Source organism: Salvelinus namaycush, chromosome 21 (genome assembly GCF_016432855.1).
Source record: "Salvelinus namaycush isolate Seneca chromosome 21, SaNama_1.0, whole genome shotgun sequence".
In the NCBI taxonomy this organism is placed as follows: domain Eukaryota; kingdom Metazoa; phylum Chordata; class Actinopteri; order Salmoniformes; family Salmonidae; genus Salvelinus; species Salvelinus namaycush.
The window spans coordinates 26,261,716-26,518,164 of record NC_052327.1 but is presented as its reverse complement, the minus strand read 5'-3'; the positions used below and the strand labels follow the sequence as shown (position 1 = coordinate 26,518,164).

The following is a 256,449-nucleotide window of genomic DNA, read 5'->3' as shown; positions in this document are numbered from 1 at the left end:
AAACAAGATTCTCTGGTTAGATGAAACCAAGATTTAACTTTTTGGCCTGAATGCCAAGCGGACTGGAGGACACCTGGCACCATCCCTATGGTGAAGCATGGTGGTGGCAGCATCATGCTGTGGGGATTTTTTTCAGCGGCAGGTACTAGGAGACAAGTCAGGGTCGAGGGAAAGATGAACGGAGCAAAGTTTCATCCCTGATGAAAACCTGCTCAGGCCCTTCAGAACAAGTCTCTGAATGTCCTTGAGTGGCCCAGCCAGAGCCCGGACTTGAACCTGATCGAACATCTCTGGAACGACCTGAAAATAGCTGTGCAGTGACGCTCCCCATCCAACCTGACAAAGCTTGAGAGGATCTGCAGAGAATAATGGGAGAAACTCCCCAAATACAGGAGCACCAAGCTTGTAGCGTCAACCTAAGGAGACTCGAGGCTGTAATTGCTGCCAAAGGTGCTTCAACAAAGTACTGAGTGAAGGGTCTGTATTCTTATGGAAACGTAATACTTATTTGTAATAATTTTGCAACAATTTCTAAAAACTTGTTTTTGCTTTGTCATTATTGGGTATTGTGTGTAGTTTGGTGAGGGGAAGAAAAACTATCTAAAATGTATAAAAAATAAAGGCTGTAATTTAACAAAATGTGAAAAAGTCAAGGGGTCTGAATACTTTCCGAATGCATTGTATATCCCCCCCCAATATAATCCCGTACTTTAACGATGACCGCTTCTCCATCCTAGAGGGAGGGATCAACCATTTCCAGGCCCAGGGACATGTACTTGTCTGAGGTGACATAAATGCCAGAACTGGACAAGAACCTGACACTCTCAGCACACAGGGGGACAAACTCCTGGAGGTGACAGCATTCCATCCCAAATATGCCGCCCTAGACACAACTATGACAAAACAACCAACAAAAATGGGTCTCAACTCCTGCAGCACTGTACACAGTCAATGGTAGGCTTCAAGGGGACTCTTACGGTAGGTACACCTACAGCTCATCCCTTGGCAGTAGTACCATCGATTACTTTAGTCTCTCTGAGCGTTCAGTCAGCCCACTGACACCCCTATCAGATCACAGACTACTTGAACGGAGCAATACTCAATCAGGCATCAAAGCCAAAGGAAATGCATAATATTATGCTATGTTAAGGATGGAATGAAAGTAGTGTAGAAAACTTTTTTTTAAACAATTGGGCAACAATTTCTAATCCCCTTTAGACAACTTCCTGGACAAAACATTTCACTGTAATAGTGAAGGTTTAAACTTGTCAGTAGAAAACCTTAACAGTATATTTGACCTCTCAGCTTCCCTATCAAATCTAAACATTTCAAGCAGACAACCTAAGAAAATTAACAACATTGACAAATGGTTTAAAGAATGCAAAAACCTAAGAAAGAAATTGAGAAACCTACCCATGTAACGTAGACGCTGGGAGTCGAGAAGCAGGTAAGTTTAATATAACAACGAACATGGAATGATACAACGTAGGAGTAGCGTCTAGACATGAACAAACAGAAACAATACTGCCTGGGGAAGGAACCTAAGGAAGTGCCAGATAAAGGGAAGTAATGGAGAACAGATGTGCTTGATGAAGTGCAGGTGTGCATAATGATGAATGCCAGGTGCGCGTAATGACGATTTCCAGGACCGGTGGTTAGGAAACTGGTGATGTTGAACGCCGGAGGTGAGGAGCGGGAGTAGACGTGACAATACACCCCCCCCCCCCCCCCCCCCCCGACAGATGCGCTGCTCCAGCTGCAAGACAACGCTGGCTAGAGGGACGGCCCCGAGAATGAGGAGTAGGTCGGTCTGGGCGGCGAAGATGGAAATCACAGATGATTTTGGGAGCCAGAATGTTGTCCACCGCAACACAACACCGCTCCTCTCGGCCGTACCCCTTCCAGTCCACCAGGTCCACCCACGACGTCGGGAGTCCAGTAGGGCTCTGACGGCATAGGCGGGAGTCCCATCTACGTCAAGGGGGGCAGATGGGTGTCGTAGGGGACAGCATCAGCCAGGGGAACAGGAACCACCGGCCTGAGAAGGGAGCCATGAAAAGAAGGTGAGATACGTTAATCACTGGGAAGCTGTAACCTAAAGTCACCTCATTGACCCACCAGAGAACCTTGAACGGCCCCACAAACGGAGTGAGAGGTTCCCGTTAGAGAGCCAGATGCGATCCCCAGGATAGAACACTGGAGTCTCACTGCGGTGGCAGTCTGCCTGCTCCTTCTGACGGTGGACAATGCGCTGGAGTCTGACCTGAGCCCCGCTCATAAACCGCAGGAGCATCGGTCTGGCCTGGGGACCACGGAGCCAGAGCCGGCGGAAACCCAGAACACACTGGAAGGGAGTCAGCCCGGTGGAGGAGTGGCATAACGAATTCTGGGCGTACTCTGCCCATGGAAGGAATCAGGCCCACTCTCCCTGCCGGTCCTAGCAGTGACTCCTCAGGAACCTCTCCAGCTCCTGGTTCATCCTCTCCACCTGCCCGTTGGACTGAGGCCTATACCCGGAAGTGAGGCTGACGTGACCCCAAGCTTTTCCATAAAGGCTCTCCATACCCGTGATGTGAATTGGGGCACACGGTCGGAGACGATGTTCTTCGGAAGGCCATAATGCCAGAAGACGTTTGACATGTTTCTACTGACTGTTATGGAACTTTTGGACATTTCGTCACGTTATAGTGGACGCGCTTTGTGACTTTGGAATTGTTTCCCAAACGCGCTAACCAAAGTAGCTAATTGGACATAAATAACGGACATTATCGAACAAATCAAGGATTTATTGTGGACCTGGGATTCCTAGGACTGCATTCTGATGAAGTTCATCAAAGGTAAGGAAACATTTATCATGTAATTTCTGGTTTCTGTTGACCCCAACATGGCGGCTAATTTGGCTATTGTTCTGAGCTCCGTCTCAGATTATTGCATGATTTTCTTTTTTTAAAAGTTTTTTTGAAATCTGACACAGCGGTTGCATTAAGGAGAGGTATATCTATAATTCCATGTGTATAACTTGTATTATCATCTACATTTATGATGAGTATTTCTGTTGAAACGATGTGGCTATGCAAAATCACTTGATGTTTTTGGAACTAGTGAATGTAACGCGCCAATGTAAACTCAGATGTTTTGATATAAATATGAACTTTATCAAACAAAACATGCATGTATTGTGTAACATGAAGTCCTATGAGTGTCATCTGATGAAGATAATCAAAGGTTAGTGATTAATTTTATCTCTATTTCTGCTTTTTCTGACTGCTATCTTTCGCTGGAAAAATGGCTGTGCTTATTGTGGTTTGGTGGTGACCTAACATAATTGTTTGTAGTGCTTTCGCTGACAAGCATATTTGAAATCGGACACTTTGGTGGGATTAACAACAAGATTACCTTTAAAATGATATAAGACACATGTACAGTATGTTTGAGGAATTTTAATTTCTGTTGTTTGAATTTGGCGCCCTGCACTTTCACTGGCTGTTGACATATCGATCCCGGTAGCGGGATTGCAGCCATAAGAAGTTATACAAATTGATGGAAATAGGTGTTGGGAGAAAAACATACGACATTATAAAATCCATGTACACAAACAAGTGTGCGGTTAAAATTGCCAACAGAAAATACACACATTTCTTTCCACAGGGCCCTGGGGTGAGACAGGGATGCAGCTTGAGCCCCACCCTCTTCAACATATATATCAACACATTGTTGATGGCACTAGAACAGTCTGCAGCACCCATCCTCAACCCTACTAGAATCTGAAATCCAATGTCTACTGTTTGCTGATGATCTGGTGCTTCTGTCCCCAACCAAGGAGGGCCTATAGCAGCACCTGCAGTGCCTTGCAAAAGTAGTCATCCCCTTTGCATTTCTCCTATTTCATTGCATTACAACCTGTCATTTAAATTGATTTTTATTTGGATTTCATGTAATGGATATACACAAAATAGTCCAAATTGGTGAAGTGAAATGAAAAAAATGACAAACGGAAAAGTGGTGCGTGCATATGTATTCACCCCCTTTGCTAAGAAGCTCCTAAATAAGATCTGGTGCAACCAATTACCTTCAGAAGTCACATAATTAGTTAAATAAAGTCCTCCTGTGTGCAATCTAAGTGTCACATGATCTGTCACATGATCTCAGTGTATATATACACCTGTTCTGAAAGAACCCAGAGTCTGCAACACCACCAAGCAAGCGGCACCATGAAGACCTAGGAACTCGCCAAACAGGTCAGGGACAAAGTTGTGGAGAAGTAGAGATCAGGGTTGGGTTATAAAAAAATATCCAAAACTGTGAACATCCCACTGAGCACCATTAAATCCATTATTAAAAAATGGAAAGAATATGGCATCACAACAAACCTGCCAAGAGAGGGCCGCCCACCAAAACTCACGGACTAGGCAAGGAGGGCATTAATCAGAGAGGCAACAAAGAGACCAAAGATAACCCTGAAGGAGCTGCAAAGCTCCACAGCGTAGATTGGAGTATCTGTCCATAGGACCACTTTAAGCCGCACACTCCACAGAGCTGGGCTTTACGGAAGAGTGGCCAGAAAAAAGCCATTGTTTAAAGAAAAAAATAAGCAAACACGTTTGGTGTTCTCCAAAAGGCATATGGGAGACTCCCCAAACATATGGAAGAAGGTACTCTGGTCAGACGAGACTACAATTGAGCTTTTTGGCCATCAAGGAAAATGCTATGTCTGGCGCAAACCCAACACCTCTTATCACCCCAAGAACACTATCCACACAGTGAAGCATGGTGGTGGCAGCATCCTGCTGTGGGGATGTTTTTCATTGGCAGGGACTGGGAAACTGGTCAGAATTGAAGGAATGATGGATGGTGCTAAATACAGGGACATTCTTGAGGGAAACCTGTTTCAGTCTTCAAGCGATTTCAGACTGGGACGAAGGTTCACCTTCCAGCAGGACAATGACCCTAAGCATACTGCTAAAGCAACACTCAAGTGATTTAAGGGGAAACATTTAAATGTCTTGGAATGGCCTAGTCAAAGCCCAGACCTCAATCCAATTGAGAATTTCTGGTACGACTTACGTTTGGTGTACACCAGCGGAACCCATCCAACTTGAAGGAGCTGGAGCAGTTTTGCCTTGAAGAATGGGCAAAAATCCCAGTGGCTAGATGTGCCAAGCTTATAGAGATATACCCCAAGAGACTTGCAGCTGTAATTGCTGCAAAAGGTGGCTCTACAAAGTATTGACTTTGGGGGGGTGAATAGTTATGCACACTCAAGTTTCTTGTTTTTTTGTCTTATTTCTTGTTTGTTTCACAATCAAAAATATTTTGCATCTTCAAAGTGGTATGCATGTTGTGTAAATCAAATGATACAAACCCCCAAAAAATCAATTTTAATTCCAGGTTGTAAGGCAACAAAATAGGAAAAATGCACGCCACTGTAGATCTTCTGCACATATTCTGTCAGACTTGGGCCCTGAACATAAATCTCAGTAAGACAAAAAATAATTGTGTTCCAAAAAAGGTCCAGTTGCCAGGACCACAATTACAAATTCCATCTAGACAACAGAACCTTAGAGCACACAATAAACAATACCTACACTACCGGTCGAAAGTTTTAGAACACTTACTCAAGGGTTTTTCTTTATTTGTACTATTTTCTACATTGTAGAATAATAGTGAAGACATCAAAACTATGAAATAACATATATGGAATCCTGTAGTAACCAAAAAAAGTGTTAAACAAATCCAAATATATTTTATATTTGAGATTCTTCAAAGTGGCCACCCTTTGCCTTGATGACAGCTTTGCACACTCTTGGCATTCTCTCAACCAGCTTCATGAGGTAGTCACCTGGAACGCATTTAAATTAACAGGTGTGCCTTGTTAAAAGTTCATATAATTTGTGAACTTTCACAAAGCTGTGAATGATCTGAGAGACAAGGCAAGGAAGACCTTCTACTCCATCAAAAGGAACATAAAATCGACATACCAATTAGGATCTGGCAAGAAAGAAAATTCTGGTTATGAGGTCTGGGGTCCGCTCACCAACCAAGAATTCACAAAATGGAACACCAAATTGAGACTCTGCATGCAGAATTCTGCAAAAATATCCTCTGTGTACAACGTAAAACACCAAATAATGCATACAGAGGAGAATTAGGCCGATACCCGCTAATTATCAAAATCCAGAAAATAGCTGTTAAATTCTACAACCACCTAAAAGGAAGCGATTCCCAAACCTTCCATAACAAAGCTACAGAGAGATGAACCTGGAAAAGAGTCCCCTAAGCAAGCTGGTCCTGGGGTTCTGTTCACAAACACAAACAGACCCCACAGAGCCCCAGGACAGCAACACAATTAGACACAACCAAATCATGAGAAAACAAAACGATAATTACTTGACACATTGGAAAACACCCAGAGCAAACGAGAATGCTATTTGGCCCTAAACAGAGAGTACACAGTGGAAGAATACCTGACCACTGTGACTGACCCAAACTCAGTGAGCACAGCCTTGTTATTGCCATAGGCAGACCTGGCTCTCAAGAGAAGACAGGCTATGTGTACCCTGCCCACAAAATGAGGTGGAAACTGAGCTGCCCTTCTTAACCTTTTGCCAAATGTATGACCATATTAGAGACACATATTTCCCTCAAACTCGCATATCTATTGGGTGAAATGTCACAGTGTGCCATCACAGCAGCAAGATTTGTGACCTGTTGCCACATGAAAAGGTCAACCAGTGAAGAACAAACACCATTGTAAATACAACCCATATTTATGTTTATTTATTTTCCCTTTTGTACTTTAACTATTTGCACATCATTACAACACTGCACATAGCCATAATATGACATTTGAAATGTCTCAATTCCTTTGGGACATTTGTGAGTGTATTGTTTATTGTTCATTTTTTATTGTTTATTTCACTTTTGTTTATTATCTATTTCACTTGCTTTGGCACTGTAAACATATGTTTCCCATGCCAATAAAGCCATTTGGATTGAAGAGAGAAGAGAGAGAGAAGATTTACCAGACCACACGTGTGCCTAATAGTTTACCCTGTTTTTACCCTGCTGTTCCTCAGGTTAACAGCTGTCTTTTTGGCCTGGTCCTGCAGTGCAGATGTGGTCAGAGACCTGAATAATAGATGGGAGGTTAACAGTTAAACATTTCTGGTTGAGTACTCTTCTGTCTGCCTGATAAAGATTCTTTGCTCAATCCCTTCAAAAGTATTGACACTCATGTTCTCTCTCCTGCATATCAATGTCCACCACATTCTCCCCTGTCTTAGTCTGTCTAGTCTGTCTATACCCTCCCAAAAAGATAAATATCCCAAAACTCCAAAAAGATAAATATCATCTGTTAAATCCGAATTTTCTGACTGCTGTGAATTATTTATCAACATGGAGAGAGAAGCAGCTCTATTAAAAGTTCTACTGACTGTTTCTCTCTCGCTCAATTATTCTCATGATGATCATTCTTACTCTGTGTATCTATCTGTCTCTTGGCAGATGGACAGCACTACAAACATAATGAATCAGAGTTGGTAGATTTGGTACACTGACTTTTGTTAGATCCCCTAAACTCATTGTGGTTTCTGTGGTTCTATTTCTGCTCGATAATCTAATTTCCTGTCCCGTCCAATAGCACTGGGGACTTCCCTAGCAAAGCAGGCTGAAGAACAGAGGAACATTATTTGGCTGATTGCTCTTCTGCCCTGATTTAAACTTCCATAACGATCAAGGACACAGAACTGAGATTGAATGGAAACCATTCTCTGTGAATGTTTTAGTTCATTCCTCTCTCAGCAATAGTGAGGGATCCAAGGCAGAACACTAAAAAAACAGTAGTGTATTTTAACATAATTTCAAGAAATAATGTTAAGAATTGAATGCCTGTTATGCATTTTATTGATTACCACTTCAGGAGCTTATTCTCCACTACCCACTGCTCATTTTGTGTTCCAGCATAAACACTTAAAGATTGTTCTTAGCTTGCAAAGTCCTACTTGAACTGTTATGTAATATTGTGAACAATCCTTTTTTAAGCCATTCTCTGTAAGTACCTTATCTTTTGAGAAGTTCTCTTTATACAAATATTAAACCTATTAAAGCAGAACGAATGTCCCTGAAGACAGGCTGTTAAACATAAAAAATCTAGCATCCAAATTTGCCCAAGTACATGCATTCAACGTTGTATATCTCGTGGAAGGATGAATTAGTATGAATAAATGTAAAATATATCAATCATTATTTGAATATGTTGGTAACCCGTTGTATAAAAGTGATAATGCCTTCGAAGGCGGTGTTTGGAGGATATATTTGCATGGTTTCGTCTCAAGCCTAACAACACTCATGACAATATATCCTCCAAACACTAGCTTCTCAGGCATTATCACTTATGTGACCATGTTAAAAATGTATACTAGATATAAGTATGGTATAATGCTCTCTAACTGTTATTTTGTGTCCCACTGAGTGTATACGCTTTACAGAGTGTAAAAGGACATTTTCTCTGTAGAATTGTCAATATTAAAGTTTTAAGATGAACAATCGTAATCGTTGTAATCGTTGCTAAAGAGCTGACCAATTTTGTTTATGCAGAGATCATAATACAGTGAGCCAAATAAACAAACACAATAACAGTAACACAATATTCGTCAGGTACAGATTTGAAGAAAAAATTGCCACAGAGGAAGAAATCTAATCAAATCAAATTGTATTGGTCGTATACACATATTTAACTGATGTTATTGCGGGTGTAGCGAAATGAGTGTGTACAGGCAATGGATTTTCCATGTCATAGACATTGTGTATATGACTCTGTGCATTCCTATCATCCCTCCTCAGCACCCTCCTCCACACACAACTCTCTCCCGCTGTTCGATCGATTATTAATCACTGTTTCTCCGAGTGCAGAGCAATTTAAGCACACTGCTGCCTCACATGATTTCCACTGGGACTCTTTCAGGGACCATTCCCATCTCAGTTGGAAATTAGAATATGATTACAGAGAGAAATTAATCACAGCTATATACATGCTACACACACACACACACACACAAACACAAGCATGCATGCACGAGCACCCACACACATAGCATCCTATAGGGCAGGCAGTGTAACCCCTCATGGGCTCTTGTGATTGGTGTTTTATGGCGATCATAAAAACACTGCTATAAATCCCTCTGGACAAATCTCTGGACATTATGCAGTGGGATAAGTTACATACATTGACTCATGCTAATCTATACTCAGATATCAAGAACAATTCAGAATCATTAAATAATAACTAAGACTCAAATGCTCTTTTACTGTCATGTTGTTTTTTATATTTCAATTTCCATTAAAGATAGATATATGGAGAGAACGTAAGATGGGAAAAACAAGAAAAGTCGAACTGCTCATCCAGTCACTGGATCCTCCAAGGAACCAATCTCATGTTGAAATGTCATGTTTCAAGTGCACCATGCCATGCAATGGTCTTATGACATTTTGAAAAGAGACAATATCATAACATGCAGAAACAGGGGGAGGGTGAGCAGAAAATGGGATGAACGGGACTTCCAGCCCCTACATACCCCTGTTTTTTGTGTGTCTGGATCCAACAGAGAAAGAAGTCCCTACATACCCCTGTTTTTTGTGTGTCTGGATCCAACAGAGAAAGAAGTCCCTACATACCCCTGTTTTTTGTGTGTCTGGATCCAACAGAGAAAGAAGTCCCTACATACCCCTGTTTTTTGTGTGTCTGGATCCAACAGAGAAAGAAGTCCCTACATACCCCTGTTTTTTGTGTGTCTGGATCCAACAGAGAAAGAAGTCCCTACATACCCCTGTTTTTTGTGTGTCTGGATCCAACAGAGAAAGAAGTCCCTACATACCCCTGTTTTTTGTGTGTCTGGATCCAACAGAGAAAGAAGTCCCTACATACCCCTGTTTTTTGTGTGTCTGGATCCAACAGAGAAAGAAGTCCCTACATACCCCTGTTTTTTGTGTGTCTGGATCCAACAGAGAAAGAAGTCCCTACATACCCCTGTTTTTTGTGTGTCTGGATCCAACAGAGAAAGAAGTCCCTACATACCCCTGTTTTTTGTGTGTCTGGATCCAACAGAGAAAGAAGTCCCTACATACCCCTGTTTTTTGTGTGTCTGGATCCAACAGAGAAAGAAGTCCCTACATACCCCTGTTTTTTGTGTGTCTGGATCCAACAGAGAAAATACTTCCTAGTATTCTTTTAGCCTGTTTTGGTTCAGACCTCCTCACTTTACCACGTCTTTGACTTACTGAGGTTCTTTTAACAGTTAACCGCCGCTTTTTAGGTGCCGGCCTGCGTCTTAAACCTGGGGGTCTCTTTTTTGGTCTTCGAGACAATATCATAAGCCCCGAGCCTTCTTGATGCTCCACATCTGGTGACGCCCTTCGGGTCATAGCATTGGCTACAACCTCACTTACTATATTTTTAGCCGCGGATTTTAAATGTGGTTTGGCTATGCTGAAGCCCCTCTTCATAAACGGTAAAACCATCCTAAAGAGGTTACGGAATATACCGCCTATCCCCGCACCATACATTGTCGGTGCTCCATGATATCCTGGTAGTCCATTACCAACTTGATCCACATAGTATGAAACATAACGGTTAGGGTCGAGCTGATGGTGCTCCATAACTCTTTTATTTGTATTATGTTTATAAATATAATACAGATATTATATATGTAGAGAGGTTTTGGTGGGTCTAAAGTGGAGTTTTACAATCGTTTTACCATAAGTAAATTCAATGTTTTCGTTCTGATCCGTTTTAAGCTCAACCAGAATGTTTTCAATATAGTTCTTGCTGACATGTACGTAGTGCGGCTTGTCATAATTGACAGTGACGATGTCCCCATCCTTTCCGTCTATATGAACTGTTCGCAGGAGGGGCACACAGGTGTCTCCGACCCTTTGATAGGTTATGATGTCGGTATACACAAATATGTTGTAAAATCCTGCATGTATATCCGCAGGGAATGGGAATAATTTATCGTTCACATACGTCCATTTATTGGGCCCCATCCCCAACATGTAGGCTAAATTACCGCTGGTCTTTATACCTCCGTTAGCAGGCCCTGAGATTTGTATCCTTTTATGGATTGGATTGTAGAATAGGAATATTTCCATCTTGTTCAGGGTTAGGTGTTCATTCAACTCTGAGACGATCCTGTCGACGGTTCTATAGAAACCTTTTTTAAGCTTAATAAGTTTTGCAGGTTCCGATAACCTTTTGCAATAAAAATCACGGTCCTTAGCTTTGATATTATACCAACTATGGGGGTATGTAATCTCGCTGAGACCTACTTCCCAAGCCTCTGATAACTCTATAGGCTTTGGAAAATTGGTTGTATAATTCGAACTCTGATTATTACGATATATCTGTGCCGACGCATTACTGGGGAGAGTCAGGTAGAAGCCGCTGTGTTCCATGATGCCCAACTGTGTACACGCGACTGATGCGCTAGTTATCATGACTCGGGGTTTAAATTAACGTTAACGCAGCATTCAATAGATAGATCCAGTTATGTGGAGATAGCCCCTCTCTCTGCTATTACCGATAACGGGCCTATCGAATTTTTCATACCAGGCCACGGTGACAACTATCTGGACCTCAACAACACCTTGGTGCATTTACGTCTAAAAGTGACCAAAAGAGATGGGTCTAATATTGCAGGCGATGCCAAAGTGAGTCTCATTAATTACCCCTTGGCCACCATTTTCTCCCAAGTTGATGTGACTTTGGGTGAACGCCTGATCAGTCAAAGCAGCGCCACATACCCATATAGAGCCATCATGGAGTGTTTACTAAACTACTCCGAAGACACTCTCAAAACACAATTTAGCGCCGGGCTGTTTAGCAAGGATACTGCAGGAGCCTCTATGGAATCGACAGACCCTTCCACCGGTGCAAACAAAGGACTAGCGGCACGAGCTCGCTACTGCGCCGAATCTCGAGAGTTTCATTTGCTAGGCCCTATACACTCTGACATTTTCTTTCAAGAACGGTTACTCTTAAATTCGGTTGATTTAAGATTAAAATTAACCAGGGCCAAGGATGATTTTTGCCTGATGTCTCCCCAAGACGGGGATTTTAGTTTGAAAGTGTTGGGGGCCACCCTTTTTATTAAAAAAGTGTCTGTATCTCCGGCCGTACGCCTGGGTCACTCACATGCTTTGATGAAAGGAAATGCCCTTTACCCTCTCCAAAGAATTACCATGAAAACCTTTAGCATACCTGTGGGCAGTAGAATCTGCAGTCAAGAAAACCTATTTCTAGGCCCTTTACCTAGATATGTGGTTATAGGTCTGGTTGATCACGCCTCTAATACGGGGAGTTTAGATAAAAAAAACTTTAATTTTCAACACTTCAATGCAGAGTATGTAGCTCTCTGTCAGGACGGACGTCAGGTTCCGGCGAAGGCTTTCCAACCCCAATTTAATAACAACATATCTGTGCGAGAATTTTACAATCTATTCCTGGCTACAGGGCGACATCTAAAAGATCTCTCTTTACCTATTGACAGAAATGATTTTGCAGAGGGTTACACGTTGTATGCTTTCAATTTATCCCCTGATGATGACACCTCAGGAAATCTGTCTGTGGTGTCCCAAGGTAACCTCAGGCTGGAAATGCGTTTCCGTACACCTTTAGCCTGTACAGTTAGCATGATTGTTTACGCATGCTCTGATTCAATCTTGGAAGTGAATGCCCGAAGACAGGTCTTAGTGGATTATTATTAAGAACCTTTGAGCAAAGACATGAATACCCAAGAGTTGGACGGGCTCATGAGCCGCTTGATTGGAAAACAATTTTGTGGAGTGTTGGCTTGTGATGAATTACCTATTGAGATATGGCCTGAGAGGCCTGCAATGTTTATTGTCAATACCCATCCTAAACACATGCCTGGTGAACATTGGCTAGCTATGACATTAGAACAGGAAGGTGGACGAAAAATCTCAACTTTTTTTGATTCCTATGGCTTTCCCCCCGGTTTTTCACATTTCCCTAAATCTATTAAAGATTTTTTGACCCTAAACGGTACAAAGATCTACTACAGCATCAAACAAGTGCAAGATAACCTTTCCACTACATGCGGTCACCACTGTGTATTTTACCTGTGCCAAAGAGCCCGGGGAGTTTCTTTTGAAGATGTTATGTCTCTTTATAAGGATGATTTAAGAAGTAATGATAACCTTGTATCTTGTTTTGTTAGAAAATATCAAAAGTGTTCAAATGTGTGTCCTTTAAGAACGCGTAATCAAGGCGTATGCTCACGTCATATGTTTCAAGAATGCCACAAATGTTAACTTGCTTATTTTTCAAATAAAAAATTTATTGAATTTAATCATAGTCATTCAAAAGTCATTTTCAAAAGTCTAACCACCCCGAGAGATCGGGATTAGGAAAAGGTCCTGAGACGTTCATGGGAGTAAATGAGTTAGCATCATCGCTTTCATAGGGGGACGGTGTCGTTGGGGCATCTTTAGGGGTGCTGTATCTCGTTGAAGGCTTTTGTTTTAAAGCTTGAATCTGTTGACGAAGCTTATGGTTGGGTACACCGGAGAGGGGGATGTTGAGGATTGCCAGGGCCTTAAGAAACTGACGCCAGCCGGGAGGCCTTCGGTCATCAGCAACCTTGTGGGCAGCCGTGGTACTTTTAAGCAAGTCCAGCATATGTGACCCCCTGACCACAGAGCCCTGAAGGATAAACTCTCCAGAGTCGTTCCAAGCAGCTATCCCCTTGGAGTCTTTTATCTTGTTCATAATGTATTTAACATTCTTCCTGTTACGTAAAGGCACATGTGTCAGTAGGTCATGCATAACTTTATCTTCAAATGGCATTTGAGCTTCACCCGACATATTATCTCCACTAGGTAAGATCGCCGGTACAGGCCTTACAGGGGCATGGCTATCGTTAGGTTCGACATCTGTTAAAGGGTCCGGGAGGGAAAGGGTTAAATGGTTAGTCTCTCTCTCCCCTTGCTTTACCCGAGTCAAATACCTTTGCATTAGGTTTGTGTATTTTTGAATCTTATCATAGGGGTTCAATCCTTTTCGGTTCAAAACATCCTTCATGGCCGTATCCAAATCATTTTCCGCTGTTTGTCTGATATCTTCAGGACCCTGCATTTGTTTTTTAAGTCTATCCAACTCTTGTTGAGGCACCAAGTACATTTTAGTGGCCATCACACCACGTGTTCAACCCCCACGTCTGGCCGCAATAAGGCTGGTGATGAAGGGCACGGCTATACTGAGTAAAGGTAGAAGAAAACCCCCAGACTGTTGTATACTATGTCTTTTCTTTTGAAGACTGGCCCTTTTATTGGCAAAGAGTTTGATCGCTGTCTTTTGTCTCTTTAATTTTTTCAATTGGTTCAGGGTGAGTGGAATGCGTCCTTTGAGAAGATTCAAAGCAATCTCACATAGGGCTAATATGAGATCTGAAGAACAGCGACCCAAGATGGCCTTCCGTTCTTTAGCTGTAGACCCAACTAGCCTTCTCAAGAGGGGCAGGTTTCTTTTTAAACGCAGAGACATAGCGTTTACTTTTTAGGAAGGTATGCAGCAGGCCTCTCCCCCGGAAACAGCCCTGTACGTAGCCTAAGGTGTTCTGGAGTATTTGCTTTTAAATCCACGATTAAATAAGAAAATGGCTCTTTGGTAGCGTCCTCATAGCTCTCCATAAAGTATGATTTCCGTCCAGGGTACATCTGCTGAGCTAGAGTGCTAATTTGCAGTTTGTCTCTAGGATTTTTAAACAATACCATGTAGTTGGCATTCAAGCTAATGGTCCGACTATTTTTACCTTGGTGAAACACATTCTGGACCAAGTAAAGCACGGACAGGTTTCTATGATGAGTATATTGGGTAAAAGCTCGTGCAATTTCGGGGTGTTCGCTACCAGCAAATAGCATATCGTCCAAAACCAGCAGATTATATTTATGTGGGGGGAGAAGTTCGTCATCAGACAGAGATTCGGGTATTCCTTCAACAAACTTGATTTTTATTGTCTTCAATAATTCATCATACAGAGGTTGGTAACATGAATAACACCATACAATATTGTCAGGCTTTTGAGATAACACATGTTCAGAATTCTCTAAAATACTTTTTACAAAAAAAGTTTTACCACTGTTTGAAGGGCCTGCAATTAATGCTGAAAAAGGCAATTGTAGACGGGGGTCAAAACCCTCGACAGCAGTCATAATATCTTAAGCTTTAAGACACACTGGGGGCTTGTAGCATAAGTCAGTAGCCAAAGGGCAATGTGGTACCGTCAGGCAATAGCTGTCTCTTGTCATAGACTACCCTGAATCTTTTAGTGAGTGGTGCGTTTCTTAGATGGAACCCCTTTTTATCCCTCACTATTTTGTTGTAGGAGCTCAAAATCTCCAAGTCACTATTCCTGTCCTTTACGAACCCCTCGACCAAGCGCGTGATTGATTCCAAGTTTACACGCGGGGCATTTTCGTAGTTTTGAGTCACGCCTTTGGCTTTCAACACCACGTGATTGGCTTTAGTCCTAAAAGCATAGCTTTTTGGACCACATGAGGACCATTCTGTAATATGGTCACCCTCTTCGAGTTCACTAGTTAAACCCCCAAGATAGTTGCTAAGTGGGGGGTTCCAATCCCCCGGTTTGCTTACATAGACCACAGAGTCTGTGTCGTGGTAAAGAACCCGCCTCTGAAGCTGTTCCATGAGGGTGTACAGTTCAAGTCGGCCATAGGCTGTGGTAAATGCTGCAAGAAACACATTTACATTACCAGGGGGTAGAACCCACTTTTGGTGGCGCCGCCATTGCACCAAGGCAATGTCTTGACTCAAGAAGGAAAAATGTGAAATTTCGTATTGGTCCGAAAAAACAAATTCCAAAAATTCTTCGGGGTCTTTAATGATCGAAGTTGTTAGCATATTGCATCTCTGCGCTAATTTCCCCCAAAGGGAGTTCAAGTACAATTTCGAAACATTTCTTTTGGTTTTGTTGACCTCTATTCTGTCAGGGTCAAGAAGTATGCCTTCTCTGTCATGGTAGTCTTGAATGTATTTGTCTTTACTTTCTTGATCTGTGACCGATGCAGGATAGCCTGAAGCCATCTGCTTGCATCTCAAGAAGGTCTTGATGTACTCTTTAAAAAGTGTATCTGATTTCCTGGAAAAGTTCCACACTTCAAAGATTTTGGCCACACGATACCCCTTCTCTAAAGCCTTAGAGAATTCTACGGTGACCCATACACCGGTCAGGGCTCTTTGTTGATCTGAGTGATCACATGGGTTTTCCTGGTTGTTGTTTTCACAGCATGTGCGACAAAGGGGGAAGAAAAGTTTTCCTTTAGGACCCTTGTACGGCAACACAGGTATAAACAGCCCCCTAGGAGGGTAGACAGTCGCTTTGATTAAACCAAAATAATTTTGGGGTTCGTCAAAGTCGCTGTGAATAATTTCAGGATGCCCTATAGGATAGAATGAGGAACTCATTACATGAGGATATAGGGATGTAAAATCTACATAGCCTATTGTCTCGTCGGGTTGAGCTACATAACGCAATGTCAAAGCATTGGTCCGGCCTCCAAACAAGGCCTGTCGCGGTTCCAGGGGCTCTGGAGGGTCATAATGGGTAAGGAAGGCCTTAACACTAGGATCCGCCTTTTTGAGGGCTGTCCATTCGTGCTCCCACAAAACCACAACTTTTAACCCGTAAGTAGCCTTTAAAGAATTCAGTTTGTCTTGAAACTCTTGGTACATTTCCCCAAAAGTCTTTTGGGTTAGGACACACATGGCCTGGGGGACAAAGCATAATTTACAACCGTGGAAGAAACAACCGTTGTACTCATACACTGTCTCAACCCCGTCAATCTGTGTGTATCCATCTACATGGTAAGGCCCAAACGCCTTCTCCCCCCGATTCAAAGCATGTTGGATAAAAATATCTTTATCCTGGGCCAAGTACTCCAACCATTGAATGGAACCACTAGAGTAGGCCTTGAATTGGCGTCGGTAGTTGTCTGGCGATGGGATAGCTATAGATGCAGGAGTTAGATAGTGTGTACGATAGGTTTTCATGCACGCTGATGCAATAGTTGTACAGCTCCAGGGGTCAATGCCCGCATCTTTGATTACCTCTTCTCTGAATCTGAGGCATCCTTCACGAAGTATAACAACGTCATTGTCACAGTATGATTCCATCTCTTTATGGAAATCAAAAGTGCCATGTCTTACGGTCTCGTACCATGTCATGAATCTCTCACGCTCTTTGGGAGACATTTGATCACACCCGTACATTTCGGGGGATGGATAAGAGCCTATATAATGTAGATTCTCCTCAGCTGTGAAGAAATGAGGGAAATAGCCTTTGACAGAGTTTTCAAAACCCAAGGCCTCTGGCATTTGAGCCAATCTCATGGGTAAGAAGCTTAAGCTGTCAATGTATCTCTGTTTGAAGGCTGGGTCAACAAAACATAAGATTTTACTCCCTTGAGCAATAACACTTGGCGCAACGCCTTGCTGTATCAAAGGGTTCAGAAGCAGATAGGAGTCATAGGCTCTAGCATTGTGAGCTATAAACGTGAAGTTTCTGTACTGGGCCTTTCTAAAATGTTTTAGAAAGAGCCGGGCACAATTGGGCCCCTCGGCCGACCACTTTTCACCCTTGAAAGTCATGGTGGATACAAAAATAGGCAAGTGAACCCCTGATTGCTGATTTGTCTCAAAATCATAAAAAACATATTTCTCTGTATGTTCATCTTCAGCCAAGGGCTGAATGTAACACTCATGTGGTACTTCTTGAAGCACTTCCGCGTCTCTGCTTTTCAAAGGCCCTTTACAGATTGGGCAATGTAGAATTCCACAAACATGGGGTTTAGGGCTGTCTATTTTAAGGTTGTAATTGCAATGACATTTTGGACATTTCTTGTTAATGTCACAACTGCTTACAGATTTACAGGCCTTGGGGTGCCATGTTTCAGTTTTGTGTTTTTCGTAACAGTAGGCCGAACGACATGTGCGGTGACAATCCTCACAGGGTGTCAAGTTTAGCATTTGCATAGGGCAATGTTTATCCAGACATACTGAACAGTTATAACGGCACGAGTGCCCCCCCATGCGTGTGTAGCCGGTATGACAGGCTGGACAGACATATGGGGCGCCTAAAAAGGCTGTGATGTTAGTTACGGCATAGTAATGCTCATTTTGCACATAAAAATACATAGTCTTAGGGTGTGGTTCGTGTATATTTTGGAACTTTAAGAGAGCGTCATTAGCCCTACTGTGGTACAAAACCACAATCTTGATGTTCAGAAAGTTTTCAAATTTGACTATGTCTGAGAAAGCCACAGCATCCTGTATACCGAGACCCACAGCAGTTTGTAGCTCTCGAGCTTTTTGTAACGCGGCTAGATCTGTACATCCTGGGCTGAGTAAGTGGGCCAGCCCTAGGGCAAAGCATAGCTTATTACCAGGATTGGGAACGATTATGAGGTAGGCCCTTTTATTGCTTATGATTTCTGACTGCATTAGGCTATCGAGCTTCCTTCTCTGACCACCGCCCCCTTGTGGTTGACGTACTAATTGTACTACAAGTTCGAGGGTCCTATCTGCTAGCACGTTTAAATTTGACTGAACAAGGCGTTCTAGCAGTTTAACAAATTGTTCAAGATCTGCTTCACCATTCTGTAAAATAAGCGATACACGGCTCTGCAGACTGTCTCCACAAATTTCCAACTGTAAGAGATCCCTAGGTTCGCTATAATCTCTAACCCTATCTAACAGTTCATTCAAAGTGTCCATAAGCATTACGTAAAACACAGCATATTCCCGAATCTGACCCCCCCATGCGAAATTGAAAAACTGTCGAACCTCAATATTGTGGAATTTATTTCGGCGCAAAACATGTACACTTGGATCAAGACCTTCCCCCTCCAGATTTGCTAGACAATTGTCCAACTGTTCAAAAACATCGTATTGGGTTTCAGACTCTTCGGACAAGGGTGTTAAAGGATGGTTTATAGGTGTCTGGGGTGCCGAATTAAACCTAGGGCTCTCGTTCTGTACACTGCGCTCAAGACCTTCCCCCTCCAGATTTGCTAGACATTTGTCCAACTGTTCAAAAACATCGTATTGGGTTTCAGACTCTTCGGACAAGGGTGTTAAAGGCTGTCTTAGAGGTGTCTGTGGGGCCGAATTAAACCTAGGGTTCGCGTTCAGCTGGGTAATTAGAGATATGATTGTTTCGGGAATCTGTGATAACATGTTTTCATCGGAAGGCCCAGACTCATTCATACGGTTAATAAGGTCTATGAGTTCGGCGGGAATCTGTGATAATAGATTTTCATCTATAGTCATTATGTCAATTACCCCCGAATCATTCATATGGTTAATTATATCTTGGAGCTCTGTAGGGATCAGGGCTAAGAGGCTTTCAATTGTCTCGCTTAGGTCTATAGGGGGCGCCATTTGTCTAATTAAGGATGTGTGGGTGTTTACATGTGTGTTTTTTAACGGCGGTATTTGCTTGTTTTAACCCTAATGTTTTTTAACATACGGGGTAGCTCGCTACGCCAGAATGACACATCCTGATTGTATTGATGCTCTAGTAGAATACACATGCGCCTCTGCAGTAGAGCCTTTCGTGATTTTAAACCCAGGGTAAAAGCTTTGAAAAAAAGGGCTTGGTCTATTTCAGAATCGGCTGTTGCCCCCACAGAATTGGCCGATTCAAGAAGGTTGGCAGCTTCACAGAACATCAAATCGTCTACCTCAGAAATTTCATTTAAATCTTTGAAATCATCAGGTTTCCCTGTTTTCTTGACTGGTGTCTTTGGCGCCTCCTCGGGGTCTAGATGTGTAGCTTCTTGGATGTCTGTATACGCCGGGGAGGAGTCTGAAATAAAAATAATACATACAAAAAAATAGGTTATTAACCCTAAAATATGTTTGATAAAAATGTAAAATACATTTCAGATATAAGCCTATATATTAACAATACATTAATTAAATACCTCGGCTTTTTTGACGAGGGCTGTTCTGAAGAAGCTCTGAGAACTCGGGAACAAGTCTTTGGTCAACCTGTATTACAGCATCTGCAGGTTCGGTAGATGGTGAGCCTGAAAAAAATAACAATATAAGGCCTTGTTTTAACATATTCAGGCATAAAAATAAAAAATATAAATATTAAAATAATAATATATATAAATAATAATATATAATTGATTCATACCTTGTCCTTGGAACGCTGTCTCGTGAATACTGTCCAAGTAGAATTGTTCGGGTGAAGCGGAACTGTGGATCTGGGCACTGATTGTCCGTTGGTGTTTAGAAATATGGGGCGCACCGGGGTCCTGGCCCAGGGGAGTTGACCTGCCTTTTAAAGTCTCTGTTCGCGGCTTGTGTGTAAATACATCCTGGGAGTAGGGCAGAATTGTCTCGTAGTCATATGCTTCGCAGAAACCGTTCAGGCTCCATAGGGCCTCGTTTAACCTTCTAGGCTGTATGTCCGCTGTAAACACATAAAATAACTTTTAATATAAGATGCCGACACTTTTGGTTTTTAAGGTATAAATATTTTTACGGAATTCTTGGAGCTTACTTACGTTTACAATTCAGGGTCGGCGTTTGGATGTCTGCAATTTGTTCCGGAGACCCTATGGATGGTTCGAGCTCAGTTATACCTCGGAGTATCTGCGTGAATGCTTCAGAATCTATAAAACATTCGACAATATTAAAGCTATAATCACTTTAGCTAATATTGACTTGTTATACGGTAAGCATACTGGTCCTAATGATTGTTTAATATTTCTATAACATACCACGCTTTTCAAACAATTCCCCACAACAGCCAAATCTAATATAAATATATATTTATTTCAAGAACTCACCTTCCGATAGATCCATTAGACTGTTTTCCCAGATTATCTTTTTAACGCTTCAGTCCGTTAACTATTCCTGGGGGATGCTGTAGGGTAAATTTGTAGCGGCGCTAAAACGGGTCTAACAGGGGACCTGTTTTGCCTAGCTTTTGTACCCCACGACCTAGAGAAAGCATTGAATGCTTTTTACAGAGCATCTGGGGTTTGTCGTTTTTTCGGGCTATACCCCTCCCCAAGATATATTTGACACATTTCAAACACATGGTATTGGGGGTGTCTAAACATTAGGATCCTTTTGGATATTCTAAAATCTCCGGGGTGCTAGCACCTAGATGCAGGGGTGGGGTGGTCTCGACATCGCTGGGATGAATGATTTTTTAGCCCATCTAAAAAATAGTTTTTGAAAGGACTTTGTGTTTAGGAGGCTTAAGACACAATATTATTGTTGAGGGGGTAGGCATCTGTTTTGCAGGATAGTGTAAACCTTGGTTTCAAACGACCCACCAGGCATAGAGAGAGAGAGAGAGAGCCTTGAGCGCAGATGCAAGGGTATTTTTTTAACAAACACCCCGCCCCCCTTTTTCTGTTTTTGAAACACACACACACACAGCCACTACAGAAAACTCCCTCACGCACATACGCGCGCACATGGCTTTTTTCGAAAGTTTTTTTCTCAGGGACAGAATGCGCTAAGAGTGAACAAACTAACGAGTTCATGACGTGGTGAGATTCTGCTTTTAAAACCATTTATTTCATTCAAAATATTTAGTACATACATTTTATAGCCTTACATTATTAAGGTCTTTTACGCGGCCTTTCTTACAGATCCAGGGATCTGATGCAACCATCCCCCATTATCAGTGTCCAGTTGGCCATCAAAATGCCGGGATCTCTTGCAAGGTTCATCAACACTTGGTAAGTTTTCACTCCAGGGGTAGATCCGACGTCGGGCCTTTTGGTCTTGACTCTGTCTCAAGGAAAGCCTCGCCCAGCGCTGTAACTGTTCACCATTTTGGAAGAGAATGTCCAGCTTATTCATAAGGGTTATGAAAATTGGATAATCCACCCATTTAAAACTAAACACAGGAATAAAAAAGTTTACATGTTTGCGTGCTCTGGAAGCTACAGGAGAATTGACAGACTTTGTAGCATTAGACTTATCATAAAGGTCACAGGCTAAAATTGTCACTTTGTTGTCAGGGCTATAGTCCATTGAAGCAATTCTTAGAGCCTTGAGATCACTGCGGCCGCAGACCTGTTCTTCCAACGCATATCCTGGCACATTTGTACCACTCAGGACCTGTTCAATTTTACAAAGCGCCAGCCTGATGTTTAGCCATTCTCTCATCCCCAGAGCCGGGGGAAAACTCCCAGGTTTTGCCGGATAAAGGGGTTTGGGTCCACTGTCTGTGAATATCTTTACCGTAGAATCCTCCGGGTGGAATATGTAAGACATGTGGCCCTCACTCGTACCCAAAAATCCTTTAAAACATTCTGGAGCTTCACACAGAACTTTTTCAAGGCTTTGGTCACTGGGTTCATGACAAGCCGAGCATAACATCCCTAAAATTGGCATAGGTGTCATTTTTGTTTAATATTCAGGGGGGTTATCATGTACAGTCTTAAACAGGTATTGTTCAGGCGCTTTATAAGGGGCATTAACCACCCCCAAACCTTGAGAAACAGTAACATGTTGACCTGACACCTGGTCACTTACTCAACCCCCCAACCCTACCCCCCTAACCACCACGATGTCCTGACCTGAAACCCAAATATTGGCATGCACCCTTCTACATGACATAGGGTCATAAATCATTACATAGGGTCATAAATCAGGCTTGGGTCATAAATCATTACCGGTTGACCTGACAACTGGACCCTTACTCAACCACCCAGCCCCCCAATCAGGCTTGGGTCATAAATCATTACCGGTTGACCTGACAACTGGACCCTTACTCACCCAACCAGCCCCCACCTAACCACCAGGCTGGCCTGACAGGCAGCCCTTGGGACATGTACACGTCATCAGGACTTAGGGTTCACATAGCGTTCACATAGGTTCACATAGGGTCATCAATCAAAATTTTGACGTGTGACATCTACTTTAATCTCTCTAATATGAATCATTTAATCTCAATACTCCAAGGCTATGCCACTTGTATCAGCAATGCTTTTCCTGTCTTTTCAAGGTCAGTCCACACACTGAGCAGCTGCAGCTGCACGTTTAAAGTGGTTTGAACTTTGAATCTCAACACGAGGTAGAGACGATAAACTCACCTCCCGGACAATCACTGGTACGGCTGATTAGCTTTCCAAAGTAAAGTATCTTCGAAAGTTAATTTAAATAGGACCATTTTGTTACTCTGCTCAAACCATCGTATTACGCTACTCTCATCACCCCACTGGGAACCATCGACACGGCTGGCTAGCCTATCTTCAAAGAAGCATCTTCAAGAGTGAATAGAAGGAAAGTCAACTCTGTAGTTCGGTTCAGGACTACACGGCAAGTCACCGGATACCGGACAACTACAGAGAAGGACAACAGTAGAAGACGTGTCGGAACCATTTCGGACAATCAGAGCCTTACAAGCGTGCTGCGAAAAGGCCCAACTCCCTTTCCTAGGTTGCCTTGTCCACCGAGAGAGATCCCCGGTGAACCCAGGCATTTCATGTAAATACATTCATGATTTCTTACTCAGAACGGGCGGCGGTTTGTGTGCAAAGTATATGGTTACTGCAAGTAAGAGTAGTTTCTGAATGTACCAATGTTAAGTGTCTCCGTCCTTTTCTCCCTCCCTCTCCATCTCTTTTGTAACAAGCAGCCATGTTGTTGTCATTTCGCTAGGGACTGTTTTTAACATATTAAGTCTCCAGTCAATAACTGGTGCCGAGTGTGTATGTTTATCCTGTGTTCCCATTTAATTAGCTAGTAAATAAATAATTAACCCAATATGTGAAGTACTGATTCATAAGTAAGGCTCAGGTTTTTGCAGATGCAAGGTTACGACTGTTCAGAATGATGATATGATACGAGGTTGTAATTGATAAGTTGACTGTTTATAGATGTGATAGGTAAAGACCTTTTAGAGTTTTATTCGGGAGATGGTAACTCTTTAAAGAACCGCTCTCATGGTGCCCCAGATCCTAATGAGCTAATTGTTACATGATTCATTTAGTTAATTAGATAAATAAGTCTTCAGATGAATGTTAAAGACAAGTCATGACAGAGCCCTGACCTCAACCCCATTGAACACCTTTTGGATGAATTGGAATGCCGACTGCGAGCCAGGCCTAATCGCCCAACATCAGTGCTCAACTTCACTAATGCTATTGTGGTTGAATGGAAGCAAGTCCCTTCAGCAATGTTCCAACATCTAGTGGAAAGCATTCCCAGAAGAGTGGAGGCTGTTATAGTAGCAAAGGGGGGACTTAATGTTAGATGAGCAGGTGTCCACACACTTTTGGTCATGTAGTGTACCTTCTGTTCTCTCTCTTTCTGCCCCCCAATCTCTCTCTGCTTTGCATTCTCCATTCCTCTTCTCAATCTCCATCTGCATGATCTCTCCTTTCCTATCCCCTCTCCTTTCAGACAATGACTTGAGACCTTGTATACAAAGGGGAGAGGAAAGGAAAAATGTATCAAAATTCTCTCTGTGTTGCTCTCAGACTTATAGACTGCTGAAATGAGGGAAATGCTGAAAGTAAACTCCAGTCAGCCCCTTGGGCACAGTTTTAATAAGCAAGTGTGTGCTTGTTTTCTTTGGAGCTGGTAGGGGCAATATCAGGATTTCCTGAGTGATAAATCACCTATTGTCTTCCTGAATTTATTAAGTGAACATTGAGAGGGATTTTCAAGCAGCAGTAATCCATCAGGGGGGATTACCTCTTGGAGAATGCAATAGACCTGCTTTACATGGTGTGAAAACTACAGTTACTGTATAGCAAATCCTTGACAATGTGTGCAAAAGTGAGCTTTGTCGGGTCCGTGTTACTCTGTCTGAATTGATTTGAAAAACAAAGACATCTTTTAACAATTGTTATTTCAATGCAATTTTCATAGAATGGATATATTTCAGGCAGACACAGCACCCACATGAGAGCTATACTGTACACCACATGAAATTAATATTGGTGGCACCACCGCTAGTTAATTTAGGCAGGGTTGCTACTTCTCCAGTTATACATTTGTAATGACCTGGTGGGTCTAATCAGTTGCTATGGATTCAAATGCAATTTTAACATAAGTGACATACAGTAAGAGAAAGTATTCACGCCCCTTTACTTTTTCCACATTTTGTTGTGTTACATCCTTAATTTAAAATGGATTAAATTGAGATTTTGTGTCACTGATCTACACACAATACCCCATAATGTCAAAGTGGAATTTTGTTTGTAGAAAATGTTTGACAATAATAACAAATACAAGTTGAAATGTCTTGAGTCAATAAGTATCCAACCTCTTTGCTATGGCAAGCCTAAATACGTTAATGAGTAAAAATGTGGTTATCAAATCTCATAATAAGTTGCATGGACTCATTCCTTGTTCAATAATAGTGGTTAGCATGATTTTTGTATTACTACCCCATCTCTGTACACCACACATACAATTATCTGTCAGGTCCCTCAAACGAGTACTGAATTTCAAGCACAGATTCAACCACACGGACCAGGGAGGTATTTCAATGCCTCGCAAAGAAGGGCACCTATTGGTAGATGTGTAAAAAAAAAAAAAAAAAAAAAAAAAAAGCAGACACTGAATAACCCTTTCAGCATGGTGAAGTTATAAATTACACTTTGGATGATGTATCAAATGTTTTTATATATATATATTTGTTTACCTTTATGTAACTAGGCAAGTCAGTTAAGAACAAATTCTATTAACACAGACGGCCTACACCGACCAAACCCAGACGATGCTGGGCCAATTGTGCGCCGCCCCGTGGGACTTCCAATCAGTGCCGGTTGTGATACAGCCTGGATACGAACCAGGGTGTCTGTAGTGACGCCTCTTGCACTGAGATGCAGTGCCTTAGAACCGCTGCACCACTCGGGAGCCCCAAAATAAATTAATACACCCAGTCACTACAAATATAGAGTAGTCCTTCCAAACTCAGTTGCCGGAAAGGAAGGAAACATGAGGCCGTGGAAGAGTGGAATGGTTGTGATATTAGAAAACTGAAGATGGATCAACAATATTGTAGTTACTCCACAATACTAACCTAAATGACAGAGTGAAAAGAAGGAAGCCTGTAAAGAATGAAACATATTCCAAAACATGCATCCTGTTTACAACAAGGCACTTTTACATGTTTTGTATTTTTTTACTTTATTTAACTAGGCAAGTCAGTTAAGAACAAATTCTTAATTACAATGACGGCCTACCCCGGCCAAACCGTAAACTGGACGACGCTGAGCCAATTGTTCCGCCGCCCTATGGGACTCCCAATCACGGCGGGTTGTGATACAGCCTGGAATCGAACCACGGTCTGTAGTGACGCCTCTAGCACTAAGATGCAGTGCCTCAGACAGCTGCGCCACTCAAAAAAACTGCAAAAAATGTGGCAAAGAAATTCTCTTTTTGTCCAGAATACAAAGCGTTATTTTGGGGGCAAATCCAACACAACACATCACTGAGTACCACTCTTCACATTTTCAAGCATGGTTGTGGGCTGCATCATGTTAAGGGTATGCTTGACATCGGCAAGGACTAGGAAGTTTTTTAGAATAAAAATAAAAGTAATACAGCTATAAGCACAGGCAAAATCCTAGAGGAAACCTGGTTCAGTCTGCCTTCCAACAGACACTGAGAGACAAATTCACCTTTCAGAAGGATAAGAACAAAAAACACAAGACCAAATCTACACTGAAGTTGCTTACCAAAATGACATTGAATGTTCCTGAGTGGCCTAGTTACAGTTTGACTTAAATCCACTTGAAAATATATGGCAAGACTTGAAAATGGCTGTCTAGCAATGATCAGCATAAACTTGACAGAACTTGGAGAATCTAACAAATTATTGGCAAATACTTTACATTCCAGGTGTGTAAAGCTCTTAGAAACGTACGCCAAAAACTCACAGCTGTAATTGTCGGCAATGGTGCTTTTACAAAGTTTTGACTCGGTGTGAATACTTACAGTTGAAGTCGGAAGTTTACATACACCTAAGCCAAATACATTTCAACTCAGTTTTTCACAATTCCTGACATTTAATCGTAGGAAAAATTCCCTGTCTTACGATCACCACTTTATTTTAAGAATGTGAAATTTCAGAATAATAGGAGAGAATTATTTATTTCAGCTTTTATTTCTTTCATCACATTCCCGGTGGGTCAGAAGTTTACATACACTCAATTAGTATTTGGTAGCATTGCCATTAAATTGTTTAACTTGGGTCAAACGTTTCAGGTAGCCTTCCACAAGCTTCCCACATTAAGTTGGGTGAATTTTGGCCCATTCCTCCTGACAGAGCTGCTGTAACTGAGTCAGGTTTGTAGGCCTCCTTGCTCGCACACGCTTTTTCAGTTCTGCCCACAAATTTTCTATAGGATTGAGGTCAGGGCTTTGTGATGGCCACTCCAATACCTTGACTTTGTTGTCCTTAAGCCATTTTGCCACAACTTTGGAAGTATGCTTGGGGTCATTGTCCATTTGGAAGACCCATTTGCGACCAAGCTTTAACTTCCTGACTGATGTCTTGAGATGTTGCTTCAATATATCCACATCATTTTTCATCCTCATGATGCCATCTATTTTGTAAAGTGCACCAGTCCCTCCTGCAGCAAAGCACCCCCACAACATGATGCTGCCACCCCGTGCTTCACGAATGGGATGGTGTTCTTCGGGCTTGCAAGCATCCCCCTTTTTCCTCCAAACATAACGATGGTCATTACGGCCAAACAGTTCTATTTTTGTTTCATCAGACCAGAGAACATTTCTCCAAAAAGTACGATCTTTGTCCCCATGTGCAGTTGCTAACCGTAGTCTGGCTTTTTTATGCCGGTTTTGGAACAGTGGCTTCTTCCTTGCTGAGTGACCTTTCAGGTTATGTCGATATAGGACTCATTTTACTGTGGATATAGATACTTTTGTACCTGTTTCCTCCAGCATCTTCACAAGGTCCTTTGCTGTTGTTCTGGGATGATTTGCACTTTTCGCACTAAAGTATGTTCATCTCTACCGCTCTTCCTGAGCAGTAGGACGGCTGCGTGGTCCCATGATGTTTATACTTGCGTACTATTGTTTGTACAGATGAACGAGGTACCTTCAGGCGTTTGGAAATTGCTCCCAAGGATGAACCAGACTTGTGGAGGTCTACAATTCTTTTTCTGAGGTCTTGGCTGATTTCTTTTGATTTTCCCATGATGTCAAGCAAAGAGGCACTGAGTTTGAAGGTAGGCCTTGAAATACATCCACAGGTACACCGCCAATTGACTCAAATTATGTCAATTAGCCTATCAGAAGCTTCTAAAATCATCACATCATTTTCTGGAATTTTCCAAGCTGTTTAAAGGCACAGTCAACTTAATGTATGTAAACTTGTGACCCACCAGTCTGTCTGTAAACAATTGTTTTAGAAACTCCTTGTGTCATGCACAAAGTAGATGTCCTAACCGACTTTGTTAACAAGAAATTTGTGGAGTGGTTGAAAAACGAGTTTTAATGACTCCAACCTAAGTGTATGTAAACTTCCGACTTCAACTGTATGTAAATTAGGGTTAGGGTTAGGGTTAGGGTGGCATGGAGAGGGGTGCGAGTAATGGGAGATTGGAAAATCCCTGTACGGCTCACCAGAGTACTGTAGTCCCACAATGCAGACAGTTTCTGGTGTTCAGTCTGCGTAAACATTCATCCGGAGAAAATCAAGCCCTTCCCAGTAGCTTGTGCTCAAGAGGAGGCGAGTCGACCACCCTCGTGATTCCCGTAAGCACTTGGGTGACATTGGATTCTCTCTGAAATTACTTTGGGGTTTTCCGGGAATCCTCAGAGGTGAGGTGGGAATCGAGGGCGAGCGAGGTCGACAGGGAACAGATTTCCTCTCCATCCTACGTTCTCGTAGCCGCCCATCGATCCAGATGGTCAAGGCTATGATGGAGTCGAGGTCCATGGGCAGCTCCCGGGCTGCAAGCTCATCTTTGATCACCTTCGATAATCCGTGAAGGAACATGTCGAACAACGCTTCCGGGTTCCAGGCACTCTCGGCCACTAACGTGCGGAAATCCACAGCGTAGTCTGTCACACTATGGGAGTCTTGATGTAGCTGGAGCAGTTTACGAGCAGCCTCTCTCCCGGACAACAGCCTCTCTCCCGGACAACGGACTTCCGTTCTTCCACCACAAACTCCTCCAGACTGAGGCAGACGGCGGACTGTTGCTCCCTCACCGCCGTAGCCAAGGAAGGTGCCCTCCCGGACATCAGCGTTATGAGGTACGCTATCCTCGAGTGGTCCGAGGGGAACGACAAAGGCTGCAGCTCAAAGATGAGGGTGTCACGTCTGCTCCCGCTCTTCCCCCCCTGGCGCTTGAGGGTGCCAGGCTGCCATGCATCACGCACTCATTCCATCCATTACGCACACCTGCCTTCCCTCGTCCTGCACATCAGCAATACTGGACTCACCTGGACTCACTGATCACCTGTTTATTACCTCCCTTATATTTGTCTGTTCCCCTGCTGTGTTCCCTGCTGATGCATTAATTGTTTTTTGTCTTTGTTACCCTTGTGCTGATGCTTTTCCTGTCTTGCTCCATGTCCGTTCTTTATTAAATGTTTGACTCCCCGTACCTGCTTCGCCTCTCCAGCGTCAATTCATGTGACAGAGGGAGCACTGGGAGAGAAATGGCCCGGCAGGTTCCAGAATCTCCAGCGTAGCGCTTTGGAGGAGGTAAGCGGGGTTCTCGGGACACTGGGGTAGGCTGGGAAGAAGCGCCGCTGGTGGCGCGGTTGCTGAGAGTCTGGAGAATTACTGGTGTGGCTTGCTGCCTTGTAGGGAATCTGCGGAATTGCTCCAGCAATGTATTGAATGCATGGTCATGGCGTTCTTCCAGGGTATGGAGTCCCTCCATAAGGCATTGCAGTAACTCCTCGTGTCTTCCAATGGTGGTTCCTTACTGGGAGATAGCATTGTGGAGCTAGTCTGAGTCTGCTGGGTCAGTCATGGCCAGTTCGTACTATCACTACTCAGGATATGACCCAGATGCAGACATAGGAGGCAGATAGTACAGTTCTCAATAATTTATTATAACACGGGGCAAAGGGCAGGTCGTGGACAGACAGAGGTTCGTAATCAGGTCAGAGTCAGGCAGATACAGGACGGCAGGCAGGTACAGGATGGCAGGCAGGCTCGGGGTCAGGGCAGGCAGAGGTTCGTTATCAGGTCAGAGTCAGACAAGTACAGGACGGCAGACAGACTCGGGGTCAGGGCAGGCAGAAATGGTCAGAACCGGGAAAACTAGGGAAACAAACACTTGAGAAACAGGAAAACGGGAAAGCACGCTGGTAAGACCTGACAAGACAAGACGAACTGGCAACAGACAAACAGAGAACACAGATATGAATGCTCAGGGGATAATGGGGAAGATGGGCGACACCTGGAGAGGGGTGGAGACAAGCACAAAGACAGGTGAAACCGATCAGGGTATGACAATGGTTTCATTTTGTGGACGGAGTTGGCCATTCTACTTCAAACTTTCAGGCTTAAAGAAAATAAAACTCTCATTATTCAGTAGGTCAGCTTGCTCCCAAAGCCCAAATCCCAAGTTACACACTTGATGTTGTTCACTGGGGCTGAAGCCAAGGTTTCCAAAATACCCCTAGCTGAAAACGGAATCACTCTCATCATCAGCCAGTGGCTTCATAAAACATAACCTTAATTGAACCTCTTGTCAACGGGTGGGGTTTTCTGATAGATCAGAACAGCAAAGCCACAGAGAGGAGGGTAGCAAGAGCCAGAGTTATGATCAAACACCCTTGGTTGTCCACAATCAATCAGTCTGTGTTAGGATTACTGCATGCAGTGGTTTTTGCAGGGGAGCACTGGCCGTGGGTGGGCAGGGTGTGTAAAGAACTACTGATCTACAGGGTTGATCTCTTACATTTCTTAACAGCATAATTTGATCCATAACTGCAATAAACAGATCAGAGAGATAGAGGTTCCAGATTTGAAGCCTGATATACATTTGAACCTTGAGGGAGGGATGTGGGGATGTTGCATTTTTTATGTGTCAAACATAACATCTCCTTTTCTAATATGATCTGCGCATGAACTACAATGCTCTATGTTTACATTCTGTACATGTCAGCATTTGTCACGTCATGAATTAATAATCTGTCTGTACTTACAGTATAGGAATATGGTGCTTGCTGGGACATTCATTTAACTGGATATGTTTTTCTGTTTACTGAGGCAGCTGGAAGGCATGAAATATTAATATATAAAGTATTCCAAATAACCAGGAGCAAGTTTGGCATACCTCCCATCTTTACACCAAATCTCAATCTGAAGTCCTGTAGTTGTGCAGGAAGGTACCGTATCTGTCCAAATCTCAGTCACTGAACACAAGACAACACTCAGTGCACTAAAGCCATCAACTAACTCGCAACACCAACATTTTCGTTTGATATTTCATCAAAACTAAAGGACATCTTTGAAGCCGTCATTAGTTGGCTGGCTTAAGTACACTGAGTGGAACATGTAAAACCCACTGAAAGTAAATGCAGATTCAGCATCAGTCATCACCATTTTATTGATTATTTATAAATGTAGCAAAACATACTTCATACAGACAGACACATAGTGAAAGTGAAAAGAATTTGAACCAATGTTGAAAACTCTGGAACACCCTGTGGATGGCTTTCTGTACAAAAGATAAGCTTCTACTGAAGATTGTCAATACACACTATTGAATTGAATGACATATATCGAGATGTTGTTCTCTGAAGCCCAGTATCTCTGAACTTGGTCCAGTGTGTGGTCTGTCCACAGTGGAAAAACCCCATAGATGAATGTCCCTCAGAGGCTTATTCATCCCCGGGGCTCTAAATAAGCATTCTGTTTGATGGACCGCCTTTAGGATGACAGTATCACATATTCAAAGGGAGGAATATATAATCTGTTGAATTTGCACCCTTCGTCTCATCTGCTTCTATCTTTGAGAGATGTATGGTCAATATAGTACAATGAGAATACAGACAGAATGGTTTCTTCCTTTTCAACATATCATAAAAAGAAAGAGTGCACAGTTGTACATGCCAATCATACAGAGTCCCAAGCATATAACACAACACTTTTGTTCTATTAAAACTGCTAGTTCAGAACTATACAATTCAGGTACATTAACATCATATCTATGCAAAGAATAATGATGCTTATGAGCTGATGTATACAGGAATTAAAAAGTATTTTGTAAAGCAAGATAACAGAGAGGCAGGCATTAAAGGCATAGCTTTTATTCACCAAGTGTTATTACACTGGCACAATGCACACAAGCAGATACATACACACACACACACACAAACATACGAGCACACACACACACAACACACACATACGCACAGACACAGGCTCACACGCAAACACACACAATTTTGAAATAGAGAGTTTGCCAACAGCCTAAAATGTGTTATCCACTAACCTAAAATGTTGCAGTGTTAGCTGATGTTATAGACAGACAATATGCTTTAAATATTTAAATTTAGTTAATAATCAACTAAATCCACTTGATATATTTTACAATGCAGATGAAAATAGATTTTCTTCAGGTTTTCACTCCAGTTTACTACCGCTTCCCTGACCATCCCACATAACTTTGCTGCATTAGCAAACAAGATTAATTGCCAATAAAAAATGCAAATCCACTGCAAATCCAAATTGACCGCTAAAGCTGTTGAATAGGGCAAAGCAAGTAGAAAACATGACCTTTTTAAAAGGTACAGTAACATTTCCAACATGGTAGTTTATCTCAGACGTACATTCAATTAGTACTAGGTTTTAAACGCAGCTTTTCATGTCATGGAGTCAAACAGGGGTTATCCTCATGGTGTTTAGTATTATAAAACACAAGTCCTTTAGAGTAAAACCTAGCTTATTTCTATACCGTTCCTATTCCCCCAGGGTCTCTGCTTGATATGGACATAAATATGAATATGAATGAAATACATTATGTACACGTTCATCCATATTTCTTCAACACAAATAACTAAATATAATTCTAGGTTAGTCTAGACTTGAGCTAGACAACAGACAATAAGAAGTGATGTTGAATGTAAGTTAAGTGGTTTATCTGTTCATAAACACTGTATTAAACACACGGGATGACTGCACAGTTGAGCAGTGGCAGCGAACTGCCTAGACCTGGGTATACTTCATTATGCTTGCCTGCAGGTGAGCTCTATTGTTTTAGAGGTTTTACTCTAAGTAATCCTCTCAGTAATCTTCAGTGAGTCTCAAACTAAATTTTAAAAAATTGCCTTCAATGCTACAAAACATCCCACAGTACTCTCTGATTGAATAGCAACCTGACAAACTTAGGATGCAGTGTTTGAGACGTTGCTGTTAAGCCTTGCCTGGTAAGGCTTGAAGACTCTGTCTTGGGTTCCAGATGTTTGAGGTTTATGTGCTCATTTACATTCTAACCTCAGCTCTCCCAGACAGCATCCCCTGGAACCATACTATTCAACTGAACAGTTTCATTCCAAAACACTGTATATCCATTTTCAGAAATGTTTGTAAATTAGCTTTTTTCTTTTCAAGAACTTATGAAAGAGTGGTGTGTTTCTTCCTCATCTTATCATGACATGCGGTTGTTAAATTACAGAAATGTGTTTGTTTGAAACCTATCACTAGATGGTTTTATTTCAGAGAGACAAATAATACATTTTGGTTGCAAAACGAGATATACAGTGGGGTCCGAAATAATTGACACCCTTGATAAAGATGAGCAATGAGACATGCTAACCTCCCCTGTTATTGCTAATGGTGAGAGGTTAGCATGTCTTGGAGGTATGATCTTTGATTCTCTGTAACTTTCTCAATCATCATTAATCACGATTCATTAAGGATTACCCGTAATCATGGTAAGTGTTTAGAAACATATTCTATTCTTATTTATAATAAAAGTGACTAAATAATCTAAAACACAACCAAAACTAACTGCAAATGCATCCAACAAGTTTGTAGTAACAAGCCTGATGTAGTCATTGCATGCTAGGAACATGGGAACAAATACTAAACTTTTGACTACTTTATTTATAAGAATCTTTAGGGATGTCAATCATTTTGACCCCCACCTTTTTGAGAAAAAAGGATTACTTATTAAACAAAATCTCTTTGTCAGAGCCGTGTGTATAGGTGGCAGGGAAGTCAGGCGCAGGAGAGTTAAACTGAGTGTAAATGGAGACTTTTAATAAATGTCCACTTAACAATGCTCCAAACACGAAAATGTACATACATAAAATAAACATGGGTACGAGGACCCGTCGCGCACCTATACACCAATAAACAACAGTTGACATAAAACAATCCCTGACAAAGACATGAGGGGAAACAGAGGGTTAAATACACAAGAGGTAATGGATGGGATTGAAAACAGGTGTGTGGGAAGACAAGACAAAAGCAATGGAAAATGAAAAATGGATCGATGATGGCTAGAAGACCGGTGACGTCGACCGCCGAACACCGCCCGAACAAGGAGAGGCAACGACTTCGGCAGAAGTCGTGACACTCTTTCTCTGAGAAATTGTGTTAGTATAAAATATAATTTCCAAATTTTTGGAGCATACAATATAGTTCATTATTTGAATTATTTATTTTATACATTCATTATTTACTTTATCAAGGATCTCAATAATTTCAGACCCCATTGTATCCGCCTCCCTCTCAGAGAAAAGAGTAGTACTGCAAGGTTTTACACAGTCAAATGTGACATATAATTAAATTTTTTATTAAAGAACTGTAGAAATTATACATTTGGCACATTAATATTTAAAATATATATATATTAAAACATTTATCAATACCGTAATATATATAACCAGATCTAGGCTCTGGTTAAAATTAGTGCACTATATAAGGAATAGGGTGCCATTTGGGATGAGCCCTAACTCTAACCAAGTACTATAGCATGAGGTTTTTAATTATGTGTTGAATTTATATGTTAAATATACAGGATACGAACATTCCATTCCAGCTAAACAATGGATACAGTGGCTTGCGAAACTATTCACCCCCCTTGGCATTTTTCCTATTTTGTTGCCTTACAACCTGGAATTAAAATAGATTTTTGGGGGGTTTGTATCATTTGATTTACACAACATGCCTACCACTTTGAAGATGCAAAATATTTTTGATTGTGAAACAAACAAGAAATAAGACAAAAAAACAAGAAACTTGAGTGTGCATAACTATTCACCCCCCCAAAGTCAATACTTTGTAGGGCCACCTTTTGCAGAAATTAAAGCTGCAAGTCTCTTGGTGTATGCTTGGCACATCTAGCTCTTGGGGTAAGCTTGGCACATCTAGCCACTGGGATTTTTGCCCATTCTTCAAGGCAAAACTGCTCCAGCTCCTTCAAGTTGGATGGGTTCCGCTGGTGTACACCAAACGTAAGTCGTACCAGAAATTCTCAATTGGATTGAGGTCTGGGCTTTGACTAGGCCATTCCAAGACATTTAAATGTTTCCCCTTAAATCACTCGAGTGTTGCTTTAGCAGTATGCTTAGGGTCATTGTCCTGCTGGAAGGTGAACCTTCGTCCCAGTCTGAAATCGCTTGAAGACTGAAACAGGTTTCCCTCAAGAATGTCCCTGTATTTAGCACCATCCATCATTCCTTCAATTCTGACCAGTTTCCCAGTCCCTGCCAATGAAAAACATCCCCACAGCATGATGCTGCCACCACCATGCTTCACTGTGGGGATAGTGTTCTCGGGGTGAAGAGAGGTTGGGTTTGCGCTAGACATAGCGTTTTCCTTGATGGCCAAAAAGCTCAATTTTAGTCTCATCTAACCAGAGTACCTTCTTCCATATGTTTGGGTAGTCTCCCATATGCCTTTTGGTGAACACCAGACATGTTTGCTTATTTTTTTCTTTAAGCAATGGCTTTTTTCTGGCCACTCTTCCGTAAAGCCCAGCTCTGTGGAGTGTACGGCTTAAAGTGGTCCTATGGACAGATACTCCAATCTCCTCTGTGGAGCTTTGCAACTCCTTCAGTATTATCTTTGGTCTCTTTGTTGCCTCTCTGATTAATGCCCCCCTTGCCTGGTCCATGAGTTTTGGTGGGCGGCCCTCTCCTGGCAGGTTTGTTGTGGTGCCATATTCTTTCCATTTTCTTATAAGGGATTTAATGGTGCTCTGTGGGATGTTCAAAGTTTCAAATATTTCTTTTATAACCCAACCATGATCTGTACTTCTCCACAACTTTGTCCTTGACCTGTTTGGAGAGCTCCTTGGTCTTCATGGTGCCGCTTGTTTGGTGGTGCACCTTGCTTAGTGGTGTTGCAGACTCTGGGGCCTTTCAGAACAGGTGTATATATACACTGAGATCATGTGACAGATCATGTGACACTTAGATTGCACACAGGTGCACTTTACTTAACTAATTATGTAACTTCTGAAGGTAATTGGTTGCACCAGATCTTATTTAAGAGCTTCATAGCAAAGGGGGTGAATACATATGCACGCACCACTTTTCCATTTGTAATTTTTTTGAAACAAGTTATTTTTTCATTTCACTTCACCAATTTGCACTATTTTGTGTTTGTCCATTTCAAGAAATCCAAATAAAAATCAATTTCAATTACAAGTTGTAATGCAACAAAATGCCAAGGGGGTGAATACTTTTGCAAGGCACTGTATATAGCGTTTTGCAACAAAACCAATTGTAATAGACATCTAAAATCTATGAATAAAAAATCTGAGGACAGTAGTATTGAACAGACACGTAAAGTTATTCATAGAGATGATATGTGTGTACGAAATGAAGACACTACAGATGAGGAGCTGTCAATCTGAACGTGCAGCTAGAAATATATGCAACTCCTTTTTAGTAAAGAAAAAAATATGAGTGACTTCATGATACTGTCTGTTTGTACATGTCCTCTATGAGTTCCTCCCTGCCCTTCACCCTGGTCGTGTCTATAGGCTAGGCAACAGCAGCAGAAAAGACAGACATGAGGGGAGCAAGAAGAAGGAGGCAGGACCTGGACAGTGGGCGTGTGCTTTAAGAGACTCCTGGTTAATCTCTTCCTGGTTGGACGGGCTCAGGGCATCAGCGTTGGTAGCTGGTTGGTTACGACTGGAGCACATGTAATACAGGTTTCCAGAAAACTGCATCTTCTTGGACTCCTGTCGCAAAGACTCCCAGACAGCAGAAGCCTCATCCGGACACCAGGCCATCGCCACGTTTGCACAGTCATGAAACTCATCCCAGGACCTGTAGGGGGTGGAACAGAGATGGTCACATACAGTGCATTCGGAAATTATCCAGACCCCGTGACTTTCTTTACAGCCTTATTCTAAAATGTATTAAATAAACAATTTTCCTCATCAAAAAAATCAAAACAAACATCCTTACCTTATTTACATAAGTATTCAGACCCTTTGCTATGAGACTCGAAATTGAGCTCAGGTGCATCCTGTTTCCATTGATCATCCTTGAGATGTTTCTACAACTTGATTAGGGAAAGGGAAAGTGGGATACCTAGTCAGTTGTACAACTGAATGCCTTCAACTGAAATGCGTCTTCCGCATTTAACCCAACCCCTCTGAATCAGAGAGGTGCGGGGGACTGCCTTAATCAACATCCAAGTCTTCGGCACCCGGATTGAGTCCACCTGTGGTAAATTCAATTGATTGGACATGATTTGGAAGGTACACACCTGTCTATATAAGGTCCCACAGTTGACAGTGCATGTCAGAGCAAAAACCAAGCCCTGAGATTGATGGAATTGTCCGTATAGCTCTGAGAGTATTGTGTCGAGGCACAGTTCCTCTGTGGAGATGGGAGAACCTTCCAGAAGGACAAACCATCTCTACAGCACTCCACCAATCAGGCCTTTATGGTAGAGTGGCCCGACGGAAGCCACTCCTCAGTAAAAGGCACATGACAGCCCTCTTGGAGTTTGCCAAAAGGCACCCAAAGACTTGCAGACTGTGAGGAACAAGATTCTCTGGTCTAGTGAAACCAAGATTGAACTCTTTGGCCTGAATGCCAAATGTCACTTCTATAGGAAACCTGGAACCATCCCTACGGTGAAGCATGGTGGTGGCAGCATCATGCTGTGGGGATGTTTTTCATCGGCAGGGACTGAGAGACTAGTCAGGATCGAGGGAAAGATGAACGGAGCAAAGTACAGAAAGATCCTTGATGAAAACCTGCTCCAGTGCGCTCAGGACCTCAGACTGGGGCAAAGGTTCACCTTCCAACTGGACAACGACCCTAAGTACACAGCCAAGACAACGCAGGAGTGGCTTCGGGACAAGTCTCTCAATGTCCTTGAGTGCCCAGCCAGAGCCCGGACTTGAACCTGATCGAACATCTGTGAAGAGACCTGAAAATAGCTAACCTGACAGAACTTGAGAGGATCTGCAGAGAAGAATGGGAGAAACTCCCCAAATATAGGTGTGCCAAGCTTGTACACCCAAGGGCCTCGAGGCTGTAATCGCTGCCAAAGGTGCTTCAACAAGGTACTGAATAAAGGGTCTGAATACTTATGTAAATGTGATATTTCCGTTTTTTCTCATTTCTAAAAACCTGTTTCTTCTTTGTCATTATGGGGTATTGTGTGTGTAACACCACTCATAAACATCTTAGATTCACATTCCCTGTGTACAAGTGCAGAAAGGCTAAACTTGCACTGTATTTGGATATGGGCCCATGGTCTTAACTCAACCCTTAAACAGCACATCTGTTGGGGGCTTAGGGCATCTGTTTATCGTACACACAGGAGACCTTGAGGGGAATGGGTGAAACAAAGAGGAAGCAAAATGCAGCCTTGCAAAGTCCCAGTGTCACATGTGCAGTAGAAAACAGCAGAGTAACAGCAGGTGAAGGGCAGCTTGTTAGCAATATCTGCCTGCAGTCTATTTTCTGATTAAAATAATAAAGGATTGCTGAGGTGTTAGATTAAACACTTGATCTGAAACATACACTGCATGCTAATGCATAAACAAACCAAGCTCACGGCCTGGGAAACAAGGACATTACCTGTTCTATTAACGACAGATTTTCCTTAATTTTTATTCTCTACTCAAGGTAAATTCTCCTAGCATTCCATAGAGAATACTGACAGTGGTGCAGCCTTGGCCTAGATGCAAATCTGAGACTTTTATCCAGTAGGGAAAATACTGCCTTTCTACTAACTGCCTTTCCCTAACAGATTTGACCACATTCCTAGGAAGAGTGAGTGTGTGTGTGTGTGTGTGTGTGTGTGTGTGTGTGTGTGTGTGTGTGTGTGTGTGTGTGTGTGTGTGTGTGTGTGTGTGTGTGTGTGTGTGTGTGTGTGTGTGTGTGTGTGTGTGTGTGTGTGTGTGTGTGTGCAGACGTATGTATACACACGCACGTAAGAGTAAGTTTACTGAATGGCAGGATTAGTACCTTAATTGGTACCTTAAGGAATATGACAAAAATAATAACATAATTGTAATGACCACTATATACCTGAAGATAACAAGTGTCTCCAGCTCCCCAATACTGAACAACAACTCCCGACAGGACCTTCCTACATTGATGCAATGTTTTCTGGGAATGGATTGATCTTGATGGGGTGATGCATCTTCCAGGGGGGTAATACTCTAGCTCAACAACAACCATTTAAAATGGCTACGACAATTATTCAAATCCAGATTAAAAGGCAAATGCAGTTTTGAACCCTCACGACTTTAGGACCATGCGGACGCCTGGGAGCGGGAGGGAAGGCTGTTTATGGCTGGCTGGCTCAATGGAGAGCTTATCGATGCAACTGTAGGGAACAGCGCGACTTTTTCTGGAAACAGTGCTGAGGTAAAGATGGCTGTACTTTGGCTAGGTAACTGCTGTTTGACTTGATATGAAACTGAACTAGAGTGTAACCCCGGTGCTGAGCTAGTGCGTAGCAGCTAATGTGTTTGTAGAATGTTAAGTCCCTTATTGACTGAGGTGAATGAAGCTACAGCAACAAGTTGATCATGTCCTGAGTCAAATTTTGCTTGTTTTTGATGTTCTCCAAATTGTATTTTAGAGTGTTTTAATGTGTAGACATTGAGTAAATGAGATTCGATTTTATAAAAATTCCTTGACATAATGTTAAGATGGATTACAGACGCATGTATAAATAGAATGGAAGACAGAGATGGATAAAGAGAGACACTCAATATTTAATTAGGCACTCCAATATGCCTCCAGCAAATGGGAAGTGCTGTCAGGATGTTAGAGAGAGCTGGAGCATAACCATGGAGAAGAAAGAGTGAGCTGGGGCATAACCATGGAGAAGAAAGAGAGAGCTGGGGCATAACCATGGAGAAGAAAGCGAGAGCGATGGAGATATTGAAATAGAGGTAAAGATCTGGTGAAGCCCATCGTTCAATGGTAATTCAATTATGGGTCACAGTGTTATGTCAATTTCTAATTTCAGAGTGTGTGTGTCTATAAATAACATATAGATGAGGGGATTTGTATCTACTGTAAGTTCATAATCATTGGTCTTGGTTCATCTGTCAGTGACTGTAGGGCTATAATGTGTGTGTGTGGGGGGGGGTGCTTACTTGCAGATGGTGTGTATCTCCTGTGTGTCCTCATCTTTCTGGGCACTGTCGGTCAGGCTGTCTCCCAGAGCCATCAGACACTGAGCGAAGCCCTTATAGATGGAGTGACACCTCCTGGTGGAGGCAGCAGAGCTGGGACAGGGGCCGACGACTGGACGGAGACACAGAGACATACAGTATACCATCAGCACTCTCTGTATCCCTGGCTCACATTGGGGAGAAATGAGCATCAGGAGAGTTCAATATTGCCAAGCACAGGACTTCTGAGGGGTTTTTGTAAATGTGTTTGGTTACTTTAAACAAGTGGCAACAAAGCTCTGTCTTGTACAAGGCTTGACAAACCTTGGATCCTCTATAGCTGAATCCTCAATATGTATACTACGTGACCAAAAGTATGTGGACACCTGCTCGTCGAACATCTCATTACAAAATCATGGGCATTAATATGGAGTTGGTCCCCCCTTTGCTGCTATAAGTCTCCACTCTTCTGGGAAGGCTTTCCACTAGATGTTGGAACATTGCGGGGACTTGCTTCCATTCAACCACAAGAGTATTAGTGAGGTCAGGCACTGATTTTGGGTGATTAGGCCTGGCTCGCAGTCGGCGTTCCAATTCATCCCAAAGGTGTTCGATGGGGTTAAGATCAGGGCTCTGTGCAGGCCAGTCAAATTTTCCACACCGATCTCGACAAACCATTTCTGTATGGACCTCGCTTTGTTCACGTAGGCATTGATATGCTGAAACAGGGAAGGGCCTTCCCAAAAACTGTTGCTACAAAGTTGGAAGCGCAGAATCGTCTAAAATGTAATTTTATGCTGTAGCGTTAAGATTTCCATTCAGTGGAACTAAGGGGCCTACCCCGAACCATGAAAAATAGCCCCAGACCATTATTCCTCCTCCACCAAACTTTACAGTTGGCACTATGCATTGGGGCAGGTAGCGTTCTCCTGACATCTGCCAAACCCAGATTCCTCCGTCGGATTGCCAGATGGTGAAGCGTGATTCATCACTCCAGAGAAGGCGTTTCCACTGCTCCAGAGTCCAGTCTTGCTTTACCCCACTCTAGCTGACGCTTGGCATTGCGCATGGTGATCTTAGGCTTGTGTATGGCCGCTCGGCCATGTAAACCCCTTTCATTAAGCTCCCGACGAACAGTTATTGTGCTGACTTTGCTTCCAGAGGCAGTTTGGAACTCGGTAGTGTGTTGCAAACGAAGACAGATGATTTTTACACGCTACGCACGTCAGCACTCGGTGGTCCCGTTCTGTGAGCTTGTGGCCTACCACTTCACGGCTGAGCCGTTGTTGCTCCAAGACGTTTCCACTTCACAATTTTAGCACTTACAGTTGACCGGGGCAGCTCTAGCAGGGCAGGAATTTAACAAACTGACTTGTTGCCACATTGGAAGTCACTGAGCTCTTCAGTGAGGCCATTCTACTGCCACTGTTTGTCTATGGAGATTGCATGGCTGTGTGCTCGATGTATACATCTGTCAGCAACAGGTGTGGCTGAAATAGCCGAATCCACTAATTTGAAGGAGTGTCCACATACTTTTGAATATATAGTGTATCTATAGCTGTACATCTTCAGCTCTCCTGACATTGAGAGACATGGTTGTTCCTTTGTCAGCCTATTTCAGATAGAGTACTTAAGTCCTTGAAATCAGCATGGTTTTACACAATCCAAACTAATTGAATCTGAACAGCATGATGCACTGTGCCAACAACCAACCTTGAAGGTGCACACTCCAGAAAGTCCATGTGTGAAAAATAAGTTTGGGAGGAAAGTGGCCCTGAAGGATGTTTTAGCTAAAGCATGTCAGAGGGGTACAGGCTGTAGTGTGAGTGACCCAGATACAACTTAATTTCAAGATTGCATTTAGGATACATATGAATCATTTTAATGTGAAGCAAATAGTGCCTGTAAGCCGTGTGAATATATATATTCTTTAAAGTGAGTCATGAACCCACTCAATAACCCCAAACTGCTCCTTTACAGACCTCTATCTCTTCATCCCCTCTCTCCTCCCCTGCTACTCCCTCCCACTGTAATCCAACAATTTTAAAGGCGAACCCTCAAAGAAGTTAACGGGACTAAGTGAGGTAAAACTGAGGATGGTAATTGGGTCAGACATCAGATCACCGGGGCCTGTATCCACAAAGCGTCTCAGAGTAGGAGTGCTGATCTAGGATCAAGTCTCAACCTGTCTATATAATATTATTCATTATGATCTAAAAGGTTAAACTGATCTTAGATCAGCACTCCTACTCTGAGAGGCTTTGTGGACACAGGCCCAGAATTCTCTTCTGGTCCCCTGGGAAGAACATGATTAATATTTAATAATTATGACTTTTCCCGCCTCCTTTTTTTCCTGTTGATTTCGGGCAATGTTTTGCAGTGGGGGTCTAAAGATTATTGGTTTCACTCATCCTTATCAGAATTTTATGAAGACCTAGAGAGAGCAGAAAGATAGACAAATGATTGCATCCCACTGCTGGCTTGCTTCTGAAGCTAAGCAGGGTTGGTCCTGGTCAGTCCCTGGATGGGAGACCAGATGCTGTTGGAAGTGGTGTTGGAGGGCCAGTAGGAGGCACTCTTTCCTCTGGTCTAAAAAATATCCCAGGGCAGTGATTAGGGGCACTGCCCTGTGTAGGGTGCTGTCTTTCGTTAAATGGGTGTCCTGACTCTCTGAGGTCTTTAAAGATCCCATGGCACTTATTGTAAGAGTAGGGGTGTTAACCCTGGTGTCCTGGCTAAATTCTCAAGCTGTCGCTCATACCATCATGGTCACCTAATCATCCCCAGCTTACAATTGTCTCATTCATCCCTCTCCTCTCCCCTGTAACTATTCCCCAGGTCGTTGCTGTAAATGAGAATGTGTTCTCAGTCAACTTACCTGGTAAAATAACAGTTAAAATTAAATTGAGCCTAGGGATAGTATAAGGAACTAGAGGGAAGAGGAAATTAACAAATGCACTGTCTATTGAGGAAGTTAAAAAAAAGTCTATGTTGGTAGAAAAAGACCACGGTTGTCCAGCCCAGTGGTTCCTCATATAAGCCCGTTGCTACTTTCCCTAATAGAAATGTGTCTTAATTGAACTCCAGCAATATGCTATATCCCAGCGCCACACACCATCCTGTGTCCCAGCCAGGTCTGGTTCAATATGCATCCTATACAGGGCAGCAGATACTGTAGGCTGCTTTTGAGCCTAAATGTAAATATTTGATAGCATGACAGAGCCTGGGGGAAACCACAGAGCATTCCTATAAAAAAGCAGGCAGTCTCAAGTCATACAGACATGACTGATGAAGAAACCACAGACCTAACTGATGTAGTTGTTTCAGCCTAAAAGAACATTACATTACTTTTCTATCCATTCTGGTGTATTTTCATCACACTGGTTTTGCATTGATAATTTACCAAACTCCCCCCTCTCCATCAATAAAGATTGACGAAGACGTGCACATCTAGCTACGCGTTCGTTGAAGGTTAGGAATCTAGTGATTTTTCTGTGCAGATCTTTTCTTTCAAGAGTATTGGCGTCATAAGAAAAAAACAGAATTAAAGTGCAGATATCGATATTAAAAGGATAGAGGGAAAAGTTCCTATAAGTTCTATATGTCAGGGATCACAGCCATACTGTCTCTAGCACTACGTACAGTATAGACAACTGGATGCCAAAGGCACTGTATAATTTAGTTTTCCTGTCATTACAGCAATGTTCCAGGGGGCTTGTTACTGGAGTGTCTTTGACTCACAGTGCTACTGCACATCAGAACTACCACAGTGGAGCCTTTGCTTCACTGTATTGACCTCCCTCTTCCACTTGAAGCCTCAGTAATGAACTGGCCTGTAAACCAGGGTAAATAGCTTCTCTTTTTTTTACCATTATTTAACTAGGCAACTCAGTTAAGAACAAATTGTTATTTCCAATGACGGCGTTCCCCAGTCATTGTAGCTGCGTGCTATGAGAGCGGTGAACAGAGATCAAGGGGAGCAGTTGGAAGGATTCAGTAAAAGACTCACCAGTCAGAGCTGCTTAAAACACTGCTGCTTATTCGTATTACTGCTCCTGATAATCCTCACATAATTGCTGGTCACTACCCAAATGAGAGAGCTTATGGTCCCGCGGGAGTTTGTAAGACTTTCTGGAAACACAATTTCTATAATCTGTCCTGCTATATAATACAGAGTCAAAATGAAACAGAACAGCATAATGAGTTGAACTATACTGTACCAACATAATGTTTTGTATATGTTGTCTAACATGTGCTCCTTTAAAACATCAATGTAGCAGGAGATGTTTTGAAGTTTGGAGGAAATACACACATGAAAAACAGAATAAAGTTGTATTTATAAAGGTCCATTCTGCATCACTCCATATATTATTAACCTCTGGAAGCATAAAAACAGAATAGACAAGAGAAAAATAAACAGTGCCCTGTAATAAGTAGGTCTAGACTAGGTACCCCAGCCGTCGGGGGAAAGCCAAATAAAAATGTGCTAGATTTTTTTTCACATTTTCAAACAATCCATTTATATTTTCCAACGCGGCTATACATTTGGGTGAGGTTTCTTTCTCTCCTGAGTAGCCTCGTTTCACTGCCAAAAATAAAGTTAAACCATCTAGTGTTCAGCGAAATAACAACACAATGTCAAATACAGGTAGCCTAGTCAAATAATTAACATCCAATCACATTAGATGGTTTAATTAAGACGACTTTCGAGTAGTGACATGTATAAAAGCAACAGATACCATTAATAAGAAGGGGCTAATTATACGGTGAGCTACCGAATGGCTAGGACAGGCAAGCCCCATACTATTGTGCAGGACTTCATTCTTCCCGCTACCACGGATATGGCTGGAACAATGCTGGGGGAAAAGGCCAAAAAAACTATACAGACAATGCCTCCATCAAACAACACCGTTTCACGACGCATCAGTGACATGGCAGGAGATGTTTTGAAACAATTACTGCTTCGCATACAAGCCAGAGAATTCTATGCGTTACAGCTGGATGAGTCAACAGACTTGGCAGGCCTGGCACAGCTCCTGGTATATGTCCGTTATGTTTATGGGGGGTCAATTAAGGAAGACATCCTCTTCTGCAATCCACTGGAAACCAGGACAACGGGAGAGGATATTTTTAAAGTACTGGACAGCTTTGTGACATTAAATGGACTTTGTGTTGTTATCTTTACTGATGGCGCAAAAGCCATGACAGGGAGACATAGTGGAGTGTTAACGTTCGTGCAAGCAGTTGCTCCCGACGCTACTTGGGTACACTGCAGCATCCACCGAGAGGCTCTTGCTGCCAAGGGAATGCCTGACAGCTTGAAAGACGTTTTAGACACTACAGTGAAAATGTTAAAGCAAGGCCCCTGAACTCTCGTGTATTTTCTGCATTATGCAATGATATGGGCAGCGACCATGTAACGCTTTTACAACATACAGAAGTGGGCTGGTTATCAAGGGGCTAAGTATTGACATGTTTTTTTAAATTGAGAGACGAGCTTAAAGTTTTCTTTACTGACCATCATTTTCACTTGTCTGACCGCTTGCATGATGACGAGTTTCTCACACGACTGGCCAGTATGGGTGATGTTTTCTCTTTCTCTCTCTGAATGATCTGAATCTAGGATTACAGGGACTCTCCGCAACTATATTCAATGTGCGTGACAAATTTGAGGCTATGATTAAGAAGTTGGGGCTCTTCGCTGTCTGCATTAACAAGGACAACACACAGGTCTTTCCATCATTGTATGATTTTTGTGTGCAAATGAACGCAAGCTTACGGACAATGTCAAATGTGATATAGCGAAGAACCTGAGTGAGTTGGGTGCACAATTACGCAGATACTTTCCCAAAAATACCAGCAACAGTGTGTGAAAACCTTGTGAAGACTTACAGAAAACATTTGACCTCTGTCATTGCCAACAAAGGGTATATAACAAAGTATTGAGATAAACTTTTGTTATTGACCAAATATTTATTTTCCACCATAATTTGCAAATAAATTCATTAAAAATCCTACAATGTGATTTTCAGGATTTTTTTCTCCCTCATTTTGTCTGTCATAGTTGAAGTGTACCTATGATTAAAATTACAGGCCTCTCTCATCTTTTTAAGTGGGAGAACTTGCACAATTGGTGGCTGACTAAATACTTTTTTGCCCCACTGTATATAAATATTGAAGGTGGAACTCCCCAGTAGCAGTGTCTGTTCCACCCAGAGTACAGGGAACAGTGCATATTCCCTCTCACAAAGGTTTGTCGAACTTTTGGTCAGCTTACTTTTGTTTATTTTTCTGTGAATACTTTACAACGCTGCTTACTCAAGTAAACGACAGCCCTCGAAACCAATGATTTGTGTTGAAGTAGCCTCTGACAAGTCCCCAACAACTGGATGTTCCGGTATTCAGGGGAAATGGAAAGCGCCTGTGAAGCCACTTCCGCTTTTGGACGTTAACAAGGCGACACTCCATTTTGCTAACTACTCCTCCACATTTACTGGATTGGTTGAACAGTGCAGAAGGGTTGTTTTCTTATCGCCAAGACCAGTATGTAGGGGATATAGTTTCAGGCGTTTCTTTTACACCTGCTACGTTAGGTTAGTGTTGCAGTGACATGCTCTATGCTGTATTCGAGGGAAGCGTTCAAGGCTGTTGCGAGAAGCGGCTTTGACGCCATGTTTGTTGTAGTGTGGGCAAGGGATAGGGTATGGCCTACCAAATTTAAAGGTATGTGTTTTTAACCTTTTTCTAAAATGTTTTATGAGATTGGAGAACATATTAGGAGGGATCTTAGACCATTCCTCCATTCATATTGGGCTATTTTGCTTCCACTGGTCCAGTGGCCTTTGTTAAGGTCAACGGCATCCTGAACTTTATCAAGTACCAGGACATTTTAGCCAAAAACCTGGTTGCCTCTGCAAGGAAACTGACACTTGGCCACAAGTGGATCTTCCAGCAAGACAATAAGCCCAAGCACAGATCAAAATCAAAGAAATGGTTAATTGACCACAAAATCAACCCCATTGAAAACCTGTGGTTTGAATTGCAGAGGGCAGTCCATAAGAGCAGACGAAGGACATCAAGGATCTGGAAACATTCTGAATGGAGGAATAGTGTAAGAACCCTCCCAACGTGTTCTCCAATCTCAATTTTTGGAGCATACAAAATAGCTCAGTATTTGTATTATTTATTTTATACATTATTTTTTACTAATCTTTATTGAGGGTGCCAATAATTACGGACCTGACTATTTAATTCAGAGTGAGATGTACATTACACTGGCCCGGGTGTTTTCTAACGTTGGCTCCACACACATCCACTGGGAAGACAACTCCATCCAATACAAGGTGCTCTAGAGACAGGAACCATTAGCCAAGTTATTAGACTGATATATCCACCACATCAGTAGTACCACCCTCACAGGGACTAGAATTTGAACAGAAGTCCTCATTCTTCATCTGTGGGTGGCGCTCAGAGGTCTGTGGCGCACTGTCTAAACAGACTCCATTGTGTCTCTGATTAGTAGTAGCTCAGTGTTTTTTTGGCTGGAAGGCTGGGTAGGTTTACTATGGCACTATGGTAACTCCATCATTAAGGGCAACAGCCAGGCTAATGAACCTGCTGGTGACAGCATTGCGTGCGAGAGGAATAGAGGGACTGAATTCCAACTGCAACCTCCATGCTGGGCACAATAAGAAAGAGCGCAAGAAAGAAAGATGGAGAGAGAAATAGAGAGAGAGAGAGGTAGAGTAGGCTATGCAAAGGATCGGCATAAAAAACAACCCCTGATAATTAGCTCTACCGGACTAATTCCTGTTTCCAAATGAATGATTAACCTCTCAGATTTTTCCATTTGGACCTCAGTTCCCATCACAGGGGAGAGGAGGGAAAATAATAAAAATCCTACATCTACAGAAAATACATTTTTCCATAGAGGACAATAGTGACGCAGAAAGGAGCGAGACGGAAATGTGAAGAGAGAGAGATTACATAAATACTGTGCTCCAGAAAGACAAAGGTTTGGTAACATAATTTGTCTATTCTGAAGCATTATGAGAAAGGAGAGGTGGAGCAACTTGGTGTAGTCTTGGTTCAACTGTAATCTGTTGAGGGTTGAAGCCAAGCAGGTCACACTGAAATGAGTGGATTAGTGCTGCTACTGCCGACAATCATGTTCATTAGGACCACCAGCGCTGCTGTGCAAGTTGTCCTGTAGGTGTATGAAAATAATTGGACAAAATGCAGACCTAGGAAGACTGCATGAGGCAAATTATCTGCCTGTTGGTTAGCACAGATAGAGAGTGAAAGGGAGGGAGAGAGAGGGAGGGAGGAAGAGAGAGTATGAGAAATAGGCTTTACTCAGAGAGCAACCTTTCACATCAATGTAAGGAAAAAGCCTTCTCAGACATTAAATCCAGTCCAGCTCCTTAACCCTTTCTGTCTCTTGAACGCTCTTCCTGCCTTTCCCTCTCTCTCTAAAGATCTGATAAATCTGTAGGAAAAAAGACTTGCCAAGTAACTATTTCTTTGGCTCAGAAGAGCTAAAAGGATACACAAATTGCTTGAAGGGCACTGACGAAGAGAGATCTTTAATGTGCAAGCTTCTTTTATATTCCTTCTTTAGCACGTTGTTTAATAAACACAGACACACACACACACTTTAAGAAAATGAACACAACACATGGACACTATATCTCCTCCAAGTCCATGCCCCATGGGAGTGTTGTTGCCTGTGGAGGGTGGAGGGAGCTGTGGCTCGCTGTATCCCCCTCTTCTCCCATCCCTTCCTCTCAGCAGAGTCTGAGCGCTGAGCTGAGCGCTACCTTTGATAACAGGCAGATGAGACATAGCTGCTCTAATAACCCTCACTAAAACAGACAAGAAGAAGACATAGAAGCCAATGAGATGGGACTGCCTTTTGAATACAATCAGTGTGGTGTCCAACGTGAGACGGTTAAGATATAAGGGCTCAATAATTCAGTCTGACAAAAAAGAAAAACTACTCAGCTACACACAAAAAGGTCTTAAAATAGGCTGTGAAAGAGGCACGAGAATCCCATCTGTCATACAATGTGTCATAATTGAAGTTGATAGACCACAGAGTTGTATCAAACTAACAGATGTCATACAGTACATGGTCAGATTCAGATTCCTTTCCCTGTTACACCTTCTGCTCTACAAACACCAATATCTACTTTTTCTGAAAGTTAGTCAAATAATTTTAATATTAATATAGCATCACACGGCTGAGCCCTGACCCAGCAACCTGAGAACATTCCTATAACATCATTGGGACATTACTAAAAAAAACTTACAACTTTACCTCTGATGGTTGAGTGCCTATCTGTCTACTTTGACCAACTCTATCACTGACTTGTTTGGCTACGCAATGATGTAGTGTTGTTGAGTGCAGAAACAATCAGGCTACCTCAATTCAGCTGTGCCAAGAGCATTATTCCTTCCACAGCCCCATAATTTGCATCAGGCAAATTATGCATCAGAAAGAAATGTTGGTTGGTCCTCTGCATAACGATAAATATGTTGCAATAGAAGAGTTTCATCCCTATGGAGAAATCATGAGTAATTAAAAGCTATCTCTGTTTATCTCTGGATCTTGTGTGTGGTTGAAGGGGTGGGATGTAAGTAGGCTAAATGGGACACATTCTACACTCAGTATGGGACTTTTAAAGTGTGATATGTCCCCTACTATCCTCCTTAAAACCGAGCAATGGAATGAAATTCAGGATGATTCATCAGGCCAACAGCTTAATGCTTTAACATCAGATCTAATGGGCCATTATTTATATTAAATACATTTAATCAATGTTAGATACATTTAAGGAATTTAAAGACATCATGATGAGATATAACCAGGAATCCTACGTGTGACTAACATAAAAAAGCAAGATGGAAAAGTGGTGAAACTGCTTAAATCATTCACGACTGCCGCGCGCAGCTGCATTTTTCCTTGAGATGCAGCATTAAAAAACATGAAGAACCCAATATTTTTCCAAGTATCTCTGAAAGATCATGCTAATTTAGTATTTTTATGTCTGTTCTTTCAAATCTAGAAATAATTGGCTAGATTTTATATTTTTACAACTGCAGAATATGCAAATATCCTCCTCCAAAAATAATCATTTGAATTTATATGAAAACATTATGTAAGATAGTAATCATACAAAATTAAGCAGATACTGTACACAGATGCTTTAACATTGTGTGGTTGGACACAAAATATATTACATAGTAACTGGCAAGGGATTTCCAAAGTGCTTTCAATGTCAATGCACTTATACTGAATGGTTTCCTAGTCTCTCATTACATTCACCTACCATCCTTACCATGGATCACTTAAACTGCATAATACATGTGTGTGTAATGTATGTTTTCACCTAGGCCATATCTTATGGTTGGGGCACAACGGAATAATCAAGATTACTTATGGGACAGGTGCACTAATTAAAACTGTATGAAGAAGACATAAGTTGCTCTTATACCTACACTACCATTCAAAAGTTTGGGGTCACTTCAAAATGTCCTTGTTTTCCATGAAAACATACATGAAATTAGCTGCAAAATGAATAGGAAATATAGTCAAGACGTTGACAAGGTTATAAATAATGATTTTTTATTTAAATAATAATTTTGTCCTTCAAACTTTGCTTTCATCTAAGAATCCTCCATTTGCAGCAATTACAGCCTTGCAAACCTTTGGCATTCTAGTTGTCAATTCCTGAAGCACCTCCCACAAGTTGGATTGGCTTGATGGCCACTTCTTACGTACCATACGGTAAAGCTGCTCCCACAACAGCTCAATAGGGTTGAGATCCGGTGACTGTGCTGGCCACTCCATTATACACAGAATACCAGCTGATTGCTTCTTCCCTAAACAGTTCTTGCATAGTCTGGAGCTGTGCTTTCGGTCATTGTCCTGTTGTAGGAGTGAATTGGCTCCAATTAAGCGCCGTCCATAGGGTATGGCATGGCGTTGCAAAATGGAGTGATAGCCTTCCTTCTTCAAGATCCCTTTTACCCTGTATAAATCTCCCACTTTACCACCACCAAAGCACCCCCAGACCATCACATTGCCTCCACCATGCTTGACAGATGGCGTCAAGCACTCCTCCAGCATCTTTTCTGCATTTCACGAATGTTCTTCTTTTTGATCCGAACACCTCAAACTTAGATTCATCTGTCCATAACACTTTTTTCCAGTCTTCCTCTGTCTAGTGTCTGTTTTGCTCATCTTTTATTTTTTATTTTTATTTTTTATTGGCCAGTCTGAGATATGGCTTTTTCTTTCCAACTCTGCCTAGAAGGCCAGCAGCCCGGAGTCGCCTCTTCACAGTTGACGTTGAGACTGGTGTTTTGCGAGTACTATTTAATGAAGCTGCCAGTTGAGAACTTGTGAGGCGTCTGTTTCTCAAACTAGACACTCTAATGTACTTGTCCTCTTGCTCAGTTGTGCACCGGGGCCTCCCACTCCTCTTTCTATTCTGGTTAGAGCCAGTTTGCGCTGTTCTGTGAAGGGAATAGTACACAGTGTTGTACGAGATCTTCAGTTTCTTAGCAATTTCTCACATGGAATAGCCTTAATTTCTCAGAACAAGAATAGACTGACGAGTTTCAGAAGAAAGGTCTTTGTTTCTGGCCATTTTGAGCCTGTAATCGAACCCACAAATGCTGATGCTCTTGATACTCAACTTGTCTAAAGAAGGCCAGTTTTATTGCTTCTTTAATCAGAACAACAGTTTTCAGCTGTGCTAACATAATTGCAAAAGAGTTTTCTAATGATCAAGTAGCCTTTTAAAATGATAAACTTCGATTAGCTAACACAATATGCATTGGAACACAGGAGTGATGGTTGCTGATAATGGGCCTCTGTACGCATATGTAGATATTCCATAAAACATCTGTAGTTTCATTTACAACATTAACAATGTCTACACTGTATTTCTGATCAATTTGATGTTATTTTAATGGACAAAAAATGTGCTTTTCTTTCAAAAACATGGACATTTCTAAGTTACCCCAAACTTTTGAACGGTAGTGTAGGCATATTAAAAGTACCTATTCTACTTCTGTAATTACAAATCTGCTCTCAAATATATTGTTTTGCAATTGCTAAAGTACTGTAACAACATTTTAATATTAGTGTTGTTGCATGCAGTGTTACTACACAGATAAGAGAGTTCCATGGCGGACTCCCTATTCACCCAAGGGGCCCAAGAGGTTTAAGTAAGTACACAGATAAGAGCAAATTGCTGTAAAAGATTACCTAAGATAAATATTGGAAACAAGAAGATGAGTGGATGGATCCACAAAAAGAAAAAACACATGAAGCTTCAACTAGCTCTCACAGTCTCACGTCAGAATTAGATGTTCATCCATGTTTCTCACAGTGTACCCAATTGTTATACTTGAGTAAACGTAAAGATACCTTAATAGAAAATGACTCAAGCAAAAGTGAAAGTCACCCAGTCAAATACTACTTGAGTAAAAGTCTAAAAGTATTTGGTTTAAAATTTACTTAAGTATCAAAAGTAAATGTAATCACTAAAATATACTTAAGTATCAAAAGTACAAGTATAAATGATTTAATATTCATTAAATTAAGCAAACCAGACGGCATGATTTTCTTTTCTTTTTTATTTCCGTATAGCCAGGGGCACACTTCAACACTCAGACATAATTTACAAACTAAGCATTTGTGTTTAGTGAGTCTGCCAAATCAGAGGCATTGGGGATGACCAGGGATGTTCTCTTGATAAGTGTGTGAATTAGACAATGTTCCTGTCCTGCTATGCATTCAAAATGTAACTAGTACTTTTGGGTGTCAGGGAAAATGTAAGGAGAAAAAAGTACATTATTTTCTTTAGGAATGTGGTGAAGTAAAAGTTGCCAACAATATAAGTAGTAAAGTAAAGTACAGATACCCCAAAAACTACTTAAGTAGTACTTTAAAGTATGTTTTACTTAAGTCATTTCCACCACTGGTTTCTCAAACATTCATTTTCGAAGTTGTTGCAAACGTCAAATTTTGAAGTGTTTAAGGTTAAGTTTAGGCATTAACTCAGAAACTTTGAGGTTAGGCATTAAATAGGATAGGCTTAAAACAAAAATCTAAAAAATAATATTGCTGGATTCAAACTTGCAACCAATGGAATCAGAGGCAAATTCCTCCTCGAAGGTAACAGCGCTCACTGTTGCCCCTAGTGGACGGTTACCACATCGTCTTCCGACATCCTCAGACATGGGTGGATGTCGATTAAAGACTTGTATCACGGGTGACCTGGCTGGAATCAAAGGCTGACCTGGCTGGAATCAAAGGCTGCAGGCACATTGCTTTGATCCACATGGCTAAAGAGATGGTTACAAACAGTTACATATCCTCTGTGAGTACACTGCCAGCATTCCTTGTTTCCTGTATCCCATACTGTTGAAACTGAGACAACTGAGACAAACGAAGAGGCCAGAGAGATTATCTCTGAACAAGAGTGATGAGTTGATTCTACATGGAGTTAGCCAGCCGCCCCTCATCTTTACATTATTTAACTTAAAAGCTTGTTAAGAGAATTCACAACGGAGCTTGAATTAAAGATGAATATCGAAAAACTGTTTACTTAGCGACTGTTATGTAAAGCGATAAAAAAGTGAGTGAGAACACTCAGATCTATGCCTTTAATGAACTTCGCCTGAGCAGCTAACATGTCTAGTGCCCCTAAGACTGAAAGTTCTGGCTGCGTTTGCCAAGGCCTCCCGACCACCGTGTACCAGGCTAGCCAGCCCAGCTCAGAGGCACTGTGACAAGTGGAGGCTCCAAAGCACACAGAGGTAATGCCAACAACCTGGCTGATTATGCCAGCCCAGTTCTATGGGGCAGGGAATCCCTGCAACAGTTTTCATCTCCTTTCTCCCTGTGCTGTGTTCATGAAGCACTGTTTAGAGTAGTCTTGAACTGCAGAAGATTGTATGGGGAAATCTAATACATTTCAATAAAAATGCGATTTGCAGATGGAGTTTTCATGCAGATATTTAGAGTAAAAATTAACTGACTTCCTGGAAGTTGTTAAGCACATGTTGACAGAATGGAAGTTTTGACACAAAGCAAAGCACTCAGTGAGACAGTGACAGAACACTCTGACACTACGATAAGAGCCTTTCCCCATGCGGTTCATTCTATGACTACTGAGCATCAGCATCCCTCTTTCCCTCTCTGTGTTTCTGTGTTCTTAGTACTGGTCCAGGACCATGGTAGGCCATTCTCCATCTGACTAATAAATGAGCTTCCTGTGCACATTGATCCCTCTCCCCCTCATATGGAGAGTAAGTGAGAGGCTCATTGTAATGGACACAAGCGCACTGACCCACTCTGGGAGTTAATTTGTTTCTATTGACTAGAACACCTGAGTTTCCAGTTGTAACTTATCAGGGTTAGCATAGGCTTCTACAGAGCTGAAGCTCCATGCTCACTCCACTCAACAACAGATGGGAATAGGGGGACGATTACATCACTGTCTAGCCCTAGTGTCCATTGCACACACTCTCTCTGACCTTTTGATAGGAGGGTTATGTTCTCCAGGTACATAACCCAATTTAATTATATTACTCAGTCTGCAAACCAGAATTTGTAAGATCCTGGTCGAATGAAACAGACGGAGGCCCAGCTAAAATAGTTAAAAATGTTTATTCACGGGAACGTTCTAAAGTCAAGAATACAAAACAATACATTTTATACTGACTTCTCACGCCCACACATTCACACAACCATACGCACACACATACACACAAACAGACACACACACATATCCTGCTACGCACACACTGTCTTACTACCCAGCCAACAGAGATTAGTGACCTTGTCCTTGACACGTACTCCCTGTTCTCTCCCAAATCTCTAGTCAGGTCGGCACTAAGCTCAGACAGTCTGTGTTTAAAATACCATAAAGACATATTGTCTTTACCCTAATTCTGACTAGACTACACATTTATTGATTATGATTTTATACATTCTAATCAATTCCATACAATTATATGTTTCAGGGAGGAATATTCTAATCATTCAATTAACAGATAATTTTCACCTAACACCTTTGCTCGGCCTTTACTCCTTGTTCTCTTCTCTATGACATGACCTCTGAAGCTACCCTATAACTGTTCATCTCAGCCAAACGTATAGCATTGTTATGAAAACAGATGGGAAGAGATACCTGACTATCTATGCCCATACCTCAGAGTTACGGTACGCAACCCCCCGCCCATGAGAGCATCTGCTGCCTACACAGAACAAAGCACCAGGGACATAAGTTGCAGCAACCTTGGGCACATTGGGAGCCAATTGAGTTCTCTTCTTCCTCAATATCTCTCCAAGCACACAACACATCAAGTCACTGACACAAAATCACAGCTGAATCACACACGACTCATTAGTGCTAGAGGAAACAAGTTCCTGTAACTCCTCAAAACAGAAGTATAAAAGTCAGTCTACCTATGAATATTAATTCTCAGCCTTGGCTGAAGGTGGAGTGTCACGGGGTGTCATGCACGGCTGCTGTTTCATTTCACAGCGTTTGTTTAGGGACTCCACGCCACTCTTAAGTCTGTGCTGGAGAGAGGAGACAGGGAGAGGGTGAGGGGAGGAGGTAATTATTGGGACAGGGCTGATGTGAAGTTGTGGAAAGCTTAGAGGGGCTGTGTCTGATTAATCATATGCACAATTCAGGTGGAGAAATTAAATTCCTCTCCATGCCTCCCCGTATGCTCCTTAATTACTAAACTCTTCAGCAACCGAATCAGAAGCTTAATTTACAAACAAAGAATTCAGGAGAGGCACTTTATATTGCCTTAATTGTGAGGTGTTGGAGCTATGTTGATGAGATGACTACAAAGTTGCAGATTATCCATTGAAGTACAGCGAGGACGGGGGATGGTAGATGTACCAGACTGGTGATCTGATAGATATTACATGCAAAGGCTGAATAAAAATGAGGAGGACATGGTTGGTGTGAGAATGTGTGATATGGGTGTGAACCATGAATTATCATGGGGAAATGAAGATCAGTAATGAAGTCACGAAGAGAGAGGAAAGTGAATGCAATTCTACTAGAGAGCATGAACCTGATTTAATGAGGAAGTAATGTCTGCTTCATATGCTTGTGTACTGCAGTAAAATTCCTTTAGAACACTCTCAAACCACAGAGGCATAAATTGAGAGAATCCTGTTATATCATACATTTTTCTCTCAATGGCTGGTCTAACATAGCCTATAGCAGGGTTCCCCAAATCTGTTAGAAAGTATTCCCATGTATAATAGAGAGACATCATTACAAATAATTTGTAGACTGGAAACGTGACCATTAAAAGCCCCAACAGATATATTATTTGACAAAAAAATGATTTCAAACCTTGCTTACGTTTGTATATGATCACATCTGTTTAGGCTTCTTGTGTTCTGGACCCCTGACCATCCACTCAACTAAAATGTGTCCTGCGCCTGAATCTAGTCGATCCCTGGTCTATAGTATGTATGGGCGATGCACATTCGACGCTGTATGACTATAAAAGTCAACCACTCACGGGACAGATAATACTTTCCCTCTAATATTATGCAGAATGAAGGCTGCCAATACTGAGAGCCAGGGAAAAGTAACATAACATGATAACCTCTTGGGATAATCCTTCCAAAGGTTGTGTGGTGTGTGTGCTTTGTTTTTTTACCAATAGGTTTCACACGAAAATAAGTTAAGGTTGAGGGATGGCTATGATCCGCACTGGCCGAAAGGAGGACTATTCTGCTTGTGAGCCACACAGGTTCAGATGAGATACCTGTGCTACTTTATGGAGTCTATCAGGGGAAGGCAAATGCGATTCATTCATTATTCATTTCCATTGGCATCTTTTCGCATTCAATTCCCCAATGGATAGTAGGCTATTACATCAGCCCCTCCTTTGTGAGGAATAAGCTGAGGGAATCGAGGTGACGGGTTCAGGTGTCCCGAGAGAGCATACAACTATTTCAGATTGCAGACAATATAATGCGTAGGCTATTATAATAACGAGACAGTGCAAATTTGTTCTTCTAGATGTTGTATTCACTGACGCCACACACGCTGACGCTTCGACTGCGCTTGGGAATGTAGTGTAATAGGCTACCCAAGAACAAAGCGCATGTGAATTCAAATCTATTACAATGGTAGACGACTAATATAATAGGACCTACTATACACACACTATACAATACGACCAAATATGGTAAAACGACTAAAAAAAAGATAGTCAATTGTTTACTTGCCTCATCTCTTTGCAATCATTTAACTCATTTTAATCTGTAACCTAGCTTTACGTCTGCAAATCTGTTAATTATCCATATAAACATTTATATAATAAAACATTTTGAACTCACGAATTTTGTACCTAGGCACCCATAAAATGTGAAATATTTTCTGGTTTCCACTTTAGCGCTACTCGTTCCCCTATAATTTAGAGGTGTATTTAATAAATCCCACCCAAGAACCCCCACATAGTACGAACAAATTAAACATTACTGTTATTTCTATATAAAAAATATATTTCTAAGTGAACACTTACTCAGATGGAGAGCAAGAGGCAAGAAAATACACGCGTAATTCACGAGGGATACCATTCTGCTCAGGCCACTCAATTCAGAAAAAAGACGCGTCTGAAACACGTAAAAATCCGCGTCAAAGTGTTACAATCCGTTTGCTGAGCACAGCTACTTTGCTACATAGGTGAGAGCGTTGCTCAGTATCATGTTCATGAGAAGAGCGCCTACTCTTATGTATGCATCTCTATGGTGTATCTAGTGTGCGTGAGGGAGGGCGCATTTACGCGGAGTAGGGCAGACTCAAAATCTCGTCTCCACCTATCATGACCCATTAGATGGATACCGATATGTAGGGGAGAAAAGTGCTATTTTAACCTCAATGTGGCAATTAACCCATGTTCATCCTCATGGGAAAAAACATGCTTATGTCAAAAAGTTACCATCTTTAGTTTTACGCGCGCGTTTATGCACCCGCTTCAAACAACTCCTATGTCGAAGGGGGGTTCGGCTATTATCTTTACCACAAAATGTAAAAACGTAAATGTGGTGTCGAATAGGCTACATGTGAAATAAAGGGCCCTATGCAATGCATTAACCATTTTTTTTTTATTTTTTTATTCCAAAACGTTTAGGGTAAAAGAAACAAGTAAAATATACAACAATCCAAGCACAGGGAACAAAGCACGATGGAAATTACAAACGATCAAAATGAGTAATACACAAAACATGATTTCACTGTTTTTGAAAATTAGAAAAAAATATTTAGATTGTATAGCGTTTATGTACAAGCTTACTATTATCAACATTCGTGTCTGATTCTTGTTGCTTAACCTTGATCAATATGAAACATAAGTAAAACTAAGAGCTTCGAAACCATCCTGCTTTTACACTTCAGGTCAAACAACTGCTATTCCAGTTACCAGACATGTAACTTAATACAATAAAAGATGGATCATCAACGTCCTCCACCACGGACAGATTCGTCCTCACTCTCAACCTTGGAGAAAAAGACATTACTGCCTGCTTTACAGTTTTGTGGCTTGGTAATACAGATGGCTTATAACCTTGAATGTAGTAGTTTGCCTTTTTATGCATGGTTCTCCTGAACATACAGGCATACCTAGCGTATTGTCAATCAATCAGCAGCTGAAGATGACCTAGCAACTATATAGTGTTCACTGATGAAACTCAAATAATTGAAGCAAAGAAAAACTGGGAGTTGAGAATCAACTTTCAACAAGTCATGTTAAATAAATTGGAACACCAAAAGGTGCTTATCAAACAAACCACTACTATGGTCAAACATAATTCTGACCTGGTAAAATAAGCATGTCTCAGGACTAGTGTGCAGGACTGGCAAGAAACACCTCCAAGCTTAGCTCACACTGCCCTATGTCCCCCTCATTCTGCTTTAGGTCTAAGAAAGGAATGTTAAACGATGACACCAGAACATTCATAACAAATAACTGTCCTTGAAATTAGATGACAAGACATCAATAGCAGAGATTGACATTTTGGAATTTGTAAGACAAGATGAGCATAGGTTTAAACATTTCCCATCACTCCTACAGTAAAGTGTAATTACATAACCAATAATTGATAAGACCTATTCTAGCCAGCCTGTCTATTGTCAAATCATGTTTGTATTCCTAATGCAAAGATGCTCTTCCTGTGCCATTCGAACCCTTGTTTGCAAAATAAGTAATTGATAAGTGTGTGTAAAAACCCAGTAACGCACTCTTTTACAGTCAGGCAAATACGGTTCATTTACACAATTGTTTCAAATGGCATAACAACATCTAAAGGTAGTGAAGAACAAATCCCCATCAGTGAAGTACAATAAGGCACTTACTATAAATGTTTTGTTCCTGCACATGAATGGTTTGAGAGGGAAAACCAACATCTTATTTGCATGACAATCAACTGACCAGTGGCATAGTAGGCATTGTGCTGTTGACATTCATAATGCAAACCAACATTGTGGAGTTTCACGGGTCTGTACCAAGATAATTAGACAATTTTAACTTGTTTAGAAGACAAATACTTTTTAATACATAAAGCCATGCTCCCAGTTAGTTGAACTTTCCAACTAGACTTTGCAAGTTGCCTAAAAGAAACCATGCTAAAAAATATTAATGTGATTGCATTCAAACAAAGGGCTGCCCTCTAAAGAACAGGAGAAGTACATCAGGTTTACGAACATAACTTGGATATCCTGATGCAAAAACGTGGCCAGTATAAGTAACAATTTGTTAGAAGCATTTTCTATGGATTATAAATACTTCAATAAGTCTTGAAGCAAGTTAATAAAATCATACAAGTCTTACAAATGTTAAGGATTGTTGGTATAAAAAAAAAACGAAGGCAAAAAACAAGGGTCATGAGTGAATTTCGTCGAGGTGCCATCAAAAGAGTTGACCTTATAAAGCTATACATGTGGACGGCCCTTTTAGTTTCTAAGACTCCACAAGCATACTCCTGTCCTATGTACATAGTAACACGGAAATATCAGAGAAAGGAAATACTAACAGTGTAGATTGAAAGCCTACTTTAGAAGTCCCTCAAAGCGAAATACACTGGATTTAACAGAATGGTTGAATATACAGAAAACATAATACAACATAAAAGGCTCATCCATCTGTAACGACTGTCTACATTTAGGATAGGTATTTCTCAAACAGCCTCTTGTGGATATGACAAGGAAAAGACAAATAGATGGTAATGGCAAGGTTCGTAGTACTCATGAACAGCGGGTTTCACACTGAAAAAAATCCTTCAATCTACACAAGTCCAAAAAGGGCAAACCCAGTCTGTTCTTGCCATTTCTACACGTAAAAATTAAAGATAAAACAAAATGTTCCATTTCGATGAACAATGCATCAAAATGTGTTGAGGGTACAGAGAGTGCAGAGCCATTGGAAAGTATTCAGACCCCTTGACTTTTCCCACATTTTATTACGTTACAGTTTGATTCTAAAGTGGATTTAATAAAAGTCCTCAGCAATCTACACACAATAACCAATAATGACAAGGCAAAAACAGGTTTTTAGACATTTTTCAAATGTATTAAAAATAAAAAACAGAAATACCCTATTTACATAAGTATTCAGACCCTTTGCTATGAGACTCAAAATTGAGCTCAGGTGAATCCTGTTTCCATTTATCATTCTTGAGATGTTTCTACAACTTGGAGTCCACCTGTGGTAAATTCAATTTATTGGACATGATTTGGAAAGGGGCACACCTGTCTATATAAGGTCCCACAGTTGACAGTGCATGTCAGAGCAAAAACCAAGCCATAAGGTTGAAGTAATTGTCCATAGAGCTCAGAGACAGGATTGTATCGAGACAAAGATCTGGGGAAGGGTACCAAAAAAATGTCTGCAGCATTGAAGGGTCCCAAGAACACCTTAAATGGAATAAATTTGGTACCCCAATACTCTTCCTAGAGCTGGCCACCCAACCAAACTGAGCAATCAGGGGAGAAGGGCCTTCGTCAGGGAGGTGACCAAGAACCCGATGGTCACTGACAGAGCCCTAGAGTTCCTCTGTGGAGATGGGAGAACCTTCCAGATGGACAACCGTCCAGATGGACAACCAACTCTGCAGCACTCCACCAATCAGGCCTTTATGGTAGACTGGCCAGACGGAAGCCACTCCTCAGTAAAAGGCACACGATAGCCTGCTTGGAGTTTGCCAAAAGGCACCTTAAGGACTCTCAGACCATGAGAAACAAGATTCTCTGGTCTGATGAAACCAAGATTGAACTCTTTGTCCTGAATGCCAAGCATCACGTCTGGAGGAAACTTGGCACCATCCCTACGGCGAGGCATGGTGGTGGCGGCAGCATACTGTGGGATGTTTTTCAGCGGCAGTGACTAGTATACTAGTCAGGATCGAGGCAAAGATGAAATAGAGCAAAGTACAGAGATCCTTGATGAAAACCTGCTCCAGAGCGATCAGGACCTAAGACTGAGGCGAAGGTTCCCCTTCCAACAGAACAACGACCTTAAGCACACAGCCAAGACAACGCAGGAGTGGCTTCGGGAAAAGTCTCTGAATGTCCTTGAGTGGCTTTGCCAGAGCCCGGACTTGAACCTGATCAAACATCTCTGGAGAGACCTGAAAATAGCTGTGCAGCGACGCTCCCCATCCAACCTGACAGAACTTGAGAGGATCTGCAGAGAAGAATGGGAGAAACTCCCTAAATATAAGTGTGCCAAGCTTGTAGCATCATACCCAAGAAGAGGGTCTGAATACTTTGTAAATGCAATATTAAAATTTTTCATTTTTTATAAATTAGCAAACATTTTTGCTTTGTCATTATGGGGTAATCTGTGTAGATTGAGGAGGGGAAAAAACGATGTAATCAATTTTAGAATAAGGCTGTAACCTAACAAAATGTGGAAAAGGTCAAGGGGTCTGAATACTTTCCGATGGCTCTGTACATCATGCTCACATCTCTTGAACAACAGCTCTGCTCCCCTCAGCACATCAACGAAACTCACTGCACTTTGTTCTAACTGTGTGGGAGCAGAACAGGGAAGTGAAGGGGCTCCATCATTGGGCGCCAAGCACAGAACTAGTGATTGACCAGGCCCTGAAGCATCATCACCAGGCGCCGGGCTCTCTTGCTGAGAGGACTGTGTGGGTCTGACTGCAGGAACTGGAACAGCTTCTGTCGGACCTGGGACAGCACCGCACTCATGTGGTCCCTCGTCACCGGATCACCATGGTCCAGGTTCATCACAGCATCCTCCAAGTAACTGATACAGACAGAGAGAAGGTTAGCAAAGATAAATTAGATATATATATATACACACACCGTGGGCTTTTAGAAGACTCGAATTGTACCATTTTAGCCAATAGTGTTATTGGCTTGCATGTCCCGACAAAGTTGCCCTAATTACCTTGCAGCCGATGGCAAAGATTTGAATGGCTTGATTAAAACAGTAAACGCAGTAGAGTGACTCTGATCGCCCAGCAGCACTGTCCTGTTACCCAATCCAGTGGCTCAACCCAAATGCATCGCATCAGATTGTTCCAATTTTACATCTGCAGACCTAATCCAAAGCATTTAAAACCTCTAAGCACACTTCTCTCAATGGTAATCTTGGGGCTTAAGAGCCATTAACCCTCCCAACGCTCAAAGGGACCAATTTCCCTCTAATTTCAGCAAAGCCCTACATTTATATATATCACATACCTTGGACAACAGCCCAATCAGGTCTCTTCTCTACTGAGACTGATATGCCCTTAAAAGCCCTTGCAAAGTTACACTGACAGTCCTTAAATTTTGAGGGCAAAATAAGTTTATACAACAGATATTTCGTACCATGCATTAAAAAAGGCATGGAATGTTTGAAAAAGGCCCTTCATATGTACAGCCTCAGCTACAGATTCAGTCCCACAGATGGTGTAGAACTCTCAACAGCTGGCCAGTATCAGGCTGATAGTTTAGGGTGCCATTCAAACTGGATTAAGACTGATCATTTGAGCTCTTAAAGAGCAGTAAAGGGACTTGGCAGTGCATTGTCTGGACATGTTTTCATATTCATAGGCCTGTCATGTTCCTATTACACACATTTTTTACGTGGTCTAAATGCATAAAAAGCAGTAGAGCTGCAGTTTGATAAAGCTCAACATGGAGGAAATGTGACTAAGGTTGGTCAATCAGTATATTCCTTGAGGGAGGCTTGTAAAAGAGAGCACAAACCTGATTAAGAGCAAACGCGTTCTTAAACACATCCACGGTGTGTTTAAGAATTAAAATGAATGTGTTTTGATATTAAGAACACCTGCTCTTTCCATGACAGACTGACCAGGTGAAAGCTATGATCCAGTATTGATGTAATTTGTTAAATCCACTTCAATCAGTGTAGATGAAGGGGAGACAGGTTAAAGGATATTTAAGCCTTGAGACAATTGAGACATGGATTGTGTATGTGTGCCATTCAGAGGGTAAATGGGCAAGACAAAAAATGTAAGTGCCTTTGAACAGGGTATGGTAGTAGGTGCCAGGTGCACCAGTTTGCGTCTAGAACGCTGCTGGGTTTTTCACGATCAACAGTTTCCTATGTTTCCAGCCTACTTATGACATGCTCCTGTGGGTGTGCATGCGTACCTGATCTTGAGCTCAGAGCGTGTGGCCAGGTTAGTGGACAGCTGCTGTATGAGGGACAGCAGCACTGGCTGGATGAGGGGGCAGGGATGCTGGCCAAACACCTGCTGGGAGTCGATGGTCTCGCACACATACAGAACCAGGTTCAGGTCAGAGGCTGACAGGGCCTATAGAGGAGGGGGGTTGGAGGAGAAGAGAGATCAGACGCCACAGGTATCTTTAAATGATGCCCTCTGACATCCACCACGCATTGGACAGGACAGGCTGTGAGCCTGGGATGGGTGGAGGTGTATCAGGGAGGCAGAGGGGAGCAGGACTCTCACCTGTTGGAAGGCCTGGTTGAGCTGTCCCTGCTGCAGCAGCTGCAGGATGCTGGCTTGCTGGGCCTGGTAGTCCAGGTGTGCGGTGGGGACAGGCGTGCCTGCAGCAGAGCGCATGGCCTGCATGATGCTGGAGTTCACAGCTGCCTGCTGCTCCTTCATGGCCATACTCACCTCACCCTTCACAATGCGCTGCACCTGGGTCAGGATCGAGTCCTGCAAGCTGGACACAGGACCGAACCGGCACCGTTATATACCCAAGGTACACTATCAAAACATTGAAATGGTCGAAAATGTGTAAATTCCTAAACATACATTTTTTAAACACTTTTAAAAAGTTATTCAGTCCAACCTAAAAATCTATAAACTCAAGTGCCATGAAATTAATTGCATCGCAAACTGTGGTTCAATCTAATTTATGTACTGAAATTAAGCCAGGATTAAGGTGTTTGTTCCTGCTCAACCAATCCATTACACAGCCACTCAATATGGCAACCCAAACTGCTTGCTAAGGCATCTGTTTGTGATGTCTGATCAATCTCTAGTTGCTTTACCAATCACTAATACAAAAATAAAAGAAATTGAGCTTTCTGTTGGGCGTTGGTTGGACTTACTTTCCCACCGTCATGTGGAGCTGATGCTGGACCTCAGAGCGGACACTTGCTGTGATGGTGGTGGCCAGCTGATCCGTTGAGTTCTGGAACGTGTCAATCATCTGTTGCAGCTGGCCAATCATAGGATCCCGTGCTTCCTGCTCATGCTGCTTCTTGTTCTTCACATGGGTCTCCAGTTGCTGGATATCTACAGAGGAAAACAAACATACTCAGTACAACACAAAGATCTGTCAGGCATATTCAGATGTGCTGTTAGCATAATATAAAATCAGCTGAATAAACAAATATTTACAACGCATACAATGCCCACTGCTCTTCTTGAAATAAACATATGATAAATGCAAAAAGCTAAAAATGAGGCTAAGTTCTTGACCTTGCTCTCGTGGTACTGCATAAAGCTAAGAAACAGCCTGGAGTAGAAATGCTGAGGGTTAACAGTTGGTAATAGGATTGTCTTACACTCATGGGTGCCCTGCTTGAAGCTCTCATTGATCTGCTGGAACATAGACTGGCAGCCCCTCTCAAACACAGGCAGCACAATGCCCTGGAAAGCATCCTTGTAGGCAGCCTGGATAGGCCCCTGCATTGCCTCGGCAGCTGCACGGCCAATAGCATCTGTGGTGTTCTGCACAGGAAGGGATAGAGGGATAAAGATGAATGCTTCAGGTCATTTTTATGTGTGCATTTTGACTGAAGACTGAATAAGAGAGTACTGAATAAGTGAGCCTTAACAACTTTACATTCCCAGATCCAATGACCAACCTAGGCTCTAGAGCAGAGGTTACCAAACTTTGTCCCACGACCCCATTTTAATATGTGAGAGCCGTGGAAGGAAAGACATGTGTTCCTGAGAGTCTTAGCTTTCAGAAAATTGGGTCATTACAGCTTATAGCATCAACCGTTCAAAAGTTAACCAAATTTATATGGAAAAAAACAGAACCCCTAATAGCATATATCCAAGGTTACTCACGTGACCGCTGTTCTATGAACTAAGCGGCGTATTATAATTTATTTTCAATCCCAAGCTTGGGAAATGCTGCTCTAGAGACCATGATGATCTGAAAGTTGCCACTAACCTTTGACTTCACAACTTTGCTAACGTTCTCCTTCAGTGCTGCCTCCACAGCAGTCAGCTTAGCAGCAATGGTGTTACTCATCTGGGCAGTGACAGGCTCCAGGCTCTTGGTGATAGCTGTGAAGTAAGTCCAAACAGTTACCTCTCAGTGATTTTACACAGTGAAACACATATTTGATAAAAAAACAGAATATGTTATAGGAAAAATGAAGGAAGTGTACTAACTGGGAGGAACAGTCTTCTTCATCTCCTCTCGGAGAGTCTTGTCCAGACGATTACAAAGGGTGTTACTGAGAGTTTGACCCAGCTGCTGCGAGAGATGCTCCTGGAGCTGCTGGTTACGGCTGTGTCCCTCTGCTAGGATTCTCTCCATTCTCCTCTCTGAGAATCAACGCCGGGTCAAGGATCAGACACAGAGGAACTTGTGTGGTGGGTTGATGCAACAAAATAATGGTAAGCACCTTTTTAGAAGACAAAAGGTTCTTGGTTCATTTGAAATTAAATCCATTTAAACCACAATATTTGCATTCATAACACTGCCCTATATATTGCAGTGATCATGGTTGGACAGTGTCCCGATTTTAATACCTTCCTACCGTTCCTGTGCGAATTCCTATAGCGGACGCTAGATAAATGCTAACAAGCGAGATCAAAAATAAAAACAGATTACAATAACAGACCCTCCAGCTCAAAGTCGCACAACTATCTCAAAAGGTTTGCTGCAAAGCAAAAAACAAATATTAGACAGCAAGGATCTTGATCCTGGAGGGGATTGAGTGTCTCTGCTGTAACCAAGAAAGCTTGATCTTACAAGCTAGCAAGTTAGCCAACCAAATGCATAGCTGGAGCCTTGAGCTGGAAAGAATGTATTAGATAGTTACACTTATAGTTATAAAATATTTAGCTGGCAGTAATGAATTTCAAGTGTGACTTGATCACCCCTATTGAGCTGGACAACATTAGATCGTCATGAAAGCTTCCGTTTGCTCCTTGTCGTGTGCTCTTTGTAAACAAAGCAGCTGCTTTGGGGAACGGCTTCTCATTTACAATGTTCTATGTTACCAGAAAAATGTGTAATTTGTAACATCCCAGTTGTTAGGATACGTTCGTGCTCCTGCTGGCTGACCATGACGTGCTCTACGTGGGCTATGACAGAGCTCTGCACGGCATCCATGTGGCCCGTCACTCTCTGAAGCAGCTCCAGCTGACTCTGATGGAGCTCCGCTATCTCCCTCTGCTGGTTACGGAGCAAAATCAGGAGCTCTTCCAGCACCTCTGGGTTCATCTGCTACAGGTCACATCAGATGACAGAGAGGAAAGTTTATTTATTTCACCTTTATTTAACCAGGTGGGCCAGTTGAGAACAAGTTCTCATTTACAACTGAGACCTGGCCAAGATAAAGCAAAGCAGTGCGACACAAACACAGAGTTACACATGGGATAAACAAACGTACAGTCAATAACACAATAGAAAAATCTATATACAGTGTGTGCAAATGAGGTAAGATTAAGGAGGTAAGGCAATAAATAGGCCATAGAGGCGAAATATTTACAATTTAGCAATTAAACACTGGAGTGATAGATGTGTAGAAGATGAATGTGCAAGTAGAGATACTGGGGTGCAAAGGAGAAAAAAAAAATATAATATGGGGATGAGGTAGTTGGGTGGGCTATTTACAGATGGGCTATGTACAGGTGCAATGATCGGTAAGCAGCTCTGATAGCTGATGCTTAAAGTTTGTGAGGGAAATATAAGTCTCCAGCTTCAGTGATTTTTGCAGTTTGTTCCAGTCATTGGCAGCAGAGAACTTCAAAAGTCCATGACGTCTAAGCAAACCAGGTATACTGTATAATCTACTTATCCCATGTGGATCAGTTGGTAGAGCATAGCGCTTGCAATGCCAGAGTTGTGGGTTCGACTCCCACGGGGAAACAGTGCAAAAAATAATTAAAATGTATGCACTCACTACTGTAAGTCGCTCTGGATAAGCGCGTCTGCTAAATGACAAATGTAAACAAATGGTATTGCTGAAAATACACATAATGGGTGTACATCCTGGTGCCAGCGACATAATCACAACTCAAACAACTATGATCACTTACCTGATGATGCTGCTCAGGCTGCCTGGACTGAGAGGCATGAGATGCATCCCTGAAAAGAGAGAAGGCAGAGGGGCCATTAGACATTGAAGTAAAATAACAGAAAAAGTTTACCATGACTGCTATCACCCACCCGTCATCTTTTTTACTCTTCCTCTTTAGTTTAGGGGAGCCTCTGGGAGAACTCTTCCACTCCTTCACTGGCAGTCTTTGAGACGACCTGGCTCCACAGTTCCCTGAAGACGACTCTAGACTGGCCACCTCATCGTCATGGTCACTGTTACAGGAAATCAAAACAAGAGGTACAGGATAAGTGCCCACAGTTGGTAATAAGCAAGACTAAGGCATGGGTACAAAAAACCCTACAGGTTTAGGATGAACATTGAAGGTGCTACACATAGGATTTTTTTGTTGTAGAAATTTTGCATTGTAATTGCAAACAAAACCCATAATATATCTGCCACTAATAGTGGAATGATGGTGTTTCACAGTATTACTTACTCGCCAGTGTTGTGATTGGATGTGATATTCGCCTATTGATTTCTCCTGCCGGAGTGGCATCTGTTGTCAAAATGGGAAAGCTGTTCTGACTTTGTGGCTGTGTTATCTAGTGGAAATTGCTAATTTCCTGGTTGCAAAAATTCTACACTATTCGCTCAATTTCAGTTTGTGAGAAAACAAGCAGTTTAGTCAATCATTGTACCATCTAAATCGCTGTGAAATATAGTTTCAATAAGAAAAAAATATTGTTTTTACAACTTCTTGAAGCTGATCAAAACTTCAAACAGTGGTTTTGGTCCACCAGCTTCAAATTAGGGCTGACACCATTCAGTCGACTGGTCGATTGTTTGGTCGATCGAGATTTAGTTGAGCAGTAGCAAATAAAAAAAATCATGGTGTACAAGACACCTGTCTGACTCGTGCCTGTCTGAGTGGAATGATCCATTGTTGAGGCCATGGGCCTGGCACAGTCCATCAGTCTAAGACATTTGCTACAGAAATTGTATATAGTTATATTATGTAAGAACAATGGTGCAGAACAAAAAGAATATTATTTGATAACAAATGTGCTTTCTCCCACATTAGATAGTGCTCGTTGTCCACGGTTCTGAAACTCATTAGTGCGCTGTTGAATGGGCACCTTTCCCAAGACCATGTTGCTATGGGCATAATAGCAACGTTGACCAGCATATTGGTGTTGAGAACAATGCGGCGGAATTAGGAGATGAGAAAACAACACTTTCCTTAATTGTCTAAGAAAAGTGAGGAAACCCAACTTAATTAGGTATATAATCAATAGCCTGTTATATAGCCAGGCACATTTAAGTCATCCATATAGATAGATCTATCTGTGTTCTTTATTTCTTGTTATATATATATATATTTTTTTAGGTATTTACATTCTTTTTTTTTTTTAAACTGCATTGTTGGTTAGGGCTTGCAAGTAAGCATTTCATTGAATGTCTACACCTGTTGTATTCGGTGCATGTGACAAATAAAATTTGATATCTACAGAAATAAGACAAATCCTGCTTCTGTTGAATGTTTGTTTAGTAGCCTACTGATTCCGTGAGCACCAAGCCTCAGGCAACCACAACGGACAAACAATTACACAAATTCGTCTGTTTTTAATCTTCGCTATGCTGTAATACAGGCTTTACACTTTTTTCTCTCGTTAGACCAGCCTTTCCCCCCCCCCAGAAATAATACCAGTGTATTAACACGTTTACAAATTGTCCGAAATATTCTATTTATAATAAGAGCAACCCTCCTTTTAATTAATCTCCTTAGTGTTATTATTACTATTATGATGATCATCATAATAATAACAACGAGTAATGTCATTATCATTAGCAGGCTTAGTAAAGCCACCATCGAGCTGTAGGCTTAAGAGCGCATCCTGTTTAATCTTAAAACCAATACTTAGGCCTATATTTCAATACTTATATTAGGCTACTGTATCAATCAATCATTATTTTTCTTGATCTCCAGTATTTTCAACAACTAGTCAAATTTATTCCACACGTGACTTCTTTACCTCCTGAGCAACAAGTAAACATTCCCATGTTTCGAGTTTGTCACTTCCTCTGCATCCATTTTGCGGTCAGATGAGTTACGGTGTTTAGAGCCTGTTAAAACCAATTTATTGATGTGACTATGATATGCTATAGAGCAGGCCCTATTGGTCTCATGCATGTGTCACGTAAAGACAGCAAGGGTTGAGGGAATAGGGAATGTTATTCCTAAACAAATGAGGGATTTCGGTAACATAACATTTCAGTCAGAAATGGCTGCCATTATGTTGCAGTTTCAGCAACACAGACAGCGCAATACACACTGTTGATGTTCTATGGTGGTCATTGCAGCTGGGAGAAGAGACAACGGGTGCTAGTCACAAAGTCACTCGCTGTTTTTTTAACACAGCAAGTATGAGTCAGGCCCAGCACAATCAAATCAATTGCAGTCGGACTCCCTCCAGTCATTTGTGTGTCTTAATTATTTCCTCAAACAGTTTATTTAAAGCATCAAACAAGTTCAGCATATAGTGGATTTGATTAAAACACTTACAGTGCAGTCAAAGTATTCAGACCCCTTCTCCACATTCTGTGAATTAAATAAAATGTTCCTCAATCAATCTACACACAACACCCCATAATGACAAAGTGAAAGCATGCATATATTTTTTTATATATTTGCACATGTATTAATAAGTAGCTGACTAGCTATTTATTTTCATGAACTGAAGTTCAATTTCAATAGGCAAACAACAAGTGGCTACCTAGCTAATACTTACAAGGATTCCTAAATCATTGCTATGAATAGTAAAAATGACTGCAGTTTCTACTGGTCATTGTTTTCAGGCTGGTTGTATTGGTGCCATCTAGGTACCAAGCTAAAGCTAGCTAGCTAACCAAGAAGTTGCGGTCAAACAAATAATGCTTTATTACCAACGCGGTATAGTAAACACATCATTCGTGGCCGGTGTTTGCAGACTTTTTTGTACAGCTTTGACAGTGCTACTGATAGTAGTGGTGGCGCTTGGCTTGCACGTGCAAATTCAGAACCCACAACATTCTATAATAAAACTGTGTTATTTGACATGTCTTTTTTGACACGCAAAGACCCAAACGGTGTTCCATAGTATATGTCGTGAAGCTAATAGCAGTGACACTATTACTGTAACTCCGATAGGGCAACATGTGTACCGGTGCTCGACCAGTCGGCGAAAGACAACATCACCCACAACAGAGAACGGTTGATTGTCAAGGGGAATGAATTACATTATATTGGCATTAATGGATTAAGCCTTTGAGTTGTCTCGCTGAAGTTCTTACTCTTTTAAATGACTGCTAGACTTGTTGACTGCTCGGTCCACACAGCAGACATTGTGGGCTAGGTTAGGAAAGCGGTGTTAGATCAAAATTTATGTCATGTACCTACATTATATAGGTATGCACATCAGCTTTGAAATCGGTTTTGCACATCGGCATTAAACTAGACAGACATCGGGCCGATACCGATGAAAAAAATAAATAAAAAAATCCTCAATAGTGGTTGAGATGACCTCTGGGAGCCAACTCCAAAGAGACCACATTCAAGTCCCCCATCCCCCACTCATACAAATGTAGGAAATGGTTACCCCTGCTGCTGTCTCTGACTCCACACCCACCCCCGCCCGGCCATCTAGAGGTGTGAAGAGGCCAGCCCAGAAGCGGAGGAGGGCCAATGCACCAGCGGGAACTAACAGAGGGAGAGGACTGTTGGAACACTGTGCTATAGGATGATGTGGAGCCACTCCCACCAACATTTCAACCTAAAAAGGCAGCCAGGATCTCAACTGGATGTGACTGGAAAGTACAGCCCCTTCATCTTTGTGTGTAAACTTACATTTTTAATTACCATAGAATTTCTGTATGCTCTCTATAGTTATGTATCAATTAACCAATTCAGCCACATTTGTGCAAACTCGTGAGGGACACCTGGGAGACTTCATACTAAATATTATGTAGCTCACACACGGTTGCCCTGTTGTGGACAACATCTAAATTACCCCCAGCTTCCTCTCTCAATGTATGGCCTTTCTTTTGCATTTCAAAGACAACACATCAAAAAACATATTCATATATATTTTTAAATTTTACCAGATCTGTGGTGTTATATTCTCCTACATTGATTTCACATCTCCACAAACTTCAAAGTATTTCCTTTCAAATAGTATCAAGAATATGCATATCCTTGCTTCAGGTCCTGAGTAACAGGTAGTTATTTGGGTATGTCATTTTAGGCAGAAATTGAGATTAAGGGTCCTATCCAGAAGAGGTTTTAACCCTAAAAACAATAGAAATACCTTAATTACATAAGTATTCAGACCATTTGCTATGAGAATCAAATGTTATTTGTCACATACACATGGTTAGCAGATGTTAATGCGAGTGTAGCGAAATGCTTGTGCTTCTAGTTCTGACCGTGCAGTAATAGCTAACAAGCAAGCTAACAATTTAACAACAACTACCTTAAACACAAGTGTAAAGGAATGAAAAAGAATATGTACATATAAATACATTGATGAGCGATGGCCGTGCGGCATAGGCAAGATGCAGTAGATGGTACAGAGTACAGTATATACATATGAGATGAGTAATGTAGGGTATGTAAACATTATATAAAGAGGCATTGCTTAAAGTGACTAGTGATCCATTTATTACATCCAATTTTACATCGTCTCTCGGGTCCCAGCTTTGATGCACCTGTACTGACCTCGCCTTCTGGATGATAACGGGGTGAACAGGCAGTGGCTCGGGTGGTTATTGTCCTTGATGATCTTTTTGGCTTTCCTGTGACATCGGGTGGTGTAGGTGTCCTGGAGGGCAGGTAGTTTGCCCCCGGTGATGCGTTGTGCAGACCTCACTACCCTCTGGAGAGCCTTACGGTTGCGGGCGGAGCAGTTGTCGTGCCAGCCCAACAGGATGCTCTCGATTGTGCATCTGTAAAGGTTTGTGAGTGTTTTTGGTGACAAGCCAAATTTCTCCAGCCTCCAGAGGTTGAAGAGGCGCTGTTGCACCTTCTTCACCACACGGTCTGTGTGGGACGACCATTTCAGTTTGTCCGTGATGTGTACGCCAAGGAACTTAAAACTTTCCACCTTCACTACTGACTCGATGTGGATAGGGGGGTGCTCCCTCTGCTGTTTCCTGAAGTACACCATCTCCTTTGTTTGTTTTTTTACATTGAGTGTGAGGTTATTTTCCTGACCCCAGACTCCAAGGGCCCTCACCTCCTCCCTGTAGGCAGTCTCGTCGTTGTTGGTAATCATGCCCACTACTGTTGTGTCGTCTGCAAACTTGATGATTGAGTTGGAGGCGTGCATTGCCACGCAGTCATGGGTGAACAGGGAGTACAGTAGAGGGCTGAGAACGCACCCTTGTGTGGCCCCAGTGTTGAGGAGCAGCGGGATGGAGATGTTTCCTACCCTCACCACCTAGGGGCAGCCCGTCAAGAAGTCCAGGACCCAGTTGCACAGAGCGGGGTTGAGACCCTGGGTCTCGAGCTAAATGATGAGTTGAGGGTACTATGGTGTTAAATGCTGAGCTGTAGTCGATGAACAGCATTCTTATATAGGTATTCCTCTTGTCCAGATGGGTTAGGGCAGTGTGCAGTGTGGTTGCGTCGTCTGCAGACCTATTGGGGCGGTAAGCAAATTGAAGTGGGTCTAGGGTGTCGGCGATGTGATCCTTGACTAGTCTCTCAAAGCACTTCGTGATGACGGAAGTGAGTGCTACGGGACGATAGTCGTTTAGCTCAGTTACCTTTGCTTTCTTGGGTACAGGAACAATGGTAGACATCTTGAAGCATGTGGGAACAGCAGACTGGGATAGGGATTGATTGAATATGTCCGTAAACACACCAGCCAGCTGGTCTGCGCATGCTCTGAGGACAGGGCTAGGGGTGCCGTCTGGGCCGGCAGCCTTCCGAGGGTTAACACGTTTAAATGTTTTACTTACGTTGGCTGCGGTGAAGGAGAGCCCGCAGGTTTTGGTAGCAGGCCGTGTCAGTGGCACTGTATTGTCCTCAAAGTGAGAAAAGAAATTGTTTAGTTTGACTGGGAGCAAGACGATGTCCGCGACGGGGCGGGTTTTCTATTTGGAATCCGTGATTGACTGTAGACCCTGCCACATACGTCTCGTGTCTGAGCCATTGAATTGCGACTTTACTTTGTCTCCATACTGACGCTTAGCTTGTTTGATTGCCTTGCGGATGGAACAACACCGATGCACTTGCTAATAAACTGGCTCACAAAATTAGCATATACATCAATGTTGTTGTCTAAGGCTATCCGGAACATATCCCAGTCCACGTGATAGAAGAAATCTTGAAGCGTGGGGTCAGATTGGTTAGACCAGCTTTGAACAGACCTGAGCACGGGCGTTTCCTGTTTTAGTTTCTGTCTATAGGCTGGGAGCAATAAAATGGAGCCGTGGTCAGATTTGCCGAAAGGAGGGCGAGGGAGGACTTTGTATGCGTCGCAGAAGTTAGAGTAGCAATGATCCAGAATGCTGCCAGCCTGCGTCGCGCATTCGATAAGCGGATAAAATTTAGGGAGCCTTGTTCTCAGATTAGCTTTGTTAAAAACCCCAGCTACAATAAATGCAGCCTCAGGATATGTGGTTTCCAGTTTACATAGAGTCCAATGAAGTTCTTTCAGGGCCGTCGAGGTGTCTGCTGGGGGGGGGGGACATACACGGCTGTGATTGTAATTGAAGAGAATTCTCTTGGTAGATAATGCGGTTGGCATTTGATTGTAAGGAATTCTAGGTCAGGTGAACAAAAGGACTTGAGTTCCTGTATGTTGTTATGATCACACCACGACTCGTAAATCATAAGACCTCCGCCCTTCTTCTTACCAGAGAGATGTTTGTTGCTGTCTCTCTGGAAGGCAAACCTTGCTCGAATTTCGTCTACCTTATTGTCAAGAGACTGGACATTGGCGAGTAGTATACTCGGGAGCAGTGAGCGATGTGACCGTCTGCAGATCCTGACCAGAAGACCGCTCCGTCTGCCCCTTGTGCAGCACCGTTGTTTTGGGTTGCCTACTGGGATCTGATCCATTGTCCTCGGTGGTGGTCCAAACACAGGATCCGCTTCGGGAAAGTTGTATTCCTGGTCGTAATGTTGGTAAGTTGACGTTGCTCTTATATCCAATAGTTCTTCCCGGCTGTATGCAATAAGACTTAAGATTTCCTGGGGTAACAGTGTAAGAAATAATACATAAAAAAATCCAAATACTGCATAGTTTCCTAAGAACGCGAAGCGACCATCTCTGTCGGCGCCATGTTGAACCCCAAAATTCATCTCCGGTGCATCCGGTTACCATTGATCATCTTTGAGATGTTTCTACAACTTGGAGTCCACCTGTGGTAAAATCAATTGATTGGACATAATTTGGAAAGGCACACCCGTCTATATAAAGGTCCCACAGTTGACAGTGCATGTCAGAGCAGAAACCAAGCCATGAGGTCGAATTAATTGTCCGTAGAGCTCTGAGACAGGATTGTATCAAGGCACAGATCTGGGGAAGGGTACCAAACAATTTCTTCAGCATTGAAGGTTCCCAAGAACACAGTGGCCTCCATCATTCTTAAATGGAATAAGTTTGGAATCATCAATACTCTTCCTAGAGCTGGTCACCCGGCCAAACTGAGCAATCGGGGGAGAAGGGCCTTGGTCAGGGAGGTGACCAAGAACCCGATGGTCACTCTGACAGAGCTCCAGAGTCCCTCTGTGTAGATGGGAGAACCTTCCAGAAGGACAACCATCTCTGCAGCACTCCACCAATCAGGCCTTTATGGTAGAGTGGCCACTCCTCATGATGGAAGCCACTCCTCAGTAAAAAGCACATGACAGCCCGCTTGGAGTTTGCCAAAAGGCACCTTAAGGACTCAGACCTTGAGAAACAAGATTCCGTTGTCTGTTGAAACCAAGGTTGAACTCTTCGCCCTGAATGCCAAGCGTCACATCTGGAGGAAATCTGGCACCATCCCTACGGTACAGCATGCTGTGGGGTTGTTTTTCAGCAGCAGGGACTGGGAGACTAGTCAGGATCGAGGGAAAGATGAACGGAGCAAAGAACAGAGACATCCTCAAAACCATGCTCCAGAGGGCTCCGGACCTCAGACTGGGGCGAGGGTTAACCTCTCTAGGGTATGTGGGATGCTAACGTTCCACCTGGCCAACATCCGGTAAAATTGCAGAGCGCCAAATTCAAAATACAGAAATACAAATAATAAGCATTCATAAAATATACAAGTGTTATACATCGGCTTAAAGATGAACTTCTTGTTAATCCAGCCTCTGTGTTAGATTTCAAAAAGGCTTTACGGCGAAAGCATACCATGCGATTATCTGAGGACAGCGCCCCGTGTAAAAAAGCATACAAACATTTACCAGCCAAGTAGAGGAGACACTAAAGTAAAAAATAGCGATAAAATTAAATCACTTACCTTTGATGATCTTCATATGGTTGCACTCACAATACTCAGTTACACAGTAAATGTTTGTTTTGTTGAATAAAGTCCCTCTATGTCCCAAAAACTCAGTTTTGTTGGCGCGTTTTGTTCAGTAATCCAATGGCTCCAAGGCAGTCACAACAGGCAGACGAATACATACTAAAAGTACCGGTAAAGTTCGTCGAAACATGTCAAAAGATGTTTATAAATAATCCTCAGGTTGTTTATTGTCTTTATAATCAATAATATTTCACCGGACAATACCGTTTTCAATAGAAAGTAAAAATAACAAATGACGCGCTTAATCAGGTCTGCATACTTCCTCTGTCCTCTGACCAAAATGGCTTTTTACTCGTCGTTTTTCAAATTAAAAGCCTGAAACCATGTCTAAAGACTGTTGACATTAGTGGAAGCCATAGGAACTGCAATCTGATTCCTAACCTATTGGATTCTCTATAGGCATTGAGTTGAAAAACAGCCACATGAAAATAATTCCACTTCCTGGATGGATTTTTCTCAGGTTTTCACCTGCCACATCAGTTCTGTTATACTCACATTATTTTAACAGTTTTGGAAACTTTAGAGTGTTTTCTATCCAAATCTACCAATTATATGCATATCCTAGCTTCTGGGCCTGAGTAACAGGCAGTTTACTTTGGGCAAGCTTTTCATCTGGGGGTGAAAATACTGCCCCCTACCCAAGAGAGGTTAACCTTCTAACAGGACAATGACCCTAAGCACACAGCCAAGACAATGCAGGAGTGGCTTCGGGAAAAGTCTCTGAATGTCCTTGAGTGGCCCAGCCAGAGCACGGACTTGAACCTGATCAAACACGTCTGTAGAGAACTGAAAATAGCTCTGCAGAGACTCCCCATCCAACCAGACAACTTGAGGATCTGCAGAGAATAATGGGGGAAAAAACTCTCCAAATACAGGTGTGCCAAGCTTGTAGCGTCATACCCAGGAAGACTCAAGGTACCTCTGTTTAGGCTTTGTCATGATGGGGTAGTGTGTGTAGATTGATGAGATTTATTAAAAATAAAAAAATAAAAAAATAAAAAATACATTTTTGAATTAAGCTGTAACTTAACAAAATGTTGTAAAAGTCAAGGGGTCTGAATACTTTCCAAATGCACTGTTGGATGTGTCTATATGAAACGATTGGTCAAAAGTACAGACGAATCTTGGTTGACCAAGATTTTTTTTAGCCGGGGACAGCCCTACTTCAAAACAGCAGTAAGAACAATATTTTAGGTTTTATTGAAAACATTTTTCACAGGGATTTAGATGGTAAAATGACTCCCTATGCTATTCAGTGCTAGTTCTCTCACATAAACTGAAATTGAGCAAACAGTTTGAATTTTAGCAACCAAGAAACTTGTGATTTCCACTAGATAACACATCCACAGTCAGAACAGCTTTCCCAGTTTGACAACAGATGCCGCTCCGGCAGGCAAAATCAATAGTCGAATATCACAGCCAATCACAACACTGGTGGGTAAGTAATACTGCGAAACACCATCATTGCACTATTAGCGCCAAATATTATGGACATTTTCTGAAATTACAATGCAAAAACATCATATGTATAGCAGCTTTAAATCAGAATCAAGTTTACCTTTACAAGCAAACTTCAAATCAAGCACTGACCTCCAAAAAACACCGCAAATACCGCAGCCTTCCAGGGTAATTGAGAACTGAAGGGGAGTTCCACAGATGTCTATCTTACCTCTGTTCTGCACTGGCGTCCTGACTGTCATTCTGGGTTAAGTGGTAGGTGCGTCTGTGGTATGGAGAGGACATGTGTCTGTCCTTAATTTCCTCCCTCGAGCTAAGAGAAACAAAGAGACCCGTGTATGCTCTGGGGTTTCTTGCATAGGTAAAGGCATTGTGCTTATGTCAGTGTGTGTGACCTTACCAGTCTCCCAGGCCATTGTCTCGCAGGCTGTTGCGTGTTTCCCGTGTGATGTCAGGAGCTGCAGGCCACGGGTGGCTCACATTGTTGTCTGAGCAGGAGGCAGCGGCGGCTGCAGCAGCATTCTCCTGTGACAGGGCGTTCTCCAGTAGTGAGGGGGTGTTACTGAGCCTCTGTTCAGCCTCCACTACAGCACCCAGCTCCAGGGGCAGGTGGCCATGGTCAGAGCTGTTCCGGTTTCGTGGAGAGAGGAGGTGAAGAGCTGAGGCTGCAGAAGCCATGCTGTCTGTGTGGAGGGCTGGGAGAGTTTCTCGAGATTCAGCTCCAGACACCCCTCCTAGGCCTCGCTGCAGCGTCTCAGAGGCGATCTCAGGAATGTCCTGAGACATGGCCGTGGAGGCAGATGAGATGACGTCGGGAGAGCGGGCCCGGGTAGGAGAGGCCTGCTGAATCAGCATAGGCTCAATGACCTGCGGGTCCAGCGAGAGGGGCGGGTTTGGAGAGGGAAGCCCCTGTAGAGGGCGGAGGGGGTAGGTGAGGGGGAACATGAGCGTATGAGGAGTGGTCTCTTGTGGAAGATGGTACATCTTTATGAGACAGCCGGGAAGACCAAAATGGAACAAGGAGTAAGGATAATGTCACATACGATGGAGAGGGACGAAAGGTCTTGTAAGTTGACATGAACACGTTACTTTAGCCCCTCAGACTTTACAATTGTGTGGCACACATCCTGCTTTCTAACTGTGTGTAATGACGGCATCATGCTGTAAGTGTGTATGTGTTTGCGCGTGCATGTATGGCCTACCGGCATGTTGTCCCCTAAGCCTGAGATGAGGATGGAGTTGCTCTCCACAGACATCTTAGGGCTCTGGGTCAGCTCCTCTCCTCCCCTGCAGACATTACCATCACTGGAGTCAGGGACGTCAAACCACAATCGTTTTGCCTGCTCATTCTAGTCAATTATGAATTCCTCCCCTCTTATGCACTCTTCGAGTAGACCTACCTGGCGCCACTGTCAGAGTTGCTGCTCATGGCTGTCACTATGGTCAGGCTGCTGGCACTGCTGCCTGGGGAGGCTGGGACCTGGGGGAGAAGGGCAGAAACAAAATGAAAAGCAGGATCAAGATGCAGGAGTAATCTTCCATCCTTGGATATTCACTGTAATTTTGATAGAATAGAGAGAATTTGGAACAGGACATACCGAAGCACTGGGGGTCATGAAGGCGTCAGGGGTCATGAGCTTGGGCATAGCAGCAGTGCCGGAGGGGGACAGGAAGTCAGCAAGAGCGGGAATCTTGCAGAGATCATTTTCGGAGCCGCATCCAGACTCCTTATCAGAGCTCAAAACTTCCACACTCATGTCTGTCAAGTGATCTGAAAAACCTAGGAAAGTACAAAGATGGATTTTTATCCATGAAAAATTGGGATAACATTTCTAAAATCTCACTTAAAATGCGAAGAGGATCGTTTTGGTTTATGAAGTCTAACAGTTTTCCTAACTCACCAAAGCCATTATTTGAGTTCGAGTGAGGCAGGAACAAGGATGAGCCAGAGCCAAGGTTTGGCTGGAACCAGATCTGCACATCTTGAAGGGACCTGTGGGCAGAAGAATACATCAACACCCATATGGGTGTATGAAATGGGATACTACATAATTTAAATGCAGACCTCTTAGTAAATATGGTAATAATGACCCTGAATGAGGACACTCACTTTGTGTGAACACAATATAGCTTGATTTGGATCCCAGCTTTGGATTCCATTGGTCCCTGGTTGCCATCTAGAGATAAAGGGAAGAACAAGTCTTAATAAAATATAAGCAAAAATTTGACCCATGATAATTCAGAGTTAGACCAGCCCATCGTTAGATCAGGTAATCGTGGTAACTGGTATAACAGGTGAAGCCCACCTGCAGTCATACTCTCGCTCTCCTCGTCTGGTGGGAGGACCTCCGTGTGGCACAGGCGGCTGTGGCTGACATCCTGAACACCGAAGCTAAGCACAGGGTGTGTGAGCAGGAACTCTGACACGGCTGTGAAGCTGGCTCTGCCTTTTTCCTGGTCCTGCAACAACTCCATCACATACAACACCTAGAGGGACAACAAAAACCAGGATCAATTACTCTTTATACTAATATCCAACAGGATTACAGTTGATAGATCACAGTGACACAGCAGAACATAAAGTTATTCTGACCTTTCTCTGTACGTCACTGAGGATGAGGCATTCTGCAGACAGGTCCAGACTGGCCTTCAGACAGGGCAGGACTGAGGAGTTGAACGGGTCTGGAGAGAACCTAGAGGACATGTACATAGGCTCTTGTTGAAACGGGTCCAGTAACAGACAACTTGCAAGCATGAAAACACAGCGAAACACACAGGTAAAACAGTCAGACCTGATGGTCTGCAGGCAGGTCCATGACACTGTGCACCACATCTTCAACTCCTGGTTCTGATCAGCTCCAGTAATCAGAAAGCGCCAGAATGGAACACTAGAAAGGCAAAAGGGGAAGAACATATATTAATCTCTCATGGGCGCTTAAGAGAAAATGAATGATTGCAATGGGTAATGCTGAAAAAGATGGCACCTACACATGTGTCTACCTAACCCTGTGGAACTCAAAATGAACATGTATTTTTTTTTTTATTATTATTATTTTTTTAAATCAGACTACATTTTAAAATCAGTAATAAATACAACCCCCTCCCCACCCAGAACAAAGTCTCATACCCTAAATCCTCCCAACGCCTGTTAAGATAAAGAGTAAAGCAGCAGTAGGGAACAGTAGTTACTTACTCTGGGTCCTGTTTCTTGTGGTTGTCACAGAACAGCAGGCAGGAAAGGGGGTTCCCGTTGTGGGGCTGCCACTCGTGTAGACATCTGTGGAAGAAGCCGGGGAGAGGACTTCACAAAGGAAAGTCAAAGTAACCATAGAGAAACAGATGGAAAGTAATGGCAAGAAACAGCTGGAATGTTCAAGAATATAATTGAATAGTATAAAATTTTGTAAGTGAGTAAAAAGGTCTACCTTGGCTGGTCCTGTCCTTCAATGTAGATTTGCCAGAACTTTACATATCCATCATGACTGGCTGTGGCCAAGACTGTGCCATCCGGAGACAGGGCACCTTCACTGATACGCTGGAGAAAAACAGAAACACCCCAAACTCAATTTCTACACTAAAAATCAGCCTGTAAATAAGTGCTTTCCATACTGGAAACAGACCATGTGATTACTAAATTATTTAAATGCCCTACATCTGTATGTCCTTTTATGGTTATAACTCCGTCCTTCAGGTCAGTGGCATCTACTGGCCAGGTGCTATTGTTGCTGCGGAGGATCTCCAGATCCCACACTTCAGCCTGGGGAGAAAAGACAGGACAATCAGCTGAAGGTAGGGAGTAAAGAAAATAGTACAAATGGAGGAGGCGGCGGCATTTGTAAATAGTCCGGTTATGTGTAAGCAGGGTGTGTGGTGTTTTCTGTGCCTTCAGGAAGTACTTTTTTCAAATTTTGTTGTTACAAAGTTGGATTAAAATGGTTATAGTTTACATTTTTTGTCAATGACCTACACAAAATACTCTGTCAAATTGGAAGAACATTTTGACCATTTGTAAAACAAAATAAGACACTAATATAGCTTGATTAGATAAGTATTCAACCCCGAGTCAATACATGTTAAAATCACCTTTGGCAGCGATTACAGCTGAACGTCTTTCTGGGTAAGACAAAGAGCTTTGCACACCTAGATTGTGCAACATTTGCCCATAATTTTTTTCAAAATTCTACCTCAAAATTGGTTGTTGATCATTGCTAGGCAACCATTTTCAGGTCTTGCCATAGATTTTCAAGCAGATTTTAGTCAAAACTGTAACTCGGCCAATCAGGAACATTCACTGTCTTCTAGGTAAGCAACTTCAGTGTACATTTGGCCTTGTGTTTTAGGTTATTGTCCTGCTGAAAGGTGATTCTCTCCCAAAGTCTGGTGGAAAGTAGACTGAACCAGGTTTTCGTCTAGGATTTTGCCAGTGTGTAGCTCTATTCCGTTTCTTTTACCTGAAAAACTCCCCAGACCTTAACAATTACAAGCACAACCATAACATGATGCAGCAACCACTATATGCTTGAAAATACGGAGAGTGGTACTCCGTAATGTGTTGTATTGGATTTGCCCCAAACATAACGCTTTGTATTCAGGACAAAGTTAATTTCTTTTCCACATTTTTTGCAGTACTTTAGTGCCTTGTTGCAAACAGGATGCATGTTTTAGAATATTTGCTATTCTGTACAGGCTTCCTTCTTTTCACTCTGTCAATTAGGTTAGTATTGTAGAGTAACTGCACTGTTGTTTATCCATCCTCATGTTTCTCCTATCACAGCCATTAAACTCTGCAACTGTTTTAAAGTCACCATTGGCCTCATGATGAAATCCCTGAGGGGTTTCCTTCCTCTCCGGGCAGGAGAAGGACGCTTGTATCTTTATAGTGACGGTGTATTTATACACCATTCAAAGTGTAATTAATAACTTCACCATGTTCAAATGGACATTCCATTTTATTACCCATGTAACAATAGGTGCCCTTCTTTGCGAGGCATTGGAAAACCTCCCTGGTCTTTGTGGTTGAATCTGTGTTCGAAATTCACTGCTTGACTGAGGGACCTTACAGATAATTGTATGTGTGGGGTACAGAGATGAGACAGTCATTCAAAAATCATGTTAAACACTATTACTGCATGCAACTTATGTGACTTAAGCACATTTTTACTGCTGAACTTATTTAGGCTTGCCATAACAAAAGTGCTGAATACTTATTGACGAAAGACATTTCAGCTTCTATATATTTTCTTATTGTGTATAACAAAAATAAAAAAAAACATAAGTCCAATAACATTATGGGGTATTGTGTGTGGGCCAGTGACATTTCCATTTAATCCTTTTTAAATTCAGGCTGTAACAACAAAATGTGGAAAAAGTCAATGGGTGTGAATACTTTCTGAAGGCACTGTACATACTCTGTCTTCATGCAGTAAGGCCAGGGTCTGGCTGGCATCCTCAGGGTTCTCTTCATTGTCCTCTAGGATGAAGGGACACCAGATCAACCTCCTATTGGAGTTCAGAGGTGTGTCCTCAGGCCTCCGGACGTGGACAATGACTTGATCCCTGGGAAGCATGTGGGTTAAGGTGCATAACACACAGCTGTACACACGTCACACTATCATATACAATGTGCTTTTAAAACCAGGTAAATGTATATTGTTACATGAAACAGTAGGAAAGAACCAAGGGAAGAGCTATTATTGTGTAGAATAAGGAGGATACTGGATCTTGCTGCTATGGCAGGTGAGCTGCCAGATGACCAGGTTACCGGCCTCGTCAACACATCCCAGCAGGGTGGAGTCCAGGTGTGCGAAGGCCAGGTCTGTGACTGCACCAGTGAAGCCCTTCAACAGGGTGCGCTCTGCCGAGCCCAAGCTCAACACACGGATCATGGCCTGGTTGTTTGCTCCTGCACACAAGTACAAAACATGAGTTTGCCAACTTCTGCCACATTCAGAATCAATCCATACCTTTTGGTTTTACATGGATAGCTAAAGCAGAGTTGAATGCCAAGGGTCCAAGGCATAGTGCAGTACTTGGGTAAAACACAATATTGGTTCAGTGTATGTTTTACCACCGATTTCTCAATACCCTCCAGTCGTTTGTAATTCTGTCATCACTATAAAGTTAAGTGATTTGATGACAGGCAGAGGGAGATCAAGATTCCAGCCAAAGAGATAGAACACAGGGGTCTTGGCAGTCACACAGCCAAAAGCAAATACGTTTTTTATCCACTGTTAATCAAACAAATAGACCTTCCTTTAACCTTTGCAACACCAAGAGCAGGTTTCTAAAGTGCAATTTTTGGGGCTGACAGAAAACAACAAAAATAAATCTAAAAAAAGGTGTTTGTGGTTTCCAAGGAATACAAATCTGAATGGGTACGTACGGTCAGAGTAAGCAACGTGTATTTCCAGAACATGAAATGCAAAGAAAATCCAATGAAAGGGGTACAAAATGGTCAGATCAATGCTGACATCAAGGAAATTCTAAACAAATTGAGACGTGATCTCTTTAAAAGGACAGTCTCACAAGAATAATCATTATTCCATTCTCACTACGCGCTACTCAAAATGCTTGGAACAAATAAAAAGGGAATCGTTCACAAGCACATTTTCAGATCCGATGACAGTCTTGGTAATGTGTGTTTTCGGCAGGAACGGGCATTTAAAATGATTTTACTATTTGAATAATATAATTAATTGTAAGTGCATTCGTTAAGTATTCAGACCCCTTGACTTTTCCCACTTTGTTACGTTACAGCCTTATTCTAAAATTGATTAAATAAAAGTCATTGATTTACACCTCAACACAATCCTTTCTTGGAGCTCTACAGGCAATTCCTTTGACCTCATGGCTTGGTCTTTGCTCTGACATGCACTGTCAACTGTGGGACCTTATATAGATAGGTGTGCCCCTTTCCAAATCATGTCCAATCAATTGAATTTACCACAGGTGGACTCCAATCAAGTTGTAGAAACATCTCAAGGATGATCAATGGAAACAGGACACACCTGAGCTCAATTTCGAGTCTCATAGCAAAGGGTTGGAATACTTATGTAAATAAGGTATTCCTGTTTTAGAATTTTTATACATTTGAAAACATTTCTAAAAACCTGTTTTTGCTCTGTCACTATGGACTACTGTGTGTAGATTGATGTTTTTTAAATTAAAAAAATCTATTTTAGAATAAGGCTGTAACGTAACAAAATGTGGAAAAAGTCAAGGGGTCTGAAACCTTTCCGAATGCACTGTATTTGGATTTCTGGACTCATTTTATACATAGAAATTGACATATCATTAACCAATCAGAGCCCTCCTTTAGGACTGCACATTCAGTAAATCACCAGCAGAGGGAGTTCCCTTTGAATCTATTTTCCCATACACTGTTTGTTGGTGGTGCCCATAAAATGTATCATAACTTCAGAATTAGCAGAGAGCCCACTGGAAATCTGATGTACTTGTAGCGTATACTGTTCCAAACAAAGTCAAATTGAACAAAATCAAAAAGTGTAGTTCTGAGAAAATCACAAGTAAGTTGAATAAATGGTATGTGAACAATTTTATTTCAGAATCTAGACATACTCCATGTTAGAGCACACCTAGGAGTATAACGACACCAAGATGTCTGTATCATGTACAGTTCACAGGCGGCATGTATAGGTCAAAAAAGGCCTAAAATCGCCAGTTTCATCATGATCTTCGCAAAAATGGTTTGTGATACAAATGTGAAAAGTATGTTAAACACTCCTATGTAAGAATTGCCAGAACAATCAGAGATGACAAAAATATTTTCTGCTCCCGCTGGAATTTCCCCCATTGTTAAAATGAAAGGCCACAGATCTTTAGTTTAAAGACCCTCGCTGCCTTTCGTCTGAATGTTAAGTTTGATCTGAAACCATTCCTGTGATTATGCTATCCATTTTAAATAAAACTGTATAGGCTTATTATGTAGGCAATTTGTGATATTGCCATCTATTGTAAATTAAAAAAGGACATTTACTGAAGTAAATGTGGTTTGCCAGCTAATCTTAATAGTGGTAGTGACGGGAGTAGTAATGGTAGTAAGGAAAGGAAGATACCTAGTTGGTTGTACAACTGAATGCACTCAACTGAAATGTCTTCCGCATTTAACCCAACCCCTCTGAATCAGAGGTGAGGGGAGGCTGCCATAATCAACATCGACGTCTTCAGCGCTCGGGGAACAGTGCCTTGCTCTGGGGCAGAAAGACAGATTTTACCTTGTCAGCACAGGGATTCGATCCAGCAACATTTTGGTTACTGGCCCAATGCTCTAACAACTAGGCTACCTGTGGTAATAGGGTTTTCATAGGCTGTGTTAGTTATAGTGACCTATTTTGGGGTGGTTTGTAGGTGTGGAGTTATTATAGTAGGCGAGAGTGCACTATATCATCATAAGCAAAATGTTTCAGTGGCAGTGATTTCAGTTTACAATGTTGAAGCTTGGTGCCCAACGAATGGCGCAGCGGTCTAAGGCACTGAATGCATATTAATGCATATGTGTGTAATATATATACACTGCTCAAAAAAATAAAGGGAACACATCCTAGATCTGAATGAATGAAATATTCTTATTAAATACTTTTTTCTTTACATAGTTGAATGTGCTGACAACAAAATCACACAAAAATTATCAATGGAAATCAAATTTATCAACCCATGGAGGTCTGGATTTTGAAAACCACACTACAGGCTGATCCAACTTTGATGTAATGTCCTTAAAACAAGTCAAAATGAGGCTCAGTAGTGTGTGTGGCCTCCACGTGCCTGTATGACCTCCCTACAACGCCTGGGCATGCTCCTGATGAGGTGGCGGATGGTCTCCTGAGGGATCTCCTCCCAGACCTGGACTAAAGCATCCGCCAACTCCTGGACAGTCTGTGGTGCAACGTGGCGTTGGTGGATGGAGCGAGACATGATGTCCCAGATGTGCTCAATTGGATTCAGGTCTGGGGAACGGGCGGGCCAGTCCATAGCATCAATGTCTTCCTCTTGCAGGAACTGCTGACACACTCTAGCCACATGAGGTCTAGCATTGTCTTGCATTAGGAGGAACCCAGGGCCAACCGCACCAGCATATGGTCTCACAAGGGGTCTGAGGATCTCATCTCGGTACCTAATGGCAGTGAAGCTACCTCTGGCGAGCACATGGAGGGCTGTGCGGCCCCACAAAGAAATGCCACCCCACACCATGACTGACCCACCGCCAAACCGGTCATGCTGGAGGATGTTGCAGGCAGCAGAATGTTCTCCACGGCATCTCCAGACTCTGTCACGTCTGTCACATGTGCTCAGTGTGAACCTGCTTTCATCTGTGAAGAGCACAGGGCGCCAGTGGCGAATTTGCCAATCTTGGTGTTCTCTGGCAAATGCCAAACGTCCTGCACGGTGTTGGGCTGTAAGCACAACCCCCACCTGTGGACGTCGGGCCCTCATACCACCCTCATGGAGTCTGTTTCTGACCGTTTGAGCAGACACATGCACATTTGTGGCCTGCTGGAGGTCATTTTGCAGGGCTCTGGCAGTGCTCCTCCTGTGCCTCCTTGCACAAAGGCAGAGGTAGCGGTCCTGCTGCTGGGTTGTTGCCCTCCTCCACGTCTGATGTACTGGCCTGTCTCCTGGTAGCGCCTCCATGCTCTGGACACTACGCTGACAGACACAGCAAACCTTCTTGCCACAGCTCGCATTGATGTGCCATCCTGGATGAGCTGCACTACCTGAGCCACTTGTGTGGGTTGTAGACTCCGTCTCATGCTACCACTAGAGTGAAAGCACCGCCAGCATTCAAAAGTGACCAAAACATCACCCAGGAAGCATAGGAACTGAGAAGTGGTCTGTGGTCACCACCTGCAGAACCACTCCTTTATTGGCGGTGTCTTGCTAATTACCTATAATTTCCACCTGTTGTCTATTCCATTTGCACAACAGCATGTGAAATGTATTGTCAATCAGTGTTGCTTCCTAAGTGGACAGTTTGATTTCACAGAAGTGTGATTGACTTGGAGTTACATTGTGTTGTTTAAGTGTTCCCTTTATTTTTTTGAGCAGTGTATATATATATATATATACACATACTTTGTGAATGACACAAGTAATTTTTACAACAATTGTTTACAGACAGATTATTTCACTGTATCACAATTCCAGTGGGTCTGAAGTTTACATACACTAAGTTGACTGTGCCTTTAAACAGCTTGGAAAATTCCAGAAAATGTCATGGCTTTAGAAGCTTCTGATAGGCTAATTGACATAATTCGAGTCAATTGGAGGTGTACCTGTGGATGTATTTCAAGGCCTACCTTAAAACGCAGTGCCTCTTCGCTTGACATCATGAGAAAATCAAAAGAAAATCAGCCAAGACCCCAGAAAAAATAAAAAATAAAATGGGAGACCTCCACAAGTCTGGTTCATCCTTGGGAGCAATTTCCAAACGCCTGAAGGCACCACGTTCATCTGTACAAACAATAGTACGCAAGTATAAACACCATGGAACCACGCAGCCGTCATACCGCTCAGAAAGGAGACGCGTTCTCTCTCCTAGAGATGAACGTACTTTGGTGCGAAAAGTGCAAATCAATCCCAGAACAACAGCAAAGGACCTTGTGAAGATGCTGGAGGAAACCGGTACAAAAGTATCTATATCCACAGTAAAACAAGTCCTATATCGACATATCCCGAAAGGCCGCTCAGCAAGGAAGAAGCCACTGCTCCAAAACCACCATAAAAAAGCCAGACTACGGTTAGCAACTGCACATGGGAACAAAGATCTTACTTTTTGGAGAAATGTCCTCTGGTCTGATGAAACAAAAATAGAACTGTTTGGCCATATTGAACATCGTTATGTTTGGAGGAAAAAGGGGGAGGTTTGCAAGCCGAAGAACACCATCCCAACCGTGATGCACAGGGGTGGCAGCATCATGTTCTGGGGGTGCTTTGCTGCAGGAGGGACTGGTGCACATCAGAAAGTAGATGGCATCATGAGGATGGAAAATTATGTAGATATATTGAAGCAACATCTCAAGACATCAGTCAGGAACTTAAAGCTTGGTCTCAAATGCGTCTTCCAAATGGACAATGACCCCAAGCATACTTCCAAAGTTGTGGCAAATTGGCTTAAGGACAACAAAGTCAAGGTAATGGAGTGGCCATCACAAAGCCCTGACGTCAATCCTATAGAAAATTTGTGGGCAGAACTGAAAAAGCGTGTGCGAGCAAGGAGGCCTACAAACCTGACTCAGTTACAGAATCTCTGTCAGGAGGAATGGGCCAAAATTCACCCAACTTATTGTGGCTAAGGTGTATTTAAACTTCCGACTTCAACTGTATATGTGTATATAGCCGTAATGATCGGATGGTCATTACGGCAAGCAACAAGGGATGGTAATGCATGGTTCCACACCAGAGGCTGGTGAGGGGAGGATGGCTCATAATAATGAATGAAATGGAGTACATGGAAACCAGGTGTTTGAGACCATTCCATATTTTACTATTCCTTTCCTAAACATTTAAAACTTCCACCAGCCACCGTTCCAAACTCACCTCGGATGGCATATGCCAGGTATGCGTTAGAGACTGCAATGAGGTTGCCGTAGTAATACTTGTGCTCCCAGTCGTACTTGGCGACAGGCTGGATTTTTACCTGCATGGAACAGGAAAGAGTCTAAATTAAAGGACCCATATACTTACAACAGAGCAGCACTAAGTCAAGAACATTGTATATTGTGTTAACATGAGGACAGATATTCAAACAATGGTAGTAAGCTCAAAACAGTGCTCGGTAATATATTGCTTAGCTATCTAGAGATATCTACACTTGAGACAACCACCCTTGCCTAAAATAATTGTCTTTACATTGTTTGTCTGACAACGTTGGTGTAATCACCCCGGTGACCTTTTTCATGTTCTCAAGGACAGTTGAGGGCCCAGTGCAGCTGTTTTGATCTCAATATTAAGTCATTACTCTGTAACATTTAAGAAATGTACTGTAATCGTTACCCATACATTTTTTTTCTTCAAATGGTAAAAAAAGCAACAAAAATAGTTTAACAAAAAAAATGTATCAAGCAAGAATTTTGCTAGGACTGTATGGGAGTGGTCTAAGTGCATTAACCCACAGTTAGGAATGTGGTGCGGGGTATGCAACCTGAAAACTAGCTATTATTGGCAGAGCGGTTTGGAACTATTAACAGACGGGATTCTATTAAAGTGTAAAAGTATTTGGTTTTAAATATACGTAAGTATCAAAAGTACAAGTATTAAATATTTAAAATTCCTTAAATTAAACGGCACCATTTGCTTGTTTTTATTTATTTATGTATAGCCAGGGGCACACTCCAACACTAACGACATAATTTACAAACAAAGCATTCGTGTTTAGTGAGTCTGCCAGATCAGAGGCAGAAGAGACGTTCTCTTGATAAGTGCATGAATTGGACCATTTTCCTGCCCTGCTAAGCATTCAAAATGTAACGAGTACATTTTCGTGTCAGGGAAAATGTATGGAGTAAAAAGAAGATTATTTTCTTTAGGAAGGTAGTGAAGTAAAAAAATATATAAATAGTCAAGGAAAAGTACAGATTAGCCCCCAAAAACTACTTGAGTAGTACTTTAAAGTATTTTTACACCACTGTCGAACAGTAATCTATGCCGCTCGGTCATGTTGTCAACAAGGCAGCATGATGCATTTTTCAGAAACACACATCTCTTTTCCATAAAATATATGTTTGATAATTCTAACTAGTTTTCATTGAGAAGACAGATAAAGGGCAAGAGCACTAGCCTCGTGTCATACTGTTGCAAGCCGGAGAGGAACCTCTGGCTGGAATGGATCTTGTTAGCTACCCACTCATGCTGCATATAGTCAAGTTTAAGCAGACTTGAATAATGCCACAAGGCATATAGACATATTGAAAGCATTCAATGATTTACTGTTCGCCAAAGTCCCTATACAGCTACAGTACTTTACAAAAAAAGATACCGGTTGCTTGCGTGCGTATCGGCCATGAAAAGCCAACTGACATTTACTCCTGAGGTGCTGACTTGTTGCACCCTCGACAACCACTGTGATTATTATTATTATTATTATTATTATTTGACCCTGCTGGTCATCTATGAACATTTGAACATCTTGGCCGTGTTCTGTTATAATCCCCACCCAGCACAGCCAGAAGAGGACTGGCCACCCCTTATAGCCTGGTTCCTCTAGGTTTCATCCTAGGCTCCGGCCTCTCTAGGTAGTTTTTCCTAGCCACCGTGCTTCTACACCTGCATTGCTTGCTGTTTGGGGTTTTAAGCTGGGTTTCTGTACAGCACTTTGTGACATCAGCTGATGTAAGAAGGGTTTTATAAATAAATTTGATTGACACACTAGCTGCCACATTTTCCTGATTTATTTTATTTATTTATTAAATCAGTACTTGTCCCTGCTTTCTTTTTTTGCCGTGGTTAGGGCTGTTGAGGTCATGAAATTGCCAGCCGGTGATTGTCAAGCAAATAACTGCCGGTCTCAAAGTAATTGACCGTTAACTAACAAACACATTTAGCATCTCCTGGGTAGATGAACAGATGATCGCCGCATGTATGGTTCCCACCGTGAAGCATGGAGGAGGAAGTGTGATGGTGCTTTACTGGTGACACTGTCTGTGATTTATTTAGAATTCAAGGCACACTTAACCAGCATGGCTACCACAGCATTCTGCATCAATATGCCACCCCATCTGGTTTGCGCTTAGTGGGACTATCATTTGTTTTTCAACAGGATTATGACCCAACACACCTCCAGGCTATGTAGGGGATATTTGACCAAGGAGGAGCGTGATGGAATGCTGCATCAGATGACCTGGCCCCCATAATCACCTGACCTCAACCCAATTGAGATGGTTTAGGAGGAGTTGGACCGCAGAGTGAAGGAAAAGTAGCCAACATGTGCTCAGGATATGTGGGAACACCTTCAAGACTGGAAAAGCATTCCAGGTGAAGCTGGTTGAGAGAATGTCAAGAGTGTGCAAAGCAATCAAGGCAAAGGGTGGCTACTTTGAAGAATCTAAAATATATTTTGATTTCTTTAACACTTTTTTGGTTACTACATGAATCCATATGTGTTATTTCATAGTGAATGTCTTCACTATTATTCTTCCATTTAGAAAATAGCACAAATAAAGAAAACCCCTTGAATGAGTTGGAGTCCCCAAACTTTTGACTGGTACTATATGCAGAGGGAATGATAAAAAATAAAAACACTTCCTCATATGCCATTGAAACCTGCATTTCTCTACTGTTCTATTGGTTTTCAAATCAACTTTCTTTAGTTGTCCAGCAGCCAAAGGCACAATCCTAGTCATATTTGCAACCCATGCTAGTTGTTGAATCTTTAGATATCCCCTCCTAAAATTCGAATGACTATTTCCATCTTTGTCATATGATGACACTTGCATGTGCAGTGCGCTTTTTACAAGTGTTTTCCCGCTAATCGCATTTGTTACCTTTGGGTGTACAACCATGTGCACATCGCTGCACTAATCAAATGTTTCCTGCGGAAAAAAACCCAGTAAAATGGAACATATCTTTTGAACAGTTTGGGGTAGAAACACGGTTTTTAGTATAATAATTGTGAAACCATGACATTAACCTGATGAGGATAGGGGGCGCTATTTACACTTTGGGCGAAAAACGTGTCCAATTTAAACGGCCTCGTACTCTATTCTTGCTCGTACAATATGCATATTATTATTACTATTGGATAGAAAACACTCTCTAGTTTCTAAAAGTTTGAATTTTGTCTGTGAGTAAAACAGAACTCATTTGGCAGCACACTTTCTGACCAGGAAGTGGAAAGTCTGAAAATTATGCTCTGTTCAAGGGCCTGCCTATAAATGGGCATGACACGTATGAGTATACATGCACGTCATACACCTTCCCCTCGATGTCAAGAGGACGTGAGAGAAGAAAGGAAGTGTTTATCTTGGTCTGAGGTGGAATAAATCATCTTGGCACGACGAGTCATCCATTTTTTTTTTTCTGGAGAGCGCGCAGATGGACCTGGAATTGCCTTTTGAAAAGCCGTCGTTATAGGCGAATACTTTCTCCGGCTTTGATTTTATTTGATACATGTCACAATATCATCGTAAAGTATGTTTTTTCAATGTAGTTTTAATAGATTATTGAAAATTTTTCGGGACGTTAGGCGTGTTGCGTTGTGTGCCTTTGTTCAGAATGGAGAGCTTCGCGCCACTTGGCCAGTGTGCTGGCTAATTCAAGAGGGAAAAACGATGTTCCAAATCCAAACAACGACTGTTCTGGACAAAGGACCCCTTGTCCAACATTCTGATGGAAGATCACCAAAAGTAGGACCCATTTTGTGATGCTATTTCATATATCTGTCGAACTGTATACTAGTAGTTTTGCGCCCCGGTTTTGGCCACTCTCTTGCTATAACATAAGCCTTATGTCATAATGAATATATTTTTAGAATTCTAACACTGCGATTGCATTAAGAACTAGTGTTACTATCATTTCCTATACAACATGTATTTTTTTGTAATGTTTATGAATAGCTATTTGGTCAGAATAGGTGAGAGTCTAATAGAAATATCCGCACATTCTGGGAAAAAGAAGCTACATTAGCAAATGGATAACCACTGATTTCAGCTCTAAATATGCACATTTTCGAACAAAACATAAGTGTATGTATAACCTGATGTTATAGGACTGTCATCTGAGGAAGGTTTATGAAGGTTAGTGAAAATTGATATCTTTTGCTGGTTTATTCGCTAACGCTAACGTGCCTATTGCTATCGCTAACGTGCCTTGATGAATGAATGCGGTTGTGTGTAGGCTATTGTAGTAAGCTAATATAATGCTATATTGTGTTTTCGCTGTAAAACACTTAAAAAATCTGAAATATTGGCTGGATTCACAAGATGCTTGTCTTTCATTTCTGTACACGATGCATTTTTCAGAAATGTTTTATGATGAGTATTTAGGTATTCCACGTTGGTCTCTATATTTACTCTGGCTGCTTCGGTCCTATTTTTGACGGTAGCTGTGATGGTAGCTGCAATGTAAAACTGATTTATACCTCAAATATGCACATTTTTCGAACAAAACATAGATTTATTGTGTAACATGTTATAAGACTGTCATCTGATGAAGTTGTTTCTTGGTTAGTTTGGTTGGTTCTTGGTTAGTTAGGTTGGCTTTGTGCATGCTACCTGTGCTGTGAAAAATGTCTGTCCTTCTTTGTATTTGGTGGTGAGCTAACATAAATATACGTGCTGTTTTCGCTGTAAAACATTTAAAAAATCGGACATGTTGACTGGATTCACAAGATGTGTATCTTTCATTTGCTGTATTGGACTTGTTAATGTGTGAAAGTTAAATATTTCTAAAAAAATATATTTTGAATTTCGCGCTCTGCCTTTTCAGTGGAATGTGGGAGGCCTCGGCCAAACTTAACAAAGCTGTATTCAGTGTGTATATATGGCACTCAGGATGCACTAGGCAGGCACACATATTTTAAAAGAGTTATTGACTTCGGGAAAAAAAGTGGCCAGCTGGAAATGAGTATAACTGGCTATTTGGCCAACGGCCGGCGCTTAGTGAAAACACAGGGAACAAAATCCATAATCGGTCGTTCTCTATCAGGAAATAACACTTTTACACTGTTCCGTTATATCAGCTATTGTACAAATATGATACAAAACACTAGAAAATAAAATTGACTGCACTGGGCCTTTAATCCTCAAAGTCTTACCTTGTTGCTGCCACGTGCCTTACTGTCAATGCTTGAGTCTCGACTGGCCACAATTTCAACATTGTTGGATGTGATGGGAATGCAAGTGGAGCCATCATCCCCAGAGAGGCAGCTGGTGAAGAAACCAAATACAATGTTAACAAACTGGACACTTGATCTCCTAAAGAGATCTAGATTGAACATGGGTTTCAACAACCAATCAACCCAACTGGTTCACACAATACTGAATGTGCATTTCTGTACATGAGAAATCTCTGTTAAGGCAGAGAAAAATACTGTACAACATAATAAAGAAGAGGTAACTTTTACTTACATGATCTGACACTCTTGAGTGTTCATGTTCTCTGAATTAGGGCCTGTGGATTCAGCCATGGTTGACCTGTCGCCTGCTCCTATAAGGTCTGCTCCCAGAAGTCCATTCAATTCACCATTGAAAGATGTTTTGCTTTGGTTCTCACTTGGAGAAGCATCTACGGAAACAAACACCTGTGAGTAACTCAGTCCCCCTAACTTTGGATATCACCAAAAATGATGATAAGTAGCGAACCCTATTGCCAAGCAACATTTTCAGGGGTAAAGCCGAAAGGGGATGATAATGTCCCTCGTGTAATTTTACATGCTACCAGAAAACCCTTACTCATCAAGGACTGATGTTTCATCGCCTCCAAAGAACCCAGGCAACCTCATGCCTTATGATTTGGTTCTGGTGCTTAGACCTTGATGACCCTCAGTTCCATTACATTACACATAAGTCATTGAACGAAGGCGTCTTCTGGACAGGAGAGTTTTGTGAAGAGCCCCGGCGCCCTGTCTGAACATTAACGCACTTCACTTGCGGTATTGTTTTGGAAGCATAAGGGCTTTCATATCACAGAGAAAACATTGTCAAAAAACAAAAAAAAAGGTTAAATTGATACATACCTTTATAGGGTTATGGTTCGCAAACGGCCATATTTTCATGTTACAGTGCTTGTTTAAGTAAAACCAGATGGAAGACAGAGTGGACTACCTGTTCTAATTAGCTGTGAGTCTCCAAAAACCTGTGTGTTAACTTTAGACCGATACCACAAACGTGCTGTCACTGAAAAATAATGTCAGCTGCAACTATGTTAAATCCGGTGAACCCAGTAAATAGGTATTTTGCATTTGTGAAATTATTTTGTGAAATGAAAGTAAAGGGATTTATGTTTCTAGAACAGTGCTGCAATTGAGAATCGATTCACGTTTAGATGGAGTATTTGGCTGTTTTGGCTTCCAAAGCCAATTCGCCTTTAAACAGAACATGTAAAGTCCTTGGACTATAAGGAGTAATGTTAGGCAGGGTGTTAGGGGACAAAGTGAAACTTTGGTCCTCGAGTTATACTTCGTATTACATGTTAGAAGCTTCTCAGGAACACAGAACACTATTTCACGAGGATAGGATTTACCATTATTTTCAAATTATCGTAAAAGGTTGGGGACAGGTCAATGTTAATCCCTAGTCAATAATGGCACTAAGTGGCCTGTCAGGATTCTTAAATTCAACACATTGTCCAATATGGCATGATAGGAAATAAAAACAAAAAACTATATTTCATAGTATATTATGCAAATTAGGCCGTATGGAATACATATTTACAGTAATTTAGACCGATAATTTTAGGTAGGGTGGTCATATTAACTATTTATGAAAGCATACCTCTTTTTATACTAGTTTATGCAAATTAGATACACACAAAAACATCCCTACACAAGCACCCACACCCTAAACATAGAAACACTTCTCAGCATTCTCAAACACTCACACAGCACCCCCACCAACACTTCTCACCAAGTCTGACCTGTAGCACCGAGTGCTACTAGACTAATAACATAAAAGGTAAGCCTGCACCCAAGTTGGGTTTCATTGTCATGTTATTTTTCATGATGAGTTACTCTGTTGATGTGCGGATCAACTGCAGTTAAACTGAACTAATTCGTCTAAGCACAGAAGAGAATGAGCCGCCTGCTAGCCAGCTGCACAGAAAGATAGATGGTACACATTTTCAATTCACTGATATTTAGCCTGTTTTTATCGATTGTAGGGCTGTAGCCACTGAATTCTGGTCGTTTTTACTTGAAAGAATAAAACCGTCACAAAATTTGCCGCCGACAGTACAGCCAATGCAGCGCTGCCTCTCGCCCAGCTCGATGCCTCAGCAAAATGCGTCAGGCACTCCCACACAGCTAGAAATCTAGCCCTCAACATTGAAATGGAGGTGGCGAAAGGTGAATTTGGACCAATCCACACATCAAAACGTGGCTACAAGGCTCTACTTTGTAACCTGCCGTTTCTTTTTCTTCGTGTCTCTAGCTAGGTTTCCATCCAATTGGGCAACAGATGTGACTATTGAAAAACTGCATAAAAACAATATGCACATACTCCCACACAATTACCTTGTTGCAGATAAAAGGCTGTGAGTGATGACGTAGTACACATAAAAATACATTTTGCGGTTAAATCCCCTCCCAAAAAAGACAAGTTAAATGGGTTTCCATCACATTTTCAATTCTAGTTCTCTCACCAAACATTTGCGTTATATAGCGACTGTGACCACTCTGGTATTGCGTATAGCTTACATGGAGATAATTATTATGAACAAAAGCGCGATAACATTTTTATTTGTCAAACGGCAGCCAAGCATCGATTATCATGTCACCAGAATAAGACCCTCGCGATATTTATTGGAAAGGAGCATCAAGCTCATCACCTTGCACTTTCACCACCCTGTGAAGTTCATCATAACTTATTTCATCTGTAGCCTAATAAACTGCTTGCTTTCCCGACGAGTCGTAGTGGGAGGACGACACGTCATCTCGTGACTCCCAAGGTTATTCGATATGGTTATGATATCAATATTTGTGCATAAAAGCGTTTACATCGACAATCCTCGTATAATTCATTTTACCGACAAGATCCCACCTTGTCTAGGGTATTTTGTTTACATTTGGAAAGTTGAGCGAACATTCCCCCCCCCCCCCCCCCCCATCAGGCCCGTCATGACAATATCTGACGTACTTTACACGCATAAAAAGGTTGGACGGATGAATAACAGAAGCGAAGGAAAAATGTTTTACCTTATATTTCATAAGACGCCCGATAACAGTGAAACACCCTCATTATTAGCAACACAACGTCACATCGATCTTACTCTGATAGGTTGAGGAAAACCCATTGCAAAGAGCAAATATGAACAAACCGATTTTACGGGTTTCACAAAAAGGTCTGTCCCACATATTTGAACGTTCTAACATGACTAAACCGTCCGCATTACGTGCGCGAGTTTTGTAAAATACATTTACACACGTTATTAAATAATTTCATCCAAACTGCTCGCCAGCGTCGACATAACCGGGCACCTTGATGCTCTGCAAGTCCCGCGTCTCCCATGGTTTTTACAAGCATATTAACCCACGACAGTGTTTGAAAGATGAAATTGGTCCACACTCCAATCCAGTTGGTGGCGGTAATGCACCTTAAAATAAGTTGCCAACCACCATATAAAATCCACAGAAGGATGAACAAGGAGATTAATCAAAATTTAAAAAACTATATAGGTTTCCCATTTTATCTGTGGATTAATTGTCGGAATAGAGAGCACATGATTTTGGGTGAATAAAAATGGGTAAAAAAAAAAAAAAAGGACCATATGCATTTCAGGTAAAATAACCCAATTTTTATCTCCCAGGACAAATTAGCTAGCAATGTCCATGAATGTTTTTTGTGTGTTTCAACCTGTGCGCAAATTAATATAGTTGGTTTTGAACACGCCTGGTGGGGATAGACAAAATCAACTAGTGCCGTCACCGACAAAAAATAATCTTGGTCGACCAAGAGTCATCGGTACTTTCGACCAATCGATTGTTGGATATTTTAAAACATATTTTTCTATACGCTTTTCCATGCATTTGAATAAAATCAACTACATGTATCTTGTCTGATACTTTAAGCGCACTGTCTGATTCAATAATTAAGACAGACAAATGACTCAAGGAGCCCAACGGACACGCTGTATTAAAACAAATGACAGTGAGTGGCTGTGTTACTGGCGCATGTCGTCTCTCCTCCCTGCTGCAGCGACCATAGCACAGCAAGTGTTGATCGCACTGTCCATTCTGAAGCTGCAACATAATTACAGCCATTTAGTTTAATTGTTTCTCTGACATCAAAATCCCCTATTTGTTTAAGAAAAACCTTCCCTATTCCCTCAAACCTTGATCTTTTACGTAACACATGTATGCATCACATGCACTTGACCAATAGGGTCGGACCTATAGCCTATCATAATTATAAGAAGAAATTGATTATAAAAAAAACTCTGAACACGTGACAGCAAAATAGGTGCAGAGGACGTGAAAAAGAAACTTGAAACGGGGAATGTTTACTGGTTGTGCAGAAGGGAAATGGATAGTTAGATGTGCGGAAGACATTTGACTTGGTTGTGGTAACTACTGGAGATCAAGAAAAAGGAGGGTATTGGAGCAAGCGCTGCGTGAATATTAGGCCTGTGTGTGACAAACAGGTGCTTAAGATATTTTTTTCTGACCATTTGGAAGTGTAAATTTTAAGTCTACCAGAGAGTCTGTTCTAACGAAATATATATACTGTATATGAAGCCTTTATTACAGCAAAGACTAAAAAGAGTTGCATGCGTTCGTGAATTGTGGTTCATTTGTTTAATTATTCAAAGCGCCCTTTATTTCATTTAAAACTAAACTGCTTGTTTGCATTTCAAAGCACGAATGACTCATATGCTGTGTCATGACATGACCGAATGATTGATACAGTAGATATATATATATATAGATAAGTAACAAGGCCCGAGGGGGTGTGGTATATGGCCAATATACCACGGCTAAGGGCTGTTCTTTAGCACAACGCAACGCGGAGCGCCTGGATACAGCCCTTAGCCGTGGTATATTGGTCATATACAACAAACCCGAGGTGCCATATTGCTATTATAAAGTGGTTACCAACATAATTAGAACAGTAAAAATAAATGTTTTGTCATACCTGTGGTATAGGGTCTGATATACCACGGCTGTCAGCCAATCAGCATTCAGGGCTCGAACCACTCAGTTTATGAATTGATATGTAGGCCTAAGTAGGTTATGGCATTAAGTCTAAACAGGACACGCTCTTAGGACTACAGATCAATGGTGCTTAAACAATGCTACTACTATACGAAGCCTACCAATGATAATGACATTACTTAATATAATGATAATATAACAATAAGGTGGTCAAGAAAAAGGAGGGTATAGGAGCGAGAGCTGCATGCATACTATGTGACAAACAGGTGCTGTTGATTACAATATTATTTTTCTACCCGTTTAGAACAGTGTAAACACTAAATACATTAGTAATACCAGAGTCTGTTCTAAGAAATACAAAATTGGAAAGCATTTACTACAGCATAGCAAAGATTAAAAACAGATGAATTTGTGAAATTGATTTATCCAACATTATGCAGTTGCGTGAGGCTTGGTGCTCACGGAATCAGTACGCTATTAAACAAACACTCAAACAGGCAACAGAAGCAGGATCTGTCTTATTTCTGTAGATATACAGTGCCAGTCAAAAGTTTACAACTACTCATTCAAGGGTGATTTTAAAAATGTTCTGCATTGTAGAATAGTGAAAACATCAAAACTATGAAATAAAAAGTATAAGCAAAAGTGTTAAAAAATATATTTATATTTTAGATTCTTCAAATAGCCACCCTTTGCCTTGACAGCTTTGCACACTCCTTGCATTCTTTCAACCTGCTTCATGAGGTAGTCACCTGGAATGCATTTCAATCAACAGGTGTGCCTTGTTAAAAGTTAATTTGTGGAATTTCTTTCCTTCTTAATGCATTTGAGCCAATCAGTTGTGTTGTGACATGGTAGGGGGGTATACAGAAGATAGCCCTATTTGGTAAAAAACCAAGTCCATGTCATGGCAAGACCAGCTCAAATAAGCAAAGCGTAACGACAGTCCATCATTACTTCTAGTCATGGTCAGTCAATCCAGAACATTAAGAACTGTGAAAGTTTCTTCAATTGCAGTTGCAAAAATCAAGCGCTATGATGAAACTGGCTCTCATGAGGACTGCCACAGGAAAGGAAGACCCAGAGTAACCTCTGCTGCTGAGGATCATTTCATTGGAGTTACCAGCCTCAGAAACTGCAGCCCAAATAAATGCTTCACAAAGTTCAAGTAACAGAAATCAAAACATCAACTGTTCAGAGGAGACTGCATGAAATCTGGCCTTCATGGTCGAATTGCTGCAAAAAAAACACTACTAAAGAACACCAATAATAAGAAGAGAATTGCTTGGGCCAACAAACACAAGCAATGGACATTAGACCGGTGGAAATCTGTCTTTTGGTCTGATGAGTCCAAATTTGAGATTTTTGGTTCTAACCGCCGTATCTTTGTGAGACGCAGAGTAGGTGAACGGATGATCTCCACATGTGTGGTTCCCACCGTGAAGCATGGAGGCGGTGAGATGGTGCTTTGCTGGTGACACTGTCTGTGATTTATTTAGAATTCAAGGCACACTTAACCAGCATGGCTACCACAGCATTCTGCAGCGATATGCTATCCTATCTGGTTTGGGCTGAGTGGGACTATCATTTGTTTTTCAACAGGACAATGACCCAACACACCTCCAGGCTGTGTAAGGGCTATTTGACCAAGAAGGAGAGTGATGGAGTGCTGCATCAGATGACCTGGCCTCCACAATACCCCAAGCGCAACCAAATTGAGATGGTCCGACTCATCTCAAACCGCAGAGTGAAGGAAAAGTAGCCATTTCATGAAATTAGTTGCAAAATGAATAGGAAATATAGTCAAGATGTTGACATGGTTATAAATAATGATTTATAATTTAAATGTGACCTTCAAACTTTACTTTCGTCAAATCCTCCTCCATTTGCAGCAATTACAGCCTTGCAGACCTTTGGCATACTACTTGTCAATTTGTTGAGGTAATCTGAAGAGATTTCACCCCATACATCCAGAAGCACCTCCCACAAGCTGGATTGGCTTGATAGGCACTTCTTACGTACCATACGGTCAAGCTGCCCCCACAACAGCTCAAATCGGGTTGAGATCCGGTGACTGTGCTGGCCACTCTTTTATAGACAGAATACCAGCTGACTGCTTCTTCCCTAAATTGTTCTTGCATAGTTTGGAGCTGTGCTTTCGGTCATTGTCCTGTTATAGGAAGAAATTGGCTCCAATTAAGCGACGTCCACAGGGTATGGCATGGCACAATGGAGTGATTGCCTTCCTTCTTCAAGATCCCTTTTACCCTGTACAAATCTCCCACTTTACCACCACCAAAAGCACCTTCAGACCATCACAATGCCTCCACCATGCTTGACAGATGGCGTCAAGCACTCCTCCAGCATCTTTTCTGCATCTCACGAATGTTGTTCTTTGTGATCCGAACACCTTAACTTAGATTCGTCTGTCCATAACACCTTTTTCCAATCTTCCTCTGTCTAGTGTCTGTTTTGCCCATCTTATTTTTTATTGGCCAGTCTGAGATATGGCTTTTTCTTTGCAACTCTGCCTAGAAGGCCAGCATCCCGGAGTAGCCTCTTCACTGTTGATGTTGAGACTGGTGTTTTGCGGGTACTATTTAATGAAGCTGCCAGTTGAGGACTTGTGAGGCTTCTGTTTCTCAAACTAAACACTAATGTACTTGTCCTCTTACTCAGTTGTGCACCGGGGCCTCCCACTCCTTTTTCTATTCTGGTTAGAGATAGTTTGTGCTGTTCTGTGAAGGGAGTAGGACACAGCGTTGCACGAGATCTTCAGTTTCTTAGCAATTTCTCATATGGAATAGCCTTAATTTCTCAGAACAAGAATAGACTGATGAGTTTCAGAATAAAGTATTTTGTTTCTGGCCATTTTGAGCCTGTAATCGAAACCACAAATGCTGATGCTCCAGATACTCAACTGGTCTAAAGAAGGCCAGTTTTATTGCTTCTTTAATCAGAACAACAGTTTTTAGCTGTGCTAACATAATTGCAAAAGGGTTTTCTAATGAACAATTAGCCTTTTAAAATGATAAACTTAGATTAGCTAACACAACGTGCCATTGGAACACCGGAGTGATGGTTGCTGATAATGGGCCGTTTCCAGCTACAATAGTCATTTACAACATTAACAATGTCTACACTGCATCTGATCATTTCAATGTTATTTTAATGGACATTGTTTTTTGCTTGTCTTTCAAAAACAAGGACATTTCTAAGTGACCCTAATCTTTTAAACGGTAGTGTATATGTGGAAACTCCTTCAAGACTGTTGGAAAAGCATTCCAGGTGAAGCTGGTTGAGAGAATGCCAAGAGTGTGCAAAGCTGTCAAGGCAAAGAGTGGCTATTGGAAGAATCTCAACTATATTTAGATTTGTTTAACACTTTTTTGGTTACTACATGGTTCCATATGTATTATTTCCTAGATTTGATGTCTTCCCTATTATTCTACAATGTAGAAAATAGTTCAAATAAAGAAAAACTCTTGAATGAGTAGGTGTCCAAACTTTTGACTGGTACTGTATGTGTTGATCACGTGTCAAACTCATTCCACAGAGGGCCGAGTGTGTGTGGGTTTTCGCTCCACCCTTGTACTTGAGTGATGAATGAAGGTCACTAATTAGTAATTAACTCCCCACACCTGGTTGACAATTAATTGAAAGGGGAAAAAACAGTACCCCTGTTTATAGCCTCGTTATTGTTACTTTTATTGTTACTTTTATTTTCTTAACTTTTTCTTGAACTGCATTGTTGGTTAAGGGCTTGTAAGTAAGCATTTCACAGTAAGGTCTACACTTGTTGTATTCAGCGCATGTGTCAAATAAAACGTGATTTGATTAATTAACTAAGGTCACTAATTAGTAAGGAAGTGAGTTTGATACCCCTGGTGTAGATAGTTTGATATATTGAAAACCTAAAATGTACTGTTTCTGTAAATTGGTTATTGAGTTGGACAAAACTGTTGACATTGGGCTATACATCAAAATTTCTTGTCTACAGGAAGCAATAGCATCATTTAAAACTTACATTTCAGGAATATAAATGCAACTTAACATTATTTTCCAATGGATTTGTACTTAACCAGGGGGGGGGAATTGCCAAATTATCCCAAAACGTGCTGCGATTTATTTATTTTTATGATATACAAGAAATCACCTAAAAAAGGGTTTCACCTGCCTACCTTCAGTCAGTTTTTGGGCAACCTGCTGCCTAGTTATTTAGCTAGCTAGCTACTCATTTGTATTAAATAAAACCAAAAATGTGTTAGGTAGCCGTTGCGCACTTTAAAATTGTAACGTTAGCCAACTTACCTAACAAGCGCCGCCTATAGCTACCTTTCCACGTAAATGTACTGCTAGTTTGATAACCCTGCAAACTACCAAGAAAGCAAGCAAACATCTAACCTGTAGCTAGTCTAGTAATGTTAGTTAGCCAAGTTAGCGAGCCAACATCAATTAATTAATGTTTTACTAGCTAGCTAACGTTAACATTAATTAGCTGAAGTTAACTTGCATGATAGGGATGGCGCATTCTGCTAAAGTTATGCTTTGATCAGACCGACAGTCATTGCATCAATGCTGCATAGTAAATTCTGCATTGACACTTTATTCATCATGTAATCCAACATTTGTACTGAATATGTGTGCATTCCTTTTTGCTACAATTTGTCAAGTCTACACATACAATGATGCATATGTTGGATTTATCCAACGTATGCAGCACACAGAACGTTGGGTAATGAATGTAATCGTATTCCTCTGAGCAGAGTAACGGCTCAGGTTACATCCATAACCCAATGTTCTCTTTCGTTTTCGTAATGGGTTGCCAAACGACCTAGAGGTTGTTCAGACAAAAGAGTGGGATAACACCATTTAAATTAGTCCAGATGAGTCCCTGGGACATCACTGTATCCACCACAGGATGCAACAGAATATAATTACCCAACAAGGTAACAGAATTTCCACTGTGGTATACAACCACACACACAAGCAAGCTGAAAGCTATATGATTCTTCATTTGGGTGCAACAGCACCAAGAGTGGAAGGCCTCTGTATAAAACAGCCATCTCATGGATGGTTGAAAAGTATGTACGTACAAGGTTGACGGTACGCTCACTTATCTGGGTTGAGAGAGCATGCCATGTCCAGAACCACAGACCCCAGTGATGGTGTGGACATAACATTGAGTCTGCAGTACCTCAAGAAAGTCATGGGTGTTTCCCAACTTGCAGCAGCACAGAGTCTAGGGAGATCTCACTGAACAAGACCCATGAAGTGGCCATACCCGTGAACAACTGTGCTACCACGCTATCTGGAGTTGGTCTACCTGCTACAGCGTATGATTTTGACACGGCATTGGTAATCCAATGTGCCAGTCTCTGTTCCATAACACACAAAAAGCTGTTCTGTTTGACAAACAGTTCTTGTTGCAGCAAGATATTCACTGTGTGCATGCAGGCAAAGTGTATGCAACTCTCCTGTGAGCAGTGGGGAGACAGAGCACATGTCAAACTCATTCCACGGAGGGCCGAGTGTCTGCAGGTTTTCGCTCCTCCCTTGTACTTGATTGATGAATATAGGCCACTAATTAGTAAGAAACTTCCCACACCTGGTTATCTAGGACTTAATTGAAATGGAAAAACAATCCTGCAGACACTACGCCCTACATGGAATGAGTGACACCCCTGCTGCTATTAGCCCATAGAAACATGGGCTACTATCTCAAAGAAATCAAAGACATTTGTTGTGAAGTGTCTGTCCTATATCTGAGAGAAAACTTCTTACATTTGGCACTAAACAACTTCCATTAATTCGTTTTTTACTTCTACCGGAATACCTTCAAATGAGTCTGAGAGGCTTGTGTTCGTCATAGAGCAAAACAACCAACATGTACGTACGCGTTTGGGAGAGACTCACCTTTCCATAGATGGGTCATAGTGTGTAGCCCAAACTGTTCTGACTCTACAGAGGGAAGCTGGCAGATCTGCAGTAACGACTTCAGACGAGTCCCGTGACGCTTGTGGGGGTCGTAGAGCAAAACTGAGAACACCATGGTGTTCGTGAGAGTCTCATATTTTGAAGGCCAAACCGTTTGGGTGCTACAGACGTTTGAGAGAAAGAATGTCTCATGGTCTGACAAACGCCGCTGTAGCCCTGCCACCGCAGATGCGGAAGGGCAACGTCGGCGGATGTGGTGATTGAGATGCAGCCAAAGCAAAAAACATCCAGCTTAAACAGACGGATTTTTATGGGTATTTGTTTATTATGCTAATTCGAATGTGGGAACCGATGCGCACTCCAGGCTGATCTTCCTCAAGACCTGAGGGAACAAGTGAATTGCTGGAAAAGCATACAGCAGCTCCCATGGCCATCTGTGCGATAGAGCATTGACCCTGAGTGGTCCTGCTGTACCCGTTACAAAAAAACACATAGGACAACGCAAAGCGAACAGTTCGGCGATGCCCCTTCCAAATTGATACCTGATCATCTCCACTACAGTGGGATGTATCCTCCAGCCTGAAAGAAGAGGGCCTCCTCTGGGGAGGTCTGCTGCCTGATTCTCCACCCCCGGCAGGTGTATCGCTCTGAGGGATGTACAGTGTGTTTGCACAAAGCAATAGCTCCCTTGTGCAGTGACACTGACCTCAGTCCACCCCGGCAGTTGGCGCGCAACCACGCTTGTGTCATCTGTCCGTTTCAGTAGTTGTCCTCTCAGTACTGGGAGGAAGTGACGGAATGCAAGGTGAAAGGCCTTTAGCTCCAGTAGGTTGACATGAGCTGGTTTCCATGGCGCTGACCATACACCACGGAACCCTGACTGGTTCAAGACCGCTCCCACCAATACTCTGCGTGCTGTGGTACAGAGGGGACTCGGCTTGCATATAGTGGTGTGATCAAGGCGTTAGCTAGCCGTGGTTCAACTTGCTAACTAAACTAGCTAGCGTAATCGTACATTTGGCAAGCGTAACGTCGTTAAGATAATTTAGCTTACTAGCTACGTTAGTTAACTAATTGGCTGGCAACCTTAGTCAGTTAACGTTAGCTTAACTAGCCTAACTAGCAGTCTGCTAACTTAGCTAGCTAATATGTTCGCGAATGTAAAGTAGCTAGCTAACGTTAACTAATGACTTGTGAAAAAGTTTAAGTTAACTAATTAGGTACGAATGTGAACATACGGAGCTAGCTCGCATTTTGCAGCGTCCGTCCATAACTTTTGATAGCAAGGTTACGTTAGCAAACTAGAACTTTGTCCAAAGCTAGGTAGCTAAGTTAGTAGAATTAGCTTGCAATGCGGCCTAAAAGCGCATTTTCATTCCAGTTAAACTTACCAACGCAGTTCCCGGGTCGGTCCAGCTTTAATATATCACGAAGATGCTGGGTTGCACCCTCTATATCTATGTTTGAATTTGAAGCCATATGTAAGGGATGGGGGGGAAACTGGGTCGTCAGAGGGGAGCAAAATTATTTATATTTTCGTTCTTTGCTGTCAGTGTTCAATTCGTTTGACCGAACGCCACTAACCGTCTAAACTTCCGCTGGGTGTTCATGCATTTCTCTCCCCAGCAAAAGCTAGTGCGCTGTATTGTTCCGAGGATACTGTCTGCTCCACATTCCACCCCAAATTGTTGCAGCATAGGTGGCATTGCAGCCTGGCTACCCTTCTGTCTGTTTAGCGAAAAGGTTCCACTCCTAGTACTTCGTGATATATGCCAAAGATAGTTTAGCAAATAGCATGACAGGAGTGAAACGATAGCTGAACAGTCCGGAACCAAGACTAGTGGCATGGCATCTACAATATTTATCCAACCGTAGCTTGGTTTCCATCCAATTTGCGACAGATTTTCATGCGAATATAAAAAAATCTGCATAAAACAATATGCGCATTTTCCCACAGGAGATGTTTCTATCAAACGGACTTTATGCGAATAAAAAGGTTGTTCGTGATGACTTAGTGCACATAAAAATAACTTTTGCCGTTAAATTCCCATATACCAAATGAAAAATACAAGTTAAATGGTTTCCACTGCATTTTCAACTCTACCGTTGGTTTTGTCACAAAAACGGTTGCGTTATATAGCAAATGTGCCCACTCTGATTTTGGCACATGCACTATATCCAACAGCTCGCTGACCTACATTATGAGATTATTTATGGATAAGAGCGATATTGTTAGTATTTGTCAAACGGTAGTCAAGCATCAATCATCATGTCACCAGAATAAGACCATCGATATTTATTCGAATGGAGCATCACCTTGCACATTCACCACCCCATTATAACTTATATTTTCTGTAGCCTAGCTTTCCCGAGTCATAGTTGGAGGTCCACACAACATATTGTCGTGTTTACTTCAAAATAATGGTTATTATATCAATAATTGCGGAAAAAGGCGTTTCCAACGCAATTTCTCGCTTAATTAATTTTACCTACACAAAAATGTCCCATAATGTCTAACTATGTTCGGCATTTATAAAATTGTACCGGCATTTCATGTTTTCATCAGCCCAAACACTGAATTGACAAGTGTGTAATTAAAGGGAAAGGGAGATACCAAGTCAGTTTAACTGCATGCATTCAACTGAAATGTGTCTAAATGACACTAATAAAATATTGCCATTTCATATGGAATTACATTCCATACACAGAGAACCGAATTAAATACTATTGGTAGTGTACACACAGTATTTTGCAGATGTTATCACGGGTGTAACGATATGCTTATGTTTCTTGCTCCAACAGTGCAGTAGTGCCTAACAATACAAAACAATACATGCAAATCTAAAAAAAAATAAGAAAGGAATTAAGAAATATAGAAATGAATATAGAAATGACTGCCAAGAGTGTGCAAAGCTGTCATCAAGGCAAAGGGTGGCTACTTTGAAGAATCTCAAATATAAAATCTATTTCGTTATGTTTAACACTTTTTTGGTTACTACATGATTCCATATGTGCTATTTAGAACTATGTAGAACTAAGAACAGATATAGCCCTTGGTTCACCCCAGACTTGACTGCCCTTGACCAGCCCAAAAACCTCCTGTGGCGTTCTGCATTAGCATCGATAAGCCCTCGTGATATGCAACTTTTCAGGGAAGTCAGGAACAAATATACTCAGTCAGTTAGGAAAGCTAAGGCTAGCTTTTTCAAACAGAAATTTGCTTCCTGTAGCACTAATTCCAAAAAGTTTTGGGACACTGTAAAGTCCATGGAGAATAAGAGCACCTCCTCTCAGCTGCCCACTGCACTGAGGATAGGAAACACTGTCACCACCGATAAATCCACGATAATCGATCATTTCAATAAGCATCTTTCTAGGGCTGGCCATGCTTTCCACCTGGCTACCGCTACCCCGGCCAACATCTCAGCCCCCTCTGCAGCAACTTGCCCAAGCCCCACCTGCTTCTCCTTCACCCAAATCCAGACAGCTGATGTTCTGAAAGAGCTGCAAACTCTGGATCCCTACAAATCAGCTGGGCTAGACAATCTGGACCCTCTCTAAAATGATCAGCCGAAATTGTTGCAACCCCTATTACAAGCCTATTCAACCTCTCTTTCGTATCGTCTGAGATCCCCAAAGATTGGAACGCTGCTGTGGTCATCCCCCTCTTCAAAGGGGGAGACACTCTAGACCCAAACTGTTATAGACCTATATCCATCCTGCCCTGCCTTTCTAAAATCTTCGAAAGCCAAAATAACAAACAGGTCACTGACCATTTCGAATCCCACCGTACCTTCTCCACTATGCAATCTGGTTTCCGAGCTGGTCATGGGTGCACCTCAGCCACGCTCAAGGTCCTAAACGATATCATAACCGCCATTGAAAAGACAGTACTGTGCAGCCGTCTTCATCGACCTGGCCAAGGCTTTATACTCTGTCAATCACCGTATTCTTATCGGCAGACTCAATAGCCTTGGCTTCTCAAATGACTGCCTCGCCTGGTTCACCAACTACTTCTCAGATAGAGTTCAGTGTGTCAAATCGGAGGTCCTGTTGTCCGGACCTCTGGCAGTCTCTATGGGGGTTCAATTCTCAGGCCGACTCTTTTCTCTTTTCTATATATCAATGATTCTCTGATCCACCTCTACGCAGACTACACCATTCTGTATACATCTAGCCCTTCTTTGGACACTGTGCTAACAAACCTCCAAACGAGCTTCAACGCCATACAACAATCTTTCCATGGCCTCCAACTGCTTTTAAATGCTAGTAAAACTAAGTGCATGCTCTTCAACCGATTTCTGCCCGCACCCTCCCGCCCGACTAGCATCACTACTCTGGCCGGTTCTGACCTAGAATATGTGGACAACTACAAATACCTAGGTGTCTGGTTAGACTGTAAACTCTCCTTCCAGACTCACATTAAGCATCTCCAATCCAAAATTAAATCTAGAATCGGCTTCCTATTTCGTAACAAAGCCTCTTTCACTCATGCTGCCAAACATTCCCTCGTAAAACTGACTATCTTACCGATCCTTGACTTCGGTGATGTCATTTACAAAATAGCCCCCAACACTCTACTCAGCAAACTGGATGCAGTCTATCACAGTGCCATCCGTTTTGTCACCAAAGCCCCATATACTACCCACCACTGCGACCTGTATGCTCTCGTTGGCTGGCCCTCACTACATATTCGTCGCCAAACCCACTGGCTCCAGGTCATCTACAAGTCTCTGCTAGGTAAAGCCCCACCTTATCTCAGCTCACTGGTCACCATAGCAACACCTACCCGTAACACGCTCTACAGCAGGTATATTTCACTGGTCATCCCCAAAGCCAACACTTACTTTGGCTGCCTTACCTTCCAATTCTCTGCTGCCAATGACTGGAACGAATTGCAAAAATCACTGAAGCTGGAATCTTATATCGCCCTCTCTAACTTTAAGCATCAGCTGTTAGAGCAGCTTACTGATCACTGTACCTGTACACAGCCCATCTGTAAATAGCACACCCAACTACCTCATCCCCATATTATTACTTACCCTCTTGCTCTTTTGCACCCCAGTATCTCTACTTGCACATCATCATCTGCACATCTATCACTCCAGTGTTATTGCTAAATTGTAATTATTGTACATACTATGGCCTATTTATTACTTACCTCCCTACTCTTCTACATTTGCACACACCGTACATAGATTTTAATATTTTTTTTCTATTGTATTATTGATTGTACGTTTGTTTATGTGTAACTCTGTGTTGTTGTTTTTGTCGCACTGCTTTGCTTTATCTTGGCCAGGTCGCAGTTGTAAATGAGAACTTGTTCTCAACTGGCCTACCTGGTTAAATAAAGGTGAAATAAAAAATAAATATATATTTTTTTATAGTTTTGTAGAAAATAGTAAAAAATAAAGAAAAACCTTTGAATGAGTATGTGTGTCCAGACTTTTGACTGGTACTGTATAAAATTTACCACAACTGGACTCCAATGCATTCGGAAAGTATTCAGACCCCTTCCCCTTTTCCACATTTTGTTACGTTACAGCCTTATTCTAAAATAGATTAAATAAACTATTTCTTCATCAATCTACACACAATACCCCATAACAACAAAACCAAAACTGTTTTTTCTAAATGTTTGCTAATTTATAACAAATAAAAATACCTTATTACATAAGTATTCAGACCCTTTGCTATGAGACTCGAAATTGAGATCAGGTGCAACCTGTTTCCATTGATCATCCCTAAGATGTTTCTACTTGATTGGAGTCCACTTGTGGTAAATTCAATTGATTGGACATGATTTGGAAAGGAACAGACCTGTCAAAATACGGTCCCAAAGTTGACAGTGCATGTCACAGCAAAAACCAAGCCATGAGGTCAAAGGAATTGTCCGTAGAGCTCCGAGACAGGATTGTGTCAAGGCACAGATCTGGGGAAGGTCCCCAAGAACAAAGTGGCCTTTTTCTCCCCAATTTTGTTATATCCAATTGATAGTTAGTCTTGTCCCATCAATGCAACTCCCCTACGGACTCTGGAGAAGCAAAGGTTGAGAGCCATGCGTCCTACAAAACACGACCCTGCCAAGCTGCACTGCTCGATTAACCCTGGGAGCCAGCCGCAACAATGTGGGGGAGGAAACACCATCCAACTGGCAACTGAAGTCAGCTTGCAGGCCCCCGACAATGAGTCGCTAGAGTGCGATGGGACAAGAAAATCCTGGCCGGTGCACCGCCTCATGGGTCTCCCGGTCACGGCCAGCTGTTACACAGCCTGTGATTGAACCCTGGGCGGTAGTGAAGCCTCGAGCACTACGATGCAGTGCCTTAGACTGCTACGCCACTAGGGAACCTCGGCCTCCATCATTCTGAAATAGATGAAGTTTGGAACCTCCAAGACTCTTCCTAGAGTTGGCAGCCCGGCCATACTGAGCAATCGGGGGAGAAGGGCCTTGGTCAGGGAGGTGATCAAAAACCTGACGGTCACTCAGAGAGCGCTAGAGTTCAGAAGGATTGCTGTTACTTACACTGTCCCTTCTGGCAACGAGACTGCAGTAAAGCTTTGACTCCCCTCCATATGTATTTGGACAGTGAAGCTAAAATAACCAAATTTGGCTCTATACTCCATCTAGGATTTGAGATCAAATGTTTCATATGAGGAGACAGTACAGAATGTAACCTTTTATTAGCTTTATTAGAGGGCATTTTCATTCATATCTGTTTTACCGTTTTAAATTAAAGGACTTTATGTATCTAGTCACCCACATGTAAAGTATTTTGACTATTAAAGCAGTCAAAAGTTTAGTATTTGGTCCCATATTTCTTGCACTCAATGACTACATCAAGCTTGTGACTCTACGAACTCTTTGGATGCATTTTGTTTTCATTGTGTTGTTTTGCCCAACTTAATGGTGAATGATAACTGGAGTAATTTTCTTTCTAAGTGGGTAAATAAGATGTTTCTGAAAACTTTAAATTAATCCTGATAATACCATGTTTAAGAAAAAACATGAATGAATCGTGGAACAATGATGAGCGAGATGCCGTTCAGAGGCTACATCAAAACATGCTAAACTCTCACCATTACCAATAACAAGGGAGCTAAGCATTTTTTTGGGGGTATGACTTTTGTGCCTCTGTAACCTTATTACTCATCATTATCATGATTCATTCATGATTATCCATAATCATGGTAGCATCTACATGAATGTAGAAGTGTTCAGAAACATCTTCCATTCTTACTTACTATAAAAGGGACTCCAAAATGGCACAAGACATTATTCACCATTCAAAATGCATCCAACAAGTCTGTAGTCACACTCTTGATTTAGTGATTGCGTGCAAGGAATATGGAACAAAATACTAATCTTTTGACTACTTTAATATAAGTTATTTTGTCCAAATACTTGACTTCTTCAAATGTGGGGACTATATACACATAATGTTTTAATTTTTAAATGGTAAAACAGATACAGCATGTATGAAAATATCTGTACTGACATTCTGTACTGTCGCCTAATATGAAACATTCTATTTCAAATCTAAAATGCTGGAGTATAGAGCCAATATATATATATATATATATATATATAAACTCAGCAAAAAAAGAAACGTCCTCTCACTGTCAACTGCATTTATTTTCAGCAAACTTAACATTTGTAAATATTTGTATGAACATAACAACATTCAACAACTGAGACATAAACTGAACATGTTCCACAGACATGTGACTAACAGAAATGGAATAATGTCTCCGTGAACAAAGGGGGGGGGGTCAAAATCAAAAGTAACAGTCAGTCTCTGGTGTGGCCACCAGCTGCATTAAGTACTGCAGTGCATCACCTCCTCATGGACAGCACCAGATTTGCCAGTTCTTGCTGTGAGATGTTACCCCACTCTTCCACCAAGGCACCTGCAAGTTCCCAGACATTTCTGGGGGGTATGGCCCTAGCCCTCACCCTCCGATCCAACAGGTCCCAGATGTACTCAATGGGATTGAGATCCGGGCTCTTCGCTGGCCATGGCAGAACACTGACATTCCTGTCTTGCAGGAAATCACGCACAGAATGAGCAGTATGGCTGGTGGCATTGTCATACTGTAGGGTCATGTCAGGATGAGCCTGCAGGAAGGGTACCACATAAGGGAGGAGGATGTCTTCCCTGTAACGCACAGTGTTGAGATTGCCTGCAATGACAGCAAGCTCAGTCCGATGATGCTGTGACACACTGCCCCAGACTATGACGGAACCTCCACCTCCAAATCGATCCCGCTCCAGAGCACAGGCCTCGGTGTAACGCTCATTCCTTCGACAATAAACGTGAATCCAACGATCACCCCTGGTGAGACAAAACCGCGACTCGTCAGTGAAAAGCACTTTTTGCCAATCCTGTCTGGTCCAGCGACCATGGGTTTGTGCCCATAGGCGACGTTGTTGCCGGTGATGTCTGGTGAGGACCTGCCTTACAACAGGCCTACAAGCCCTCAGTCCAGCCTCTCTCAGCCTATTAGAGACAGTCTGAGCACTGATGGAGGGATTGTGCCTTCCTGGTGTAACTCGGGAAGTTGCTGTTGCCATCCTGTACCTGTCCCGCAGGTGTGATGTTCGGATGTACCGATACTGTGTAGGTGTTGTTACACGTGGTCTGCCACTGCGAGGACGGTCAGCTGTCCGTCCTGTCTCCCTGTAGCGCTGTCTCAGGCGTCTCACAGTACGGACATTGCAATTTATTGCCCTGGCCACATCTGCAGCCCTCATGCCTCCTTGCAGCATGCCTAAGGCACGTTCACGCAGATGAGCAGTGACCCTGGACATCTTTCTTTTGGTGTTTTTCAGAGTCAGTAGAAATGTCTCTTTAGTGTCCTAAGGTTTCATAACTGTTATCTTAATTGCCTACCTGCATGTACATTAATTGTTTATTGTTCATTGAACAAGCATGGGAAACAGTGTTTAAACCCTTTGCAATGAAGATCTGTGAAATTATTTGGATTTTTATGAATTATCTTTGAAAGACATGGTCCTGAAAAAGGAATGTTTCTTTTTTTGCTGAGTTTATATATACACAAACAGGACCAGTCAAATGTTTGGACACACCAACTCATTCAAGGGTTTTTCTTTATTTTTTACTATTTTCTACATTTTAGAATAATAGTGAAGATGTCAAAACTATGAAATAACACATGGAATCATGTAGTAAACAAATCAAAATATATTTTACATTTGAGATTCTTCAAAGTAGCCACACTTCACATTGATGATAGCTTTTCACAATCTTTGCATTCTCTCAACCAGCTTCACCTGGAATGCTTTTTAAACAGTCTTGAAGGTGTTCCCACATATTCTGAGATACAGAGAGACACAGCCTAGGTGAACGGATGATCTTCACATGTGTGATTCCCACCGTGAAGCATGGAGGACGTGTGATGGTGTGGGGCTGCTTTTCCTTCACTTTGCGGTCCAACTCATCCCAAACCGTCTCAATTGGGTTGAGGTTGAGTGATTGGGGAGGCCACGTCATCTGTTGTCTAAAAGCAATGATGTTCTGTGGTTTCTCTTTCCTTATTTCAGCTGTTCTTCCCATAAATTGGACTTGGTCTTTTACCAAATAGGGCTGTCTTCTGTATACCACCCCTACCTTGTCACAACACAATTGATTGGCTCAAACTCATTAAGAAGGAAAGAAATTCCACAAATTAACTTTTAACAAGGCACACCTGTTAATTGAATTGCATTCCAGGTGACTACCTCATGATGCTGGTTGAGAGAATGCCAAGTGTGTGCAAAGTTGTTATCAAGGCAAAGGTTGGCTAATTTGAAGAATCTCAAATATAAAATATTTTGATTTGTTTAACACTTTTTTGGTTACTACATGATTCCATATGTGATATTTCATAGTTTTGATGTCTTCGAAAAACCCTGTAATGAGATGTCCAAACTTTTGATTTGTTATATATATATATATACATACACACACACACACTGTATAAGGTCAGTCAATCAAGAACTTTGCAAGTTTCTTCAAGTGCAGTCGCAAAAACCATCAAGCACTATGATGAAACTGGCTCTCATGAGGACCGCCACAGGAAAGGAAGACCCAGAGTTACCTCTGCTGCAGAGGATAAGTTCATTAGAGTTAACTGCACCTCAGATTGAAGCCCAATAAATGCTTCACAGAGTTCAAGTACCAGACACATCTCAACATCAACTGTTCAGAGGAGACTGCATGAATCCGGCCTTTATGGTTGAATTGCTGCAAAGAAACCACTACCACTACTCCAATAAGAAGAAGAGACTTGCTTGGGCCAACAAACACAAGCAATGGACATTAGACCGGTGGAAATCTGTTCTTTGGTCTGATGAGTCCAAATTAGAGATGTTTGGTTGCAACCACCATGTCTTTGTGAGACGCAGAGTAGGTGAACAGATGATCTCCGCATGTGTGGTTCCTACCATGAAGCACGGAGGTGGTGGTGTGATGGTGCTTTGCTGGTGACACTGTCAGTAATTTATTTAGAATTCAAGGCACACTTAACTAGCATGGCTACCACAGCATTCTGCAGCGGTACGCCATCCCATCAGGTTGGCGCTTAGTGGGACTATCATTTGCTTTTCAACAGGACAATGACCCAAAACACACCTCCAGGCTGTGTAAGGGCTATTTGACCAAGGAGAGTGATGGTGCTGCATCAGATGACCTGGCCTCCACAACCACCTGACCTCAACCCAAATGAGATGGTTAGGGATGAGTTGAACAGAGTGAAGGAAAAGCAGCCAACAAGTGCTTAGCACATGTGGGAACTCCTTCAAGACTGTTGGAAAAGCCTTCCTCATGAAGCTGGATGAGAGAATGCCAAGAGTGTGCAAAGCTGTCATCTAGGCAAAGTGTGGCTACTTTGAAGAATCTCAAATAAACAATTAGATTTGTTTAACACTTTTTTGATTACATGATTCCATGTTATTTCATAGTTCTACAATGTAGAAAATAGTAAAAATAAAGAAAAATCCTTGAATGAGTAGGTGTCCAAACTTTTGACTTGTAATATAGGCTTCACTGTCCAAATACATATGGAGGGCAGAGTATACAACCATAATTGCTGTAAAAAATACAAAAATAAAAGGCATAATTTGATGTATGCCTGTTCCCTCTTGCAAAGCTTCTCCAAAAGTACTCTGATGGCACAAAGTGCTCCCAATTGTCAAGAGCATCCTTCAATTCATTATTGGCTATTTATGCGGTATTGTCCAAAAAAAGACAGTTTAGGGGGAAAAAAAATGGGAACCTTATGTCCATATACACTGATGATACAAAACATTAGGAACACCTGCTCTTTCCATGACAGACTGACCAGGTAAAAGCTATGATTCCTTATTGATGTCACTTGTTAAATTCTCTTGTGGATGAAGGGTTGGAGACAGGTTAAATATGTTTACTTTTTTTTGCATTTTGTCTGCATCTTGCTTGAGAAAATCAGTGATAGAGCAGATCATATAAAACACTGTGCTATAGAACTACTGACTAGAACCTAAATTGTTGTCCATAAAATGCCAAGACAATTAAAATAAGAGTGAGGAGGTAGGTGTAAGGAGAGAAAGGCAGAGGAACAATGAGCTGAAATCATTAAGAAAAAGTCAACTTTTATTGTGTATCGTGGCTTTAGTATTCATTGTCACAGAGAGCAGTGAGCAGGAAATGGAAAACTTGCTGGTCTGAGGGGAGGGTGTCTTATTGACCATATTTTCTATGATTCTTTGGATCGCTGTAGCAACCTGATATGACAATGAATGTTAATATAAAATTAACAAAATAAGCTAAATGTAGTTGTATACACCAAGGCAAGCCACAACACAAAGGGGAGTAAGAGAAAACAACAGGATCTAAGAAACGTTGAGTCCAAACAAAACTAAAATGGAAGAGAAAATGGTGCAGGTAGGTTGGTATTTTTTTCTCCTTTTCTGGCATCTTCAGATATTCAAGCTCCCCAGCATCATGCAGGTCAGCGTAGGGCAGTGTTTCCCAACTCTGGTCCTCACATACCCCCAACAGCACACATTTTAGTTGTAGGCCCAAACAAAAACACCTAATTCAACTTATCAAGGGCATGATGATTAGTTGACAAGTAGAATCAGGTGCTTGTCCGGGGCAAGAACAAAAATATGTAATGTTGGGGGTACTCAAGTACTGGAGTTAGGAAACACTGGCGTAGGGAACGAGACTGATGGTTCTGCGAGCTCTCAGCAAAGGAACACATCTCAATTCAGTTGGAGGCATGTAGCCTATGTGCCTGTAGGTCTCTGTGATTGACATCTGGAATCCGGTGTAATTTCTCTAACAGGTATGGAAGATACAGAGGGAACGTTGGGCATTTAGGTGTCGTCAGCCTTCCCTCATATCCTTCCTGCACACCTCTGGTGTCCTTAGCCGAAATTGTGCAGTGCGAGCCGGAACATGTCATTGGTGCATACCCAAGCATCATTAATGTTTTTCAGGATGAAACTCTGATGAAATCCCATGACGGGGTCCTCATCGGCCTGTAACACAAAGACAGAGCTTAGTCAAGTCACAGTTCTATGGCTGTGTATCCAATCCACAGTTGGGTGCTTCTCTGACAAGGGTTGATTTTGGCTGGGTCGAAGCAACACAAACTGCTTGCACACAACAAACACATTCCTGTTACTCTACTATCCATTAACTTATCCGGAGTGGCCGCGTTGCTAAATTCTCTGGATGCCTCTTCCCGATTAGCTAAACAACCGAAGCTTCTGCACATGTGTGGGATTCTCTACTTTACGCACAGTCTGTACTCGTTCTGGCTGCCCGGAGAACAGGCTACTCTGGCGAATGTCAGTTATGATGGAGAATGGTGCTTGTTTAATCATGTTAGATCAAACCTGAATAAATGTTAGCAAGAGCACATAATGATAGTATTCTACATAACAGAACAGAATTGTATAACGTTACTGTGAGACAAAAAACACCACCTAATTTGTTATGGATTTCTGGATGATTGTGCGAATGGTTGCATTTTTCTCTCATGCGGCCAAAACACAACAGCACCCGCCATAGGCAAAATATGTGCTTTGATTTGTTAACACAATCTGCAAAAAAATTATCATTGTACATCATTTAAAACACTGTACATAATTAAAGAAGATCTATACTGAACAAAAATATAAACGCAACATGTAAAAAGTGTTGGTCCCATGTTTCATGAGCTAAAAGAAAGATCCCAGAAATGTTCCATATGTACAAAAAACTTCTCGCTCAAGGTTTGTGCACAAATTTGTTTTGAAGGAGTGTGCAAATGGCATGCTGACTGCAGCAATGTCCACCAGAGATGTTGCCAGAGAATTGAATGTTAATTTCTCTACCATAAGTCGCCTCCAACGCAGTTTACGTCCAACCGGCCTCACAACCGCAGACCATGTGTTATCACGCCAGCCCAGGACCTCCACATCTGGCTTCTTCCCCTACGGGGTCGTCTGAGACCAGCCACCCGGACAGCTGATGAAACTGTGGGTTTGCAAAACCTAAGAATTTTTGCACAAACTGTCAGAAACCCTCTCAGGGAAGCTTATCTGCATGCTCATCATCCTCACCAGGGTCTTGAGCTGACTGCAGTTCAGCGCCGTAACCGACTTCAGTGGGCAATTGCTCACCTTCGATGGCCACTTGCACGCATCACCTCATGTTTCAGCATGATAATGCACGGCCCCATGTCGCAAGGATCTGTACAGAATTCCTGCAAGCTGAAAATGTCCCAGTTCTTCCATGGCCTGCATACTCACCAGACATGTCACCCATTGAGCACGTTTGGGATGCTCTGGATTGATATGTATGACAGCGTGTTCCAGTTCCCACCAATATCCAGCAACTCCACACAGCCATTGAAGAGGAGTGGGACAATATTCCACAGGCCACAATCAACAGCCTGATCAACTCTATGCATAGGAGATATGTAGCGCAGCATGAGACAAATAGTAGTCACACCAGAAACTGACTGGTTTTCTGATCCACAACCTTACTTTTTTTCTTTGTAAGGTATATGTGACCAACAGATGCATATCTTTATCCCCAGTTATGTGAAATCCATAGATTAGGGCCTAATGAATTTATTTCAATTGACTGATTTTCTTATATGAACGGTAACTCAGTAAAATTGTTGAAATTGTTGCATTTATATATTTATTCAGTGTAAATGCATATTACCATGAAATTAATTTGAGGTAAAATGGTTGGCATGGACGTTTCACCAGTAAAATGTTAAGAATTATCATTCACAATCTAGAGTGAGAAATGTGAAGGCAGGGTGAGCACAACAATGTGTTTGTAAAGTAGAGGTAAAGAAACACATGCGCAGAATGAGATACACATTTCTTCTCTGGGGAAGAGGCTTCCAGGGGGAAGGGATGTGGGAGGAACGGGGCGGTTACAGTCAGTCTTGCAGTTAGCCTCAGCCTAATTTATACAATCACACTGCTTGTGACAAACCCCAATTCCTGATCAGGCTATTCCAGTCAAACAGAGCACAAGCAGGTGTGAACAAGCACTAATGGAGATAGAGCCACAGACAAAAAGCAAGTAATCCCTTTAGGTGTCAGTGGAGACAAGGCATACATAACTCTGTAAGGTTTACTACTCAGTGATCATGATGGCATTGGCTCCTTCAAATGACATGTTGGTGTTCTAAAAAGCTTCTACCAATCAGCAGCTTGCAAGTAGAAGGTCCACAGTGAAGATCAGAGCTAGCATATAATGCCATTATCGCAGCTGAGACTAGTTGCGATAATTGGTCAATACTGAATGACTACCAGTCAAACAAGCCAGCCTTCACTATGGTCTAAGTTCAGATCCAATAAACAAACCACATGGTTGTCCCAGTTCATAGGACATTTCCCCCCACTTTAACCAGAGTGTAAAAATATTATTTGGTGAGTAAATAGATTTTTTAACTCCCTGAACACACTGTGGTCTCTCATAATCAAACTCCAGTATGAATAAATCCCTCTATGGCATGAGATTAGTAAAAGCCCAACTGAACCATGGTCAGTCAGAACACAGATCCTTACTGACAGTAAGTAGGGAGAAGATGGGACATTAGACCACAGACAGGTCAAGGGTTGTGCTGGGCAAGCCTGAAGAACTCATTGGTGCAAACCCAGGCATTGCTGTAATTGTTCAGCAAAAAGGTATTCTAAAAGCCCAGGACCTGGTCATCATCTGCCTGAGAGACAGACATACAATAATATACAATAACCCTGACTTGTAAAGTACTTATCTACCTCACACACAAACATACCCTTATTTTTTATAACACAGGAAGGCTTGGTCCATGGCCTCTTCTATTTGCTTAGGCAGATTAATAACAGCATAGCTATTTATCAACTTGGTGAACAAATGGCTTGAAACTGTGGTGAAGCTAAAAACAGATGTACCTAGCTGTGCTTTAACAATGAAGTTTGATCAAACAGACAGAACCGATACTCTTAATTTAAAGCAGGTGGGGATGTCTAGCATGCAAACTATTCAATTGTTGGTTTAGGAAACTGGCAATATTGATTTTTACAGTGATAGAATGAGAAATACTTACTTTTAGTTGTCCTACTACCATACTCATTATGCAGCTGTCAGGGGTGGGCTGGTGGTCTTGTGCTGTTATACTGTGAGCAATTTTTAAGAAGGGGAGAGTCTGAAAATAAGAAATAAGAAACATGACAGATGTATCAGAGACAAGCACATTCCACCAGGATGTCTACTGGATATCCTGTTAAATCAGTATACTCCTGACATACTATTGAGGTATTCCATTCTGTCATGCTCAGGTCAAATATTTAAAAATGTCACTCACAGAAAGTTTCTCAACAATCGCTGCCTTTCCCTGGAATTGCTGTCCTTCCCACGTAAGGCAGGATGCATCAATCTGTTAAAAGGAAAAGCAGAGGATTGAGTTCATCAGCAGAAGGCACATTGGTGGTATATTTAGGGTGGAAGGATGTGAGGTGTCCCGACTGCCAAATATTTTAAAAGCATGACTAACTTTTCTACGCATATTCAAGGGTGTGAGGGAATATGTAATAAATTAGGCAAGTGCAATGTGGAAGAATAGAAGAACGGGCTCTGCTGCTCTTATCTTATTCTTTGATGAAAATCAAATTGTTTGAGGCCAAATAAGATAGCAACCAGAAACCTTCCAGTAATACATTTTCATTATGATGTAAATGAGTCAGCTTGTGCAGTTCTCCTTCCATCTAAAAATGTAAATTGTGGGTGAATCTCATGAAACCAGTTTTAACCATGGCAGCAATAAATTGACTTCGAACACCATAATGCATCTGCAACAGTCAACTATCATTCTGAAGACTAAGATACCTAGTTAATGGCAGATTGTATTATTTTAAATACATATCACATTTGTCTGAATTTAGTTCATTTTCACTCCAAATTCTCATTACCGAAATGCTTCTGGATTAAATTCTCAGGTCATTTTATAAAATTTGACTTGCAAAAAACCTAACTTATTTGAATAAAACATTGTGCTGTAGTTTGTGCATAAATAATAAAAATCTTATACCATGTGAAGTTTACATTAATCTTTTATATGTATTACGTAAAAACACAGTCTGTGGACATCTTTCTCATTATCGTAACAGAGTTTTTGTAAAAAAAAATAAAAAATAATGTAATAAAGTTGTATTCACCCATGATGCATCATCTAGAGTAGTCAGACGAGCACAAGTTCATTTAATTTCTTCACTTATATGCGGGAACAAGGATTTTATTCTCAAACACCCCCTTTACGACACTTGACCTTCACATTACCAAAATGACTAAAAACTTAAAATTGGGAAAAACTTAAGATAACCATTACCTTACCAACATGGAGGCATGAATGGGCTTTGAAGATGTGGTCTATTGTTTGCGGACTCACAATGGCAGTCTCCTATTACTTGCAAATTGAACTAAGGGCCTCATTACCAAACATCTCACTACCATATCATTTTTAGGTCCGTTTCGGTAATGAGAACCTTAATTTCGGTAATGACAATAAGCTATTTCTAATGGGTGCGCTGTGCTGGTAACTTATATTATTTACTAGGACCACAGCTTAAAGCTATTGTATAGATTATTTTGTAAAACATCTATTATTTGACTAAGGTTGTCAAGAAACCTGGGTGTATAAAAAGCATTTAATTTACTTAAAGCCACAATCTGTTGTTTGTGCTTCAGTGAAGACCAACCCCTCCACTTAAAGGAGGATATCCCCGGTTTTGCCATGTGTACATGTTTTAGCATTTGCTCCATATCCCACATATTTCAATATTTTATAGCAGGTATGGTCCTGCTTTAGGTGCACACACATTTTTTTAATGGGCCTAATCATAGAATTAAATATAGGAATCCCTATCAATTCAATAGGATCTCTGTGGGCCTAGTTGTAAAGATTTGTCATTTAACTTATAAAATAAATTACCTTTAATTGTGGCATAAACACAACCAGTCATGATGTTTTCATCTGATTGTCATACAATCACATCAAAGGGCTCCTTCACTAGGCTACCTGCGCACATTCACCCACTCACATTTAACCATGGAAAGAAGTCTGGGAATATGACTGAATATAAACAGTATAGTTATTCCCTCGCAAGGCAATCAAACAAGCAAAATGCCAGAACAGGGATAAGGTGGAGTCACAATTCAACGGCTCAGACACGAGACGCATGTGGCAGGGTCTACAGAAAATCACAGACTACAAAAAGAAAACCAGCCACGTCACGGACACCGACGTCTTGCTTCCAGACAAACTAAACACCTTCTTCGCCCGCTTTGAGGATAATACAGTGCCACCGTCGCGGCCCACTAACAAGGACTGCGCCCCCCCCCCCCCCCCTCTCCGTGGCTGAGGTGAGTAAAACATTTAAACGTGTTAACCCTTGCAAGGCTGCTGGCCCAGACGGCATCCCTAGCCGCGTCCGCAGTGCATGTGCAGACCAGTTTATGGACATATTCAATCGCTCCCTATCCCAGTCTGTTGTCCCCACATGCTTCAAGATGGCTACCATTGTTCCTGTACCCAAGAAGGCAAAGGTAACTGAGCTAAATGACTATCGCCCCGTAGCACTCACCTCTGTCATCATGAAGTGCTTTGAGAGACTAGTCAAGGATCATATCACCTCCACCCTACCTGACACCCTAGACCCACTTCAGGTAGCATACCGCCCCAAAAGGTCCACAGACGACGCAATCGCCATCACACTGCACACTGCCCTATCCCACCTGGACAAGAGGAATACCTATGTAAGAATGCTGTTCATTGACTACAGCTCAGCATTCAACACCATAGTACCATCCAAGCTCATCATTAAGCTGGAGGCCCTGGGTCTCAACCCCGCCCTGTGCAATTGGGTCCTGGACTTTGACAGGCTGCCCCCAGGTGGTGAAGGTAGGAAACAACATCTCCACTTCGCTGACCCTCAACACTGGGGCCCCACAAGGGTGAGTGCTCAGCCCCCTCCTTTATACCCTGTTCAACCATGACTGCGTGGCCACGTACGCCTCCAACTCAATCATCAAGTTTGCAGACGACACAACAGTAGTGGGCATGATTACCAGCAATGATGAGACAGCCTACAGGGAAGAGGTGAGGGGACTCGGAGTGTGGTGTCAGGAAAATAACCATCAACAAAACAAAGGAGATTATTGTGGACTTCAGGAAACAGCAGAGGGAGCACCCCCCTATCCACATCGAAGGGACAGCAGTGGAGAAGGTGGAAAGTTAAGTTCCTCGGCGTACACATCACAAACAAACTGAAAATGGTCCATCCACACAGACAGTGTGGTGAAGAAGGCGCAACCTCAGGAGGCTGAAGAAATTTGGCTTCACCCAAAATTCTGAAACTTTTACAGATGCACAATCGAGAGCATCCTGTCGAGCTGTATCACAGCCTGGTATGGCAACTTCTCTGCCCACAACAGCAGGGCTCTCCAGAGGGTGGTGCTGTCTGCACAACGCATCACCGGGGGCAAACTACCTGCCCTCCATGACACCAACAGTACCCGATGTCACAAGAAGGCCAAAAAGATCATCAACCACCCTAGCTACTGCCTGTTCACACCGCTACAGTCCAGAAGGTGCGGTCAGTACAGGTGCATCAAAGCTGAGACTGAAAACCAGCTTCTATCTCAAGGCCATCAGACTGCTAAACAGCAATCACTAACTCAGAGAGACTGCTGCCTACATTGAGACCCAATCACTGGCCACTTTAATAAATGGATCACTAGTCACTTTAAATAATGCCACTTCAATAATGTTTACATAACTCATAGCACATGTATATACTGTATTTTATACCATCTATTGCACCTTGCCTTTGCCGCTCGGCCATCGCTCATCCATATACTAACATATTGTCATTCATCCCTTTAGATTTGTGTATATTAGGTAGTTGGGGAATTGTTAGATTACTTGTTAGATATTACTGCACTGTCGGAACTAGAAGCACAAACATTTCGCTACACTTGCATTAACATCTGCTAACCATGTGTATGTGATAAATAAAATTAGATTTGGATTGTATATATTTCCAGCATCCAAACAGTGGTGAATGGATACACAAAACACAAAAAAAGTGTCATGACATTAGCGATTGTCATTAGAACAGAATTTACGCGTCAACTGCTGTCCACGTATGTTTCTGTTTCGGCCACTCATCTCTGCCTTGGCATTATATCCATTCACAAACTTTTCATGCCTGACATGCAGCCTATTTTTCTTGATATTTTGTTTTAAATATTGTAATAGGCTCATGTTTTACCGGTACGGCATACCCTCACTATTTATTTTGCCGGGATGCCGTACCTGACCGTCTTACTTTCTCCCCTGCTTTACAGGCATATTATGTTATTCCATTTGTCCATGGGATGACATTCAATTTAGAAATTGTATTTTTATTTTACCTTTACTTAACTAGGCAAGTCAGTTATTATTTTCAATGACGGCCTAGGTTAACTGCCTTGTTCAGGGGCAGAACGACAGATTTTTACCTTGTCAGCTCGGGGATTCGATCTTGCAACCTTCTGGTTACTAGTCCAACACTCTAACCACTAGGCTACCTGCCACCCCAATATTCTAAATACCCTAGAAAATAAAGGGTTATTTTTGTCAATTGCATTAAGATCAGTGATTTTAGTATTATGCAAGTCATTTGGGCTTAACAAATGACACCGTTTGATGATGTATTGTGTTACTGAATATCTAATAGAGCTCAGTACAGTTTTTCAATGGCAAACTATGCAACACTCATTACCGAAACATGCATTCTCATCTCTGAAACCTTATCATTACCGTAATGCACCAATATTTAGGAAATATATTTTAAAAAACATATTTCAGTAATTTTGCCTTAATCTGATAATGTGCCCTTTGATCTTTATCCAAATATCTGTACATAAAAATAACATGTATACACAAGCAATTATGACAAAAAACAATATTCAGAAAAGGTTGTGTTGCGGTAATGAGAAATCACAAAATAATTGTTTATAATTACATATTTCAATGTTTAACACTGGCCTTTTCATTAGGAGAGCAATATAAAAAAAAGATTAGAAATGTATTCGTTTAAGCCTTTTTGGAACTTCGGAAGCTATATTTTGCGTTGGTAATTGTGGAATTTGTGGTAAAATCAGAGGTGAAAGTAAAACAGTACAGTCCAAAATAAGTACTGGGCATATGCAGTACCAGTAAATCATATGCCTATTACAATAATACATTTTTAAAAATGTAATTTTTGGGGGGACTATTACACCACTATTTATCATTATCAGAGGCAGGAAACATTTGTGAAGGAAAACAGGTGGTATAGCCTACGTTCCAAAATGCGATGTGGTTTGACGAGAACACTGAAATTATGCCAAGGCAGAGACGAGTGGCCGACTAAGAGGCGAGCACGGACAGCAGTGGACACATCAATTCTAGCCTAATGACAATCGCCAAATGTCATTAGACTTTTTGGTGCTTTGTGTAACAGAGGTCTCTTTCCATTCACCACTGTTTGGAGGCTGGAAATATGTTGCGAGTGGATGAAGGTGCGCAGGTAGCCTAGTAAAGGAGCCCTTTGAAGTGATTGGTTGACAAATCAGATGAAAACATCATGACTGGTTGTGTTTATGCCACAATAAAAAGGTAATACATTTTAAAAGTTAAATGACAAATCTTTACGACCAGGCTAACAGAGATCCTATTGAATTAATAGGAATTCTATATGTACACTACCGTTAGTTAGTTTGGGGTCACTTAGAAATGTCGTTGTTTTTGAAAGAAAAGTTTTTAAAAAATTGTCCATTAAAATAACATCAAATTGATCTGAAATACAGTATAGACATTGTTAATGTTGTAAATGACTATTGTAGCTGGAAACAGCTCTTCAGTTTCTTGGCAATTTCTCACATGGAATAGCCTTAATTTCTCAGAACAAGAATAGACTGACGAGTTTCAGAAGAAAGTTCTTTGTTTCTGGCCATTTTGAGCCTGTAATCAAACCCACAAATGCTGATGCTCCAGATACTCAACTAGTCTAAAGAAGGCCAGTTTTATTGCTTCTTTAAATCAGAACAACAGTTTTCAGCTGTGCTAACATAATTGCAAAAGGGTTTTCTAATGATCAATTAGTCTTTTAAAATTATAAACTTGGATTAGCTAACACAACGTGCCATTGGAACACAGGAGTGATGGTTGCTGATAATGGGCCTCTGTACGCCTATGTAGATATTCCATAAAAAAAATTGCAGTTTCCAGCTACAATAGTAATTTACAACATTAACAATGTCTACACTGTATTTCTGATCAATTTGCTGTTATTTTAATGGACTTTTTTATTTGCTTTCCTTTCAAAAACAAGGACATTTCTAAGTGACCCCAAACTTTTGAACGGTAGTGTATGTTGCTAGTTAGCTAGCTTGGTTAAAATTGTGGTACTGAAGTCCCATACCGGGAAGAAATAAAATATACATACACCCCTGGGTAAAATGCATAATATCTGATCAAATACAAAACAATAATTATGAAATGGATACCTACAGATCCGATTCTTAGTGATCCAAGAAGAATAATAGAGAAAGATGTGTTTATGTGCCAGTTTCATGAGAATCACCCTGATACCAATAGGGGGCACACAAACAATACACTGAATCAAGAATGCTCACTAAGCAGAATGTAAAGAAAAGGGTACAATCAACAACTTGCTTGTTCTCACGATTGATAAATGGACATTACAATTATTTGAGCAGCTTAAAATATGTTACTATATGCTGTATATTACACATCTTATTGAAATATATTATGCTTTAGCTTGTAAGTGTCCAAGAAGTATGCATATTTGCATGTCCTCCACAGTCTAACTTGATGCTTCCGACCCTGTTTCTTTGGCCCAAAAAGTTCCTCAGATGAATGCTTGTCAAAACTTGTTTGATCTAGCATCAGTCTCTGAAAGACATAAACCAAGTAAAGGTTTGAACAGTTACATTGAAATAAGGAAAGACTACGGTACATGTATTGATTGAACAATCTTTACTTTGGTTAGCGTTTTGGATAGAATTATCAGCGAGCATTCGCTCACAGGAATGGAGATATGATACACTACTTTTCTATTTGAACAACAACTGAACCTTACATTAACAAATATTTAATTAATTGTTGAAAATCATTACTGAATGAGTTATTACAGATGCAGAGGAGGTGGATAGACGGTTGAAGGTGGAATAATGGGGCATTCATGTGCTCGTAGGAACTGGGAAGTCGTAAGTCCGACATGATTGTGTTCTGGAACTGTTAAAGTCGGACCAATTCTTCAACCAACAATATTTTAGCTAGCTTGATAAGATAGCTAATGTTGCTAATAATAAAGTTAGCTAGCTTGGTTAACATTGACAATATGGTCAAACTAGCAACATTATCCACATTGATAATTGTGTAACGGTCAAAAACGTTACACAATCTTGGTTGAAAGGTGAAAAGTTATTGGTGAAAAGTTGCAACTTGGGTAACAACATTTTCTCAGTTTCCCATTTGTAATGCCCACTTGGGAGGGTCATTCAAGTGAAACTTCCCATTTCTAACTCCAAACTTCCGACAGCACGTGAACGGTCCATAAATACAAGGGGCTGACAACAGGACAGAGTAACTATGATAAATATTCATTGGTACAGATTTACATTCTGAGACTCACATATATTGCTCCAAGCTGGGTCCTGTCAGTGTCAAAGAGTTGGTAGTAATGTTGCACAAAGCTGGATCCTATCTGTTCCCAAATTGGCTTTTCCCCCATTCTGAATCACCTGGCAACAAGCACTAGTGGAAGAGACAATCTTATGAGTATAGACAATTCAATGATATAAACCAAACTCAAGAAATCTGGTCAAGAAAGACCAGGTAGAGCAGGGGTTGGCAACAGGTAATTTTTAAAGTTATTTATTGTATTTTTTGGTAAAAAAAAAAAATTAATAAAGAGACTAAAATCACCAGGAATTCAGCCCAAAATTAGTTTAATTTTGGACATCTATTCCCAAGTATCCCCCCAGGTATGAAATTACTGTTATTTTCAAATACAATCTATTTTTAGGCTTAGTTGTAGTCAAATTGCAGTATACATATTATTATATTAAGAGTGCACGTACAATTATCCATGATCTGCCCTACCCTACAAACATATGCAGGTTATGCAAAGAGTATGTAGGAAATATATTTTGGAATTCAGTGCTTCAACAATACATATACAGCACAAAAAAATAGCACTGTACATGCGCTCCTAAAAAAATAGCACTGTAGATAGTTTATTATTCTTTGGGTATTTTTCCAGTTACACCCAGATGGTGTTCATACCTATCCTGACCATACTAGTTAGACGTTAGTTGGTCTTGTTTTGATAAGTGCGACATCAATGACACAGCGAGTGTCATGTGTCTCCCCCACGCACGATAACTTTATACGAGGCTTGCATACCAAAGTTATTCACATGAACCTAGTAAATACTCTTCCATTATAGTCATACTTCTCGGACTATAATTACAAAAATGTTATATCCAATCGTTTGACATTCCAGAGATACATCTAGTTATCTAGCTCATTTAACTACAAAGGTTTTTATTTTAGTTAGCTACCAAGTTATACCAACTAGCTAACGTTACTAGTAACTAACTTTCCCTGTGATCGTAAACTGACTTCTAAATGGACAGCAGACTATTTCACACAGTCCGCTCAATACGTTAGTTGAGTTAGAATGTCATCACGAACAATTTTGTCGATCTTTTGGCTGAACTCGCCAACCAAACTGGCTAACTCACGGTTTATAGCTCCTCTGCTAAACGCAACGATTTACGATAGAGTTGAGCAGCGACGACTACGGGCAGACTGGAGCTCCAACGTCACAAAACGATTGATTCCAGCACCCAAACAGCCCGTAGTTACACAGAACAATGGTGTGTAATTGCGGGATATTCTTCGGGGGTTGAAATTAGTCGTTTTTTATTTAAACTTCACTGTATGTGACGTTGAAGCGCGAGTTCGCCCACACTAGTCAACGATTGAGTTGAGCGGCGAGTTTAATAGGATAGGTTCATAGATAGCTAGCATAGGCAAGGCTAATAGCAAAGATCAAACGTTGGTTGTCTGGCTAGCTAGCAGTCCTGTATTGCTTATCTAATCAAATATAAATCACGGCTCTAAAAAATAAAAACACAGTGAAGCTTGATATACAAATTGAATGGCACGTGGTTTCTGCTGCAAAAATTACATTTTGAAGCCTTTTTATTGACCGGGCCCAGACAGAACATAGGCGTGTCTTAGTTAGCACTTTTGGCGAGCCAGCGCCTGTCAAGAAAAGGTATATCAACTAATTCAATCTAAAACATAATACGATACTGTTGTTACCAGAAGACAATTTTTCCCCCATTCAATATATCATGAAATGCTTTATACAAACAAACAACTTACCGCGGACCCAAAACCCGTGCCCAGGCTCCCAGTTATGGCGATTACACCAGTTTATGGCGCATGCTCAGGACAATAATCTGTCCTAATACTTTGTGGGAAAGGGAAATGAAGTTATTCAATCTATACAGCTGGTAGGTTTTAGATTTTCCACAAACACACAAATTTGAAAAAAACACACTTCCCTCACACTTCAGACAAAAATATGGTACCTCTTATTCAGCCCACTTTGATGAAGGTGAATTACATTTGCTTTGTAAATTACATGAATGGGTAGAAAGGGCATGGATCAACATTACACAGGGTTTTACATGGGGACATCCACAAGATGGCACAGTTCTATAATGGTATACTGCACCAGTGATCAATTTAATAGACTGGCGAACATCACCTGAGAAGTATGTGATAGCTTAACTTTGGAATGCTGATGTGGTTACATAAACTCTACACTATTGACACTGATTGTGGGAAACACATTTTATTTACAGATCATTTCAGTATAAACAATTACTTTGCAATGAGAGCAGAGAAAAAAATACAGTAAGATGCCTGACAGCTGACACTTTCTAAAAGTGCATGAGTCCTGTTGTGGTGCAGGCCCAGCCCTGGTCACATCCGCTACCAGGAGGTGCTGCAGGGCCAGCTCTGTGTCCATGTTTTGTTGTCTGCTGCTCTAGCTCCTGGGGTATCTAGAAATGCCATAGTTAGGTTCCAGTCCAGTGTGGTAGAGTCCAGTGAGGGGTCAATGTTCTTGAAGGCAGCCACAGTCACCTCTGTGAATCACAAACACAATGCCCCTGATGATCCTTTCAAAACTAATAATTTATAATGCAATTGTCTGTGATCAAGGGGTATAACACGTCTTTGCCACAGGTAACAGTCAGTAATGGCAGTCTAAGTCTGTTTCTTGTAAAGGTTGTGTGTTCAGTGTGGTAGTACAGTATGTGACTATTGCAATAATAGCATGGATTGGTGCTATTGTACACATACTTCTATCAAAAAGGGAGCGCGGAATTATGTGGACTGAGGTGTGAAACTATGGACTGAGAACCAAAAACTATTGGTTATTACCTCTGTACCTCTTGTGGGGTGGCAGGTAGCCTAGTGGTTAGAGCGTTGGTCCAGTAACCCAAAGGTTGCTGGATTGAATCCCGAACTGACGTGGTAAAATCTGTCATTCTGCCCCTGAACAAGGCAGTTAACCCACTGTTCACCGGTAGGCTGTCATTGGAAATAATAATTTGTTCTTAACTGACTTGCCTAGTTAAATAAATGTTGTAGTTTTTTGAGTATAGTATATTTTTGGTGTTGACGAATGCCCTCTAATAATCTATAAACCCAGGCTTTTCCCCATCTTGGCTCTCCATATGCTGGTGTAGAAATTCTGGAAGATTGCTGCTCTCATCTCTCTGAAGATAAAAACATTTAGAATAAATATTACAGAGTCAAAGAGTGTGTGAAATATTAACTGATTATGTTGAAAGCAAAAAGGTAACAGTTTACCTTCTCGTCCTCAATGACCTTCTCCTTCCAAACCTCCTTGATGTTTCTCATATCAGCCTTCTTTAGCCTATGGTTCCTCAACTGTCCCTCATAGCACAGGTATATGGGCACATCATCAGAAGTACCCTGAGTGGACACAGGCTGAAGACATTTTGACTATGCCATTCTTTTCAGAAATGTGTTGTTCATGTTCAGGTAGTTAGAAAGTTCAGCAGGGAGGGAGGTTTACCAGTCCAGTGTAAGACTGAGAAATTCTACAAGCAGTATATCCAGACGCCGCTTGCTGGAATGGTCCTGGGAGAGCTCTGCCCAACACTCACTACCTCCCAGCACGTCTGTAATCACACAGTTGTGTAAATGTTCTGATCTAAAACTGTTGATAGTGATTCCGTCACAAAGCAAAACTCTACAGTGGCTTGCTAAATTAATCACCCCGCTTGGCATTTTTCCTATTTTGTTGCCTTACAACCTGGAATTAAAATAGATTTTTTTGGGGGGTTGTATCATTTGAATTACACAACATGCCTACCACTTTGAAGATGCAAAATATTTTTTAATTGTGAAACAAAAAATAAATAATACCAAAAAACTGAAAACTTGGGCGTGCATAACTATTCACCCCCTCAAAGTCAATACTTTGTATAGCCACCTTTTGCAGCAATTACAGCTGCAAGTCTCTTGGGATATGTCTCTATAGGCTTGGCACATCCATCATTCTTCATGGCAAAACTGCTCCAGCTCCTTCAAGTTGGATGGGTTCTGCTGGTGTACAGCAATCTTTAAGTCATACCACAGATTCTCAATTGGATTGAGGTTTGGGCTTTGATTAGGCCATTCCAAGACATTTAAATGATTCCTCATTAATTCACTTGAGTGTTACTTTAGCAGTATGCATAGGGTCATTGTCCTGCTGGAAGGTGAACCTCTGTCCCAGTCTCAAATCTCTGGAAGACTGAAGCAGGTTTCCCTCAAGAATATCCTTGTATTTAGCGCCATCCATCATTCCTTCAATTCTGACCAAAAACATCGCCACAGCATGATGCTGCCACCACCATGCTTCACTGTGGGGATGGTGTTCTCAGGGTGATGAGAGGTGTTGGGTTTGCACCAGACATAGCGTTTTCCTTGATGGCCAAAAAGCTCAATTTTAGTCTCATCTGACCAGAATACCTATTCCATATGTTTTGGGAGTCTCCCACATGCTTTTTGGCAAACACCAAACGTGTTTGCTTATTTTTTTCTTTAAAAACCTCTCTGGGATATGTGGGACGGTAACGTCCCACTTGGCCAATAGCCAGGGAAAATGTAGAACGCCAAATAAAAAAAAAAGATATAAAATCAAACTTTCATTAAATCACACATGTAAGATACCAAATTAAAGCTACACTTGTTGTGAATTCAGCCAACATGTCAGATTTCAAAAAGGCTTTTCGGCGAAAGCATAAGATGCTATTATCTGATGATAGCACAATGTCAACAAAGAGAGAGTAGCATATTTCAACCCTGCCGGCGCTACTCAAAACGCAGATATAAAATATAAAACATGCATTACCTTTGACGAGATTATTTTGTTGGCACTCCAATATGTCCCATAAACATCACAAATAGTCCTTTTGTTCGATTAATTCTGTCCATATATGTCCAAATTGTCCATTTATTTGGAGCGTTTGATCCAGAAAAAAACAGCTCCATTTTTGAACAACGTCACTACAAAATATCTAAAAAATTACCTCTAAACTTTGCCAAAACATTTCAAACTACTTTTGTAATACAACTTAAGGTATTTGTAAACGTTAATAATCGATCAAATTGAAGACGGGTCTATCTCTTTTCAATACAGGAGAGCAACAAACTAACGCTACTTTTTTTAGTCTTGCGCAACTCTCAAACAGTACACATGACGTTACACTGCTTCCTGATAGCCTTCTTCTTCATTGCACAAATGAATAACCTCAACCTATTTCCTAAGACTGGTGACATCAAGTGGAAGCAGTAGGAACTGAGAACAGGGTGATTAGAAATCTGGCTTCCCAATGAAACCTCATTGAACAGACAGTGACATAAAAAAATAAAAAAAATCTGAAGGGTTTGTCCTCAGGGTTTTGCCTGCTACATAAGTTCTGTTATACTTACAGACATGATTCAAATAGTTTTAGAAACTTCAGAGTGTTTTCTATCCAAATGTACTAATAATATGCATATCTTATATTCTGGGGATGAGTAGAAGGAAGTTGAAATTGGGCACGCTATTTATCCAAAAGTGAAAATGCTGCCCCCTATCCTAGAGAAGTTTTAAGCAATGGCTTTTTTCTGGCCACTCTTCCATAAAGCCCAGCTCCATGGAGTGTACGGCTTAAAGTGGTCCTATGGACAGATACTCCAATTTCCACTGTGGAGCTTTGCAGCTCCTTCAGGGTTATCTTTGGTCTCTTTGTTGCCTCTCTGATTAATGCTCTTCTTGCCTGGTCCGTGAGTTTTGGTGGGCGGCCCTCTCTTGGCAGGTTTGTTGTGGTGCCATATTCTTTCCATTTCTTAATAACGGATTTAATGGTGCTCTGTGGGATGTTCAAAATTTCAGATATTTTTTTATAACCCAACCATGATCTGTACTTCTCCACAACTTTGTCCCTGAGCTCCTTGGTCTTCATGGTACCGCTTGCTTAGTGGTGTTGCAGACTCTGGGGCCTTTCAGAACAGGTGTATATATACTGAGATCATGTGACAGATCATGTGACACTTAGATTGCACACAGGTGCACTTTATGTAAATAATTATGTGACTTCTGAAGGTAATTGGTTGCACCAGATCTTATTTAGGGGCTTCATAGCAAAGGGAGTGAATACATATGTACACACCCCTTTTCTGTTTTTAATTATATATATTTTCTTTTAAACAAGTTATTTTTTTCATCTCACTTCACCAATTTGGACTATTTTGTGTATGTCCATTACATTAAATCCAAATAAAAATATATTTATATTACAGGTTGTAATGCAACAAAATAGGAAAAACGCTAAGGGGGATGAATACTTTTGCAAGGCACTGTAAATGCTTTAGGCATTACTACCAACAATACCATAGTACAAATGGGAAGGGGAAAAACACTGAAAACCTAGAGCAGTTTTTCTTATGTGATACCTGCTCCCATTCAGGCCTCTCTGAAGCCATCCAGTTCTCCCTGGAGGCTGTGACCTGCTTGTGCACCTCAAGCAGTGTGTCATATTCAGTTTTTCTGCAGGGTCTCCATATGGGAAAGGTAGAAATAGAGATTCCAAAGAGATTGAAGTGAGTCTGCTGTGGTTGAATAAAACATTTTACTGTAATGTACTGTACCTTGAGCAAGTTCTCTTTGTGGGTATGGTCCAGCGTCTCCCAGTCACTGCGGGGCATTACATCTCCATACTCAGCATGCGATCGATTTAGCTCCACCTCGGCTTTAGTCAGGTCCTCTCGACACACCTTCAGAGCTAATTTCTCTTTAACTGGGTCCTATATTTCCACTTCTGATGGAAAGGAAAGGGTGTTAAGAGTTGACATAACCCTACAAACTTCTCTTCCATCAAGACAGTTGATGAATCATTATTTTTTCACCACCTTCCAGCTCTTCCTCTGGTTCCTCGTCTGGTCCATAGCTCATGCTGCTGATGTTGGTGATGAGCAGCGTGCGAGCATCACATTCCTCTCTGTACATTAGATACTGAGCGGCCAGGTCCTCCTGCAGACAACACACCTGGGAAGAACAAGACAAAGAGCGATGAAGGAGGGTTCAGCCCATGCGTGGATGACATGAAACAGTGCTGCTCGGAGGTATTTTCAGAGCAGCAATGGTGTGATTGAGACTGACCCTAGTTGGTAAGCACTGTACCTGGTTCTACAGGGAACTTTGTTTCTCCCTCATGTTTTTAATAAACGTTTGAAGCTGTTGGATCTCTTGCTTCAGGCCCCAGAGCCCTATACTACGAAATCAGGTTTGAGGACTTAGCAAGGTAACTTTGGTCAACTCCGAGTTCAATTCGGGATCACCGGTACCACGAAAGTGGCCCACCTTTTACCCAGGTATATTTCTATGGCAAACAAATCTTTCAGAACTAACCTGCTCCAGGCTGCTCCATTTATCCTTATTAATGAAGTGTCTGAGACACGAGTTGAGGACCAATTAAATCAGATACCCTCCCTCTCGTAAAGATTGTGTCATCATGCCCTTCATTTGAGAAACTGATTAAATAGTTTTATTTTGTGTGTCAAAAAATAATGTTAAAATACCTATCACATTACAGATTTAGTAACAACAGTATTTGCTTTCCAAACTGTACGTGTTTTGCGACTGTCAGTTTAACTTTTGCAAATTTAGAAATTTGCGAAAGTTAAACTGACAGTCACAACCAACCATAGACATATAAACCATATATGGCAGTTCCCATTCAAGTCAAGACTGGCAGCCATTGCTAGTGTACTCATGAGTTTAACAGTCAAATTGATAGGGTTAGAGGTTCCAACCCCATTCTATGGATGATATGTCTTTGGCCACAACCCAACAAGCTGTTCAGAAGGAGCAATAGGAGTGAGGAAAAAGGTGCTTGTGCATTGATAAGCACACCAAAGATGGCATTAGCTGTCGGATGGCAGGTAGCCTAGTGGTTAGAGTGTTGAGCCGGTAACCAAAAAGATGCTGGATCTAATCCCCGAGCTGACAAGGTAAAAATCTGTCTTTCTGCCCCTGAGCAAGGCAGTTAACCCACTATTTCCCAGGCGCCCGGAGATGTGGATGTTGATTATGGCAGCCCCCCACACCTCTCTGATTCAGAGGGGTTGGGTTAAATGTGGAAGACACATTTCAGATGAATGCATTCAGTTGTACAACTGACTAAGTTGTACTAATATCCACCCTTTTCCATTAACGAGAACTAGCCTAATAAAATAAAGACAGCACTTCTAAAAGCCTATTTCACACCATAGCCTGCTGAATTTGCAAGATAACTTTTCTTTCATTTTGATTTCGGCACAAACTAAAATGTGGCACTTCGTCCGTCAGACTGCCAGATGGTGAAGCGTGATCACTCTTAATGACTCCAGAGAACGCGTTTCCACTGCTCCAGACTCCAATGACGGTGAGCTTTACACCACTCCAGCCAACGCTTGACATTGTGCATGGTGATCTTAGGCTTCTGTGCGGCTGCTCAGCCATGGAAACCCATTTCATGAAGCTCCAGATGAACAGTTATTGTGCTGACGTTGATTACAAGGCCAGTTTGGAACTCGGTAGTGAGTGTTGCAACCAAGGACAGACGATTTTTACGCGCTTCAGCACTCAGCGGTCCCGTTCTGTGAGCCTGTGTGGCCTACCACTTCCCGGCTGAGCCGTTGTTGCTCCTAGAAGTTTCCACTTCACAATAAAAGCTTTTACAGTTGACTGGGGCAGCTCTAGCAGGTCAGACATTTGACAAACTGACTTGTTGGAAAAGTGGCATCCTATGACGGTACTACGTTGAAAGTCACTGAGCTCTTCAGTAAGGCCATTCTACTGCCAATGATTGCATGGCTGGGTGCTCGATATTATACACCTGTCAGCAACATTTGTGGCTGAAACTAGCCGAATCCACTAATTTGAAGGGCTGTTCACATACTTTTGTATATATAGTCTATTCAGTTAAGTATTCAGACCCCTTGACTTTTTCTACATTTTGTTACGTTACAGCCTTATTCTTAAATTGATTAAATGGTTTCCCCCCCTCAATCTACACACAATACCCCATAATGACAAAGCAAAAACAGATTTTTAGAAATGTTTGCAAATGTATAAAAGAGATGTTCAATCGGGTTCAAGTCCGGGCTCTTTCTGAGCCACTCAAGGACATTCAGAGACTTGTTGTAACGGCAGCCTTCCCTCTCTTCACTAGAAGAGGGGGTGTAACAGGGATCAGACCAACACGCAGCGTAGCCAGTGCTCAACATGTTTAATTAAACGAATAAACAGTGAACACTTACAAATACAAAATAACAAAATGTGGCAAACCGATACAGCCCTATCTGGTGCAGAGAAAACACAGAGACAGGAAACAACCACCCACAAATCCCCAACACAACACAAGCCACCTATATATGATTCCCAATCAGGGACAACGATTGACAGCTGCCTCTGATTGAGAACCATATTAGGCCGAACACAGAAACAGACAAACTAGACATACAACATAGAATGCCCACCCAGCTCACGTCCTGACCAACACTAAAACAAGCACAACACACAAGAACTATGGTCAGAACGTGACACTTGTCCCAAACCACTCCTGCGTTGTCTTGGCTGTGTGCTTCAGGTCGTTGTCCTGTTGGAAGGTGAACATTCACCCCAGTCTTAGGTTCTGAGCGGTCTGGAGCAGGTTTTCATCAAGGGCTTTTCTGTACTTTTCTCTGTTCATCTTTTCATCGACCCCGACTAGTCTCCCAGTTCCTGCCGCTGAAAAACATCCCACAGCATGATGATGCCACCACCATGCTTCATCATAGGGATGGTGCCAGGTTTCCTCCAGGCGTGACGCTTGGCATTCAGGCCAAAGAATTCAATCTTGGTTTCATCAGACCAGAGAATCTTGTTTCTCATGGTCTGAGAGTCCTTTAGGTGCCTTTTGGCTAACTCCAAGCGGACTGTCATATGCCTTTTACTGAGGAGTGGCTTCTGTCTGGCCACTTTACCTTAAAGGCCTGATTGGTGGAGTGCTGCAGAGATGGTTGTCCTTCTGGAAGCTTTTCCCATCTCCACAGAGGAACTCTGGAGCTCTGTCAGAGTGACCATCGGGTTCTTGGTCACTCTACCTGACCAAGGCCCTTCTCCCCCGATTGCTCCGTTTGGCCGGGCGGCCAGCTCTAGAAAGTCTTGGTGGTTCCAAACTTCTTCCATTCAAGAATGGTGGCGGCCACTGTGTTCTTGGGAACCTTCAATGCTGCTGACATTTTTGGTACCCTTCCCTTGATTTGGGGCCTTACACAATCCTTCGACCTAATGGCTTGGTTTTAGCTCTGACATGCACCGTCAACTGAGGGACCTTATATAGACAGGTGTGTGCCTTTCCAAATCATGTTGAATCAATTGAATTTACCAAAGGTGGACTCCAATCAAATTGTAGAAACATCTCAAGGATGATCAATGGAAACAGGATGCACCTGATCTCAATTTCGAGTCTCATAGCAAAGGGTCTGAATACTTACGTAAATAAGGTAGTTCTGTTTTTGCTTTGTCATTATGGGGTATTGTGTGTAGATTGATGAGGAAACAAATGTATTTAATCAATTTTAGAATAGGGCTGTAAAATAACAAAATGTGGAAAAATTGAAGGGGTTTGAATACTTTCCGAATGCACTCTATATACTGTGTTCTATTCAATGTTCATCCTATATAACTACTGCTGTACACACCTTTTCTATTCATATACTGTCCATAATGTCTATACACACCATCATATATACATATATAGTTATATTCCGGACTCTGACATTGCTCGTTGTAATATTTATATTTTTCTTAATTCCTCCCTTTTATTTTTTGGATTTGTGTGTATTGTTTTGCATTGTTAGGTATTACTGCACTGTTGGAGCTAAGAACTTAAGCATTTTGCTACACCCGCGATAACAACAAAAAACATGTGTACGCAACCAATAAAATGTGATTTGGTCCCCTTCTCACATTGCTCTGAGACCAGAACCAGATGAGCACAGAGGGGCTCCAGCTCATGGATCTAGTCCCATAGGTATGCTGCAGAAATAGACATTGCAGTCAAATCAAATCCAACATCCTATAAGCATGAAATATGTAAGCCCCTCTCATACTTCCATTCATACTTGTTGTGCTATCCAGGCTCACATTCACCATAACAATATAGGCCTATATGCCACAATCCCAAACATTCCATGCTGCAATGCTACACACCAAATGTGATTTCATTAAAAAAAAGTATGTAAGACTGTAGCGGCTTGTACGTTTTGAATTCTTCCCTGTATGCCTGCGTATATATGACAGTATATATGACAGAGGGCAGATTTTGTGACTTGACAACCAAGTGAAAATGAATCTATAGGCTGTACTCCTTATTGTAGTTAGGTAAATACCATGTAACAAACCCATGAAAATTATATGGATAACATGTATAAATTAAATGGCAGATGGATGGGACGTGAGGTTTGACTTTTGGCAGAAGTGGGTCAAGAGCCTGCAGCTCCCTCTACAGGTAGCTTTCAAGCTGCTCCAGGGTCGTCGCTTCCCCACAGGGCCACAAAACTCATCACCACATCTGTAACACATGATTTATATCAGTAAATCCTTCCACAACTTTAACCCCGTCATATGATACAGTGCATATCATTTGTAAAATACCCATGGTTCCTGATCTCTCCACCTGAAGTACTGTCTCCTCCCCTGCTGAACAACTTGAGTGGAGACATGGACAGGCCAGTTTGAGCCAACCTTACAAAATAATTAGCAAGCGAGGGGAAAGAATAGTTTAGTATGTGTCCATATCGCTATATCCAAAATATTAAAATCACGTTAGCTAACTGCTAACATTAGCTATCTTACTCTGTTTGATGCTAGCCTCTACTGATGAGCAAGGACCTCCAATTGCCACTTGCCGCCCATTTCTTTTTTTGGCGTCATGTTGTTGACAGTCTGATAAGTGATATGGAAACTAATACAATTAGATAGTTAGCTAGAAACATGTATTATTATGATTAGCCAGCATCATAGCTAGATAAATCCCTAAACTATCTGAGTGAGCTAGCAAGCTAAATTAGAGCCCACTTGCCGTTCAAACGACAAATGTGGTAATCGAATATCTTTTTGTGTCCACATCTGATATGTTTAACGTTAGATGAAGTAAACAGGAGCGCTAGTTAGCGAATACATTACTGTAATAACACGTCATCCCTCTTCCATTCGGTTAGCTAGCTAGTTGCTTCAGGCAAATGGTAACAGCTCTATCAAATTGAAATATAGCACCTCACCTAGATTTGAGTTAAAGAGAGGAATTAGGCAAGGTTGTCCTATCTCCCCGTATCTGTTTTTATTAATCACCCAACTTCTTGCAAATTCTTTAAAAAATAGTCCTGTACAAGGTATTTCCATAGCTGGTAAAGAAATTATTATAAGCCAGCTGGCTGATGATACTACACTTTTTCTGAAAGACGCTAACCAAATTCCCATATCGATCAATGTGATACAATCCTTTTCCAAAGCGTCTGGTCTATACCTTAACAACCAAGGCTGAAGGTATCTCTAGACTAACATATGGCGCTCTATCTTTATATCTTGACAGTAAAATAAGCAAGGAGATAGAACAGATGCTTTTCAACTTTCTTTGGAGAAACCGTACCCATTACATTAGGAAAACTGTTGTAATGAACACTTATGAGAATGGTGGACTGAATTTTCTGGACTTTACTACTTTAAATAATACTTTTAAGATCAATTGGATAAAACAATTCCTAAAAAGACCCACTTCTATCTGGAATTTTATTCCTCATCATGTCTTCTCTACTTTTGGTGGCCTTAACTTCATGTTGTTGTGCAATTATAATATTGACAAAATTCCAGTGAAACTTTCTGCTTTTCATCGGCAGGTTTTCTTGTCATGGTCCTTAATTTATAAACACAATTTTTCTCCACACATATATTACATATGGAATAATCGGGATATATTGTATAAAAATACTTCTTTGTTTTTAGAATATTGGTTCCAAAATAATACCCTATTGGTGAGCCAACTGGTAAATGCAGAGGGTATTTTACTCAGTTATAAGGAATTCTTATCTCTTTACAAGGTCCCTGTAACACCTAAAGATTTTGCAATTGTTTTAGACGCCATTCCCTCAGGTGTTGCTCTGTTATTCAGGAACGTGTCAAGACCTGACCCTCAGAGCCTACCTTCTATTGACCCTGTTGACTCATCAGTAGGAAAGATTTGTTTCTCTTTTGGCCCATTCAACAACAGAGCGATACGAACCTTGTTTCAGCAGGATGTTGTATCTATACCTTATGTCATGCCTTATTGGAATGGATTTATTGATAATATCTGTTGGAAAAAAGTTTGGATGTTGCCACACACATACCTACTTGTTAACAAAATTAAGGAGGTTTCCTTTAAAATTATTCATAAATATTATCCTGCCAACCACTATATGAAGAAGTTTAAGGAAAACATCAACTCAAATTGCTCCTTTTGTAATGACCACCCAGAAACAGTGTTGCATCTTTTTTGGCATTGTATACATGTAAGAAAACTGTGGCAAGACATCAGTAGATTTATAATTGAACACATTTATGAAGATTTTACACTATTGTGGAGAGATGTACTGCTTGGATTCTTTACATATGATAAAAATAAGCTGAAACATTTTTATGTAATTCATTTCATTATTCTTTTGGCCAAATTTCATATACACAAATGTAAATTTACTAACAAAAACATTTTCTTACCCTACAAAAATAAATTGAACTGTATTTTAAGACTATTAAATATTCTACTAACAAAAAAGCTGTTAGAATTGTAAGTGTATGTATGTCCCTTAAGGTCCTTGTGTAATTGTAATGTGATATTGTACCCCCTAGCTCGATTGTCCATTATATATAATCTATATATACTTGTGTTCCCTTATGTACTTTCTGTATTGATTTGTTGTTGATAAAAATAAAAATAAATAAAAAACTTCCTGAAGTTCTCAAAAAAATTAAAATAAAATAGTTGCTTCAGGCACCCGGATGCATTGTTACGTTAACAACAATGTTGCCATGGAAATAAGGACCCAGGAAGGACCCCAAATAGTAGCCCATCCCGCTCCAGATACTTGCCAAAGAGAATGTGTAAAACAATATTTGGCTCAGGATTTAGTAATGTAGTGAATCGTCAATGTCTGGAACAGTTTTTAAAATGTTTTTTTCCTGCTCCCTTGATGAGTTTGCAAATACTAATCTAGCTCAAATACATCTATCAAGCATACCAATTTCAGAATCAGCCTAGGGAAAGGCAATGCTCTCGAGTTGAAATGGATGCAGCTGGCAGTTTGTCTGGTTCAATTAGGAATTGGAATACTAGTTGTAGTGGTCCGTCAGTTTCTTCTTCAAACGACAGAGCAGCGGAATAATTCAGTTTGAGTCGTCAGACAAACTGGCTGTGACTGGCACACATAATCCACTAACATTGCATTTAAAAAATCTGGATTAGTTTGAGAAACATGTGAGACACAAAATCTTAATGAATGCATGCCAGAATGTAAATAAAATGAGGAATTGCATTGCACAAATGTCTGCTTATCTGCTATAATAAGACTTGCGAGCTCAATATGTCCTGGGGTGTAATCATTAGTCCAAACAATTGCAACAGAGTTCCTATTGGACAAATTCAGGTAGGTCCCTCCCCGTTCCCTTTGCTTCCGTTTAAGAAACGCTTTGCAACATAATCGGCGTAATAAATACGCCCCTGGTCCTGACCATCAACAAAATACAACCGCATACAACCACTCGAAAACTACATTTCCTAGCTTCCTTTTCACGGACTCAAACTGAAGAAAATGACCAAAGAGGGGTTCGGAGCGGGGCTTCTGTAGTCGATTCTGAAACTCTTTCTAGCGAATAGCCCTGTATTCAACTACAGTACCCACACGTCACTGTCAGTCCTACTCGAGAGCGTTGGTTAGCCAGGGATATCACACCACTGTCTCTCACTCTCTCCCTGTATCAACGCATTGACATAGCTAGTAGAAGACAATAAAACATTTCAAGCCGAAGATGGCAGAGCTTGGAGCGGGGAGCCTGCTGTTGGGGGATCCTGCTTTTAATTACCAAGAGGCCGAGCTAAATGAACGATTGAAGCGGCTCTACCCGGCCGTAAATGAGGATGAGACCCCCTTACCCCGATCATGGAGCCCCAAGGATAAATACAGCTACATCGGGCTCTCACAGAACAATCTGCGGGTGCATTACAAAGGTAAAGTTATACAGAAGTGACAACTGGTATAACATTTAGTACCTAGATGTTTCGAATATGTTATTTACGATAGACTCTCCGGAGGTTCAGCGTCGTGTCTCTATGCTATTATGTGTATGCAATCTCCCTGATCTAGTTTGAGCTGCCTCGGTCCCTCTTTGCTTTGTTTCACAATAGCAGAGCGGAATGACCATTGCTCAAATGGTTGACAGTGAACTCACTAACCATGACAAGCATATCCGTTTCTTTGACTAACGTTCAACTCAAACGGTCTCTTTGTTTACAGTTAATTTTTTCTTTACAAGTTGGCTAGCTACCGCTTATATTTGATCATAATCGAAATATTAACCTAACTATAAATTGTGACAGCTAACTACTATGCCACAATTTATAGCTAGGTACATAGCAATGACAAGCGACGCACAGCTAGTTCGCTAGCGTAACTATCTGGCTAGTTAGCTAGCGCGCTAGCAAACATAGCTAGTTCGCTAACGACGTTATCCAAGCCAATGCTAATTGCACGCCATCGCTGTTAGGCAATGCAGTAACAAGCTAAATAATAGCACACAAACATTAGCTAACTAGTACTATCGAAATGCACCATTGTTTTATATATATATATATGAGTAGCTAGCAATATAAAATGTAGCTACTAACGTTAATGTTAGCTAGTTAAAACTGAACTCTCACGTTAGCTTACTTAGCTATGTAGCTAGCATTCGCCTCTTCCTCTGGTTCTAGCTAACTAAAAGCAAATATTCATACAGTTGATATGACCCATGACTAGACGTTAGAATGTGTTTGTATTTTGTGATAAAATAATCACCAATTTAGAACAGGGAAATATTGCAGTGTGTTCTGTTGGCTTGCCAGTTCATGAAATCGTTCTCTGTGGCTGGACTATTATTCTAAATCATTATACATTCTGGATCCAACTACTGAGTACAGCTAAGGATTCCATAGAGATCTTCATGCACTGAAAATAACAACATCCTCTACCATTTCAACCCAGCCAGCAGCTACACTTCCAGTTGCGACAAGGGAGGAGGCCTCAACGCATTTGTTGTGTATAAAGACCTGCACATAGATCAGATGGTATTTATGCAGGTAGTTTAGCGATATTCTTTTTAAACCACAAACAACTTGTTGGGGTGCAGACAGTAGCCCGGGTGAATAAATACAATTGGTTCAGTTAGTTAAGTATTCTGCAGAAAATCAAAAGTAGGACTTGACAGCTATCATCTAGAAATCATCATGCTATAATGTGTGTTGTGTAATCATAGAAAGAGTAACATGCTACATGTTTAGTCAACTGTCAAGTCTAATCGCACAACAGTGCTATGATTGAGTCATTATAGGACCATAGTCTGTGCTTAACAAAATATCAGGAAAACAAAAATCACACCTCATTAATAGACAGACCAAGGCCCTGGTCAGTGTAAGGTCCTGGTATTAACATACACTTGAATCTACAGAAATAATAGGCTAGCTATACAATTCTCTTAACATTCGGTGGCTGCGGTGGTAGTGCTGGATTCAGGCCTAGGTACACTGCTTTGGTCAATTGTTGTCTGGAGTTGAAGGTTGACAAGGATTTCATGATAATTTGTGACTGATAATTGCATAATCCCATTAGTTGATGGTGGCTCAAAAGCTGCGTGTTTGTTATTTAGGTTGTGTTACATGGTTGGTCGTGTAGCGGGATTGTGGGACTACAGTGTAGTCGGATGGGGGACATTTTGAGGATGTCTTTTTTTGTAATCATATTTTTTAAATTTCGTAATCATAATTGTCAGCAAGCATGAATACAGCATTAGGTCTAGTCTGTCATCTAAAGTTATAGGCTTGTTACTCCCCCTATAATCACAGAAGCCACTGTGTTGTCAGTTCCTGTTACTTTTTTTCACCCTGGTGATTTTTATGCTATTTTGACCAGTGTGCCAGTTTCCCTTTTGGCCTTGGTACTGTTGATTATACATGTTGGAGCTGGAGGTGTGAGATATCTCAGGATTGCCTATATCTCAAACCTAGAGATATTAAAGAGTTGCATGTCTGCAAGGCCTGCACAGTATAAGTTCCACTGATTCATGTAAGGCCCTGAGCTATACTGGGGAGACGTTGTCTTATGTCAGGTGGCGTCACTCCTACGTGACCCTTGTCCCTCAGTACAGGCAGAATCTGACATAAGACAATGCTGTGGAGACTGTTAAGGCTTGTATTGTCCTGTTAGGCTATGTTTAGACAGGCAGCCCAATTCTGATCTTTATTCCACTAATTGGTATTTTGACCAATCACATCAGATCTTTTCACGTCAGAGCTTTTTCAGAGCTGATCTGATTAGTCAAAAGACAAATTAGCGTAAAAATTATCCGAATTGGGCTGCCTGCCTAAATGCAGACATTTGCCATCTGGCCCATAAGGCCCTATGATTAGGCCTGAGTAATAAATACGTCTATCTTCAGCCTAGACTATTGACATTTTAAATTCTTGTTTTTCAAACCTGCATGTATTTTTAAGGCCTTGTTCCTCTCTGACATTTTAGTTGTGTAGGCCCTATAACCCTGACCTTAATTGTTAATGAAAGGAGGGCCATCTTTAGCTACAACGTTGTTTCCTAATTTCGTTTGATGATGAGCTTACATCCTGTGCTCATCATTGTGTTTAGTTTTTTTCAGAAAAGGGCATCAGCTTACCTGCTGAATTAAAGAGCACATAGCCTAAGCTACAGTATTGTCTGATTCATCAGTGTGTTTTATGAAATGGTGGTATAGGATTTGGATTTGTGTACCATAGTCACCCATTGTAAATTATTTGTCTTTGTACTTGCTTTTTTTGTGGTTTTTTGTTTTCTATTTTATGCCTAAAGGTTGTATTGTGTAATTATATAGCCTGTAGGACACATGGCTGACTTTAAGCATGCCCTGCGATTCCTTTAAGCTGATTTGTAATGTTTGCACATAGAGAGGGTTTTCTGTCGTCTGAAGAACCAATCATGCATGTTCAGTCAGAGGTGACATCACCAGATTGTGTGTTGGTTTCCCCCAGTCACTGTGTGAAGCTGTGATGCAGCGTTTGCTAATGTTTCTCCCTCAAGCTTTTCCTCTCATTTTTTTCATTTTTTTCTGTTCTCTTCTGTTTTTTGTCTATTTATTTCTTGTCTTCTGTCGTGGGTAGTACTGCGCTACATTCTTGTTTTGACCACTGACCTGACCATGAGGGAGGTCCTTTGACCGGGGACTTAGACAGAGAGAATCCATGAGCAGTTTCAAAAAAAAAATAGAACCAGTAAAAACACGGTTGAGTAAGAACGCCCCACAATATGGTCAACAATTTGCTCTATAACCAGACATGTTGTTTACACAGCATAAAATGGTGCACATTAATTGCCATATTTGAGTATGCTTACATTATGCTCTAATAACACATTGTTAACCAACTACTTAGGCTTATGTGGATGTTAAACAACATTTGGCCTCTAAAAAAATGTGTGTGTATGATTGACGGAGACAGCGAGAGAGTCTCACTCCCAGGACAGTGTGGCTCTGCTGAATGCTGTATGTTGAGGTGGTGGTGTTAGTTGGAGGTATTTATAGACACAAGTGTGTTCCTGTGTTGTATTTATTATGGCTGTTTGTATGGTCATAGAGGGGCTTTGGTTACAGAAAGGAGAGGGCTGAAAATAAAAGTGATTAATGTTGCTGATGAAATCAAAGGTGATAATAAGTACACTGCTTCTCTATTAGTCGTAATGACTGTGGCAAAGCATGACTGGTTGATTAGTGGATTTGTACAATATGATTATGAAGATGGCTGTGCTTTACTGACAGGGACACAGTACAGAGGAGAGGTACAGTACCACTTACATACAGTGTATTCATACCCCTTCCCTTTTCCTACATTTTTGTTACGTTACAGCCTTATTCTAAATTTGATTGATGAGTAAAAATTGATATTTAATCTACACAATACCCAATAATGAAAAAGCAAAAACATGTTTACAGAAATTTTTGCAAAAAAATAACTGAAATGTCACAATTACATAAGTAATTCAGACCCTTTACTCAGTACTTTGTTGAAGCACCTTTCGCAGTGATTACAGCCTCGAGTCTACTTGGGCACACCTGTATTTGGGGAATATCTCCCATGCTCTGTCAAGATGGAACGGGAGCATCGCTGCACAGCTTTTTTCAGGTCTCTCCAGAGATGTTCGATCGGGTTCATGTCCGGGCTCTGGGTTGGCCATTCAATGACATTGAGACTTGTCCCAAAGCCACTCCTGCATTGTCTTGGCTGTGTGCTTAGTTTTATAGTTTTATTTAATGTATAATAACGTCTTCATATCTCAATCATTGTCATGTGGGTAATCAAAATTCTATCTAAATTAAAATAATATAAACCTAAAGTAACTTTTTGCCATTGCCAACAAATAAAAACATTGCAGCCTGCAGATAGAAAATATCCTGATAAAATCAAATATCGTATAAATTACATTGTTACAGACAGGCCATGTGTAGCCAAACTGGAAACGTATGAACTGTGACTGACCACCTTGATTCGGTCTTATGTAGCAACATTTGAAATTGTGTTTTTTACATTGGATAGACGCAGAGCTACAAAATGGTATATCATACACTGCATGTGAGGTACAATGGGAAAGTAATTCTGCTTTGAAAGTTGATAAACTTGTAACCCCACTTTTGAGAAAATAGCCCCTGAATGTTTTGGTACACCTACTGGAGAGTTCTAATTTGTCTACACCCATTCAGCATTGTTCACACCCTCTTACGCCAGCCCCACCTATCTCTTTAAGAATTCACACGTGAGGTGACTGTGGCAAAGCATGACTGGTTGATTAGTGGATTTGTGCTAAACAGGGAGTGGTGTAGTAAAGATTAAGACTAATTTGTAAAAGTAGTAACCTACAATAAGTAAAGATTCCAGGTAAACAAAGTGTCCAGATAAAAATATTTTATAAATATTAGATGACACTTGTCTAATTTGGTACTGCAAAATGGTTACGGGCATAGTAGAAATATCAAAAATAGATGGTGTCAATATAATGAAAAAAAAGGTGTCAATGCCAGTGGAGAAAGAACAAAATAATATGCAGTATGTACAAAAACAATATCAATAATGATACCAATGATAGATGAATAGTTGAAGTCGGAAGTTTACATACACCTTAGCCATATACATTTGAACTCAGTTTTTCCTGACATTTAATCAGAGTAAAAATTCCCTGTCTTAGGTCAGTTAGGATCCCCACTTTATTGTAAGAATGTGAAATGTCAGAATAATAGTAGAGTGATTTATTTCAGATTTTATTTCTTTCACCACATACCCAGTGGGTCAGAAGTTTACATACTAATTCAGTGTATTTGGTAGCTATGCCTTTAAATTGTTTAACTTGGGTCAAACGTTTCAGGTAGCCTTCCACAAGCTTCCCACAATAAGTTGGGTGAATTTTGGCCCATTTCTCCTGACAGAGCTGGTGTAACTGAGTCAGGTTTGTAGGCCTCCTTGCTCACGCACGTTTTTTTTCAGTTCTGCCCACAAATTTTCTATAGGATTGAGGTCAGGGCTTTGTGATGGCCACTCCAATACCTTGACTTTGTTGTCCTCAAGCCATTTTGCCACAACTTTGGAAGTATGCCTGGGGTCATTGTGCATTTGGAAGACCCATTTGCGACCAAGCTTTATCTTCCTGTCTTGAGATGTTGCTTCAATATATCCACATAATTTTCCATCCTCATGATGCCATCTATTTTGTGAAGTGCACCAGGCCCTCCTGCAGCAAAGCACCCCCAGAACATGATTCTGCCACCACCGTGCTTCTTGGGATGGTGTTCTTCGGCTTGCAAGCCTCCCCCTTTTTCCTCCAAACATAACGATGGTTATTATGGCCAAACAGTTCTATTTTTGTTTCATCAGACCAGAGGACATTTCTCCAAAAAGTACAATCTTTGTCCCCATGTGCAGTTGCAAACCATAGTCTGGCTTTTCTATAGTGGTTTTGAAGCAGTGGCTTCTTCCTTGCTGAGCGGCCTTTCAGGTTATGTCGATATAGGACTCGTTTTACTGTGGATACTAGAGGTCGACCGATTATGATTTTTCAACACCGATACCGATTATTGGAGGACCAAAAAAATCCGATACCGATTAATCGGCCGATTTAAAAATACATTTAAAAAAATTATATTTTTTAAAGATAAATAAAAATGTATTTGTAACAATGACAATTACAACAATACTGAATTAACACTTTTTAAAAACTTTATATAATACATCAATAATATCAATTTAGCCTCAAATAAATAATGAAACATGTTCAATTTGGATTAAATAATGCAAAAACAAAGTGTTGGAGAAGAAAGTAAAACTGCAATATGTGCCATGTAAGAAAGCTAACGTTTTAAGTTCCGTGCTCAGAACATGAGAACATATGAAAGCTGGTGGTTCCTTTTAACATGAGTCTTCAATATTCCCAGGTAAGAAGTTTTAGGTTGTAGTTATTATAGGAATTATAGGACTATTTCTCTCTATACGATTTGTATTTCATATACCTTTGACTATTGGATGTTCTTATAGGCAGTTTAGTATTGCTAGTGTAACAGTATAGCTTCTGTCCCTCTGCTCGCCCCTACCTGGGCTCGAACCAGGAACACATCGACAACAGCCACCCCCGAAGCAGCGTTACCCATGCAGAGCAAGGGGAACAACTACTCCAAGTCTCAGAGCGAGTGACGTTTGAAACGCTATTAGCGCGCACCTCGCTAACTAGCTAGCCATTTCACATCGGTTACACCAGCCTAATCTCGGGAGTTGATAGGCTTGAAGTCATAAACAGCTCAATGCTTGAAGCACAGCGAATAGCTGCTGGCAAAGCGCACTAAAGTGCTGTTTGAATGAATGCTTACGAGCCTGCTGGTGCCTACCACCGCTCAGTCAGACTGCTCTATCAAATCATAGACTTAATTATAACATAATAACACACAGAAATACGAGCCTTAGGTCATTAATATGGTCGAATCCGGAAACTATCATCTCGAAAACAAAACGTTTTATTCTTTCAGTGAAATACGGAACTGTTTCGTATTTTATCTAACGGGTGGCATCCATAAGTCTAAATATTCCTGTTACATTGCACAACCTTCAATGTTATGTCATAATTACGTAAAATTCTGGCAAATTAGTTCGCAATGAGCCAGGCGGCCCAAACTGTTGCATATACCCTGACTCAGCGTGCAATGAACGCAAGAGAAGTGACACAATTTCACCTGGTTAATATTGCCTGCTAACCTGGATTTCTTTTAGCTAAATATGCAGGTTTAAAAATATATACTTCTGTGTATTGATTTTAAGAAATGCATTGATGTTTATGGTTAGGTACACATTGGAGCAACGACAGTCCTTTTTCGCGAATGCGCACCACATCAATTATATGCAACGCAGGACACGCTAGATAAACTAGATATACCATCAACCATGTGTAGTTATAACTAGTGATGATTGATTGATTAATTGTTTTTTATGAGATACGTTTAATGCTAGCTAGCAACTTACCTTGGCTTCTTACTGCATTCGCGTAACAGGCAGGCTCCTCGTGAGGCAGGTGGTTAGAGCGTTGGACTAGTTAACCGTAAGGTTGCAAGATTGAATCACTGAGCTGACAGTGTAAAAATCTGTCGTTCTGCCCCTGAACAAGGCAGTTAACCCACCGTTCCTAGGCCGTCATTGAAAATAAGAATGTGTTCTTAACTGACTTGTCTAGTTAAATAAAGGATAAATGAAGGTGTAAATAAGTGTCCAAAAATACCGATTTCCGATTGTTATGAAAACTTGAAATGGGCCCTAATTAATCGGCCATTCCGATTAATCGGTCGACCTCTAGTGGATACAGATACTTTTGTACCTGATTCCTCCAGCATCTTCACAAGGTCCTTTGCTGGGATTGATTTGCACTTTTCGCACCAAAGTGCGTTCATCTCTAGGAGACAGAACGCGTCTCCTTCCTAAGCGGTATGATGGCTGCGTGGTCCCATGGCGTTGAAACTTGCGTACTATTGTTTGTTCAGATGAACGTGGTACCTTCAGGCGGTTGGAAGTTGCTCCCAAGGATGAACCAGACTTGTGGGGGTCCACAATTTTTTTTCTGAGGTCTTGGCTGATTTCTTTTAATGTCAAGCAAAGAGGCACTGAGTTTGGATGTAGGCCTTGAAATACATACAGGTACACCTCCAATTGACAAAAAATATGCCAATTAGCCTATCAGAAGCTTCTAAAGCCATGACATAATTTTCTGGAAATTTCCAAGCTGTTTAAAGGCACAGTCAACTTAGTGTATGTAAACTTCTGACCCACTGGAATTGAGATACAGTGAAATAATCTGTCTGTAAACAATTGTTGGAAAAATGACTTATGTCATGCACAAAGTAGATGTCTTAACTGACTTGCCAAAACTATAGTTTGTTAACAAGACATTTTGGAGTGGTTGGAAAATGAGTTTTAATGACTCCAACCTAAGTGTATTTTAACTTCTGACTTCAACTGTATATGCATACAATCAGTGGTAAAGTTGCTGAGCAGTGGGATAAATAAATAAATAGTAGCAGCAATGTTTGGTGTGTTAGGAGAGAGGTATGTGAATAGAGGCACTGCAGATAGTGCTGATGACTGGGAACTTGCCCCCAGTGATGAACTGGTCCGTCTGAACCACGCATGGGAATATTTATTCGGAGAGCCTGTTTCTGTCCTGCCCTTGACTTTGTTGCAGGGCATTTGATGTCTATAGCCTCTTCGTTGCAAAATTCCCTGATCTTCTCAAAAAGATAGTTTGTCTAGCTGTGTCCAGTCCAGGTGGTGCTTGTACAGGCAGACCATTTATGGGAGGAAGGATGTCCGCATTGCGCAGCAGCTGAAACCTGGTCCCGACTGAGTCCGTACACTCCTTGGCGACAACACCAGGCTACAGAGCATCAAATCTGTAAAACAGGGAATAACAAAAAAAAATGGACATTACTACCTTGCATAACATCAATTCTCCTCCCAAGTTTAGCTAAGAAGAATAACCTCATACCATGCAATGAAAATTGTATTCACATGAAGTGCTGGTACTGCTTGATCTGTGACAGTGGCCTCAAGTACAGGTGTTGTTACCAGCCATAGCTTTCCACCAGCACCGTACCATACCATACACAGTCCAACCAGCTGTTAGATGTTAACCCCGTCACAGTTCTGTCCTTCACAACACCAGCAGTGTTCACTCTGGTCTTTCTGAAGCACTGCTTGATGAGGCCAAAGCACCAGTTGGGAGTTAACTTGGTGTGGCCTGTGATCAGGAAGTGAAGGTCCAGACTGTGGTGGAGCTTGTGCCTGGTCTGCCATCACAATTTTTTCCCACTGACGTTTGTCAATAGCAATGTTGTTGACAGCAGTAGCAACACATTTGCAGTTCTCCATGGCTAACGTTATATCTTTAGAGAAAATACTTTCTTACTGAAGTTATCTACTCAATACGAGCAGCTCATTTTATAGACCGAAGATGCTACATGGCACACCAATCTGAACTCTTCTCTCGGCATGTACAGCCCATTCATTATCTCAGCCAATCATGGCTAGCGGGAAGGTTCCTGTCTTTTTCTGTGGCTAAGGGAAAGGGAAACCTTTGAACTGATATTCTATAAGAGGAACAAGATCTCAAACAGTAGAATGTTTCAGGTGTCGGTACTCAGCTCCTGTGTGCTTCTGCTTAAGTCAAGCACTGTTTCTTATCCCTTGCACAGATAACCTACAGCTGTGTCTGGCCCCAGCTCACTGGCGTGGGAAACTGAGGACACAGAATATTTTATACAAAGTCGTAAGTTTGCTTGCAAGCTTTGGGCAGGACCCAAGTTAATAGTTGTGACTTGTTTCAGGAAACTAGGCGTATGTCGCAAGTCACGACTTCACAGGAGAAACATTTTAACTTTTTTAATCAAAATGCCATATCTCAGACTGGACAATAAAAAATAAAATATTAAGATGGGCAAAATAACACAGAACAGAACTCTGCCTAGAAGGCCAGCATCTTCACTGTTGATGTTGAGACTGGTGTTTTGCGGGTACTATTTATTGAAGCTGCCAGTTGAGGACTTGTGAGGCGTATGTTTCTCAAACTAGACACTAATGTACTTGTCCTCTTGCTCAGTTGTGCACCGGGGCCTCCCGCTCCTCTTTCTATTCTGGTTAGAGCCAGTTTGCACTGTTCTATGAAGGGAGTAGGTCACAGCGTTGTACAAGACCTTCAGTTTCTTTGCAATTTCTCGCATGGAATAGCCTTCATTTCTCAGAACAAGAATAGACTGACGAGTTTCAGAAGAAAGTTCTTTGTTTCTAGCCGTTTTGAGCCTGTAATCGAACCCACAAATGCTGATGCTCCAGATACTCAACTAGTCTAAAGAAGGCCAGTTTTATTGCTTCTTTAATCAGAACAACAGTTTTCAGCTGTGCTAACATAATTGCAAAAGGGTTTTCTAATGATCAATTAGCCTTTTAAAATGATAAACTTGTATTAGCTAACACAAGGTGCCATTAGAACACAGGAGTGATGGTTGCTGATAACGGGCCTCTGTACGCCTATGTAGATATTCCATAAAAAATCTGCCGTTTCCAGCTACAATAGTCATTTACAACATTAACAATATCTATACTGTATTTCTGATCAATTTGATGTTATTTTAATGGACAGAAATGTGCTTTTCTTTCCAAAACAAGGACATTTCTTAGTGCGCCCAAACGTTTGAACGGTAGTGTGTGTATATATTTGTTACTGCTCGACTAAAACAATCTTGGTCGACCAACAGCCTAATGACCAACAGTCGACTAATTGTGGTCAGGTGTGTATATATAGGGGACCCTGTAATCTTTGGCTACATTTAATGGTTTCTTTTAGCTACTTCATGTAGCTAACATTAGCCATGCTTCGCCTATTCCTCTTTGATTTAGAAGATACTGTTGCACAAACAACATGCTGATTTAGGTCTACACAATCACTGGAATTATCAGGCTGTATAGCTAAATACGTTTTCTCTGACTCAGTACATTAATTAGCTAGCAAGCGATTAGCATTAGCGGCTAACAAGATTTAGGCCAACTTCCTAAAGACAAACCAGCTGTTGGCAGATGTAAGAAACACAACCTAATAGTGTAATTCTAGAACGCTAGTGGATTTATATTAAATAGGAAAGTGAAAACAGCATTGTTGTCATCAATATTGTTGCATGTGCTGCATTGTGTTCCATCTGCATTGTCAATGCAGCACATGCAACAAGTGTCTTGTGGTCAAGCAACAACAATGCGCTCCTTGACTGACAGGAGGTGGGGCTAGGTCCTTGTGGAAATCAGCATGGAGAGAGCAAGAGAGTGGAGCGAGATGACTCAAGTAGCGAAGTTACACACCACGTATCACATTTAACAAACCACATACCGTAAATACCAAACCGTTGCAGGCATCAATATCATTATATCGTAAAATACGGAATACCGCCCAGCCCTACATCAACCAGCAAGGAGGGTTAGATTAGTATGTAACACACGGCATCCGACCGCAAGGCGCTACACAGGGTAGTGCATACGGCCCAGTACATCACTGGGGCTGAACTCCCTGCCATACAGGACCTCAATACCAGGCAGTGTCAGAGGAAGGCCCTAAAAATTGTCAGACTCCAGCCATCCAAGTGGTACTGGAGCGCCAAGTCTGACCAATAGGCACCTGAACAGCTTCTACCCCCAAGCCATAAGAGTGCTGAACAGTTAATCAAATGTCTACCCGGACAATTTACATTGACCTCCTTTTTCTTATTTAATTTTCTTAATTGTTTTGCACTGATTCCATTGCACTGGCTCTATGCACCCTCTCTAGACTCTATCCACACCCTCACACATACTACACTGACACTCCAACACACACGCGCACACACTACACACGCTCACACACACACACACACATGCATGCATATTGACGCCACACACACACTTTCACACACGCTTCTGCTACTCTGTTTTATTATATACTGAACAAAAATATGAACGCAACATGTAATGTGTTGGTCCCATGTTTCATGAGCTGAAATAAAAAATCTCATTCTCCCTACGCAAAGCTTATTTCTCTCAAATGTTGTGCACAAATTTGTTTACATCCCTGTTAGTGAGCATTTCTCCTTTGCCAAGATGATCCATCCACCTGACAGGTGTGGCATATCAAGAAGCTGATTAAACAGCATGATCATTACACAGGTGCACCTTGTGCTGGAGACAATTAAAGGCCACTCTAAAATGTGCAGTTATGTCACACAACACAATGCCACAGATGTCTCAAGTTTTGAGGTACATGCATTTTTGTTCAGGATATATCCAGATTGCCTCACTTTTATTCCTACCCAAATTCTACATACTATCTCAATTACCTCAACTACCTTGTAACCCTGCACATTGACTCTGTACTTGTACTCCTTGTATATTGCATCATTATTGTTTTTATTGTGTTCCTTTTTTATTTAACAAATATTTGTAGTCCTTTTTTATCTCTGCACTGTTGGGAATGGGCTCATAAGTAAGCATTTCACTGTAAAGACACCTGTTGTAGTCGGCGCATGTGACCAATAAGATTTGATTTGATACACAAAGTGTAAGCGCTCTGGGATAATCCTGGGAGCTGTCACAAATATGAGCTGGATGGAGTGGCGAGACAGTGACGGCCTCACTACACTGACCCTGAGATTACTCTGCAGGGTAAATTAACTCCATGCTGCTGATTTTAGATAAGGTAAATTTAACAATAATGGACTCTGATTTTTCACTTAATGTACGTATACCAAAGAAAAAACATTGATTTCAAGGTTTAACAAACCATACAACGCTATGCACAAGGACTTATTTTAACAATTTACACAACATTTTACTAGAAGAACTGTGCAGATTCAAAGTTTAGTAACATAATTTCGGTAAAATCTCCCTCCGTTTTTTTGTGTGCACATTTTCCAAATATCTGCTCCAAATGTAAAGATTGAACAATGTCTGCATAAAGAATGGGGTGTCAGGTATGACATGGCACAATGACTTTGAAAAAATCTCTTTAGCTTATTGAAGTACAGTAAGTAAAGTGGATTTACACCCGGTAACGGAATTTCATCATGGGTTCCTGATCTGTACGACAAAGAAATGCATAATTATGGATATGAATGTCATTCTCTTCATGGTGATGTATCCTAAAAAGGTACACAAAGTTATAAATATGCAATATCCTCCTTTGCATATTTGGGTGTTATTCTACATTGGCTATTATTTTTAATGAGCTCTGCCCCCAAACAAGACTAAATTTGGTTGGACCGGACCATATCTTAACCAATCATAGACATCTATGTTTCACAAGTTAGGACATCAATGTACAGCACAATAGCGCTCAGTCGGGTACAGTGCACCACAGAACAGTAGAGATGGTAATGGAATTTTGTTTTAATCACTTAATTCATAAACTATTTCTATCAGTAGAAACACTAATTGATAGGTTTATCTTTACTTGTTTACTTCTGTGAACTTTCATTATCCTCCCTTATGAATGACAGAAAAGATATTTGGGTTTTTGGTAATGGAATTTCAAGGCACAAGGAAGGCAATGTTTTTAAACTTACAGAAGGCACAAACATTTCCCAGAAACTAAGTGTTTGATATTAGTTGGCAGGGTTCTTTCCTTCAACATTGTTTTTTGAGGTATTTCTAATACCTTTGTTAAACTTTTTCTGGTTGATGTTTTCTAAGACCCCATTTACATCTGTTTGACCAGATATCAAAGCCTTTGCTTATTCTACACATTTAGGATGGAAAATGGTAGAAAAATGTATATGCCTTAATTTAAAAAAATTAAATATATAAAATTGGTATGTATGTGTAAATATACTATTAGCTTTCATTTGACATGCTCCTATGAACTTCACATGTTGGTGCTCATGGAAATGACCTTGCAGCTGCAATCTGTAACTTTGTGGTGACCTGACAAAATTCACATAGAAATCTGAGTTATAGATCTGTTAATCTCATTGAAAGCAGGTGTGCTATTTCTATGCCCACCATTTCATTTTTGCGTCTTTTACTTTCAGGTTTGTACACCAGCTGAAAAATACAATATTTTTGGTTATTGAAAATATATTTCACAGCCGTTTAGATGATACAGTGACTCTCTACACTATTCATTGCTTGTTTTGTCACATAAACTGAAATGAGACTAACTATTTTAGCAACCAGGAAATGACAGAGTGATTTCTGCAAATTGCAAATCTTTAAGCATGCATGTATACTCCTATGAAAGGAACTTTTGAAGAGCTATCAGATTTCATGTCATAGAATTTGAGAATGAATTTGCATGACAAATGCGATTGTAAATTGAGGTAGGAATGACAGGGATATGGTTGAGTTTTGAAAGGGTTTAGTAATTCGTACAGTATGAGGGTTTTCAGGGTTCTTGGAGAGAGAAGCCATTTTCAGCTATTTTTTTCTGGTTGGATTAATGCACTCTTGACATTGACTTTTCCAGGTTGACAGAGCAGTGGGTTGTTTGTGTGGTGTACTATACTGACTGTAACACAAAGTTTTGCTCATTTTGTAGGTCATGGGAAGAATCACAAGGATGCCGCGTCTGTGCGTGCCACTCATCCCATACCAGCCGCTTGTGGGATCTACTACTTTGAAGTGAAGATTGTCAGCAAGGGCAGGGATGGGTAAGGGTTTGTTGATACTTGGTAACCCCACTGACTGTTCTCACCTCCCACCTTTTTCATTTTAACCTTGTGGTTTGTTTACCCATGTTAGCTATTAGCCTCTAAGTCAGTTGAAAATGGCGTGTAGAGAAACTAAAGAGAGCAGTAAATAACTGAAGGCAATTTGGGGGACTGAGCTATTGACTCATCAGACTGACTCATGTTGTCTAAACTGATGATGTTGTCGCTGACCTTTGATCTCCTGTTGTTGTCTCCAGGTACATGGGGATTGGTCTGTCTGCCCAGGGGGTCAACATGAACAGACTGCCTGGTGAGTATGAGGGAAGGCGGTGGCAGACTGGAATGTTTAGATTGTAGGATGAGTGGGTTTTGGAGGTCACAGGGTTCACAGCTAGAACCCTGCCCATAATCTTTGCTTGATTGGTTAAGTATTGAAGGACAAGGAGTAGTAGTCAGTGTGTGTAAGGTTTGCTTGTTCGGCTGTAATAGATTGTGGACAACTAAACCTGTGTTTTTATTATCACAACTCAGACATTGTTCATCTACAGAATCTATATCCAGATTTGTTTCCAGATGTATTGTCAGGGCTCCCTAATGGTGCAACGGTCTTAGGCACTGCATCTCAGTGCTTGAGGCGTCACTACAGACACCCTGGTTCGAATCCAGGCTGTATCACAACCGGCCGTGATTGGGAGTCCCATAGGGTGGCCATCATTGTAATAAGAATTTGTTCTTAACTGACTTGCCTAGTTGAGTAAAGGTTACATTTATTTTTTTAAATTAAAAAAATAATAAAACTCTGGAGAGCCTGTAATGGATGGATCGAGATTTAATGTCACATTGAAACCGTGACTGACTGTTACAGAACATGCCTGGACTTGTTTGCGCAGAGACTTTAGTAATGAGCGATGACATTTAACATGCAAAATACCACCCAATACCTTTGTCTGACCTGTATGAAGGTCAGGTGAAAGTGGGGCTGCCACAGACAGGGCGGCTCACTGTCATTGAAGAGGAAGGGAGAAATACATTTGTAATTGTTGTTCATTTAGTAATCCTCTCAAGGCCATGTCATTCTCAATGCAGTATTTTCCCCAATCATATATTCCACAATACAGTTACGTTTAGCCCATTGTAGAATAGTCAGAGCATAGATCAAATGGGTCAGTCTGCAGCACTTCTGGTTCAGTGAATGAAGCCATCCAAGCAGAAACACTCTCATGCCAGGGCCTGGCTAGTAGATGACTGTTTGCCACCAAACACGAAGGAGAGTACAGAGCAGTATCAGTGCATGAATACAGGGCCATCTGCACCCTGGCCTGGCCCACTGCTCAGCAGTAAATAGTTAATCAAACACTTTTCATTTCATCACCTGTTAAAGGTGCACTATGCAGAAATCGCTCCCTCATTTCCTGGTTGCTAAAATTATAATAGTTTGTCTAATTTCAGTTTGACAAAACAAGCAAGTATGGTGTAGAGCGGCTATTCCCAAACTGGGGTTGGGTTAGTCCAAATAAAAATGTGATTCACGTTTTCCAACGGGGCGATACATTTGGGTGAGTTTTTTTCTCTCACCTGAGTAGTCTCATTTCACTGCCAAAAATAAAATTAAACCATCTAGTGGCGAAATAACAACACAATGTCAAATACAGGTAGCCTAGTCAAGTAATGAACATCAATCACATTAACTGTGACTTGGTCTATAAAAAAGTGGTCAGATGAAGCAGATGCTAAACCACAGGACTGTTTTGCTAGCACGGACTGGAATATGTTCCGGGATTCTTCCTAATGGCATTGAGTAGTACACCACATCAATCTCTGGCTTTATCAATAAGTGCTTCGAGTACGTTGTCCCCACAGTGACCGTACGTATATACCCCAACCAGAAGCCATGGATTACAGGCAACATTCGCACTGAGCTGAAGGGTAGAGCTGCCGCTTTCAAGGAGCAGGACTCTAACCCGAAAGCTTATAAGAAATCCCGCTATGTCCTCTGACGTACCATCAAACAGGCAAAGCGTCAATACGAATTGTACTATACCGGCTCCGACGCTCGTCGGATGTGGCAGAGCTTGCAAACTATTACAGACTACAAAGGGAAGCACAACCGAGAGCTGCCCAGTGACACAAGCCTACCAGACGAGCTAAATAACTTCTACGCCCACTTCGAGGCAAGTAACACTGGAAACATTCATGAGAGCATCAGCTGTTCCGGACGACTGTGTGATCACGCTCTCTGCAGCCGATGGGAGTAAGACCTTCAAACAAGTCAACATTCACAAGGCCGCAGGGCCAGACGGATTACCAGGATGTGTACTCTGAGCATGCGCTGACCAACTGGCAGGTGTCTTCACTGACATTTTCAACCTCTCCCTGTCCGAGTCTGTAAAACCAACATGTTTTAAGCAGACCACCATTGTCCCTATGCCCAAGAACACTAAGGTAACCTGCCTAAATGGCTAATGACGCGTAGCACTCATGTCTGTAGCCTTAAAATGCTTTGAAAAATGCAACCGGATCCTGGACTTCCTGATGGGCCGCCCCCAGGTGGTAGGTAACAACACATCCGCCACGCTGATCCTCAACGTGGGGGGCCCCTCGGGTGCTTGCTCAGTCCCCTCCTGTACTCCCTATTCACTCATGACTGCATGGCCAAGCATGACTCCAACACCATCATTAAGTTTGCTGATGACACAACAGTGGTAGACCTGATCACCGACAACAATGAGACAGAGGAGGTCAGAGACCTGACCATGTGGTGCCTGGACAACAACCTCTCCCTCAATGTGATAAAGACAAAGGAGATTGTGGACTACAGTAAAAGGAGGACCGAGCACGCTCTCATTCTCATCGACGGGGCTGTAGTAGAGCAGATTGAGAGCTTCAAGTTCCTTGGCGTCCACATCACCAACAAACTAACATGATCCAAGAACACCAAGACAGTCGTGACATGACAAAACCTATTCCCCCTCAGGAGACTGAAAAGATTTGGCATGGGTCCTCACATCCTCAAAAAGGTTATACAAGTGCACCATCGAGAGCATCCTGACTGGTTGCATCACTGCCTGGTATGGCAACTGCTCGGCCTCCGACCGCAAAGCATTACAGAGGGTAGTGCATACGGCCCAGGACATCACCGGGGCCAAGCTTCCTGCCATCCAGGACCTCTATACTAGGCGGTGTCGGAGGAAGGCCCTAAAATTATCAAAGACCCCAGCCACCCTAGTCATAGACTGTTCTCTCTGCTACCGCACGGCAAGCAGTACCGGCGCGCCTAGTCTAGGTCCAAGAGGCTTCCAAACAGCGTCTGCCCCCAAACCATAAGACTCCTGAACATCTAATCAATTGGAAACCCAGACTATTTGCATTGCCCCCCCCCCCCCCCCCCAGTCTGGAGCGCTGCTGCTACTCTCTGTTGTCATCTATGCATAGTCACTTTTTAATAACTCTACCTACATGTACCTATTACCTCGACACCGGTGCCCCCTGTATATAGCCCCGCTATTGTTATTTACTGCTGCTCTTTTATTATTTGTTATTCTTATCTCTTACTTTTATTTTTATTACATTTTTTTAATGTATTTTATTAAAACTGAATTGTTGGTTAAGGGCTTGTAAGTAAGCTTTTCACTGTAAGATCTACACCTGTTGTAATCGGCGCATGTGACAAATACGTTTTGATTTATAAAAGCAACAGATACCATTAATATGAAGGGGCTATAAGCGTCTTATATGGTGAGCTACCAAGTGGCTAGGACAGGCAAGCCCCATACTATTGTGGAGGACTTCATTCTTCCTGCTGCTGCGGATATGGCTGGGACAATGCTGGGGGAAAAGGCCCAAAAAACTACACAGGCAATGCCTTCATCAAACAACACTGTTTCACAACGTATCAGTGACACGGCAGGAGATGTTTCGCATACAAGCCAGTGAATTATATGCGTTACAGCGGGATGAGTCAACAGACGTGGCGGGCCTGGCTCAGCTCCTGGTATATGGCTGTTACGTTTATGGGGGGGGGGGTCATTTTTGGAATGCATCCTCTTCTGGTAACCAGGACAACAGGAGAGGATATTTTTAAAGTACTGGACAGCTTTGTGACATCAAATGGCCTTTGTTGGTCAAGATGTGTTGGTATCTGTACTCATGGCGCAAAAGCCATGACAGGGAAACAGTGGATTGTTAACACGCTTTCAAATACTTTCTCCCGATGCCACTTGGGTACACTGCAGCATCCACTGAGAGGCTCTTGCTGCCAAGGGAATGCATAACAGCTTGAAAGACGTTTTAGACACTACAGTGAAAATGATTAACTTTGTTAAAGCAAGGCCCCTGAACTCTCGTGTATTTTCTGCATTATGCAATGATCTGGGTAGTGACCATGTAATGCTTTTACAACATACAGAAATGGGCTGGTTATCAAGGGGCTAAGTATTGACATGTTTTTTTAAATTGAGAGACGAGCTTAAAGTTTTCTTTACTGACCATCATTTTCGCTTGCATGATGACGAGTTTCTCACACGACTGGCCAGTCTGGGTGATGTTTTTTCTCACCTGAATGATCTGAATCTAGGATTACAGGGACTCTCCGCAACTATATTCAATGTGCGGGACAGAATTCAGGCTATGATTAAGAAGTTGGGGCTCTTCTCTGTCTGCGTTTAACAAGGACAACACACAGGTCTTTCCATCATTGTATGATTTTTTTTGTGTGCAATTGAACTCAAGCTTACGGACAATGTCATGTGATATAGCGAAGCACCTTAGTGAGCTGGGTGTGCAATTAGGCAGGTACTTTCCGAAATGGACGACACAAACAACTGGATTCGTTATCCCTTTCATGCCCTGCCTCCAGTCCACTTACTGATATCTGAACAAGAGAGAGCCTCATTGAAATTGCAACAAGCAGTTCTGTGAAAATTGACTTTAATCAGAATCCACTGCCAGATTTCTGTATTGGGCTGCGCTCAGAGTATCCTCCCTTGGAAAATCGCGCTGTTAAGACACTGATGCCCTTTGCAACCACGCACCTATGTGAGAGTGGATTCTCGGCCCTCACTAGCATGAACACTAAATACAGGCACAGACTGTGTGTGGAAAATGATTTAAGGCCGAGACTCTCTCCAATACAACCCGACATTGCAGAGTTATGTGCATCATTTCAAGCACACCCTTTTCATTATCCTGTGGTGAGTTATTCACAATTTATGATTAACAAATCAAGTTTTATATGTAAGATGGCAAAATGTATTGATTATTATTTGTGCCCTGGTCCTATAAGAGCTCTTTGTCATTTCCCACGAGCCGGGTTGTGACGACAACTTACATTTATTAAACATAAGAATGAGTGTATCGTATAGTGCGTGTGTGGCAGGCTTAAAATGATGGCAAAAAAACAACATTTGAGTCAGCTGACCCTGGTGCTAGAGGTGGTACTCAGCTGGAGGTTGAATGTTTGAAGGGGTACGGGACCACTGGTGTTGAGAATCATTGTACCATCTAAACCGCTGTGAAATATATTTTCCATAACTGAAAATATAGTATTTTCTGCTGTTTGAAGCTGGTGTACAAAACTGAAAATAAAAGATACAAAGGTGAAACTTAACAGGCAATGGGGGATGAGAATAAAGTGCATGTAGAGAATACATTCTTGCTTTACTCCAAGTACTCTCTTGCCCTCTCCCCCCACACCCATGCACGCACCCATGCACGCACACACACTGTCTCACACACATGAAGAGATCACTGATTGTTACAGTGGCTGCTGTGACACAGGACAGGAGGGTGGGTATATTTCTGACTTAGGCCCATGGGAGCTATGTTTCCTCTTGTGCACTGATGCGATTCCCTGCCAATTAGATCATTCCTCCATGCTGCGCTGACCAATTGTATGACCCCTTCCTCAGGCTGTGTCACCTGCCTATTGGGTTCTCCATGGCGCCTGAGGCCTTTGGAATGCTTTGGACTCATCCAGCCAATTCTACATGCTCTTGCTGACTACAACTGCTCTTCATTCACACCCTGATTGCTTCAAATGTATCTGTGTTACACAATGGTTGGAATATGGTGGAAATGGGGTGCGCTGTTGTGTTGGGGAGTTTAGTTGTATGAACATTGTTTATGAATATTTATTTTGTTACAGGGCTTCTAGTACAATCTATGCCAACAGACTTTTGTACATTTGTGTAGGTGGTTGTTTAGGTCCTGGCTGTAATAGTAGTAAATTCCTTGTTGACCTCTGTGTCTGATCCCATAGTGGAGCCCTGCCCATTTCATTAGCATGTAGGGAACACTGAGCCCAGCTTTAGGAGTAATATCCCTGTTGGCGCTGCTCCGCAGATTAATCTAATACCTCACAGTTCACACACGACCTACTTTCTCTGCGCCACTTTCTCTTTTTGGTTGGTGACAGACACTGATTGAGCCGACAATATACATTCTGCAGACACACACAAGCCGACACAGTACAACCCCTCACACAAACACATGCACTGAAGATCTCTCCATACAGAGCTCCCTCTGCCCATGCAGTCTACTCTCCTTCCCCGTCCCTATTGATACCATGCACACACATGTACTGCTCTGTTTTGAGTATGACTCATCAGTCAGTGCTCCTATTCAGACTGATGCCTCTCGCTGGCCACCCAGAGTATTGCACATGCTACACAGGACACAAGTGGGGATATCCAAATGAAAGAGACAATTTGTCAGGCTCAACTCCTCCCGTGTCACTGTCTTTTATGGGGATATGATTGATCATCACACTGCTGGCTCACCCATCTCACTCCTTCCCCTCTCTGTATGAGTGGCACTGCCCTAACCATTAACTGATGCATATCAATCTAGCTAGATGTGAGATGAGAATGGTTACCTGTAGTTGTAAGCTTATGGAAGTGTTGAGTTTCTCGATTTGTTTCCACCATGTTGTTAATGTGTAATATTCATGTACCATAGGTCTAGATTTCCTTTCATCACTTCTGCCTTTGTCTTCTATCCCAGGTTGGGACAAGCACTCGTATGGTTACCACGGTGACGACGGACACTCCTTCTGCTCTTCAGGGACTGGCCAACCATATGGCCCAACCTTCACCACTGGAGATGTGATTGGCTGCTGTGTGAACCTAATTAACAACACCTGTTTCTACACCAAGAATGGCATCAGTCTAGGTGAGAACTGCACACCAACAGTGCAGGGGAATAAACATTCAAGTTAACTGTTATATGAAAATGCACTATGCTTCACACATTTTGATATGTTCCCAGGCGATGTATACCATTCTGTTTACTTGATTGCAAATTATAACATTTTTAATATCTTCCACTCCATTAACATTTGTTTCTCTCTGTTTGTTCTTCAGGTGTAGCTTTTACAGACCTCCCTGTGAGTATTATACTGAAATGTGGACATATTTTATTCAATGTCAAGGACTTCTGTTGTTTTACATGTGTGGTATATTGTATAGCAGGGGTCTTAAACCTATTTTGCCCAGGGACCCCCTCCCAGTCAAACTGGCAACCCAGGGACCCCATCATACGTTAGCAAACTATTTTTTTCACGTCCAACCTCTCCACATTATAATTATAAGAGGTGTAAACTCAGCCTGTTGGCTAGAAAGGGAACTCCAAAATTATTTTTGCTATGAGCAGCTGTTTAACTGGTTAAATAAAGGTTAGTCATGTGTTAGCAAAATGTATGTCCAAGTCAAGAAAGCTTACCAGCAGCCAGCAACAGCCTGTTCACCGGTGCTTTCTCAAAGCCTATGTCAGATACTCCAGTGAGTGTAATTTGCTCAATATTAGGAATTGAGAAACAAAGTTCATATAATTAGAAATAAGATACTCTCCTATTTTCAACTGTAGATATGTCATTCAAAACGTGTTTATTCTATTGTTGGTTTTAGGCTGGGTTTCTGTACAGCACTTTAAGATATCAGCTGATGTAATGAAGGCTTTATAAATACATTTGATTTGATTGTTGCTAGCGATATTCATAACACTATTTTTATATTGTTGCGGAACCCCTGCAAGGACCCCCGGTTGAAAACCCATGTATAGTACTCTATACTGTTTCCTTGACTTCCTCATCCAACATTCTTTACTGGTGCCATTTTAATAGTGTGTGTAGTAGCCTTGAATATTATTTTGAATAGCATGACTGTCATCTTTAAATTAGGGTAATTCAGTAGCGGTAGCTTTGCTCCTTCCATTAATGATGATGATGATATGAATGTCCTATATTATTCACGGTTGCCATGCCAATGGCATCGGAGGGGATGGCTGCCGTTTTACGGGCTCCGAACCAACTGTGCTATTTTTTTTTTCCTCCACATTGTTTAACTTATTTTTGTACTTATTTTGTACATAATGTTGCTGCTACCGTCTCTTATGACTGACAAGAACATCTGGACATCAGAACAGCGATTACTCACCTCGAACTGGACAAAGATTTTTTCTGTAACGAGTCCGACGCGAAGGATATACTGCTTTCTAAGGAGCGGGCCCAAATCCCCGTCATTTGCGTGAAGAAAAGACGGAGTAAAAGGGGGTGGAGGTCGGGCTGCCTTCTAAGAATTCGTAGGCGAGTGAGTAAACCTCCAGCCCCAACAGATCCACAGATGATGCAATCTCAATCGCACTCCACACTGTCCTTTCCCACCTGGACAAAATGAACACCTATGTGAGAATGCTGTTCATTGACTACAGCTCAGCGTTCAACACCATAGTGCCCACAAAGCTGATCACTAAGCTAAGGACCCTGGGACTAAACACCTCCCTCTGCAACTGGATTCTGGACTTCCTGACAGGATGCCCCCAAGGTGGTAAGAGTAGGCAACAACACGTCTGCCACGCTGATCCTCAACATGGGGGGCCCCTCAGGGGTGCATGCTCAGTCCCCTCATGTACTCCCTTTTCACCCACGACTGCGTGGCCAAACACGACTCCAACACCATCATTAAGTTTGCTGACAACACAACAGTGATAGTTGAGACAGCATATAGGGAGGAGGTCACAGACCAGGCAGTGTGGTGCCAGGACAACAACCTCTCCCTCAATGTGAGCAAGACCAAAGAGCTAATCGTGGACAACAGGAAAAGGCGGGCCCTACAAGTCCCCATTAACATTGATGGGGCTGTAGTGGAGCGGGTCAAGAGTTAAGTTCCTTGGTGTCCACATCACCAACGAACTATCATGGTCCAAACACACCAAGAGTTGTGACGCGGGCACAACAACACCTTTTCCCCCTCAGCAGACTGAAAAGATTTGTCATGGGTCCCCAGATACTCAAATAATTGTACAGCTGCACCATCGAGAGCATCCTGACCGGTTGCATCACTGCCTGGTATGGCAACTGCTCGGCATCTGACCGGAAGGCGCTACAGAGGGTAGTGCGTACGGCCCAGTACATCACTGGGGCTAAGCTTCCTGCCATCCAGGACCTATATACTAGGCGGTGTCAGAGGAAAGCCCCAAAAATTGTCAGACTCCAGTCACCCAAATCATAGACTGTTATCTCTGCAACCGCATGGCAAGCGGTACCGGAGCGCCAAGTCTAGGACCAAAAGGCTCCTTAACAGCTTCTACCCCAAAGCCATAAGACTGCAGAGCAATTAATCAAATTGCCACCCGGACTATTTACATTGATACCCCCGCCCCCTCCCAGCCCGTCCGCTCCACCTACCTACATGGACAAATGACCTCGACTAACCTGTACCCCTGCACATTGACTCGGTACCCTGTATATTGCCTCATCTTTGTTATTTTGTTATTTTTTACTTCAGTTTATTTGGTAAATACTTCACTTTTTCATGAACTACATTGTTGGTTAAGGGCTTGTAAGTAAGCATTTCACGGTAAGGTCTACACCTGTTGTATTTGATCAAATAAAGTTTGATTTGATCAAATTGTCAAAATGAAAGCAAGTTCTTCCTATTATGGCCAGATTGGGAATTGTGCGCTTGCCAAGGTGTGCAAAGCTAATATTGTATATACCTGTGTTCACACCTTACCCTCTACCCACAGCCAAACCTGTACCCCACAGTGGGCCTGCAGACTCCTGGAGAGATTGTGGATGCTAACTTTGGCCAGCAGCCCTTTGTGTTTGACATTGAGGACTATATGAGTGAATGGAGGGCTAAGATCCATGGCATGATCGCCCGCTTCCCCATCGGCGAGAGACTGGGGGAGTGGCAGGCAGTGCTGCAGAAGTAAGGGATCCTTATCGACATTACACTTTTCACCCTAACAGACCTGTGTCTTTCTCTACTCCTGTAAGGCTAAACCATGTCTTTGATTCTTCCAGTATGGTATCCACCTACCTGGTGCATCATGGGTACTGTGCTACGGCCACAGCCTTCGCCAGGGCAACAGAGACCTTGATCCAGGAGGATCAGACCTCCATAAAGAACCGGCAGAGTGAGAACCACACAAAGACTACACACTGACAGTACCACAGAAACACTGAGGACCAGTCAGAGTCATACATTTGCTCACAGTCATCCATTCAATCAGCTTTGAATGATAATATTCTTCTTTCTACTCACAGGAATACAGAAGCTGGTATTGGCAGGGCGTGTTGGAGAGGCCATCGAAGCCACACAGCAGCTGTACCCTGGACTTCTAGAACACAACCCCAATCTACTCTTCATGTTGAAGTGAGCAGCCTTGAACCAACTATGGGACTCTTATGGGAGTGTTAATCTAAAGGTTACATTTAAGAAGTATTGGAATTGTAAGGCTTAAATAAGTGCACTCTCTGCTGGTCTTGTAGTGTCTTTGCAGGCTCACGCACATACAACACAACCACAGGAGCATTTTGTCAGTAAAGCTCTGGCCTGCTGCCCAGCTGTTTGTTTATGGCACAAAGACATTAGATGACATTAATAAATACTGTGGTCTGCTGAGAGACATTTGGAGATGCAGACCCACAACTAGGTGGCCATTTTTATGGCTCTCTTATAGAGGAAGAGAGGAGCTTGTTGTAGCAGTTACACCAAGAGGGGAGGGGGCAGGGTAAGCACAAGGTCACAGTTGTTGCCGCCGAGGGAACTCCTGATTTGATTGGTCATGCTTGTTGCTCCATTTTGTCATGGAAGACGAATGAGCAGAACAGAACAGGCGCTGATCTGTTTGACATTCATCCGGTCATAGTGACATCTATCCATAAAGCCAGATACTCATACTCCGTAACCAGTCTGACTTGTTCCTGTTACATTTACACATTTATGGGTACAAAGACATGATCTTACACAGCCTCACCTTTGCCGACTTCTGAAAGCAACTGAAGTTTTGCAGTATATAGTTTTCATTCAGACTGTTTTTGTTCAAGCAAGTGATATCTGACACTTAAGCAGAATGAAAGGTTTAATATCAGATGGTACAATGTATTTCAGGACAAAGCATGTCAGACATTGTAGCAGATTGTAGACTAGATGTCTGACAGATTCATGGTTGCCCGTATCTCCCAGGTGTCGGCAGTTTGTGGAGATGGTGAACGGTACAGACAGTGAGGTACGATGCTTTAGTGTCCGCTCCCCCAAGTCCCAGGACAGCTACCCTGGCTCCCCCAGCCTGAGCCCCCGACATGGAGCCACCAACCCCAATCTGCACAGTGCAGGTAAGGGAAACACACCTTCACACTTACCTATCCATCTGCCCAGTGTGTTATAAACACAAATGAGATACGCGAGAGTATTGTATGTGTCTGTTTCACCCTGGCTCTCTGTCATCTCCAGGAGCAGACAGCCCCACATGCAGTAACGGGGTCACCCCTCCCAACAAGAACAAGAGCCACAAGTATCCAGGCGTCAGCTCTGCCTCCTCCTCCTCTTCTTCCTCCCCTTCCTCTGTCAATTACTCTGAGTCCAACTCCACTGACTCCACCAAGTCCCAGCCTCACAGTGGCACCAGCAACCAGGAGGAGACCAGGTGTGTGGCAAGGCAAGGGTCTATGTGTTTATAGTTTTTTAGCGTGGTTGCGTTGTTAACTGGTGTGGGAGAAAAGCAGACCATCTGCGATATTATGACGGAACCTGTCCCTGTGTTTGTCTCCTCTGCAGTGACAGTGAGATGGAGATTGAGGCTGAGCACTACACTAACGGGGTGGCAGAGAACCCCTCTGCTCGGATCATGAATGGCACCTACAAGCACCAGGAAATCCTGCAGGCTCAGGACATCAGCCTGGGCAACGGAGTGGCAGGTACAGACGCTTGACACGTGCGCGCACACACGCGCTTACTGTTTTGATTGTCAGGCGCACACACCTTGTCCCAAGTGTCAATGTCACTACCACAATGTTTTCTTTTGTCACTTTTGTCTATCTCTCTTTGTCATTCTTTCTCTCCCTCTCTCTGACTGTCACTGTGTGTCTGCTTTTCTCCGTTTTTCCTTTCTGGCTGGCTGGATATCTGGGGATGTGTGTTTCTAAATTGAGCTGAAACATAATCCGGTCAGGCAGATGTTTGTGTCGTCATGGTTGCTAAATGAAATAGACAGCAGCATTTATAAAAAAAATTACAAGGTGTCTCACTGACATTATGAAAATTACTGAATGAAAGTGTATGTTTGTCCATATATCTTTTTTTTTTTGTACCCATATTTTACCAGGAAAGTTGACTGAGAACACCTTTTCATTTACAGCAACGACCTCGGGAATAGTTACAGGGGAGAGGAGGTCAGATCAATGAGCCAATTGTAAACTGGGGATGATTAGGTGGCTGTGATGGTATGAGGACCAGATTGGGAATTTAGCCAGGACACTGGGGTTAACACCCCTATTCTTACGATAAGTGCCATGGGATCTTTAGTGACCACAGTGAGTATGTTATTATGTGAAGTGTCAAATGCACTCTGTCCGTGGCTGCGCTTTGACCCTTGTGGCTGTGTGTGTCCTGGTAGAGGATAGCTGTGCCTCCAGACAGCTGTGTGGAGGGAACCAAGCAGCCACAGAGAGGATGATCCAGTTTGGGCGTGAACTGCAGGGCCTCAACGAGCAGCTGTGCCGTGAATACGGCAAGAACGTCACACACAAGAAGATGCTGCAGGTACAGGAGGAGGGGGTGGGGGGCACACTGTGGGACAATGGCTGCGTTTATTTCCCCCACTGATTGGTCTTTTGACCAATCACATCAGATATTTTCACATCAGATCTTTTTCAGAGCTGATCTGATGAAGTGAAAAAAATATCAGAATTGGACTGCCTGTGTAAACACAGCCTGTGACTTACGAATTGTATAATTGTCAACCACCGAATGGGGAAGGTTTGGTTTATGGTTATACTGCAGTTTACACACTACTACTTGTATATGACCATTGGAAAGTCTGTCCCTAGTATTGTTCTCTAACAATTAAGGTAGATCCACTGAAAGTGTGTGATGTTCCCTCTGATTTGGAAGCAGTATAATGGTCTGTCTTATACATAGTCCTTAATGGGCTTTTACTGGTCCTGCTGTTTTCTTTCACGCTATCTCCCTATCCCTTTCTCTTTTATCACAGGATGCGTTCAGTTTATTAGCATATTCGGATCCCTGGAACTGCCCAGTGGGGCAACAGCTAGACCCAATGCAGAGAGAGAATATCTGCTCTGCTCTTAACAGCGCCATCTTGGGTAAGGCTAAGTTTCACATACAGTACATAATGTCATGAGTACTCCGATAAAAATAACTTTCACTCACATAAGCTATTTTTCTTTTTCTACAATATTTGTTTGGTGCAGTAACTCCCAGCACCACAAAAGTGATAAGCTTGGTAGTGTGTATGTTAACTCTCTTCTAATGAATACACACTGCACATTTTCCCATGTACATGTTTGAGTCACACATGCTTTATTAGCTCATGTACACACCCTGATGTTGTCTTTTGCCCCTCAGAGTCTCAGAACTTGCCTAAGCAGCCCCCTCTGATGCTTGCTCTGGGTCAGGCCACAGAGTGTGTCCAGCTCATGGCCAGGGTCCGCTCAGGCTCCTGTTCCTTCGCCAGAGTAGACAACTTTTTGCACTAGCCCCAGTCCAGGTGAGTCTGCACGGACACCCACGCATACTCCCCTCCCCTTATAGCACCACATCAATGCACTGTTTTACCTATAAGGAACTTTTTAGGAATGTTTTTGACTACACATGGCCCGTGCTGTTAGCGTCAAGTTGGATTGTAGGGTTACTGTTTGGAGTACAGTAATAGTGTTGGATAGATTACAATACAGCAGTTCCAAAAATGTTTATTTCATTCCTAAGGCAATGTTCAGGACTGCTAAGAAGAGGTCTTTCCAATGGGTTGCCAGATGACTGAGGAAAGCATGTGTTTGAATTGGTGTGTCGCTTGCCATTTGGCAGAAGCAGATGGACAGGGGAATGAGTAGAACATGACAAGAAAGCTTATTTTTAATTTAGTATTATCAAATACAAAATGTGTGACTCTATTTAAAGAATTCATTATTATTCTGTTTATCTAGTCATTTTCTAGGTTTTATTTAGTCAGTTTGTTGTGCTCATCTTGGAAGGAAAAAAATCTAATTCCGTTTTTGTTTTTGAGTGGATTTCAATTCCCTAAACAGTATTTTAAAGATGTTCATCATATCAAAGAAATTCACATTGGCATGCTTTGTTGTTACCAAGCAAGATACTCTGGTTTCTTTCATTCAGAACTCAGGTATTCACAGCACATTTGTCATCTCAGTATGGGATATTGTAGACAGAGGTAGGTTTACCCAGCTGTACAGTGGCGCCAATTTAGGACCTGCATTTTTTGGTTCAAATTCTTACTAGTTAGTATGACTTAACTCCAGAAGCTCATTTAATTTAAAGTTAAAGGTCTGAATTGGCTTCTAACCTACTGGTCACCTCAGAGCCCCACACAGCAGCATTCACCTCAGATCACACAATGATGACACTGATTCATTTGTGAGTTTCAATATAAGTGTAGGATATTTCCAATCAAGTGTCTCCACTAGTTTGATTTGTAACCTACAGTAAAAATACACAGACATACAGTACTGTGGGGAATTTGGAAATCACTCTGGTTTTTGACTTGCTAATTATATTGAAGATATGAAGTCTGACGTTGAATATATATATATATATATATATATATATTCAACGTCAGACTTCATATCTATATATATATCTATACACACAATTTAATGATATATTCAATAAAAAAGTTAAACTGATTGCCAAATACAAGGCTTTTAATTTGACCTCCCCTGTTCTAATAACCAATGGTACTTGCCATTGGCCACACTTAATTCACACAGTCATTCAGTCTTTTCATACCAGTGCTTTGACAGCCAGGCCATTATCATATCATCGCGAACATGCTTATTTTTCCGCTTTCTTGCGGTTCTATTTTTCTCACAACTAATGTGAAGCTGTTGCGTTAATACATAAACTCTAAACATAGACTCGGTCACTTTTACAAACATGTGACCATAACTTTGTTTGTTTGTTTTTGTTTGTTTATTATAGTCACAGTTGAATATGTTATTTTTTTTCTCTCTTTCTTTCATTACAGTATGTATTCTCCTATTTTTAACAGATATTCTCTTGGCACATGGGACAGTTGTCGATCATTGATGTATTAACGCAGTATTTCACCCAGCCAGCAGGAGGCGCTCCACTGTGTTGAATGTAGTTTAGCGGATTATATTACGTTTGTGCTTCAGATTTGCTGCTGGCCACCATGAGATTGATATCCCCTGTACCTGTAAGACATATTGCAGTATGTTTCATTAACTTTTTTGACAATCCTGCAAAGCATGTTTGTGAAGCAAAGGGGTGGTGGGAGTAGAAAACATCAGCTTCTGTGTTAGTGTTTGGTAGATGTTGGTAGATGTTCACAAAGGCCATTTTGATTTTTTTTTTTTACACAATCTTTACATTTGGACAACATCTCCTATCTGCATCATGGGCTTATACCTGCTAAAATATATACAAAAACAAGAACAAATACCTTAACTTAATGTGAGGGTCCTCTATACGGCCTACCCCGGCCAAACCCTAACCCAGACGACGCTGGACCAATTGTGCGCCGCCCTACAGGAGTTCCAATCACGGCCGGGGCGGCAGGTAGCCTAGTGGTTAGATCGTTGGGCCAGGTTGCTGGATTGAATCCCCGAGCTGACAAGGTAAAATCTGTCGTTCTGCCCCGGTAGGCCGTCATTGTAAATAAGAATTTGTTCTTAACTGACTTGCCTAGTTAAATAAAACATTTAAAAATAAATATTGTATTGCAGTCGGAAGCAAAATACTTTATTTATTTTACCTTTTATTTAACTAGGCAAGTCAGTTAAGAACAAATTCTTATTTACAATGACGGCCTATCCCGGCCAAACCCTAACCCGGACGACACTGGGACAATTCGCCGCCCTATGAGAGTCCTAATCACGGCCGGTTGTGATACAGCCTGGAATCGACTGCTGCGCCACTCGGGAGCCCTTTATCCCGAACCTGTTAAAGACTGACATACTGGGGCACATCATCTTTCAAGCACATACCTATACACACTGTAACCCATGTTGGATGAGGTTTTAGTTGTTTTAATTAATGTTGCTCAATTAGTTAAATCTTTAGGTGGCGCTATCCATTCGCATGGGTTTTCATTATTGAGTTTACCGGTAATTCTGAACAATACATTCAGTGATGGACTTTCAATATTGGAAGCAGCCAGCAGATAGATTTTGATTATATCTTATGACATTATAACAAAGCCTGCATCTCTTGATGGCTTTCAAAAACAGAAAATGGCTTTTAAACTCCTATAGCCACCCAAAATGTATATTTCCATTTTAAGATCATTCATTATGAAATAGAATGACTAATGTTTAGGTGTGTGTGTGTGTGTGTAGAAAGATCGTAATCTGTCGAGCTTCTCCTGGGACTTTTATAGACACACCTACAGTAGCAAACAATCTCCCTGTTCTCCTTTTATGTGTTATGTTTTTCAAATGGAGAGGCGAAGGGAATGGAATTAGGAATTAAAAACAAACAAGCTGTGCACAATTTACTTCTATTATTATTTAAATTTCATATTGAGTTTAGCAATTGTGAAGTGAGTTACCCTCTACTTGGCATGAAACTTTTAGAACCTTTAAAACAATATATATATATATATATATATATGAGACATTATAATGATAATAAAAATTAAAAAACATACCTATGTACTAGAAAGAAATATTGTATTCTGTTTAATTTTGACAGAATTATTTTTATTAAAATACACATCCATAAGCATCGTTTTGGTCTCTTGTCATTCTTTTGTGGATGTACTGCTTTTGAATGATGGTGATTTGAGGTTGACTGAAAAGTTAAAATATGTCTATATCTACAGTACCAGTCAAAAGTTTACTATTTTCTACATTGAAATAACACACATGGAATCATGTAACTAAAGTGTTAAACAAATCAACATATATTTTAGATTCTTCAAGTAGCCACCCTTTGCCTTGACAGCTTTGCACACTTCTGGCATTCTCTCAACCAGCTTCACCTGGAATGCTTTTCCAGCCGTCTTGAAGGAGGTTCCATATATGCTGGGCACTTGTTGGCTGATTTTCCTTCACTTTGCGGTCCGACTCATCCCAAACCATCTTAATTGGGTTGAGGTCGGGTGATTGTGGAGGCAAGGTCATCTGATGCAGCAATTATACATGATCCCAAATGTGTTATTTCATAGTTTTGATATCTTCACTATTATTCTACAATGTAGAAAATAGTAAAAATAAAAACCCTTGAATGAGTAGGTGTGTCAACTTTTGACTGGTACTGTATATATGTGAGAACTTTGGTTCCAACTGTGATTGGAAGGGGCTTGCACCTGTATGGTTGAGGAACAGAATATGCAGGAGTATAGCATGTGGTAAATGGCTCACTAGAGCCCCCTACTGGACAACCACTATTAAAGCTATGTAAATCAGTATTCAACTTTTTAAAAATGTATTTAACTAGGCAAGTCGGTGTCGTGTCTTTGGCATCATTAAATGAAGACTTTTCGTTTTTATCAAAGATTCTCTGTAATTAGTATTACGCGATTAAACTGATTAATCATGTAACTGTAACTAGGAAGTCGGGGCACCAAGGAAAATATTCAGATTACAAAGTTATAATTTCCTAATATAACCTTTCAGATATTTTCATATCTGATCAATAGTCTACTGATTAATTAATTATTTATTTTACCTCACGTTAGTCTCATTCCAAACGTCGTAAATTGTTGGTTATCTGTACGAACCCAGTCTTCACTATGAGTCATCCATACATCAATTGTCTTAAATCATTTATTTATTACTAAGTAATTCACAGAAATGCATAAACAAACAAAGTAAATATGGTTACAAGAAATGATAGGAGAATGTGCCCTAGTGGACTAAACCGGTATCGCGGCTTGGTGGACAAAAGGGGAAGTGGGGGTCAACTGAGATGAGACACTACAAAGTTGATTATTATAACAATTGAAATACTAATCCTTTGCACATGAACGCTCACTCATTCGGGAACAATTGCAATCAATATATATATTTACGCTCAGTGTGTCTTGATCGCTGTTGAAAAGTTAGTTTCTGTTGGAAAGTTTCTGTCCTCTGTGGTTAGAGTGGATAGTTCAGAGTGACATTCATTCGTGTTGTTGTAGAATGGATGTTTCGGCGGTTGTCGTTCTTCGCGTTCAATGATACCGAATTCCTAACTGCAGACTAGTAATTAATATCAAAGACTTGTTCTTATTCTGTCGGTATCGATAGTCTAAGAGTTTAACCACGTGGTATGGTTAAAAGATTCAGCAGTCTGCTCTCAAACCTTGGCCCTCTCGTTATCGAGGTAAGCTGGTCTACTGAGAATTTCTCAAAGTTGGGTTTTATTCAGAATTGCAGAAAAGGGGCTGTCCCAGGATGCCTGACCCTAACTGGGCTCATGGGCGGTCCTCTGATTTAGTTCAACTCAAAAGGGAATTGGAGTTTCCTTTATTAAACAGTCCAAAATCACATTACACAATTTTACAAACAGTATCATACTCACTCATTCATCTTATACAACAATTAGATGTAAACCTCATATCTGAGTCTATTATATAAACAGCGTTATGGTAATGTGGCCGCACTGTCTCCCATGAGCTTCCCCAAGTTGTAACAAATGGACCAGTTCCTAGCTGGATTCTTAACCGATCTTTTATACCTTCTCCGGAACGTAAACGTTGTTCGGACCTCAAGTTCTGTGAGGTGGAAGAAATTCCTTTGTTCTCTATGAAACTTCACTCTATCTCTATACTGTGTGGCCATAAGGCAGGGTCTTCCCTAGGAATTTACGACCTCACTGACCACAGCAGCCTAGTTGTAGGGGGCAGGGGCTTACTGTACCCAAACAGGGCAATGTCATGACATAGTTTAAGAACAAATTATTACTTACAATGATGGCCTACCACGGCCAAACCCGGATGGCACTGGGGCAATTGTGTGCTGCCCTATGGGACTCCCAATCACAGCTGGATGTGATGCAGCTTGGATTCGAACCAGGTGACGCCTCTTGCACTGAGATGCAGTGTCTTAGACCGCTGCGCCATTCGGGAGCCCAAAACTAAAGAGCAAGTGGAGAAATTATGAATTGATGAAGCACACTTGTCTATAAAATATAATAATGTCTTCCCCATGCAAACTTTTCATCTGGTGGTGCTAATGAGAGAGGGTGTGATAGAATATACAGGTTGAGCCTCAAGATGAGGGGTACTGTGGTCTGTCTCCACCTAGTGGTAAAATACACTCACCAAAAAGATTTAGGGTTTTGAAACTGCAGTAAAGTGCAGTAACTGTAGTCGACTGGTATTTTGGACGCAGTAATTGCAGAATAACTGCAGTTACACTGAAAATTTACTGTAGTAAATAAAACGTATTTTAGATGCAGCATACTGCAGTTATACTGCACTCTGACTGCAAGTTTTTGTTCGTAAGGGCAGAAATGGAACCAGTAAAACAATTGGGAAGACAGAGCAAGTATATTTCAACTGCAGTAGATACAGTAATGGTTTTACATCAATTATATGTTGAATATGTTAGGTATTGGGAAATGAACAACCGGGCTAGGCAAAACTAGGGATAACCAAACAACATCAAAAGCATAGGCAAAATGGACTAACACAACTGGTTTAGACAATAGTTAGAGAGCTTTTTTTCATGAATGAACAAGAAGTACAAAGGAGGAGGGGGGGTTGTCAATGGGCTAACACACTATAGTCCTTCTCTAGGATAAGACTTCTAGGAACTGAAGGGTCTGAGGAATGGATCCAGAACGTCTCTCTCGACCTCCGCTTTTGTGTTTGCTAACTTTTACAATTCCGAATATAACTCACAAAGCGAGTGACCTCCCTTTGAAATGGAGGGCCATTCACTTTGTGTGATTATTCTGATGAAGGCCATTGTAGGCCAAAACCTTGCTTAAATAAAACAAAAACATTTTTATGGTCAGTGAATGTTGTGCCGTTTCCCTTGCAATACATATATCACAAATGCATGGGAGATCAATTATTTCAATTAAGCTTTTGTTTCAGGCACTAACCTGGCTACCTTCTGAAAACCATGGGTGCAGAGGAACCCACAAAGAGCAAAAATATTACTCAGTTCCATAAAATGGAAAGGTCTGCATGCTCTTTTAATTAATCTTCATAACTTGCAGTTGATCATCACAGCCTTTACAGCATCACTCCACTGCAGTGGATTAATCAGATAATAGGTTATTTTGTTGATATACTCTTGTCATACTGTGATTTGAAACATGGAAATATGTTAGAAAATCCTCAGTTCTTAGAGATATTTGCAATGTTCTCTTGGTGCCATATTTACTTGGTTTTGGGAGAGGATGATCGATTTCTGCTGCAGCCAGTGAGTGAGAATTACTGAATGATGAAAGTAACCACATAAACATAAAGGCAGATAAGGCGAGGATGTTGAAGCGTGTGCGGTAAACATTGCTGAACAGTTGGAACGAGATTGTAACCATGAAGAAATCCAATCATGTCGTGGTTTATACAATGTAGCTTATAAAGTGTATACTGTGCCACTGGTAGGAAAAGTACCCAATTATCAAACTTGAGTAAAAGTAAAGATAACTGAATAGAATATGACTCAAGTAGCCTAAAAGTGAATAGCTGTAGGGGAGTACTGATAGAAAAAGACACATATACTTCTCTCATTCTTGAATACACTCTAACACAACGATACAAACATTCATTGTTGAGTCTGGGACATTTTTAGTGTCTGAGATTTAATATAAACATCCAGAGTGATGGGCAAGAAGGACATTGACATTATCTGGTTTTGCAATCACGTCTTGCCCTTGTGAGCACTAACTGCAGCTATACCAGCAGTAAATAATCATCCTAAATTAATCAAATAATGTCACAGGAAATGAAAACGTCTATGGGAGGGACACTGTTATATCCTCCACAATTAGAGTTAATGACCCACAGGGGTCGCTGGGGGTTTGTATTGGTGGTGGTAGTGCCTGTGCTATTGGTGTGGGTCGTGTGACTCACATTTGCTCAATGTGGGCAGCAGCTTTTGGAATGTTATGAGACGGGACACACAATCAGAGAGAGAATAAGTCAGTCAGTCATTTTCAATTTGTATTTGTTGAATTAGGTTCTGAACATTATTACATTCTGTATTGGATATTTGTTTATTTGTTATAAGCACATACAGGTAACTGACAAAATAATGGAAACACTTGAGTAAATTAGGGATACAAAGTGTAGAAGCACCTGCTTTCAATATACGTGTGTGTGTGTGTGTGTGTGTGTGTCACCAGATCTCATCCCAATTGAACACTTGTGGGAGATTCTGGAGTGGCGCCTGAGACGGTGTTTTCCACCAACATCAACAAAACACCAAATTATGGAATATCTTGTGGAAGAATGGTGGCGGTTCCCTCCAATAGAGTTCCAGAGACTTGCCAATCTATGCCAAGGCGCATATAGATATATAAACTCTGAAAAACACCAAAAGAATGAAGCACAGGGTCCCTGCTCATCTGCGTAAACGTGCCTTAGGCATACTGCAAGGAGGCATGAGGACTGCAGATGTGGCCAGGGCAATAAATTGCAATGTCTGTACTGTGAGATGCCTAAGACAGCGCTACAGGGAGACAGGATGGACAGCTGATCGTCCTCGCAGTGGCAGACCACGTGTAACAACACCTGCACAGGATCGGTACATCCGAACATCACACCTGCGGGACAGGTACAGGATGGCAACAACAACTGCCTGAGTTACACCAGGAACGCACACAATCAGTGCTCAGACTGTCCGCAATAGGCTGAGAGAGGCTGGACTGAGGGCTTGTAGGCCTGTTGTAAGGCAGGTCCTCACCAGACAGACCTCACCGGCAACAACGTCGCCTGTGGGCACAAACCCATCGTCGCTGGACCAGACAGGACTGGCAAGAAGTGCTCTTCACTGACGAGTCGCGGTTTTGTCTCACCAAGGGTGATGGTCGGATTCGCGTTTATTGTCGAAGGAATGAGCGTTACACCGAGGCCTGTACTCTGGAGCGGGATCGATTTGGAGGAGAAGGGTCCGTCATGGTCTGGGGCGGTGTGTCACTGAGCTTGTTGTCATTGCAGGCAATCTCAACGCTGTGCTTTACAGGGAAGACATCCTCCTCCCTCATGTGGTACCCTTCCTGCAGGCTCATCCTGACATGACCCTCCAGCATGACAATGCCACCAGCCATACTGCTTGTTCTGTGCGTGATTTCCTGCAAGACAGGAATGTCAGTGTTCTGCACATGGCCAGCGAAGAGCCCGGATCTCAATCCCATTGAGCACGTCTGGGACTTGTTGGATCGGAGGGTGAGGGCTAGGGCCATTCCCCCCAGAAATGTCAGGGAACTTGCAGGTGCCTTGGTGGAAGAGTGGGGTAACATCTCACAGCAATAACTGGCAAATCTGGTGCAGTCCATGAGGAGGAGGTGCACTGCAGTACTTAATGCAGCTGGTGGCCACACCAGATACCGACTTACTTTTGATTTTAACCCCCCCCCCCCCCCCCCCCCTTTATTCAGGGACACATTATTCCATTTGTTAGTCACATGTCTGTGGAACTTGTTCAGTTTATGTCTGTTATGTTCATACAAATATTTACAGATGTTAAGTTTGCTGAAAATAAACGCAGTTGACAGTGAGATGACGTTTCTTTTTTTGCTGAGTTTAGTAGCCTGTTCAATTGTGCATCAATAATTCAGCATAGCAAGTTTGTATGAAGGTCTGGTTATTAAATGGGTAAATAGTTCAATAGTAATATGCTCTAAAACGCTCTGTTGACAAACACACTTTGCTGCCCTGTTTCCAATTGTCCACATGGCTGTGAGAACCTATTCAAGTAAGTCAATACATTTTGAAAATGTAAAAAAAACTGTATAATTAGCTAACTAGCTAATGTTACAGTACAGGCTAACTCAAATGAGCTGCTAAATGAGGTAACTTAGCTAGCTAGCCAACTTGACATACTGTATAGATAGATAGCTAAGTTAATGAAATATCACCAGCTACCTAACTAAATATTAGCTAGCTATCTTGATGTATTTATCACTGTAAAAAACAAACTCCAAATGCATTTGTAGGTAGCTAGCTAACAGCCATGGAGGAGGGTGAAAGGATAACATCAACATTAGTAGTTCCAACTTTCAAAGGCTACTCTGGATAGGGTAGGTACTAGTAACATAATAATAATAATAACTAGTAACATAGATAATAGTAACATAATATTCAGTGCAGTGTAATTTGAGTATAATGAAGTTTGTTTCTTGCGAGGTTTTCTGTCCTCGGATAAAGAAGGCTATGAAAGCCTGTCTACAGATGAAGAGGTCCCAATGAAGAGCAGTGGTTCTCAGTCCTGGTCCTAGGGACTCAAAGGTGTGCACATTTTTGTTTTTGCCTTAGCACTGCACAGCTGATTCAAATGGTCAACTCATCAAGCTTCAAGTGGTATTTATGTATTCATTTGTGACACTATATTGTTTGTCCTCGTGTGTCCGTTCATGTTTTTCAGCATAAAGTACTCTGCAGCCACTTAGTGTAGACACCAGATGAGGCCAGACACACAGATTCATGTTGAACACTCTTTAACTACCTTATTTTCTCAATAACAGTCTCTCTCCTTCACTTCATCCCTCTCTCCCCTTCTCCCTAAATCCTTTAGGTTATATCAGCTGTGTCGGTGAACCCCTTCCGCATCTGAACTGGCTACACAGAGGGCACAGCATGACCATAGGTGAGAGGTCACTTGGTCAGGTCAACAGGAAGTATTATTAAAGAGATGCTTTACATTGAAATACAGATAGAGAAGCAGTAGTCCCAGAGTTAATGATCCAAGGTCAGTTTTGCATTTCACCTCCTGATAATTATGATGACTGAGTGTTAGAATATTTTTTTTAAACACAAGGCTTAAACATGCTTATTCTTTCTCTCCATTGGTCTCTCGTCTGCAGGTATGTTTTGATGTGAGAGAGGACGCCAACCCCCAGTCCCGTCATCGCCACCTCACCCACTCTTAAGATAACCTTCGGGTCGACTGGGAGCCCAAGGCTGGTTAGGAGACACCACTAGAGACACTATTATGTAATTGTGATGAACTGAGAGAATATTAGGGTAGCACTGTGACTCATGAATCATATGCTGCCTTCCCTGCTCCTATGTTCTTACCTCTTTCCCTTTCTTTTACACCTCTCTCGCCACCTCTTTCTTCCTCTGTTTTTATAATGCACAACAGATGAGCATTGAAGTAAAGATATATTCATAATATTTATAATGCATGTATTTATAACACTTGGATAATGAACTTCCAATAAAGCATTTCACATTCTCTACTGGTTGAAATTAAGTCTCTCATTTGATGAAATACTACACCTATTCTGTGTTTATCAGATCAATGCAGATTAAGGAAATTAGATATCGAAATGAACTGGTTTTAGAGTATTTACATGATGCATAGGATGTGTAGTGTACTGTTTTTTTTAATTATATTTCTGTATATATGAATTACAAATCAGCCTTTCACTAGTTAAGTCATGTTTCTAGTCTATTGCATAGTTACAATGTGTAACCATTGATGTCCGAGGACCAAGATTGGTAAACACTGTTGAAGTGTATAATTGTAATACATACATGCAGACACAGCATCATTCAAAGACTGGTATTTGATACTCCTGGTATTGGATATGACTGAAAAATAATCTCAGACATTCATACCTGAACTGCACCGTTATTTGCCTAGGTAGAGTACATGATCAGTGAATATATTAAATGTACATGCTACAATGTAGGGAATCACATGCATGGTAATAACTACATGTATATACGACTTGCATCCTTGGCACAAAGTTATATTATAATCTACTCAACCAATAAGCTTCATTGTCATTCAGACGACTGTTTTGAAGTTGATACAACTGGCTATGATTGCCGAGGTTCATAGCTAAATTCTGAACTAATATGTATAACAAACGTTTTAGGGTCCATACACAGATCGGCTACATAGCTAACTACACATCCATTGGCATACAGGTATTTTTATCCTCCACTGCACAATAAGCAATAGTTGGCTTGCTACGTTATTTCATCTATCTGCATTGCATGGAAAATATAAGCAAGGCAAGCTTACAAAATTGTACATTCAATTTACAGTAAATGCTTTTGCTAGCTAGATTCTTTACATCCACTGTTTCACAAGACGACTGCCTGATTTGCTGGTTGTTTCAGGAGTCCCTAAAACATTAAACAACCAGCATTACAATTTCATACTCATGTCACAACACCCATAAAGCTAGCCAGCTAACTTTAGTTTGCTAATGTTAGCTCGTCAGTTAGCTTGCTAAATCGCGATTTTCGTAAATTAACTTTATGATAAAAAATATGTATAATCCTTTGTCTCGACATTAACATATTCCTGTCAACTGTTCATTTTTTTCATGATTCGTTATGACGTTATAATCACTTACATTTGCTTCCATCCTAGTATTTTTGTCAGCCATCTTTGCTGAAGAAAGTCTCCAGCCTTGGGTCGCATAGCATCAAATTCGTCATGGGAAACACTCGATATGATTGGTCATCGCCCAGCGGTCGCCGCTGGTGATTTGCATAAAATTGGGAAAAGTTTATTTTTCACCACCTTCCCACCACCCGAAGGTCCCCCGCTCTCTCCGCTTTCCTTCCATTGAAATGAATGGGAAGCGGTGTTTCACCACATGCCATCTTGTGCTAGTGTACATGGGTCGTTAATGTGTTGTGAAATCTTTGTATAATTCTCTTAATTTTTCTGGACCCCAGAAAGAGTAGCTGCTGCCTTGGCAGCTAATGGAGATCCATAATAAATATTAATACAAAATACAAATACAGTTGTGTCAAGTTGGCTGGATGTCCTTTGGGTGGTGGGCCATGGGAAACTGGTCCACCACCCAAAGGGAAACTGGGTAACACATGGGAAACTGTTGAGTGTGAAAACCCCAGCAACGCAGTTCTTGACACACTCAAACTGGTGCACCTGGCACCTATTACCATATACTGTTCAAAGGCACTTAAATCTTTTGTCATGCCCATTCACCCTCTGAATGGCACACATATACAATCCAGGTGTCAATTGTATGAAGGCTTAAGAATCCTTCTTTAACCTGTCTCCTCTCCATCTACGAATTAAAGTGTATTTAACAGGTGGCATCAATAAGGGATCATAGCTTTCACCAGGTCAGTCCATGTCATGGAAAGTGTATATAAAACACAGGAAAATCATGTTTTTGACTGCACTGGGCCTTTAAAGCATATTGAGAAAGAGTGAGTGAGAGAGAGAGGTGGGGCAAGGCCAAGGGTAAAGGATTCAGAGTGAATTAGGCCTATGCGACCACAAAAAAACATCTGAGTATTGTATTTTTTTTTAAATAATATTTTATTATAATATGTTATTTCACAAACAGCATATATGACATTCACAGTATTGTACACCCTGACCCATCAGATTCATATAAACACTTTGTTCCTCTGTTTGGTTCCCGGTACTCAAAGAAATAGAAATGTCCTCTCCAGGATTCTCATATACAAATAAAAATACAAGAATAAGAAAAATACTCTCCATATTTTACACATTTATAAAATGTTCTTTTCCAACAAAATCTCCCAGTGAATCAAAAAAAATCCCTTGTTTATATAATTTTTCATTTGTATCTATACATATACAATTACATACATGAAAATATTATTCGGTACAGTACGTGGTAGCTTTTCTGTTATAGATGAGTGCAGATTTCTGTAAGTAGATTAAAAGACCATACTGTATCTGTGAAGGTGATTCTCTTGTATTTTCTACAAGGATGTCCAAGGACTATGTACTTGTGTTTCTTGGTTTATAAAGAGAACAAGCTTTAAAAATGCATCTTATGATGACCTCTTTCAATAGATAATTGCCCCTCCCCTCTTATCAAAGAGAACATCTTCATTCTCAGGTTAATTCATGTAGTGACCCATACAACTGCAGCTCAGTACCAGTGACCCATACAACTGCAGCTCTAGTAAAACAATAACGACCAGGCCATAGGAGGTCTTCATGCTCTGCTGGTTTTGTTGTGTCTTATTGGTCAATTCAATAATCTAAGTCAACATTAAGATGGGGAGTTAATAAACTCGTGTTATTCCAGTGATATTCCAGTTGGTTCCAGATTGAGTGCTGACCTACAGCTACATCATGTCCATGTAAAACACAATATTGTCCTTCTGGTGTGGTAGGTCATCTGATGCTCCTGCTGTCTGTGATTCACTCCAGACATAAAGACACAGCCAGAAACAGACACAGCCCATCAACTAGCCTGGAGGTCGTGGGCATTGCTAACTGTGAGGGCCGTCAGAGTTTTCCTTCAGTCCAGTACTAACAGAGGGTCAGGGGGCCCTTGTGTTCAGGAGTAGTGAGGGTCAGAACCAACAACCATAAGCTTGGAGTTTTTTTTTTAACCCCCTTTTTCTCCCAATTTCAATTACGATCTTGTCTCATCGCTGCAACTCACTTGGGAGAGGCGAAAGTCGAGTCATGCGTCTTCCGAAACATGACCTCCTTAACACCCGCCCGCTTAACCCGGAAGCCAGCTGCAGGAAACACCGTTCAACTGACGATCGAAATCAGCCTGCAGGCACCCGGCCTGCCACAAGGAGTCGCTAGAGCGCGATGAGCCAAGTACAGCCCCCCCGGCCAAACCCTCCCCTAACCCGGGCGACGCTGGGCCAATTGTGCACCGCCCTATGGGACTCCTGGTCATGGCAGGTTGTGACACAGACTGGGATCGAACCCAGGTCTGTAGTGATGCCTCAAGCACTGCGAAGCAGTGCCTTAGACTGCTGCACCACTCGGGAGGCCAAGCTTGTAGATTTTAGACCGTCTGCCTCCCAGCTCTCACTGCAAGATGATACCCAAAGCCTCAAAAGTAAGAGGAACTCTCTCCTTCTTCCCTCTCCATGCTCCTCTGGTTTAGATATCAAGAAGGGAGTTAATTGTATGAACAAGGTCCCAATGTGCAGAGCTCTAGGCTTTTCAAACATGAAAGGAATTTCCTTATTTTACACAAAAACACGGCAGTCACAAGTGGGCCTGTAGACAGCTGGGTCTATAAGAGGCCGTGACCTTCTGGAGCAACAGCACTCCATGTTATTTCTGTTGTGTTCCCCTTCTGTCAAATTTTCAGGGGAGAGAAACCTTGTCCTGAAGGAAAATGGAATTGGTTTCTCTAAAAGCAAGATAGCAAGTCTGCCAGGGAAATTCTCCAGGATCTAATGTTTCATGCTGGGACCTCTGTAACTCCAAGCAACCCCTGACTTCACTGAAGCAGATACTATGAGAGAGGAATACAAAGCCAAATCACCTGACTATGTTTAAGATTAGGCAAGTGTTTGGTGGCTGTAAAGTAAATAAAAGACGGTGGTATTCTCTTGAAGATGGTTCTGAGACAGATTCAATTGTTAGATATACTGCTATAATGCATCCCCATTCCCCACGTCAGTGTGTAAACGTTGTCACTATCTGAAAGTCAAATAAATATGATTTTACCTCTACATCGGGAGACAGAGGACCATATTTCCCTCCTATTTCCTATACTAACACCATGATGATTAACAGCCCCATTACATATTTTCCTAGAAAAGAGTATGATATGCCATAACTTTGTGTATTGAATTGTAGTAGGGATGTTCAGAAGGGACCCATGGATCAAAGCACACATTGTAAAAGCCTCACTTGACTTTGTTGTGTTGTGTGTACAGTAATACCATGACATTCCTCCTGGGGATGAGCAGAGGAAGACCGGTATGTTTCGAGATGTGCTGTATGTGAATCCAATTCACAATGACTTCTAATCAGAGGAATAAAAGCTAAGACTGTCTATTATATTGAGAAGATATTTGAGTGAGCACTAACAATGGAAATACATGTCCTCAAAGATGGGAGGCGAGATCAGGTGGGACCATTCTAGCCAATAAGCGGGCAGACGCGTGTGAACAACAGACCATAGAGATAGATAGAGGACTCTTCTTTGTATTTGTGCCACCATAGGCTATTTAAAGTAGTACATTTTCTTCATTGGCTTATTGCCTCCAACTCAAAAAAATCCCAACCCAATTGACTACTTTAAAATGGTGGAAGCCCTCAATGGCAATGTCCATGGTAAAACGGGTTATATCCATGAAGAGTCCTCTATCTATCTCTATGACAACAGGCACTTCTCCGATATAAAGTCGTTTTTGGGTAAGTTGCCGAAAAGCTACGTGCGTCCACATATATCAGTGCATTCGTAACAACCTAACCATTACGAAATTTCTATTAGATAAAATAAGCCTCACCTAGCAAATTAGCAATTGCATTTTTTGATGACCAAATTCAACCCTCTCATGCACCTTCATACAAAAATTCCTCACTTTGTGGGCTTATTTTCGTGGACAGATTTTGTAAAACCTCCCGCGTCGCCTATTCCTCTCTGATAAAAGCTATTGTCAGCTAAGCAGGCGAACAACCAGCAGCACAGCACAATCAGCAATGATTGTCACAGTCACAGAAGAGAACACACTGTTTGGACATGCTGAGGAAGTATTGCAGAATGCAGGAAGAGCAAGAGAAAAGGGCTATGTTTGTTAATGTCCCACACAGACAGACAGACATAACATTTCACATTCTGTCTGCTTCTCCTGCCAAACTTTACCTTTGCACTGACACCCAACGACACTGTTTAGAATTGAAGTGAGAGGTGGTCTTGTTTGAAAGTAAAATATAAGTGATAAAAATAAGGCGAGTTGTGCGGAAAGCCGTAAGGCACTTCCATTATGGTGGTGGTGACAGCGATCATCATGTGTTTTGTAGTAAGTAGGCATCAGGATTCACACTACACTGACCACTGAGTTCATTACATGATGACTGCTGGTTCCACAGTGTTTAGTTGCATGGAATACACATCAGATACTTTTAAGGTAAAGCCATCATCATTGCCTTTATCATTGTTGTGAGTTGTTTTCTGTTATGAGGTAACAATTAAAATTCTTGTTTTATGTTCAGATAACGTTCATATGTTGATTTTCTCCAATTGTGCATGTTTAGTCTTCTGTTATTAATGTCCGGGTTTTACAGTGTGATGATGTTCCCATCCTCTCTCATGCTCTCCTGGCTGCTGCTGGTCTTGGTGGGGCTGCCGTTGTGTGTAGGGGTGGTCAGGGAGCTCAGGGAGGCCTTGCTGTCTGACAGAGAGCCGCTGCTGGGCAGGGACATGCTCTGGGGGAGGGGCCGTTGCCCCAGTGACGAGGACAATGGAGACTCTCTGTGGCTGCCGTTACCGTTGGACACACAGCGATGGGGCAGGTAAGGTGGCAGGCTGTCAGTCTCAATGATAAGGTCTCCATCTCCGTCCTCGTCGCTGTCGCCCTCCGCCACGCTGTTACTGTTGCTATGGTGACTGACACTCTGAGAGGCAGTGCTGGGGGCTGAGTCATGGGAGAATGCGGAGCCTACGGATCCAGAGGAGCTGTTCCCCCCTGCCGAGACCCTGCTTGCCCGGGGCACCACGTTGTTGCGCTGGTTGGCCGGCTTCACCGTCACGATCAGGTTGTGGCTGTTGGCCACCATCATGTCTGTCACCTGGTCCAGAGACTTGCCAGCCACATCAATGCCGTTGACCTCCAGGATCTCATCGTTGACCCCCAGCAGGCCTGTGCTCTCAGCCAGGCCTCCACGCACCAGCCGCGAGATGAAGACACCAGGCACCTTCTCCACGCCATGAGGTGTGACCCGCATGCTCACCCCGTCCCGAATATAGAAACCCAGGGGCTTGTGGGTACCGTGCTTGTGCAGGCGGACACGCCGGTGTGTCTCGGGCAGGATGTCGACATCGATGATGGAGGAGATCTGGCGGAAGTCCTGGGGAAGGCCAATCATCAGGCCTGGTTTGGTTTTCTGCTGTGCCGGGCGCAACCCTGCCAGGCCTTTTTTCCTCCTCTGCAGGGAGTTGGTGGCAAATACCACAGGCTCATCCACATCTACAGGACAGAGAGAGGCACAGACAAAAGCCATGTCAGACAAAGACATAAAATGACAAGGCAGCACCAGGGTCTCAGTTCATTCCAAATATGGACCATCAAATAAATGGTAGTATGCTCTGAGACAGTAAGGGCATTATGTTCAAGATGTCAACAGCTAACCTAGGGGTAAGACATGGGTTCAATCTGGTCAGTTGGAGAGTAAAAAGAAGGGAAACAGCACAGGTTTTAAATCGCCTCTAATCTTTTCTAATGCCAACCGTCTGTCTTTCCGTGTGTAAACCGTCAAACCCTAACTTTAAGATGTGGAGAAAGTTCACCTTTCAACTCTCAAGAAGGAAGTCTCATTTCCCTACTATACAAATACACCTATTGATATAGAATGCAGTGGTCTCACTTTATCCTGCTGTATGTTTCTTTTGGCTTTTCTCTGGGAGATTCGTTAAGATCAAATATTATGTCAACCATAGAGGCCCTGTGAAGTTATATAGTCATTTCTATGATGTCAACAATCTGACCTGAGATTTTCAAAAACAGTTGGTCTCTATTCCACTGTTTTCATAGTTACCACTCCCAATACCTCTTAACCCATTTCTCCTCTCTGTCTCTGTCTGTCCATCCCTCACACACACACACACTTTTCCCCCCTTTTTTTTCTCCACCTTTATTTAACCAGGTAGGCTAGTTGAGAACAAGGCTAGTTGAGAACAGTTCAACACATACAACAACACAGAGTTACACATGGAATAAACAAAACATACAATCAATAATACAGTAGAAAAAGTCTATATACAGCATGTGCAAATAAGGTTGGATAAGGGAGGTAAGGCACTAAAGAGGCCATGGTGGCGAAGTAATTACAATATAGCAATTAAACACTGGAATGGTAGAATGTGCAGAAGATGAATGTGCAAGTAGATACTGAGGTGCAAAGGAACAAGATAAATAAATAAATAAATACAGTATGGGGATGAGGTAGTTGGATGGGTTATTTACAGATGGGCTTTGTACAGGTGCAGTGATCTGTGAGCTGCTCTGACAGCTGGTGCTTAAAGCTAGTGAGGGAGATATGAGTCTCCAGCTTCAGTGATTTTTGCAGTTTGTTCCAGTCATTGGCGACCAAAGGAAGAATTGGCTTTGGGGCTGACCAGTGAGATATACCCGGTGGGTGCTGCTATGGTGACCAGTGAGCTGAGATAAGGTGGGGCTTTACCTAGCAGAGACTTGTAGATCACCTGGAGCCAGTGGGTTTGGCGACGAGTATGAAGCGAGGGCCAGCCAACGAGAGCGTACAGGTCACAGTGGTGGGTAGTATATGGGGCTTTGGTGACAAAACGGATGGCACTGTGATAGATTGCATCCAATTTGTTGTGTAGAGTGTTGGAGGCTATTTTGTAAATGACATCGCCGAAGTCGAGGATCGGTAGGATGGTCAGTTTTACGAGGGTATGTTTGGCAGCATGAGTGAAGGATGCTTTGTTGCGAAATAGGAAGCCGATTCTAGATTTAATTTTGGATTGGAGATGTTTAATGTGAGTCTGGAAGGAGAGTTTACAGTCTAACCAGACACCTACAGTCGTGGCCAAAAGTTTTGAGAATGACACAAATATTAATTTCCACAAAGTTTGCTGCTTCAGTGTCTTTAGATATTTTTGTCAGATGTTACTATGGAATACTGAAGTATAATTACAAGCATTTCATAAGTGTCAAAGGCTTTTATTGACAATTACAAGAAGTTGATGCAGAGTCAATATTTGCAGTGTTGACCCTTCTTTTTCAAGACCTCCGCAATCCGCCCTGGCATGCTGTCAATTAACTTCTGGGCCACATCCTGACTGATGGCAGCCCATTCTTGCATAATCAGTGCTTGGAGTTTGTCAGAATTTGTGGGTTTTTGTTTGTCCACCCGCCTCTTGAAGATTGACCACAAGTTCTCAAATGGGATTAAGGTCTGGGGAGTTTCCTGGCCATGGACCCAAAATATCGATGTTTTGTTCCCCGAGCCACTTAGTTATCACTTTTGCCTTATGGCAAGGTGCTCCATCATGCTGGAAAATGCATTGTTCGTCACCAAACTGTTCCTGGATGGTTGGGAGAAGTTGCTCTCAGAGGATGTGTTGGTACCATTCTTTATTCATGGCTGTGTTCTTAGGCAAAATTGTGAGTGAGCCCACTCCCTTGGCTGAGAAGCAACCCCACACATGAATGGTCTCAGCATGCTTTACTATTGGCATGGCACAGGACTGATGGTAGCGCTCACCTTGTCTTCTCCGGACAAGCTTTTTTCCGGATGCCCCCAAACAATCGGAAAGGGGATTCATCAGAGAAAATGACTTTACCCCAGTCCTCAGCAGTCCAATCCCTGTACCTTTTGCAGAATATCAGTCTGTCCCTGATATTTTTCCTGGAGAGAAGTGGCTTCTTTGCTGCCCTTCTTGACACCAGGCCATCCTCCAAAAGTCTTCGCCTCATTGTGCATGCAGATGCACTCACACCTGCCTGCTGCCATTCCTGAGCAAGCTCTGTACTGGTGGTGCCCCGATCCCGCAGCTGAATCAACTTTAGGAGACGGTCCTGGCGCTTGCTGGACTTTCTTGGGTGCCCTGAAGCCTTCTTCACAACAATTGAACCGCTCTCCTTGAAGTTCTTGATGATCCGATAAATGGTTGATTTAGGTGTAATCTTACTGGCAGCAATATCCTTGCCTGTGAAGCCCTTTTTGTGCGAAGCAATGATGACGGCACGTGTTTCCTTGCAAGTAACCATGATTGACAGAGGAAGAACAATGATTCCAAGCACCACCCTCCTTTTGAAGCTTCCAGTCTGTTTGTCATGCTGATTGAGTTTGAATGAGTGATCTCCAGCCTTGTCCTCGTCAACACTCACACCTGTGTTAACGAGAGAATCACTGACATGATGTCAGCTGGTCCTTTTGAGGCATCTTTTTGGGGGATTCAGTTCATTTGCATGGCAAAGAGGGACTTTGCAATTAGTTGCAATTCATCTGATCACTCTTCATAACATTCTGGAGTATATGCAAATTGCCATCATACAAACAGAGGCAGCCGACTTTGTGAAAATTAATATTTGTGTCATTTTCAAAACTTTTGGCCACGACTGTAGGTATTTGTAGTTGTCCACATATTCTAAGTCAGAACTGTCCAGAGTAGTGATGCTGGACAGGCGGGCAGGTGCGGGCAGCGATCGGTTGAAGAGCATGCATTTAGTTTTACTTCCATTTAAGAGAAGTTGGAGGCCACGGAAGGAGAGTTGTATGGCATTGAAGCTCGTCTGTAGGTTAGTTAACACAGTGTCCAAAGAAGGGCCAGAGATAAACAGAATGGTGTCGTCTGCGTAGAGGTGGATCAAAGAATCACCAGCAGCAAGCGCGACATCATTGATGTATACAGAGAAGAGAGTCAGCCCGAGAATTGAACCCTGTGGCACCCCCATAGAGACTGCCAGAGGTCCGGACAACAGAGCTTCCTTGCGCTGATTGAGAGCAGAGATTGCTGGGAACAGGAGAACAGTACTTCAGAACCTGCCCCAGGGGTAGTGGGGTATGTGTAAGGACACAGTGAGGATTTCCATAACTCTCAATCCCTACTGAGGGGTCAGAGGTTGTGAAACAGAATCAGATTGCATACCAGTCAGATGAATCACCGCTTCAGTCCCCACTGTTTACATTAAACAGACAAGACAGCCTAGCTCTATCATCACACCCACCTGACACATTCTCTGGTGTGACAGAAATAAACAAATGTGTTGTTTTTAGTGCTAGCTGGCAGGTAGCAGCACAGGGAGGAACCACTCAGGGCTCTGTTCTAAATGTGAAGCGACACTTGCTGGGGAGGAGAGAATATTTTAAGTTATTTTTAAACTGCGGAGAAGGATGTGCTGTGTGATCCTGTTTCTCAGAAAGACACGGAGGAGAGGTCTGGATGTGGTTATGTGGAGCACTGCCTGCTGAGAGGGTGAAACATAGAAAGTCATCAACACCTTAGAGAGGCCATGGCAAAAGAAAGAGAGCTTTTTCCACACCCTGTTTGGTTAGAGCTTTGGGAGATCACTGTATGACTAATGTGTATCATGGAGGATGCAGTGGATATGATCCTAACATTCAACACTGGTAAAAGCACACTTAGCTAGTGGCTAGTAATTGCCAATAGGTTTTATGGATGACAACAAACAGATTTGACCAAAGCCACAGGCTGTTGTATGAAGGGATGGATCAAATTGAGATCTCATGTATATCCAGGCTCAACTAGAGGGCATGAGACATAACAAGTGGGTGACAGTCTGGCCAGACTAGCTGTGAACCCTGACCTCAACACTATAAAGTGAAAACAATCTTCTGGTCACAAGAAGAAAAGCTCTTCCAACGTGGAGAATAGACAGAAAACCCAGTATATTCACTGTATATACAGTATATATGCCAATACTATAAACATTTGCCAGTTATGGAAAGTGTACAGTTTACAATTATCTGTATGTTTGTCTTAATAACATACAGTTGAAGTCAGAAGTTAACATACACCTTAGCCTTAACCTTAACATTTAAACTCAGTTTTTCACAATTCCTGACATTTAATCCTAGTAAAAATTCCCTGTCTTAGGTCAGTTAGGATCGGCACTTTATTTTAAGAATGTGAAATGTCAGAATAATAGTAGAGAGAATGATTTATTTCAGCTTTTATTTCTTTCACCACATTTCCAGTGGGTCAGAAGTTTACATACAATCAATTAGTATTTGGTAGCATTGCCTTTCAATTGTTTAACTTGGGTCAAACGTTTCAGGTAGCCTTCCACAAGCTTCCCACAATAAGTTGGGTGAATTTTGGCCCAGTTCTCTTGACAGAGCTGCTGTAACTGAGTCAGGTTTGTAGGCCTCCTTGCTCGCACACGCTTTTTCAGTTCTGCCAACAAATTTTCTATAGGATTGAGGTCAGGGCTTTGTGATGGCCACGCCAATACCTTGACTTTGTTGTCCTCAAGCCATTTTGCCACAACTTTGGAAGTATGCTTGGGGTCATTGTGCATTTGGAAGACTCATTTGCGACCAAGCTTTAACTTTCTGAATGATGTCTTGAGATGTTGCTTCAATATATCCACATAATTTTCCTCCCTCATGATGCCATCTATTTTGTGAAGTGCACCCGTCCCTCCTGCAGCAAAGCACCCCCACAACATGATGCTGCCACCCCTGTGATTCACGGTTGGGATGGTGTTCTTCGGCTTGCAAGCTTCCCCCTTTTTCCTCCAAGCATAACGATGGTCATTATGGCCAAACAGTTCTATTTTTTTCATCAGACCAGAGGACATTTCTCCAAAAAGTACGATCTTTGTCCCCATGTGCAGTTGCAAACCGTAGTCTGGCTTTTTAATGGCGGTTTTGGAGCAGTGGCTTCTTCCTTGCTGGGCAGCCTTTCAGGTTATGTCAATATGGGACAAGTTTTACTGTGGATATAGATACTTTTATACCTGTTTCCTCCAGCATCTTCACACGGTCCTTTGCTGTTGTTCTGGGATTGATTTGCACTTTTCGCACCAAAGTACGTTCACCTCTAGGAGACAGAACGTGTCTCCTTCCTGAGTGGTAGGACGGCTGCGTGGTCCCATGGTGTTTATACATGCGTACTATTGTTTGTACAGATGAACGTGGTACCTTCAGGTGTTTGGAAATTGCTCCCAAGGATGAACCAGACTTGTGGAGGTCTACAAATTTTTTCTGAGGTCTTGGCTGATTTCTTTTGATTTTCCCATGATGTCAAGCAAAGAGGCACTGAGTTTGGATGTAGGCCTTGAAATACATCCACAGGTACACCTCCAATTGACTCAAATTATGTCAATTAGCCTATCAGAAGCTTCTAAAGCCATGACATACTTTTCTGGAATTTTCCAAGCTGTTTAAAGGCACAGTCAACTTAGTGTATGTAAACTTCTGACCCACTGGAATTGTGATACAGTGAATTATAAGTGAAATAATCTGTCTGTAAACAATTGTTGGAAAAATTACATGTGTCATGCACAAAGTAGATGTCCTAACCGACTTGCCAAAACTATAGTTTGTTAACAAGAAATTTGTGGAGTGGTTGAAAAACGAGTTTTAATGACTCCAACCTAAGTGTATGTAAACTTCCGACTTTAACTGTACATGTTTGTGTGCCTGGGTGGGTTTAACTCAAGTGGTTGTTTGTGTAGTTCTGTTTGTGTAGTTCTGTTTGTGAGTGTTCCACAGTCCTCACAGAGCTGTAGGCAGCCCTGCCTCCCTCCCTGTCCACCTTCATTAGTTTTATTGTCTGGACCCCCACAGAGAGCAGAGCAGCCTCTGTTATTAAACCCACTCATAGGCTGGAGGAGGCGGGCTGGAGGGTGAGCCCAACCGGAGAGCACGTGGGGGGCTGGGTCAGGAGGAAGGGAGGGATGGGGCCCAGGGTTACAGACCAGGAGGGTTGGGTCTGCTCAATGATCTATAGTAGGTGTCAATAAAAACAATTTTTAAAGAGCCTGCAGTACAGGGAGCACTGCAATACCTTCTGAATGATGCTTCCTCTGCACTGTGCACAATATCCCCACAGAGAGAATGCCAGAGTTCATTACAATGGTCTGTAAATGAGTCTTGACATAACAGCTAACTCACACAGACATGCAGGTTAACATAGATTGAGGGGAAGACCACAGCTACTGTCTATAGAGGAAAGGGGGAAATGCCTGCTACTAGAAATAACCCATCTGGAGTAAAATGTCTCTGTAACATCCAATTTCCCCTTTTTCTAAATTTCAATATCTACTTCTCTTTCCCGCTCTCTCCTTCTCTCCCTGGTGTCTGTGTGGTTGTATCGGTACACAGTGTAAGCATTGCCAGCCCTGGGGTCTGTGTGGTTGTATCGGTACACAGTGTAAGCATTGCCAGCCCTGGTGTCTGTGTGGTTGTATCGGTACACAGTGTAAGCATTGCCAGCCCAGGGGTCTGTGTGGTTGTATCGGTACACAGTGTAAGCATTGCCAGCCCAGGGGTCTGTGTGATCTATGAGTTCTTCTACTGGGCTGAGCTGTATTATTGACCAACTGGGCTATAATGTGGTTTAATGGTGAGTGAGATCAGAGGCTAATGTGCAGAGTGGCTAGCTACAGAGATACTGTCTCCCTTGTGTAAATGTCTAAGTGTGTGTGTGTGCCTGCATTAGTGCCGATGTAAGGAGGAACCATTGAAACCATCCCTTCACCAGGTCCTGTACCATCTATACTCCCACTTATCTTACAAAGGAAAGAACAAACACACATTAAAAAATGTACACATTTCTAGGTATACCTGTATGCAGAGCCTGTATTATACACAGACAGCTTGGAAAATCTTTGCCCTGTGGTGAGGGGTTGTGGGAGTCTCCAACACATTCCAGAACAAACTGCTCTGATCTCCTAGCAACGTATTCCCCCTGTACTTCCCTCACTATATCAAATGAATCAACTACCCTCCTCTCTAGATCATGTGATCGCTGTAGGCTACTCCATGAATCACCTGACTCATGTTATACACTGCATTACGTTACTGCAGCACAGGAGAGAGTAAATACCTGTTAATAACCAGCGTCAGGAGGCCAATTCACTTCTGAATAACCGCTGACATTTTACATATCCTTGAGCATGTTGAGTTTAATACAATCATTATTTGCAACAAAGCTGGTATTATTATAAAGGTGAGATTGCTGCATGTGAAAATTAAGACAAGGTAGTCACTAGATTGAACCACTGAGAAGGGCTGAGGTGGGTGGGTTCAGTAGCACTGGGTCTTAGGGGAGGACACTGCAGTGAAGCCAGCAGTGGAGAGATGGGCTTATAGTATTCATGACTACCACAATTGGAAATAACTATAATACAGCTAGTCGTCTGCAGCCTTCAGGCATAGACACTGCTGATCCTCTCAGACCTTTTAGACATCTCAAACCTCTCCCACTGGATCCTATAGAAATGCTGCTTTACCCCACTTCCCCAAGAGCCTCTCTGACTCTCACACACAGAGGACAAGGAGCAGAGGGGTTGAGAGAGTGGGAGTGTGAGAGAGAGAGAGACACAGAGAGACCCATCAATTTGCATCCTGCCCTTGTCTAGCCTATAGTGACAGATCCCTCTGTGCTGCCATCCATGCTAACCTGGGAGGGTGTCCCCAGAGAATTCACTGTGTCCCTGTCCTCAGGACCTGGGGGAGGGGGTTGGTCTCCCAAGGAAAGCTACACAGAGAGGTGTGTATTAAGTATCTATGGGTATGGAGTCAACATCTGTCTCTCTGCTCTGCCATAAGCAGGTTATGCTGTCTCTTTCAAATAAAATAGGGTGAAAAGGGCATTTGAACTGGTTTAGTTTGCCTCCATTTTGATACAATGCCTTCTTGTCTATACTTCAGACAGACATGCTATTGCAGAATATGATAGCTTATTGACAGTGGAGTTACACCTCCGTACTGTGTTATTGCAGTGGAACAGCTTATTGGTTGTGAGTTTGCACTTCATAATGCTGTGTTATTGCAGAGTGGAACAGCTTATTGACTAGCTATACATCACAATGACAGGTTATTACAGAATGACAGATCTCACTGACTGACTGACTGGCTGGCTGCAGGTGTTGTAAGGCTACTGAAATCTAGTCGCTTATTTCTGACCATATATACAAATACTAAAAATCTCATGCATTTTTCTGCAGCACCGTTAGCCTTTTTTCTATTGTTTAGGACCAGTTGGCACTACTCTGTATTGAGTGAGAACCCACCACAGCTGGGATAAGTAGTGTTGAGTTTAGCACTATTTAGCTGTCTGGTTTCCTTTGAGGAAACAGCTAGCTGATTTCACGCTCTAATCACAGACAGCAATGGTCCAATGACTTAGTAACTGTTCCGTCACATCACATAAATCTGACTGGGCGAGTCCTGCCTTCGGGGCAAACATAGGCACTACTACTCCCTCTTGCCCTGACACCAGCCATGCTGGTGGGTTGTTTCTTCCTCACCCTCATTGTTCTTGTCTCCTTCATTCTAGATTATGAAAACGATCATCACCATGAACACGGGTCCCACTCTGAGCTCATTGTCCTACCCTGGCTGTCATGCTGGCCCAGGCATGCTTTCACATGAATTATTCCAGAGTGAGCAGGACAGGCAGTGGAATGGAAAGCATGGCCTGGCAGAACCAGGAAGCCCCCGTCCTCCAGGGTAGGGGGTTTGAGTGATGGACACCTGATGCTGCCAGCAGGAAGCAGATCAGAGTACTGTGGAGGCATCTCTTTGGCACCACATCTCCTGGATCCCCTTACAACGTCTGGCCACTGTCCGCATTGCAGCGCTGCTCCAAGAATAAACTATTCCTGTAGCAACATTCCAACAGCTGAGCTCTGTTGTTCATCAATGTTCAGATAGGATCATCTTTAAAAATGTTCTCCAAATAAAGATCATATATAGGATCCAGGAGTTATATTAATCCTGTGATCTAACTAGGAAAAACTCTAGTACTTTAGAGTTTTTTCCTGGTCAGGGCCTGTATCCACAAAGCATCTCAGAAAAGTTCCTAGGAATCCTGTTCAAACCTGTTTTAAAGTGGCAATCAGCAGTTGAAAAAAATGATAGTGTCCTCCCTGTCCAAGTTTCAGTAAAAAGCTGAGGGATGGGGCTGGAGATGTACAACCACTCTCAAATTCATAGGCAGAGCTATGGATGCAAGGACTGACCATCCATGATATCAACATTATAGTTCCAACCATGTTTTGAGGCTATATTGTGTTTCACGAGATATTTACAAGTTGTGTTTTTCAAGCATTAATGGGTACATTCTAAAAATGGATGTAGCAACTCCAGATTGCCTCTTTAAGACAAAAGAAACCTCCCAGCTCAGAGTAGGTTTTAGGATGATCTTAAGATAGTGCTCAGACAAACTCTGAGCCAGGAGGAAAATCAACTCAGAAAAGTTTATCTCAGCTGGTAATCACGACAGTTTGAGGTACTGCAAAGGAAAGATAGTGATGACGCTCATTGACATTGTTTTAATGAAATGTGAAATGTATAGCACACTTCGACAAACCATGGTGATTGTGACTGTACATCAATGGTAAAACATTTGATATAATTTCTGACTGACACAATCACTTTGCCTACTCTTAATTCTTGCCTAATTTGTTGGCGTGCCTAATATATCTTTTTTGGACCAATTCTGATATTTTAAATAATGTGATAGGCATATGAATCATATATTATATAAACGAATACAGGCAACACAGTATCAACACACAAAACACTTCTATTCTGATTGAAAGACACTGGATGACAACATAGTTTGTTAGTGGAGCAGCAGATCAGATCAGCAATCACGTGCTGCACGGGAGGCCGGATCAACAGTAGACCACGTACCTGTGTGTGTATGTGTGTACTGATCAGTGGGACGTAACTAATGGGGCTTGTCTTGGATTACCCTTTAAAATTGAGGGCAGCTCTTATCCCATCCCAGGATTATTACTGGGGCACAGACACAAGGGGGACCCACTCCATACACCACAAACACTGGGACCTGGTCTAGCCGCTCTCTATATAAACCCCTCTGCTCTATATCCTCCCCACCCTGACAGGACTAACCCTGATCACACTAAGAACCTCTGGAAACTGGAGGATGGAGAACTATAGCTTTCACAATACAGTCTCAAACACGGCATCATTAATATAGATGATCCTCCCCCCCCCTGTGTTTGGGAACAGGTAAAGGGATGTTTACAGTTGAAACTTCTCATTAGTTCCATGTTCCTTTGTCATTTTGGCAGCATTCTATTCTTGTCTTCTGTACCACCTGCTGCTGCCTATTCCCTTACAGTCTGCTGTTTCATGTGTATGTGACAGTGTAAACACTGAGCTGGATCATAAGACAGTATGATGTCACCATCAATATGAGCTGAGTCATCCTCGTGGTAGGCGTACTGTAGTGTACATACGTACACATTCCATTCAGAATCCAAAAATGGACTGTAGACAGCTGCCAATACCAGCAAGCATTCTTAAAACCCTCAAACAATGCCCACACCTTCTCTCTGACCTCAGCAGGCAGCACGCTCAGACTCACAACTGTCCCTTCAAAGGCCCTCTCCTCCTCTAGCCTCTGTTTCTATTTGTGGGTGCTGTTTTTACACATCCATACTGCTAGTCTCTGGAAAGAAACACATCTGAAAAGGACTGTCCTGCTATATATGTGATGCTCAGTAAACCACTGGCGCTTAGATTGAAGGTCGGATCACAAACCACTGAAATAAGACCAAAAACAGTCATGCCGTATGTGGAAGGAATTTCATCTTGTAAATCTGAGTGGGAAACTGGAAATTGAAAACTCTACTTTACTCTTTTACACTACAAAGTGGTTTACAGTTGCTCGATTGTTAATGTTAAAATCAACTTGGTAACTGCACCTCTATATCAACTAGTCAATATTGCCCAGGCAACCGGTCAACAGCCCATGGTCATACTGCCCTGTATTCACACCGCTGACAACCTATTGACCCTCAGTGGCATTGGGCATCTACCCACCTACCACGCCAACCTGTGGTTGGTAACATCCTGTTTCCACGCCTCCAGTGTACCCGCTGCATGCCAGTACATTCCTGCCAGTGCCTCCACTCCTTCCCCAGCCTCTAGAGACACAAAAATGTAACAAACAAGCAACGCAAAAGGCTGGCTGTTTCACAGAAACAAGAAATCACAGCAGCTCTCAGAAATCTCAGAGGCTGAAATACATGGAGAATGACTTGGCTAGAGAAGACATTCAGAGGCTGCCCTAAGTAACAGTGGGTGATCTTCTGATCTGATATGGCATGTAAAACCCTGCCCAGGCACATAACAGAGAACCCTGCCCAGGCACATAACAGAGAACCCTGCCCAGGTACATAACAGAGAACCCTGCCCAGGTACATAAGAGAACCCTGCCCAGGTACATAAGAGAACCCTGCCCAAGTACATTACAGAGAACCCTGATCAGGCACATAACAGAGAACCCTGCCCAAGTACATTACAGAGAACCCTGCCCAGGCACGAGAACCCTGCCCAGGTACATTACAGAGAACCCTGCCCAGGCACATTACAGAGAACCCTGCCCAGGCACATTACAGAGAACCCTGCCCAGGCACATTACAGAGAACCCTGCCCAGGTACATTACAGAGAACCCTGCCCAGGTACATTACAGAGAACCCTGCCCAGGTACATTACAGAGAACCCTGCCCAGGTACATTACAGAGAACCCTGCCCAGGTACATTACAGAGAACCCTGCCCAGGTACATTACAGAGAACCCTGCCCAGGTACATTACAGAGAACCCTGCCCAGGCACATTACAGAGAACCCTGCCCAGGCACATTACAGAGAACTCTGCCCAGGCACATTACAGAGAACCCTGCCCAGGCACATTACAGAGAACCCTGCCCAGGCACATTACAGAGAACCCTGCCCAGGTACATTACAAAGAACCCTGCCCAGGTACATTACAGAGAACCCTGCCCAGGTACATTACAGAGAACCCTGCCCAGGTACATTACAGAGAACCCTGATCAGGTACATTACAGAGAACCCTGCCCAGGTACATTACAGATAACCCTGCCCAGGCACATTACAGAGAACCCTGCCCAGGCACATTACAGAGAACCCTTCCCAGGTACATTACAGAGAACCCTGCCCAGGTACATTACAGAGAACCCTGCCCAGGTACATTACAGAGAACCCTGCCCAGGTACATTACAGAGAACCCTGCCCAGGTACATTACAGAGAACCCTGCCCAGGTACATTACAGAGAACCCTGCCCAGGTACATTACAGAGAACCCTGCCCAGGTACATTACAGAGAACCCTGCCCAGGTACATTACAGAGAACCCTGCCCAGGTACATTACAGAGAACCCTGCCCAGGTACATTACAGAGAACCCTGCCCAGGTACATTACAGAGAACCCTGCCCAGGCACATTACAGAGAACCCTGCCCAGGCACATTACAGAGAACCCTGCCCAGGCACATTACAGAGAACCCTGCCCAGGCACATTACAGAGAACCCTGCCCAGGCACATTACAGAGAACCCTGCCCAGGTACATTACAGAGAACCCTGCTCAGGTACATAACAGAGAACCCTGCCCAGGCACATTACAGAGAACCCTGCCCAGGTACATTACAGAGAACCCTGCCCAGGTACATTACAGAGAACCCTGCCCAGGTACATTACAGAGAACCCTGCCCAGGTACATTACAGAGAACCCTGCCCAGGTACATTACAGAGAACCCTGCCCAGGTACATTACAGAGAACCCTGCCCAGGTACATTACAGAGAACCCTGCCCAGGTACATTACAGAGAACCCTGCCCAGGTACATTACAGAGAACCCTGCCCAGGTACATTACAGAGAACCCTGCCCAGGTACATTACAGAGAACCCTGCCCAGGTACATTACAGAGAACCCTGCCCAGGTACATTACAGAGAACCCTGCCCAGGCACATTACAGAGAACCCTGCCCAGGCACATTACAGAGAACCCTGCCCAGGCACATTACAGAGAACCCTGCCCAGGCACATTACAGAGAACCCTGCCCAGGCACATTACAGAGAACCCTGCCCAGGTACATTACAGAGAACCCTGCCCAGGCACATTACAGAGAACCCTGCCCAGGCACATTACAGAGAACCCTGCCCAGGTACATTACAGAGAACCCTGCCCAGGCACATTACAGAGAACCCTGCCCAGGTACATTACAGAGAACCCTGCCCAGGCACATTACAGAGAACCCTGCCCAGGCACATTACAGAGAACCCTGCCCAGGTACATTACAGAGAACCCTGCCCAGGCACATTACAGAGAACCCTGCCCAGGTACATTACAGAGAACCCTGCCCAGGTACATTACAGAGAACCCTGCCCAGGCACATTACAGAGAACCCTGCCCAGGCACATTACAGATAACCCTGATCAGGTACATTACAGAGAACCCTGCCCAGGTACATTACAGAGAACCCTGCCCAGGTACATTACAGAGAACCCTGCCCAGGTACATTACAGAGAACCCTGCCCAGGCACATTACAGAGAACCCTGCCCAGGTACATTACAGAGAACCCTGCCCAGGTACATTACAGAGAACCCTGCCCAGGTACATTACAGAGAACCCTGCCCAGGTACATTACAGAGAACCCTGCCCAGGTACATTACAGAGAACCCTGCCCAGGCACATTACAGAGAACCCTGCCCAGGTACATTACAGAGAACCCTGCCCAGGTACATTACAGAGAACCCTGCCCAGGTACATTACAGAGAACCCTGCCCAGGTACATTACAGAGAACCCTGCCCAGGTACACACTCTGCCTACTTTCCTCATTCCCTTCTCTCTCGCTCCTCTCCTCTGCTTTCCTGATATTACCTTCTATCTTTCAATCTCCAAACCTCGGAATATTTGATTTCACTCCATCTGTAACGACAGTGGAGATGCTATCATGCAATTAAGTGTGCAAAGAGCAAAGACACAGCAGGATTGGGGGAATGTCTCCTACAGCCACATCATAAATACATTCGCTCTCTGTCTTCCTCCCAGTCCTATACATAACTCAAATGCATTCTCAGGCACACACACACACACACACACACACACACACACACACACACACACACACACACACACACACACACACACACACACACACACACACACACACACACACACACACACACACACACACACACACAGAGTGTCTCCTCGGGGTACTGAGCAGCTGATGCAGCCTCAGTTGTGCGTGTGCTGGATGAACATAAGGGAATCTCTCCTACTCTGCTAAAAAGAGCAGCACAGCCAATGGGCTTTACACCAGCATGCCGACCCACAGTAACACCTCTGATAGACTACCTAAAGCACTCCTGCATGACTACATTGGAGCACGGTTTGAATGTGCAAATTGTTTTGAACTTAGTTGTAGTGTGTGGTTGTGTTTGTGCAGGTAAGGGAGACGGGAGGTTGACTTTCAATGTTAGCTAGAGGAGATCTTCCTGGATGTGTCTTCAGGACCCTCTCTGGAGAGAGTGAGTAGGGAGAGGGGAAATGAGGGAAGAAAGGGTTCTCTTCTCCCTGCTCACTCTCTCCAGAGAGGGCCCTGAAGACACATCCAGCAAGATCTCCTCTAGCTAACATTGAAACCTTTTCTTCCCTCTTTTCCCTTCTCCCTCTTTATATCTCTATCCCCCCTTTTCCTGCGTCCTCTCAGTCGATGTGAATTAGCCGAATAAACCCCAGCTTGTAAAGCAGTCTGCTGAAATAAATCTTCAAGGAAGTAGATTTAGCAATCACAAAATATATATTATTTTCACTAATCCATGCTTCTCGGACTGCCAGCTATTGCCCAGCTAATTCCATAGACCTTTGCTACTGGCTTCTTATGACTGTACAAGGAGATTGAGGACAGACATGGTAGCTAGCTAGTTGAGAATGGCAATGGCAAGGATGGGCTAGTGGACTCACTGGGCTGACAGACACCATAGGTGTTTTGTGCTGGGATTCTGGGTGAGGATGGAGGCGAGCGCTGAATCTCATCTGCTGTAGAATCACATTAGCCAGCCTCTCAATGGCCACTCTGTGAGATGAGCTCATGCTAAAAGCCCCATCAATCTCATCAGTGTTTCAGTGGACCAGCACTCTGTGATATTAATGTCCCACAGAGGGAGAGTGGAGGAGGGAGGATCTGGTCAGAGGCTTTAAATGGCTCCGACAGCACAATGTGTCCATCATGACAGTAATGTGTCAATGGACCAAAGCTCTGTCATGTAGCAGCCTCTGGGGGGAGGTTAGATAAGAGTCAGTCTCTGGACAGCAGCTTATTGGGCCTTCAATAGCCAGACTGGCCAGTTGTGTTGGTCAGAGCGATTGACCAGTTTCTTAGGCGTGGTCTTAGACTAGCATCACCACTACTTAGAGTCTGTTAGCATCACTACAACCTTTACATTAAGATAGCACTGACAGAAACTTCACCCCCATGTTGACTCACCATCTGATTTGATTGTCCATAGTCCTCTGAGGTTATAACTCAAATATGCCATGTGTACTGTACTGTATGGCAAGGATCAATAGTCTCCTTAAATAGATGGTCTCTAGAGATGAAAGAAGAGAGAGTAAGAGTTGAGGGAAATGTGGTTGACTGGAAGTCAAGACCAGTTCAAATGAATGAAGAGCACTGCTCTACTGATTTGTTCTCACTTGAAAACAAATGAGAAATATGAAAAGGCATTACTGTGGAAAAATAACATTCCTTCCATGGAGAAGATAAAGCTGTAATCACGTAGCGCCAGGCCCTGAACGGGTACGTCTGTCACTGACAGTGATAAGCCCTCTCTGGAAATGTGCATTTCTGTTCCCCTCATGGTTTTATTAAATATATCCTCTGAGAAAGCCAAAGCTAACAGATATTGGCCAATGCTAGAGAGAGCAGGGAAAGAAAGAGAGAGAGCGACAGAGAAAGAGTGAAGGGAGTGAGAGAGCTGCTAATTCTCCTTTAAATAGAAAATGAGAATACTTCCAGGCAGTGGTGCAAAGTACTTAAGTAAAAAAATTAATATAAGTACCACTTAAGTAGGGGTATCTGTACTTTTACTTCACTACATTCCAAAAGAAAATTCTGTACTTTTTACTCCATACATTTTCCCTGACACCCAAAAGTACTCGATACATTTTGAATAGTTAGCAGGACAGGAAAATGGTCTAATTCACACACTTATTAAGATAACATCCCTGGTCATTCCTACTGCCTCTGATCTGGTGGACTCACAAAAAAAAGAACAAAACAAAGTGTGCGTGTTGGAGCGTGCTATCCGTAAATAAATAAAACACTAGAAAATGGTGCCATCTGGTTTGCTTAATATAAGTAATGTTTTACTTTTGATACTTAAGTATATTTTAGCAATTACATTTACTTCTGATACTTAAGTATATTTAAAACCAAATACTTTTAGACTTTAACTCAAATAGGATTTTACTGGGTGACTTTTACTTTTACTTGAGTCATTTTCTATTAAAGTATCTTTACTCTTACTCAAGTATGACAATTGGGTACTTTTTCCACCACTGCTTCCAGGTGTAACTCATGAAGATTTTCACTACTCACGTAGTACATTCTCACACTCTTAAAAGGGAGGGGGGAAAACAGCAGCACATGCAGTAGTATTGCAGAAGGGTAAGGAATACAGGCTCCTAAATTAAACTGCATTTACCATACGGTTAGTAAGTGGAAAACTGAAAGCGCGAACCATCGCATTTAACCATGGCAAGGTGACTGGGAATATGGCTGAATACAAACAGTGTAGTTATTCCCTCCGTAAGGCAATCAAACAGGCAAAACGTTAGCAGATGTTAATGCAAGTGTAGCGAAATGCTTGTGCTTCTAGTTCCGACAGTGCAGTAATATCTAACAAGTAATCTAACAATTCCCCAACAACTACCTAATACACACAAATCTAAAGGGTTGAATGAGAATATGAACATGTAAGTATATGGATGAGTGATGGCCGAGCGGCATAGGCAAGGTGCAATAGATGGTATAAAATACAGTATATACGTGATATGAGTAATGTAAGATATGTAAACATTATTGAAGTGGCATTATTTAGAGTGCATTGTATAAAGTGACTCGTGATCCATTCCTTAAAGTGGCCAGTGATTGGGTCTCAATATAGGCAGCAGCCTCTCTGAGTTAGTGATTGCTGTTTAGCAGTCTGATGGCCTTGAGATAGAAGCTGTTTTTCAGTCTCTCGGTCCCAGCTTTGATGCACCTGTTATGACCTCGCCTTCTGGATGGTAGCGGTGTGAACAGGCAGTGGCTCAGGTGGTTGATGTCCTTGATGATCCTTTTGGCCTTCCTTTGACATCGGGTGCTGTAGGTGTCATGGAGGGCAGGTAGTTTGCCACCGGTGATGCGTTGCGCAGACAGCACAACTCTCTGGAGAGCCTTTTGGTTGAGGGCGGTGCAGTTGCCGTACCAGTCGGTGATACAGCTCGACAGGATGCTCTCGATTGTGCATCTGTAAAAGTTTGTCAGGGTTTTGAGTGACAAGCCAAATTTCTTCAACCTCCTGTCTGTGTGAGTGGACCACTTCAGTTTGTCTGTGATGTGTATGCCGAGGAACTTAAAACTTTCCACCTTCTCCACTGCTGTCCCTTTGATGTGGATAGGGGGGTGCTCCCTCAGCTGTTTCCTGAAGTCCAAGATCATCTCCTTTGTTTTGTGGATGTTGAGTGAGAGGTTGTTTTCCTGACACCACACTCCGAGTGCCCTCACCTCCTCCCTGTAGGCTGTCTCGTCGTTGTTGGTAATCAAGCCCACTACTGTTGTGTCGTCTGCAAACTTGATGAGTGAGTTGGAGACGTGCATGGCCACGCAGTCATGGGTGAACAGGGTGTACAGGAGGGGGCTGAGCACGCACCCTTGTGGGACCCCAGTGTTGAGGGTCAGCAAAGTGGAGATGTTGATTCCTACTTTCACCACCTGGGGGCGGCCCGTCAGAAAGTTCAAGACCCAGTTGCACAGGGCGGGGTTGAGACCCAGGGCCTCCAGCTTGATAATGAGCTTGGAGGGTACTATGATGTTGAATGCTGAGCTCTAGTCAATGAACAGCATTCTTACATAGGTATTCCTTTTGTCCAGATGGGATAGGGTAGTGTGAAGAATGATGGCGATTGCGTCGTCTGTGGACCTGTTGGGGCGGTATGCAAACTGAAGTGGTTCTATGGTGGCCGGTAAGGTGGAGGTGATATGATCCTTGACTAGTCTCTCAAAGCCCTTCATGATGACAGAAGTGAGTGCTACGGGGCGGTAGTCATTTAGTTCAGTTATCTTTGACTTCTTGGGTACAGGAACAATGATAGCCATCTTGAAGCATGTGGGGACAAAAGACTGGGATAGGGAGCGATTGAATATGTCCGTGAACACATGCTCCGAGGACGCGGCTAGGGATGCCGTCTGGGTCAGCAGCCTTGCGAGAGTTAACAGGTTTAAATGTTTTACTCACGTCAGCCATTCCTTGTTAGCAGGCCGCTTATTATCCTCAAAGCGGGCAAAGAAGGTGTTTAGCTTGTCTGGAAGCGTGACATCGGTGTCCGTGACGTGGCTGGATTTCTTTTTGTAATCCGTGATTTCCTGTAGACCCTGCCACATACGTCTTGTGTCTGAGTCGTTGAATTGCAACTCCACCTTGTCCCTGTACTAGCACTTCGCTTGTTTGATTGCCTTACGGAGGGAATAGCTACACTGTTTATATTCAGACATATTCCCAGACCTCTTTCCATGGTTAAATGCGGTGGATCGCGCTTTTCATCCATCCACGGTTTTTGGTTAGGGTAGGTTTAATAGTCACAGTGGGTACCACATCTCCAATGCACTTCTTTAAAAATGCACTCACCGAGTCAGCGTATAAGTTGATGTTGTTCTCTGAGGCTGACCGGGAACATATTCCAGTCCGCGTGATCAAAACAATCTTGAGCGTGGCTTCCGATTGGTCGGACAAGCGTTGAATGGTTCTCATTACTGATACATCCTGTTTGAGTTTCTGCCTATAAGACGGAAGGAGCAACATGGCGTTGTGGCTGGATTTGCCGAAGGGATGGCGGGGGAGGGATTTGTATGCACCGCGGAAGTTAGAGTAGCAGTGGATGAGGGTATTGCGCATGCGTGTAGCGCAATCAATATGATGGAAAAATTTAGGTAGACTTGTTCTCAAATTTGCTTTGTTAAAATCCCCGGGTACAATAAATGCAGCCTCAGGATGTATGGTTTCCAATTTGCATATAGTCCAGTGAAGTTCCTTGATGGCCATCTTGGTGTCTGCTTGAGGGGGAATGTACACAGCTGTGACTGTAACTTACGAGAATTCTCTTGGAATGTAAAATGGCCGGCACTTGATTGTAGAATTCTAGATCGGGTGAGCAGAAGGACTTGAGTTCCTGTATGTTGATATGATTACACCATGAGTCGTTAATCATAAAGCATACACCCTCGCCCTTCCTTTTCCCAGAGAGGTGTTAATCTCTGTCGGCGCGCAGCATGGAGAAGCCCGGTTACTGAACCGATTCTGACAACATATCCCGAGAGAGCCATGTTTCCGTGAAACAGAGAACGTTACAATCTCTGATGTCTCTCTGTAAGGCAACCCTTGCTCGAATTTTGTATACGTTGTTGTCAAGAGACTGGACATTGGCTAGTAGTATATTCGGGAGCGGTGTGCGTTGTGCCCGTCTACGGAGCCTGGCCAGGTGGCCACTTCGTCTGCCCCTTCTGCGGCGTCGTTGTTTTGGATCGCCTACTGGAATTAGCTCCATTGTCCTGGGTGGTGGTCAGGAAAGTCGTATTCCTAGTCGTAATGTTGGTAAGTTGACGTTGCTCTTATATCCAATAGTTCTTCCCGGCTGTATGTAAAAATACTTAAGATTTCCTGGGGTAACAATGGAAAAAATAACACATAAAAAAAACAAAAATAATGCATAGTTTCCTAAGAACTCTAAGGGAAAACCAGTCACGTCGCAGACACCGAAGTCTTGCTTCCGGACAAGCTAAACACCTTCTTTGGCCACTTGGAGGATAACACAGTGCCACCGACGCGGCCCGCTACCAAGGACTGTGGGCTCTCCTTCTCCGTGGCCGACGTGAGTAAGACATTTAAGCGTGTTAACCCTCAAACCCTCAACTAAATCACTATCGCTCCGTAGCACACTTCTGTCATCATGAAGTGCTTAGAGAGAATAGTCAAGGATCATATCACCTCCACCTTACCGGACACCCTAGACCCACTTCAATTTGCTTACCGCCCCAATAGATCCACAGACGATGCCATCGCCATCACACTGCACAATCCCATCTGGACAAAAGGAATACCAATGTAAGAATGCTGTTCATTGACTATAGCTCAGCATTCAATACCATAGTACCCTCCAAGCTCATCATTAAGCTTGAGGCCCTGGGTCTGAACCCCGCCATGTGCAACTGGGTCCTGGACTTCCTGACTGGAGGCTAAAGAAATTTGTCTTGGTACCTAAAACCCTCACAAACTTTTACAGATACAGTGTATCTTAGTCTATGCCACTCTGACATTGCTCATCCTAATATTTATATATTCCTAATTCAATTCCTTTACTTTAGATTGTGTGTATTGTTAGATATTACTTGTTAGATATTACTGCACTGTTTGAGCTAGAAACACAAGCATTTCACTACACCCACAATAACATCTGCTAAACACGTGTATGTGACAAATAAAATGTAATTTGATCTATAGCCACATACTGTACATAGCCCGTTTAAAGCCTGATAGGTGTTCAGCTGTTCAGGGCTCTGAAGAGCATCCCCGTGAAAACAGGGGAAGTAGCTCTGTTGTCAGTCGGTTGCAGCAAAACAGAACAACTCCCGCTGGGTGAACAAATAGAGCAAAAAAAATCTGATTGCGTTTGCCTCCAGAGCCATTCAAATTATTGATCAGAGCTTTGTCTGTAAAGCAAGGAGGCTTTTTCAGCTAATGAGTAATTAGCATGTGTGCTGGATCTCCTGGAGCATACATGGATGCTGGCTTCCTCTTTATACAGTGCCGTGAAAAAGTATTTTCCCCTTTCTGATTTTCTCTATTTTTGCAGATTTTTCACACTGAATGTTATTAGATCTTCAACCAAAACTTAATATTAGATTAAGGGAACCTGAATAAAAATGTATTTACATTTATACTTGTTTTATTTATTGAGTTAAGTTTATTTTATGAAATTATGCAACACCCAATTCCCCTGTGTGAAAAGGTAATTGCTCCCTTACCCTCAATAACTGGTTGCGCCACCTTTAGCTGCAATGACTCCAACCAAATGCTTCCTGTAGTTGTTTTTCGCCAGACATGAATGGGACACATCTCATCCCAAAAGTTGACTCATATTTGCCAAAAGGCACCTAGATGATCCTCAAGACTCCTCTTAATAGAAGGAACCATGAATTCTGGTCTGTATCAGAATTCTACAGGAGAACGTCAGGCCATCCGTATGTGAACTGAAGCGCAACTGGGTCATGCAGCAAGACAATGATCCAAAACACACAATCAAGTTACATGAAAATCGCAAAAAAGTTTTGGAATGGCCTAGTCAAAGTCCAGACGTAATCCCAATTAAGATGATGTGGCAGGACTTGAAACTAGCAGTTCATTCTTGAAACCCCACAAACGTCGCTGAGTTAAAGCAGTTATGCATGGAAGAGTGGGCCAAAATTCCTCCACAGCGACGTGAGAGACTGATCAACAACTACAGGAAGCGTTTGGAGTCATTGCAACTAAAAGGTGGCACAACCAGTTAATGAGTGTAAGGAGGCAATTACTTTTTCACACATGGGTGTTGCATTTTTTATGAAATAAATGAAATGTAAATGTTGTGTTATTTGTTCACTCAGGTTCCCTTTATCTAATATTAGGTTTTGGTTGACGATCTGATAACATACAGAATCAAAAATATGCAACAGTAGAGAAAATTAGAAAGGAGGCAAATTCTTTTTCATAGCACTGTATACAGAAAGACATTCACTGTAAAAGGTATGGCTTTGTTATTCAAATAGGCCTTTCTTCCAAACATATACTGCATATGGTGTAGATGAGAACAGGGAGAAAACAGGAAGATGAAATGGAAAAAGGCACATTACTATGAACTTCCTATTGCAGTCTCTTTCTCTCCTTCGCTTTCTATTTCAATTTCTCACTTTTCATCTCTTCACATCTGAGTTTCTCTCTTGAAGCCTTCTTCCAGGACCACAGGGGAGACTAGATCTCATTAGCTGCATTCGTTGCTCTCCTGGTCTGTGCTGAATGGAAGGCACCCTCTGAGCTTCACTCCCCCGGCCCCCAATCACCCACTCACGGTACCTCACAAATGGCATTACTATTGCTCTTCCCTTAAATCTACTATTGCAGCCTCTGTCACTCTATACATCCACCCTAGTCTCTCTCCATCCAGTTATTGCACCCAGTTCCATCGCCACCTGTGTTGACCTCATCTCAGGCTCCAGCAAGGCACTGTGCTCCCCAGCCATGACAGGCAGAGCAGGGCCTGGTGCTGATGCAGCAGGAGTCACTCCCACAGAGAGCCATGGATAGAGAAGCATTAAGCTGCACTGTCTATCTCTATTCTGACTGACACATAGCACACTAAACCGTTAGAGCTTCAGCGACCACACAGAGGGGGGTTGAACTACAGGGCACATCTCCTCTCGCCTCTCTATACACAGCTGAGCACATATTTGTTTATTTGGATCCCCATTAACTTTTGCAGAAGCAGCTATTCTTCCTGGGGTCCACAAAAAAACACAATGACCAAAACAAAACAAAACACTGGTACACAAGAACAGTCACACAAATTTTAAATACAACAATATACAAACAATACAACACAAAAATAATGTGTATGTAACATGCTGACCACACTGCTCGCGTTACGTGCGCGAGCGTAGCAAAATAAATGTACACAACTCTGCCAGGACCTAGGATCAAGAGAGACACTTAAGTGTTTTAGTACTATATCTCTTGACACAATGATGAAAATAATCATGATGATAATCAATAAATCATCCCCTAAACCTTCAAGCTGCATACTGGATCCTATTCCAGCTAAACTACTGAAAGAGCTGCTTCATGTGCTTGGCCCTCCTATGTTGAACATAATAAACGGCTCTCTATCCACCGGATGTGTACCAAACTCACTAAAAGTGGCAGTAATAAAGCCTCTCTTGAAAAAGCCAAACCTTGACCCACAAAATATAAAAAACTATCGGCCTATATCGAATCTTCCATTTCTCTCAAAAATTTAGAAAAAGCTGTTGCACAGCAACTCACTGCCTTCCTGATGACAAACAATGTATACGAAATGCTTCAGTCTGGTTTTAGACCCCATCATAGCACTGAGACTGCACTTGTGAAGGTGGTAAATGACCTTTTAATGGCGTCAGACCGAGGCTCTGCATCTGTCCTCGTGCTACTAGACTTTAGTGCTGCCTTTGATACCATCGATCACCACATTCTTTTGGAGAGACTGGAAACCCAAATTGGTCTACACGGACAAGTTCTGGCCTGGTTTAGATCTTATCTGTCAGAAAGATATCAGTTTGTCTCTGTGAATGGTTTGTCCTCTGACAAATCAACTGTACATTTCGGTGTTCCTCAAGGTTCCGTTTTAGGACCACTATTGTTTTCACTATATATTTTACCTCTTGGGGAAGTCATTCGAAAACATAATGTTAACTTTCACTGCTATGCGGATGACACACAGCTGTACATTTCAATGAAACATGGTGAAGCCCCAAAATTGCCCTCGCTAGAAGCCTGTGTTTCAGACATATGGAAGTGGATGGCTGAAAACGTTCTACTGACAATTAATCTTGATGGTTGTAAAGTCATCTCAAATAAAACTGTGAAGGACCTCGGCGTTACTCTGGACCCTGATCTCTCTTTTGACGAACATATCAAGACTGTTTCAAGGACAGCTTTTTTTTCCATCTACGTAACATTGCAAAAATCCGAAATTTTCTGTCCAAAAAGGATGCAGAAAAATTAATCCATGCTTTTGTTACTTCTAGGTTAAACTACTGCAATGCTTTACTTTCCGGCTACCCGGATAAAGCACTAAATAAACTTCAGTTAGTGCTAAATACGGCTGCTAGAATCCTGACTAGAACCAAGAAATTTGATCATATTACTCCAGTGCTAGCTTCCCTACCTATCTTGGGCTTGCTCCTACCTATCTTTCCGAGTTGGTCCTGCCGTACATACCTACATGTACGCTACGGTCACAAGACGCAGGCCTCCTAATTGTCCCTAGAATATCTAAGCAAACAGCTGGAGGCAGGGCTTTCTCCTATAGATCTCCATTTTTATGGAATGGTCTGCCTACCCATGTGAGAGAAGCAGACTCGGTCTCAACCTTTAAGTCTTTACTGAAGACTTATCTCTTCAGTAGGTCATATGATTGAGTGTAGTCTGGCCCAGGAGTGTGAAGGTGAACGGAAAGGCACTGGAGCAACGAACCGCCCTTGCTGTCTCTGCCTGGCCGGTTCCCCTCTCTCCACTGGGATTCTCTGCCTCTAACCCTATTACAGGGGCTGAGTCACTGGCTTACTGGTGCTCTTTCATGCCGTCCCTTGAGTGGGTTGAGTTACTGGCGTGATCTTCCTGTCTGGGTTGGCGCCCCCCCTTGGTTTGTGCTGTGGTGGAGATCTTTGTGGGCTATACTCGGCCTTGTCTCAGGATTGTAAGTTGGTGGTTGAAGATAACCCTCTAGTGGTGCGGGGGCTGTGCTTTGGCAAAGTGGGTGGGGTTATATCCTTCCTGTTTGGCCCTGTCCGGGGGTATCATTGGATGGGGCCACAGTGTCTCCTGACCCCTCCTGTCTCAGCCTCCAGTATTTATGCTGCAGTAGTTTATGTGTCGGGGGGCTAGGGTCAGTTGGTTATATCTGGAGTACTTCTCCTGTCTTATCCGGTGTCCTGTGTGAATTTAAGTATGCTCTCTCTAATTCTCTCCTTCTCTCTTTCTTTCTCTCTCTCGGAGGACCTGAGCCCTAGGACCATGCGTCAGGACTACCGGGCATGATGACTCCTTGCTGTCCCCAGTCCACCTGGCCTTGCTGCTGTTCCAGTTTCAACTGTTCTGCCTGCGGCTATGGAACCCTGACCTGTCCACCGGACGTGCTACCTGTCCCAGACCTGATGTTTTCAACTCTCTAGAGACCGCAGGAGCGGTAGAGATACTCTTAATGATCGGCTATGAAAAGCCAACTGACATTTACTCCTGAGGTGCTGACTTGCTACACCCTCGATAACTACTGTGATTATTATTATTTGACCATGCTGGTCATTTATGAACATTTGAACATCTTGGCCATGTTCTGTTATAATCTCCACCCGGCACAGCCAGAAGAGGACTGGCCACCCCTCATAGCCTGGTTCCTCTCTAGGTTTCTTCCTAGGTTTTGGCCTTTCTAGGGAGTTTTTCCTAGCCACCGTGCTTCTACACCCGCATTGCTTGCTGTTTGGGGTTTTAGGCTGGGTTTCTGTACAGCACTTCGAGATATTAGCTGATGTACGAAGGGCTATATAAAATAAACTTGATGATACGTGTTATTCAATCATTTCATCCAAACTGTTCGCGCGTGTATGAGTAGCCAGGCGCTAAAATAGAACTTGGTTCTATTTTTGATGCTTGACGCGCTGCAAGATCAATGAGATGTTGTTCAATCTGTTTTGTAAAGGTAATTTTGCTGTTTGCTTGAGTAATTGGAAGGGAGTTCCAAGCAATCATGATTCTGTATAATACTGTGCGTTGCTGTGAATTTATTTTGGACTTGGGGACTGTGAAAAGACCCCTGGTGGCATGCCTTATGGGGTATGTATGGGTGTCTGAGCTGAATGTTATTTGATTATGCAAACAATCTTGAATTTTCATCACAGTAATATTTATCATAAAAGCTAGATGAGAAGCAGTTAATCTTTCATCAACCAGGAAAGACTGGCATGCATGTTGTTGATGTTAGTTCTGTATGTGCAGTTAAGGGCAAGGCATCCTGCTCTTGTTTTGAGCAAGCTGCAGCTTTGCTAGGTCTTTCTTTGCTGCATTTGACCATATTACTGGACAATAATCAAGATGGAACAATGCCAGAGCCTGAACAACTAGTATATGCAATTTTTGTGTCAAAGACGTATTTAAAGATCAGTTTATTATTAATCACCCATTCTAATACTGCCTAACTCCTTATTTAGAATTTCAGTGAGAACACTGGCTTTGGGTGCTGACATGTAGAGTGTAGAATCATCTGCATGCATAGTCATTCTAGCTTTGTGTAAGATCAATGGCAAATCATTTGTAAAAATAGAGAAGAGTAACGGCCCAAGGAAACTGCCCTGAGGGACACCGCACTGTACATATCTGATGTTAGCGAAGCTTCCATTGAAGAACACTCTCTGAGTTCTATTGGATAAATACAACTCTCCAACCATGTGATGGCAGGTGATGTAAAGTAAAAGCAAGCAAGTTTCTTCAATAACAATTTATGATCAATAATATCAAAGGCTGCACTGAAATCTTTATTTTTTTATGTATTTTTCATTTAACTAGGCAAGTCAGTTAAGAACAAATTCTTATTTACAATGACGGCCTACCCTGAAATCTAACAATACACCTCCAACTATCATCTTATTATCCATTTATTTTAACCAATCATTAGTCATCTGAGTCAGTGCAGTACAAGTTGAGTGCCCTTTTCGATATATATGCTGAGAGTCACTAATTAACTTGTTCTCTGAAAAATAGCATTGTATTTGGTCAAACACAATTCTCTCCATCAGTTTACTAAGAACAGGCAGCAAACTGATAGGGTGGCTGTTAGAGGCAACAAAGGGTGCTTTAGCTTCCTTCCATGCCTGTGGACACACTCCTTTAGGCTTTGGTTAAAGATTTAGCAAATAGAGGTGGCAATACAGTCTGCTACCATTCTCAATAGTTTCCCATTAAGGTTGTCTATACCTGGTGTGTCACGGCTGTTGAAGGAGGACCACGGTGCAGCGTGGTGAGCCTACATTTTCTTAATTGAATAAAAATGACGCCGAACAAAAACAACAAACACTACAAAAACAAACCGTGAAGCTACAGGCTATGTGCCCTAAACAAAAGTCAGCTTCCCACAAACACAGGTGGAAAAAAGAGCTACCTAAATATGGTTCCCAATCAGAGACAACGATAGACAGCTGTCCCTGATTGAGAACCATACCCGGCCAAAACATAGAAATAGAAAATCATAGAAACACAAAACATAGAATGCCCGCCCTGACCAAACCAAAATAGAGACATAAAAAGGATCTAGGGGAGGGACTGGGTGGGCATCTATCCACGGTGGCAGCTCTGGTGCGGGACGCAGACCCCGCTCCACCGCTGGCTCACCCCACTTTGGTGGCACCTCTGGTGCGGGGACCCTCGTCGCCAACCCCGGACTGGGCACCCTCGTTGGCTCTGGACTGGAGAATGTTGCTTGAGGCTCCGGACTGCCGAACGTCGCATGAGGCTCCGGACTGGAGGCCTTCGCTGGAGGCTCCGGACTGGAGGCCTACGTTGGAGGTTTCGTGCCATGACTCCTCACTGGAGGCTTCGTGCCATGGATCATCACTGGAGGCTTCGGGCCATGGATCATCACTGGAGGCTTCTTGCCATGGATCATCACTGGAGGCTTCTTGCCATGGATCATCACTGGAGGCTTCGTGCCATGGATCATCACTGGAGGCTTCGTGCCATGGATCATCACTGGAGGCTTCTTGCCATGGATCATCACTGGAGGCTTCTTGCCATGGATCATCACTGGAGGCTTCGTGCCATGGATCATCACTGGAGGCTTCGTGCCATGGATCATCACTGGAGGCTTCTTGCCATGGATCATCACTGGAGGCTTCTTGCCATGGATCATCACTGGAGGCTTCGTGCCATGGATCATCACTGGAGGCTTCGTGCCATGGATCATCACTGGAGGCTTCTTGCCATGGATCATCACCGGAGGCTTCGAGCCATGGATCATCACTGGAGGGAGGAGACGTATGGGCAGTCTGGTACGTTGAGCTGCCACAGGGCTCACCAGGCTGGGGAGACACACAGGAGGATTAATTCTAGGCGCAGGCACAGGACTCACCAGGCTGGAGAGACATACAGGAGGCCCTGTCCTAGGCAGAGGCACCGGATACACTGGGCCGTGGAGGCGCACTGGAGGTCTCGAGCTAGGAGCCTGCACAACACGTCCTGGCTGGATGGTTACTTTCGCCCTGCAGATGCGGGGCGCAGGTACAGGACGCACTGGGCTGTGCAGACGCACCGGAGACACAGTGCGCAGAGCCGGCGCAGGATATCCTGGGCCAAGGAGACGCACTGGAGGTCTGTAGAGCAGGACTGGCACAGCCCTTCCTGGCTGGATGCTCACCCTAGCCCGGCAGATGCGGGGAGCTGGAATGTAGCGCACCGGGCTATGCACGCGCACTGGAGACACCGTGCGCTCCACCGCATAACACGGTGCCTGACCAGTACGACGCTCGCCACGGTAAGCACGGGGAGTTGGCTTAGGTCTCCAACCTGACTCAGCCACACTCCCCGTGTTCCCCCCCAACAATTTTTGGGGGGCTGCCTCTCGGGCTTCCTTGCCAGCCGTGTTCCCTCGTAACGATGCCGCTCTGCTTTCGTTGCTGCCTCCGCCTTCCTTAATGCTTCCACCTGTTCCCATGGAAGGCGATCCCTTCCGGACAGGATCTCCTCCCATGTCCAGAATCCCTTGCCGTTCAGGATGTCCTCCCATGTCCATTCCTCCTTTCTACCACACTGCTTGGTCCGTTGGTGGTGGGAAGTTCTGTCACGGCCGTTAAAAGATGGACCAAGGTGCAGCGTGGTGAGCCTACATTTTCTTAATTCAATAAAAATGACGCCGAACAAAAACAACAAACACTACAAAAACAAACCGTGAGGCTACAGGCTATGTGCCCTAAACAAAAGTCAGCTTCCCACAAACACAGGTGGAAAAAAGAGCTATCTAAGTATGGTTCCCAATCAGAGACAACGATAGTCAGCTGTCCATAATTGAGAACCATACCCGGCCAAAACATAGAAATAGAAAATCATAGAAACACAAAACATAGAATGCCCACCCCAACTCACGCCCTTACCAAACCAAAATAGAGACATAAAAAGGATCTCTAAGGTCAGGGCGTGACATGGTGACTTATCAATATTGATGAATAACAATAGTTTTTCCACCTCTCCCACACTAACTGCAATAAATTCAAAACAGCAATTCGTCTCTTTCATTATTAGATCTTTTATACAAAAATACGATGGTTCACTGTTCAATGTTGTCATTTCACTTTAGAGTTTTTCCACTTTACTAGTGAAATAGTCATTGAAATTACTGGCAATATCAAAAGGTTTCGTTATAAATGACCGTTAACTTCAATGAACGATGGAGATGAATTGGGGTTTCTGGCCAAGATATAATTTAAGGTACTCTAAAGCTTTTTTCCATTGTATTTTGTCATTTATCTTGGTTTGGTAATATAATTTCTTCTTCTTTTTGTTAAGTTTAGTCACAAAATAGAGATGGTTAACTACAATACCCATCTATCTCTACTGACCTGGATAACATCGTGAGCCTGACGGATAATTATGTAAAGTGCTAATTGCGTCATCGATACCTTCCTGTAGCAATCACAAAGCAGCTCGACATGGCTAATAAAGAAGCATAATAATGGGATTTTTTTTTTTTTACAAACAGGATGGTATTCTAAAACTGGGAACAATAGCAGCCATTCTCCTCTTTCCAGATTAACATTTCCAACTGAATTAAGCAAACAAACAAAACAATAAAACAACAGAACATAGAAAGACTTGACTATAAATAATGGGGGAGCAACTTTTAAGAGCATTAGTGGCACATTTCCGGAATGCTGCCCTGCAGAATTGGTTTTGATCAAACTCACTGACCGTGATGGGGCATTAGGGATGGAGGAATTGAGAGGGAGCTAAAGAGACGGTGAGAGAGAGACAGACGGACAGAGAGAGAGATGATTAAGAGGGACAGAGAGCATGTGGTGGGGAAGAGAAGGGAGCATCTGAGGTTTGTGTGTGTGTGTGTGTGTGTGTGTGTGTGTGTGTGTGTGTGTGTGTGTGTGTGTGTGTGTGTGTGTGTGTGTGTGTGTGTGTGTGTGTGTGTGTGTGTGTGTGTGTGTGTGTGTGTGTGTGTGTGTGTGTGTGTGTGTATGTATGTAAAAGTCTAGGGGTGAGATCAGGGAGAGGAGCCAGCCCCGACCCCCAGTTCCAGCCCCTATCCCCAGCTCCAGTCCCTTAGCCTTAGCGCCAACCCCAGTTCCATCCCTTCTCAGCGCTGTGCCTTCGCATTCCTGAGGTCTGGCCCAGCGCCAGACAGTCCTACCCACAGAGGCAGGCCAGAATGGCAACAATGAGCAGAGCCCCAGACACTCATCCCCTCACAATACAAACAACGTCATCACCATTGCCACACTGACTGACTCTCATACCTCCACTATCAGTCACAGTAAGAAACACAGTTGTCAACAACATTACAATAGAGCCACTATCGCTAATGACTGCACAATAACAAAAGACATAACATTTATTTAGTCATAAACACACAGTATAATTTTCTGCTAGCTCAACTCAAAGTTCCTTTTCATGACCTACAACTGAAACTTAAAAAACACACCAAGGACAGTGCCGATGACGAACAAGCATCAAGAGTGACAAGCCCACTTCAACACAACAGCCAACAGGCTTTGGAGCAAGAATACAGGGACTCTGCAATAAGGTCAACATCAATAGCAGAGAGCTTTAACCAACAATGTAAGCTACCAATGAGGATAAATATATATACTCTTAGCCCCCTCCCATCCCATCCCTCTCTCCATGATGCAGCCTCACCTCTCTTCTGGATGATGATCCTGAGCAGTGGGTTGGCTGAGGAGAGGGCTTTGTAGAAGTTGTCATCATTGTTGATTGGCAGCAGGTCACCCTGGATGTCAGCATATCCCAGCAGCACTTCCACACCGGGGATGTGGTGAACGGTCTGCAGCAGCCGGTAAAACTCCTGAAAGCCACAGGTGCCGCTCTTCTTCAAAGCGAAACGTCTGTACTCAGCCTCAAACTGGAAAACAAAAAGGTCAGAGAATATTGTGTCATGAAAGCAAACTCATGAAGAATGGTGCATCATGACATCAATTTTACAACAAACAACAGACTCCAACATAAGCCTCGGCCATGACATTGCCATTCACTGCTAACCCAACCATTCACAATTCACCTATATTCCACCATCGCTTTTCATTGTCTTGCATGCATTCTGCATTCTTCAAAACATAACCTAGGTATTACTTTTACATCACAGAGCTTGACATGTAGACATCGTCCAGTATGTAACAACTGGAGTCATGTTCTGAGACTTCCTATTAGATGCAGCAGGGAGCAGGGCACAGCCCAATGATAACACAGTGGATTGTTGATCATTGTGCGGTAGCCGTGTAGCACAAATACATAAAGAGCGCTGAGGGGACAACACAAGATGTGAGCTGTGCTTGTCTGTGTGGAGATGCTGCCCTGCACAGTCAGTGAATTTCTCTCTGAGGTGCTTCTCACATAGAAACACACACAGCAGGTTGTCACTCCTCTAACACAATGTGCAATCCCATCAATGTTTGGTGCCACTTACTTCCCCAATCACAAAGACAGGGAGACACATATACGACAGATTACAGAGTAAAGGAAAAACAGGCAGGATGAGCAAACAGTGCTAGACAGTATAGAGAGTACTGCATGGTGCACCACCCGTTTAAAATCCATTGGCTGTTTTCATGATAACATGATTGACTGGTTTGTGTGTCCAACCATATTTACAGTCTGAAACAAATAATGGGATATGCACTCAGTGATTGTGGGCTCTCACAGAAAATGAGTGGGTCTACTCTACGCTTCTTTTCCTCTCCATTTAAGAAGAATACATTGCATGCTTTACTGAGCAGGAGGGGTGACTGATTATGCCATTTCCACCCAAAAACAGAAAAGAGAGGAAGCAAGGGGAAGATATCAGAACATTGGACATTGGGGAATAATAACATATTGTACAGGATACATTTGTACTGTAGTGAAGCAGTCTCTATAGTAATGCAAGGTCTCTTTCATGATCATGTGAAACGTCAATTGCTATGGAAATGCTGGGATGTGTTTTTCTATGAAAAGTATGTTAAATTGAATTATGATGCAACTAAACTCAGCAAAAAAAGAAACGCCCTCTCACTGTCAACTGCGTTTATTTTCAGCAAACTTAACATGTGTAAATATTTGTATGAACATAAGATTCAACAACTGAGACATAAACTGAACAAGTTCCACAGACATGTGACTAACAGAAATGGAATAATGTGTCCCTGAACAAAGGGGGGGGTCAAAATCAAAAGTAACAGTCAGTATCTGGTGTGGCCACCAGCTGCATTAAGTACTGCAGTGCATCTCCTCCTCATGGACTGCACCAGATTTGCCAGTTCTTGCTGTGAGATGTTACCCCACTCTTCTACCAAGGCACCTGCAAGTTCCCGGACATTTCTGGGGGGAATGGCCCTAGCCCTCACCCTCCGATCCAACAGGTCCCAGGCGTGCTCAATGGGATTGAGATCCGGGCTCGTCGCTGGCCATGGCAGAACACTGACATTCCTGTCTTGCAGGAAATCACGCACAGAACGAGCAGTATGGCTGGTGGCATTGTGATGCTGGAGGGTCATGTCAGGATGAGCCTGTAGGAACGGTACCACATGAGGGAGGAGGATGTCTCCCCTGTAACGCACAGCGTTGAGATTGCCTGCAATGACAACAAGCTCAGTCCGATGATGCTGTGACACACCGCCCCAGACTATGACGGACCCTCCACCTCCAAATCGATCCCGCTCCAGAGTACAGGCCTCGGTAAATCCGACCATCCCCCCTGGTGAGACAAAACTGCGACTCGTCAGTGAAGAGCACTTTTTGCCAGTCCTGGCTGATCCAGCGACGGTGGGTTTGTGCCCATAGGCGACGTTGTTGCCGGTTATGTCTGGTGAGGACCTGCGTTACAACAGGCCTACAAGCCCTCAGTCCAGCCTCTCTCAGCCTATTGCGGACAGTCTGAGCACTGATGGAGGGATTATGCGTTCCTGGTGTAACTCGGGCAGTTGTTGTTACTATCCTGTACCTGTCCCGCAGGTGTGATGTTCGGATGTACCGATCCTGTGCAGGTGTTGCTACACGTGGTCTGCCACTCCGAGGACGATCAGCTGTCCATCCCGTCTCCCTGTAGTGCTGTCTTAGGCGTCTGTGGAACTTGTTCAGTTTATGTCTCATTTGTTGAATCTTGTTATTTTCATACAAATATTTACACATGTTAAAACTTCTTAAGTATAGGGTGCAGTATTTTCATTTTTGGCTAAAAAACGTACCCATTTGAAACTGCCTATTTCTCAGCCCCCGAAACTAGAATATGCATATAATTGTCAGATTAGGATAGAAAACAATCCAAAGTTTCCAAAACTGTCAAAATATTGCCTGTGAGTTTAACAGAACTGATATTGCTGGCGAAAACCTGAGGAAAATCCAATCAGGAAGTGCCTCTTTTTTTTTTAAACCTCTCTGTTCTTATGCATGCCTATCATCCATTTAAAGGGATATCAACCAGATTCCTTTTTCTATGGCTTCCCTAAGGTGTCAACAGTCTATAGACATAGTTTCAGGCTTTTATTTTGAAAAATGAGCGAGAACGATCACATTGCGTAAGTGGATAGGTGGGGGCTCTCAGAGTGAGTTTTGCGCAACAGAGAAAGGCGGCCATTGTTTCTCCCGGTCCTATTGAAAAACCGACACTCCCGGTTGATATATTATCGAATATATATTTGAAAAACAACCTGAGGATTGATTATAAAAAAACGTTTGACATGTTTCTGTGGACATAAATGAATATTATTTGGAATTTTCGTCTGCGTTGTCGTGACCGCTCTTTCCTGTGGATTTCTGAGGATAACGCGCCAAACAAACGGAGGTATTTGGATATAAAAATAATCTTTATGGAACAAAAGGAACATTTGTTGTCTAACTGGGAGTCTCGTGAGTGAAAACATCCAAAGATCATCAAAGGGAAACGATTAATTTGATTGCTTTTCTGATTTTCGTGACCAAGTTACCTGACGCTAAGTGTACTTAATGTTTTGTCGAGCGATCGATAAACTTACACAAACGCTTGTATTGCTTTCGCTGTAAAGCATAATTTCAAAATCTGAGACGACAGGTGGATTAACAAAAGGCTAAGCTGTGTTTTGCAATATTGCACTTGTGATTTCATGAATATGAATATTTTTTTGTAATATTATTTGACTGTGGCGCTATGCTATTCAGCGTTGCTGATGACAATTATCCCGATACCGGGATGGGTAGATCAGAGAAGTTAAGTTTGCTGAAAATAAACACAGTTGACAGTGAGAGGACGTTTCTTTTTTTGCTGAGTTTACATGGAGGAGATTTAAATCAAGCTATTCAAGCTATTCATCTCTACTTTCTTGTCTCTTTCGCTCTTGCATCAAAATGTTAATAAAGTTTTAATAGCAGAGAATGCGATCGGATCATCATCTAATTGGCCTTCACATAACTCTTATAGAATTTCCACGTGGACGGGGATATTGGAAATGTAATCAAAGTTTACTGGAGGACAATTTATTTTTAAAACTGCAGGATAACATCAAGTGGGCCCGGATGAAAATCAAGCCAAGCAAATCTCGAAGCATCTCCATAGTCAAGGGACAGCTTAAAGATGTGAGGTTCTGCATTGGAGATGACCCAATACCAACGGTGTCTGAGCAACCCGTCAAGAGCCTGGGTAGATGGTACAACGAAAGCCTCCGGGATAAAGATCAAGTGCAGCAAGTAAGACAGGACATCGCCGACGGTCTTGAGAACATCAACAAGACCCTACTGCCTGGGAAGCTCAAGCTTTGGTGCCTACAGTTTGGACTTCTCCCCCGGGCAATGTGGCCACTCACCGTCTATGAGGTCCCAATAACAACAGTGGAGAAGTTGGAGCGAACCATTACCTCATACGTGAAGAAATGGCTGGGTGTCCCACGATGCCTGAGTAACATCGGCCTCTATGGCAAAGGGGTCCTTGAACTACCTCTTACAAGTCTAACGGAGGAGTACAAGTGCTCTAAAGTAAGACTTCAGATGACATTGAAGGACTCCAAAGACCAGACCATTAGCAAGGCTGCACCTCCCCTACAAACTGGACGGAAATGTACATCATCCAAGGCTGTGCAGCAAGCAACATCCGCCCTGAGACACCAAGACATTGTGGGGAATATCCAGCATGGAAGAGGAGGCTTTGGCCTGGCAGCAAGCAAACCAACGTTCCATAAGGCAACAACATCTGAACGCAGGAAGCTGGTGGTTGAGGAGGTGCGCAGACAGGAGGAGACTGCAAGAAGTGCAAAGGCTGTCTCTCTTGCTAAACAAGGGCAATGGACACGGTGGGAAGGCCTGGATAGGAGAAAGATCAACTGGAGTGAGCTTTGGCAAATGGAGGCAAGCAACATCAGCTTCATCATAAGAGCTGTTTATGATGTGCTTCCATCACCAAAAAACCTACATCAATGGTATGGCGAGGACCCGACCTGGCCCCTCTGCCCAGCTCCAGCGACTCTCAGGCATATAATGACAGGTTGCAAGACCAGCCTCTCACAAGGCCGCTACACCTGGAGGCACAATCAGGTCCTCAAGAGCCTGGCTGCAGCACTTGAGACCAAGAGGAGTGCAACCAATTCATTACCTCCAAAAACAAGCAATCCCGTCAAAACAACAACATTCATCCGGGAGGGACAGAAAAGGCCCAAGCATCCTCCTACAAAGCCAGAAACTGGACACCTAGGCATGGCCCGGGACTGGAAGATGCTTGTCGATATTGGCCAGCAACTCATTTTTCCACCTGAGATTGCTTCTACCAACCTTAGGCCAGACATGGTACTCTGGTCCCCTTCACGAAAGGCTGTGTACATCATAGAGCTCACAGTCCCGTGGGAAAACTCTGTTGAAGAGGCCTACGAGCGTAAGAAACTGCGTTACACAGAGTTGGCAGCAGACGCAACTCAGCGTGGCTGGAATGCAAAAGTCTGGCCAGTTGAAGTGGGATGCAGAGGATTCGTGGCTTCTTCCACCATCAGGTTGCTGAAAGAACTTGGAATCCACGGACAGGCTCTGCGGCAGACCGTCAGAGCAGTTTCTCAAGCAGCTGAAAGAGGCAGCCAGTGGATCTGGATCAAACGGAAGGACCCTTGCTGGGCTATAACTTCATGACCCCCCACCCCCACCTGAGAACCCAATTCAGATCCCTCCAACTTGAGGAGGGCATATGAGGTATGCGGTCAGCTGTAGGGCTGGCTCAGGGAAGAGGATGCCCCTGCCTTGCATAGTCCCGTGGGAAATCTTAATTGGGCATGGGACACAAGCTAAGGCTTGATCACCCTTTAGCTGGCCACCTTTGATGAGGGTGTTTAGTGATTAAAGGCCGAAACACCCACTGATTCGAAGGCACACTACTGAGGATGTGTCCCAAAATTGACATCTTAACCCAGTCTAAGAAATAAACCTCCCATGCCACTCTGTCAACATCACGGCAAATCTCATGTGAGTGCATACCATCTATTGGCACAATGGACAGTTTTAACATCTCGTCCCGTGTTTTATGATTCTTTAACTAAGACAAAGATTTATAACTGAGTTTTACAGTACAATATAGGTTCAGCAAATCCCCTTATTGTCTGGGATACCTTTAAATGTACCTTCAGAGGTCATTCAATTCAATATTCATCAATAATAAAAAATACGTTTCTGGCTAAAGTGACAAGACTAACAAGGGAAATCCATGAACTAATAGTACAGGTAGATAGCAATACAAATTAAACTACAGAGATACAAAATAAGTTAGAGGAAAAACAAAAAGAACTGGAGGAACTTATTCAAGAATGATCTAATGTAATCTATTACGAAAATAAAGCAAACTGGATGGAATATGGAGAAAAACGCACCAAATTCTTCCTGAATCTCCAACACAGCAACGCTAACAAAAATAATTTGCAGAAACTAGTTACTGAAGACGGAGTCATTTATGATTCTACAAATTATATTTTAAAAGAGGAAGCTAAATATTTTAAGCAGATGTTCTCTTTTCCGTCTCATCCTCAGCCACTGAATGATGATTACTGTAAGGAATTATTTCCAAATAATAACAATTTTGAAAATTAACAAATGTACAGAAAGATCAGTGCAAAGGCCAAATTACAGAGGAATAACTTTTTGAGGCTATTAAATCCTTTCAGTCAGGAAAAACTCCAGGGCTTTTGATATGCTCAAAGCTCCATTCTTAGCTTGTTTTAACTACTCCTTTAGAAATGGTAGTCTGTCAGGTAAAAAAATTAAAAAGTATATTGTATGTTTTAAATATTCTATAAAAACATAAAAAACAATTTAAAAAATATATATAATTCAGAACTACATTTTTCGGGGAACAGAATCAGAACCAGGAACAAAAGTGATCCAGAACAGCACACTTATTTTTAAAAGCATGGGAACCGTTAATAATATTATTTTACGTTATGGTCATTTTTCCCAGTCCCCCCAAAAACACAACAAAGCGCCTATGCAAAGCGCTCACTCTGTCACTCAGAAAATCTTTGCCAGTGTGTGTGCGTGTGTGTGGCCAGGCTACCTGCCCCTCCCATAGGCTACCGTAGCCTACTGACGTTACAACTGCGATTCAGAAATTAAGGAAAGAGATGTTTTTATTAGAAGGTTAAGTATCTCTAATGGTCGCCCCAGCGTGAGTTGTTTTATGCACGTGATGTCAGAATGCACTCACTGTTCCAAAATGTGATTGTTACGCAACAGGACAGTTAACCTGCGCTGCCTGCTAATTATCTATAGGCTATGTTTCATCTTGTCAATTTCTAATTATTTTCTAACAAGTTGTATTTTCTAAAAGACAAGGAGCTAAGCTATTTGCCAGCTATGTGTGGCACCATGTCTGTTGACATTATACAATGCATTCTGGGTGTCACAATCTCTCAGACCAAAGATGTTATAATGAGGTGAAGGAATGGTTCATTCATCTTTCAGGTGAACTCACGGATGTGAATGAAGGGAAGTGGATGATCGTAGACGACACACCCCCTTAATAAACATGCATACTATAAACAGACCAAACTCATCTTGCCCCCTCTTATTATCTTTGGTTGATGAGAAAAAAACAAGCATGGCGGCTACCCATCTACCCATCGTCTGATTACTTTCCATATATATGACTGCTTGTGTTACCTCAATCTTTCCTCAGTTAGCGCTAGAACAAATGTAGCCTACATTTTTCCGGTTTGGATGATTGTGTTATGGTGTAGCTACTTCTATGAATGTCTGATCATCCCATCCTAAAATAAACTGGTCACAGTCTGGACATAACTTTGTAAGGACTGTGTTTGTGCAAAATGTTTCTGTGAAAAAAAAAGAAGTGTGGCCAGCTCAAATGCTGATTGTTGTGTCAATCGGACGTTCTAATCAAGCCTTCTAATCACACCGGTTTGATCATACGCAAAGGGACCACTGTAGAATTATCACACCCATTTGTTGGTACGTGTGAAAAGTTTAAGGATACTATAGGTATCATGTTTAACATTGGATTTATTAACTACAAAAAGGTAAGACGTGTTTTTATTTTAATTCTGGTGCCGCTCTGCACACACAAGCTTGTTAGCTATCTTGGTCCAACGTTAAGCCAACTCTCTGAAGGTCAAAGACATTAAAAGTTCCTCCGTTGAAGCTGCTCCTCCGCAGGTATAATTCAGATAATGCATGTCATAACAAGATGCCCAGCACTTCAAGCTAAGCCTCGTCCTCCACCCTCTCTCTTCACACATCGCATTTCGCACCCTACACTTGTCTGACATCTGTCCAATGCACGTGTAAACAATTATTTACATTTTACATTTACGTCAATTATCGCTTAGCCACTCCATAGCAAGCTGCTCTATCCGCACTGATTGGTGAAGTAATTTAATATCGAGCTAAATGTAAAAAATTAAATATAAATCCAAGTTTTAAAAAAGAACATAAAGGAACGATATAAACTGTTACTTTTTTTGTTCGAACCAGTTGAGAACTTTATTTTGCTGGTCGGAACAGAACAAAAAAAAGTATGGTTCTGTTGAGAACGAAACGATTGGAAAATAATTTTGATTATGATTAAATCCACTCTTCCTAAATATCACCTACATAGCAAGTAATCAAGTGAGAATAAGTCTGTGTGTGTAGAAAGTGATGGTAAATGTGGGAGAAAACAAGTGAGTGAGTGATGGACAGGTTAGTGTAGCGGCTCCTACTCTATCCCCCACCATCCCAGGGCTCCAATAGGCAGAACAACTTTGCTGAGTCATGAGTGTTTGTACTCGTTTGGAGAAGCAAGCCTCCTGTAGAACCGTGTGAAAGGCTGGAGTGTTTTCTTTTCATTATTAATTCATATATTCTCTCCCACCAAACACATAGCTATTAGAGAGAATAAGAAGACACTGACAATAAAGAGAGAACCTGTTTGCCTTTGAGACATTGCCTTTGATACATTTTAAGACGCTGCGCTGCAGCTGAGGCACATACTTGACATACAAACATGATTAGAATAGAATCCACTGTCAACAAGTTGTTAAAAATCACTGGTGAGGAGAGACAGACAGTGAGGCAGTTGCACTGCACATTACACTGCACAGAGAATGCATGTATAGATATCTCCATTTAAAGTAAACACCACAATCCGTAGCATATTGTCAGAATTTGACATACACACTAGTATGGTGCATTCTGAGTATACTAGATCGTTAAAGATTCTGACCTGTAGCAAACAACAATAGTAAAACATTGAAAAAGTAATAATCAGAGTCATTAACTCCATTTAAACACTTTCCATAAACGCAGTTACAATGTTTGCTCTTTGTGACAGAAGTCCATAGAGACACGTGGGTTTTACTGAAAAACATCTGTGTTGCCAGGACAGACAATGTGTGTTCAAAGTATTGTCATGCTATTATTTTTATAAAAAGACACGTTGACAGAGTATAATTGACAGACAGTTTATTTTAATGTGCTACACTGATGAGGATGATGATGATAAAAAAATAATAAACGAATAATCACCCCGTGTAGGCTGATAATGATAATACATATATAAATACATATATAATTTATTGTAAATTGTAAATATTTTTTTTTTTTACAGGTAGGCTATGGCCTATGTGCTCTATTCATTTATGGTGAATCGGTGAATTCATTGACAGTGAGCTTATGGTTTATCGCTACTAATACCATGTTTCATGCATAATTAATCAGCCAGGCCTAATGTTATAATTAACCGCGTACAACTACGCTCTATTCTGCGGCAAAACAGCGCGCTACATTTCGAAGAAATTAGAACAGCAACGGATAGTGCACTTCCATAGCCGAGAGCGACAATGCGAACTATCATTGCCTCCTAGGCTACTACATATTGAAATAGAGGCAGACACGTTCCAAGCTGCTCCGTCTCAGAACGTCGTGGCGACAAAGGCACCAACATCAGTGTTTCCCGCTCTGATTATGATTAGTTACGTGGGGAATTCAAGAGCGGATAGCGCAATACTGACAGATCCAATTTATACCGCTTGATTTGGTTTAGCCCTGAGCACCGCAGGTGTTATCCATGCGCGTGCCTGATAAGGTAACCTATCAGCAAATAAACTGCGGTCCACGAGTTCCACGGTAACCGCATTATGAATGTGAAATTAATAAACCAGCCACTTACTTTGCTCTTGACCTCGACCACATTGTCGGTGTTTTTCAAGGGGGTCCTCTGGTACCTTGACATGTTAGCGCGTTGAACCCCAGCGGATAGGACCATCCACAGGCTTTCCTCGAAACAGGTTTAAGCAGGCAGTCAGTCACTTCGTCGTAAGCGCATTTGCTCGCAGCACCATGGGGGCTGATAGACGCACAGGTACAGTTCTTAAACAGTCCTGGTTCTGTAGTAGGAATCAGATCTGTGATGGAAAATGTTGTCCTCGCGATGGGCAGAGCTACACTGCCTCAATAACAATGACGTCAGCTAGACACGCCGATTGAAGGCAGGGATGGGGTCGTGCGTGGGGTCAGCTGAAATGTTTCAGTCGGTGTTGCCCAGGAGACCAGGAGGCAAAGAGCAGGTGAGACAAGGTTCACTGACTCACATTTCTCCAATGAGTGTCAAAAGTAATTTTTATGAAGTGACTAAGAACAGAATCCCGATTATTCAACTCAATTAATGTGATGATGTGATGATGCGATTTTGCCTGAGGTCATTCAATGACAAAACGGTAATGGACAGGATTTTTACAAAATAAATATATACAAATAGAAAAAGTGGCAATGTTGTACTTAAACTATATAGGCCAACCCTTGCTTGTAATATTGGGAAATGGTCTTTGCTGCCACTGCAGTATTCTCACACTGTATACCATGGATAAAGACTTGGCAAAAACATTTCTACATATGTGTTCTACATATGGATTTATCTCATCAGCGATGACCCATGCATTGACATCCAGTTTCACCAGTCTCTCTCTCTTTTTCTCTCTCAATTCAATTAAATATACTTTATTGACTTGGAAAGTAAACACGTACATTATCAAAATTAACATAGCTACAATGATCAAAGATAGGAATATGGCTCACATCAACACCATTGCCCCAGAAACCCTAGACACACTCCAATTTGCATACCGCCCTAACATATCCACAGATGATGCAATCTCTATTGCACTCCACACTGCCCTTTCCCACCTGGACAAAAGGAACACCTATGTGAGAATGCTGTTAATTGACCACAGCCCAGCGTTCAACACCATAGTGCCCTCAAAGCTCATCAATAAGCTAAGGACCCTGGGACTTAACACCTCCCTCTGCAACTGGATCCTGGACTTCCTGACGGGCCGCCACCAGGTGGGAAGGGTAGGTAACAACACATTCGCCACGCTGATCCTCAACACAGGGGCCACTCAGGGGTGCGTGCTCAATCCCCTCCTGTACTCCCTGTTCACTCATGACTGCATGGCCAGGCACCACTCCAACAACATCATTCAATTTGCTGATGACACAACAGTGGTAGGCCTGATCACCGACAACGACGAGACAGCCTATAGGGAGGAGGTCAGAGACCTGGGAGTGTGGTGCAAGGACAACAACCTCTCCCTCAATGTGATCAAGACTCCAGCCATCCTAGTCATAGACTATTCTCTCTGCTACCGCACGGCAAGCAGTACCATAGCGCCAAGTCTAGGTCCAAGAGGCTTCTAAACGGCTTCTACCACCAAACCATAAGACTCCTGAACATCTAATCAAATGGCTACCCAGACTATTTGCATTTCCCCCCCCTTTTACACCGCTGCTACTCTCTGTTGTTATCATCTATGCATAGTCACTTTAATAACTCTACCTACATGTACATATTACCTCAATTACCTCAACTAACCGGTGCCCCCCGCACATTGACTCTGTACCGGTGCCCCCCTGTATATAGTCTCGCTATTGTTATTTTACTGCTGCTCTTTCATTACTTGTTACTTTTATTTCTTATTCATATTTTATTTTGTTATATTTTTTTTAACTGCATTGTTGTCTAGGGGCTCGTAAGTAAGCATTTCACTGGAAGGTCTACACCTGTTGTATTCGGCGCATGTGACTAATACAATTTGATTTGATTTGAATATACTAGACTGTTTGTAATTAAGCAATAATAATGATAGTGATACTCATATTAACAGCAATTACAACAAATAATAATAAAGAATAGGCAAATATGAATAATCGCACTATACACTTCTCACTGGCTGTCCTTCAGGTTGTGGCAGGTGGCCACAAATTTAGCTGCTATAACACAGCATTTTGTTTTTTCACCAGGTATGTTTTTAAGTTTGTCTTCATCATTTAGGTATTCAAATTATTCATATTGTTTTATAATTTTGGGGAAGAATGTATTTCTTATGTCAGAATATCTGTCACAGTTTGACAGAATGCAGCTCTGTCTCTATCTCTTCCTGGAGGAAGCCTGTCCTCTCTGTGCAGCCAAGTTTGCCTGTGACGACCGGTCTCTATGGCCAGATAAGTCTGTACATAGTTAGTGTTTTCTTCGGTTTTCTGTCAGTTACAGTGGTCAGATAGTCTGCCACCGTGTACTGTCTGTTTAGAGACAAATAGCATTGAAGTTTACTTAGATTTTTTTGTGGTTTCTTTCCAATAGGTGATATATTTGTATTTTTTCTTTGTGATAATTTGTTTGGGCCAGATTTGCTGAGTAGTGTCCCGAGGCTTTGTTGGGTTGGTAGTCGTTAGTGAATTGAGCCTCAGGACCAGCTGGCGTAGGGGACTCTTCTCTATGGTCACCTCATGGCAATTGAGGGCTTTGTATCGTATACTTTATGTTGTAGATATGTAGTGGTGTAACGATGTTATATGATGTACTGTTTTATCTTTTGTTTTATGTGTAATATGAGTGCCTTGGTGTGGTTGGACCCCAGGAAGAGTAGCTTCTGCCTTGGCAGCAGCTAATGGGGATCCATAATAAATACAAATAAAAAATACAAATACAAATGGCAGGAGTGGGGGTCACTTGTTTTTAAATGATTGTACAATTTGGTGGCTCTTTTTTGAATATTAATAAGAAGAGGGAATTGGCCTAATTCTTCTCTGCATGCGTTGTTTGGAGTTTTTCTCTGTACTCTGAGGATGCTCTTACAGAATTCCGCATGCAGGGTTTCAATTGTGTGTTGTTCCATTTGTCAAGTTCTTGTTTTGTAAGCAGACCCCACACTTCGCTGCCATATAGTGCAGTTGGTTCTATTATTAATTTGAATATTTTGAGCTGAGATCCTAATTGGTTTGTCTAATTTGATAGATATTTTAATGACATAAAAAGCCCTCCTTGTCTTTTAGTTAATTCACGGCCAGGTTGAAGTTCCCTGTGGAGCTGATTTTTTTTGTCCCAAATATGTGTAGGTGTGTGTTGGTTCTCTACTAAACAAAAATATTAATGGAACATGTAAAGTGTCGGTCCCATGTTTCATGAGCTGAAATAAAAGATCCCAGACATTTTCCATATGCACAAAAAGCGTATTTCTCTCAAATGTTGTGCACACATTTGTTTACATTCCTATTAGTGAGCATTTCTCCTTTGCGAAGATAATCCATCCACCTGGCAGGTGTGGCATCTCAAAAAGCTGATTAAACAGAATGATCATTACACAGGTGCACCTTGTGCTGTTTTGTCACACATCACAATGCTACAGATGTCTGAAGTTTTATGCGACTTGAATTTTTGTTCAGTATAAATCCAGATTGCCACACTTTTACTCCTACCCACATCTACACACTGTATTATCTCAATTACCTCAACTACCTTGTACACCTGCACATTGACTCTGCTGGCTGCAGGAATGTCCATCAGAGCTGTTGCCAAAGAAATGAATGTTAATTTCTCTACCGTAAGCTGCCTCCAATGTCATTTTATAGAATTTGGCAGTATGTCCAATTGGCCTCACAACCGCAGACCACATGTAACCACGCCAGTCCAGGCCTTCCATATCCACCTGCGGTATCATCTGAGACCAGCAACCCGGAAGGCTGATGAAATTTAGGAATATTTTTGTCTAAAACTCATTCTGATTGGCTTGGCATGGCTCCCCAGTGGGTGGGCCTATGCCCTCCCAGGTCCACCCATGGCTGCGCCCCTGCCCAGTCATGTGAAATCCATAGATTAAGGCCTAATTAATTTGTTTCAATTGACTGATTTCCTTATATGAACTGTAACTCAGTAAAATCGTTGAAATTGTTGCATGTTGCGTTTACATTTTTGTTCAGTATATGAGTGGAGCCCAGTAAAAATGGATATCGGTTTCCCTGACATCTGGATCTTTTCTGGAATATCATCGTTTTGTTTTTTTGAGATTGACTGTCAGGGCCCATCTGACAGAACTGTTGCAGATTATCTAATTGTTGCTGTAACCTCTCTTTTGTGGGGGACAGCACCAGGTTATCTGCATACAGGAGCCATTTCATTTCTGTATCGCTAAGAGTGAGGCCGGTGGATGTTTATTGTTCTAGTGTTTTTGCCAATTACGAATAATCCTGAATCAATCATGAATAATGATGAGTGAGAAAGTTACAGACGCACAAATATCATACCACCTCCGCTCCCCTTTTCACTTACCATTATTCACGATTCATTCAGGACTATCTTTAATCATGGTAGCATCCACATGAATGTAGACGTGTTTAGAAAAGTATTCTATTCTTATTTACAATAAAAGTGACTCCAAAATGACACAATACATTATTTATCATTCATTTCTCTTGGGTGTGGTTGGAAGTCCAACGGCTTATATGAAAACTACACCACAATTTTTTTTTGTTGCAATAAATAAGTTTTTAAAAAATGGGTTTGTTTAAACACATAACAAAACCTACTAATTATAAATGTATAAATGAATTGATAGGTAATAACATAAAATAATAAAAATAATAAAAATAATAGTGTGTGTCACTTTCCCAATACCTTTGGAGCTCAAAAAGACTCAAGATGTTCCCCTGTTTTACTCTGCACCTTTGGGAAAATAAATGTGTATGTTTATTTCTGTTGTCTGTGTATCATTTCCTTTAATATTACATCAGGACCACAAGCTTTTCTGAGTTGCAGGGCCTGTATTTTTCCCGATTTGTTATTTTTGTGTTATTGGGGAATCCAACGGGTTCTGGTTGTATTTAATTGCTGATTCAAGAATTTTTGTCACGTTCCTGACCTTATTTCCTTTGTTCTGTATTGTTTAGTTGGTCAGGACGTGAGCTGGGTGGGCATTCTATGTTATGTGTTTCTATGTTGGGTTCATTGTCAACTAGCCTGGGTTGGCGCCCCCCCTTGGTTTGTGCTGTGGTGGAGATCTTTGTGGGCTATACTCGGCCTTGTCTCAGGATTGTAAGTTGGTGGTTGAAGATATCCCTCTAGTGGTGCGGGGGCTGTGCTTTGGCAAAGTGGGTGGGGTTATATCCTTCCTGTTTGGCCCTGTCCGGGGGTATCTTCGGATGGGGCCACAGTGTCTCCTGACCCCTCCTGTCTCAGCCTCCAGTATTTATGCTGCAGTAGTTTATGTGTCGGGGGGCTAGGGTCAGTTGGTTATACCTGGAGTACTTCTCCTGTCTTATCCAGTGTCCTGTGTGAATTTAAGTATGCTCTCTCTAATTCTCTCGTTCTCTCTTTCTTTCTCTCTCTCTGAGAACCTGAGCCCTAGGACCATACGTCACGGCAAACCGGGCATGATGACTCCTTGCTGTCCCCAGTCCACCTGGCCTTGCTGCTGCTCCAGTTTCAACTGCTCTGCCTGCGGTTATGGAACCCCTACCTGTCCCAGACCTGCTGCTTTCAACTCTTAATGATCGGCTATGAAAAGCCAACTGACTTTTATTCCTGATTATTATTTGACCATGCTTGTCATTTATGAACATTTTGAAAATCTTGGCTCTCTCTAATTCTCTCCTTCTCTCTTTCTTTCTCTCTCTCGGAGGACCTGAGCCCTAGGACCATACGTCAGGACTACCGGGCATGATGACTCCTTGCTGTCCCCAGTCCGCCTGGCCTTGCTGCTATTCCAGTTTCAACTGTTCTGCCTGCGGTTACGGAACCCCTACCTGTCCCAGACCTGCTGTTTTCAACTCTTAATGATCGGCTATGAAAAGCCAACTGACATTTATTCCTGATTATTATTTGACCATGCTTGTCATTTATGAACATTTTGAAAATCTTGGCTCTCTCTAATTCTCTCCTTCTCTCTTTCTTTCTCTCTCTCGGAGAACCTGAGCCCTAGGACCATACGTCAGGACTACCGGGCATGATGACTCCTTGCTGTCCCCAGTCCACCTGGCCTTGCTGCTATTCCAGTTTCAACTGTTCTGCCTGCGGTTATGGAACCGCCACCTGTCCCAGACCTGCTGTTTTCAACTCTTAATGATCGGCTATGAAAAGCCAACTGAAAATTATTCCTGATTATTATTTGACCATGCTTGTCACTTATGAACATTTTGAACATCTTGGCATAGTTCTGTTATAATCTCCACCCGGCACAGCCAGAAGAGGACTGGCCACCCCTCATAGCCTGGTTCCTCTCTAGGTTTCTTCCTAGGTTTTGGCCTTTCTAGGGAGTTTTTCCTAGCCACCGTGCTTCTACACCTGCATTGCTTGCTGTTTGGGGTTTTAGGCTGGGTTTCTGTACAGCACTTCGAGATATTAGCTGATGCACGAAGGGCTATATAAAATAAACTTGATTGATTGATTGATTGATTGATTGATTGATTGATAGCCTGATATGGTTCTCAATCAGGGGCAGGTGTTTTACGTTTCCTCTGATTGAGAACCATATTAAGGTAGGCTGTTCTCACTGTTTGTTTGTGGGTGATTGTTGCTGTGTCTGTGTTTGTTCGCCACACGGTATTCGTTCGTTCGTTCGTTCGTTCGTTCGTTCGTTCGTTCGTTCGTTCGTGCTCGTGCGTTCATGTTTTATGTTCTCATGTTCAGGTCTGTTCACGTCGTTTTGTTGTTTTGTAGTTTATCAAGTGTTTTTCGTCTTCGTTGATATTATTAAAAGTATGTATTCAAACCACGCTGCATTTTGGTCCGATCCTTGCTCCTCCTCAGACGAGGAGGAAGACGAGCGTTACAATTTTACATTTTTCATAGATTTCTTTTTGTTTTGAATTTGAATGTCTTAATATTTCTTCAAAATGAGTGTTCCATAGGTACCCATTTTGGATTGCCAATTCTTCTCAGTGTGGTTTGTTTAAGCAGCAGTAGCGGTGCGTGGTTAAAATCACTGGGGAAGCCAAGCCAAGGGAAAAAAAGCCATATTACAACCTACAGTACCAGTCAAAAGTTTGGACACACCTGTTTATTCAAGGGTTTTTCTTTATTTTTTTAATCATTTTCTACATTGTAGAATAATAGTGAAGACATCAAAACTATGAAATAACATATGGAATCATGTAGTAGCCAAAAAAGTGTTAAACAAATCACCCTTAGCCTTGATGACAGCTTTGCACACTCTTGGCATTCTCTCAACCAGCTTCACCTGGAATGCTTTTCCAACAGTCTTGAAGGAGTTCCCACATATGATGAGCACTTGTTTGCTGATTTTCATTCACTCTTTGGTCCAACTCATCCCAAACCATCTAAATTGGGTTGAGGTCGGGTAAATGAGTAGGCCAGGTCATCTGATGCAGCACTCCATCACTCTCCTTCTTGGTCAAATAGCCCTTACACAGCCTGGAGGTGTGTTGGGTCATTGTCATGTTGAAAAACAAATGATAGTCCCACTAGGCGCAAACCAGATGGCATGGCGTATCGCTGCAGAATGCTGTCGTAGCTATGCTGGTTAAGTGTGCCTTGAATTCAAAATAAATCACTGACAGAGTCACCAGCAAAGCATACCCACACCATCACACCTCCTTCTTCATGCTTCATGGTGGGAACAACACATGCGGAGATCATCCGTTCACCTACTCTGCGTCTCACAAATACACAGCTGTTGAACCAAAAATCTCAAATTTGGACTCATCAGACCAAAGAAACGACTTCCACCATCCTAATGTCCATTGCTCGTGTTTCTTGGCCCAATCAAGTCTCTTCTTATTATTGGTGTCCTTTAGTAGTAGTTTCTTCTTATTGTTATTGGTGTCCTTTAGTAGTGGTTTTCTTTCCTTTCAAGTTCTTGAAATTTTCCTGATTGACTGACCTTCATGTTTTAAAGTAATGGACTGTTTCTTTACTTATTTGAGCTGTTCTTGCCATAATATGGACTTGGTCTTTTACCAAATAGGGCTATCTTCTCTATGCCACCCCGACCTTGTCACAACACAACTGATTGTCTCAAACCCATTAAGGAAATAAATTCCACAAATTCCCTTTTAACAAGAAACACCTGTTAATTAAAATGCATTCCAGGTGACTGCCAAGAGTGTGTAAAGCTGTCATCAAATCAAATCAAATGTATTTATATAGCCCTTCGTACATCAGCTGATATCTCAAAGTGCTGTACAGAAACCCAGCCTAAAACCCCAAACAGCAAGCAATGCAGGTGTAGAAGCACTTTGTCATCAAGACAAAGGGTGGCTACTTTGAAGAATCTTGAAGAATTTGATTTGTTTAACACTTTTTTTGGTTACTACATTATTCCATATATGTTATTTCATAGTTTTGATATGTTCACTATTGTAGAAACCAGAAACTACAATGTACAAAATAGTAAAAATAAAGAAAAACCTTTGAATGAGTAGGTGTGTCTAGACTTTTGACTGGTACTGTATGTGTTGTGATAATTGTGTTGTTTGCTCTATAACCTGTTAGTTCATATTCCTTGACAACATGATATATAGACCTAAGGCCGAGGCAATAAGAAAACAAAGTGGGCAGAATAAATTCAACCACACCATTGTTTCATCACAAAACCCGAGAGCAACATCGGTCCGGTGTAGTCCACAAAACATATTACATGTAACAAACAGTTACATCACTTACAGCATGGTCAAGCAAGTTAATGTTACTGACATTTTCAAGCTACTAGACAACTATTGGTTTAGAACCACAGAGATGCAAATAAAACCCTCTGCTTCCACTATTCCAGCACCATTTCAACTTCAACATTTCAACGTCATTTAATTACCTATGCTTAGTCTAATACAGTAACAACTGAAAAATACCAAAAATGATTTAGTCCTACCAACATAAGTTAAATATGATGTGGCTGTCCCTGTTAGCTACTGATTTCTCTGTGTGTGTGTGCGTGTGTTCAAGTAGAAAAAACATGTTGACTCACCCTACAGTAGAGAAACGCCAATACCACTCTCCTCTTTCATGATGCTTAAATGTTCTATGACTCTTTCACACAGTACACACTTTAGTTTTTGTTCTCCTAGGCTACCTGACTAAAATTATTGCTCGCTAGCCTAACTTCCTTTCATGGGCAGTTATGCGCCAGGCCATTAGCCTCCTACATCTAGTTACATGTTGAACTTCCATACTCTCAGGTCAGGTGTACAATGTATGAATTCATGGTTGGATTAGAATCACTGTTATAATCATTGGCCAGTACAAAGAATTCAGTTAAAAAAAAGTCCTAATCCATATCTCCATCCATGGCTGATTTAGAGATGCAACAACTCAAGTTTTTTTCTGTCAATGACATTTAGCTTCAGATGTGATGTGATTGGTGTGAAACCACCAGGACCATTCACAGCTAAGCTCACTCAGTTTAGCTCAACGTTGATTGGCTATTGTTTTATACTTTTTTTGTCAAGGGAGGCCAAATGCTCACCGTCTTCCTTTGCATTCATTGCTACAGGGCGACAACAGTGTCCTACTCTTTTGGACCAGACAGCATCAGATAGATTGTCTACACATACTGAGACAGAGGGTGCGCTGTTCCGTTTGTTCGGATGCTTTCTCCGGTGAGATACATTCAGCCTCTTGCGAATTGAAGGACATTTATGAAACACAGAGAGACAGAATACATGACGATTAACGACCCATGGTGTAATTCTTGGAACTCAAGTCATTTTGTTCACCCGACTTAGAATACCTCACAATTAAATGCCAACCATATTATCTCCCAAGAGAATTCTCCTCCGTCATAGCCGCGGCTGTTTACATCCCACCTCAAGCTGAAACCTCGACGGCCCTCAAAGAACTTCACTGGACTTTATGCAAACTGGAAACCACATATCCTGAGACTGCATTTATTGTAGCTGGGGATTTTAACAAAGCAAATCTGAGGACTAGGCTGCCAAAATTCTATCAACATATTGACTGTCCTACTCGTGCTACTAAGACTCTCGACCATTGCTATTCAAACTTCCGGGATGGTTACAGGGCCCTCCCCCGCCCACCTTTCGGCAAATCTGACCACGACGCCATCTTACTCCTCCACATCCTATAGGCAGAAACTCAAACAGGAAGTACCCGTGCTTCGTACAATTCAATGCTGGTCCACGCTTCAGGATTGTTTTAATCACGTGGACTGGGATATGTTTTGGGTAGCGAGCGAAAATAGTCTAGACACATTCACGGACACGGTGACTGAGTTCATAAGGAAGCGTTTAGGAGATGTAGTACCCACTGTGACTATTAAAACCTACCCTAACCAGAAACCGTGGATAGATGGTATGATTCGCACAAAAGTGAAAGCGCGAACCACCGCATTAAACAATGGCAAGGGGACTGGTAATATGGCAGAACATAAACAGTGTAGTTATTCACTCCGTAAGGCAATCAAACAAGCTAAACATCAGTATAGCGATAAAGTGGAGTCGCAATTCAACGGCTCAGACACGGGACGTATGTGGCAGGGACTACAGACAATCATGGACTACAAAAGGAAAACCAGCCACATCGCCGAGACCGACGTCTTGCTTCCGAACAGGCTAAACACATTCTTTGCACGCTTTGAGGATAAAACAGTGCCACCGACACGGCCTGCTACCAAGGACTGTGGGCTCTCCTTCTCCATGACCGACGTGAGTTTACCCTCACAAGGCTGCCCGTCCAGATGGCATCCCTAGCCGCATCCTCAGAGCATGCGCAGGCCAGCTGGTTGGTGTGTTTACGGGCATATTCAATCTCTCCCTATCCCAGTCTGCTGTTCCCACATGTTTCAAGATGGCCACCATTGTTCCTGTACCCAAGAAGGCAAAGGTAACTGAACTTAATGACGATCGTCCCGTAGCACTCACCTCTTTCATCATGAAGTGCTTTGAGAGACTAGTCAAGGATCATATCACCTCTACCTTACCTGTCACCCTAGACCCACTTCAATTTGCTTCCCACCCCAATAGATCCACAGACGATGCAAACGCCATTACTCTGCACACTGCCCTATCCATCTGGACAAGGGGAATACCTATGTAAGAATGCTGTTTATTGACTCTAGCTCAGAATTCAACCCCATAGTACCCTCCAAGCTCATCATTAAGCTTGAGGCCCTGGATCTGAACCCCACCCTGTGAAACTGGGCCCCCAGGTGTTAAAGGTAGGAAACATCACCTCCACTCCGCTGATCCTCAACACTGGGGCCCCATAAGGGTGCGTGCTCAGCCCCCTCCTGTACTCCCTGTTCACCAATGACTGCGTGGCCAAGCACGCCTCCAACTCAATCATCAAGTTTGCAGACGACACAACAGTAGTAGGCTTGATTACCAACGATGATGAGACAGCCTACAGGGAGGAGATGAGGGCTCTGGGAGCATGGTGCCTGGAAAACAACCTCTCACTCAATGTCAACAGAATAAAGGAGATGATCGTGGACTTCAGGAAACAGCAGAGGGTGCACCCCCCTATCTACATCGACGGGACCACAGTGGAGGAGGTGGAAATCTTCAAGTTCCTTAGCTTACACATCATTGCAAACTGAAATGGACCACTCACACAGACAGTGTGGTGAAGAAACCTCAGGAGGCTAAAGAAATGTGGCTTTTTTTACAGATGCACAATGGAAAGCATCCTGTCGGACTGTATCACCGCCTGGTACTGCAACTGCATCGCACGCAAACGCAAGGCTCTCCAGAGGGTGGTGTGGTCTGCCCAATGCATTACCGGGGGCAAACTACCCGCCCTCCAGGAAACATACAGCACCCGATGTCACAGGAAGGCCAAAAATATCATCAAGGACATCAACCACCCGAGCCACTGCCTGTTCACCCCGCTATCATCCAGAAGGCGAGGTCAGTACAGGTGCATCAAAGCTGGGACCGAGAGGCTGAAAAACAGCTTCTATCTCAAGGCCATCAGACTGTTAAACAACCATCACCAGCACGTTAGAGGCTGCTGCCTATAGGCATAGGCTAGGAATCACTGGTCACTTTAAGGAATGGAACACTAGTCACTTATAATGTTTACATATCTGGCATTACTCATCTGATATGTATATACTGTATTCTATACTATTCTACGGTATCTTAGTCACTTAATAATGTTTACATATCTTGCATTACTCATCTCATCTGTATATACGGCTTTTCTATACAATTCTACTGTATCTTAGTCGGTTCCACTCTGACATTGTTCGTCCAAATGTATATAGTCTTAATTCATTCCTACTTAGATTTGTGTGTATTGGGTATATGTTGTGTAATTTGTTAGATATTACTTGTTAGATATTACTGCACTTTCGGAACTAGAAGAACAAGCATTTCGCTACACCCACAATAACATCTGCTAATCACATGTATGTGACCAATAAAATTATATTTTGATTTGATTTCATACATTATTTAGTATGTTTTTTAAGTGTATTTTATTGGTACATTTTGGAGGGAAGCCTGGCTTCCCTTGGCAACCATGAATACACGCCACTGACAGGCAGTTCCAATTTTCCCCAAAGTTTTTTAAATCAATGGATACCTCAATTTCATTAGGTTGGTGTATAATGTGTTGCTCTTTTTTCTGAGAGTATGTTTGTATTCTTTTAGGGTTTCCCAATACTGAAGGTGCAGATCCTGGTTTGCTGGTTGTCTATGTCTTTGGTTGGATAGATACTTACGTATTTTATCTTACGCATTTGCAATCACAATCAAACCATTTTTCATAATTTGTCTTTTTTGGATTGGATAACGATGCCAATTTGTCGAACATTTTGTTTATGTTTTGTACAGGCAAATTTACACCTTCCTTATTGTGATTATATGTGTGGGTCAGAAAGTTGTCTAGGAGAGATTATATTTTTGGATTGCCAATTGCTGTAATTTTGCTATGCTCTGATAGTTGTGTTAGTGGGCTGCCTGTGAATGCTCTGAAAGACACTGGACCTAAGTCTGTGATGACATAATTTACAGTACTACTGCCAAGAGGTGAGCTATCTGTATATCTCTCAAAAGATTCCCCTTGTAGCCTTCCATTGACTATGTACAGACCCAGCGTTCAACAGAACTGCAGTAGTTGGTTCCCATTTCTGTTGTTTTTTAGCAAAGTTCTTCCTGGGGGGATATGAGGGCAGAGGAATGCTGATGTTTGTAGGTTTGTGTTTGTCTCCCTGTGTGCTAAAGGTATCTGGTTCTTCTCCAGTCCTAGCATTAAGATCCCCACAGATCAGAACATTTCCTTGGGCCTGGAAATGATTGATCTTCTCTTCTAGAATGGAGAAGCTCTCTTCCTTGGAGTAAGGAGATTCTGATGGGGGGATGTATATAGCACACACAAATACCTTTTGGTCAGTGGAGATAGCCTCCTTTTTGATTTTCAGACAAATTAATAATTATTTTGTTTTGATTAGTTCTATTGAGTGTGTTAGCTGTGTTTTGAACCAAATTATCATTCCCCCTGAATTCCACCCCTGGGTGACTCCTCTCAATTTGGTGAATGGGACCATCATCTCCTTGTACCCTAAAGGACAGCCAGTGAACCCATCTCCTCTACTCCATGTCTCCTGCATACAATAATATCAGAATTTCCTATATCTCTAATAAAATATGGGATCCTGCACTTAAGATCAAGAGCAGAAGTACTTCAGGCATTGAATGTTCCAATGTTCTCTCTCTCTCTCTCTCTCTCTCTCTCTCTCTCTCTCTCTCTCTCTCTCTCTCTCTCTCTCTCTCTCTCTCTCTCTCTCTCTCTCTCTCTCTCTCACTCTCTCTCTCTCTCTCTCTCTCAGTCTGAGCACTGACACTCCAGCTTTATCCTCTACTCAATAAGATGTAGTACCATGACCTAGTGTAATCAGTACCACTCTGTGTGTGTCTCTGACGAAGGAACATGGGTTTGGTATGGCATGGCCTCTACTAAATTATGTAAATCCCGCAAAGCTTTACAGATTAGGATACTAAGGATTAGATTGTTCATTTTGTGCATAGCTAATGCAATAATTAATTAAGGAGATGTTTGTGATTGAACCTTCTCTGTTTCACCCCTGTATTTTCTACCATCTGTCTCTTCATTCACAGTTCCACCTGTTCAGACTGGGCAATGACAACATCCTGACTAAAAGCTGACAGGGTAACCATCAATGTGATTCACCCGACCAAATCTGTAGAAGCACACTCATATGCAGTAGCGTGGAGCTCTGCCCCCCTTCACTCCCTCCACTGGTCCCACAGTGTCTCAGATGATAGAGAGAGCAGGAATGCAGGAGTGAAGAGAAACAATAATCCTGCAACCTCAGTGGATGCTGCTCAACGCCCGCCAGTGCTTTGATCTTCACACCGCTGGCAAGGGGGCCAAGCAATTTCCTGAGCTCTTCTCAGAGGAAGCTTCCTGTAAATGCATGCAAGCCTACCTACCCACCTGAACACAAATATTGTATTTAATGTGGTACAGGCTGCAGAGAAACAGATTCTCCTCATGAAAAGCCTCCATCACCCAAGAGGAAAGGGTGCATGTCAGAGAAACTCTATATGTTTGCAGTTTCACCTTCATAGCCACACCCTTGAGAGAGTCATTGGATCTGTTTCCAGGACAACTTCCATCAGACTTTCCTCTGGTTGTTGTCTAAGTATGTGAGCTATGTGAGTCAGCCATGTCAGGCTGCTGAGCAGTAATGTTGATAAGATATATAATACTCCCACGCCTGTCTCCCTGTCCTTCTGGTGATTGCCATGGAAAAACATTCTCATCTAACAGGGATGTTATTCACTCTTTAGTGACTGAAAATAACTGGTATCCTGAAATGCAAAATTCTTCCAAAACAAAGTGATATGATATTAGTTTACGTGTGATGTCTGACATCTCTAATTTGAAGAAACTACAGTAAACTACTGGGAAAATGCTACAGAGAGTTTCGAGGAGCATATCTATCAGAAGCACGAGCACTAACAAAAACCTAGAGCCCTGTGATAGCTGGTAGACTGGTGGATGGGACAGGTGATGACATTCAAGAGATGTTTCTTTGAGATGCCTCTATTCATATCCTGCTGCCAAACAGACAATGGAGGGCGGTTCTCAGTCTCATCGTTGTGATTCCTGTTGCTGTATTCAACAGCTGCCACTCACGCACTGTTGTGGTTTCTACCTGTTCACTGCCACCTCTCTGGTTATTCACATTTTCACATCCTCCTCAAAGATAATATTTATAAATTAGATTATTAACTTACTTAATTGGCAAAGTTGTCTCCACACCTTTTCTCTGATAAGATTTTATAGGGAACAGTATTTGAATATGCTGTACCTTTCCTGTAACTTATCGGAGCATATTATTACCACCACCACTACCTGAGCAAAAGTGAGTTTAGAATACTTGTACCAATAGTGCTGAAGACTTGTCAGGGTTAAAGGATTTCAGAGAGACACCAATGATAGTGTGGCACAGCAAGCAGCAAATGATTCATGAGAAAAAAAATGTTTTCATTGAATGAAAGTGTATATTGGTACTCTAAATAGACATAGCCAAGCCATCCCTCAGTAAAAAGACGCAAGGTGGATGATGCAGGTGGATCCTGTACAGGGCTCAGAGTTCTAAAGGAAGTAATGTGGAATGCTCTAGAACAGAGGTGTCAAACTCATTCCACGGCGGGCCGAGTGTCTACGGGTTTTTGTTTTTTCCTTTCAATTAAGACCTGGCGTTACTTACTAATTTGTGACCTTAATTCATCAATCAAGTCCAAGGCAGGAGTGAAAACTCATAGAAACTTGTCCTTCTGTGGAATGAGTTTGACACGTGGTCTAGAAGGGGGGGGAGTAATGTTGTCAGACCAGCCTGTCCGCTCTGGGCCCTGCATTCCCTCAGCTCTCTGACTTCCACACCTCTCAGCAGGTTACCAGGCCGACCTGCTGACTCAGAGCAGCCTGGCTACCTACCTAGCATTCCTCTGGGCTTCACTCAAAGGATTCCTGTATGGTATATCACTGTATCGAGTGCAAGGCAAGTTGCTGTTGAGGTCCCACATGTCTTTTACTGGAGGATTCAGATGTTTCAAGTCAAGCATCAAAATAAAAAGAGACTTAACTCTGTGAGTAATGTTTGACAGTGATGGGCGACTCTAATATACTTTGTAGGAGGCAAACTAGGGCATCGAGACAGTAGTGAGGGAAAACTACTTATGGATGGCCTAAAATCAGTCAGGTTGCCCAAAGGAGAAATACAGGCTTGTAACTCCTTCTTGTAATGTTTTTTGTCTGGTTGAAATGCCAAGCATGCCACATCATACATAAGCTTATTCAGCAGTTTGTGTCCCTTGAAGATAAAAAGTAGTTAGCTTATCTAATTGCTTCTTTGTTAGTTTTTTTTACTCATCCATAAATCTGTAACTTTTCAATGTGATTCATCATGACTGTGTGAGGATTCAAGATGAATTGACATAACTTAAATCTTCTCCCGGGATGACCCACTGTATGCTCCATTCTGTCACACAACTTACAGATATTCTTCATTTGCACTGACATATTTCCTTGACCATCGACTTTAAAAAGTGTCAAACATGAATGGTGAAAACAAGTCTTATTCTTGAAATTTGAGTGCTGTAACTGGAATGTGAAATGTCACCTGGTCACCATGGTTACATGACTGAAAGAGCTGCTCTTTGTTCTCCAGTTCAATCAATCAAATGTATTTATAAAGCCCTTTTTACATCAGCCAATGTCACAAAGTGCTATACAGAAACCCAGCCTGAAACCCTAAACAGCAAGCAATGCAGATGATGAAGCACGGTGGCTAGGAAAAAATCCCTAGAAAGGCAGGAACCTAGGAAGAAACCTAGAGAGGAACCAGGCTCTGAGGGGTGGCCAGTCCTCTTCTGGCTATGCCCGGTGGAGATTATAACAGTACATGGCCAAGATGTTCAAATGTTCATAGATGACCAGCAGGGTCTAATAATAATAATCACAGTGGTTGTAGAGGGTCAGCACCTCAGGTTAAATGTCAGCTGGCTTTTCATAGCCGAGAATTCAGTAAGACAGCAGGTGCGGTAGGGAGAGAGTCGAAAACAGCAGTTCCGGGACAAAGTAGCACATCCGGTGAACTGGTCAGGGTTCCATAGCTGCAGGCAGAAAAGTTTGAAACTGGAGCAGCAGCACGACCAGGTGGACTGGGGACAGCAGGGAGTCATCAGGTCAGGTAGTCCTGAGACATGGTCTCAGAGCTTCAGTTAGTGCTGAACACGGCTGCTAGAATCTTGACTAGAACCAAAAAATGTGATCATATTGCTTCAGTGCTAGCCTCTCTACACTGTCTTCCTGTTAAGGCTAGGGTTGGTTTCAAGGTTTACCTGCTAACTTACAAAGCATTACATGGGCTTGCTCCTATCTATCTCTCCGATTTGGTCCAGCAGTACATAAATACACAGACCCTATGATCACAAGACGCAGGCCTCCTTATTGTTGACCCTCCGGCTAGACAGTGACCTCAGACACAATCTTGCGAGAAAGCTATATTTCTGAAGTACTGTGGTCAAGATGCTTGCTGGATTCATCGTGTTGGCATCTTCCTGGGGTCCTGCTGCTCCACAAGTGTACTTTCTGATTTGCTGAAGTACAAAAGACTTGCCTCCCTCATCAGCGGCTCCATTTCTGTTGAAGGATGTGCCAGAGACCCACTTGGGTCCATCAGGTAAGCTGCGCAGGGGTTAGATCAAAGTTGGCTGCCTGAGGATTCAGTATGCATGCGAAGTACTCACGCAGTGACTTCAGGAGGACCTGTGTCAACTGTTTTGCAACAGTAGTTGACTGCAAGTCTGCCTCAAGGTTGAGAAGGCACGGCACCACATCAGACAGCGACTGGCTATCAGTTTGAAGTTGGTTGGTGTGGATCGCGAATGGCTCCAGCAACTTCACAAGCTGTTCTAGCTTGGCCCAGTTAGGCTTCATGCTCACCCTCAGATTTCTTCCCTGTTAGCTAGTGATCGCTAGTGATAGGAATGCACAAGATAAGCCTATTTGAAACATCGGCATCTACTGCCAGCATATACCCGCCAGATTCAGAAGCTTGAAAACCCCATTTTATTTTTTTCCCAAAGTTTAGAAGAAAAAAACAAAAACAAATTTATTTGGTTTTTATTTTAGTTAGTTTAGCAGTCAAAGATAATAGTTTCAGTATAGTTTTAGCTTTTCAAATGTTTTTATTTTTATTTCAGTTTACAAAATAGTTTTTCAAATTGTTGTTTGTATTTTAGTTTCAGTTTTTGTTTACTATAATAACCTTGGCGCACGTGCACACACATACACACACGCAAATGAGCTGGCTGTGAACTGATAGTTTTGTGAAGACATTTTGTATTGCTTATGTTTTTGCTGTTGTTGCAGCTGTTTCTATTAACCCTATTTGAAGGGGTTAGTCAGTGATACATGTTTAATATTACATAACATGTCAAATGTGCCATGATTTTTCTCTCTCTCTTTCTGTCAGATAAAGGTAAAGGTACTTGGTTCTTCTTACATGTACTACTAAAGTCAAAGAAAAAGCATTGGATTGGGGTAAACATGGGCAAGAGAGTTTTCTTCCTCCATATATCTTGCACCAGTCTAGGTGCTTATTCTTTAAATCCAAGTCACATAAGGATTAATTTATAATGTAAACCTAACCATGTCCTGGCCAGTTGTATGGAGTCCTCTATTGGACAAAAGCCTGTATTAGCATGGGCAGCGCCATTGAGGACTTTCACCATTTTGATTTAGTCAACTGGGCGGGACTACCAACTTCATTGGCTAATCCCTCCTGATGACCTGGTTTCCATGACATGATGACCCGGTTGGAGTCGTGACAAAAGCGATCAGCCAATGAATTTTACTTGTGAAAAATAACATTTACTATTTCAAGATGGAGATGGCCTAATGGCGCTGCCCATCCTCTCACAGACACCATCATGACACATATACAGAGATGTTATTTCTAGCCAAGTCTATGGTCCTGGCCCATTACCTTATGTTTTACTGCCCCCCAGTGTCAAGAAGGGACTACCCCCCCAAAGAAACTACCGGTATACAACACATAAATAGCTCCTAGCCTCCCATGCATAGGCTACTTTCTGTCCCAAACACTAAAACTGAAACTAAATAATATAAAATGAAATTGAATGTTTTTTTATCAAACCGAAACTAAATAAAAAATTGTGAATGAAGTCTGAAAAAAAAACGAAAAAAATGATACAAATTAAACATCATTTTAAATCACAAAACATTAATAACCTTGGTGTGCGCACGTGTGTGTATGTGTGTGTTTGCGTGTGGTGTATGCGTGTATGCGCGTGTGTGTTTACAATGGCCTTGTTTTTCCAATAAAGTTATGAAGTCATGTGAAAGTTTCTTATCTGATATCAGCACTCACTATCCCTCACAGAGAGAGAGAGAGATTGTGAAAGGGAAAAGGTATCTAATTACGACTACAACATGTCTTGCAGATATTACTGGCCCGTCTTCTTACCAATTGTATTCGTCAGGTGTCGTGCTACCCATAGTTCTGCTATGTTTAATGTCCCAGAGCCACTGGTCAAAATAGATGCAATTTCAGATCCATTTATTTACTGTATATCTCAATGTTCATCATTTAAATATTTATATAATTGAACGTTTAAATAGTGGGTGATTGAAGAATGAAATAATGTAGATTTCAGATTACTTTTAATAATAATAATAAGTCTACCACATTTCCTATCCACCACATATACAATGTATTAGGGATATACTGTAAATTATGTTGCAAGTGGTAGCATACCTATAGTATGCCTTTGCTCTGAACTATGGGTAACTCATAACACTTTGTGGAGATAATGCAATGAACAAAAATAGAAACACAACATGCAACAATTTCAACAATTTTACTGAGTTACAGTTCATATAAGGAAATCAGTCAATAAGGTCCTAATCTATGGATTTCACACGACTGGGCAGGAGCACAGCCATGGGTGGGCCTGGAAGGGCATAGGCCCACCCACTTGGGAGCCAGGCCCAGCCAATCAGAATGAGTTTTTACCCACCAAAGGGCTTTATTACAGACAGAAACAGTCCTCGGTTTCATCAGCTGTTTGGGTGGCTGGTCTCAGACGATCCCGCAGGTGAAAAAGCCGGATGTGGAGGTCCTGGGCTGGAGTGGTTACACAAGGTCTGCGGTTGTGAGGCCGGTTGGACTTACTGCCAAATTCTCTAAAATGACGTTGGAGGCGGCTTATGCTAGAGAAAGAAACATTAAATTATCTGGCAACAAATCTGGTGGACATTCCAGCAGTCAGCATGCCAATTGCAGGCTCCCTCAAAACTTCAGACATCTGTTGCATTGTGTTGTGTGACAAAACTGCACATTTTAGAGTGGCCTTTTATTGTCCCCAGCACAAGGTGCACCTGTGTCATGATCATGCTGTTTAATCAGCTTCTTGATATGCCACACCTGTCAGGTGGATGGATTATCTTGGCAAAGGAGAAATGCTCACTAACAGGGATGTAAACACATTTTTGCACACAATTTGAGATGGAACATTTTTGTGCGTATGGAACATCTTTGGAACATTTCTGGGATCTTTTGTTTCAGCTCATGAAACATGGGACCAACACATTTTGTGTTTCTATTTTTGTTCAGTATAAAATAAATATTGTATGTATTTCACAACTACGGTTTTCCTGGTAATTGTCCGTCTTTCGTTTCCTACTGGTCTTGCCCTAAGGAGTCTGTTGTCCAAATGCTTGCTGAATAGTGAGTGTGCAGGGCATTATTTGTGAAATGGGATGACGCTGGTACTAAGGTGCAGCCCATACAGATTAAACATTAACATAGGTGAAGATGAACTATGAACTCTAAATACTGTTCCCCCCGCACATACATTACACATAATCATAAGGACAGTGTCAGTGTGGGATAAGTTCATTCAATAGGCAGACAGCGACTATGGCGGCTAGGATAGGAGGCAGTGTTCTGGTGACAGGGTCTAACCGGGGAATCGGTCTAGAGCTAGTCCGTCAGCTGGCAGAGTCCACCAGTGCTCCAGCCCAGATCTTTGCCGCGTGTCGAGATCTATATGGAGCTCAGGTAGTCCACAGCCTCTAAGGCCAGTTCACAGAAAGTAGCAAAGTATCAGAGAGCTCCAGAGCAGCCTAATGCATGGCACAGAGTATGTAGAGGTTGGCAACAATAGAAAACTGAGCATGGTTTCTGTTTTATGTAGCAAGCTATTTGAGTTAAATATAATACGTAGATTCTCTCATTATTAAGTACTGTACATTTGTTGTGTATTTGAATTGGAAAGATTCATTAGCACGTGACTTTGTATATCCACTTAATTCTCTCTGGAAATTGTCGGAGTGAATCAGGATCCTAGAATTTAGCCTGCCCTGACCCAACACATTTGCTCCTGCTTCAAGGCACTGAAGGAGCTGGCGCAGAGGCATCCCCAACTGCTCACTATTCTGAGATTGGGTAAGGGTTTCTGCTACTTTGGCTTTATAAAAACACAAAAACGAATTTTACCTCTATTGCAATTGCCATGAACATGTTGTAAAAGAAAAAGTCCAATAGCCCAAATGTCCCATGTTGAGGCTTATATTTTGCATATTGTGACCTGCCATAAAAATACACAGTGTCACGACTTCCGCCGAAGTCGGTTCCTCTCCTTGTTCGGGGGGTGCTCGGCGATCGGCGTCGCCGGTCTTCTAGCCATCATCGATCCACTTTTCCTTTTCCTTTTGTTTTGTCTTGTCTTCCCACACACCTGGTCTCATTTCCCTCATTACATGTTGTGTATTTAACCCTCTGTTCCCCCCATGTCTTTGTGCGGAATTGTTTATTGTAAGTGCATGTGCACGTTTTCTCTGGTGCGCTACGGGTTTTGTACCCATTTGTTTGTTGTTCTGGTTTCCGGTGGTTTTATGAATAAAACTGCTCTGTTGATTACCCAGTTTTGCTCTCCTGCGCCTGACTTCCCTGCCGCCAGTTACGCACCCCTTACACACAGAGATAACACAAGAGACAACTTTGTGCAAAAAATGTATTTCTTATAGGGTGACAACAAGAGCTGAGTGAGCTATACTTCCTTCCTAAACTTCTACATTTCAAAAAATTTGTGTTGACAGACGTTGCAGACCCAGTCAGTATATCCGAGGCCTCCAGGGTAGTCGGTGATAAACTGATTGACGGCAGCCTGAATCTGATCATTAACAACGCTGCCATTAATGGCCCTGCCATGAACAACGGGAATAACCACCCTGGCACACTGGCAGTGACGGGAAAGAAGGAGATGGTGGATTTGTTTGTCACCAACGCAGTGGGACCCATGCTCATCGCTAAGGTCGATACTGTACATGCACTATTACATGAAGTGCTTCAGAAGACTAGGCTTTTGTCTTACTGTTTCATTGTTTACTTACTCCCTTCTCAGGAATGTTGTTATGTTGTACTTTGAGTTATATGCTCTCTATAAATCTCTCAATGAATACATGCTACACATTATTTGGGGGATCAATTCCTAAAGGGCAAAGGTGTATGAAAAAGTTACAAGATCCAGATCTTTGATGTATTGACACTGAGATTAAGAAAATTACATCTTCATCTGTCCTTTCTTGCAGGAGTTCAGGTCATACCTGCAGAAGGCAGCTGACCAATCAGGTCCTGTGACAACAGGGATGTCCTGTAGCAGGGCAGCCATCATCAACATCTCCACTCTGCTGTCCTCAGTTGAGAAGTGTCCTGAGACTTTCTCCATGGCCCCTATGTATCCTTACAGGGCCAGCAAGGTATGCTACCATCAGTAGGCCTACTTCTAATGTGATCCTTAACACTCTTCTGGCTGATAGTGGAACAGTTTCTATTGATTCCATGCTGAATAACGAAGATGTGGATAAAATGATTTCTGTTGTCCTATTCTCCACTAGGCAGCACTGAACATGCTGACATGTTGCCTGGCAGAGGACTTCCAGAGGGATGGGATTCTGGTCATGGCCATTCACCCTGGCTGGGTGAAAACTGACATGGGAGGACCACATGTGAGTAACGGGGGGGATAAAAATATTGGTTTTCATTAATTATATCAAGAGTGCTTTTGCATGTATCTGTAAAATAAAACTATTAAGCTTAAAAGTCCACAACGGCATTCTACACAATGCACTGCACATTGCTCTGAAGTAGCAAAACTCATTATGATAATTACATATTTGTTTATAAGTGTAGAATAAGGTAGGACTAGAGTCATAGCAGAATGGCAGAGATCTAAAACTGTTTGTCTGTGGTGGGTTTCTGGTCGACAGGCACCGGTGAAGACTGAGGACAGTGCCAAAGGCATTCTGCATGTGATGTCAACCCTCACAGAGAAGCACAATGGCAGCCTTCTGGACTGGGAAGGGAATGGTATCCCATGGTGATGTTCCAGGCCAATGGTCCAGTCTCTGGGACCAATAGACTTAGACTTCTGAGTTCTGTGAAAAAATCTCTTAGTATGACTGAATAATGTTTTGTCTTCCTAAAGGCGAGTCTGTAATCTGTAGTTTCATTTTTCATTCTGATTCAATTTCTTAACTCAGTAAACTGACTGCAAGACTCTCATTGATCATTTGTAATCCTCTAAAAACAGCTTGTCATTATTCGGGACACAAAACAAAATGTGCCAACAGCATTTATCATATAATTTGTTCATACAATAACTTGTCACTTTACTTTGTCGGACTTATCCAAAAGATAGCACTCGTTATGACTATATAAGAACGGTTAAACTAATGGGCAAAATGATGAGCCATCCTAAAGTTGAGCGTAATGGAAATAGATGTGAGTGTTTTCCTGCAACTGTCCCTATGATGGGCATCACTCTATTACAGCAGATCAGTGGCAGAATGAAAAGAAAAACAGAGGAAAATATGGAAGGACCCACCGGTCAATTCAACATCTATTCCACGTTGATTCAACATAATGTCATTGAAATGACGTGGAAACAACGTTG

The 256,449-nt window shown here is 42.2% G+C and overlaps 6 protein-coding genes across 8 annotated transcripts; 2 read left to right on the top strand and 4 right to left on the bottom strand.

The window, feature by feature from the left end:
• Nucleotides 1-37,008: 37,008 nt before the first annotated feature.
• On the bottom strand, nucleotides 37,009-41,701 carry LOC120065832 (neuritin-like). Its single transcript, XM_039016879.1, has 3 exons — nucleotides 41,671-41,701; nucleotides 40,615-40,765; nucleotides 37,009-37,306 (listed from the first exon to the last, which is right to left on the bottom strand). Exons 1-3 carry the CDS (start codon nucleotides 41,699-41,701, stop codon nucleotides 37,009-37,011), a joined length of 480 nt encoding a protein of 159 aa, XP_038872807.1.
• Nucleotides 41,702-62,544: 20,843 nt separating this feature from the next.
• LOC120066252 (enhancer of mRNA-decapping protein 4-like) lies at nucleotides 62,545-107,788 on the bottom strand. Its single transcript, XM_039017500.1, has 29 exons — nucleotides 107,593-107,788; nucleotides 95,526-95,682; nucleotides 95,213-95,324; nucleotides 90,001-90,100; nucleotides 84,163-84,349; nucleotides 83,856-84,003; nucleotides 82,100-82,204; nucleotides 81,873-81,982; nucleotides 81,641-81,748; nucleotides 81,240-81,335; nucleotides 81,041-81,140; nucleotides 80,754-80,934; nucleotides 80,558-80,624; nucleotides 80,349-80,440; nucleotides 80,046-80,227; nucleotides 79,848-79,927; nucleotides 79,650-79,734; nucleotides 78,848-79,356; nucleotides 78,659-78,760; nucleotides 68,559-68,702; nucleotides 68,429-68,477; nucleotides 67,430-67,613; nucleotides 66,551-66,706; nucleotides 66,327-66,442; nucleotides 65,710-65,875; nucleotides 65,251-65,437; nucleotides 64,640-64,859; nucleotides 64,320-64,483; nucleotides 62,545-62,961 (listed from the first exon to the last, which is right to left on the bottom strand). Exons 1-29 carry the CDS (start codon nucleotides 107,678-107,680, stop codon nucleotides 62,778-62,780), a joined length of 4,179 nt encoding a protein of 1,392 aa, XP_038873428.1. The 5' UTR covers nucleotides 107,681-107,788; the 3' UTR covers nucleotides 62,545-62,777.
• A 10,020-nt stretch (nucleotides 107,789-117,808) lies between these two features.
• Nucleotides 117,809-131,263, bottom strand: LOC120066251 (nuclear transport factor 2). Its single transcript, XM_039017499.1, has 5 exons — nucleotides 131,183-131,263; nucleotides 129,420-129,541; nucleotides 122,045-122,116; nucleotides 121,787-121,885; nucleotides 117,809-118,727 (listed from the first exon to the last, which is right to left on the bottom strand). The coding sequence occupies exons 2-5, from the start codon at nucleotides 129,516-129,518 to the stop codon at nucleotides 118,614-118,616; spliced, it is 384 nt and encodes a 127-aa protein (XP_038873427.1). The 5' UTR covers nucleotides 129,519-129,541; nucleotides 131,183-131,263; the 3' UTR covers nucleotides 117,809-118,613.
• Nucleotides 131,264-144,307: 13,044 nt separating this feature from the next.
• On the top strand, nucleotides 144,308-175,466 carry LOC120066250 (ran-binding protein 10-like). Of its 3 annotated transcripts, none has more exons than XM_039017498.1 (15): nucleotides 144,308-144,651; nucleotides 159,290-159,401; nucleotides 159,659-159,711; nucleotides 166,401-166,568; nucleotides 166,760-166,782; nucleotides 169,422-169,606; nucleotides 169,702-169,814; nucleotides 169,945-170,053; nucleotides 170,867-171,015; nucleotides 171,134-171,326; nucleotides 171,458-171,597; nucleotides 172,296-172,441; nucleotides 172,893-173,004; nucleotides 173,267-173,408; nucleotides 174,927-175,466. In XM_039017498.1, exons 1-14 carry the CDS (start codon nucleotides 144,453-144,455, stop codon nucleotides 173,395-173,397), a joined length of 1,833 nt encoding a protein of 610 aa, XP_038873426.1. In that variant the 5' UTR covers nucleotides 144,308-144,452; the 3' UTR covers nucleotides 173,398-173,408; nucleotides 174,927-175,466. The 3 variants fall into 3 exon arrangements, with proteins under 3 accessions (XP_038873426.1, XP_038873425.1, XP_038873424.1); XM_039017497.1 differs by having other exon boundaries at nucleotides 173,627-175,466; XM_039017496.1 differs by having other exon boundaries at nucleotides 173,267-175,466.
• A 14,545-nt stretch (nucleotides 175,467-190,011) lies between these two features.
• On the bottom strand, nucleotides 190,012-232,420 carry LOC120066676 (partitioning defective 6 homolog alpha-like). Its single transcript, XM_039018110.1, has 3 exons — nucleotides 232,358-232,420; nucleotides 222,403-222,625; nucleotides 190,012-190,919 (listed from the first exon to the last, which is right to left on the bottom strand). The coding sequence occupies exons 1-3, from the start codon at nucleotides 232,418-232,420 to the stop codon at nucleotides 190,012-190,014; spliced, it is 1,194 nt and encodes a 397-aa protein (XP_038874038.1).
• A 20,924-nt stretch (nucleotides 232,421-253,344) lies between these two features.
• zgc:158868 (uncharacterized protein LOC791147 homolog) lies at nucleotides 253,345-256,063 on the top strand. The gene is made up of 6 exons (XM_039018109.1): nucleotides 253,345-253,553; nucleotides 253,886-253,940; nucleotides 254,594-254,808; nucleotides 255,086-255,253; nucleotides 255,392-255,502; nucleotides 255,764-256,063. The coding sequence occupies exons 1-6, from the start codon at nucleotides 253,413-253,415 to the stop codon at nucleotides 255,875-255,877; spliced, it is 804 nt and encodes a 267-aa protein (XP_038874037.1). The 5' UTR covers nucleotides 253,345-253,412; the 3' UTR covers nucleotides 255,878-256,063.
• Nucleotides 256,064-256,449: the final 386 nt, after the last annotated feature.

What these genes read in the sequence shown, in the direction of transcription:
- zgc:158868 (XM_039018109.1), top strand. Translation starts at nt 253,413, where the DNA reads ATGGCGGCTAGGATAGGAGGCAGTGTTCTGGTGACAGGGTCTAACCGG. An exon ending in GACCCATGCTCATCGCTAAG is followed by an intron (nt 254,809 to 255,085) that starts GTCGATACTGTA and finishes CCTTTCTTGCAG; the next exon opens with GAGTTCAGGTCATACCTGCA. An exon ending in ATCCTTACAGGGCCAGCAAG is followed by an intron (nt 255,254 to 255,391) that starts GTATGCTACCAT and finishes ATTCTCCACTAG; the next exon opens with GCAGCACTGAACATGCTGAC.
- LOC120065832 (XM_039016879.1), bottom strand. Translation starts at nt 41,701, where the DNA reads ATGCGCAATGCCAAGCGTCAGCTAGAGTGGG. An exon ending in CAAGCGTCAGCTAGAGTGGG is followed by an intron (nt 40,766 to 41,670) that starts GTAAAGCAAGAC and finishes GTCTCCGTCCAG; the next exon opens with TCGTCGGCCCCTGTCCCAGC. An exon ending in GAGATACACACCATCTGCAA is followed by an intron (nt 37,307 to 40,614) that starts GTAAGCACCCCC and finishes CACCCCCTACAG; the next exon opens with GTCCTGGGATGAGTTTCATG.
- LOC120066676 (XM_039018110.1), bottom strand. Translation starts at nt 232,420, where the DNA reads ATGTCAAGGTACCAGAGGACCCCCTTGAAAAACACCGACAATGTGGTC. An exon ending in TGGTCGAGGTCAAGAGCAAA is followed by an intron (nt 222,626 to 232,357) that starts GTAAGTGGCTGG and finishes TTTGTTTTCCAG; the next exon opens with TTTGAGGCTGAGTACAGACG. An exon ending in GATCATCATCCAGAAGAGAG is followed by an intron (nt 190,920 to 222,402) that starts GTGAGGCTGCAT and finishes TCTGTCCTGTAG; the next exon opens with ATGTGGATGAGCCTGTGGTA.
- LOC120066252 (XM_039017500.1), bottom strand. Translation starts at nt 107,680, where the DNA reads ATGGCTTCAAATTCAAACATAGATATAGAGGGTGCAACCCAGCATCTT. An exon ending in CACAAGAAACAGGACCCAGA is followed by an intron (nt 81,336 to 81,640) that starts GTAAGTAACTAC and finishes TTGCCTTTCTAG; the next exon opens with TGTTCCATTCTGGCGCTTTC. An exon ending in AGCCTGAGCAGCATCATCAG is followed by an intron (nt 67,614 to 68,428) that starts GTAAGTGATCAT and finishes TGTGACCTGTAG; the next exon opens with CAGATGAACCCAGAGGTGCT.
- LOC120066251 (XM_039017499.1), bottom strand. Translation starts at nt 129,518, where the DNA reads ATGGGGGAAAAGCCAATTTGGGAACAGATAGGATCCAGCTTTGTGCAA. An exon ending in CCCAGCTTGGAGCAATATAT is followed by an intron (nt 122,117 to 129,419) that starts GTGAGTCTCAGA and finishes TCCTTTTAACAG; the next exon opens with ATTGATGCATCCTGCCTTAC. An exon ending in TGGTAGTAGGACAACTAAAA is followed by an intron (nt 118,728 to 121,786) that starts GTAAGTATTTCT and finishes TTTGTGTTACAG; the next exon opens with GCCGATGAGGACCCCGTCAT.
- LOC120066250 (XM_039017498.1), top strand. Translation starts at nt 144,453, where the DNA reads ATGGCAGAGCTTGGAGCGGGGAGCCTGCTGTTGGGGGATCCTGCTTTT. An exon ending in AATCTACTCTTCATGTTGAA is followed by an intron (nt 170,054 to 170,866) that starts GTGAGCAGCCTT and finishes CGTATCTCCCAG; the next exon opens with GTGTCGGCAGTTTGTGGAGA. An exon ending in AGCAACCAGGAGGAGACCAG is followed by an intron (nt 171,327 to 171,457) that starts GTGTGTGGCAAG and finishes TCTCCTCTGCAG; the next exon opens with TGACAGTGAGATGGAGATTG.